The sequence below is a fragment of the Acomys minous genome, assembly GCF_964271855.1.
Source record: "Acomys minous genome assembly, chromosome: 11".
Taxonomy (NCBI): domain Eukaryota; kingdom Metazoa; phylum Chordata; class Mammalia; order Rodentia; family Muridae; genus Acomys; species Acomys minous.
In genome coordinates this window covers 117,046,083-117,334,440 of record NC_140492.1, presented here as the reverse complement: position 1 = coordinate 117,334,440, position 288,358 = coordinate 117,046,083, and the positions used below count along the sequence as shown (strand labels likewise).

Genomic DNA, 288,358 nt, shown 5'->3' with positions numbered 1-288,358 from the left:
TGGGCCTACCCCTCTTACAGAAACAAAGTTACACTAGAGATCTACACCATTTCTTTGTTCTATGGACTTCACTCAGGAAAACTGGAGATTCCCCATGTGAAAGATTTCATTCTCACTAAATCAAAACAGAATTCCTTACACTATTCATCCCAGTGGATCTTTGAGGCAATAATGAGATCACAGAGATCATTCACAGATATGCTCAGCTGAGGACCAGCAATACAGTAGAGTAATTTTGTAGCAGTCTCGATGGCCAGCAAGGATTCTGCACATTCTTGGGTTAGATTTGGTGTTAGGAGTCCTGAGCTTCCTTCTGATCTTCTCAGAACAAAAATATTTCATCACGTAACTATCACCTACAACTTTCATCTTATAATGATAGCTTAGAAACCATCACTGTTTTCGAAGGCAGCAGGCTGGACATTTCAAATATAATGGTCTTCCTTTATGGAAGTAGCAAACCCAATTCTCATTTTTGCACAGACTCTCAAGAGCACAAATTATTTATATATAAAGTAAATTTAATAAAGTCTATAAACTAATAAGGGCAGAGAAGTAATTTTGTAAAATATGTTTATTCTTTTATTTCTTTTCTTTTCTAGCCATTGTATATATAGACTCTAACACATGCCAAAACTATAACAGAATATTTATAAGTAAAATCATAAATAAACAAAAATTCTATGGTTTGGAAGTCTACCATTCCTAACTCAATTAATACTGAAATATTTAAAACTCAAAATACCTGAAATTAGATAACAGTTCTGAAAAGAAATTGGTTCAATATCTTATTTGTTGATCTTTTTCTCTTTTCATTTGTAACAGAAAGAATGTGAATGGTAAAACGTATTGTCTGACACCACTCACCAAGAAAATATAATTAATGGAGCTTTTATTGTTTGATTTCTCCCCAATTTCACATACCCTTCCTCATTCCTTTACCTTTCCCACAATCAGAACTTTTAACTACTCATCATTTTATTTAAAAACACAGTTTAAAATGAATTATCACAAAACAGAGAGTTATCTATGTTAAATGAAACTCAAATCCTCACTTCATAAAACCAATCACAAGTTGATTAGAGTTCTATTTCATTTTTAATTATTGTTTTTTTTTGTAGTGAAAAGGGTAGAGCTTCACACATGCTTAGCAAGTACTCTAACATCTATCATCTAAAGACCCAAGTTCACAAGACAAAACTACACTTTAAAGGGTGTAAAAATATCTTCAATCCCCTAGTATAGACAGAATTCATAAACAAGACAAAAAAATCGGCAACCAAGAAGAAACCATGGTGAAACTGGGCTACATTAAAATGAAGATGTTTGTTCACAAAATAACAAAAAAGAGAAAATATAAGTTATGTAAAATAAGAAAATATTTCTAGCAATGTAACTCATGAGGAACAGTAACATATTAAAGTATAAAGATAAATAAATCTATTATAAAAAAGACAGTAAGACCAATGCTCTTATATAAGCAGAAGTCTACCAGAGGTACTTTATGAAATAAAATATATGGATAATCAACAAGTATATTTTTTAAAAGTCTAATATCAACTACATACTCTAAAAGTGAAAAAAACCACAATGAGATAACTATGCATATCTATTAGAGGTGATAAAATCTGAAAGTCATTTATGATCAGGAATATTAAACACAAAATACATCAGAAATTTCAGTACTGTACTGTGGAGGTTGGGAAAATTATGAAATTACTGAATGAATGTGTAAAATTTGCCTTATTGCATAAGCAATCCTGCACCTATATTTGTAGTCACAGGGGCTCATGTAAACCAGGAGCTGGTTCAATATCTGCATAACCTGTTCTATAATTGCATAATGCTAAAAACAGTAGATTGCGCATTGTGTGTTTAGTCATTCAGTGGCACACAGTGCAACACTACAAACAGATGAACTGTAGAGCTTCACATTAAAACAAGCGTCTCAAGTACATTCAAGGAAAAGTAAGCATGGGATGCATATAGTGTGATTAAATTTTCATAAGATCCACAAACTGGCAAAGCTTAATCTTATGTTTAGGGATACATTAAAAATAAGAGAGTTCTTGTAATAAAAGCAGCTGTTACCCCTAAGGAGAAGAAGAAAATTGTTAAAGACGAAAGATACGCTGGGGACTTACTGAACACTGTGAACAGTCTACTTCTTGGCACAGGTGTTCATCTCAGAAATATTTTTAAAGTAGTATGTTATAGATTATGCACTTTTCTGTGTCTTATATCATGTTTCATCAAAGTAATAATTTAAAATGTGAGTTAACAGAGAACACACATTCCCATCCTTTTCAGATAATTGTTGCTGTGAAGACAATGGCTAAAATTTAGCTGCTGTTGGTAAAGGGTAGTGAAGCATGATGGGACAGTGTTAGCACAAGCTAAACAACCTAAAACCAACAGCATCTCAAGAGTGAATTTGGGATGCTGGACTGGAACTTCTTGTCCCTAAGTTTGTTCTAAAGAAGCAATAATCATCAAGATAATGAAGTCTTTGCTATCTTAAATTTTATCATAGCTCATAGACAGTACTAATTCCATCTGAATCATAGATAAAGGTTGTCAAAATGAATTATTTCAGTTCACACCTTGCCTTGAGTTTTCTTACTTAGCTCTCTTTGCCTGCTTTAATTGTCATTCCTCTTCAAGCATATATATACACATATATGTGCAGGAGCATGGAACTTTATATATTAAGTTATAAATCAGTTTTCTTTGGATGTGTAGCAAATTCACAGATGAAAATATCCAGAAAGTCTGACTTTTAAACTAAGTTACATATGAGAGCCATCTGGAAAGTTTTAAAGAGTAGATTAATGTCTGAGTCATATCTAAAGCAATTCTAACATAGGATGAAACCAAGACATGGTATTTTTATAGCTTCTAGAAAAATAAGAAAGTGGCCTGGAAATCATGGGATGCATCAAATAAGTATAAGAGCCAAGTTGACGGAGCTTTCAGTAAGCAAGCTGGGATAATTGGACAAAGATATCAGTGAAGATTTGGGGAATAAAATATCATATATCTGTAGTAATATAAATAATTACTTTGATAAAAATAAGAGCCTAAGGGCAATTCTTTACAACAAATTCTCTAATAATAAATAATAATAATCCCCACACAGATAGTGGGGACCAGATCTATCATGTTATAATAATGGTTGCCAACCAACACCCAGCCTGCCTCAAAGACTATGATGAGCATCGAAGAACCTCCTTATAGAGTTGGCTTCAAATGTAGCAAACAAGCCACTGGGCAAAACGTCCTTGCTTCTGCCACAGAAAGAATTCTGCCTAAAAATTGGCAAGCTTAGATGTAGGCAGAGTTGATGGCCAAACTCTGCCAAGACAGGGCAAGCAAGACCTCAATAGTTCCTGCCTTAAAAATATGTCTGCCAGATATATTGGCCTAGAAGGCTGAAGATGATGCCCCAACATTATAGAGGATACTGTTGGGCAGTAAACTGTCTCAGTCACTTTTTCATTTTGGAAGCTGCTTACCTGCACTTCCAGTTCACTCAGGTATTTAAGTTTTATTCCTTTTCAAGTCTCCGATGGGGTTAAAGACCAGATAGTTTAGTCTTACAGTTAAGCTTAGTAGATTAGGGGTTAAGACGTTTTAGATCAAGATAGATGTTTTAATTTAATAGAGATGAGATATGATGAATATTGATCTTTATTCAGAAATTTATACCCAACAAGATAGAAAGATGTTTACTTCAAGTTTGCTAAATACAAATAGCAAAACTACTATGAATGTAACATTTATATAATTCCTGATTATCTTGTGGTTCTTCCTGCTGTATGTAATTTATTTTATTCATGTGTAATAATATAAATATATACATTAAAAAGAAACATAATAAAAAAGATTAAAAATATAATGGTTGCCAACAAGATCACAAATGAATATGAAAGCAATGAGAAGGTATAATGAGTATGTCCATGCATGTCCCTTTGAATTTCTCGCCAAATAAAAGGGAAAACAGTAATATCTCCTGGCAGAAGACATCAAGTGACCAAAGTTTGCTTTGTCACATAGCATTGTAGCAGCATCATGCACCTCCCAGTATGACGCATTGAGCAGGACAAGCTATCCCTCCATGAGATCTTATTTTAAAATGCATTCCTTGATTTGAACTATAAACAACTAAACAAGCCCCAAATGAGGAGCATTCTACAAAACAACTGGCCATTAGTGCTCAAATGTTCCAATGACCTGAAACACAAAGATAAAGGGACTTTTCTGTATGTCAAAAATATTATGGAAAATCAAAATTAAATGAAATATAGTGTCCTGGATTGAATACTGAATCACACAGAAAACTGTTGCAGATCAGAGGACAAAATATGAATAAAGTCTGTTGATTAGTTTAAAATATCATATTGTCTTAGTGTTCTAGTGCTGTGAAGAGACACCATGACCAAGGCAACTCTTATAAGAGAAAAGGTTTAAGTGGGGCTGGCTTACAGTTTCAGAGCTTTAGCTCATTGTCATCATAATGGGAGCACAGCAGCATGCAGGCAGACATGATGCTGGAGAAATAGCTGAGAATTTGACATCCAGATCCACAGGTAGCAGGAACAGAGAAAGGTGGATCAGCATGGACTTTTAAAACCACAAATCCCACCGCCAATAATATACTTATTCCAACAAGACTACACCTCCTCCAACAAGGCCACACCTGCTTCAACAAGGCTGCACCTCCTAATTCTTCTCAAATAGTGCCATTCCTTAATGACTAATCATTCGAATACAAGCTCCAAAGGGACATTCAAACCACCACACATAAGCATATCAATGTTAATTCATTGTTTGGGTACTTACGGTATTGTTAAAAAAATCTTGATATTTGGGGGGAAATTTGTGACTTTTAAGGCATGATTTAGAAAAAAGAGTAAACAATAAACTACACCTTATTTGAGAGTTACAAATGTATGGCTACCCTGTCTTTTTATTGAGTGTGTGTTTGTTTTGCAGAAACGTCTTGATTTTATTTAGTTTCTCTTATTATTTTATTTTATTTTGTCTGTGCTTTAGGTGATATCCTTGTTAATGACAATATCAAGAAAAGTTCTTTCTGTTTGCTTTTAAGCACTGTGCAGTTTCCAGTCTTATATTTAGGACTAACCTACTTGGAACTGATGTTTTTGTCTAATATAAGGCTCTAGTTTCTTGATTTGCTTATCGACTTCCAAATTTCACAGCATCTTTCAGTGAAGAAACTGTCATTGTCTCTTTTTATATTTTAGAAACTAAATGGGAAACTTGAAAGTTAACTGAGCATATTGATTGGTGGCATTTCTTGGCTCCCCTGCTATGTTATGCTATGTGCCTCTTTTTCTCTATTTCTATTCTATTAAGTATAGTTTTCATCACTACTGTTTCATAACATTAAATTGAAATAGAGAAGTGTGATGCTTCAGGCAGTCTTATCCAGGATGGCTCTGAGGTAAGTCTGAGACATTATTTCATGAGATCCTATCAACATAGTATGTGCTCAGAGAGTATGGGCTACTGAAATCTTTAGAGTTAGTAACAAGCCTGAAAAAAAGAATAATTAATTAATAACAACAAATAAAGTGCTTGTTTCTGAGTAGGAAAGCGTCAGAAGGCCAGACACATGCCGTGAGTTACAACACAGGAGTGGTGTGGTAATGCTTTAAGCAGGGGACAAACCAGCCATGAGAATTCTGGGAAAGGAAGAGCACTTCCAGACTTGAAGAACAGCTCGCCCAGGGGAAAGGATCAACATTCAGCAGATTTTACAGCTGTTTACTTTTGGTTTTTCTCAGAAAAGTGATTCTGAAATAACCCACAGGAGGACATTCCCCTTGTACTTAAGGCTTTTGTGTTCTTCCCTTTTCCCTGGTCAGTTTGGAATACATAGAAGAAGGATTTGATTTGGAAGAGAAAAGAAGCTCTGCTTATATCTTAGTTGAATCCTAACTATGCATTGCCTCTGGGTTCTGTTTTGCTCCCTAGAAAGTACTTTATCTAGAATCTAGACCAGTGGTTCTCAGCCTCCCTAATGCTGTACCCCTTTAGTAAGTTCCCCATGTTGTGATGACCCACAACTACAACATTAGTTTCATTTCTACTTCATAACTGAAAATTTGCTACTCTTATGAATCATAACATAATTATCTGTGTTTTCTGGTGGTCTTATGTGATCCCCATGAAAAGGTTGTTTGGCACCCAAGGGATTGAGACCGACAGGTTGAAAACCACCTGTATGGGTACCATTGAATTACTTACTTGGGATAAACATCTTTAGAATTATGTGATGCCAAGATCTCCAATGGTTTCCAGGCTCCCTTTATCTCTGGGTGAGTCATTGAAACACACGATTAAAATGTATCATCTTAAAAATATTTTTTTCCTAAATAATTTTGTCTTTGAGGAAGTCAGAATGCATGAAGAGAACACAAATGAATAAGCTATTCCAGTCGATAAGGGTGGCATTGTAACCTATAGAACAGGAAAACAGCCATGGTCATAATTAGATAAACAAATTACTAAGCATATTAACAGCAAATATACTCAACACGATGCAGCCTCACATTTCTATGATAGTCCTGCCCAGATAAACTTCAACTTAAAGAAACGCTGTGTGCAGCAGTACTCACCAGTTTCAGAAAAACAGCCAAAGAATGGAGTCATGTGAGAATTCTGAGTTCTTATGAGAAAACTCCAAGATAACATGAGTCTTGTGACTTCAGTTTCTTCAAAACAAAATTGCGTTTGGAATGTGTTTTCATGTGCTTCCTAGGTGTAGCAGATAGGCGTGAGTTTACTTCAGCTTTTATTCACATGCCTTATGAAAAACATGTTTCTGGTACGCATGGCTTGCCCTTGTGATTTTATACTTTATTCATGCGAGTCTTCTTAACCCTGAGAGTATAGATTGCTTGATGTCCTGAATAAAGTTGGCTATTGTGTGAGAATGTAGCCCCTCTCATTTTTAGGTCCTGCCACTAATTAGAGAGGGAAACAAGTAGCACCAGGAATCTGGGACTTGAACTTGGCTATGTGATAAGAGAGTGTGTGAAGAGACTCTAGCCAGCCTGAGCATGGCAAACGTGGCTCTGGCAAGCCTTGCGTTTCTCCCTTACTCTTCCTGCTTTGCTAAAAACCATGAGATCACATTCCTTAAGCCATCCACCGAAGTCTATTCCTGTATTTGGCCACTTCCTCCTCCTCAGGCTGACTACCAAGCTCCAGCTATCAAAGTATTGAAGTCCAGCAGTCAAAATTCCCCCTTTGACCACCTTAATTAACACGCCCAATCAAGATTAAACTCCTCATCCTAATGTGGGGTTTTTGCCTACACAGAGGCTCTCCTTTGTTCTCTCAGGATAAATATCCCTCCATTTCCTTATTCCCTTCTTCTTCTCCTTCATCCTATATGTCCTGTCTTTGTCTCTTATTCCCCAGCCCTTTGTCTCTCTCAGGAAAATAAATCTCCTTTAGGGGTGAGAACTTGGTCTTAGAGTGTCTTCTGCAGCTACTAGTCCCTTTAGTGAGGACCTTCACAGAAGGAGGGGAGTAGGAATAACGGGGCAGAAACCAGGGAAGGCCTTGCCTTATGTTGAGCTTGTGCATTTTTTTTTTTTAAGAAAGGAAGAGGGCAAATATGATCTCTGGTTTCCAAAGGAACGTTAGATGAAGTATAGGGAAAAAAATCTGAAAGAATGTTGACAAGGCAACAATAATAAGGAGAAAAGATTCCTGCTCAATTCTGGGCCACTTGGGTATTGATTCGAACTATTATTAAAATACTTAAAGAAGATAAGGAGGACCCTAATCATGAGACAGAGATGGTTAATTCCCTGAGTAAACTGAATGATCAAACCTTTGAATTGGAAAAAGAGGCAAAAACAAAAACAAAAACAAACAAAAAACACCCATTCTGGCAAAATCCAAAGTAAAAATAGCACCAGCCATTGATTGACAACTATACCAGTGCCGAATGCCTCAGCTCCCTTACTGGAGCCTCTCAGTACCCTCCATTACCTGAGAATGACCCTGAAGCATGCTGGGAGAAACTTGATAATCCAATACTGGATTTTCTCTGCTTTTGGATGAGGACTTAGGACAGCCTATGAAAAAGCTAACTTTGCAACCAAGGTGAATTAGGGCACTTCAGGGAAACGGAATTCGTTGAGCAATTCCTTCCTGGCCTCATGAGCGCACTTGGTATTTCCAGTGCAGTTTCAACAAAATCAAAATCTTTGTATGTACTGACCAATCTACTTAAAACTCCAGAAGGAAAGGTGCCATTGGATAGTCTTTGGACATTATCCTGAGAGGCAAGAAAAGAACCATGGCTATTGGAATCCAGACTAAAAGAAGCATTTGTGTATCAAGTGGGTTCTTTGCTGCCTTTAAACTTACTTATTTTCCCCACTAAGTCATCTTCTACAGGTATTACACCACCACAAGAAGATAAACCTTTGGAATGGATTTTCCTACACCACAAGAGCCACAAAATGCTAACTGCTTACCTTACTCTTCTTGCTCAACTAGTCCACCAGGGAAGGACCTCAGGACCTCAGCAACTATATGGCTATGATCCTTGCTGTATCATATTAACCTTAACTAACAATCAAAAATTTAAAGCAATAGAGGACTCTACAGATTTACAAATTTCACTTGCAGATTACTACAGAAGGACAGAAAACCATTATCCAGCTGGCAAACTATGAAATTTGTGATTATAAAACTAAGTTTGTGATTAAAAAATTGTCCAATCTTCTCTCATTCCAAGAGTAGCTACTTCTTTTATTTAGGCCTCCTCTAATGGTATAGGAGGGATTCACAGGCCAGACATGCATCAGTCTATTAATACTTCTTTTTCTTTAGCCCAACAGGTGGAATTGGCTGTTTTGATTCCTCTGTTATGACTAATTCATAAACCTTTAAATATTGTTTCAGGCTCTGCTGATATTGTAGGATTGTCTCCAGCAACAGACTCATGCTTGTGCACACTCTAACCTCCCTGGTTTTATTGCAGAAGGAAATAAACAAGCTGACGCATTAACCTGCCTGATTTTTACTTCTCCAGAAGAAAATTGGAAGGGGATATGCATGTGTTATTACAGGTTACAATGGGTTCTTTGCTGCCTTTAAACTTACTTATTTTCCCCACTAAGTCATCTTCTACAGGTATTACACCACCAACCAATTTCTCTCTGACTCCTCTGGCCCTGGGCTAACAACGACAGAAGCAGCGGGCAAGGAGACTGTAGGCTCAATTTTCTTAACCAATATATTTTATTAACAACTTAGTGACCAAGCATACGTCACTTATAACCCTACTAACCAAAACAATTAGAAATGAGGATTAGTGGACACAATAACAAAACTGTAAGGATATCAGTTCCAAGGAACAATTCTCCTGGCACAATCTGCAGGATTTCTTCTGCTGGAACCTAGAGTAACCAGAACCCAGAACCTCAGCGGGATCCAGAGCCCCGAAGCCTTCCCTCGAGTGGTTCTCTCCAGGAGTGTCTCGAAGTGCAGTGATGAACAGCTAAAACTATTCCAAGTCTCCAAAAAGCCCTGCCTCCAGTTCTGGGCTCGTTTATAAATCTCCTCCCAGAGTCTGTTCACGGGATCTTTTCAGCTGGCAACAATCAAGCTCCTGCACGAGGTGGTCAGTCTTCTAGTGGATTAACCTCACCTGTTCTCTCACAAGACCGTTCCAATCCCGCACTTGGGATCCTAAAAAACAGGTTTATCTCTCCTTCAGGAGACAGTGGAAGATAGCAAACTTCCAGCTTAAAGGTCAGAAGAGGTTATTTACCACATCATCAGAAGTCAAGTCTGCTCACCTGGGGCATAGGTTAAGGCCCTATGCACCAAGGAAGAAGTCTCTTTGCTAATGGGCCTGAATCTGTGTGCAATACAGGAATGCAATGTCCAAGGAATCAAGAAGAAGGCATTAGATCCCCAGGAACTGTTGTGAGACACCATGTGGGTACTGTGCCCTCTGCAAGAACAGATAGAAAGCTTTTAACCATTGAGTCATCTTTCCAGCCCAAAACTTTATTTCTGAAAATGTTCCATTAACTCATGAGTATATCCTGGCTTGTGTGAATCTTACTGATGCCTTTCCTTTAAATAGTTAAAATCAGTTCTATTAGGACACACCAGGCATGATTAGCAGAGGAAGTCAGTTCTGAAGAATTTTCATGAATGTTAAGGTTCCTCTGGATTAACAACAGAATCATAAAGACTGGGAAATATTCTTTATTTAGAATACCATATATATTTCCAGACTGCTTTTGATTTTTTCTCAAATAACTGAGCATAACAGAAGATGGTTCCCCACACCTCTGTACTGTGTAGGAAGTGACTTTGTCATATGTAGAGCTCTTCTTGGTTCCTTAAACATCTGTCTCTCTCCAACACCTTTCAAGTATATCTGACCCTCAATATCATACCTCTGCCATTACTTTCAGAAGTCAAAGTAAATACCACATTAGTCAGAAAATCCCATTAAGTAAATATGCATGTATGTATACATTTGTGTACAGACATGTATATTTTAGGTACTTCTAATGGTATCCACAGGCAAGCACGGATGATGCTCAGCAACAATGTACATAGTCAATAACATTTGCTATTTTAATCTTAAGTCCTGTGGCTTTTCTCCTCAAGTAGCATTTCTGTCACCAATCATTCCTTTTTATACAAGAAGCTCACTCCCACCAAAGCAGAAAGAAATCCAATAGCATTAATTATACTGCTAATATAATTAATAACTGTCACATGTAAATAATCACCACTTCCCATTCATGAATGGCCTGGAGAATTGTGCATAGTGCTGTGTGTTACACCAACCCCACCAAGCAGGAAGTTTTCTTGGCCAGCCAATAGCTTGAGTGTGAAGTGGGGATCTCAAACATACAGCCTTGAAACAAGACCCCAACTTAGCAAGTTATTGAAAATGTCTATCAGCAGAGTTTAGTCCCACCCTGCGCCTCTCATGGAGATCGTAGAGCTGGGAGACCATTTAGCCTGCTTCTTCCCGCTGTCAGATGCAGATGTGGAAACCTCCAAAGAAAGGCCTTTCTAACATTGATCCACAACTGCTTTCAATCTTGCTCAACCATCCTTATCCCTATGGCAAGTGCAAAAATAGTATTCAGAGACTGTTCATCTTGTTAATTAATAGAAAGATATTTTAGGGCAATGACTGGTATGTTGCACACATACTGACTCTTTTTCACAATTCATTTCTCTCTAGAGCTTCTCATGCATCTTACTGTGACTGACCTACAGGCCTTATTCAGTTTCACATGTATTACCTTTAATGTCATGTTACATTCACAGCACAGCCCTTTGCATATAGTTGTCATGGACCTTTGGGTTCCATTTTCTTTGTACATAATAAAATAGTGATTGACTAATTATCTAGGACTAGTTGGGGCTAATGGAGTTTCTTTCAGGAAAATTACATAGTACAGATAATAGGAACCTGTAACACTGCACAGTCCTGCTTTTACCAATCTCTGTCCAGTTTCCTGACAGGACAGAGCAGAAATCAGTGTCCAGGGACTTCAACTTCTACATGCAAGGTGTTTTTGTTGTTTCATACTTTATCTTTAAATTTTTTAAGTTTCTAATATTCTCCCCAAATTATGCATATTTATTTTACTCCAGGAAGGCTATTTCTCCGTATGCACATTAACATACCAGAAAGATTCATCATGTTTTTTCTCTGTGTGAAACTGTTTCTGTAGAGTTTAGTCTGAGAGACCCTTTGAGTTACACAAGCTATCATGATAAGTGCTGTCTCTAGCCATCACCTATAACTATTCCTTTCAGCAAAAATTCTCCAAATCATAAGCAACTGCCTTAAAAATAAAAAATTTGGCCCACAATCCATTTATAAACCAGGAACTGTTTGTACTAATTCAAGTGTTTTTAGTCCTTGCTGTAAGATTTTTTAAGAAAAAAATTTGCTCAATTTCTATGAACACATCTTCAAGTTATATGGCTGCTTTTTTTTTCTAGATTCCAAACTGACTTCCAACAAACTTCCTAAGTATGCATATGTAGCTGGGAATGTAGCTTGATGACAACAAAGAAAGAAAATGAGAAACCAAAATGGAGCGGAACTCGTTTTTATGTGAAAGCCTTTGATTCTGGGCTTTGTTCTTTGGCTTTAGAATTCAATTTCCCTTCTCAATTTTCTGCTGTTCAAATGATGCAGTCATTTCGGTGTATGACTTGGTTGGCTCCAGTTCCGAGAGCCACGGTGTTGGTGAAAGGCTCAGAGGAAGCTGGTCCCTTCTTTTCATTCTTTGTCAAGGTTCTTTGTATCTTCAAAGTGGTCAAAAGCACTTGCAGGTGAAAATCAGAATGCAGCCAGTAAAGGGTGTACTCTGGATGTTTTGTTGTTTGTGGGAGACAGTTTCAACTGAAGGGAGGAAGATTGGTGGCATTGTATGAACACATCCCATAGGTCACTGAGCAGTCTGGCTTCCATTTTAGACTGAGACTTTTGGTTTTATTTGTTCTGCCTGCCGCCAGCATCTGCCAGGAGCCAAAATCCTTTCATTCCTCTTGGAAGATTATCTCTATTCTCACTGCTCTCCTCCCTCCACGTGTCACATATAGAGCAGAGAACCATCACTGTGGTAGCAAGTCTTTCATGCTCCTCCCCAGGTACAGCTAACTGAGGATGAGAAGCAGCACAGGAGGAAGAATAAAATCTGCGGTCAGCCCCTCAGAGCTGGGGATTGCAGGGAGACATGCGCAGATAATGTCCAGAAAAGCTGACGTTCTGAATATTTACTCCTTTTTTTAAAAACAAATATTTACTCCTTTTAAGATGTGCTGTCACATTCTTTTTAGATAATTAGATTCCTTAGGAAGTCTTAGGGACTCTTATCTTAAAGATACTCATTTGAGAGTGAGCTCAACTCTCATCAAAACAGAGTAAACTCCCTGTCACACATATAAAGTCCCTGCTCACAACAATGTGCCAAGTGAGTCTTCCTCTGCCCATGTCATTTGCAGCCAATTGTTCCTAAGGAAGCATAGCATGATATAAGCTCATGGAATGCAAAGATTACCTCAAAATACCACCTAAGTAACCCAAGTAAAAAAATCCTGAAGGCTAGATAGATGGCTTGGTGGGTAAGAAAACTTTCTGTACAAGTATGAGAAGCCAAGTCCAGATGCAGTGTCCACATAAAAAACTAGGCATAGCCATGTGTGCCTGCAACTCCAGTTCTGGGTGCTCAGGGGGTAGCAGACACACACAAGAATAACCGGATTATACTGGCTACCAGCTTAGCTCCACATTCAATGAAAGATCTATCTCAAAGCAACAAGGACAGAGTAATACAGTGGGATAGCCAATGTCCTCCTCGGCTTTCTATGTCATGTACACATACACACTGTGCATACACATATACACTGTTGGTGTTTAGATGAGAACTGTCCCCCATAAGATCATTAATTTGTGTACTTGGTCTTCTGTTGGCTGTAGTGTTTGGGGAGTTTATGGAAGTCTTAGGCCATGGAGCCTTACTGAAGGGAACACTGTCACAGAGGCTGGAGAGAGGGGGGCAGCTTTAAAAGGTTATAGCTTTGTCTCACAACCAGTTTTTTCTCTGTGGCTAAAACTGAGATCAGCTAATATTTTGCTCCTGCTGCCCTGCATCCCTTGCCATTACAGCTTCTCCCAAGCTAAAATAAACTCCATTCTAGAAGTTGCTTTTGCTCATGGTATGTTATCACATTAGGTAACTAACACAACACACACACACACACACACACACACACACACACACACACACACACACACCACTTTAAAAAGAAAATGATCAACATGAGATTCATTATTTGGACTTTGAAAACAGCATTAACAGCATTTGTATTTTAAGCAGAATATTCTACTCTCTTGAAACAGACTCACATATGAACAGTAAGGAGCAGGTAAATAAAATCTTCCTTCTAACTATGGGATAAACACAGCCTTTTATTTTTCCATTAGCTCTGCCCCCCAAAACAATACAAAAAAGTTAACCCCGCCTACCAGTTACATGTATTCATATGCAGAACTCTTTGTGCATCCTATGGCATCTGTCATGAGTTCTCCAAACGCACAGTACATGCATTGCCATCAAGATTTCCTGTAAATCAAGATGTTCAGGAAAAAACAGAATCACAACTCCATCCTGAAAACAAGACTTGTGTAATTGTTTCTGTGGCCAGCTAAAATCACAGAAAATTCTGCCGAACAGATCAGTTGAGGCCGTGATTAAGCACGTGGAAGGCTTACAGCGTCTGAATGAGTCTTCTGTGCAATGGACAGAAACGAGGGAGGGAAATTGTTTCTGTCATACAGGTTGTTAAAATTGGACACAAGCACAAGGACATTACTAAATGATTGTTTGTCTTCTGCAGAAGCTCTGTCCAAAGCAAGAGTGCACACGAATCCTCTGGAGTCCCATTAGAGTCCTAAACCAGTCAGATAGCTGTGCCTCTAGTGATGCCGAGCTCTCTTTCCTTGCACTGATCTTCAAATGGATTGTTTGTATTCTGCTCTGACCTGTGAACAGATTGAACTTCATGTTCCTACATGAAAGTGAACAAAGTCAGAGAAATCGCATCATGTTCCATGCCTTATAATTCTGTGAGTGAATTGTGGACGTGAATGCTTTATAGCCTCGGGGTTCTTTTGCGGTGTATCTGTCGTTTGGGATGGGATGAGGACATCCATTGAATGTTTGATTTGGGGAGGAGGGAAGAAGGTCAAATGGTATGAAATTAAATGATATTTTGAGATTTAGTACGAAAATGGTTCAGCAAATCATCAAAAATATGCTAACAGGGCTGGACACAGAGGTAATGCCATTATTCCCAGTAATGAGGAAACAGAGGGAGGCAGATCTCTCTGAGTTCCAGGCCAGTTTTCTCTACATAGTGAGCAACCAGGGATGCATATTGAGGCTCTGTCTAAAACAAATGTCTAATGGGGATAGGTAGGGGAGCTCAGAGCTAATGGAAATGGATGGGATAGCTAACAGGAGGCGTCTGCCTGGAGACCTGGCAAGCTGCAGTATTTTGAGTGGGCTGGGTATTACATGGATAACAGCAGAATGCAAAAACTTCAAACAAAATACCACTGAGTGTCTGCAGTTATCTGGTAAATGCTCCATTGCAATGTTGGTTGGTGGACGGCATCTTCAAAACATAAAGTACAGATCTAATCCCAAGGAAAGTGCCATGAGTTAGAAAAAGAATGCAAGGAACTCAAATAGTATATCAGAGCAGAGGGTTTACTCACAAGAACACACACACACACACACACACACACACACACACACACACACATACACACACACACACGCCAATTATATATAAACCATATCAGAATATGCAGTACTCTGAAGCCACAATCTATAGTAAATGGCCAACTGCTGCCATAGGTCAGACATTCAAATGAAATGGACTAAATTCATTAGGGAAGACTTCATAGGAGCAATTTGAGAAAACTCCCCAAGAGTCTACACAGTGAGTCAGGGCCTCTTCACAGTGTACCTGTGGTGGTCGTGTTGCGGATAGAAATGCTTAGAAGTACTTTTTTAGTTTCCCCTTTTTTTCCCGCACATAGTAAAAGGCACATGGCATAATTTTAAATTGCTATATACTGAATATTTGTGCTTCTAGACTCATATTTTAAAACTCTAGTAGCATACTACCATGCAAACAAGGTGGACCTTATGGGAGGTAACACCATGGCAAACCTCAAATTCTGTAACAAGTGCCCTTTGAGAATAGACAAGAAGACACTTCTTAATTTTGTCTCTGCTCTCTGCAATGTGAAAATTCAAAGAGAGGAAAGCTGTGTGTAAGCCAGAAATAAAGTTTGCTGTAATCTTGATTCAAGGTAATAAACTATTTAACTGTACATGCACAGCAAACAAGAGACAGTGAAGAGAGAATTGCATAATTTGGAACAGGTTATTAATCACCACTTCTGCTGTTTGCAGAATGAGGACATGAAATTTCTGCATGTCTATCAGCTTCCACATCTACAGTTTCTGATATTAAGTTCTTGAGCCTCAAAACTGTCTCTGACACATACCACTGAGGGCATCTAGGCTCTTGGCAGCCCCTTCTAAGAAGGCTTGGGCTTTGGAGAACTTACACGATTAGTGAAGTCTAAGATGATAATCTCTTAGCTGTTCTTATCACTGGTGCTTTCCCACTAAGTGTCTATCCATGCACACTCGTGTGTTCCCAGGCCACCTGAACTTGCTGAGGCTTACCCATGCCTACAAACCATATCTGATAGATATTTTCTACAAAGCAGACTACTCCCAGTCTTAATGGCTTATGTTTTAAGCCTTACAATAACCAGTTATATTTTTCCCACACACTACAGATGGGTTGGGCAGAATGGTTGATGTGGGATGACATAAACTGATCTCAGCTAGGCTTACTTATAATTCTTTAATCAATTAGCTGATCTTGCCTGGACTACCCAGGCTGGCTTACATGAAATGACAGGGCTTAACAAGAAAGTATAAGCACACAACTGCTCTTATGCCTGCTACATTTTATTAGCAGTTTATGAGGTCAAATTCTACCACTAAATAGAAAAGACTAAGAAATAAAATTCTAATAGCCATCATTGTTGAGAAAAGAATCTAAAAATTACTAAAAGTGTGGGTCATTCCCTTTATTCCCTTTATACTCCTTAATTCAATTTATCACCAAAACTTAATTTTCCCAGTAATCTCTTAGAACAGAGCTAAGTGATGTTTACAGTGTTCCATTAATAAAGGTTATGGATTCTTTGAGGATTCAAGGATGATTTAGTCTTTTATTGCACTATTATGCTTAGTACACTCTGAGATTTAAGTGCTCAAGAAAAACTTGTTGAACTGGCATTAAGCTAATTTATAAAGACATTTGAATTTTTGAAATGAAAAAAAATTTACCTATCTCCTCTTTCTAAACAGCTCAGTAGAAAATGTAAAGATGAGTTTAGTAGAATATCTCTTGTATTGGTCTAGACTGTTTTATCTTGAAATACAAAGCCAGACACATACTACCTTACATATTATATATTATATATGTGTTATATATCATACATGTGCAATATGTATTGATACTCTATATGTATATACATATATAAAGTAATATGATTATATGTATGTAAAATCTCATTTTGTTTATAACTCCTATTTTTTTTTTTTGCTAGGGACTCAATCCATTTCTTCACTAGTAAATATCATACTAGTTAATACCTGGATATAAAAACAGGGAAGCTAATGTTATTGGTAATTCTCAAAAAGTTTGAGCTACTCTGAAATGATCTTATCATATAGTGTAATGGTTAATTTTCCATGTGGTTCAAGAAGGAAGAGCTTATCTCCCTTCCTTTCAGTGTATACTATTAAGGCTACTGTGGTCCCGTACATGTGCATCTCTCTTGCCTTCATGTTAGTGTTGTTGAAATTTCATTCACCACTTAGAATTACACTGACTGTCTGTATTCCCAAAAATTGATGGGCAGACGCAGAAAGATTAGGAGTTCCAGCTCACTCTTGGCTACATCATGACTTCAAGGACAGGCAAGATTACACGAGACTCTGTGTGATGGGTAATATTTATTATAAACATTGCAGTTTCTAGAATCATCTAGGAGAAAGCCTCTAAGCACACCTGTGAGGCATTGTCTTAGTTAAGTTAGCCACTGGCCAAGCCTATGAAAGATTGTCTTGATTAGGTTAACAGGAGCAGGAAAACTCATTCTAAATGTGGGTGGCACCATTCCCTAGGCCTTTGTCCTAGACTAAGTGAGATACATGACCTTCTCTGCTTCCTGACTGGAAGCATGACCAGCTGCCTTAAGCACTTGCTGCTGAGATGTTTTTGCTTTGGTAAATGGGACCCTCACACTATGAGTCAAAATAAATAATTTCTTTCTTTTTTAAAAAAAATCATTTATTTCTTAAGCTACTTTTGTCAGGGTGTTTTATCAAAGAAAAAGAAAAATAACTAAGTAATACCAATAATAATAAAAAAAATCTTATTTACCAACTGGTCCTTACTGTCAATGATTGGAACAGCTAAGGCTTGCTTGCTGTCTTAACGCATAAGGAATTATTCTCTAAGAAGGGCAGAGCATGGAGCCATCTGAACAACTTGGTAGTTCTTAGAGAAAGAATTTCTATGCAACATATCATGGGCAGCAACTTCATTTCCCTTTAATTTTGCAACAAATGTTTCTCCGCTTGGAGAACACTGGAACAAATAGCACGCTAAAACATTTGTTCACGTTGTTTTCACCAGTGTGGTTCTTGACTATAGTTAACATCGACAGTTGCTTAGAGTTCTATTAGTCCTTCTCAGTTCCCTTTGTAAAGAGAAATTTTAACAGAACTAATTCAGTAGGACATCTGTCAGAGTTAAATTACCTAATTGAAGTGCATATTAACTACAGTTCCTGGCACACAGTACCTAATCATCACCACTAGCTCTAATAATTTGATTCATGGGATAGTCATTGCTCTGTACAAAATGTGCCAAGATGCTTTCTCTCTCTATGTATTGGCATTGAGTTCTAACCAAGCATGGAGTTTGGAACTATCATTAATAATAATCACATTAATAATGGTTACTAGGAAATAAAAGACCACTTTATCCAAAGAACTTACCTAGTAAAAGGGATTCTAAAACACAATAACCTAAATAAAGATATCTATGAAAAATATTTGAGCATAAATTTTAGCATCCAAAATATATTGATAACACCACAAAAGCACAAAATTAATTGGAAAGAAAATTGGGTATTAATGCCAAATAAATACATACAGAAATGTATGTTTATCATATGGTACTAAATCTATTTCATTAAATAAAAACTATAGTCCAAGAATGAAAACACATATTTAAACTGCTTGAGTTAAAATATAAGAGAATTTTATGTGAATAAAGGTGTCATATATAAGGTATCATAAATAAATGTTATGGATCATTGATGGAGAAAGGATACCTGTTACATAGATGTCAATTGATTCATATTTATATTTATTTATAAATATATTATAAAGTATTTATAAATGAATATGAAAAAATTGTCTTGAGAAAATTTTAAGATCTGAAAGAATTGTATGCAGAAAACTCAATAGCCACCAAATGTTAGAAAGGACATTCTACTTCCACAGTGCTTATTAAAACAGCAATAGTCCACAAACTCTTCAGCTTCAGGAAAATGTTGAAACTTAGAAAAATCAAGTGTAATTAATTGAGAAGAAAACATGACAGCATGCATACTCCATAACCTTGACAGAACAATGTCCACTAAATGCTCAAAGATAATGTTTCATGTACATAAGATAGTGTGCATAATATGTCATGTACTGGATTAGCTATGTCCTCACCATTTATAAAATTCTCGGCAACTGTTGCAGGACCCAAGGGTAAATGTATCACCATCCTTTTTCTAAGTAGTAGTTTCTATCAAATTGCCCTCTAAATTCATGTCACTGAACAAACAGCTTACAATGTATGACTCTTAGACCTCATTAGAGAAGTTTCTGGACATTAATAAAGAAACTCACAGTCAAAGTAAGAGAGAAAAGTGTCTGTGGCATGCTCAGCCACAAACAGAACACCTCTCCAGAGATCAGAGACCATCATGGAAGAGAAGACAGAATATAAAAGCCAGAGGGTGGGAAGGCTGACCCATAACAGTGTTTTCTAGACATGACAAGACTGCTGCACTTGTGGGCTCACTGCGGTGGACTGCACATCAGTGGGTCAGCATGGAGTGGATGGGGCTGGCATAAGACTCTCATGAGTGCAAAGCTTCTAGACATGACAAGACTGCTGCACTTGTGGGCTCACTGCGGTGGACTGCACATCAGTGGGTCAGCATGGAGTGGATGGGGCTGGCATAAGACTCTCATGAGTGCAAAGCTAGCCTTGGAGGCATAGTCACCTCAAAGTGAACTCAGGCTTCACAGTGTGATGCCATCTCAGCAGGAAAAACAAATAAATAAACCACACTAATTTTAAACCAATATTATGAAATGTATATAAGTAAACCTGTAAAATCCTACAATATTATACCAAGTGGCACAACAAACATATTGTTTATTGATGACAATGTCAAATGGTTAATAACATTTGCCATCTTATTTTATGTATGCTAACCTTTCCCATTAATTTAGAAAAAGTTAAAAATGTTAACTTAATTTTTGAAAGAATAGAGTTTTTTCTGTCCTAATAAAAGCTTTAACCAAAAATATAACCTGAGTTTGGAAATTATAATGTACCATGAAGCCAGGAGGTTTTTTGAAGGTACAGAACACATAGTTCCATTAGATTCAAGTTGGTATTTTTCTATGGACAGCTTCCCAGGGAGTGTAATTGAAAATGGCTATCAGTAGAGCAGAGGGTGAAGGCTGTTCTCACAGAACAAGTAGTAATTCTAAAATTCCTTATGCATAGATTTACTTTCTGTATGTACCTATGAAACTTTAACACAAAGACTAAAGTAATGTGCCAGACGTAGTTTTGTAAATATTATATCTCATATCAAATTGTTACCTTCCTAGTTTAGTTGAAGCACCTTTAATGAACAGAAAAAATACCTTGAAAAAGTAAGTGGAGCTTGCTGATGGTAATTGGCAAAGAACAACAACAAAAAAGGACATGATGAAAACTTTGGTGGTACTGTACAAATGAATGTTTCTTAAGTTGACGGGAGGCTACTCATCTTGTATTCCTACTTTCTTTGCTGAGAGTCTAAAAAAGCTTATGTGTGTCAGGCACTTGTAAATTCCTATGAATGACTCCTTAGGATCAAAGCACTATTTCACCCTGAATCTTTTCATTTCATTTACTATAATGATTATATATATATATATATATATATATATATATATATTAACATTTTATTTATATTTAACAGAGTAAACATTTTATTTCTTAATAATTAGACATATAATAACCATTGTGCTGACAATATACAATAAAAGCAGACTAATCAAGAAAATATAATGAAACATCCAGGCAAATCTATAAATAATATCACTTGTAGGACAGATACTTCATTTGCAAGTTAACGAGCTGACTGGTAGACAGAGATACAAGGTAGCAGAGGAAATGATGTGGTACCAGAGGACTTGCAGATGCCCAAAAATACACTGCCTAGATATTTGATTTAAAAAACAAAGTGCTGGTTAAATGGCTCAATGTCTATAACTTCAGCACTCTTAGGAGGTAGAGGCCGGAGGATCACCAACTGTGATAATCAGTGAGTTCTAGGCTAGCCTCAACCACAAGATCCTGTCTCAGTAATATAATGCAATAAAATATGAAAACTTAAGAAGTCTTATTGTAGAAAATAAGTAAAATTATACAATAAACACACAAGAAAACTACTGGTCAAAGAATGCGGCAATCTCCGGTTTAGAATGTGGTCTCAGTTCACAGACACAATAATCAAGAGGTAGTTTGATTCTGAAATTCCAATAAATACATAACACAGCATTAAATGTACCCTGACAGGTGAGACCAGCCCATGAGGTGACATAATGGGGTTTCCTGATGCATACACTACCAACCCGTGGCAAGGATGAGGAACTTCCCCTGCTTTTTTCTTAGCTAGTGCCATCACATTATCATGATTCCTTAGCCTGCAAAAAAGTAGCCAGAAACAACATTCAGAGGCCAAACAGAGCTCAGTAAAACATATTCATGTGTAATCATGTTTGGGTCTCCTATTTTGTTCCATTTGTTGGACCAGTGCCATGGCGTTTTTATTTCTATAAATCTACAACATAGATTCAAATATGATATGTTAATCCCTTCAGAATTCCCTTTGCTTGGGGTTACTTTGGCTATCTGGAGACTTTTGTGGTTCCATGTGAAGTTTAGGATAATTTTTTTTCTAATTCCTGGGAACTGAATCTGTAAAATGCTTTTGGTACAATGGCCGTCCTCACAATATTGACTCCGCCGATCCATGAACATGGACTCTCTTTCCATCTTCTAGTGTCTTCTTCAATCTTTTATCTCCAGATATTTAAAGATTTCATCATAGAGTTAATTTTACCCTGTTTGTTTAGTTTTCTTTTTTAGGCTATTGTGACTGGGAGTGTTTCCACTATTTCCTTCTCAGTGTGTTTATTGTTGGTATAGAAAGGCCACTTGATTTTTGTAAGTTGACACATGGCTGAAAGTGTTGACAATCTGTCAAAGTTTTCCAGTGGAACTTAGTGACCTCTTATGTGTAATATCTTATCAACTGCAGATCGAGATCATTTGTCTTCTTTCCCTATTTATATGTTTTCTGCTTCATCCTCTTGTTTTGATGCTCTCAATCGTGCTTCAAGTGCTATACTGAGAAGGAGTTGGAATAATGGACAACACTGCCTCACTTCTGAGTTTAATGAGATTGATTTATGTTTTTCTCTATTGGGAAATGTTGCTGCATTTTTCCTATATAACCTTTGTTATGTTGAAGTATGCTTCCTCCAGTCCTTTTTCTAGAACCTCAGGAACCTGTGCATACCTAAAGCTACACGTACAGTTCCTATCCCTCATTAAAGAAGCTTCGTCTCCCAACAGATGGAAGACAGAAACCCACAACGGATCCATATGCAGAGGCATCTGTCTGTGGGGTCCCTAGCTACAATGGACAAATCTGCCACTCAATAACTACACATACGTCCCAAGGAGCATCATAAAAGAGGCTGTTGAAAGGTTGTAAGAGCCAGAGCATCAGAATTTCTGCTGCAAGATAGTGTCTTTTACATATCCGGAAGCTGTAGCCATGAAATTGCAACAGCCTGCTTGCCTAAGCAAGACCTGAACAAGAGCTACGGCAGCTGATGTGCCAGTGTGGATTGGGGGAATATCACAAGGACCCACTCTGAGAAGAAGGACTCCAGACAATGGCTGCAAAGAGAGGAAGAATCCATCTTATCCAGGGGGAAACTGATAGTCTAACCAGTCTCAAGTGGTCAACCCTAAACAACAGATAAACATAGGAGCAACACCGCAAGGACTCATCAAGCTATATACATACATACATATATACACATGCATGTACATACACATACATAGATACATACATATTATATGTATGTGACAATAATAATTAAAGAAGGAAATTCCATTAATTTGAGAGGGATTGGGGGTGATGTAGAAGGGGTTGGTGGGACAAGAGTTGGAAATGATGTAAATACAGTAGTAAGGTATGAAATTCTGAAAATATTTTTGTTTTTACTATTAAATTAAAGCAAATTTAGTCAGATAACACTTCTGTTGGAATACTTCACATCATCTTTGTGTTTCCATTACTATACTTTCATTTTCATAAATTCATCTGCTTTCTCAACACTGTTAATAAAATTAGAGTAATTTCTTATCTGTTCTTCTTATACAATTATCTTTTTAACAGAATAACCACAGTTAGGGCCTTTCTGCCAACAAGGATGCTAGAACAGCCTGAGAAATGACCAAGTTTATTGACATTTTCCTTGACGTCTTCCCGATTTTTATATTAAAGTGGCAGAGCTGCTGTCTCTATGGCTCACACATGGCTATAGCACTAGAGAGATATTCTCCAAATTACCAAACCAGCTCCCCTAAGCGGCATGATCTCCAGTCATCCTGGAAAAATGTGATTTCTCATTTGACAGGCACTTGCTCACATTAGTCACCAGGGCAGAGCACACTGTTACCAGGAACTAGTTTTGTATCTATCTTTTGATGTCGAGCACCCATCTGCCCAGGATATAGTCAGTGCTGGGTGCCAAAGGCTTGTTTTTTAATCAACTGAATGACAATTTATTTCAGAGACTTTCGTTCTTTAGAAATCAGTTTCAGTGGCTTTGTTCCTCTGCCAGCTCCACTGACAGTCATGTTGAAATATTAGCACTGCCTTGGATGTTGGGTAAGAGAAACATAACTCTTAGCCCCTGAGTGTCCACTTGCGAGGATCCAAACTGGATACAGAGTTACTGTCATGACCCATCTGGGTCTTTAAAAGTGTCTTGGGAACGCCTGGGTATCTAACGTGCATTAGGTGTGTAAGGTTGCTGGGAGCATCAGTCTCGGGTTTCAGAATAGCAGGAACTTAGTACACACTCTCCTGTTGAACAGTGGAGGTATAATTGAAGGGATAAGGTCATGGGAAATGAATGCAAAAAAGAAAAAAATGGAGAAATGTAAAGGTATCTGAAATTCTAAACATGGTTTTAGCTTCCCTGGTGTTTGGTAATTGATTTTCTCTATGCATTTATACTAACCTGGTTTTGAACAACTATAAAAGTTTGAAAGGGTCAGTGGTCTCACCTCGTCTTCTAAGCTGACACTGTATCCTTCCATTTGATCTAAATCATGTGAACCACTCACTGTTTCCCTTCAATACACATAGACACACACCTCCCTCCAATGTGTACTAATATATTTTTGACTGAGGTGTAAGCATTTTCATTTTTATTTTCTCCTTCATTTGAACATATAAGGTGAAAGGGTTTTTTGTTTTCTGTTTTGTGGGTTTGTGTGTGTGTGTTTAAATATATGAATCATTATATCAAGATTTTTATCCCCTCCCAGGTATCTTCTTGTTCCCACCCTCCCCTCTGTCCCTCCTCCCTCTATCCCCCTCCCCTAGACCTCTAACAGCTGGGCTCCTCCCCCACCATCTGACGACAGCCTATCAGGTCTCATCTGGATAGCTTGCATCCCCTTCTTCTGTGTTCCCACAGGGCCTCTCTGCCAAGGGGCAGTGATCAAGTCCTGGGCACCAGAGTTCATGTCAGAGGCAGTCTTCCCCCACTCTGCTCCCCCCCTTCTCCACGTGGAGCATGAGCTGTCTATGGGCTACATCTGAACAGGGGGGTCTAGGTTCTCTGCTTGCAGTGTCCCTGGTTGGTGCATCAGTTTGTGCAGGCTCCCCTGGGTCCACATCTGCCAGCCCTGAAGGTCTCCTTGTGGAGCTCCTAGCAACCCCCACCCCCACCTCGTTCCTTCCATCCCCCAATTCTTCTGCACAACTAGCAGCACTTTGCCCAGAGTCCGGCTGCGAGTCCCAGTATAAAAGATAGCACCTTCAACAAATGGTGCTGGTCTAACTGGAGTGGTGAAAGGTTTTTAAATTCAAAATATTTTGTTATTTTGTCTCTGTGTATGAGTGTTTTGCCTATATGCACATCTGTGCACTGTGTGGCTAGCAGAAGAATATGCCTGATCCCCATAGGCTGGGGTTCAGATGATGGTGAGCTGCGTTGGGAGTGCTGGGAAGTAAACTACAGTCCTCTAGAAAACCAGCAGGTGCTCTTAACCACTGAGCCATCACCCCAGCCTCTCAAATTAATTTTTCTTTTTATATTAATTTTTTATTATTCAACATATTTTTTATTGATTCTTTGAAAATTTCACATCATTTACCCACATCGTACTCACTTCCCAGTCCTTCCATGTCCTCCCCCCAACCCTTTTGATGCCCCCCCAAAATAAAAATAAAATAGAAAAAATCCAAGTCCAGTCTGTGTTATTTATACATTCACTGGAGGATGGTCGAACCCCCAGTGGCCTGCCCCTTAAATAGAACTGAGCCCTTCTTCTCCTGAATGCCCTGCCAGAAGCCATCTATTGCGGAGAACTGCACTTCAGTACCCTTATACACTTTATTTTTTACAAATAATATATTGTTTTACATATGCATTTATATTATTACACGTATATACAACAATCAGAAATTATATAAATATTACATTCATAGTGTTTTGACTATTTGTTTTTTATTTTATTATTTTTTTTTAATTTATTCAGATTACAACTCAATTGTTATCCCATCATGGCAACCTTGAAGAAATGTGTCTGTCAGATATAGTGAGCCAGAAGGCTGAAGAAGATGCTCCAATGTTATAGAGAATTTTGCCTGACTGTTCAGGCAGCAAACTGTCTCTGTCATCTTCTCATTTTTGAAGCTGCTAACTGGCACTCCCTGCTTACTCAGGTAATTAATTTTATTCCTCTCAGTCTTACCACATAGTGTAATTTTATAATTAAGATTAGTCATTTAGGAGTTAATATGTGTTTAGGTCTAGATAGATGTTTTAAGTTAATAATGATGAGATATGATAGATATTGATTTACATTCAGAATTTTAGACTCACCAAGATAGGAAAGATGTTTTTTTCAAGGTTGCTAAATACAAATAGCCAAATTACATTTTCAAAAAGAAAAAATACAACTAGGAAGACATAAGTTCAGAAAATGAGAGCTTTAGTGAATAGTGGCTATGACACTTCACGTATGATGTGAAACCCCTTTCCACACCCAGTACATTTGTCACTGCATTAGTCTGCTCCTTCCCCCCAGGAGATAATTTACAGCAACTCTGTGTCCTCCTGCTGAAAACAGAACCAAACGAAAAGAGGAAAGAGAGGCTTTCTTTGAAACTCCATTTATTCCTCAAATTTTCTTAAAGACAAGGCTAGACACATTGCCCACTTTCCTTAACCACCTTCCCCTGCCCCTCTTTCTGCTGAATTCTTGCCTGCTCGGAAGCTGCTCTGAGTACAGTCAGCAACAGCTCTGATTGCCAAACTCAATTCCCTCATCAGGGCTTGGTCTTTGACCCTGTTGATCAATCCTCATTCTTGAACTATCTTCCCTCATTTCTGTAATCCCAGTTAAACTCTTACCAGGAAAGCCTCGTGTTTATTAGTTTCAAAATTCACTTTGAAGGGCTGATAACTAGTGTAAATTTCTACCATAAGCTCTTCTACTGCTTGGACCTTTCTCCCCACCCCAGTCTCTTTTCTCTCTCCTGATGTTAAGTCTGCTACTCTCTTGGCCAGCAGGTGGTAAATAAAGAGCAGTCTTTACTGCATTTTCATTGTTTCCTTGCTCTTTAAGGAATCATTTAAATTGTACTATGTTTGCTAGTCAATCTTTTTTTTTAATCTTTAAAAAATTTATTTATTATTATTATTTATTTTTAATTTGTTCAGTTTACATCCCGATTGTAGCTCCTTCTCTCGTCGCCTCCCTCATACCACCTTCCTCCTTCCACTAGTCCTCAGCAAGGGGAGCCCACCTCCCCTTATATCTGACCTCAGCCTATGATGTCTCATCGGGATTCCCTGTTTCCTCTGTAGCCTGGCAAGGTTGCCCCACCAGGGGGAAAATGATCAACCTGTGGTGGCCAGAGTCCATGTCAGCATTAGTCCCTACTCCCCATATTGTGGGATCCACAAGGAGACTGTGCTGCCTGTCTACTACATCTGAGCACCATTCATGGCCCTTGGTTGATGCATCAGTCTCGGCAGCACCCCAGCCCTCTCTGCCTGGATTTGTTGGCTCCGTTGGTCTCCTTGTGAAGCTCCTGAGCCCTAAAGGTCCTTTCATTCCCCCAATGCTTCCATAAGGCTCCCTGAGCTCCATTCCAAAGTTTGGCTCTGTGTCTCAGTATTTGCTTGGATCCCTTGCTAGGTGGAGTCTTTCAGAGGACCTCTGTAGTAGGCATTCTCTCTAGGGTCCTCTTTGTTATTTAATTTATTTAGGTCTGTGTATTGTAGTGTAGTTATCCTGTATTATTTGGCTAATATCCACTTATGAGTATATACCAAGCGTGTCTTTCTGGGTCTGGGTTACCTCACTCAGGATGATCATTTCTAATTCCATCCATTTGCCTGACCTGACAATTTCAAGATTTCCTTGTTTTTTAATAGCTGAATAGTATTCCGTTGTGTAAGTGTACCACAGTTTCTTTATCCACTCTTCAGTTGAGGGACATCTAGGCTGTTTCCAGATTCTGTCTATTACAAATAAAGCTGCTATGAACACTGTTGAGCAAATGTTCTTGTTGTATGGTGGAGCATGTTTCGGGTATATTCCCAGGAGTGGTATGGCTGGGTCTTGAGACAGAATTATTTCCAAGTTCCTGAGTAAGCATCAGAATGATTTCCAAAGTGGTTGTACAGGTTTGCACTCCCACCAGCAATGGAGGAGTGTTCCCCTTTCTCCATATCCTTGCCATCATGTGCTGTCAACTGAATTTTTGATCTTAGTGGTTTGGATAGGTGTAAGATGGAATCTCAGAGTTGTTTTGAGTTGTATTCCCCTGATAACTAGGAATGTTGAGCATTTCTTTAACTGTTTTTCAGCCATTCAATATTCCTCTGTTAAGAATTCTCTGTTTAGTTCTGTATCCCATTTTTTAATTGGATTATTTTGTTTGGTGGTGTTTACTTTCCTGAGTTTTATAAATAAATATAAAGTTGTGTGTGTTGAACCGCAACCCATGCTAGATTCAGTTCAGACTATTAGAAACAAAATGCTACACAAGCAGATGTAGTATCTTCTCTCAAGGGACTGGTGCAAAAAAAATCTAGAACATATTCAGTTGAACTTGTAGTTTTTCCCCAAAGCTCATCAAACCAGCAAATGTTGTACATCTGGTCAAGTTTACATTTATCTCCTATAGCAACACACCTTGCTTTCTCTCTTCCTCATCAACTTCAGTTCCACTTGTGTATGTATATGTCATATATATGATTAACTGAGTTTGGGAATTTACTTTTTGCAAAATAACTTATAGAAGAGTTGCAAAATAGAGCAAAGAATTTCTGTCATCATTACCCTATCTTTCTCTGATTTATATATTTTTCATACTATAAAATATTTACAAAGGCTAAGAAAATGGTGCAGCAAAACTCACTCAGATTTTATCAATTCTTTTTTTCACTAACCGTTCTGTTTTATACTCCAGGGTGCTTTATTTTATTTATATCAGAGCAAAGCAAACTATGCAACAAAACCCCAATGTATCCCATTGTTTGTGTAAGTAAAAGTTTTTTAATATGGTCACGATTATTTACACATTACCTTTGACTGCAGTTATAATAAGCAATAGCAGTGAATGGTTTTAACAAACATCACAGAGGCACAAACCTAAAATATTTTGGTACTTGAAACCTTACATTAGTGGTCCCACCCCCAACTTACACAGGTAGTCCTGTGCCACATAAAGATGTTTCCATCAACAGTAGACTGCCATATGAATGTTGTCTCCTAATGTTACAATGGAGATGAATATTTCACCTTCACCCAGTGCTGCCTCAGCCATCATGGTGTCACAGCACAATGTAAAGATCATGCGCTTTTGGTGCTGCTAGAGCAAGTACCTACTGTGTTGCCAATTGTATAAAAATATATGCAGTTACATACAGTATGGATTTCTCGATAATGATAATAAATGATTGTTATTGATTATATATTTCCTCTACCATATTTTACCACTATTTTAGAGTGCAGTCATGTCTAAGCCAAAAGGTGCTAGAAAGCAATGTGTATGCTGGCAGCAGCCTCACGCATCTCAGATTTACTGTCTTCCGATTGCATTAGCCCTCCCTTGCTTGATTTAATGCTTCAAAACTTTATTTATGCCTCCAACTGTATAGATTCCACTGTTACTGTTTCCAGTGAGAATCTATGAGAACTGATAACCTGGAAATGAACTGCAAAGTAAGAACTGCAAATGTAGAGAATTAATAATGATTATTCCTCAACATTCACTGGAGTCTCAGTAAACAGTCCCTTTAAATCTCTAAATCTGTGGATTTGAGGCTTGTGCCACTTCTAGTTAGGTTAGGGTTTATATATCTTGCTATGTTTTTCAAAGACCTCACTATTTGTTTAACTAATTTGATGCATTGTGTGTCCATTTCATTAGTTTCTTCCCTTTATTTGTTATTATTTATTTATTATATGTACTGTTTCTTGCCATCTGCTATGCTTGGTTAAGGTGCATATAAGGTGCTTAGGTTTAACTTGGTTCTATCCTAGAGGTTTCGATAGTTGTATTTTCATTTGATTTTAGGATTTTAATTTTTTTCTTCTTTATTTCTTCACTGTCTTACTATTTATCAAAAGTACACTGTCTAGTTTCCAGTTAGTATGTATTTTCTGATGTTATTCTTGCTATTGTTTCTAGGGAATTGTTAACCATCATGATGTTAAATTACACTACACGAGTGTCACCCAGAAAGGCTCATTATAAGACACTGTCCCAGCATATCTTCAAAGAGACCATTTCACCCACTGCTCTATGCCACTAGTAGAGTGTGTGTTTCCAACCTTTTGGGCAGAATATCCAATAAATATCTGTTAAATCTGTGGCACCATTTAGTTGTATATTTCTTTGAAAATTTTTAGTTTTCAAGACTTATCTAGATTTGAGTAGAGTACTGAATTTTTCTACATTATTGTTCAGTATCTATGTAGTCTTTTGTGCTTTTTGGCACTTATTTTATGAAGCTGAGCTTTCCCTGGGCTAGCACATGAATGTTTAAACTAGCTTTTCCTCTGATGAGTTGTCTTCTCTATTAATATGCTGTGCCCCTTAACCTCTTCTGATTAGTTGTTAAGCTTATGGTTTATGAGTCACTATGCCATTTTATTTACTGCTTTCATTTACTTGTCAGATTTATATTGCAATCTTTGATTTTCAGTTTGGAGATTTTTTTTTTAATTTGTTGGAGATAGCCTATAGTTGGATCTTGCAATTAAACCCATTCTATGTCCTTTCATTGGCGACTTAAGGCCATTTGCATTCAAGTTTACATTGAGAGGGGTTTGCTATTGTTGTTGGTTGTTCCAGCTGGTACAATTGTTGGGAGCTGTATCTTCCTTTCCTGGTAATGTCTGATGTTTCCTGTTATGCTGTATTGAAATTGCTGATTCCTTCCTTGTTCTCTTCTCTTCATTTTTTCCTCTTATGAAATGTATTTTCCCCACAATCCTCATGGAAGAAACCATTATTCTTTTTCTGCTGTGTGTAGTATCCCTTTCAGAATTTGCATCCTCTCTGACTTGCTCATCGTGAATTGCCTTAAATTTTATGCCTTGCAATATTCTTGTTTCCTATCGGTTTTAACAGATCACTCTGCTGTTCATATCCATTTGGGTTCCCTTTCATGACCTGAGTTAGGAAGGTTACTGGTGATTTAACCGATAAAACAGCAAGTGCAAAAGTTTACACACTAAAATAATTAAAATGATATGCATGCAATAAAAACTAAAAATTAAAAATTAAAGACTAAAACAATACAAAGAAAAATGAAGAAGAAACAAAATAGGAAGTTTTATGTTTTGAGCCAATGCTTTTTCCTGATTGAATTTATTTTTAGTTAATTACTTTTCACATGTGTAGGTGTTTTGTCAGCATGTATGTCTGTACATCACATGCACGCAGTGCCCAGTGTGGCCTGAAGAGGGCACCAATTTTCTTAAGATGGGAGTTACAGATCGTATCATATAGGTGCTGGGAACCGAAACTTCAGTTCTCTCTAAGAGCAGTCAATGTTGTTAACCACAGAGTCATCTCTGCACCCTTCAATTTTATTTTTAAAAGCAAATTGTGCTGCAAGATAACATGGCAGCTCTGAGTCCTAAAAGTCACAAAATAAGGTTTTAAGCTGGAGCCAAACTCCAAACTCGTATGACTTCATGAAATGCTGAGTATGTTTAGTATTAATCTCTTCTACATCAAACTGACACATGATAAAAGGCCTTTCCTCTCAGAGCTGCTGTCTAATTCCTACATTGCTCACTTTCATACCACATTAACCTAGTGTGGTGGCATATACCTATAATCCCAACAATTGAGAGGTAAAGTCAGGAAGATCAGGAGTTCAAAAACCTACTTAGCTACATAGTGAGTTTGAGGTTAGCTTGGCATGTGTGTGTGTGTGTGTGTGTGTGTGTGTGTGTGTGTGTGTGTGTGTGTGTGTGAGAGAGAGAGAGAGAGAGAGAGAGACAGAGAGAGAGAGACAGAGAGAGAGAGAGAGACAGAGAGAGAGAGACAGAGGGAGAGACAGAGAAAGAGAGAGACAGAGAGAGAGAGACAGAGAAAGAGAGAGAGAGAGAGAGGAAAAGGAGAATAAAGAGGAGGAATACAGAGGGAGGGAGAGGGGGAGAGAAGGTTTGGAGGAAGGGAGGGGAGTTTAAGGAAGGAGAAAAGAAGAGGAAGAGGAGGTGTAGGAACGAATAAGGAGGAAGAGGAGCAGGAGGAAGGATTATTAGTGGACAAAGTCAGACAAGAGAATCAAGAACTAAGTTCCTGGTGACCCATCCTAAATGAATAACTTCCCTGTTTGGGTCACAGTGAATGTTGAAGGAATGGCTGAGATTGTTTCTGTTGTAGAAATCATGGTCTTTCTGAAATAATTTGTTAATGTTGGAAATGAAATCTAGATAATATCCCCATGCTTGAGAATCCCTTCATCTATATGTAAATCTGGATCCCAGCCTCCAGCTATTTGGACTTAATTCCTATTAACTGGAGCCTGGGAGTCTTTGTTTTTCTATTAAGCCTCCCAAGTATGTCTGATACAAGTAGTCCACGGACAGTATTTTAAAAAATACTGCCAAGACCCAGATGTTTCCAAAGAAAGCAAGCAAAAAACTTATAAACTTGGGTTATGTTCAAACTAGAGATAACTGGTAGGAAGAATAAAGCATGCCTACAGAGTCACAGAGTGGAGAAGGCAAGTGGTGAAGATCTGAAAAGGTGTAGAACAGCTTAAAATATGAGGCAGTGAAATCCTGGGTTATAACACTGAGGATCTTTTTTATCTTCTAAGTTTTATTTGTCAGAGAAAACCACATGTCAATCTGCTTCTATATAACTTCAATAGTCTTCTTTTTATATGAACTACAAGATAACAAGAAAACTCAATAATATAAGTTGAATTTTTCTGAGAGTAATTTCAGTTTGAATGGTTAGTGTCAATAGGTAAAATGACCTTGAAAATAAGTCAGCTACACTCACCCAATAAGCCTTGTTTTTGCCAAAATAATAGAAGTAGAACATTTACCCAAGAAACAATAGATGTGGGTAGCATTCAAGCTTAGTTGGCTTCTGGGTGCCTCTATAACCATTGCTAGGGTGTGTTATTCTTATTGTCACAAAGATTTTAGGCCACTTCCTAACCTTGACACCTCTGCCCAGTTGTTCAAGATCTTGGCAGCCAGTTCTTCACAGAAGATCTCTCATTTGCTACCTCTGCAAAACTTCCTCATTAATGAATATTAATTATAGAAATTTGGGAGCTATAAAATGATCATCCCTTATGTTCTTTCTACCAAGAACAACCCAACTCATTTTTATGTAACATGCCTTACAAAAGGCTTTGGTTATTCTGGGGCATGCATCTTGTTTTCTTTATATAAGTTTGTTAGTACAGTGTTGGCATTCGGTTGTGTTGAATGGACAGTCTATAATCTACTTAAGAAGTCCATGGCTGAAATTCAGAAAGGGACCAATAACTGGAAAAAATATGTAAAAGTACATCTAGCAGTTAAACTACAAATCAATCTCATATGTAAGAAATGAGATATCAATGAAGGGTACAACAAAAATCAAATGGGAAGTGTAGAGAAGTGATGAGAAAACTGTCCACAAATTATGGAGGGGTTTGAGAAATACCATAAGAGATGATTTTTCTGAAAGGTATGAAGAAGGAGGCAAGATGGAGAAGGAAGCTCAGAGTGGCCAAAGCCCAAAGGCACTGAAATCATGGGAGACAGGTCACCTTGAGAGGGTTTAAGAGAATAAACTAGGAGAATAATTATTGAAAATATTGCTCTTCTTGGTCTTTCCAATATTTCCCATTGAATGAAAATAGACAGCATAGGCCAAGAAACGTGAGTTAATGCAATCCATAAAAACCAGCACCCTGGGCTCAGAGCATGGTAGAGTAGAATAAATGTTCAATATTTTTACCTGACAATCTCCTTGATAATTTAACAATGTTTTCATTGCACTCACACAAATGGAGGGGAAACTGGTGTATTTTTCAAAGATGATACCAGCACATTTTTGTGGTTTATTTCTCATTAATTAATATCCTTAACATGTGAGTGCCTGTGAATTTATAAATACCGAGTATGTGCAGAAGTCTACTGAGGCCTATGAGGACATCATATGCCCTTGAACTGGAGTTACAGACAGTTGTGAGATTCCATGCGAGTGCTGGGAACTGGACCCTGGCCCTACACAAGAGCAGTAAATTTTCCTAACTGCTTATCTATCTCTTTATCCCACACTGTAAATTTATTTTTAAATAAGAACATCAAATACAAAATTTTTGACTTTACAAGATAATTTTCTAAATAAATAGAGTAAACTTTAATATTTTATTTAAAATAAATAGACAGGTAAGAGATGAAAAATTTAAATGGAAACTAAATAGTTTATATAATAAAGAAAAATGCTTAAAATGCATACAATTTTGTTATGGAGTCTTCATTTTTTTCTAAGATTTTTAAAAAATAAAAGTAGAAAACAAAAATGAAAATTGTTTATAATCACCTTGCCACCAGCATTCTCTCACTTACTGTCTGCTGTAATACTTAAGTTATATACTTCATCATCTCCTGTTTCTATGGGCCTCCAGTTCTGGTATGTATAGAGAATTGTAATACATGTGGATAGGTTTTAAGAATGCACAGGAGGTTTATAAGGGCATAAGTCAAATAAGTAATATGTACTTCAATATATACTAAACTGTCAGATGTAGTAAGTTAGAAGGAACATACTAGAAGAATATACTTTTTGGTCCATAACTCTAACTATAGCTTTCTTCCATGAATAGATGATAAAGAATTTGACCCTTCTTATACAACAATACCCTTTCCACATTACAGTGCCACATTATTACTGATCTAAGGCATATAGTTTCAATATTACACCCTAAACCTTCCTCTCACATCAAGCACAACTCTTCTCCCTCCCAGCTCCATTAAAAACTCCTCAATGCATCAGTTACTCATCAGCAGATACCTGGTAATAAAAACACAAACATCCAATTATTTTGGAGATGTTGATTATAGGGGAAAATAGAGGGCACTGGAAGAAGTTGGAAGAGCTATCTGACTACATGTCCATACAGCCATTATGGAAAGGAGAAAAAAATGATAAGATGTCAGCAAGACCTATGGGACATTCTTGAGTCAAAGACAAGTAAATAACAAAAATAAGCTTGCTGTAGCATCTTCAATCACTGCCTGACAGCGGCCTGTGGGACACCGGGCTTCAGCACAAAAACAGCAGTGGGTTCAAAGAGCACCAGCTGCAGTTGTCTACACCCACCACGGATGCACTGTTTAAAGTTTATAGTACTATGAAATATTCTGTTACTAATATTCTTCGATACATCTTTTAACAAGACATATGTAAAAATTTGCAACTATTTATAAAAGGAATTTTGATGTTCCTGGGCCATAACTTCCATGCCTTTTCTATTTTGCTAAACCTTTTAATTACATTCTTTTAAAAAACTGTAATAATTTAAGCTCACAATAACATCCCATGCTGTGCCGATGCTTTCCACTTAAAAATATTTAGCAGTCCTGATGAGTAATGGAATTATTTTATATTTTTAGATTTAATTTGCATTTTACTTACATTGAACAACTTTATTTTAGTTAATGTAGTTTTGACCTAGTGAAAATGACCATTGCACATTTTGAGTTGATGACATCCTACATCACTAAAGTCAACTAGAACAGGAAAGGGGGAGGTGGTGATAGGGGATCTGATTTCAGGGTTTGAGAGGCTGTGCAGTCTGTAAGCCACTCATGCTCTTAGATCGCGTTAGCAAGCCGCTGTGACAAGACACACATCATCTCCTCCTTTGAGAGCAATTTGACTGTGGCTACAGTAGCAATACAAGTGCATCAGTGCCTGGAGCAGCCATACTCTCCTGCCCGACGAACAAACCTGCCTGCTTTCTTGTTCTTCCGTCTATTCATACTGAGGACAGGTTCTTGCCCCATCAAAGGTTAATCCCTCAGTCCTGCACCTGCACTCCATCTTCCCTCCCATTTGGTCAAATCAAGGACTTCCATAAACTTCCCCTTCCCGTGTTTCATCAAGTTTCTTTTCTGACTTAGTTCCAAAAGCCTTTTGTGCTCTGTTTTCTTTGCTTTGAGAACAAAAAGTATAGAAATAGGAAGCTTTACTTTCTAAGCTACACAATTCTCCCACCTGCTGTTCATACCTCGTTCTTAAACAGTCATAGAACAGCATCTCTGGGCTGAACTCATTTTCTCCACTCTCACAAAAACACCCAGGTCCACCAGACTGTTCTGTGCCCACTATTTTTATTGCAACAATGTCTGACATATAGAAAAATCCAACATGTGTTTTCCTTCCCTGACTTCTCAGCTGTCAGCAACACAGTTGGTTCCAGCCCCTTCTATGAAATCTTGCCCCTCAGCTGTTCCCTGTTTATTGTCACACTCACCATTCTTTCTCCATTTTACTGTCTACTTCTTTTCCTGGTCTCTAAGTACTAAAATTCTCTGAGGAGTGAACTTAGGCCATTTTTACATTCACTATCTGAATCCTTTATCCAAGCATTCCCCAGTCTTAAATAGTTGTGTGCTTACCATACTAAAATTATATCTCTAAAATTTCTTTTCTGCATTTGAAAATCTCTTTCTTAAAATCCCCAGTGACTTGCTAGCTTATCACATGGCCGTTCTGTGGTCTGTTCTTCATATATGTGTAAATGGCTCATTTATCCATGTAAACGCCCATCTTTAGTAAGGCATCAGAGCCTATGAGGAATAATGTTCTTCTACTGAGAAACCATGTATTTCACTTGGAATGACTGCAGTGAACAATTAACTGGGCTATTCATTTTATCCTTTGTCTTTCTACACTTACTCATTTTCCGCAGGACATTTTGTCTTTTAAAAACACCCAAAGCTCTTTGTTTTATAGTTCTTCTACGTGAAACAGTCTTTCTTTGCACATGATTACTTCCTGCTTAAGATTTAGCTTATGTCACCAACAAAGGGAAGGCTGCTGTACAGACACTTTCTAAGGAGCTTCCTCGGGCTGTTCTCTAGGAAAACGCCTCACTGGATGACTAATAAGAAATATCATAAACTATAATGATTCTGTTTACATAGTGTTTAAATTGCATTTTGTCTTTGCTAGTAGGCCGTAAGTGAGATTCCTCCCAGTAGGAGTGTTTAGTAGAAGAATGCCTAATTCTGTTCTAAGGCCTCTGGGAGATGACAGGGCAAAAACATACCTCAACACTGAGAGATGTAGACCATAAAATTTGCTCCTACAGCCAGGCACACACTTGTAGCACTAACTAGACTCCACAGGTTTAAAAAAAAAAAAGAGACCATGAAGCTGGGAGGAAAAAGTTGTAGTGGGGGTTGGAGAGGAGGGGACGGTGGTGGAGTTGATTAAATCATATTATATGCATGTATGGAAATTTCAAAGAATAGAAATTGGCATCCTGAGAAACACAGCGAGACAGAATAAGGGTGAGAGTGAATCCAAGAGATGGACACTAACCACAGTGTAGGTTGAAGACAGAAGAAAGGTGAATTTACTGGTAAATCTAGAGGAAGTGTACAATGCATTAAATAAGAGACAGAAATGCAGAGAAATAAACATATTCTCTAAGTAACAGCCCTCAATACACCACTCAAAGATTTTTTAAAGCTACCTAAGAGATGAGAGCAGTGGACAATCTGGGACTGGATAATGCAAACAACAAAGAGAGGCTCCTAACCCCGGGCCCCTAAGTGCACAATGAAACTGCAAACCCAGAGCCATCAATTTTAGTGGTATTTTTAAATGTTTAGAAAATCCATGCTACTGTTAAAAATAAAATCAGAAAGTGCAAGAATTCTCTAAAATAGAGTCTCAAATTCTATAAGAAATGTTAATAAAACTAGGAAAATGAAAAAAGAATAGCATTATTTCACAAGAAAGTAAATTAAAGTGATTTTATTTTTGAAATTTGCAGCTCCAAAAAAGAGTGAGATGTTTCTAATAAAAAACAAAGAACAAAGAATATTACAGGGACATAGGAAAAGAGTTTCTTACCCAGAGTCTGGCTGAAGTTTTTTAGCATCTGAGACCCAAGAATTTCTCCACAAGCTTAGTAACATGGTTCAGTTTGCAAAATACCTGCCTTGGAAGCCTGGAAAGCCAAGAACTCAGTCCCAAGAACCCACAGTACAAAGACAGAACTGACCCCCAAAAGTTTTCCTCTGTTCTTCATATGTATGCTATGGAATACGCCTTCACTCTCATACATTCCTAAAACACACACACACACACACACACACACACACACACACACACACACACACACACATACACACACACACAAACACACATACACACACACACATCATCATCATCCTAATAATGATAACATAAATAGTGATTATGATGATAAAAGATTTTAAATGAATTTTCACATTGTGCATGCATAAGCACACATAATTTTTTCTTTCAATCATACATATTTCCAAGCCTAACTATTGATCATCATCTTAAAATATCAATGTTTCTTTGATTTACGATATCTGGAATCCCTGACTAATGCTTTCCTGGTTTGTCAACCTTTCAGTCTGTGATAGCAGAATTCTCCTTAAAATCTATTAGCCATTTATACGTAGAAGAAAAATGTAGTGAAGTGTGAGTAATGCTGCCTTAAAGGCAGAAAGATGAAGCAACAAAGTAGAATTCATTCAGTCCAGACTGGAAGCCATATGCACAATACTTCTTAATAATAATTAACATTAATATAAGATGCACTTTATTTCTTCCATTGTGAAGATTAAATATAATCTCTACAGTGACTGGTTTGGGATATGCTGTTACTGGAAGGAAAATGCATATAGAAACATAAACAGAGAGGAACAGAACAATGTAGTAACTTCTTACATGCCTAATTAGATGTCAGTGATGGATGTACAATGCCCCTAGAGTTCCATTTGTTCCGCCTACATCCTTTTCTGTTTTGTAGGATAACTATTATCTGGATTACAGTTTTCCCCCTCTCTGCTGCTCCTACTTACTTTCCATCTCCCTTCCCATCTGGATCTATCTCCTTTCTGTTTCTTACTAGAAAATAGTCAGCCAAATGTGGTGCATTCCATTAATCCCAGGACTAGGGAGGCAGAGACATGTGGATCTTTGTGAGTCTTGATTAAAAACCACTAAAAACCAACAACAACAACAAAAATAAATCTTCTAAGGGATAGCGAGAAAATAAAATATAACTTAAGACAAAAATTAGCACACTGGAACAGGACAAAACAAACAAATGAAAGGAAAAGAGCCCAGAGAAAGGCACAAGAAAAATAGAGATGCAGAAACCTACTTATTCACATACTCAGGATTCCATAAAAACACTAAACTGGGAGCCACAGTAATGGAGCAAAGAGGATGTGTATGGTAAAAAGAGAGAAAACATATAATACAATAAAAGAAAAATTAAGAATAAGACTAAAAGCAAGCAAACAAAAAGAAAACACCCTGTCATGACATTATGAGACAAGACCCTTCAAAGATGCTATTGAGTTTATTTTCTGTTGGCATTTACTGCTGGCCAAGCAGCCTACCCTTAAAAGTAGTATATTCCCTTGCTAACAGTCATTTGGAGAAAACAAAATTTTCATTTGCAAGTGGTATCAGTAGGAGATTGCTTCTAGGTTAGAGATGGGGGCAAGTGTCCACACCTCCTTCAGCTCTAAGACATGTCTGGTGCTCATCCATGTGGGCCCTGCACATGCTACCTCAGTCTTTAAGCTTGTATATGCAAAGATCATGTTTATTTAGAGGCCCTTGTTTTCCTGGTGGTCTCCATCCCCTCTCTCTCTGATACTCTTTCCACCTCATCTTCTGCAGGGTTCTTTGAGCCTTCAGGGGGAGGGATTTAATGGTGACAGCCCATTTGATGGAGAGGGTATGGCTGAGTGTTCCAGGTGCCTCACTGTCTGCACAATGTCTGGCTGCAGGTCTCTATTTATTCCCATCTGCTGCAGGAGGAAGCATCTCTGGTGATGGCTGAGCAAGGCACTGATCTGTTCCCCTGGCTGGAATGCAGCCCTATGGTATTTAGGAGAGTTGTTTGACCATGAGACTGAAAGAAATAGTTAAAGGCTACTCCAGTAGGAGGGGGAAAACCTAACACAAGGGAAATCTGGGATTCAAATAAGACTCAAGACTGTATTTAATAGCAAATTGTTAAATGCAACATAGGTTTTATTGAGGGGAAAAAATCTCACAAAACAGGAAGTATCAGAGGATTCATGGGACCTGATCTCTGATATCCATGGGAAGTAACAGGGAAAAGCACACAGTTCATTCCTCCTCTAGCATGTGTGTGACGAGGTGGGGTCATTGAGATCTCTATGTAACCATGGTGGCTTCCTCCTTCAAAAACCAATCCTATTGGAAAGCTAGCTTCTTCTAATTGGCTGAATCAAGCCTTGCCGGAATACCAGTGTCCATAGAGCCATCTGGATGGCCCTCATTGCCTAGTAGAGAAGGACTCTCAAGAAGTTGAGAGTAATCAACTATTTTCAAGTGCTGCTTGTAAGCATTGTCATCTACTTTGCAACATCTAACCATCAAATAATAAAAGTAATAGTACAAATTTGGGTGGGTAAGGAAGGGAGTAAATCTGGGAAGAGTTTAGTCTAGGGGTAAATATGTTCAAAACTCATATGAAATGCTCAAAGAACTAGTGGAAAATCTTGATCATTAGCAAAAGAGGAGACAAGGACAGAGAATTGATAACAGGATTTATCAATTTGGCTGTCACAAAGTTTCAGTGGATTTCTGGGGGAAAAAACCTGAGCAGAATGCCATCATGACCACTTGGAGAAGAAGAACTGGAAATAATGAGTGTAGGAGACCTTTTGTAGCTAAGAGAAGGGGGTGGGGTGGGTAACATGCCCTACAAGGAAAAGCAAGACCAAGTATAGCTTTTCTTCTTAAAGCAGAGGTTCTCAACTTTTCTGATTCTATGATCCTATTGTGATGACTCCCAACAATAAAATTATTTAATTGCTACTTCGCAACTGTAATTTTGCTACTTTTTAAAATCATAATGTAAATATCTGATATGAGATTCCCCCAAAGGGGTCACAATCCCCAAGTTAAGAACCTCTGTCTTAAAACAAAAGCAAGTGCAGTACTATTTCCATCTCCTTCCAGAGACAATTCAAAAGAAGCGAAAATGAATTAGCAGATGGCGAGGAAAACAGCAAGGCCCTGACTGACATAGGCTTGTGCACAAGAGTCTTCCTTTCATAGCAAAGGAAACGTAAACTACAGGAATGGGCATACCGGTGTATTACATGCAGACGGCCGCTGCCCGGTGTGGTGGGCATGCTGGCTGGAGTGCATGGTGGGTCTTCAGGAATCCTCGAGTCCTTCAATTTTCTCAGTGATATCAACTGACAGAGAGGATGGACAAGCCATGTTGGATGCTTGAGGGAGATAGAAACACTAAATCAATAAAACTTACATGATCTTGTATATAATCAGTTATTTACTCTCTGCGGACTCAGATTGGGATAGTCAGAAAATAGGTAGTTGAAATCTGAAGCATTATTCATCCAGAAAATAATTTAGGTAAAATTCATCTGGGGGAAAACTATGAACGTGTCTGAGCATATGGCTCTTATGGCACAAATCCTGAGCTATCTTTTATGACTTAACAGAGAAAAGTTGAGTTTCAACATGTTTGTTTTTCATTGCAACACTTCAGCTGAGCTACTGGGAGCCATAGGCCAATTCCCTTTTAGACTCTCTGCATTTTACTTTAGTTATTATTTAACAGGAGCCATATCAGCTAAGGAGGCACATCCAGGGGAAGGGTCAGTTTGTGAGTTTCTGTCAAGATAGAAGTGAGATTCCTCCGTACCTTGTTTTCCTGTCCCCCTCTGCCTTAACTCTTTACTGCAACTAGTGAAACAAAAATCCAGTCTTTTCTGCTTCATGTTGCTGACACTGAGTCAGGAGGCCACGGCCATTATGAGAAATTTAGTTGGTGAGTTAAAAAAAAAATCTAGGTACTACCCCTCATAGGGGAAAAGGGAATTTGTATTTTTAAGTCTGTTTTAATGCAGCCATAAAAATCAGTACTTCCTCTATGCCTAAAGAACATGGAGTCATTCCTGTCTCACGTGTTCCTGTGAAAGCTAAAGGGAAAGAGACTTACAGAGCATCTCACTTTGAGCATTTAATGTTTTCACAACAATGCTAATTTTAAAATAAGTACTAAGGACTCAGTTGTCACTAGGAGATCTTGGGGAGAAACTTTTAACTTGGACTTGAACTAGGACATTATATATATATGAATGATAGCTGGGGTGGGAAGAAAATTATATGTATAAATCAAACTCCATGTTTGTCCTTAGGACTCTTGAAGATTTGGTTTGTTAAATATTGATTTCACACACAGTGCTCTTATAGTTTGTCCAATAGTAACAAGCAGAGTATGTGGGGGCTCTTCTGCAGTAATCTGATATATCTGCAAAATACTCCCAAACTCTTGTAAGACTTCCTGCAGCTTACCCTTATGGAGACATGTAAACAAAACTGAATAGCAAAGAACACACTGTGGTTCAGTGCCTGTGGGCCCATATCTGCCCACATGGCATCAGTTTGTTAGTGTAACCATAAACCTGAATGCATTTTACAGAGAAATTGCATGTTTTCAAGAAAGAAAATTTGAGATGCCAGATCTTCAAAGAAGAACTGATAAGAACGTGATAACATGCCATGCCACACATAAGAGACTTGTGGTCCTTTTGGATCATTCACTCATTTAAAAAAAAAAAGATTTATTTATTTATCATGTATACAGTGTCATCTGCATGTAATGCCTGCAGGCCAGCAGAGGGCACCAGATCTCATTATAGATGGTTGTGAGCCACCATGTGGTTTCTGGAATTGAACTCAGGACCTTTGGAAGAATAGCCAGTGCTCTTAACCTCTGAGCCATCTCTCCAGCTCCATTCACTCATGTTTTTAAAATAGGTTTAAAGGAGTCACTGGAGATTTGAATAGTATTTAACTCTGATGCTTTAATTGGTCAACATTATCAAACTAGGAAGCTTAGGGAGGGTGCCTGTAAATTAAGACAGAGATTTATCAGTATTTTAGGTATTAAAGTTTGTAATGAGAATCCCTAATTAAAGTTTTGTTGTAGTTACAGAGATTATTGAATGGTTGAGTGAGTTCAGTCATATGTGTGTGTGTGTGTGTGTGTGTGTGTGTGTGTGTGTGTGTGTACTCTATAGTGATTCATTAATTTTTTATGATGATTTCTAGACTCATTCCTGACATTATTCACTCCCACCCCTTCATCGAGGCTACAAAGCAATGTTTTTCTTTTCTTGTCATGTCTACTCTATTTTACTTTAGAGAAAGGAATAAAAATTAAAGTTTCAGGAGATTTGGCACACTGAGCCAGCAGAGGCAGACACTCTCACCCTAAATTACAGGCAATACATTTTTAGGAAATGCACTGTTACAGGGTATTATGCAGATTAGCTGCAGAGTAAAGGAATATTGTGACAAGAAGGAACTCTTGAAAAGGTATAAAGATAAAGGCTAGGCCATCCGTGCATGCTTGTTCAATGAACAAAGACATTCTCCCAATAGAAGTATTTATGGAGTTGCTAGTGTTACTTTCATGCGCTGTGTGGCTGGCCTCTATCTTTTGGTATGTGGGGTATTTGAGAAAGATATATGTGTTTATTAAAGCATAAGCTAGGAGTAAGACCAGTTCACATTAAAATCCCTGCTTTGCTGATAACTCCTCAATGTTGAACAAGTTACACAACCTTTCTAAAGCTGGCTTCTTTATCTTAGGGAAAAGATAAGAGCATAGAGCAGAATTATGCCTCACATTATGAGAAAAAAATACAGTGATTCACAGCACATAGAAACGCATAATAAAATTTCAAAGAAATGTGCAGGTCTTTGCTAGAATTCCTGGTGATGTTGAAATATGAAGTAAATGTATTCTGCCTTAAATAACAAAATTCTAAATATCTGCCTAAATAACAAAAATGTTAATGGTATGGAATTAAAAAAATTCTTCAGATTTTATCTTTGATTCTCATTAACTGCACAAAGGTTAATGGTGAGCCCAGGAAATAATGCACCCGAAGTGCCTATGTAAAAGCAAGATACATTGGGGTTTAGGAGGGCTTTTTTGTTTGGGTTTGGGGGGTGTTTGTTTGAGGCAAGGTTTCTTTGTGTAATAGCCCTGGATGCCCTGGACTCACTTTGTGCTTACTCATCATATTTATTTATCCATTTCTCTGTTAAGAGACGCTTCAGTTGATCCTGTAACATAGAGCATAAACATCAGAAGATGAGTTACAAGTAACCAATAATCATATAAAGAAAAGCTCAACATCACTAGCCATATGAAAAACATAAATTAAAACTGCATTGTACTTCTTTTTCATCCCTGTCAGAATGGCAGTCATTAAGAAAACAGGAAACACTGAAAGAATGTGCTCAGCGGGAAACCTTTGCACATTGCTGCTGGAATACAAACTAGTCTAGCCACTGTGGGACTCAAGACGGAGGAGGTTCGTCAAGAACTAAAACAAGATTTTTCACATGACTCAGTTCTACCAGTCCTCAGTATTTATCCAAAAAGCTTAAAATAATTTCATCCACAACATTCTACAAACACACATTATAACATGTGAAATGAACTATTCCTTCATTTATAATTTGTCGTAAGTATTTATGTATTAGATAAGATGTGATACATGATACACAGCAATCACTTTATTTCTGTTGATTGATATTTTCCAAAACAAACATGGTGTCAGAGTTTTCAATCTATCCACATCTTTATCTTTTTAAAATTTGTATTATTTATATGCTTAATGTTTCTGTATCCCATATTTTTCCTAAAGAGGATTTCAGGCGGCTTCTAGAAATATGCATATAAGCCAAAGGATAAGTAAGCAAAACAGATGAAGAAATGAGATTAAAAAAAAAAAAAAAACCAGAACATAAAACTAAAATAATGGGCAGCATTAGTTAGCTCTTGAAATACATGTCACATAAGTTGGGTGTGATGGTACACATCTTCAATTCCAGTGCTCAGAAGGAGGAGTCAGGGAGTTCAGATTCGTTACAGCTACATAGTGAGGTTGTAACCAGCATTGGGCTAGACGAGATTCATTCTCTCTAATTCTCTCTCTCTCTCTCTCTCTCTCTCTCTCTCTCTCTCTCTCTCTCTCTCTCTCTCTCTCCCTCTCCTTCCTGCCCACTCCCCCTCCTTCTCTCCCCCTCTTTCCCTCCTTTTCTTCTCTGCCTCCTTCCTCCTCCTGCCCTCCCTCTTCCTCTTCTTTCCCTCTCTCTTCACAGAGCCACACATCTGTAATCCCAGCACTCCTATGGGGAGATGAGAGACAGAGACAGGGAGTCCCCAGAAGTTCTTGGGCCAGCTATCCTGGTATATGCACCAAAGAACAACTGTCTCATGTAAGGGGTAAGATACGAGCGTGTACCACAGTTGTCGCCTGGCATCCATATGTAAGTCATGGTAAGTGCATACTCACACTCTTACACATGAACAGACAATACACATACATGGGTCCACAACATGATAAAGAAAGGGAGAAAGGATGAGAGAGTGGAGGGAGGGTAGGGATGTAGCTCATGGTAGAGTATTGCACAAGGCTCTGAGTTCAGTCTCCAGTGCTAACATATGTTCACTGCCATAGAGACTTCTGGCCGAACATTGGCATAATTTTAACTTTAATAATATCCTACACTTGAAGATTTGGTATCTGGACATTTATTTGTATTTATAGTTCCTGCAAAATTTGTAGTGTTTGTGAAATTATGAGACTCAAGTTTTGAGCAAATCGTACCCAGATAAGCAGAAGCCCAAATGAACACAAGATCTGGATAACGTTATGTCGCTTGCAGGGAAAGGAATGCAACTGGAGATAGTATTAAGGAATTGAGCCAGTCTCAGCATGGCAATATGTTACATCTTTTCTCTTAGTTGTGATTTCTAGACTTTATGTGACCACATATAAGAAAAATGTCATGAAAGCATAAGTAAAAATGTCTGGGAACAAAAGACTTGCAATAACAGGAGAGAAGTTAAGAAAGGGGAGAGTCAGGAGGTATGGAGAAGCACTCAAAGCACACTATATATACTTGTATAAAAATATATTTACATAACCCAATACCATATACAATAACTGTTTACCAATGGAGGCTAATTGCCTTTTAAATGAAGTTCGATTCTTTCTAACAAATGTTTCCTAAGCTTATTAAGTCTATGAGAATTTCACACAATTATTTTGATCATATTAATTTCCCCACTCTTCCCCCAGTGACGCCTCCCAAATCAGTCCCCAATCTTCCCCCTAACTCCTCCAAGATCTACACCCTAACCCCACCCACAACTCCCTGCCTTTTAAAAATAACCCATCATGTTCAATTTTTGCCATCTATATACTTGGAAGGGTGAAGACATCTACTAGAAAATGGCCAACTATCAGGGGGGCATAACCCTTGAGGAAAACTGGCATTGACCTTCCTACCCCAGCAGCCACCAACTGTCAGTAGCTCTTCAGCTGGGGATGGAGCCTAATTAGCTCCCTCCAATAGGATATTGCCTGGATTCACTTGTGTGTGTGTCTTGTGTAGGCAACCACCACTGCTGTGAGTTCATGAGTGCTGTGGTCCTGTCATATACAGACAACATTTATTCACTCTAGTTCTCTCATGCCTCAACCACTGACCCTTACCATCTTTCTGCCTCTTTGTACAAGATGGTTCTCAGCCAGGGAGGTTTTTACAAAGTTCTTAATGTTCATTTCCTCAACTTAAAACCTCATGAAACTTTTTTGCTAGGTGCTCTTAGATAAATACCCTACCTTTTAACTTTGTCTCCACTAAAGAAATACACATGGGTCCAGACAAAATCAGACAATAAGTATTTCCCTCGCTCCCCTGCCAGAGATGAGCTGTTTGGTTCCCACGCCCCCCCACCCCTGCCACACACCATATCCTTATTCCAGGAACAAGAAATACTTGAATGAATGGGCTGTGCCCATGCACAAGTGTGCTTCCTTTTTCCCTAGGCCGTACTCTGGGTGCCTTAGGCTAGACTTACAGTTTAGATATCCTGGAGTCTCAGGATTGGAGAGACTTCCTTAAGGCATATAAGCTGAGGTCCAAGTGCATGTACAGGAGCTCTTCACTGTTTGTGCATGGAAACAGTGAATTTGGGCACAGAGCATCAAACCAACCAGCAGAAGACTTCGTAACCACTTTCCTGTGTAGAACTCCCTAATAGCTGATATATCTGAATCCAAACCTGTACTTCTATGTCATTATGAGAGAAAGAGTGGTGTTGCATGGCTAATTCTCTGCCTCCTTGGTATGGTCACTCCTACCTAAGACTTTTTATCACACAGAATTAACAGCAGTTCATCCTCTTGCTTGGCTTTTCCAGGCTTCACTAGGCAGACACAAAGTCGACGTGCCTGTTCCTTCAGTGCTCAGACAACTCAGCGTTCTTCCTCTAGAACATCTATAATGCCTTGAAACAAGTTTAATTAGCAAGTTGAGACTGTATTTAGTCATTGGAAATAAGCCTTTATATCTGATTTCTGTGACAGGAGGCTACTACAAGAACCTTTCTCATTCCTCATCAGATATTTCTCTCATTTGCATTCTCTCGTGTTCTTATTTCCCTACATATTTTGAAAATAAAGAGGATCAAGGCAAAAGGCAAAATAATATGTGAAAAGAAGAAACCAAGGGTTGGAATGGAAAAAGAAAGAAAGGGTAGAAACCCCTGTATTCAGGAGAGACCTGTGGAGTGCAGGCTGAGTGACAGGTACCATGGTTAGACCTTCGTTCTACTGCACATTTCAGACTCCAGGACTTCCGGCATTTCCATCCTTCCCTGGCACCTGTGAAGGAGCTCCTCCTTCTTCTCTACCTTGTGGTGACACTAGGAGGACTAAATTTGGTAATAGAACCAGCAATTTCAAAAAGAGACAGAAACTGAGGCGGGGGGACAGTAGACGGAGGGAGCAGGCCAGTGATTTAAACAAGGAGTGGAGAGGCCTGCATGTGTTTGGCTTGGAGAAGAGGTAAGTGGCAGTGTGTCATGTGAAAATAATGAATTTAAATTTCTAATATTTTCCCTGTAGGCTTTTAGAGACAAAACCATGTATAAATAATAAAATGGCAGATGCTGGCTAAAGTACTTTTAATAAATAGTACAGTCACAAAGTGGAACAAGCTTCCCTGCAAACAAGTTGGTGAGTTCTCATCTATATAATCACCAGACAGAATATAGGCAATTTTCTATGGGATTTTTAAGTAGTTTTTTTTTTCATTTGAACAGATAAAGGTGGTAATATTATTCCTCATTTTAAAACATCCCTGTGGTTAAATGCTAGAAAGACCGTAAGGGGGATATCTAGTCATGAACTTCTTTTGAAATCAATCTTTTAATCTTCCCATGAGGCTGATAGATGTAGTCTGCTATCTTCCAGGTTCAGAACATTCCTGTAGGTGATTCCAAGCCCACCAGTGCGAGTCAAGGCCATGACTATGGTGTGTTCCTCTCAGGTATCATGAGCTTGGGATTGAGCTGCCTACTTTAAAAAATTCTACATTAAATGGTTTGGAGTCCTCCTCCTCCTCAGGTCCTGAAGAACTAGAAAGAGGCAGTGCTTCGCTTCCAGAGTCTGTTTGGATGACGTCGATCTCTTTCTAGTAAGACCTTCAGCTGATCGAGGGCTCCATACACATTGCATTTTTTTAATGTAATCTGCTTTACTCAAGTTTATTATTTTAAATATTAACCATACCTTTAAAAATCTCTTCACAGAAACATCTTGAAAAACATTTGACCAAATATCTGAGTACAAACTGCCAAACCAATTATCTTATTTAGAGTTTCTATTACTGTGAAGAGACACCATAACCAAGGCAACTCTTATAAAGGAAAACATTTAACTGGGGCTGGCTTACAGTTTCAGAGGTTTACTCCATTATCATCATGGCAAGAAACATGGCAGTTTGCAGGCAGTCATGGTGCTGGACAAGGAACTAAGAGTTGTACATCCTGATCTGCAGGGAGCAGATGGAGACTGGGACACACTGGCCAGACTTGAGCTTATGAGACCTCAAAGCCCTGCCTCCATAATGACAAATTTTCTCTGACAAGATCACACCTCCTAATAGTGCCACTATTAGGTCAAGCATTCACACACTTGAGTCTAGGGGGCCTTATGTATTCAAACCATCCAACTAATTTGACATCACAGAACTCAGTGTAATAATGTACAGGATCTTATGTTAGTGGCTGGTTTAAAAAAAATGTGTGTCTTGCTGTTTCTTTCTGAACCTGGCTTGAGACTGGAGTATGTTATTCATTCAACATGCTTTTTGGCACAATACTGAGCAGTTGTTACCCTATTCTTTTTTTTTTAATTTTTAATTTATAATTTATCCACATTACATCCCGGTTGTTAGCCCCTCACTCGTATCTTCCTAGCCTCACGCTCCTTCCCTCTCTCACGGTCTTCCTCTACCCTAGACCTCTGAGGTGGGTGTCAGGGGTGGGGTGGGGAGACTACTCCTCCACCAGCTGACCACAGCCTATCAGGTTTCACCCTGATAGCCTGCAGTCCTTTCCTCTGTGTTCCCACAGGGCCTCCCTGCCAAGGGGAAGTGATCAAATCACAGGCACCAGAGTCCATGATAAACAGAGGCAGTTCCTGCTCCCTCCCTCCATCTCTCCCCCCTACTATGAAGAAAGAGCTGTCCATTGGCAATTTTTGAACAGAGAGTCCAGGTTCTGCGTATGCATTGTCCTTGGTTGGTGCTTCAGTTTGTGTAGGCCCCCTTGGGTCCAGATCCAGCAGCCTTGATGGTACCCCTGTGTGACTCCTCTGGGTCCTTCCATACCACTAAACACAACAGCCTACAGGCTGGGAAAAGATTTTCACCAACCCTATGTCAGACAAAGGGCTAATATCATTCTATTCTTAACCCTCTAAGCTAATTTGGCTTCTTCTCAGCATTAATCGCAAGATACTTGCACTTTATGGATTTCCTGATCCAGTTGCTCTCTTCTGTTGTCTCCTGCACCTCTGCCTGAGGCTGAATCCCCACTTCCTCTCTCCAGCCCTATTCTCTCCCCTGATGTAATATGCTTTATTGGCAACACCGGGGAGCAGTGTTTTTACAACGTTGAGACAGGAGATTCTCAGAACAAGGATTGCAACCAGATATAGAGGACACAGAAATCAGCATTTGACTCTTTACACAGTACACAATAGCATTATACCTACAATCTTAGATAGTGACTCTCTCGCTGAGTCACTGTGAAATCAATAAGCAGCTTAGCAAGGCTACAGATGAGTCACAAAGGCCCAATCTTCCTAACCAATGCTCATCTTTTAACTACAAGTACTCCTTTGGGAGTTTGCTTTCTTTTGTTTTGATAAAAGGCATTGGTACTTTACAGAACAAGAGAATGACCAAAGTTAAATTCTAGTCCCAGAGAGCTATAGATGTAGAAAATTTATAATGAACGGCTGTGTAGGTTGGAGAGATTAAAAGCCAGACCAAGTAACCTGAATTTGAATATGTCTAGTCTGAATTCTAATTGATCCACTCTTTTGAAGGGTGAACTATATTTTTAGTCAAGATATCGACGGTGAAGATGAGAAAGGGTGTCACAGAAGGTACACTGTAATAAGGTGAAATAAATTGGTCAAGATAAGACTCAAAGACGAAGTACTATTTGAGCAAAGATAAGGAAGCACACAAACACTCAAGAGAAAGATTTTTTTATAGCTGAAGAAATAGCAAGAGCCATGTATAGGTTACCTGGTCTGTTTAAGAAATAAGAGGGAGTCCTGCAGCGAGCTGATCAGGAAGGGCAATGGGGAGAGACAGAGAGTGGAAGTGCACAGCCCAGAACCTGATGTGTCATTTTATGTGTATACTAGTTCAAATGTGGACTTGGTAGGCCAAGAGATGTCATGGCTTGGTTTTCAAAAGAATCCCATATCCGACTTAGTCCAGACTGAGTGTTGAATCAAGACTATTGGTAATGAGAGGAGGAATAATTGTTGAAACAGAGAGACAGTTGAATCTAAAAAGTATCGCAGCAATAGAGGTAAGATTCTGATGTTGGTTCCTTCATGACCTCTCCAAGAAGTAGACAGATGCTAAGTGTGGAGTACAGAGCAAAAGCAAGGTAAGGACAACCACAGAGGCTCACGACCTTGGTAACTGGGAAGAAGTAGATGCTGTCTATTGAGATGACAACTGTGACAGCTGTGATTGGAGAAGGAATTAGATGAGTTCTGACTTGAATATAATTGAGGAGGAGATGCCTATAAAAAATCTATCTAACAACGGCTTGTTGCTATCCTGGAGATCTGTGCGTGGATGTATGTTTGGAATATGAATTCAGGATACTATATATTCACCTATAGATTATATTTTCATCATATCTGACTAAATATTTTGAAACGCCTTACTACTTGACAAATGATGATCTAGATATCTTAAATACAGATACCAAGACTGTATTTATTTATGGTGTTTAAAGATAGAGGTTGCGTTTCCTATAAATTACAAATTTTGCCTTATATTAGTAATGACAAGAGTCAGTTTACAGGAATTAGACTTGTTTTTATTCTTTAAAGTTTATTTATGTATTTAATTTTGTATATGTATGATAGGCATGCGTGCACATTCAGGGGCAGGGTGCATGTGCACATGTATGCTCATGTTTGCGGAGTCAACCTCAGATGTCCTTTCTCCATCTTCCCAGTTATTTTGAGACAGAGTCTCTCTCAGAGGGGCCCAGGAGTCTCTAATGAGGTTAGACTGGCTGGCCATTGAGCTCCAGAGATCCGTCTGTCTTTTCCTCCCCAGTGTTAATTGTGTACCACAAAGTCACTGAGCTCTGTTTACTATGTTTGTATGTGCTAAGGATTCTGGTCCCAGTGTTTGCACAGTAAGTATCTTAGTAACTGAAGTGTCTCTCCATCCCTGCTTTATTTTGACTTGGAGTTGAAGAGGATCAATCCACCATACTGAGAAAGACAGGCTGCAGAAGAGCAGGGCAGCTGATCAGATGTCCACAGTCTAGAAGCAGAGAGAGAAGAATGCTAGGGCTCAGCACTCTCTCCCTCCCCCCCCCCAACTCTTCTCCCTCCCTCTCTCTCCAACTCAAGCTTTTAGCTCTTGGAATGGTGCTGCCCATTTCAGTTAACCCAATTTAGAAAGTCTCCCACAAAATGCGCAGAGGTTTGTCTCCCAGGGGATGTTATACCCTGTCAAGTTACATCACAATCTGGTTTCTTTAATATCAGCCACTGTTTACGCGTGATCGTGTTTCTATTAAAGATAGAGCAGAATCTAAGGAAACATGAAGACAGACCTCCTTTGTTTAAGAAGGACCCTGAAATCACTTTGGAGTGTGATCAGAACTTAGAAAATCTTCCCTGAGTCTGACACCTCCTAGTCTAGAGCAAGCCTCTCTGGGCTTGAAAAGAGGGGAAGTTGAAGGGGAGAGCGCACAGAGAGGATATAAAGAAATAGGTTGGTGTTGCCAGGATCCAAGCCGCATTCATGGAAGGTCACCCAGGACAGAGTGAAGGCAGCCTGTGAGGACTGCCTGGTGTCCACTCCTGCACTGCCCTTTCAGCCAGCTTGGCACGCACAGACCACCCAGCAGGAGTTTTGCCTGACCTCAGGGTTTCCTTTCTCGGGTTTCTCTGTTTGGGCAACTCTGCCTTTAAAAGCTCCAGAGTCCATAAGCACCCATACTGCTTCATCAAAGCCTGGAAACCAACGGGCTGAGGGAGAGTCTTAGGGGAAGCCTGCCTGTGAAACAGGACTGGCCCACAGCTACTAACCAGCCCACCCCCTACTCCTGATTGGCACAATGCGGATACATACCGTTTTCAGATTCGTTTCCCCTTTCTGTATTCTAGAACCATTAGGTATCTGAGACATATCTGGGCTCCTGGGAAGGACGGTAAATGAAGTTTCCAATTGTATGATTACTTTGAAAACAGAAATCCCAGAGATTTTGGTCCTGTGTTCCTAAGTCTTCGCCACCTTATTGTGGAATTGTTATTTTATTTTTTTTGCAGAGCTGGGTCTGAAAGCAAAGTGAAAAGGGATGGGGTGGGGTGGGAGAGGGAGTCCTTTTTAAAGCCGAAGCTGTAAGAAGGTTATATAGATAAGTGAGGTTACAATTAGCTGTCCGTATAAAGTAAACAGTAAAAAGATCTCATGACCAATTGCTCCTCCAGATACGAGACAGCTCAACAGCCTGGGGCTGGACTTTTGTACCTTTGCCTAGAGTACTCTATGCCTAGAGAACTGAGAGAAAATTGGTGCTTCGTGACAATACTTATGCAGCACTCTTACTTTGGGAAGTGCGTTGACAACTCCTGTCCCTGTTAATTTTTCCAACAAAATGGATTGAGGAACCAAGAGGTCCTGTCTGATGCATGAACTGTGTCTTTCCCTAGGTCACAACAAGGACAAGCCACAGGCAAGACTCTGTCCCAGCTCTCCCTGAAGACCTGTGCCCTGTACTAAGATAGCTCTCTGAAAACATGCATGCATTCTTGGTAAATTACCCACTTTGTGTCCGTTTTTTTAACTTCTCGGGTTGGGAAGGTTTGAAAATCGGAGCCAACTGAACTGGTAATGTCAGGTGGACTCTTCACACGTTCCAAGTTTTTTTTTTGTTGTTGTTGTTATTTTGTTTTGTTTTTTTCTGGTGCCCGCAGGAGGTGCACTCCTCTCTTTGAACGCATTGCCTGCTTTGAGGACTTGTAGATCTTGCCTTCTTTGGGGGAAACCTGGTCGACACAGAGGAGAGAAATCTCCCGCACTACCAATATCTTCCTCTAGGAGGAGCCCCGTCGCCCAGTTGAAAGTGACACGCACTAACTCTTAACTCCTTGCCAGAAAGCCTCCTGCCTACCCCGCAGAAAGAGTAGCGGGGGCGGCTCTAGGCCTCCCTGCCTCCTCTCCTGAGCCGGCCGCCCTCAACTCCTGCAGCCCTTCGCTTGGGCAGCTTGTATCCCCGCAGCGCGGGCCCCTGGCTGACCTGAACTCCAGCAGCCTTTTCCCAGCGCTCCCCTCCCTCTTCTCCCCTCCCCTCCCCTCCTCCCTTCCCGCTTCACCCCGCCCCCTTCCTCCTCCCACAAGCCTGACAGCCACGAGCTGCCAAGCAGGGCGCAGCCATGGGAAGAGGAGGCGGTCTAGGGAGCGGCGGCACTGGCGGAGGCGGCTGCTACAGCGGCAGTGGCGGCGACGGCTGCTGCTGAGCCCCGGCAGCCGCGGGGACCCCGGGCTAGGGTCACGCGAGCCTGAGGCCTAGGCGCCAGCGGCCCCCAAGAGGACGCAAACCGGCGGTCTGTCTCCTGAAGCGAAGCTCTGAGGTACTGGAGGGGCACTCCAGGAGCCCCAGCATTTTTTTTCCCTCCCACTTTGTGCCGGCAGACCTGGGAGTAGACCCAGGCATGCCAACTGCTTATGAAAATGGGGATCACTTTTATGCATTTGCCCAGATAATTTTCTGACAAGTTTGAGGTGGACTGTATTCCCTTCTTAAAAGTTGTTTTCTGCTCATGGGTTAGTGTAACCAGATCCGTGTCTTGGAAGAGTGTGTGTGTGTGTGTGTGTGTGTGTGTGTGTGTGTGTGTGTGTTGCTCTTGGTGCTGTGTAAAGCTGAAAGTTGATGGGGCGACAAGGAATTAGGGGTGCCAGGCAAACCCATCTCAACCTGGAGCCTGCTGCAACCAGGGTGTGAGGTGCAAAGGAGAGGTTTCCTCCTAAAACAGTTTTGTTAGTCTTAAAACTTTCGCCAGGGTGTTTGTTTGTCATTGTCAGCCTGCCAAACTGGGGCAGGGACTGTAAAGGCCGCTATCTGAAGCGGGTTCGCGGGTGGAATGACCAGAGGGACTCCGGAGGGTGGGCGGTAAGCACGCATGCGACCCCTGCAGCGCGCTGCCTCTGCGCCTCTGTGCTAGCTGCAGCTGCGTGCTGACAGCAGAGGAGTTGGAGTCAGTAGAGTCACCGCCACCAGTCTCCATGAACTGGGGTGGGTGGAAACTGTGGCAAGCCAAACTGTCCCAGCTTTGGACACACTCGTGCTTGTGAAATCAACCAGGCTCAAAGTTCCGATAGAACTGCAGAGTCTTGAGGGCTGAGCGGGTGAGTGTGGTAGGAAGTGTGTCTGGAGGGAGAGAGCTGGCTGCATGCAGTGGGTGCCTAACACGCTATCCATTTGTGGATGCGTGGAGAAATCTATTTCTAGGCAAGGACTTTATATATAGCACCAAGGAGTAGGTCTGCTGGGACCAGGCTGCAGGGTTCCATGGTCTGGCCCTGGCGTGTGTGCTGAAGGGGTGTGCAGCATGTGTGTGCTGTGTGTGTATGGGAGCGCCCTGAGAGGTGTGTTGGTCTCCGGAGCCCAGCCAAGGCATGGAGAGGGAGAAAGAAATCATAGGGAGACTGCCTGCTGTTTGTATCTCCGGGAGATCTTGGAGGGACGCTGGGGAATGCAATGGGAAGCCAGAGAGCTGGGAAGACAAAGCAGTTCCTGAAGAGGAATATATTTCCTGGACTTTAACTCACCTGCCTTGGAAGGTCCGAGACCCGCAAATGGTGCTTTCTGGAGTTGTCAGAGAAGCTGAGTGGGGGGGGGGGGGATTTGAGTGTCTAGGAGATGTGTGCATATGTGGTTACCGAAACTTAGAGCTGGGGACAGACTGGCTATGGATCTGTGTGCCTCCAGGGTGCTGCCATTTGGGTCCAGGGGATTAGTGGCTGAGACAGTGCTTACCTCTTTCTACAGAAACTGGATGTGTAGTAGCAACTGGTGCTCCAGGCCGCTTTCTCCATGGATCATACAAGGTGCCCTTTTATTCTGGAGGTGACAGCTACTGAAATATTTCCACATATTAAAATAGAATATCAGAAAACAGAGTACCAGTGTGTGTGTGTGTGTGTGTGTGTGTGTGTGTGTGTGTGTGTGTGGTGTGCTGTAGCTAAAAATTATCTTTCCTATTGACAAAAGCAAAGCTCTGTTCTGGGATTAGACGCCAAGAGGTCTCCAGTCACTCACTCATTTTCCCTCCAAATAGACTCTGGATGGGCTAGAAGGGTACATGTTAGCCAAGAGTCTCTGGGAAATTATTATTTGTAGCTTTAGAAGCCCTGTCTAATCTTCATTGCCTTCTTCCACCCATATAAACTTCTGGCTTCATAGTAGTTTAGAGAAAATAATAGATCACAGTGAGACCACAGTTTTGATCTCCTAAATACCATGGAAAGCCAGTGCTTAATGAACAAAGGTGTGACATGAAACTCTGTAAATGCAGCAACCAGTTGACGACATTACTGCATATTTTTTTTAAAGTGAGCCTAACTTTTGCCTGGCAAATATTTGTTTTAGTTGGGGTTTGCAGCTGTGTTTTTTGATTTTTCGCTTTTAAACAGTACACTACACCTCATAAACCACTTTCAAATGGACACAGCAGGCCTTGACTATGCTATCTCTGGCGCCTGTATTAGCAGATGTTTACAATGCTTGGTAACGTATGGGACTGTCATGTGGAGTGTCTTGTTAGTTCAGGACATAATGTTTATATCACAATGTAATAAATGAAGCTGCAGTTGCAGCCTGCTTCTGCCAAGTGCATGAAACACCCCAGTGTGGAAACAAATCTTGAAGTTGGTCCAAGTTGGCCAGCCTTTTTGGCTATCTGCTGGTAAGCATTGTTAATGTACAGATAAATCTGAGTGATACAGAAAGAATGTGGGACAGCAGACTGTTTAGCTTTTAAGAAAGGCATGGGCTCTGTACAAATATACTAACCTGAGGGTTATGCGTCTTTGCTATTTTCACCAGAAAATGTTATAATTTTGGAGGTGTGGTTGCTTTACACTCAGTTTTAGCCCAAAGCGATGTGTGGTTGCTATTAAAGACTGAATTTTTTAAGTATGTCAATAATGGAAATACTTCTCCTTTTTTGTGTGTGGCTTACACGTTGTCTTTGCAAAGGGAGGCTGGATGTGGCAGAGAATGAGCACCTAGTATGTGTAGGGCCCTCGGAAGAGGGGATTGGGGAGGAAACTACCCTGATGTAGTAGTGATTTGAATAATATTAGCATTTACATCTTGAATTATGAGAATTGAGTTTGATAAGCCTGAAGCCAACCTTCAGCCAGTTGTGTAAATGAGGAAGAATGTCCTTTTTAGAAAGTGATTTTTTCCCCCAATCTGGAACATCTACAGTGACAATATTATACCCATTAACACAGTTGCTTAGCTTGATAACTACTTAAATGGTAACTTTATGTAGTGTAGAAATCTCCACTTCAGTATCTACTCTATTGCCTCCTAGAAATAATAAATTGAAATCTCACTTTCTTACTGGCCAGTCCATTCTAGAACTTTCTTTGGAGAAAATTCAGCCTTGTACTAAATCAACTTAAACAAACAAACAAAACCCTATTTTCTCACTCTTCAGTTGAATCTAATTTTTCTTTCTGTGCTATAGAAATCTTTCTATATTTGAAATCCCTGTGGTCTTTTTTTCTAAATTCTTCTTGCCTGCCCCAGAGGTCTTTCTTACCCACCATGGCACTGTATCTTTCTCTGCCATGAAATATATGCTTCAAGTTCTCCATTCTCTCTTCCCCTAACTAATATCTATTGCCTAAAACACAGATGAGGAAATCTCAGTTCTATGCATTCTGTATCTATAAAGACAGCTTAGTATTGATGGTGTTTTCTTAGCCATTCCATTACGCCATTGGCTGATTTCAAACCTGTAAGGAGGATAACAATGCACCTTTTTCAGATTACGCATCTGTAGTCAATGTGGTGACAGCTTCATGGGTTTTTCAAGCCTGAACTTGCTATAAATTCATACAAAGCATAATAATTGAGATAAATATAACTTTTTCTTCCTATCAAAGAGCATCTACCAAGGAAATTACAGAATTAGAATTTTCTGGAGATAAGCAAGTTGCAGCTGCGTGTTATAGACAGGTTCTGACTATGATGTGTATTTCTTCCATGCACCTTATTGTGTCTACTTCCATGAACATGACTCACTAGTAGCAATCAAACGTTTATTGAAGGCTTGCTCTGCCCAAGTCTCAGAGAGTGTGCCATCTGGCCCCAAATGAGGTGAAAGTACATCAGACAGAAATGCTCCCTTCAGCAACAGGGATTTGAGTTCCAAGTAGAGGACACAGCTAAATCAACAACCTGCCTTTTTACTCAGGAGGTAAATGGCTTGCTAATGTTGCAGTCAACTTGAAAGTGCTCAATTTCCATTAGAAGGTATAGTCCAACATCCGCATGAAATTAGGTCCCCATATCCTGCAGTATGTGTAGCCTTGAAATAGATAAATGTTGTGTGCTGCTACCTTAATTTGAGGCAGGAAAGCTGGCTTAAGTGTGGAAAGGGTGTGGTTAAGAAAAGCAAATACTTTAAGGCTCATTGACTGGGAATTTACCACTTATATGATGATCAGTTCTTCTGAAACTTATTTTTCTCTTCTAAGAAAGTAATAATGATTACCTTGTATTTCTGCACAAGGTCTTTAGCATCTATGGCTTACTGCAATTGGTTTGCTGTCCAGGGGTTCTTAACAGGATATGAATTCTCCTTGCCATCTGCTCAGAATTGGCCACAAGTGTGTCTTCCTATGGGACTTATTCATGGTGGATGATAATGATATCATTTCTTTAGATGACTATGATCCTGATACCAATGAAGTGTGTTTATCAAGTTATAAATGTGTTGATATAGCAAGCCTCTACCTGTGTGGTTGGGTCTAAGTTAAAAGGGTATCATAGTAAGAAGACTGTATGTTAGGAACCCAGCAGAGGTGGTGGAAAATTTCTTGAAAAAAACAAAAACAAAAACCTCCTTCAACATTGGAACATATAAAGGTTTTGCAAATTGAAGGTGTATTTTTATGACCTTTTAAGCAGGGAACAACTTACAGTGCTCCACATACATGCTTGGTACAATAAATATTTGATAGCTTCTTTACTACTTTAGAAAATAAATCAGATTTTGGCATATTACTAGATCATTTGTTTAATAAAAGAAAACATTTTAAAATTTTTTCATTCAAAAATCTTAAAATAGGCATTTTTGTCCTTCTAATGTATAGAAGACTTATGATAGTTCATTGGTCCAAAGGGAAAAAAAAGTTATTATTTTGCTTCAAAATGTACTTACTGCATTAAGAATCATGTCCACCACTAGGCCAAGAGATATGTCTCATGAAAGTCTTCACTTACCAGGAAAATGGGATAGTGGTGAGGACATCCGAAGGTGGGAGAAATATAGAAGATAGGGAAATAGATGGATCCAGAGGGTCCCAGAAACCTACAAAAAGAACACTACGATGGGCAGATCTGGGCCCAAGGATTCTGCTCGATCTATGGCACCAACCAAGGACAATATGTGCAGTCATCATCAAACCCCTACCCAGACCTAGCCAAGGGACAGAACATTCTCCACAGTTAAGTGGAGACTGGGGACTGACTTTCACACAAACTCTGGTGCCCCATATTTGGCCATGTCCCCTTGATGGGGAGGCCCAATGGCACTCGGAAGAAGGATAGCCGACTACCAAGAAGAGACCTGATAACCTAGCATCATATTCAGGGGGAGGAGGTCCCCCTCAGTCACAGTCATAGGGAAGGGGAATGGGGTGAAAGCGGGAAGGAGGGAGGAATGGGAGGGTGCACAGGATGGGATAGCAATTGAGATGTAATATGAATGATTTTATTTTTCAATAAAAATTAAAACAAACAAAAAACAAAAAACAAAACAAAACAAAAGAATCATGTCTACTTGTCTCCCCTAGTGTTGTCATTGCAATGGAAAGTCGACTGTAGCCACTGCAGAGCAGAGTCAAAATCAGGTCCCTCACTTGCTTTCAGCTAGTGTGATAGCTGATGATGTAAGCCCATTTGGACTTTGATGATGGCCATGAGAAACTCAAACTTAAATTTTGCTTTCTATTTGTCAGAAAACCGACTTTGTTCTTGGGCAGCATGATTACTCAGGATCTTAATTCACCCTGCGGTTTTCTTTCTGGAGATCTTCAAACTATGTGCTTTCTAGCCTGGAAAACAAATGAAAAATTGTCTCATAAAGAATAGATGAATGAGAAATTGTAGAGTCCTCAGAAATAAAGGCTTTTTGATGTCTTCTTCCCATAAGAACAGAGAAAAATGCAGAATCCCTGAGCAAGGTGTTGATAGGTGAAAAAATATGCCATGTTTATATTGAGCATATAAAAATATTAAGGCAAAAGCCAGAGAATAATGAGGAATGACATCTCTCATATTAGCAGTGTAGTATCTTATCTTTCTGAAAGATGTTGCCCAAGAGATATCTTACTTTTTATAGATGCTCAATGAATATTCCACTGATGGCTTTGCCTTAGTGGTAGGAAGACATATTGAGCAATCAAAGGGTTAACAAGAGACTTGGGGCATAGTCTGGGGGCAAAAAGATGTAGACAATGATGGTGACTGTGATCTAGGCACATCATGCAAATTTTTTTTAGTTCCTTACTTGAATAATGGCACTTGATGACAATCATCCCAAAGTTAATCCTGCGCACAACCTTTGAAACTTATACAAGTTCAAGCAATACAGAGACATTATATGATTATAATGTCTTTTTTATTAAAATATTTTATGTATATGGGTGTCTTGCCTGCATGTAAGATTGTACACCATATGGATACCTGATGCCCACAGAGACCTGAAGAAGTCACCTCTCAACTGGAGTTACAGCCAGATGTGGCTTCCATACCGTTGCCAGGTCCTCTGGAAGAGGGCAAGTGCTCTTAATTGCTGAGAAATCTTTCCAGGCCCCACTTAGCCCTAATTAGGCTAGGTCTTCCTTCATATACCCTTATCACAGCCATGATGTTTTAAGTTTGATTATGTAAAGTTGAGCATTTCTACAAGATTTTTATCATCTGAAAAGTTATTTTAGAGCTACTTGGGTAAAGATACTGAATAAATAAGTCCCTCCCCCAACAGGAGGCAAGTTTGGCCAAACCAGTGGTATATTTTTGGTCTTCCTATGAAGAATAAAAAAAAAGAGCATGTATTTACCAAGCTGTTAGTGTGTCCTTAGAAATGTGCTAAACACTGGGAATATAAAAGCAGTATACTGCCTTACTCTTCAATTTGGACCCAGCATTAAATTTCAGAATGCAACATTATTAATGTATGTGGTGATATTATGGAACAAATGATAACTGAGTTGAATGAAAAGTAATAAGCTACAAATTATATAATTTTTGTGAGACAGGGTATTAATTTAGGCTGAAGGATATGAAGAGATGACCCAATAAACAAAGTAGCTCCTGGGCAGGTCTTACAATGTAGTAATTTCTTTTCTCATGTACAAAGGATTTAAGATTCTTTATGCCTGGAAGTTGGGAAATGAGAACCAAGGAGTATACTCAAAGCTCCTTAGGGTTATTGGTGGAAGATGACCTGGTAGACCTTACCTGTGGATGTGTCACATGATAGGAGTTCTTCCTGCACCTACAGATACTGTATACATGCTCATCTCTTGGGCTCAGTATTCAGGACACCAAGTTGAGCCCAGGGCTTGTTGGAGGACTGGGTAGTTACTGCATGGTATTCCTGCATACTTCTGTTTCCCAAATGTTATATAAATTCAATTTCAACATTTATTCTCATAGTACTATTCTAAGATGCCTATTAATGATACTGATAGCAAGATTTCTCTTTAAGAATATGATATTAAACAAGCCTTACAAAGGAAGAGTCTGAGGAGTGCTACCCACCTCCCTATCCACACAATCCTAACACCTGGTCGGATATATTATAGCCTTGGGGATTTCCAGACCTTAAGGGCATGAGCCAATCACTCTAAATTCTGCCTCTATGCTGGGTAATGTAGGAGGCATTTGGAAATATATTTATTATGAAAGCTTAAAAGAGTTTATAATATGTTTTTAATTCCGAGTTACTTAATTTCTGTGAGACCAAAAACAATTCTTTACAGGAAAGATTTATATCTCCTCAATGTCAGGAGATCTCTATAAAAATCTTCTAAGTAGAACATACTTTATATAAAGATGAAAATAGGAGCCCCTACAATGGGAGAGTGACATACTTATAAACCAATTCTCCCATTCTGCTAGACTCTGTTATATTTTGTTAGCTCCTGTTAACATAAAGTGTGAAAATGGAATACCTTTTTCTTAGTGTGTTTTCCATTGTTAACAACATAACACTACTTGCTGGGTCAATAATGTAGAAAATAGGCTTATTTTATCTAACAATTCTGAATGTCTACAGATGACAGGCCACATATGAATACTGCCATACTACTAACAGTTTGTAGTCAGGGCGAGGTATTACATAGCAAGAGGCAGGGAGCATGAATGTGTGTGTTGCTTGGTCTTTTCCTCTCCTCTTGCAAAGCCATAACTATTTAATCATAAGCGGTCCACCCTGATGATCTTATCTAAATCTAACAACCTCCCAAAGTCCTCCTCTGGAAGCATCATACTTGGATCAACTTTCTGCCCTTTCAGTACCTCATGAAGATTGGATTTCAACACATAAACCCTTAGGGAACACATTCTGGCTACAACAAATATGTTTGTCTATGCCATTCATATGGAAGAGTGACAGTTGGATTAACCATCCAAGTGGCTGGGTTGTGACTGAGACACCTGATGTACTTGACCAACAGTTCTTTCCACTGGGAACACACGCAGATTTGCCATAAATTTTAGTTGGCAGATGCCTGTGAGGTGCCAGCTATTGTGGCAGCCTAAAGATAGTTTGGTATTCTACATGAGACATGAAGTCGACCTTGAAATCACAGAGGTCTGGCTTGCTGATTTGGATCCAGCTCTGCCTATTTTTATTGGCTTTCTTTATGAATCTGAGCAGGTTAAAAATCAGTGGCCCGCGTCCTTACTTCACACGGCTTCTTTAATTTAATTGAGTGGAAGCAGTGCCTGATAACACATTGGGCTCAGCAGAGAGAGATCACTTCCCTAATACCCTGTGAAGACTGAAGACTTAGAATCTTCACTCCATATGCCCACTTGATACTAATGTGTGTGTGTGTGCGTGTGTGCGTGTGTGCTTGTGTGCGTGTGTGCGTGTGTGTGTGTGCTTGTGTGTGTGTGTGTGTGTGTGTGTGTGTGTGTATGTGTGTGTTTAAGTATTCCTCCTTATCCAAGGCAACTAAATTAGGGCTTTAATGAGTTCCTGAAGTGCTCATTTGTCCTGAACTATTGAAATCTCTCTTCTCCAAAAAGCACCACTGTTCATCAGAGATTAGCTTCCCATGACATCTTTGCCTAAGCTGTTGCTATACTGCAAAAATCATTCTTTATGCATGTGTGTCTCAGGGAGGTGTGTGTCTGCCAATGGTGGGAGATGCTCCCTAAGCAAGGGGATGCTTTCAGAAGGTTAAGGGATGACTGAAAACTGGCCAGTGGAGTGGTGATGGTTATGGTAAGGACATTCCTGGGTAAAGAATCACTTATGGCAATATAGTGTAAAATACAGGAACCTGGGGAATCCACACACAGAAACATAAGACTTTTAATTTTTGACATTGAAATATTCCTACATGAACAAAGAGGTACACAATTTCCCATTATAAGGATTATTTAAAATTATTTATTAAAGAGGAATTGTCTAAAAATTAAATAAATAACTCTCCCACAATTGCAAAAAGAACACATAATATAACACAGATATTAATTAGTGAGTGAATATGAAAAAATAAACATTTCAAGGGAGAGAAATTAACCCTATGTATAGTAAAAGAATACTGAAATGAATCTGCTAAAACAGGTCTGTCCTTTCTGCTGGACACAATTGATTTGCACTTATATGGATAAAAATCATTTTCAGACTCTTCTTAAAATTTTATTTATTCACTTCACATCCCAAGCGCACCCCTCCCTTCTGTCCTCCTGGTTCCACACTCCCTCCTCTCTCCCTTCCCCCTTCCTTTTCTTTAGAAAATGGGAGCCCTCCCAACCCATAATAGGGTGAGTGGGTTGATCTAGTCACATCAGGACTAAGCACATCCTTTTCCACTTAGCCAGACAAGGCAACCAAGCTAGGGGCAAGAGATCTAAAAGCAAGTAACTGAGTCCATGTCAGAGGTGCCCCCACTCCACTTGCTAGGGGGACCCACGTGAAGACCAAGCTGCCCATCAGTTACATGTGTTCAGACCCATTTTTTAAACATTTGATTTTAACTCCTCACACACGTGGCATAGCCTAGTCAAAGATAAAGAAATGGGCCCTCTATAAAACGGCGTGTTTTCCAGATCAGCTTTGGGCTATGGGAAAGTTTAAGTGTAAAGTAATGAGAATAGAATTTTGAGTCCCAGGTACTGACTAGTAAACTTCAGCAATCATTAATACTATATCCTGTCTTTACGTAAGCTATGAATGCACCTTCAACCAAAAGCCCTCCTATTTTAAATATACTTTGGGAGTGGAGAGACTATTTACTTGTCAGGCCAACTTGGGTTTACTATGGAAAAGGCAAGGATGGCAGAGGAAGGATTTTATTACATCTCAATTGTTATCCCATCCCTTCTATCCTCCCATTCCTCCCTCCCTCCCACTTACCCCCTACTCCCCTCCCCTATGACTGTGACTGAGGGGGACCTCCTCCCCCTGTATATGCTCATAGGGTACCAAGTCTCTTCTTGGTAGCCTGCTATCAGAGGAAGGATTTTTTAAAGTTTATTTATTTATTTAAGTTTTTCGAGACAGGGTTTCTTCTCTGTGTAACCTTGGCTGTCCTAGACTTGCTTTGCAGACCAGGCTGGCCTCGAACTCACAGCAATCCACCTGCCTCTACCTCCGGAGTGCTGGGATTAAAGGATTTTAACAAAGTAACAAAGTGTGCATAGCTCTCCTCTACCCACGAGGCTGGTCTTCTTCTCATTCTAACCGACCATCTCTGCCTCAGGAAACACTTCTCGGACTCCAACTAGAGTAACTTCTCCTAAGTAGGTCAAGATTTTATTTGATCATGTTTTATTTCTTGGCACAATTCATCATTGATATTATCTAATTTATTAATCTGTGGTAAGTTTAAAAACAAAATTAATATAATACTGTCAGATAAGTTCCAGAAGCCTCATAATTTCGCCATGCTTTATTCCTGCTATCCCTAAGATGCTTCTACTATCTCTGACAGATGAAAAAAAAGAAAGTCAGTTAAGTTTCTTGCCCAGTGACTCACAGTAAGTAACAGCTAAAGCTAAGACATCTTTTTAAAATTCTACTGTTAATACTATATTTAGTTACGTCCACTCTTCTCTATGTGTGGACTTTGATCTAGAAGTGAGGTGTTTTAAAGTTATGTATTATCAAACTGCAACCAGAAACTGAATTAAGAGCCAGCCTTAAGTTTGAGAAGTATTTTAACCTTATGCTTGTAAAACTTGTTACTTTTTAATATGTTGGTTTACACATAAATTGACAACAGACCTCTTTAGAAAGTCAGTCATACTCCACTCATTAGTAAATAATGTTGTGACACAGACCAACAGAAGACATGAAAGGTAGTGTCTTCAGGGCAGGATATTGATGTGTTATAATTCAAAGAGTTTTTTATTTTATAGTGTGTCTGAATCCAAACAGTTGGACATTTTTTCCCTATCTTTCTATAGTTCCTGGCTATTTCCTTCTTGAGGTGTCAGATGAGGGATGTAGAACACTCAATGCCCTCTTTGAGTAATCTTTATATTTGCAGTGCTCCATCTACAAATTATCCTCTGTTGAGTTGGAACTTGGGGCATGAAGTTGAGAAATATGAGTTCTTGTAAATTATTTGAGCATTGACTCTGGGAAGATAAACAACATGCATATCGAGGCTAACCAACACTAAACTTCCTCTAACCACTAACTCTAAATTGAGAAGAGAATGAGCTTTAAGGGGTTTTGTTTATTTTTGTCTTGATTACAAGTTGCTGAAAGTCTAGAGTTAGTATCTAATAGCATAGAGTCTATGTAAAACACAAATTATTGACTTGGAAAGATATCTAATTTTTAAGATATAAATAGAAAGTCATGTAAAATGGACATTTTTTTTTTTTACTGTGAAGGGATAAGTAGATATTGACTAAGAGGTGATCCTTTGTATACTTTAATATATAAAACATTAAACATTTTTAAAGGAGAAAAATGGTTGTCTTTCAGAACACATATATGAGGTTGTTATTTTTACTTAAATGGCTACATTAAATTGGCATTGTTCTCAGCCATGACCTTTGATCCTTTGTATATGTAAATATGAGCACAATGTACAAATGCAGATTTGCAAACTGTACCCCATTAAGCTTACTCAGAGACAATGTACAGAACACAGATCCAGCCTGACTGTCTGGTATGCCTCCAGGCAGCAAAAGGCTGTGCATTGGTCCTTTTTCTACACAACACTTCTTAGATCATCTAAGTTGCAGAAGCAAGCTTCTTTTTAAAACAATTAGGCCTGGGGAGATGGTTCAGAGAGCAAAAGCTTTATCCACACAAGCCCAAAACATACATAAGAAGCTAGAGCTGAAGACTAGAAAGGTAGCTCAGTAGTTAGGAGCCCTGGATGGTTTTCCAGAGGACCCAGGTTCAATCTCCCAGCACCCCATGGCAATCATAGCCTTCTGTAACTCCAGTTCCTGCGGATCCCAGACCTCTTCTATGCTATTTTTGGCATATGTGTTACACAGACATGTAGGCACAACACCCATGAACACAAAATGATAAAAACTTATTTTTCTAAAAAGTCAGTGTGCTCACACATTTGTAATATTCACACCCCTAATAGCGAGATAGGAGCCACAGACAGAACCACACCAAAGCTTACAAGCCAGCTGTCCTGGAGTGTGCAATGTATGTAAAGGAGGCAGTATTGAGAGACCCTCTCAATAACGTAGAAGGAGAAAATTCACTCCTGAAAAATTCACTCCTGAAAGCTATTCTCTAACACACACACACACACACACACACACACACACACACACACACACAAACAAAATTATACAAATATAAACAAAATATGCAACTATAAAAATTTAATTTAAAGTCTTGAGTGTAATTCATGTGTGTGTGTATGTGTGTGTGTGTGTCTGTGTCTGTGTGTGTAAGCTGCTTCTCTTTCAGCTTCTATCTAGGGAAGACTCCAATTTCTAGAGGGGAAATTTCACATTGGCCTTTCTCTGTCTAAGCTTCAGGTTTACTTTTGTGACTGCTATCCTGTAAGCATTTACAAGGCAAATGACTATGTATTCTTGATTTAGCATACATATAAATCATTTGCTTAAAGAACCATGGCTATGTAGTCAGTGTTCTAAGGAAGTTCTTCTTATAGATCACTGCTATACCAATATCACTTTTCATATTAAGTGGCTTATTCCCAGCCAATACCCCATGATCTGTAAGATTAAACAATAAAGAAAACTATGACAACAAGAAGCTAATTTGTTAAAATGATGACAGATGGCATGCAATACAGTCAAGATTCAAGTGCAAATCTTTATGATTCCAAATGCACCTACCCTCCATTTTTCTAGCACCTGCCTCCCAGGTAGTGTCCCTTGGCATTTCTACTTTCAAGACGTGTGGTTTCATTTCATCCCTTTGGTGTGGGCTGAACTTATATGACATATTGCTAATGACTGCACTAAAGTGGAGGTGAATATGTACAACTTGGGAGACTGAGTCATTCCTAGGCACTGTGACTTCTGATTTTGCTGATCTGTCTCCTATACTTTTTGGAAAATCACATTGGGGGAAAACAGACATTGTTTTGACTGTCCTCAGGAAACACCCACATGAGCAAGAACCAGTGAATTTCCAGCAGCCAACACGGAATCAGGAGCTAAAGCTGTCAGCTTAGTAGTCCATGTGACACTGGGCAGCTGACAGCAACCATGAGAGTAAGAGTGTTAGTTACTTTTCTATTGCTGTCATAAGACATCATGACCCAGGCAGCTTTCAGATAGAAGGGTTTATTTGGGGCTTACCATTCCAGGGGTAAGAATCCATTGCCATCACAATGGGGAACATGGTAGCAATGGTCAGGCACGAATGGGGTATGCAGCCATGACACTGGAGTAACAGCCAAGAGCTCACATCTCTAAGGCAAGCAGAAGGCAGAGAGAGCTAACTAGAAATGGAACAAGCCTCTTGCAACTTCAAAGCCCACTCCAAATACGGGATGTCCTCCAGCAAAGCCACACCTCATAATCCTTCCTGAATAGTTCCACTAACTGGGAATCAAATATTCAAGCATATGAGCTTATGAGGTTATTCTCATCAAACTACCACAGTAAACATGGAGGTGAAGTCCCTCCCCCGATAAAAATCTGACTGCAACCTCATGAAACTAACATTATCCACTTAAGCTGTCTCTGGACCCTATTCCTACTCTGTACATTAACAAATGCCGGTTGCTTTAAATTGCTGTTTAAGTTAACATTTAAAAGATGTTAATTTTTTATGGACTAATACATAGCTAACACAACCTAATGATGCTTTAGTCATCTCTATAAAAAGAAATTACCTTAACGTCACTAAACTTAACATTTTAACACATTGACAAAGCAAAAATGAGGCTTTTAAGGAAAAAAAAAGCTACAACACTGAGGTAATATATGGTGTGCACAGAGAACACAGTGGTGCAATGGTTGGAGACTTCTTTGGAACTTGGATTTTGTAAGTCAAAGGATAATTTCTTAAAAATCTATGATTTCAGGCCATCTGGCTGGGTAAAGGTTCTTCATGAATCCTGAGAAACTAAATCCAATTTGTGCTCCTTGTGGTGGAAGGAGATAACCAACTCCTGCAAGTTGTTCTCTGGCTTCTTCTCACATCCCCACACGCATACACACAGGGAAAGAGTAAATAAATATATCTGTCTGAAATTCATGATTCCAAAAGGCAGGCTATTAAAAACAGCATATCTGAGGATAGCCTGTTACACTAAATTTTCCTTTGTGAGAAAACTTGGGAACTACTTTGTTTGGTTGTTCACCACTCATGATTTGAAATTGTCGGGAGCAAGATTGTTCTTTGCATGATTTTAGGGTATGTAAAACAAAGTTAAACTTTAACCTCTTCCGTGGTGGCTTTCCTCAGCTTTCAATAGGGTCTTGAAGGCTCATAAGTCAAAGCTTTTCTTGGTTTTCTTTGCTTTGAAAATTGCATCAATTCTGCTTTATAACCACTTGCTGTTTAATGAATGACTTGGGTTTCATTCACATCTTTAGATCTTGAGTCCAAGACTTTTTATGAAACACAGAGATACAGTATTCTAAGCTCATCCCAAGATGGATTCTCTGAAAAGAATAGAAGGAGATATATATTAATTGGTTCACATATATGTATACATACTGAATGTGGAATATCCTAACTCTTATACTGATGAGTGTTGACTTGTCTCTTAAAAAATACATACAAATGACTTTTTTAATATAGTGACATAATGATTAAAGGAACCAAGGAATTCATTCATGAAGTCGATGTGGGTAGTTCTTGTTTATTATTCAGAGTAACTGGAATAGAAATGCTTGTGTTCCTGTATCTTAGAGTACATCTCTTTCAATCACCATTTACTGATAAGTCATGCACTATAGAGGATAAGAAATGTTTGACAAGCTCAGTGTACAGTGACAACAGAAGCGAATTTTGTTTGTTTGTTTAAATATGTTTTTCATTCCTTACCTGTGGCTGATGGGTCTTTGCATTTAGTAACTTTATGAAGTCCCTGTTTCTCTAGGAAGATGGAGCAATTTATAAATGTGAAGTTAAAGCCAGAACATTAAGAATTAAACAGCTGAAAACTCTAACTCACTCTCTGTAGATAGAAGCCATAGCTGCCATGAGAATTGGAACCACCCGGAAAACCCATCTTTGTCCTCTTCTATGCAGCAACAGTTATTTGAACTCTGCATCTTCACATTGAGCGCCTATGTGGGGTCTGCACTAAGGATGTAATGAAGATCAGACGTGGGCTCTGGAGAATAACCATGAATACACTCAGTGTAATACAATGGGAGACCTGAGAGTTGAGGAGCCAGCAAAGACTCACCACATCAAAAGGAGTGGTAGATGGCAGCCCCGAAGAAGGGACACATGAGCTGGGTCATGAAAGTTACAGTTTCTTATTATTGCTGTTTGGCTAATTTTTACTTTTCAAAATAGGCTCTCACTATGTGGTCCATGCTGTCCATGACTCAGTCTTCCCAGGGCCCGCATTATAGGTTTGTAATGACACCTCTGAGTGATGCCAGAGAGTTCTGTATGGGGTCGTCAACCAGAAGAGGGAGTTGTGATTCTTAAAGTTGCAGTGATATAAAAGAGGATTGTGAGTTAGAGAAATGAAATGGCTTGAGGTGAGAAAGGCAGGCAGGGGTCATGTGCTCTACCCAAGAAGTTGGTCTTTATCTAGGGATCAGCAGATACCTGTGGCCAGCACTTTTTACATGGGTGAATGACCTGATCATATTTGATATTTTAGAAAGGACTCATGCATCAAAAAAGCAATTTTTACATTTTATTGATTGACAGGAAAAAACATTTTAATAAACCAAATGAGAAATAACTTATTATATAATATATTTTTTATTAATTTTTCATACATATGCTTTAACCAGACTCCTCATTTCTCAACTCTTTCCTGGTCTTCCCTCCTTCCTACCCACTCAACTTCATGCTCTCTCTGTCTCTGTCTCTGTCTGTCTGTCTGTCTCTCTCTATTCTTTCTCTGTCTCTGTCTCTGTCTCTGTTTCTGTCTCTGTCTCTCTCTCAGAAAAAAACTAAACTAAAACCAAAAACAAGTAACACAAATCCCACAAAACCCCAAAGCCAAAAAATACCCAAACAAAGCAAACAAGCGCGCGCACACACACACACACACACACACACACACACACACACACACACACACACCCATGGAGTTTGTTTTGTATTATGGAGCTCTTCCTGGGCCTGGGGCCTGCCCTGCAGTGTGGTTGACACACCCAGTATCACTCCATTGGAGAAAATGTGTTTTTCCTCTCCTAGCAGTTACTGACTGCAAATACCTTTTGGTTAGGGGCAGGACTGTGTCCCACTTCCCCTTCTCCATGCCGGGATTCTGTCCAGCTTGAACTGGTACAGGTCATGTACAGCCATGTGAGTTCTAAAGGGCCTCAGCCCTGTTGTGCCTTGAAGATGCTATTTCCTGAGAGTCATAGCTCTTATAATGCTTCCACCTCCTCTTCTGAGTGAATACTTGGACCATGAGGGGAGGTATTTTATAAAGGCGTCTCAAATAACTTGTCTTAATCTTCCATAGTGAGTAGGATCTTGCCAGCATGTTCATAGTATGAAAGGAAGCCTAGCATTTCTCACAATGTCCTTTTAGATGCACATACATTGTATAGCCTCTCTACCAGTGAACTGGACTTGAAACTTTCATTCATATAGACTACTGAACATTTTCCTGGAAAAAAGGTTTGAGGACAGTCTGCATTTAGTGAGAGAACAGGAATGTGTAAAGCGTAGACAAGGCAATAGAGTAGTTCTGTGCCACATTTACCTAAGAAATCAGACAGAAATTTATGCTATGGCCAATGTTATTGGCAAGGGTTCAGCACCCAAGAAAATAAATTCTTCAAGCTACTGACAGTGATGATATCAACATGAAATGAATTGCCTTTTCTTTTTTGTGTTGTTGCTAGGAAAAGGAAGCCTACAACTAACTGAAATTTGTTCTTGTGAATAGCAAGTTTTGTTATTTCTTCTTTTGCTACTTATGGGCTGTCTGTTCTCAGCAATCTAAGTGGCTCCTTTCCATTCATCATCTGAGATTGCCTCACCTATTTCCTCTTCTTGGATCTATTCACTGAAAGTCTGTGTGTGGTTGATTTTTTTTTTTTGAGCTTATAGAAACTTATTCCCAATATATATTGTACTAGAACTTTGAAAAACTTGTAAAGTAACTATTCACTGACCAGTGAATATTTCCTGAGGTAATGGCATGAACACTGGTGTGGGTGAGATAATTCCTTTGTCTTTGGAGGTCACAACCTAATGTTCATGTTATATGACAGTCACTTGACTTAGAAGAAAAGACTCTAACATTAAAATGGGCACTTGTTCCAGTAAAATATTCAATAGTCTGTATATACTGAAGACTCAGCTCCTGTGCCTTGGTAAAGAATAGCGTACACATCACTGCTTTTTAACAATGTGCACAGGAAAGACGTCAGAGGTCAGATGGGATCTATAGTCTCTTCCTCCCGAGACAGTGGGCGGCTGCAATCTCTGGGCCACAATTTCCTTATCTGGATTGTTGATGAATTAGGTTAATGGCCTCTAACTTTCTCTGTCCATTTAAATCATTTTATCATTGACCAAATTAATCAGAATTTATGTTGGAGGAAAGAGTCTGGTAGGAATGTTTATAAACTCCCAGGTATTTATTCCTTCTTAAGTCAGGGTTAAAAATGACCAAATAAGATAAGAGCTTTCAATTGAAATCTGCAGGAGAGTTTTCGCTGTGTTTAGGTATGATACTTAAATATTCTTAAGTTCATTGAACACGACACACACACACACACACACACACACACACACACACACACACACACACACACTTTTTTTTTCACTTCACTTGAAAACATTAACGATTAGGCAATAATTACACATATTCTTGAGTAGTGAGAAGTCAAGGGAATGAACTTGTCTCTGCCTGGTCCTCTTTGTTCCCTGGAATTGCCATCCTGGCCCCTGAAGACACCATTTCTAAAAATAGACTAGATGATCAAGTCTTAAATAATGTGAATTGCTTCTCTTCAAATACAAAGAAAGAAAAGAATGAGAAACAAACAATGGTCACCACTGTTTGATGATTGCTATATGAAGTTAATGGGAAATTGGTCTTTAGAAGTGGAAAAACCCCAGGGCCCAGTGGAAAGAGAGTTGCAGCTTGTTAGCAGCAGGGCTCCATGTGGCCCTGGTAAAGGAAGGGTGCTTATGACTGGGGAGAGGGGCTGGGGGAGCTGGAATTCCTTTTCAGGGTGTTTAATGAGGCTTCTCCACAGATTTGCGTTTTCATCCTTTCCTGTGCGGAAGCTGGATCGTTAATTGGGAAGTGATTTCCTTACCCTGAAAGAAAAAAAAAGCTTGTTAGAGGATTTGTACTCTTTCCATCTTCTGCAAGATGATTCAGGTTTCCCTGTGACTTTCATTCTAGCTCTTCTGTCTACCAAGAGCAAGGGTCTGAGTGGAGGAGACTAGCATGTGTTTTACTGCCAGTTACCTGCCGAGGGATTTAAGTGGATGTATTAACTTACCTTTTGTGTTGCCGTGACCAAATTGACTTAACAGTAGAAGCGTTTATTTTGACTCACAGTTTTATAGGGTTGCCATCTATCATAGGACAAAGGAATGGTGAAGTTCAAGACAGCAGGAGTGTGTGTCAGAGTCTGCAGCTGACTAGGGAGCCAGAAAATAGGTTGGAACCAGGGTCTGGGATAGACCTCCAAGACCCTGCTCCTGGTGAGCTGCTTCTGTCAGCCACACACCTCCTCCCTAACACCCCACAGCTTTGAAAATGGTGCTGCAAACAAGAGAGCACGTGTTCAAAACACAAGCCCATGGAGAGCATTTTAGAGAGAAACCACAAGAGTGGGTATATTGTAGTCATAAGATTTATTTATTTTACTTTCTCTAGCTTGATAATATGTGCCTGAATTTTCTCCTTTTTAAAATATATGCTGAAAACATATTTCATTACTCCACTGGTCCCCAGCAAAGTTGCCTTCTGCATCTCTCAAGTTAACTTCTATCAAGCTCTTTTCAGTATGAAAAAAATAAAGAAATAATTAAATAACAAAGTAGGAGGTTAATTGCCCTTGAAGCCAATCTGCTCTTTGGGTGCTGACACATCACTAATGTGTCTCCTCATCCTCTGCAATAATGGAACATAATGTTCCTCCTGCTTAGCTCATGCTAACTTGTCAGTAAAAGATTTGTTGGGTACACAAGGGGAACTCGGGTTACCATGTTTCCCCACTAAATAATTTATTTTTTGAGGCTTTTAGGTATTGTTGTGGAGGCAGGAAGGTGTGCCTGTTTTAACTATGTATTAATTTTATAACAAAAACTGCTGCATTTTAAAACATACAAAAATTTTTAAAAGATCCACTTTCTTCTTAGGTACTAGTCCTTGGGTAAGTGTGTAGTGTGTGTGTGTGTGTGTGTGTGTGTGTGTGTGTGTGTGTGTGTGTGTGTAGTGTATGTCTCTGTGTGTGTGTTATATAAACCTACATGTATGTAGGCTTCTGTACACATAAACATGTGTGGAGGATGTGTTCTTACTGTAACTAGAGCTAAATATTCATGTGGCAAATTCAACATGATGACAGGAACAGAAGAGGGCAGTGGATGTAATCTCCACAAATACCTCAGCTACCAATAAACTTGTTTGTCTTTTATATTGTGAGACAAAAGTATTTTAAAACAGCTTTTTCACAGAATGCTGCTTAATGCAAAAAAAAAAAATACAATCAGTGTTTTTAAACTCTAAGAGAAAACTGTAACTCAATATTTATCAACACTTAATCTTACAGAAATGGCCAAAGATATTCTGAAATTTATATCTATTCTATGCAAAGATTTATAAAACAGGAAAATTGAAAGAATTCCTTTTTAGTATAATTATTTTACACATGTATAGAATATAACATATATTATGTATTTATAAACATAAGAATGTCTTTATAACTTAATAAATTATTTTTGAGTTTTATGTTCTTTTCAAAATAATTTTAAGTATTTCAAAAGTCACTTACTGACACAAAATTTTATCTCTTTTCTGTTCCAAACCAATTAATAAAAACGTCAGCTTTAAAGAGAAGGTTTTAATGCAATCTCCAATAACACGTAATAGACCAAACATGACACAAAATTCAAGATCTTAGACAAATCACATCATCAAAGATTGCTTTTAGGGACAATATTTAGCAGCATCTAAGTAGTAGTTAGCCATTTCCATGTTTACAGTTCAGTTTTAAATGGTAGGTGTTACTTATAGGGCTTTACTAAAATTTGTTTTAAGTTGATAATGAGGAGATGTGATAGATACTGATTTACATTCAGAATTTTAGACGCACCAAGATAGGAAAGATGTTTTCTTCAAAGTTGCCAAAACACTATGGATGTGAGATTTATATAACTCATACCCATATACACACCTATGTACATATGTGTGATAATATAAGTGTATATGTAAAAAATAAAATAATAGTTAATAAAAAAGAAATTTAAGAATGCTGCCTGATATAAAACACAGACGGGATGCTGTACTGTACATGGGATGGCTCTTGATCAGGTCCATGTGCTGAGGCTGTAAAGGAGGCAAATGTGATGAGCTCAAGGAACTGGAAGATGGACAAGCATGACCCTAGCAGGCTGTGTGTGAAAAGCGCTTGCGTCTGTGTCTGCTAGGTGGGCTACAGACTCCATGAGGCATTTTTCATTTGCTAGCGTGACAATGGTGGTCTTGCTCTAAGGACTGGAAGTGCGGTACTCCTCGTTATCAGAGGGGCTGGATGAGAGGCAAGTCCACCGTAGGCCTTTGAGCCCATCATGCACATTTTGGCTTTCAGTACTTTCTAGCCATGGCCTACGGACAGAAGGTTTGCACTGTCCCAGAATTTTCTCTAAAATCCCAGTTTCATAAAGTAATGTGATGAAGGTTAAGGAGTTGTTGGGTTCTGCACTACCCTTATAAGAAGGGGAAAGGAATCTCTCCATCATATAGTACACTATGCGTTCAGACTAGAAGAGAATCCTACACAGGGACTTAATTAGCTGATACTCTGATTCTGGACTCTAGACTTCCTAGGTTGCAGAATATTCTGTGTGTGTGTGTGTGTGTGTGTGTGTGTGTGTTTGTGTGTGTGTATACATTCATATATCATATATTATAAACACATATTTGTAATATATTTTAACATATTAAAATTATAATATATTTATAATAGATTACATATTTTATTTTGAGGGGTCATATTCCTCTCTGAAAGGGTTTACCTTTTACTTATGTAGGTTTATGACTTCATTAAGCGATTTGTCTGTTAACATTATTTTTTTATCTATAGGGTGTTGAGTCTATGAATATCATTGGTAGAGTAGTAGTCTAGAAGAAATCAAACGTGAAATAATGAAGGATATTTAATAATTCTAATTTAGTAAGTAAGTAAGCAAGTAAGAATATAATCATTATTTATAATTAAAAACTGTATAATTAGTAAGAATTGTAATGATATGGGCTCCAATGCAGTTTTTTCACATGACCTTGTAAGTGCTTATCCAATATAATTCAAGGAACACAAAAGATTCTTGTGTTACTAAATATGCCTTAGGTCCTCAGCAGGAAAAAAAAATCCCCTTATTAACCATGATTTGGGTGCCTGAAGCCTGGTTGGATCTCCTAATATCTGGGATTCCTGGGCTGGGCAATTTTTCTTCTTTGCCATGAAAAGCAGAGCAGCCCTGAGGAGCAAGGGGCATGTTCTTTTCAAAGAGAACAACGTTTCCCTTGAAGCTGTTAAGGTGGGGTGAAAGGATATAAACTACCTTGGCATGGTGCATGCTTTGTCATATTTCTCCTTTCCTCTCATTACCGTCTGTCCACAAGATTGGCCTTTCTCTAAACCTTCTCTAAATGCAGACTTATTTTGTTTGTTCATTATCAGGACAAAATACTGAGTTCCTTCATAGTGATCTTAACCTTTATCCTATCTTTTTCCTAAATTAACCAGGGTCTGACATTCTGTCTACAATTTTCCAATTTATGTCATAATCTTTCCTTTTCACCATGACTGTGTTTATCATTTTTCAGGGTCAAAAACTCAGCATTTGTTCCTCACTGTGGCCTCCTTCCATCATGACTGTCAGTTCACTTGGCATTTTCTTGCAGAGGGCTTCCCTGACTATCCATGATAGAACTGTATCTATTCCCTTTTCCTGTGTTTCCATAGTGCCTTGAAAATTTTCTCTGAGATAGTTACCACTGAGATAATTCTGTTTATCTGTAAAATTATTTGATTAATGTTTGCTTTCTCCCGTGCTCGGCCAGACCACAAGGGTGGGTCTGTGTAGTTTTGCTCCTGATTCTATTTGTGGCACGAGGGGTCTCTTTCTGTGGAAGGGGGCATGCAAGCAGGGAAAGAAACTCATGAAGAATTAGTTATTGAGGACAGTGGGGACACCACCTGTGAGGAGAGAGATGGTAGGAACTGGTTGAGAAGGATAACTAGCAGAGGCAAATCCTTGGCATATTTTCTTCAAGATTCTCAAGGTTTATGGCTGTGTTTCCTCTAATGGGCGATTGCTCGGTCCTGTCGCAGATGAGGTATTCATGGTCCTGACATGAGAAGCCCTCTAACCTTCTTGTTTCTAACCCAGGTCAGAGACTGTGTCTAGCAATGAAATTGGAATTACAGGACTTATTTAGTTTCCTTGTGTTCATCTTGTTTTTCCTTCTGATGTTTGTTTAATTTGTGTTTCTCAACTCATATTTTCTGCAAATTTTCTTAAACACCTAAGAGAATCATGAGGTCACTTTTTAAATGAACCTTAGTGACATCTAATACCACTTCCTTGATGTGGATGGTTATATCTCAATAATATTGTTGTGAAGATATTTGTGTATATTTCTTTTATACCCCCAAAGATGCAAGCGAAATAAAGCTTTTCAGATCCTACTTACTTTATTAATTTAAATATAGACTAAACTACTTTGTCATAATAGAAAAACGAACTACTTTTTCTCTCCCATAGAATGTATGTTCTCAAAAAGTTAACAAGGTTATTCAACATTTACTTCATAGAAGTTACATCCACTCATTACTTTTTATGATTTGTATATTGTGTGATATGCATATGTGTCACATGTGTGTGAGTACATGTACACATTCAGCAATCATTGGTTGATGTCCAGGACCTTCCTTTCTCAATGGCTTACCACCCTATATATTGAGGTGGATCTCTCACTAAAACCAAAGCTTGCTGATTCACCTAGTTTAGTTGGCCAGCTTGCTTGGGATTTTCTGTCTTCACCTTCAGAAGCCAGGATTACAGGGAGGCCTGGCTTCTATATGTGTGTGCTGGGGATCCAAGCTCCACTCCTCATACTTACTCACTGAGCCACCTCCCCAGGTCACAGCCATTCATTAGCAAAGGCAGTTTTCTCCCTTTGTCTTTGAATTCCTATTGTTCTATGACTGGAGGACTTTGCTTTAGATGTTTGATCATAAAATGTGTGTGTGTGTTTGTGTGTGTGTGTGTGTGTGTGTGTGTGAGAGAGAGAGAGAGAGAGAGAGAGAGAGAGAGAGAGAGAGAGAGAGAGAGAGAGAGAGAGAGAGGTGGGGGGAGAGGGAGAGGGAGAGACAGAGACAGAGACAGAGACAGAGAGACAGACAGACAATATGTAGAAGTACGTGTAGGTAGGCCCTCTGGTCCAGATATCGTTCCACAAGGCAAAAACACCAGGACTTCCTGTTTCACAGGTTTATATTGGGAAGATGCAGTCAAGCATATTATTTAAATAGAAAATTACAGTATCTTAAAATGAGCTGAATGAGAAATTACCTCTCATCTAACTTAAACTTTAAAGCCAAAACTTAAAAAAGTTTTGAGACGTTTCAATAATGGTATTTCAAGAATAAGTCATAAAATAAGGGGAAAGATTTACCATTTTAAAGGTCATGTTCTAATTCCTGCAAAATTGTAGTATTTATTTAACCTTTTCGTTATTTAATTTAGAATAAGATTGCTGTCATATCTCTAAGCATTTATGTAATAATGTTTCATTTGCTTTCCCATTAACAATTGCTCAGACAAATAGTCTTGACAAACGAGATGTAACTTAATAAGCAGGCATTTCTTAGTAGAAAACCAATCAAAGTCTGCTCCAAATGTGCATTGAGGGAGTAACAGAATAGATAAGTTTAACAATTTACTCAATGATATAACATCAGGGAAAATGTTTTTATGCCTTATTGCCCATCTCTTTGAATACTTTCATTGTAAATATAATTATATTATCAAAATATGCAGGTTGTAGAATATTATAATTAGGTATTTAAGTCCTAAATTGATTAACAGCAATATAAACATAGACGTGAACTATGAGTTAAATCTTAGAAAGAAGGTTACTATTAAATCTTTTTTGTATAAATGACAATAGAAGAGGAAAATTTTTCCCTGGAATTTTCCAAAGGAAATAAATATTCATCTTTAGACTATATAAAATAAAGAGGATAAATGGCTGGCTGGACTGAAAATGTCAACAGAGGCCTGTTGTATATAGCTTATTGTATTAGATAGAAAGGGGGAGATGAAGGAGAGATAAATCCATTGTTTGTTTTTTTTATGATCCCAAGTGTGGGATGGGGAACGGTCTTGTGAGAACAGGTGATGCTAATCCACTAGAAGACAAACCACCTCATGCGGGAGCTTGATTGTTGCCAGCTGAAAAGATCCGTGAACAGATTCTGAGAGGAGATATATAAATGAGCCAAAAACTGGAGGCAGGGCCTTTTGGAGACTTCGGATAGTTTTGGCTGTTCACCCCTCACTTCCAGATGGTCCTAGAGAGAACCGCTCGAGGGAAGGCTTCCGGCTCCATGCTCCTGCTGAGGTTCCGGGTTCTGGTTACTCCAGGTTCCAGCAGAAGAAATCCTGCTGATTACGCCAGGAGAATCGTTCCTTGGAACTGATATCCTTACGATTTTGTTATTGTATTCTTTAATCTTCTTTTCCTACTGTTTAGATTAGTCGGGTTATAAGTGGGGTACTCTCGATTAATAAGTTCATAATAAAATATATTTGTTAAGAAAATTGAGCCTACAGAGGCCTTTCAACCTTTAGCCACCATTCCTAAGTTGCATTATCATAGAATTATTTTTAATTAATTCTATATTCTGACCACAGTTTCTCCTCCCTACTCTCCCCTCAGTCCCTTCCCTTCCCCTCCTCCACTCATTCTGTTACTCTTAAGGAAAAGGGCAGGCCTCCCATGGATATCAACCAGCCATACATATCAAGTTGCTGTTAAGACTAGGCACCTCCTCTCTTATTAAGTGTGGGCAAAGCAACCCAATAGAAAGAAAGGGTCCCAAAAGCAGGCATCAGAGTCAGAGACAGCCTCTGATCCCACTGTTAGGAGTCCCATAAAAAGACCAAGTTACATTACTGTTACATATGTGCAGAAGTCATAGGTCAGTCTCACACAGCCCCCACCCCCCGACTGACTGTTTAGCCTGTGTGAGCCCCTTCGAGCAGAGGTTAGTTGAATATGTGAGTTTTCTTGAGGATTCTTAAAACACAAAATACTTTGAAAATAATTTAGTGTTAAATTACTCTTCTTTTGTTGTTTGTGTAAAGGGATCTTTTATTTGACAGATGTAATTGACATCTCTGTCTGCTATCATAGGCCTAATCCTGGAAGTGTCTAGTCTCCATACAATCTAATCTAGACCTAGAATGTTTTCAGCTTCTGAGACTGACTTTGAGTAAGCTCACCTGTTTTAGATCTTTCTGTACTCTGGCTGGCTGGTTTACTCAGCTGCTCTGACTCAAACTACTCTCCAAGATGACTGATTCAAATTGGCTTCTCTCTGCTTCTGACTCAATTGCTCTGCTTAGTCTCAGACTAACTCCAGCAGTCTGTTCCAGTCTTCTGGCTCCCGCTCGTTCTTGCGCTTGTTCTGTCGTCACCTATGTCCAGCTTCTCTGTACATCTGTTCTGGTAAAACTGATCCCCTCCCCACCCCCTGCCTCTCTTTCTGTTCTCATGAGAGTTGGGCATATCCTATTTTGCCAAATCTTTTTCTGATTCATTACTTTGCCTCTCAATTGGCTGCTTCCTTCTACAAACCTTACCTGTGTGGTTTGGAATTAAAGGTGTGTACTAAGCTCATGTCTGTATTCCAGCCGGATCATACTATAATCCATGGAATGTCTGCATCCCAGTGGTCACATACGCCTAGAGGGTCTTTGGATGTGATCTCCTGCCACATCAGCCATTTTGCTAGATTAAAATTCCTCTACATGCTTGTTTTGCCTTTTACTGAAAATAGATTTTTCCCTTATATAATATATATTGATCATGGTTTCCCCTCTCTCTACTCCTCAAAATTCCTTCCTACCTCCCTTCCATCCAGACCCACTCCTTTTCTATCTCTCATTAGAAAACAAACAGGCTTCTAAGGAACAATAATATAAATATAACAAGATAAAATATAATAATAATATAAAAGAAAAACTATCACAATGAAATTGAGAAGGAGAAACAGGAAAGGAACTCAAGAGAAGGCACAAGAACCAAAATCCCACTCATTTGCACACTGAGATATCTCATAAAAACACTAAGCTGGAAGCTATCATATATACACAGAGGACCTGGTTGAGACCCGCGCAGGCCTTCTGCATTCTCCCGCAGCTCCTGTGAGTTCCTGTGAGTTCATCGGAGCGTTGATCATCTTGGTTTAGAGGACCTTCTTCTCCTGGAGTTCTATATCTCCTCTGGACCTTAAACCCTTTCTTTCTCTTCTATTTATGGGTTCCTTGAGCTCTGAGGGGAGGGATTTGATGGAGACATCTAATTTAGAGCTGTGTGTTCCAAGGTCTCGCTCTGTCTATAATGTCTGGCTATGGATCCATATCCTGCAGGTCCAGAAAATAAATAACTGGATTTTTAAAAAATGGGGTACAGATCTACACAGAGTTCTCAATAAAAGAAACACAAATGGGCTAGAAACACTTAAATCTTCAATATCTTTAGCCATCAGGGAATGCAAATCAAAACTATTTTAAGATTTCATCTTATGCCAGTTAGAATGGCTAAGACCAACCACACAAATGATAGCTCACACTGGCAAGAATGGGAAGTAAGGGGAACACAATCCATTGCCGGTGGAAGTGTGAGCTTGCATAGTCATCATTAAAATCAGTGTGGTGGTTCCTCAGAAAGTTGGAAATTGGCCTAACTCAAGGTGTGCCTATACTGTTCTTAGGCATATATTCCAAGGACATTTTATCCTACCACAAAGACACTTGCTCAACCATGTTCATTGTGGGTTTACTCCTAATAACCAGAGACTGGAAACAACATAGATGTCCCTCAACAGAAGAATGGATAAAGAATATGTGGTAAATTTACACAATGAAGTATTTCTTAGCCATTTTTAAAAAAATGACATCATGAAATTCATAGGTAAATGAGTTGAACTGGAAAACAAACAAACAAAAACTGAAAAACAGAGCAAAGTATCTCAGATCCAGAAAGACAAATAGGATCATTGCCTTGACCAGTCATTACCAGAAAAGCTAAGTTACTATATATACATATATAATTTATTTATTCATATTACATCTCAATGGTTATTCCATCCCTTATATCTTCCCATTCCTCCCTCCCTCCCATTTTCCCCTTACTCCCCTCCCCTATGACTGTGACTGAGGGGGACTTCCTCCCCCTAAGTTACTCTTTTAAATAAAACAATAATAAAAGTGCCATGGCACAGGACTCAACTCAGTCAGAGATAGACAGGTTGAGCACACCAAACACAAATATCTGAAATCTGAAGTACTTTGAAATCCAAAACCTTTTGAGTACTGACATGTTGTTCCTGGTGGAGAATTCCACACCTTACTTTGTATGATTAGTTGTGGTAGAAATTAAAGTGTGTGCAATTATCACATATTGTAATCATGTACTTTTCAACCCATGCCCCAAGTTCACAAAATAACGACTCTGAGACTTATTACTTATGAATAAATGCCTAAGCCATAAACTTTGACTCATTCCATGATTAACTCATAACTTATTTTGCCTGTCTATCCCATTCCATGTGTGCCACATGGCTGGTTATCTCTCCTCAGTTTCATGTAGCTGTCTTCCTCAGAATCCATGGCAAATCTCACTCAGACTCTGTCCCAACTTCCACCTCCCATTTCCTGCCTCAACTAATAGGCCATCCATTTTTATTACTAGGTGATGTCTTTGCACAGTACACAAGAGATTCTTTCTACAATATATGATTTCAGATGATGTAAAGTATACACACAACAAATTTTGTATTTAACTTTATTCTCATTTCTAAGATGTGTCAGGATGTGCATACAATCTTACAAAACACAGTGGTGCCATGTATTTCTGGTGAGGGAAGACAACCTACCAGGTCTTATGACTTCTCCTCTCCTTTCCTTCGTGGTCTGCGACCTGATGCTGATGGGTCTTCATGTAGACCATACGTCCATGATGCATAGGTTCCACTCTCAGTGCCAGAGATTTGATGACAAACATAGTTTCCTGACCTGAAAACTAGTTTTCTCTTGTCCTATCCTGAGTGAAAGTCTTTTTTTCTTCTGTCTACAATACAGAGTTCTAAGTTGGACCATTTTTCTCTTGATATTTTAGAGAATGTACAGTGAGATAATGCCATTAGAAACACTTCCAAGAGAAACCAGAGATTCACCATGTGATGGCATCTTTGAAGCATGGGGAAGGATGTGATGGCATGGAACCTGGATAGACAATAGATACAATCCAAAGAAAATAGGAAATAGAAAGGTGGGTATGAAGCATAAGCAGGAGAGTCATGGCCAGGGACACCAGCCATAGGGCCTGTCAGTGTTGGTAAGCAGGGAGGTGGCCAAAAAGAGTTGAACTAGGCTGTCTCTAGAGTTCTTTGTAGACCTATTTTCTAAATTATGGATGGATATGTGGAGAGAGTGAGAATCTGCCAAGGTCTGTCACTCTATGTCTTTTGTCTTCTCTTTCTCCACTACAAATAAAGGAAGAGAACAAAACACCTTTTTCACAGTAGAGGTACCCAGGCCACAATAAACTAAATGAACGGATTTGACTGACTCAAATAGTGGGCTGGAATATATTCATTTGGGGAGAAATAATGAAGAAACTAAATAGGAATTTATTCTCTTTGGGGGAAACAATTTGTTTCTGTTGCCACGTACGTGGCTATGAGCATCCATAGTTCATAGATAATCTTCATAGAAAATAAAGTATGACCTGATTTTAAGTGCTAGGGTTGCTGGTACCCCAGGGCTGTGTACTGTTCCTTGAAGTTTAAGATATAAAGTTATATATAGTGAACAATGCTGTGGTGGTAAGCAGAGGCCTTCTGAGTCAAGAACAAAGACAGGACAGATGGGTCCAGAGGCTACTATTAACTTGGTGAAGTCAGAAGAGTGTATTTGGCCTGAAAAGTATGGTTCTCCTTTAGGTAAATGTTGATGAGTAGAGAGCATTTTTATTTAATTTAATTTATTCAGATTACAACTCAATTGTTAACCCATCTTTTGTATTGTCTCGTTCCTCCCTCCCTCCTACTTTCACCCTATTCTCCTCCCCTAGATAGAGAGCACTTTTAAAGCATGACAGTAAATATAAGGCAAGGTACATATCAAAATGTATTTATGTTTAATTATGACTTCAGGATTAATTGAGATGTTATCCAGATAACTTTATTCTAGAAAGAAACTCTTTTGTTCTGCAGAAAGGAGATTTGGAGAAACGGAAGTCAGATAGGTGTCGTATTTTATTACTTTCTGCTAACAGACTGCGTTTTCTCAGTCTTTGCTGGGAAGGGGGCAGCTGGAGATTCTGTGAGAGCTTAATGGGACATGAGGAAAGGAGACAGACAACTCCTCATATGCGTGCAGTCCTTATGCAGTTTATATAGGAAACACTATAGAGGTAGGTGGAGGACATACATTGGGATTTTCATGGAAAACTCCTGAAGTAGAAACAACAGCATAATTATTCCAACCCCTATGACAAGAAGGCTCATTTAGACATTTTTATTTCTGGTGCATTCCACATTGACAGATAAATCCAGTTCATGCCTCAGCACACATTAGAGTAGGTGTCCAAGGAAGGGGCCATGAGGGTACAGGTATGATGGGGCTTCTTTCTCTTGATTCTGCCCACTCCACTTACCTCTGCAAGCATCTTGTCTAACAGTCACATGAAAACTTCCCCTTGGACTGGAATTGAGCCATAGTCCTTAAATTCTGATTCTTCTAACAATTAAGTCCAGCCAGGCTGACAGACCCATGTCACTCAAGAGACTCTGGACATCCCTAGTCTTTATAATGTAAAAGCCTTCTTTCTAGAAATTCCCTATGGGCATTTACTCCGTGAGATGAGCATTCATTTTATCTTTTAGAAACATGTGATGTGGTGCTACACAAGAGAAATGTTCCCCAAAATCTCAAGCATGTGAATACTTGGCCCCTAGTTGATGACATTTTTCGGTAGATGTTTCCTGGGAGATGTCTGTCACTAGGAGTGGGCTTTAAGATTAGAAGCCATGAGCCATTTCTTGTTCCCTTCTCTACTCTGTGCCTATGGCTCAGGATGTGAGCTCTCAGCTTCCTGCTCCAGCTGCCGTGTCTGATCCTTGCTTCCATGCTTCTCTGTCATGTTGGACGTTTACCCCTCTGAAACCATTTAGCCCAAATAAGAGCTTCCTTTTAGAAGTTGCCTTGGTGACTGTGCTCTATCACAACAGCAGAAAAAAAAACTAATACATCTGCCAAAAGATGACTTGTTAACAGTGACCTAGCAGTCTCACCTCTTCAGTGGGCCTGGGAGGGGGGAGAAATGTCTGTATGCAAATATTCTCACACCCACATATACCACATATTATTCATTCAGAATCATGTCTTATACTTGTTAACTGCTCTGCCGTAGACTTCCTCATCTAATATGCAAGCAGAACATTTCAACACACCCCAAAGGTTAAATCCAAATTCATGTTTGTTTCCTCGGTAGATTTCCCCAGTATCCTAGAGGATGGTTCCAATGATGACACGGGTTGAACGCAGATGTTCTGCCGTTGTGTCCCCTGCTGCTTCTTTTAAATTAGATCTGACTTTTGTTCATTCAAAGAGCCAACAATACCTTTTTCGTAACTAATATTAGTCACCAGGAACTCCTTTCATGAATACATTTCCCAGCACAAAAGTTTGAATTTAAATACCACATTTCCACAGATCTTTGTATGATAGCCACTATAAAATAGAAATATTTTCCTCTGAACTCTGCCTTGATGCACTACTCACATGTTGTTGTTGTTTTATTCTGTTTTAATGCTGCTGCTATTTGATACAGCCAAGGAATACTCAATTAAGTCTGAATATAACTTTGAAGTAAAAAAAAAAACAATGCTACTCAGTACTCTGTAGCTAGTTTTCTTCCAACCTGCTTTTCCTTCCACATTGTGCATGGACTTTTAATCCTGTTTCATTTTTTTTTCGAGTGCTGGAGAATTGAAGCCAGAACCTCATGTATGTTAGGCAAGTGGGATACCTCTAAGCTTTTGTGGTTCTCAACGCTTCTAATGCTGAAACCCTATAAAACAGTTCCTCATGCTGTAGTGACTACCCAACCATAAAACTGTTTTTGTTGCAAACTTGTTACTATATTTCTGCTACTGCTGTGGGCCATAATGTAAACAGATGCAATTTTTTCAAATATTTTTGGTCTCTGTGTAGTTGAATCTAAGGATGTGGAACCCATAAACAGGTAAGTCAGACTGTTGACATAAAAGAAATACTGCATTTCTTCAGTCTCAGGAGAGAGGGGAAAAGGGAGGGAGGGAGAGAAAGAAGGAACCAGAAACAAGACATTACATTCTCAGAGTTTTCTTGACTGGGAGGGTAGAGGTCACAATGCATACTGTTAAAAACTCCCCAAGAATAACTGAGTACCTTTCTATCCAAGCCTCAGCTGTACCAGAGCTTAGTTCTGGAAACCCACACTATCATGTTTTTCTGAGGAAATGTGTTTTTCCTTTCCCCTTGGATTCTTGATGTCTGCTGTAGTGCTTTTTTGATTTGCTGTTGTTCTGGCAACAGGTCAACTGGCTCTCATGGTCCTTAACATTTCTGGTAAATATTCCCAACATTTGTGACTGGAAGGAATCCAAATTCACTTAAGGTATTTGCATCCACTCTATGTTCAATGCTCAGCATTTTTAACGTTTTCATTGGTAAGTATACCTTAAAAATAAATATTGCATAGAGGAGAATCAACAACAACAACAAAATCAAACATTTTTGATGTATTAACAGCCTCAGATATGGTAGAGTGTGATCAGAAATCTTCCTTTCTACTTAAACACTGTGATGTCACAGCTTGGGAAAGCAAGCATGACAGTAGATATGAAAGCCAGACTTCCCCATTCAAATGTGAGCACCAGCACATGTGAGCTACAGCATGGGTAAATCAGCCTTTCTGTGCCTCAATCTGAAACTCCTGAGGATCAAGTGTACTGGTGGCTGTTCAATGCCTGGCTCCAGGCCTGCTGAATAACAGGGCCAGGTGTTTTTGTTTAAATAATGCATGAAATGTTACAGTTATTCAGATAGATTAACAAGCATTGAGAGGTTTAGGAAGTTCCTTGGAGTTTATGTGTTTTGAAGTAACAACACTAGTTAATTACAGAGACAACAATATATATCATGACCCGGTAGTTTAATCAATACTATAGCTCTTAGGGGTGATATGGAGAATAAGCATAGATGCACACCTTTAATCTCAGCACTCCAGAGGCAGAGGTGGGTAGATCTCTGTGAGTTTGAGGCCAACCTGGTCTACAAAGCAAGTTCCAGGCCAGCCAGGGCTACAAAGAAAAGCTCTGTCTCGAAAACCAACCAATCAATCGAACAAACAAGCAAAAAAAAAATCAATATTATAAATGAAAAGATGAAAGAATGGGAACCAAGTATTCATAGCCAACACCTTAACTACTGAATGCCTACTGTGAGTTTCAGTGCTCTTAAACGTTCTAGAGATGATGCTAAAATGATAAAAGGGGCTTAGAAACATTAACCTTACGTGAGTCAGATCATTTGTCCTTTGGGAGTGGAGGGTGGTGACCGTTCACTGACAGCTCAGTAGGATTAAACTATAGGAAGACTTTGACAAATACTGAAGAACCACATGAACAGTAGGCAAATTTTGATGACTTTAGAATGACAAACTTGAAACTATATTAGTGGGAGTGGGTGGGTTATAATGGGATCCCATGCTTTAAACATCAACTGGAAGATGATCATTTTAGCATGCTTTAACTACTTCTGGAGACATATGATATGCTGTCCATAGAACCTGGCTTAGCATGTCTTCTTGATGGGGAGGCCCGATGGCACTCAGAGGAAGGATAGCCGACTACCAAGAAGAGACCTGATACCCTAGCATCATATTCAAGGGGAGGAGGTCCCCCTCAGTCACAGTCATAGGGAAGGGGAATGGGGTGAAAGCGGGAGGGAGGGAGGAATGGGAGGATGCATGAGATGGGATAGCAATTGAGATGTAATATGAATGATTTTATTTTTTAATATTAAAAAAAAGAATCTGGTTTAGAGTATGTTCTGGTTTTACATCTAATTAATAATGAGCTTCATTTGAGCCAAACATCTGCAAGAGTCATCCCCTAATGTTAATTCAGTTGTGGATTTTATGAGTACTATTACATAAAATTTTTTAAAAAGTATATAGTATAAATATTTACAGTCAGACCATAGCTAGGTTACTAGCCTCAAGCCTAGGTCACAGGATTTAAAATGGATATTAAGAAATTAAATGACATATTAAAATGGATGCCATAATGCTTAAAGGGCAGGAAATAATGCCAAGTAGTAAATGAGGATTAGGTACACAAGTGGAACATGCTTTATAAAGCCAAGAATTACCATTGGCTGCATCTAACATAGGAGGGCGGTTGGAGGTCTAAGGTCTGTAAGTGAGCAAATAGAAGAAAGGGCTGTTAAATACAGGATTGGTCCACAAAGGAGCAGCCTACCCAGTAAAGGGCAGAGTGCTTTGTGTATAGATACTCATTTAACGTCAACTGGGCAAGCTCATGTTGTTGGAGATGAGAGTGCAACTGCAGGGTGGGAGATTCAGGCGTCTCTCCTCCGAATGTCCTTGAGGTAAGATTCTGTTACCTTGGTTACACTGGGGATTGTTAAAAGTCATAGCCCGACTAAAGAATAAATGCAGTGCATTGATAAAATACTTTTTATTGAATAAGCTTTGGTCTAAGAAAGAGAGTAGCTGTTTCTAAGTGAGAAACATATGTGGGGCTCAAAGATAATATTCTCGATAGAAAGAAATTTTATTCTCAGTCTTTGTTGAATGTGGTAAGGAATAACCAAAGCTTAGCCTAATTGAGAGAATTCATAGTGGTAAATGGTCTAATGCATAACTTGATGATTAATTAATCGTTACACTTAAACAAAGCTCCAAAAAAGCAAATTCAGGAACCTTCTATGCAAATAGCTGTTTTTCCAATGTGCTCATGAGATGATCCCTCTTCTGGCTGCTTCTGGTTAGCAATGGACTATAGCTATTGCCAGGTAAACCAGTTCATTGCAGTGTAATCCAGATTAGCCTTTTCAAAGTCACACTCCATGAGAAGCACTGAAAATAATTAGCCTTTGTTTATCTACAGAAGATATGTTGTAAGAATACCACCCCAACAGTGGATGCTTGAAACTTACTCGGAATAGTAAAGAATTTTGTAATTAAACGTCTTTTCCATCTTACCTAGAAACTTAGATATAATAGAGTTACAGTATTTAAAGTTTTATGTCAACAATACAAACAAGTAACACAAATTTATTGTTCTTTCATAATTTCATAGAAGATTTGTTCTTACCTATTTAGAATTTTGCCATCTTGGAATATGATCCTTTTCATTTTTTTCCCCTTGAAAATCTTCATCTTTATAGTTAATGAAACCTCTTTAGATCGTGGCCAATTGCTGGTCTTACTGATTTTATGCTTTGGGGGCCAACATTAATAAAATAGGTTTTACTTAGCCCCATCTGGTAGCTGAGAAACCTACTAAGTCACTACAGGGCAGGTAGCACGTACTGTGTGGGTAGTTGGACATAGGGCATATTACTATGGCATGAGATTTCCATATTTTGAAAATGTTACAGTTTAAAACTATAGTTTTGTTTTTAGAATTTTCCATTTAACATTTTTGGACTGCTGATTAACTACCTGCAACTAAAACTAAAGATAAAGGAGTTTGGCAAGTTATTTCTGAGTGAAGTATATTTGAATATCTCTGACCTAAGGCTAGAAGTACAATGAAAGAACCTATTGGAATGAGAAGACAAGATATGCAGACCTTAAGAAAAAAACTGCATTCTGATTACTAACAGCATAATGAAGGAGAATGTTAAAGGAGGTACAGTCCGTGACAATGGTGTGAATTCAAAGAGATGACTCTAAAGTGTATAGTTTTCTGGAGTGAAACGTGTGGTGTAGAGAGAATAGTTTACATAACAATTGAATCAGTTCCTCTAATATTTTCTCTGGTCTTTGATTTTTATTATATCTCCTTTAAGAAATTAAGTCAGCTGGGTTAAAATGAGCTAATAGAGATTGTTGGATTCTTTGTGAGCTAGTTAGGTTTTTTGTTTGTTTGTTTGTTTGTTTGTTTGTTTTTGTGGGTTTCTTGACAACATGACACAAACTAGTCATCTGGGAAGGGAGGAACTTCAACTGAGGAATTACTTTCATCACACTGGCCTGTGGGAAAGTCTGTAGGTGCATTTCCTTGATCGATGTGGGAGGGCTCACTTTATGGTAGGTGCTGCTACCCCTGGGCAGGTGGTCCCGGGTTGTATAAGGAAGCAGGCTGAGCAGGCCAGGTGGAGCAAGCCAGTAACAGCATTTCTCCATGGTCTCTGCGTCAGTTCCTGCCTTTGGGTCCTGGATCTGCTTGGGTTTCTGGCTTGGCTTCCCTCAGTGATGGACTATGTCTGGGATTTCTATTGCGGTAATGTACCTTGGCCAATGGCAACTTGGAGAAGAAAGGGTTTATTTGGCTTCCAGATTACAATCTACTGTCTGAGGTGAGCAGGGCAGGAACTCCAGGCAGCTACCTGGGGGCAGAAACTGAAACAGGAACATCAAGGAGGGTTTCCAGAAGAAAGTGGCTGTGTGATCAACCCACTTAGAGCTCAATTCTTAAAAGTCAATATACAGAATATAAACACAGTGTCAGAGAAAGGGACCTGCACAGGCCTAAAAGTCAAGAATTGTGGCATATGGGCTCTGTTCCAATAGAAGGATTTGACACAGTCGTATATCTCACATTTAGGACACACCTCTCTTGCTGTTGCCTCTGTACAGAGCACAAAGTAAGATCATAATAATGCTTGAAGCCAGCCCACAGAATATCATGTTGAAAAGTATGAATTCTGAAAGTGCATGCCTTGGAGAGAACATTTTCCTTTAGTATTTTCAGGCTGTCGACATTCTTTAAAAGACCAGAAAGGGCTTTTTTTTTTTTTTAACGGAGAATCGTGTGATTCACCAGATGTAATCTGAAAAACCAGGAAAGTGGTGTTCTTTGAACTAAATCGTCAAGGTTGGTACACTTGGCAGACAATTCCTTAACTGAAACTAAGATTCCCGCACTGCCACCTGAGGACCACAGCGTCCACAGCAAGGGTGCTCTGAACGCGTCCTCCTTTTCAAGGTTTCAGATGCTGTAAAATGTGACTGGGAAATAAGCATTTTTCCAGAAGTGGGAAGGAGGCTTGAGGCATGTGAATGTGATCGATCAGTCTGCTACTGGAAACGTGAAATGGATGCTTTCTTTGCCTTCTGCAAATGCGGAGCTCGCTGCCCCTCTGTGTAACAGTGCTGCTTCGAGGAGCCCAGAACTGCTGTTAAATCCAAGACAACAGCTGCTTTCTGCTCACTCAGGCCCTCTGAGACATGACCCAAGACAGGAAAAGGGTGCTTAGCATCCGCTTGTTGCCAGAGATTCAATATATGAATTTTACTATGAGAATAAAAAGTTGGCCCACTTTTAAAAAAGGTTAATAAAAAATTTATTACAGTGTGTTCTTTCTTATGATGAAATCAATTTAAATTCTGGCCTCAAAGAGGCAATATTTTTCAAAGCAGCAAGCAACCGCTGTAAGTGACCCCAGCAATGCCCACAATCTTCCACGTTAGGAGTATGGAAAATCTGAGGGATGGACACTTATTTCATAAATGACACTCAGCCAGGAAGTGTTCTGAAAGAGGCACTTACCCAAAATTTAATATTCATGAACTATTGAAAAACGAGAAGAGTAAATGACAGTGTGATGCTTCCCTATTATCTCCAGACTAGTGAAATTTATTTGAAAAATTGATCTTATAAAGCTAAGAAGATCGTTTCTCTCCCCCGTGGTTTCAGCATTATCAATCTACACCAGTGTTTCAATTCCCTGGGCTGGCTGTTCTCTTACACTAACTTTATGGCTACCCATCATTGAACTTCTTCTCCTCCTTCCTTTTCTAACTCTACTTCATTTATGAGCATTTTCTTGTTTACTTTAACTAGAATTAATTGTGCTCTCCTCTCTGATCTCTGAGTACCAATGTAGCCATCACCACCTCCATCACAATGTGTTTTCTATTGTGGTTCTTCATGCATGTATTTGTTTTCCTTCCCTCCTTTACTGTTTGAGCAAATGAATGCCGAATCTACTTTTACATATGAGAAAAAGGAACAAAAATTTGAGTAACTTCTCCAGGCCCACACAGCTAGGTACAGCTTTACTCTGGACATGATGAATTTTTTTCTAGTTTATTTTTCTTCTCCACTTGTCCTAAGATAAATAATTGCTTTTCTGTTTTCACTGAATCAGCACATGCTATTCATGAGAAATCTCTAAGTAACAATCATTCCTGAGTGAAAATTCCCCATATAAAAAGCAGAATATAGTTTTGCACTGACATTTTGTTACTGTCCACAGCACCTAGAGGCAAGCTAACAGGAAGACTTTGAATTCAGGAAAGCATGCTAATTTCACATAATATCATGATCTTTCAGTAATCTCTCACCCCTGCATCCCACATTCCTCCTGGCAACTGCTGTAAACCTCCACGGGCCCCAGACCCTGCCTTCTTGCTCTCAGCAAGTGGCCATGTCCTGCTCTAAAAGATTTTGTTTTCAAACATTGATATAAATAGTCATAGAGAAAACTTGTGATGTCATAGATTTGGGTAGACTTCTTCCCAGAGATTATGACTCCATAGATCAGGATCAAGGTGGGGGCATAAATCTAGATGTGTTTTGTTTTTGTTTGTTTGCTTTGTTTCTAACCAGCTCACAGGTGATGCCAAGGCAACTAACTGGTCCAAGGACAGAATTTTGAGAAACACTGATTTAAGCCATCCTATGAGAAAGGATGCTTCCTCCCATAGAAAACTCTCTGTATACCAGCAGTTTAGACAATGAGGCAGTTACTCAGGGCCAGCTTGGACTATAAGAAGACCCTGTTTCAAAAGAAAAAAATTGAACAGCAAATATCTTCTGTTGACTACTTATGCTTCCTCTCCTAGTGTGAATGAGACCCCAGAGCAAGGCCATTCGCAGGCTAATCCCTCCCCCATGCATCTTCACGTCACATCACATCATTTTCAGGATCTTGTTAGCATTTAGCCACCTGTGTCTTTGAATATTTTATGTCAGTCACTCTTTTGCCTTGATTTCTCTCCTAGGTAACTTACAAAGCCACACATTTTTCAGGTTCACCACTTAACTGAATGATTATAAACAATATTATTTTCTGTAAGAATGCCTAGAGATTCAGAGTCCACTCTGTTCATTAGGGACTGGGCTTCTGTTGTTTGGAAGTTGGTCTCTGAAGAGCAAAATTTGGAGCCGAGTTTAATTTTTTTATGGAGAAGGCTACAGAGACACCGTAAAAGAGTAAGTACATGTAGATCTGTAATCTAGCAAGAGATGGATCTTTTAAGTTCCCAGGAAGGAAGCACACTCAGGTCAAGGAGCTGAATTTGTTCTGGATGGCCCCATGGGAGCTGCACTTCACACTTTGTGCAAGTTAGGTGGGGTGGGGGAGGAATAGGGTGCTAACGTACCTTGAAACATTTTGCAATGAGCCCTCTGCATTCTAAAGATTGTTCTTGTCTATTAGGAGTTTTCTGCCTAATAGACTTTGCTGTCCTTCTGTTGAACACTTAAACTCCTCCCTTGTGCTCACTTTAATTCATCTGGATTCCTTATAACGAGCCATAGCATTACTCATTCATATGTAGGCGCTGCACTCCTGTTTTCTTCTTAACATGGAGTGAGTAGCCTCTATCTGAGGTAATTAAGACCAGAAGAGGTTTAGGTTTTAGATTTGGGGGTTAAGAAGGACATGTATGTATTTGGTAGGATATCTTGAGGATCATATCCAAATACAAATACAAAATGCACTTGTATTTTATATATACCTTGCCAGAAGGTAATTTTGTACAGTATTTTTAAAACTTATTAATCATTTCAGGATTTTTTTTCTCGGATCTATTGAGGTCATCTGTGGAATTTCCTGTTTGTGGCATCATGCCATTTACTCAAAATGTTTTGATTTCGCAACATTTCATATTTAAGATTTTGGCATGAAGAGTACTCAATCTATAGTATTTTCAACTTCTGGTAACCAACTCATAATTCATTATGTTAGTTTATCTTAATTCTTGACAAGAATATTTAAACAAACAAAAATTGTCTTCTCTGGAAATTTTGGTTAATCCACTAGTGATGAATTTTTCTCCCACACTTTTTGCCTCCTCACTTCCTTCTTGGTTCCTTCTTTCCTTCCTCCTTTCTTTCTTCTTTTTGATACAGAGTCTTTCTATGTAGCCCAGGCTAGCCTCAACTTCCTAAGTACTAAGGTTGCAATTGTAAGCTAACATACCTAGCTTATATTATTAATTTAAAAAATATGCCTACTTGTCACTATATAGTTTGTCAGTAAATAGAGGTAATGAAATATGACACCAAAAAAGAAACATTGTAATAGACCAGATCAAGAAATGGCTACAAATCAACACATCAACCCACTATAACATCAGAGATCTAGATGTAGTTTCTCTAGGTAGTAGGTCACACTTGTTCTTCGGTCTGTCCAACGGGTTATTGATTATTGATATTCCGAGTCTTTTTTTAAAATTATTTTTATTACATCACTTTTTTACAGCTTGATCTCAGATGCTCTCTTCTCTTTCCAATCTCACTCTCACATCCCCTCCCACTGTTCCCCCCTCTCCGTCTTCTCAGAAAAAGGGAGGCCCTCAAGAGGTACCAACCCACCCTGGCACCTCAAGTCTCAGCAGCACTAAGCACATCCCCTCCCACTGAGTCCAGACAAGGCAGCCTAACTAGGAGAAAAAGATCCAAAGGCAGGTAGCAGAGACAGAGACAGAGACAGAGACAGAGACAGAGACAGTCTCAATTCCCATTGTTAGGGGACCACATGATGATCAGGCTGCATATCTGCTACAAATGTGTAGAAGGCCTAGGTCCAACCCTTGCATGTATTCTGAGTCTTTAGCAATGTTTCTTATACATAAGACCCACTAAATTTTTCCCATTTTGCATTATAAAAATCATGTTGTCTGCATATTTTGTTTTCTCTTCTAAGGCACGGATGCAGAGGGAGGAGACCCTGAGTTGTTTGTTTAGGAACATCCATTGAGCCATGTATATACAGATTTTATCTCAACTCTGATGGTCTCTCTTATGCAACAAATGTAGATAATGAGTGGCTGTAACACATGTGTAACTGTTGTATATAGTGATTGCTATTAATAGGAAGCTTATTTCTGGCAATATAACAACAGCTATTAAAAAAAAAAGTTTACAGGCCTGTAGTGCTGGAGGTTGAACCAAGGCCTTGTGCATGTTAGCAAAGACTCCAGTACTGAACTACCCAAGTCTGGCCTCCACAGAAGAATTAAGTTAAAATCAATGTATTGGCAGGCTTTCAATTGTTCTACTGTATAGAGAGTTGCTTGAGGATTATAGCATAGTGATATGAATTATCATTGGAGTTTATTGACCTGTTCACCTGATTTCAGGCATTTTACTTCCTCCATGGGTTTTAAATTATGGCCATTCATCTTCATAAATAGAACATTCCAAGTAGGACAAAGTCAGAAAACAAATATTTCAGAGCATAAACTTCCTTCCTGTCTAGCTGTGGACTCTAAATGTCATTTAAATATCCTCCCTCCTTTCCCTCTCTAAAGAAAACACAGAAACAGAAACTCTAATAGATTCTAAAGGAAAATGTCACTGGGAGATTCACACATAGAGAGCAGGGAAAAGTGGGCAAGCATCTGCACTTGATTTGAATTTAGAAGAGGAACCCTGAAATAAAGCTCTCTGCCTATGACACACTGTGGCTACATTTTGATATTAAAGAGTGTCAGCATTTATTCAATGAAACGTTGGAACAGCTCATCTCCATGTGGCTTTGACTTTATTTCTTCCAAACAGATTGAGTTGTGTATCACCCAAGACCATTGACTCTCAGAAGTGAGATTGCCACTTGCTGATAGACAGTGCTGTGCACAGGTGGATCTCTCTAATACCTTAGCACTGTTCAGCTCTGGCAGAGAAACATAAGCCATCCTAGCCGACTCATGCTGTACAGTGAGTTCTACCCAATTATATTTGTGTGTATGAAAGATGGGATGGCTTTAATTGGTATAGGTCACTTTTCTGTGCCTAAAAATAAACAGTTCGCTATTAAATGACCAAAAGATTTTTTTCTCCATAGATATACTGACCTAGTTAGCAATGTCCTCTGCTCTAACTGACTCTGGATTCTACTGAATTAATTCTAATAAAGTAAAGCCTTAACCCATTGCATAACATTTATCAGATTTGGTTTCTTCTTGTATAAAAAGGTATAGACTACTTACATGGTACATGAAAAATTAGAAATGATTGCAGGATACCTGGATTGCTACATGATCACTGATTTTTCTAGAACAGATACACTGTACTGCATGTGCTCTGTGAGGCGCTATGTGGGAACTACTACCTGAAGGCTGCATGGAATTCCCTGAGAATTCAAGGAGCCAGCAATTCAAAGGGTTGGCTAGAGCTAGGGCAAGACCTCACTAGCTAGGCAGAGGGATGGGGCATTCCAGGAACAGGTGTGGATGCCAGCAAGGAATGAAAACAGGAATAAATGGCATCTCCAAAGCGACAGATCGGGAAGTTTTAAGTATGACTGGAGATGGAGGTTGGGCATAAGGTATTAAGGGATTTGTGGAAGAATGATTGCTAGCTAGATAAAGAGGAGAAAACTCACTAGGCTGCTTGTCTCCTCTCCCTCCCTTCTAGCCCACAGCATGCTCAGACACTTCTGACTTTTCTTTATATTCTGTTTCTGAAATAAATTTATACAAGTGCTGTGTGTGTAGGGGTGTGCTCACTAGTGTGTGCACAGACGTCAACTTAGGATATTTTCCTATTGTTCTATTAAATGCCATCCTTCTCCTTTTCCTTCCTTCCTTCCTTCCTTCCTTCCTTCCTTCCTTCCTTCCTTCCTTTTTTAGGACAAAGTTTCTCACTGAACCTGGAGTTCAGCTGTTTCATGTAGAGTGGTTGGCCATCAAATCACTGGGATGTTCTGCATTGGGTTGCTGATGTACACAGCCATGCTTAGCAGTTTTGTGTTTGTTGTTTGTTTGTTGATTGTTAATTAACCTGGGTACTAGGGATCCAAACAGAGAGCCTCATGCTTGAGCAGCAAACATTTTACCTACTAAACAATCTCCTCAGCCCTGTACTTAAAAGAAAGACTAAGAATACAGAATAGACGGAAGAGAGTCACTTTTAGGTCTGCATTTGTAGAGTCTCTGTGAAGCCTATCTGCTAATGTTTTCTTTTTTGTTTGTTTGTTTCTTCTCATATCACTATATGGTCTAAAAATTATTAGGGAAAAGGCTGATGTGAGTTATGAGACCAGAAAATCCAAATAGTGGACAATGAATAGAAAAAATGGTGGCTAATATTGAGGAACAGAAGAATTTCCAAAGAACAAAATACAAATCAAAGGTGAAATATAAGGAAATAACTGTTTACTATTCAAACTAAACTAGATACAAATGATACTAGTCAGTGACGCATTGTTTTTGATACATGTCATTAAAAATTGACTGGGGTTTGTTTGCACTGCTAGTTTTTCCAAAGAATTAGAAAGATACTGAGTCCTAAAAGAACAACTAATGTCAATGAATCTCCTTCTGGAGATGGCTTCAAATGTGGCAAACAAGCCACTGGGCAAAGTGTCCTGATTCTGCCACAGACAGAATTCTGTCTAAAAATGGGCAAGCTTGGATGCAGGCAGAGTTGACAGCCAATCTCTGCCTAGGCAGGGTAAGCAAGTCCTCAATCGTTCCTGCCTCGCAAATGTCTGTCAGATATATTGGGCCAGAAGGCTGAAGATGATGCTCCAACATTATAGAGAGTTTTGGGTGACTGATCAGATAGCAAACTGTCTGATTTTTTTTTTCATTTTTGGAAGTTGCTTACCTGCATCTCTGGTTTAGTCAGGTAATTAAGTTTTATTCCTTCTCAAGTCTCTGATGGGGTTGAAGACCAGATAGTTTAGTTTTACAATTAAGCTTAGTTGTTTAGTGAGTAAGTTATTTTTAAGTCTACATAGATGTTTTAAGCTGATAGATATGAGATATGATAGATATTGATTTACGTTCACAATTTTAGACTCACCAAGATAGGAAAAATGTTTTCTTCAAGGTTGCCAAATACAAATAGCCAAAACAGTACGTGTAGCATTTATATAATTTCTGATTGTTTCATGGTTCTTCTTGTTGTATGTAGTGTGCTGTATTTATGTGTAAAAATAAAATAAAATAAAAATGCAACATACTGAGGGGTGTTTTCTGTGGGAAGCTGCTGGCTTTCTATTTAGACAGAATTTTCTAGAATGAATCCCAGAGGAGCCATCACTAAAAGGATTCTGATTCTATTGGATATAAGGCAGTGTCTATGTATATAGAAGAAAGAGGGTTTTTTTCAAAATAACTAGCTAATGGGGAATTGTGAAGTAATGATTACAAATGCTGTCTGTAAACCTGTTTTCAATTTTCTCCTGATTCAGAAAAAAATCTTTGGAAAAATATATTTGGAATTAGTTAAATATTATTTTAGAGATACTTTTTGATAGCACAGTTTAAGAATATCCCTAAGAAAACAGAAAATATACATCTTATATGCATTCAAATTCAAGACATGAGACCCAAACACTCTGTTCCCTGGATAAAGGTTTTGGCATACAATGAGTAAGAATTACTTTCAAGAACAGATAAGCCTGCGAACATTCTTAAAGGGTGGGGGCAGCAATAAATTGTTTCAGAAATAGTTTAGATCCCCACGAGTAAAGTAAGGATAGGAATGTGCAATGGGAAATCAGAATTAATGCTAAAAGTAAAAGTTTATAGCACGTTGCAGCAATGTCATTATTTGGTACTATTAAGATAATGTGTAAATGGTGTTTTCATAGGGCTAAGTCTCCCAGCCGATGAGTGATGGAGGCGTTTTTTTCTCCTGGTTTCCATGACTGTGTAGGCAGAAAGCAGTTTCTGCTGCCAAGTGTGTCAGTAGATGTGGGAGGATAGGGGACTCTTTGTGATGAAAGAAAGCTTTTGCTTAGCATAAAGCCAGCTTGTGTTTAAAGTAGAGAAGAAATAAGATGTACCATGCTTACACAAAAACTACTGTTTTGAGAGCATTCTTTTAAAATTTGGCTATCAAGCAATTCTTTAAAATTACTTTCTACCTAAACATTTCAACACTCTACAAAAAATTTATAAATGGTCTCTATGTCTAAAAATTTTTTTATTTTGTTGTATAGATGGATAAGACACATACCTTCAGATAGGATGTTAGTGTCCATTGATGGATGATTTTTGTAGGACAATCTAGTATAGAAACATAGAAATGAACATAGAAAGTACATGCATTGTCTGTTTTGAACTCATCAGAGCAGCAGCAAATAAAGGACCATTGTAGTGTCTATTAGCCTGTATACACTTAGAGGAAAAGAGATGTTTTTTAAAGACTAATTTTAAGATAATGTTTAAACATTGATTGATTGATTTTGTGTGTATGTGTTTGTGATGGTATGCATGTGGAGATCAGAGGACAATCTGTAGCACTCGGTTCTCTCCTTCCATCTTGTGTTGTCTGGGGAACAAGCTCAGGTTCTTAGGCTGGACAGCAAGCACCTTTATCTACTGAGCCATCTTGCTGGCTGAAGAACTACTTTCATGTGCTTATGCCAACTTGCCAGTTTTTCACAAACAAACACACTAAATCTATTGCCTCACTCTCTCATTTGCCAAAACAAAGCATGTTATCATTAGCAAATAGCCTCGACTATAGGGTGCTGTGTACTTTCCATTAGTATCTGGCTTGAGGTAGAGCTAGTGACTTAGATGTCAGTTTTGGTTTTACATACTTAGCATAGGAAAATCATATTGGAGACTGATCTTGAAGTCTTAAAGGGTAGAAAGTGAGGTTAAAGTCTTCTGGGATTATCCCTCGTTTCAGCCAAGAAAAGATGCTTAGTAAATGACTGAAATAATGTTTATCCTATAGAAAAACATACGCTTAATTTTGCTTTTCATGACCAATCTTTCCATGTGTCCTACAACTAAACTCTTTTAGGAACATACAAAGGACAATAGGAGCTGATGAAAATACCAACACCAAGACTGAAACTAAAACTCTTTGACTTGTGGTACACTTCTTTTCCTCTTGCACTGTTGGCTATTAGATATAGTGGATGGTCATTTTCAGAAGGGAAGAAATAGGCCACAAGTTCCTAGCACATCCTTCTTGGCTTTAAACACTGGTAAGACATCTCCTAGGTCTTCTGTCTTAAGTTCTATAATATCTTTGAGCGTGTATTGATATATGTGAAAGTTACAGTATACAGAAGGCATGAAAGTGTGTCTTCCATGTAAATAACTCAGTAAATAAAATATGTTGCCATCCGAAGCATTCAGTCATAACTGTTTCCTGGAGATTAATATGTTTTTTTAAATGTTCAAGCCCAGTTTCTCACAAATATGAAGAAGCAAACTGTCTTGTAATATAATTTCTGTGTACAAAACAATCCTTAGTCAAGTTGATGACATCATCACCTACTTAAAATTTCAGCAGAGATTTTTTGAAATACTGAATCATCATTTCTCTTCATTGTCCTTTATAGATAAATAAACTGCAGTGAAGATGATTGTTAGTATTATAAAATGCATTTTTTCTTTCTGGTAAGACACTTGGCTGTCCCCGCCATAGATATTAAATGATTAGAATTAATTTCCAATTTGCCTCCTTTGATTGGTAGTGATGGAAGCTCCCACATTATGCTCACTTCTGAATATCTGCCACTTTTCTCAGACAATATACCAGTGTGTTAGAATGTTATCTCATTTGCCACATCTCTCCTTTAGGGGAAATAGATTGCTTGCGGGTAGTTGTTGCTTTTATAGGCAAGCAAGAAAAAAAAATCATTTGCTGTGGAACCCCCTAACAGCAGTTAGAAGGAAGGTGTACTCATGTCTTATCAGGTCACCTTATTAAAATAATAAATACTTATTGAATTTTCCAGACACCATGAATAGACAAGAGAGGTATCAATATTCATGTAATGGAAAATACACAGAAAAATATACTAGTAGATTGATTTGAGAATGACATTATGTAGCCAAAAAGTGAACATAAATTTTCCTTCCCACATGTAGCATTTTGAATTATTTGTTTGCTATGTTTTCCCACTAGATTATATGCCTCTCAACTGTTATCTCTTAGTTTACTAGATTATTAATATCTCTTGTCTCACTCACTCAAATATTTTCCTTTATCACATATATTTATTGATACATGTTACTCATCTGTTATTAGTTTACTTCTGCCCCAGGCCACATCCTTTATTTGTTTATTTTTAAAAATCAATTAGCAGTTCATCATTTCCATAACAGTGTGTGATCAAAAAAATATGCATGGGGGAAAAGTGGTGAGACACACAAGTATGATTCTAGGCATTTAGGAAGCTGAGTTGGAAAGCATCCTGCTTGACATATCCTATTGGAGAGGAAGAAGAGCAAGAAGATATGTGTGGTGGAGGCAAAGAAAAAAAGAAGATGAAGAAAAAGAGAGAAGGGAGAATAAAGAGAAAGTAATGCACTCAATCATAGGAATTAGTCCAACCCAGACATACAGGATCATAGTTCATATAGGCTTAATGGAGAGTTGGTCATTCAGCTAACAAAGGCTTGCACACACATCTTCAAGCTGTGAGGAGAACTTGCAGTAGAGGCATGAAAGCCATGGCTAGATGTGGTCTTGCATCTCTGTGCATCTGTTATGCAAAAGATAGTGGTGAATATTTCAGCTGTTGCCATTGATGAGTTTTGAGGCCACCAACAGAAGCTCATGTTGAACCTGTCTGTTCCCACTCTCCTTATACATGTGTCAAGTATGTTTCAGCCAATAGCATACCTATCACAGCCCTTGACAGCAATTTTGTCGGCTTAGGCACCTGCTGCAATTTTTCTCAAGTAGAATTAAGCCTTTGTGAATAACATTGTCTTTTGGAAAAGAAAAAGAAACAGTAAAAAGTCAATGATAGGAAGGATGAGGTGAAAACAGAAGAAAAGGAAAAAGAAGGAAAGGTAGATGTGTGTGGGGGGGTGACAAGAAAGGAAAAAACTCAGATGCTCCTTGAATCTGGCCCTCTGAGATTTATCCCTTGGTAACAGGTATTACAAACTGAGATGGTGCCAGGCTGCTCCAATGATTCATCTCCTCTCTTGTCAAGACCAGTTGAGGCAGTCCTGAGGAACCTCTATGCTTTGTGAAGAGGTACTTTATGTCAAAAGGAAAACCATAAGCACAGTAATAATTAGGCTTTGCAAGTAGAGAGAATTAGTTCTTGCTTAGTGAACAACCACAACAACTTAAGGTCAAAAGTATTGTCAGCTAATTCATTTAATAAGCTTCTTCATCATTTCTAAGGACTCGCTCCCTCTTTGCAGGCCATTAGCAAATTGGTCAAATTGCTCTCTTAATATGTTGCTGCAGAGCTAATGATAGAATGTGAAGAAGTTTAAAGCCTGGTGTCTCATATACATCTAGATTAAGCCTTAGCTCTGCAGCTCTGTTTGAGCCAAGGATCCCAAATAGAAGCCTATACACTGTGTCAGGGATCCTGAGTTCTAGAATTGGAACAACGTAATTTGGCCTGAAAATTTTGTGTCAAGTATGTTTCAGCCAATAGCATACCTATCACAGCCCTTGGAAGACAGCCTGGATTCAGAAAAAATGTTCACCCTAGAATGATTGAATACCAGCGTAGGAGTTGGATGTAGTATCCTACACTGCTTGTCCCAACACTCCTGCTGAGGCAGGAAGGTGATGAGGGCAGCCTGGGATATACAGTGAGATTAGACAGAGTAGGCAATGTCTCAACAGAAAATTATTTTACTCCTATCTGAAGCCCATCCTTTGAGTCTGGACATTGATCCTGTTGTGGGGCATATCACTTTTCAGTCTTCATTTATTCAATGAGTTCCCTTAAGCTTTATTAATTCCATCATCTTTCATTGTTTTTTTGTAAAACTCAGGCTCTGTGGCTCAGTATGAAGTAAGGCTGCAAATAAGCTTTCAGAAGATGGAAAGAGGTAATGCATTGGGCTTAGCATTCTCAGATTCAGTTTGAAGAATATAAGTCAATAGTCTTAGAACAGAGGTAGACTTATCTCCTAGAACTGTTAATCCATGTTTTTCAACTTGTAGATGGGATAGTTGAAATCCTCATTAGCTGCTCATCTAAGATTGCTCAGACAACAAATTTGAGAGCTAAGTGTGTGCCAAAAGAAAACAGTCTTAGGACCATGCTTTGAATATGATTTCATGAGGTCCTTTCCCCTGGTATGTGGCTAAATGTCCCATATTACCTTCCACTGGATATGTAGTTCATCCTCTGAACCTACGACAACTGAGCATGATTTTCTTTCTTCTTATACTTCCATGTGGCAGTGAGCAGGTGGTGACACACTGGCGAGGCCACAGAGGGCTTTGTGCTTTTGCTCTGAGTGTATTATCATGGCATAACGCAAAGGGAGTACCTTCAAGTTCTCGTAACAATTCTAGGTATTTTCTTTCTGGAACAAGGATAATATGCTCCCTTTCATTCTTTCTAAATTATTCCCCTAAGGTTTCAAATACCTGTCAAAGGTAGGAGAAACCATGTGTATGCTGATAAAATACTGGTAAGTGTAGAATACCCTCCTTGCCTTAATTTTAGCTCCTAGAATATTTCTACTTCTAAATTTTTAATCAGCTGTTATATAGAGAGTCTTCAAGCTTATGTACAGCCTTCATGTATCTAATACCCAGTTTAAATAGCTAACAACTCCTGGCCAACCCAGTGTCATTTCTGCCCCCACCCACTTGCCCACTCCCATACTGTTTTGAAGCAGATCCCCCACCCACTTGGCCACTCCCACACTGGTGTGAAGCAGATCCCCCACCCACTTGGCCACTCCCACACTGGTGGGAAGCAGATCCCCCACCCACTTGGCCACTCCCACACTGGTGTGAAGCAGATCCCCCACCCACTTGGTCACTCCCACACTGGTGTGAAGCAGATCCCCCACCCACTTGCCCACTCCCACACTGGTGTGAAGCAGATCCCCCACCCACTTGCCCACTCCCACACTGGTGTGAAGCAGATCCCCCACCCACTTGCCCACTCCCACACTGGTGTGAAGCAGATCCCCCACCCACTTGCCCACTCCCACACTGGTGTGAAGCAGATCCCCCACCCACTTGCCCACTCCCACACTGGTGTGAAGCAGATCCCCCACCCACTTGGCCACTCCCACACTGGTGTGAAGCAGATCCCCCACCCACTTGCCCACTCCCACACTGGTGTGAAGCAGATCCCCCACCCACTTGCCCACTCCCACACTGGTGTGAAGCAGATCCCCCACCCACTTGGTCACTCCCACACTGGTGTGAAGCAGATCCCCCACCCACTTGGCCACTCCCACACTGGTGTGAAGCAGATCCCCCACCCACTTGGCCACTCCCATACTGTTTTGAAGCAGATCCAGGCATCATTTCATTTCATTCATCATACTTCAATATAAGTTTCTGAAAGATAAACCATTTAAGTTATAGTCATAATATAATTCTGAAAACTTTACCATAAAACTATAAATTATTTAATATTCAGATACTGTTTAAGTTACAATTGTCTCATCAATGTCATAGTTTACTTTTTTATATTTTGTTTAAATAGGCTTCCAAATAATATCTGTGTGTTGCAAATGATTATGAATCTTTTCAGCTACTTTTAATCTACAGGTCAAATCCCTGTCCTCCTCCTCCTCTTCCTTCCCTCTCTCCCTCCCTCTCTCTTTTACGCTATCTCTGAAATTTATTTATTGAAGAAACTGAGTTAAGATCTTGGCAAATTACATACTGACTGGCGCTTGTAGATTGTTTCCACATGTGTGCTTTTGCATGTTTCTTCATGTCCTTGGTTTCTACAAATTGATAATTGTATCTAAAAGTTGCATTGGACAACTTTCTTGAGAAAATGACCAAACATATACTTATACACATCAGAGGGTGAAGTCCAACTATTGCTCTGAGGTCTCTGGTCTGGTCCAAGGCCAGCTTTGGGATGAGGAAGAAGACCCATGGCCTTGGGATAAGCTGCTGGTTGATCACAGAGTCTGGAGCCAGAATGTCTGTGCTCCATTCCTAGTCCTGTCACTTACTAGCTGCATAAACTCTGGGGAAGTTATTTGACATCTCTCAACTTCAGATATCTCATCTGTATCCTAGTCATGGGATTGTGAAGATCAAACGAATAGACATGTGTATACAATATGCCTAGAGCACTGCATAAAGTAAGCAACTTATGAGTCTTAGTGCTATTTGTGAAAGAAAAGTTAGACAGGAGTTCAAAGAAAGGGGAATCGTAAAAACCAGTCTATTTGTGAGAGCAAATGACACAGTCACAGAGGACCAAGTCCAGTTTTCCCAAAAGCCTTCTCATTCCTGATTGCCACCATTCGCTATGCCGTTAGCCTCTCCTATGGCACATTCCATGTGAGTTACTCATGGTCACAGCAACACTGGCACACAAGTAAATGAAGAAAGCAAAATGGGGATGCCAATGCCCAGCAACCTCAGAGCCAGACTTGAAGGTGTCTTGAGAGATCTGTTTTGGCACTAGGCCCTGCTCGGCTACTGGTCCTCCTTCTGTGTCTGCTTCTTATCCTGTTTTGCACTTGGAGTCAAAGATTGATATTCTTATCTGTGTTTCCCATATATTCCTAATACTTGCTGTCCTTAAAAGGAACCTTCTTGCTCTTGTCCACAGAGTATTCTACTTTATTTGAGCATATTTATCTCGAAGGGGAAAAAAACTTAAATCCAATTGTACTTTTACATTTCCTTACTTATTTCATTTTGCATTAACCCTGGATCACTTGACTCTGGCTGTTGATGGTGTTGATATGATTTTTGTCAGAATGTCTCTTTCTTCCATCCAATTCCTTTCTCACTGTTGAGTTTTTAGGCAAGACCTATAACTTAGCTTGTTTTACAGCAATGATTCCTGGTGAGAAAAGGTTACCTATTTTCAAATGTTTCTTGTTTGGTTTCACATAGTCCCAGTGTCATGGAAAGCAGTGACGATTTGAGGGCGTGCTATTTAGTGACACATAGCCCTTCTGGTGCATATTACCTTCATCTACTTATTCACTCCATACACAAGTGAGCAAAGGAAATGTAGACCCTGGTATGACGCTGTGGATAGTGAAGCCTAGAACACGTGCCATCTGACTAAACAGCTTCGCTGATCTCTCGTTCAAGGGGGAAGTTGCCAGTAGATTGGTTCAGTGTAGAAAGTAAATGAGCAAAAACCCACTGCCTTAAAAATGGGAAATAATAGAATTATTTAACTTTCTCTAAAAAGTGCAAAACACTAGAAAAAGATTACCTATTCCCAGGTGAGCAGACATGTAGACAGCAATTAAAGCAATATGCACGGCTTTAGATGATGAGAGAATGGCAGGTCTTTTGCTACCCCCATGCCTCTGGGACATGGACACACACAGTGGGTTAGTTTTCCCCGTCGTGTTGTACTTTCCCAGGAAGACAACGGTTGGGAAATCTTCTGGAGGTTAGTTTATCTCAGACATTGCTGCATTCCCTTCCAGGCATTGCCACACCTTCTCTCTGCTTTGCCTGGCGTGGCCCAACCTGCTGCTTACCTTGACCTACAGCTGCTGACGTTGAAGGGAATCTCTCCTAGGTCCCTAGGACCTTGTTTACTCAAGGACAAATCTGTGTCAATTGACATTAAGTAAAAAACCTCTCTCTATACAGGAGCCCGTTTTAGAAGTGTTATCCAGTACCAAGTAATTCTGGGTTGATTTTTCCCTTGAGTTGGAGATACAGTTGGAAGGGTAAATGAGGGAGGAGAAGGTAATGTATTTGCTGTTTGGACTGAATGACTTCCATCATCCAAAGGCAATTTCATATGCATGTGTCATTTAAATAATCCCCATTAAAACCCTGTATTGGGGGGGGCAGTTAATGCCATACTTTGTGGTACCAAGACTCAGAAAATAAATAAAATTCCCATAAAATATTACATTGTCATAAACAATGCCATGAGCTTCTAGCCTTTTGCTACCTAATTCATACAGTGTTAACCTATTCCTTATGCTCAAAAATATAGCTGCAGGAGATCCAGGCATCATGCCTTTAGGTAATGAGGTACAAGATACAGAGAAAAGGATTACAGTCCAGCCAGGTTTGTTTTCTTTCTTAGGTTCTTGGTACCTTCAGATGACACTCCACCAGCTCTTAGGATTTTTTTTTCCTAAAGAGACATGAAAAATTTTTGCAGTGTCTAGATCCATTGTCATCTCAATTTTTTTTAATAGATGTGTTCCATAGACATAAAACCAGGAGAGAATTGTCATTAAATAGGTCTCAGTTTAAAATGTCTAAAGTTTAAACTCTGGTCTTCAGATGAACTTGACAGAATAAAGATTCCAACACTATTTCTGGACATCCTGGGCATGAAACAGAGATCCAAAAAGTGAAATGATTTCCCTCTATGTCTACCGTCAAGTAAAGGGAACTCCGGCAAGGAGTGGAGTTGTCAAGTGCATCCTCAAGCAGATGTGAGGACAGGCAATGGTGCTCACTGTGTATTGGGTGTCTGCAGATCAGGGCAGCCATCTCTGTGGTAAGGGCACAGGAAGGCTGTGTGGAACTACTGGATCCCATTGGCTTGGCAGAGACAAAGGGCCATGTGCTGAAGCTCAAGCTGGAAAAGAAAGTATCTGGCACTCACCAGATGACGGCTGTTCACTCAGCAAAATCTTTTCTCTTCCAGTTCCCCACAAGCTACGGGCCTGAGCGATGCTTGCTTTGCCATAAAAAGCAAAACGAAACAGTGATGCCTTTAAAATGTAAATGCTTGTGTATGCAGTTTTCCTCTTGATAGAGAAATGCTCCAATGAGAGCCGCTATCAGCCACTGACACCAAGAGCAAAGTTATGTTTCTCTCTTTTTTTTTTCCTTTTTCTTTTTTTCTTTTTCTCTGCCAGGCATGGAACCACAAGAGAACAGTGTGTCCTACAAAACAGCTTGCACAGGAAAACAGAATCCACCCTGTTGGTCACCTGAGGAATCAGGCAACTGAAGGGAGCTAAACTAGTTTTCTGTTCATCTGCATAAGGGAGGAAACTTGGTTACTGCAGCATGAGTAAACTATTCATAAGGAGGGGAAGAAGGTGGTTTTTACATGAAAAACTAGAAGTGTGCTACACACAGGTCACAGCTGGAAAGACCCCAGTGTCTGCCACTTCACATAAAGGTGTGAGCTGAGCCGGTCTAGAGAAACTGCTGTTACCTGGAATGCCACATCCACCCTGGCCCCTTTTCATGGAAGCCAGACATGTGGAATTTCATGAGAACAACCCACAAGTTTTGTTTCATTAGTGTTGACAACCCTGGATGCCACTAGCTCATCTGGCTCCTTTGTCCAAATTAGAAAACAGCATCCCTTTCTTCATGCCGATCTCATAGCTGTGCAAATCAAAGGAAAGCCAGCATTAAGCTCTCATTCACCAAAAACTGTGTAGGCTACCCAGGTTTACAGGGTCACCTCCAAAATTACTACTGGCTCATGAGGCAAACAAAACCTATCTGTGAATTACGCCCAGCCCTAACATTTTGCAGCCTTTGTAGCTGTGGTTAAAACAAAGTTCTAGGGCTAGATCACCTGGCATTAAACCAGAACCCTGCCATTTATACAAAAAAAATTTCTCTTCCTCAAGTCATTTCTGTTTGTATCAGGATAAACATAAACTTGAACCTACTTCATACAGTTCTTATGAGAACATAATTAAACAGTTATGAAAAAGAACCATTCAGATTATAACATAAAGTTATAACATTTAGTAAGTGTTGGACAATGTCAAAATAATGTGAAAGGCTAATTTTACACACTCTTTGGCTTATCACTGAGAGTCAAAGTTTTGATAAGCAGTTCTAAGCATGCAGAATGGATGCAAGAACTCAGGCCTTCATAGCTTTTTACTCTTGGGAGTATGTTGTAATTCACCCTGCGGTGACTTTGGGAAGGCAAGGAATTCAAAACAGAAAGTATCATTTACCCCTGACCTACTAAGGCAACAAGAACCTCGGTAAAAATAAATGCTGTACGTGAACGTGCTTCTCCTTGCACAGGTGACTAGCTGACACCTGGCTTAGTTAGTGTTCTATTGCTGTGAAAAGACCCCATGATGATGGCAACTCCTATAAAGAAAAACACTTACCTGGGGCTGGCTCGCAGTTTCAGAGGTTTAGTTCATTATCGTCATGGTAGAAAGCATGGCAGTGTGTAGGTAGACAGTGGTGGAAAGGAGCTGAGAGTTCTGCATCTTGATCCAAAGGCAAGAGAAGGAGACTGCCCCCACTAGGTTTACCTTGAGCATAAAAGACCTCAAAATCACCTTCACATTGGCACACTTCCTCCAGCAAGGCCACACCTACTCCAACAAGGCCAAATCTCCTAATCGTGCCACCCCCTATGGGCCAAGCATTCAAACACATAAGTCTATGGGTTCCTATTCAAAGCACCACCACAGCCTTTACAATGACTTCTTAAAGCCATTACGAGATTAAGCTCAGTATCATGTGTTATAAAAGGCAAAGGTATGTGGCTTATATTTTAGAATAACTTACAGTGAAAGCATTACAAAGTGTTGGGGTTCAATATGGAAAGTATTCCATTATTTGACTTTATCTTCACAGCTGGGTCTCAGAGACAATTCTCTGTCTTTAAGAACTGTCACAGCTGCTTTTACATCTGAGATGTATCAGACTCTACATAAAAGACTGGTTCTTAGCCCCAAGTCTACACTGGAAGGAGGGAGCTGGGTGCCAACTGTAGTGAAATATGTCTCTAGCTCCAAGGATTTGGAAATGAAATGAGCCTGAATCCAGTAGCTTTGCTCTGCTAAACCCAATAATGTCTACATGTTTTATGTTTTTAAGGTGTAGTCTATCAGATTTACTAATAAAACATGTTGAGAAAAAGATATCCAGAGAAAATTTAGCTCTCTTGTATTTAAATAAGGACTTTCCTCTCATTTTGTTAATGTAGAAGCTTCACACAAATATTTATTAAGTCATAAGTGTACGTTCATAGGGTCCATCTGATGTGAAAAGACAGTAGTAACCCCTAAACTATTTTATTTATGTAACATGATCTTGGCCTGACCATCACCAATCTAAAGCTTCTCTTTCTAGACCAGGTTTTCTTAGTCTTTGTATTACTGATATATAGGGCCAGACATTTCTTTGTTGTGAAGAATGTTACTGTCCTGAGAAGTACTTAGTGGTGTCCTTGGTCCCTAATGACTGGGTGACAACCCTCCTTCCACCCTTTGCATTCAGAAAAATTGTGTGCCAAGATTATCTTCCAGGGGAATAAAAGAGGCTGAAATTGGTTCCTACTCTCTTCCCCCAGAGATAAAAGATATGCTAAAGATGGGAAATTTACACAAACTAAAACCATCTACAAGCCAAAATGCAAAAGTATAAGACCACAGTCACTACGTTTAGCAAGTGGATGTTTCTACAAAACATTCTAGCAACTTCTCCGCAGGTTGACTGCTTTCAAACAAACCAGAAGACTGGATCATCATGTAGACCACCTACCTTTTGCATGTTTGTTCAGACTTCTAGACATAGTACTGTTTGTCCTTCTGCACTTACATAAAATCTCAACAGGCAAGAATCAATGGTTCTGAAAGCAGAAGAGTAGGCATGGTGGTGCATCCGTATAATCCAAGCGCTCAGAAACTGAAGTGGGGCCATCCTGAGCTTAGGTACAGCCTGGACTACAAAGTGAGACTCTTATATCAAGGTGTGGACATCAGAGATCTTCATGTTCGTGTCTTCATTTTAAAGGGTGAGATCCTGAGGTCCAGTAAATAGAGTCTGCAGCACAAATATCTCTTATAAGCCTCAGTCATTCAAGGCATAGCCTCAGATTTTCAAAAAATATGGAATATACAATTTTTATTGAATAAAATGTTTAAAATTACACTCTTATGATAAATTTCAAAATCCAAGGAATAAATAAGACAGAGAAATGCAAAATAAAAACATTCTTCCAATTGAACATGCAAAAGTTAAAAAAAACATCAATTTGTCTTTTGCTTTGGCACCAAGAAATACACATTTGTTTCTTCTTTATAGCATATGATTGCATAGTATCAGCCAGTTTTGGGTGATTGATTTCCACCCATTTTACCTAATCACAGTTATGGATTTTGTCTACTGAATAAATTATTATTAAGACGTTGAAGAATAATGGTTTGAAATCGCTCACTTTTCCTTCCTACTTTTGTGCAATATTGTGATCTTCATATAGTTTGTAATCACAAATAGGGTCACGTGACTGGCTCTAACCCTCTGGTGCAAGGTGACCATCCCTGTATTCATGGAGGAAATCACTAACTCCACATCTAAAATCTATAGCATATGTGTGTGCACTTGTGCCCCTCCCCAGTGTGCAGTGGTGTGTGTGTGTGTGTATGTGTGTGTGTGTGTGTGTGTGTGTGTGTGTGTGTGTGTGTTCATGTGCATGGTATGTCATTTGCTCCATGTAATTCCTGATCTAAACAAAGAAGAATAAAGCAGAGATCATCAAGCTCACACAGTAGTGAAGCAGGGAATGAGACCATCACTGAGAGAATGGTGGAACATGTTTTACTGGTGTGTCCAAATTTTGATTATACGTGTACATTGCAGCCTGTTGCTTGCTGCATGCCGCAGGCCTTTTCTTTGGGGGCGGGGGAGGTTTTCGAGACAAGGTTTCTCTTTGTAGCCCTGGCTGTTCTGGACTTTCTTTGTAGACCAGGCTAGCCTCAAACTCACAGAGATCTGCCTGCCTCTGCCTCCCAAGTGCTGGGATTTAATTTGTGATTGTCAGAGTTAGACGGTTATGGAGATTATGTTTTTACTATCATATCCCAAATCTCTCCCAATGCTTAATTTTCTGTGCGATATGAAGAAAACTCCCTACTGTGATTTGGTATAAATGTTATTGAAAGACCAGGAAAAGCCTTTGACCTTGTTTTGGGCTGAAAATGAATGATCTCATTCAGAAATGGATACAGTGCCAAGATATGGGATGTGCTATTGAAATAAGCACATGGCTTGCTTAAAAACAAAGCAGAGCAAAGCTTGCCTAAGGGGTGGAGTGGCAACCTGTGCTAGCTAACTGCGGTAAGAATGGGTTGAAAGAGATGTGGTGTTTTATCTGAAGACACAGCAGAGCACGCTGGCACCTTTTGACAAGAATGTAAAATGAAGAATTCCTTTTGACACTTTCTGTGCATTTAACAATTATTAAGAAAGATTCTACTGTTGTAGGTGAAAAGCTCCACAAAGATTAGATGTCTTCTCTTATACTTCATGATTGGATATATATATATATATATATATGATAAATGCTGGGAGGAAATCAAAATATGGCACAGGGGTAATGTGTATAGGGAGTAGGTAAAGGGGTTGGAAGAAGGAGTTAGTATGTTAGAATAGTTAGGGTATGCCTCTCTAATAAGGAAGCATTATACTCAGAGAATTAAAAAGAAGTGTTTTGTGGATATCTGGAGAAAAACATCAGAAATTAGTCTATGTGTTCCCACAGAAAATTTGCTAGCGTACAAAGCAACAGGCTTTTATGTGCTTAGAATGAAAAGGAGTGGGATAAAAGGCAGGGTGGGGACTTGGGAAGACATGAAGGAAGTTTTACATGAGTGCACTGAGCCCAGGGCTGCCAATGCTGATTGGACAAACCTTAGAGTTAGATTCTGTATCTGCAAACCTCATCTATGATTTTGTAAGAATAAGACACAGAGCCTTGACAAACATCAGTAGGCAGAATTTTAGTCAGATGTGCTGACCATGAAAGTGTCTATTGGAACTTCCCTTCAAAGGTTAATGAAATTAGCAAAGTTCTGCTTGGATTGCCTAGGCCACATGGTACTGTGGATTTGGGTTGGGAGGAGGAGCTGGATGATGTCTGAGGGTAGGCACTGGTCCAGGTCACCAGACTGCATGCCCAGTTTCCATGGGAAGTGAGCTTGCAGAGAGAAGATACAAAGCAGTTAGAGATAAAAGTCAGAAAAGGAGACTATGTGTGATATCCCATGTTATTCAGACTCCATTGCTTTCATATCACAATAGGACTTCACAATCCTAGTCTTCAGTATAAGCAATTTGTTCTTTCTAACACTGAGCAATTTTGCTGGCTGAGACAAGGATGCCGTATACCTTAGACAAAGGACCTTTCCAGGAAAGGCTTTTAGAATTTCTTACCTTTTTTTCCTTTTATTGAAAATAGATTTTTCCTCACATATTTCATGATCACTGTTTCCCCTTCTTCTACTCCTCCAAGCTCCTCCCCACCTCCCTTCTTATCCAGAGCCCCCCTTTCTGACTCTAATTAGAAAATAAACAGGCTTTTAGAGGACAATAATAAATGAATATATATAACATAATATAAGATAAAACAAAAACTAATATTTAAGAATTGGACAAAAACAAAACAAAAACAAAGGATTAGAGCCCAAGAGAAGGTACAAGAATCAAAGTCCCACTAGCTCACATACTCAGAAACCATAAAAACACTAAAATGGAAATATATATATATAAAGAAAAATATAAATAAAATAAAATTAAACTAATAAGATAATTTAATTTAAAAAGGAAGAGTGCCTTTTTTTTTTTTAGACAAAGAACTTTCAAAGACTCCATTTGAGTTCATTTTCTTTTGGCCGTTTACTGCTGGGCATGAGGCCTACTCTTAACAGTACTTTGCTTCCCCGGTAAGAGTGTCTTGCAGGAAACTAAACTTTTCATTTGCAAGCATTTATCAATTGGTTATCAACTGCTTCTGGGTTAGGGATGAGGGAATGTTTCCACTTCTCCTTTCAGCTCTAGGACACTAACTGGTGCACACCCATGCAGGTCCTGTGCATGCTGTGCATGCTGCCTCAGTCTCTGTGAGTTCATATGTGTATGGACCCTGCTGGTTTAGAGAGCTTTGCTATTTTGGTGTCCTCCATCCCCTCTGCCTCTCATACCCTTTCCACCTCCTCTTCCTGGAGGTTCCATGAACCCTGAAAGGAAAGGCATTTAATGAAGATACTCTGTTTAGAGCTAAGTAATCCAAGGTGTCACACTCTCTTCATAATGCCTGTCTGTGAGTCTCTGTATTTCTTCCCATTTGCTGCAGCTCGTGATGGCTGAGCAAGGCACTGATCTCTGAGTAGAGCAGAATGCCACTAGGAGCCATTTTATTGCTATATTCTTGTTTCTTAGAACAGTAGTATTTGACATTACCCTAGGTCTTTGGGCTATCTAATCTCAGGTTCCTGGTCACTCAAGCAATATCAGGTATGGGTTTCATCTCAAGTTGTCCTTCAGTCAAGTCTGATATCATTGGTTACTCCACCACCTTTGAGTCACCATTCACTAGCATAGCTTATAGGTGGAACACCATTGTACGTTGAAGGGTTTGTGGCTGGGTTGGTATTTACATTTCTCATTTTGTAGCATGCAGAGTACCTTCCTGTACCAAAAATGCTAGAACATAAAGATGAAGGCTCTATAGAAGCATAAGCTCCACTTCTCTATGGTCAGTGAGTTGTGTGGGTATTATCTTCAGCAATAGGCCTTACCATCCATCGCCTTGTGGAGAGCAACCTACAGTCTTGGAAACAGCCTGGATGGTTTGGGGGTTCCAATGGAACCCTCTTTGTCATTTGGAACAGATTAATTAGATGTAACCCAATCTTAGTACTGGAAACTTCATTTGGTAACAAGAGATGTCCAGGTGGGATTCTGTCTCCCCATTCTTAGTGATTTCATTTAAATTGCCTTCATATATAAAGATATTTTAAGAAGCTTCTACTGTAATAGGTTTCCATACTATCCCTCAAATAGCCCTTAATTTTTAACTCTCCCCAAATTCCCTCCCTTGTGCTGCTCTTTCCTCCCCTTCTCTGCTAATTCTCTCATTCAAGTCATTGAAGAAAATATTAGAAGGTGGAAAGATCTCAAATGCTTATGGATCAGTAGGATTAATATAGGAAAAATGACCATCCTGACAAAAGAAACCTAGAGATTCAATGCAATCTCCAACAAAGTTTTAACACAATTCTTCACAGATCTTGAAAGGACAATCTTTGGCTTCATATAAACATGTTCACACACACACACACACACACACACACACACACACACACACACATACACACACACATGTTTAGTTTTTGTCTGATTGCCATGTCTATTGGTGAAAGTAGGGTATTTAATTTTTTCACTATCAGAGTGTGAGAGTCAGTATGTGATTTAAGCTGTAGTAGTGTTTCTTTTATGAACTTGAATGCCCTTGTGTTTGGTGTATTGATGTTAAAAACTGAAATACCCTCTTGATAATATTTTTCTTTTGGTGAGTATTTAGTATTTTTCCTTTTCTCTTTTGATTAGTTTTTATTTAAAGTCCATTTTGTTAGATATTAAACCGTCTGCACCAGTTTGCTTCTTACATCCACTTTCTTGGAATATCTTTGTCCATCATTTTCTCCGAGGTGTTGTCTATCCTTGATGTTGATATATGTTTCTTGGATGCTGCAGAAGAATGGATCCTATTTTCACATCCATCCTGTTAGTCTGTGTCTTTTTGTTAGGGAATTGAGACCACTGGTGTTGAAAGATATCAATGATACCTATATATTGTGTTGTTGCTGATGCTGCTGCAGCTGCTGCTGGTAGTGGTGGTGCTGGTGATGGTGCTGGTGCTTGTGTGTGTGTATGTGTATGTGAGAGAGAGAGACAGAGAGGGATGGAGAGAAAGAGAGAGATGGGGGGGGGAGAGAGGTTCCCTTCTTTTGATTTTGGTTTGTAGGCTTGGAATTGTTTATCTCTTGTGTTTTCTTGGGTATTATTAACCTCTTTGTGTTGGAGTTTTCCTTTTAGCGTCTTCTGTAGGCTGGATTTATAGATAGATAATTGCTTAAATTTGATTTTAGTTATTGAATGTCTTATTCTCTTCATATATGGTGATTGAAATTTTCACTGGGCATAGTAATCTTGGATGGCATTTGTGGCCTCTTAGAATCTGTAGAACATCTATCTGTCCAGGTCCTTCTGGCTTTTAGAATCTCCATCGAGAAGTCAGATGTCATTGTAATAGATACACCTTTACATGTTACTTGGTATTTTTCCCTTGAAACTTTTAATAGTCTTTCTTTGTCCTGTACAATTGATATTTTGATTATTCTGTGCCAAGGGAAATTTGTTTTCTAGTCTACCCTATTTTGTGTTCTATAAGCTTCTTGTACTTTAATAGTGATCTCCTTCTTTAGACTAGGGAAATTTTCTTCTGTGATTTTGTTGAAAATATTTTATGTGCCTTTGACTGGGTTTCTTCCTCTATTCCCATTCTTCTTAGACCTGGTATTTTCATAGTTTCCCAGATTTCCTGGGAATTTTGTTCCAATGTCTTTAGATTTAACATTTTCTTTGACACATGTATCTATTTTTCTGTCATGTCTTCATTGCCTGAGATTCTGCCTTCCATCTCCTTTATTCTGTTGGGTGACATTTGCCTCTGAGGTTCCTGATTGATTTCCTAAATTTTTCTTTTTCAGATTTCCTTCAGCTTGCATTTTTAATTGATTCTATTTTCATTATAAATGGTATCTTTGTTATCTCAAGGAGGTTTCTTTTCTCTTTAAATGTTGAAAGAGAATGGCAGTATGAGCTAGAACTACTCCTTTTAGCTAAGGCATGTTCCAGATTTTTGAATATTTAACTTTAAAACCAAGTCACATGTCCCAGTTGGAAGCACTTTCTCTGTTTCAAGGGCAGATTTTACCTACCAACCTCTCAGGCTTTCCTTGCCTTGAGGGCATTAAGCATGCATGTTGGGAGTTGTCAGACATTAGACAAAGTTGGGCTGGCATGGGACCAGCAGAGAATATGCTGGAAGTCTACTTCTTGGAGTTATGGAAAATTCTGATCAAGCCCAATCTTGGACTGTTGAATCAGGAATGATAAAACAAGCAAGAAAACATGTCCAAGTAAAGGGCATAGTCCATGTACAAGTCTTTACTTGAATGATTTTGTGCATGTTTTACTTGATTTGGTGTTTATTCCTTTGTTATTTTATTTGTAATTTATAACTTTCTTTTTAAAAGTGCTATAGATTATATATTTGGCAAACAGTTTTTATCATCTACAGAGTTCTAAGCTTTATATTCTGCATGTTTTAAAAAATAGGTAGCATTGTACTTGGAATTCTGGTATTCATGGGTTTTGTTTAAAAATAAAAGAAAGTGAGAGGAAGGAAAAGAAAAAGAATACCTAGCCATTCAAAATAAAAAATTAAGTTAGATAAAGATTCACAGCAGGACATTAGAATCATACAGTCTTAGGCTACAGGTTGCTCTCAGATTTTTAACCCAGAGTGTCTTTGTAAGATCACCAAACCAATTTAATTTAATAAATAGTTGTCAGGTCTTAGATTTGACCAACAGTCTTTTAGCTTTGGTCAGCCAACTTATCACATTATCCATGTCAATCACTTGTAAAAATAAAGGGAAGTACTCAGTATTTTGGAACAAAATCTTTAGGATGAAAGCTTCACAATACACTTTCTTATAATGGTAATAGAATTGATTGCAATAAAACCCCCACATTTACTGAGGACTTGTTTTGGAGCTAAGAGCTATGATGGGCTCTTCATATTCTTGTATTATTCACTGCATAGCATACTGGGGGAAGCAAATAACCTTGTCCTATTAATCAGATTGTAAATGTGTACTTTTCTGGTCTAATGTATTTTACATCAGAATGCAATCTGCAACTTATAAGTGCATTAAATATGGATTTTTTCTTTCTCAATATCCATTTCTAAGATGTTGCATTTTTCAACTGATTGTCTCCTTGAAGCAAAAAGAATGATTTTTTTAAAGATGGCAAAACTGAGGCTCAAGATAAAGGGACTAACAGAAGCACATTTGAATTTTGCTTCGTAAAACAATTCCCTGCTCTACTCTACCTCTTGGGAGCAAAAACTAAAAAAAAAGTGTTGCTAACATTCAGGTTTTATTTCCCTTCACTTAGATCTCCTATGTATTAAGTGTTAGTAAAAATATGTTACTGTTGCTAGACTTTATATACTGTATATCTTATAAATAAATAATTACATGTGTGTGTGTATGTGTGTTTAATATTACTACCTTTTTGAAGTTGACTAGTGACTTTGCAATCTTATCTTTAGGAAAAAAAGCCTATTGAATCCATAGATCTATAAAAAGGAACTTGACCTAAATACACCTGGATGATAGCAGAATTTTCCCTAGACTTTCAGGATCTTAAAAGTCTGAGCCCTTACAAGGAAATAGGGTTGTAATTATTAACAGTTGATTATGAAGCCGATTCATTGAAAATTAACTGCAGTATTCTTTGACCCCGGTGTTTATAACCAAAGTGCTATTCTTGGATAAATATAAGATTGTACTACTAATCTTATGACATTTAGCACAAATTACACATCAAACTGGCCACTTGTTACTATTGAAAACTTCTGTAGTATATTAAAATTACTTCATTTTGTATGTTTCTTTCTACAGCATGGAATTTTGAGTCTTTTTATAGGTCAGAGAGAGATTTCCAAGCAAGCTGATGACTAGCACAGTAATTGTCCATAGCATCAAGGCAGCCCTTTCCCCAAACTGATTCCAGTTTCAAGTTCACTCAGAAAACATTGCTAGCCTTGTAGATAACGTTTGACTCAGGAAGTGAAACTTTTATTGTAAAGAGCTATTTACATTCTGTCTATGACATTCAGTTGCCTATTTATCAATGCTTTAGTGAGAAATGTGTATTACAAATCCACCCAGTTTAATTGAGGGAAGCTACGGGCATGTCGTGTAGGCTTGGCACTTGACTTTCTTCCTCAGTGGTCCTCTGATCAAGCAGCTTCGGCATGGAGATGCAGCTGTAAAATTAGATGTCACAGAATTTGAAGTGGCCAAAGTCTTGCCAAAAAACCAAAATTCAACCTGGAAGCCTCCAGAGACTTTAATGAAGGGAGAGATAGAGAAGGATGGGTGTGACTGAAGTCATCAGCAAGGAAAGTGTAGGCTCGTGGTCCCTGTGGGTACTATGCTCAGGCTCGTAGAGCTATGGTCACGCCTGAGCCTGAAGGTACTGTGGGAGGAAATGGCATTCCTGTAGCACTGGCAAGTGAGAGCCGTGGCAGAGGCTTCCTGTCAGAAGCTGAAGTTCTGAAGCGAATCAGGCTCTTCTAGAATGCAGAAGAATGGGAGACATCCTTGACTTCCCTCTGAACCGCCTTCTGATCGTCATTGTTAAAATCAAATAGAAAGTGAGTCAGAAAATGTTTGGAGATTGTGTCCACGGCACATCACTAAACTTCTTGACTATAGAGCTGGGTATAGGGCCAACCAGGAAAGAAATAGCCCAGATTAGAAATGCTATTTTAAAACTCATATGAGAAAGGGAGAGGAGGTGGGCAGGGGGAGGGGGTATGTTTAAAGAATTAAGAGCTCTGACCTCATTTGATCTTGGATTAACGTCTACTTTCTGATATCTTCTTCCAACTATACTGTACGAATCTGAGAGCAGCCAAGAGAATTGCTGGTCAACTCAGCCTGCCTCAGCCTTAGTTCTAAGTTCTGTATTTGAGTGTGGAGCCAGGCTCCCATTTCTGCCCAGTGCAAAATATCCAAAGAGGGCAAAAGGTAACAAATAAAAGTTAATGAGACTTCACCAGAAAGTGCTATAGCTGGAAATGGAGTGTTGTTTGGTAAGGAAATCTGTCATAGGCATATGCATTAAAATAATTTACAAATGTTTTCACAGCTGTGCAATGATGTTTTGACCAACATATCTGCTGAACCCTGTAAGCTTCATTTGCAAGCCTGACTGATACAATGTTTTGTTTTGTTTTTAATGAATGGTAAGACCCAAGAGAGGGTAGATTGTCCTATTGGTATGGTTACTATACATTCTACTAATTTCCCAAAGGAAAGGGGAAAAGGAGAGAGAGAGAGAGAGAGAGAGAGAGAGAGAGGGAGGGAGGGAGGGAGGGAGGGAGGGAGGGAGGGAGAGAGAGAGAGAGAGAGAGAGAGAGAGAGAGAGAGAGAGAGAGAGAGAGAGAGAGAGAGAGAGAGAGAGAGAGAGAGAGAGAGAGCTATATATAATTGGGACCTGGAGAGATGTTTCAGCCTTTAAGAGCCCCTGCTGTTCTTTCAAAGAGTTGGACTTTGGTTCTCAGTACCCACCTAACTCCAGCTCCAGAAAATGCAATACCCTCCTCTGGCCTCTAGGGGCACCCTTATACATATGCACATGCATACAGGCAAACATACTTAGACATAAAAAAATAAATCTTTAAGAAGAAGAAAAAATACCACCATGTTATAAAATTTGCATCTTTTAATGGCATTTACTATACAAAATTAATTGAAGCCAATATTGGTTATCTCTCTTCTAGCATCTCTTAAGAAATAAATTATCCTGCATCACAGATTGTTCCATGGTTTGTTATTGCAATACTTTATGTCTCCTGTTTCATCATACATTTTCCTGGCAAATTGTAAACCCAGATTAAGTACAAGTCTTTTTCCTTTACAACGCCAACTTTTTAGTGCTCAATTTAATGGGGGAAACGTGATATGTGGGACTGGATATATGTGACCCCCTAAATATACTGGGCTATTTATTTATTGGTAATATCTGGCAAATCCCCATATTTTTCTATTCTATTCACTTTCCTACTCTCAGACAATTATTTTACATCCCCTCTCCTATCTTCAATCCTCTCTTAAATTCTATGTTTTTTACCTTTGTGAACTTAACCTTTCTTTCAAATCAAAAGTAATCAGAGGCGTACTCACAAGCTCCCTCTACCACACCTCTGTTTGTCTGATTCCAAGCATCAAAACGCCTTCTTCTCTTCTTGCTAACAGAGAACTTCTATGAAATATAAACCTCTCTGTGAGACCCTTGCTCCCTCTCTTGCTTTATACTTAGGGACATTAACTCAATCATTTTCCCTCCCTCCTCTTGTATTATTACCTCCACAGACTGTTTCGGCTTCATGCAGACATGCTATTGTGTCTGTATCCAATCTTATAAAAAGTAACCACATAATTGTTGATTTGGTGTCTTTCTATAGCCACTGCCCCATTTTTCTGTGCCTATTGTCTTCAGTACAACCCTTTAAGAACTTTATCTATATTACTGATTATGGAACAGAGAAGAGAGTGATGCTGTGACATCTGCTCACTTTGGAAATGCTTAACAAATTTTCATTTTACTTGGCCTATTTAATTTGATTTATTTGTCCCTGCTATTCCACTTTTCCTTGAGTCTCTCAAGACTCACAGGTTCTCCTCCTAAGTCCCCTTCCGTGTTTTACTCATTATTTCTTCAGTTTTTAGAATAACACAGAAATACTAAGCCTTGGAATGTCCCTGTTCCTTCCTCTCTCCCTCCTTCCTTCCCTCTCCCCCTCTCTCTCCTACCTACCTCCTTCCTCCCCTCTTTTCTTTTTTTCTTTTTCTTTTTTAACTCCTTACCACAATAACCACACCTGCTTCATTTCCAGAAATACAAGCTCTCATTATAATAATTTAAAAATCAAGCCACTAGAATTGCAATAGTACTTTATGCATTAGCTGCTAGTGAGCTTCTGGGAGGAAAAACTAACACGTTTATTAGAGACTGAATATATTGCTCTTGTCCCTTCATACAGCTTATTGGCTGAAAACCTTGAATTTCTCAAATTTAGTCTTACTCCATCACACAGATAACTGGTTCACAGTCCCATTGCTTCCATCTCAGTTGGTAACAGTCCATCCTTCAGTGGCTTACATTAAAATGTTGGAATAGTATCTCACACCTTTCTTTGTCTTACTGCATAAAGCCAGTTTATCAGCAAACTGGGGCAATTATTTTGCCATTTCCATCCTATCATCTTGTTGCCAAACTGCCATCCTCACCCTCTTGGCTTATTGCTAAGGCCACTGAGGATTCTCTATCCTGTGCTTCCGTGCTCTTAAGTCTTCAGTTCATCTTGAGCACATTGCATCATTTCATGCCTCCACTCAAAGGCCTCCAGAATGGCATTTAAAGCCTTTTCTAATCAGATTCTGTATGAGTCTTGTCATTATCTGGGCAACCATTTCTACCATGACACTGTTAATGTGTCCATCTAAAGCAGTGGTTCTCAACCTGTGGGTCGCAACCCCCTCAAGGGTCACATATCAGATATCCTGTATATCACATGTTGACTTTTTGATACATAACAATAGCAAAACTACAGTTAAAGAGTAGTAACAAATATTTTATGGTTGGGGGTCACCACAATATGAGGAAATGTATTAAGGTGTCAAAGTATTAATAGAGTTGAGAACCACTGTTTTATTATTATTATTATTATTATTATTATTATTATTATTATTATTATTATTATTTGTATTTACTTTGTTTTGAGAACCGCTGTTCTTAAACCTTCAGTTCAATGTGGTATATTTTAAAAGTAACAGAGATTATGAAAAAATTAGAATTGGGGGAGATCGCTTGCACCTTACAAAATATTATTTTAAAACACAAATACAGATTCCTGGAATGCTTGTTGAAGAGCCCAGACGATTCTGACTGATGAAGATCTAAATCAGTGAGACAGCTATTGAGGTACAATCTTCCCAGAGCAGAGGGCTGTGCCAGGTAGGAGGAAGACACATTGTTGAAGAGAAAGCTCTGAGTTTAGGTGCTCATTTTAAATCCTCCTAAATGAAGCCATGTAGATCAGCTAACCTGAGGACTTTCCCCTTTCCTACTGAGCTTCTAATTCTAGTGCTATTCAGCCTCTTCTCTCCCAAAAGAAACCATTGCTGTTATACCAACATCATTTTGCTATTTGGCTATAGTACCTGAACTAACTTTTACAGAAACATGTGTATCATAAGAGAAAAAATTAGTAATGAGTAATAGAAAGTACTACAGAGAAAAAGAAAAAGAGCATCTTCACCCACCCACAGCATTCCCTACTCCACATCACTGTTTATTTTTCTCTGCAATACTTCCTATTACTCATCTATTGGCTGACCCACTTTCAGAAGTATGTATGGGACGGGATAGCAAGAATTGTGAACATGTGTTTGGTTTGGTTGGGTTTTTTGCTCATTTCTTTTCTTCCATCTTTCTCTCTGTTCTATATCTGGAATAAAGCCCAGGATGCGCAAGGCATTTAATAAATGTTGAATTGACAAATGAAACTTAAACTACATCTGAATCCATTTGTTTCCTACTTAGCTAGAGAACAGCCATCTTCCTGTTTTGTTTTGTTTTTCTAATTCTGGGTGTATGCTAAAGAGACTTAGTAAACCTGGTTTCTTATCTTCATTGGCAAATACTATAGTTTTGGTATGGAATGCTCTCCCTAACCCCAAAGGTGTATGTGTTCAGGTCTTTGGGCTCAGGGTGACATTATTGGTGGAAACTTTGAGAAACGGGACTTAATGGAGGGTGTGCTGGAAGGATACTATGAGGCCATTGAAGATCTGCCCTTGAGTCGCACACCTTTCTGGCTGATGGAGTTAGCAGTCTTGTTCTATCATGTGCTCTCACTATGATATGCCACCTCACCCCAGCCCAATATAATAGTGCCAATTAAGCATGGATTAAAATATCAAAGACATTTTCTCATTCTCAGTTAATTAAATTGGATATTTTTATAATGATGCTTTCACCATGTAATCAGACCAGACTGTCTTCTTACTACCTCTGCCAACCATCCTTAGCTTTGCAAAACTGTCCAGTGGAAGCCTGTATGGCCAGGAAGCGTACTCCTGGCACTGTACCTGGTTAGTGGGTGACAGATAAAGATCTACAAGTTCATGCATATGAATGGATTTTGCATACTAATTCCTCAACTTTTCCCACAATAAAACTTCAACATCCAAGTCCCTTAGGGACTTGTATTTGATTGAGGCCACACATTAGGAGTGGGCTCTAGGCTCTCCAAACAGATAAATGTGCAATACGCAGATGCTCATTTTCTGCCTTGGATTAAACACCTTAGTACATCCTCTCTCTCCAGTCTTAGGTTCCTTCTCCCATTCTGGTTCTTCTCTAGAATTCTGGAGGTGTCATCCCTTTACACTCAAAATGCTTTTGAGCACCCTGAGGTTATTGCATTGGTGTTCGGAACATCTAGTCCAACGATCAGGGAAACAAAGTTGAATTTGAGGAGTTCTTAGTGAGGCTGGTAATTAAAAAAAAAAAAAAAAGTTCCCTGCCATAGCCAGAACCTCAATCCTGCTATGGAAAGCTTATCATGAAAACATTCTCTCTGGTTTCTGGATGTCAGGTGACTAGCATAGCAAATTACAGACACCTTAACTTTCAGAAACATACCTTAAAGTAAAAGTACGATTGGTTGGGGGTGGTTATTTTAGAGAACGTATCCTCTTAGGCCCTTAGGTCATGTACCCTATGTATATAATAAACGATACACAGCTTCTAGCTCGCACTCCTGATGGCTTTGTAGACTTTCTGCCCTTTAATCTTCTCCTCTACCCCCTATCAGGAGGATGGTTGTCTTTGGCTACTTCACAGCTCATTAGCAGCCCAAATAGAAGGAGAGGAAATAGATGAGACAAAATTTAGAAATGTCACCGATTATTTCCTGGGAGTTCTGGCAAAAAGGTTTAGCTGGAGAGATTAGAGCTTTATTGGGGCAGTTTGGGCTTGGCTGCGACTCTAGAGTACTGTGTCACTGTTGCTCTTTCCTCTTCTACATCCTTACTTCTGGGTACAAGACATAAATTGGCTGCAAGCATAAATGAGAATAATGAGAAAAGCTTTAATGCTCCTGATGATCCTTGTAAAGTTACTTATCACATACTGGCAAACAAGACCAAAGTCAAGTTTACAGCCCCCAGAATTTTGTTTTTCTACTTCAAAATGAGAAATTTCTTTAACCTCAATTTGCCTTGAAGACAAAGTGCTAAATTTGCCAAGGAGGTTCTGGATTCTGTGTAGGATGCCTACAAAGAGCTTTTAGGTGTTGGTCTCCAGACCAGATTTTTTTTTCCCCCTTCAAATCTCCCAGAACCAACAGTGTGAGTGGCAGGTGACAATGGGAAGATTAATTGCCATTTTTCATTTAATGTGGTTTCCAGTCTTTCTGCTTTGGTAAGCAAATTTCTCTTTGTTTCTATGAGAGTTTATAACTCTCAAAAGAAGAAATTTTCCATGAGTTTATTCTAACTCTCTTCCCAAAGACATACATGGTTCAAGATATGAGAAAAAAAAGTTAAGAAATTCAAAAATATACAGAGACCAGTAGAACTGGAAAATCCAGAACTATATGTTGTGTTTGAGAAATGCAGATTAAAAAATCAGAGCAGGTCCAAAGTGAGGTGGGACTAGACTGGAATTTCTGATTAAGTAATGCACAGATCTGTTTCAGGAAATTACTAAGGACATTGATAAGAATTATGATCATTGTACAATAAATGGGAAAGAGTATGTAAAGAAAAAAACTGAGTGAGAGTTAATGAAGAATCCCCCTAAGTAGTGTGCCCCACTTCAACCTGAGAGAGGAACTCTATAAATGCATTAGTCATTTTTTTTCATCCCTGTGATAAAAAAATCTGCTAGAAGCAATTTATGAGGCAAGAGGTTTATCTTGGCTGACAGTGGGAAGAGGTGCCATCCATTGTGATAGAAAAGGCACGGCAGTGGTAGCTCCATGGTGCCAATAAGGAATCTAAGAGACAAGTCAGAACCAGAGACACCTATAATCCTGCAGCCCTGTTTTATAACCCTTATCTGCTAGGCAGGTTCCGTGTCCAATAGGTTCCTCAACCTCACAGAACAGTGCCATCATCTGGGCGCTAAGTGTTCAAACACAGAAGATCCATGGAGAGAAAGGCAAGTTCTCCTGCCAGGTTGAGCCATACCCTGGTTCCACTGGGCCACAGCTACATCAGCCCCAAGTGCCTGCCTTGTTAATCCTGGAAAAGCACTTATTTCCCTTAGCATCTTTGCTCTTGAAGCTCAGTCTTCTTGGGTACTCTTTCTTCAGGCATTCTCCTTCCAAACTATTTTTAAATTTTATTTATTCTTTGAGAATCCCTTGCATCTATATTTTGATCATATTCACCTGTCACTACCCCCTCCCTTATGCCTCCTGCCCCCCCCACCCTTAATTTGCATTTAATAATATGTCCTGGAGAGCTAGATGGTTAAGTCCTTGATACATGCTTGGAGTCTTACCCTCAATACGCCTTTTCTACTGTACTGGCTCAGACTTCAAGCTTCCTTTTTAATGATACTAATTTCTTTAACAAATACTGGCATTGCATGCTTCCACTCTGCCTGGTCTACAAGCTTATGTTTTCATATTCCAAGAAGCACATTTTCATATCATTCTGTTCTGTTTCTTGCTTTGAATTCTCACTATAAACCTTACTAAAAATATTGAGCAATAACCATGCCAAAGTTTAGATGTTAAACTGTCTCGAAATTTCTTTCACCAAACAACTTAATCTATCACTTTTGAAGTCAGCCTCAATCAAGATTTCAGGACACAAACAGAACATAGCCTGATCCATTTCCATAACACATCATGAAGAACCTCCAGTTGGCTCCCAATATGGTCCATACTCCCCCTTAAACCTCATGAGTGTTGCCTTTACTCTCCTCAGTTCTCTGTAGTGCTGGACTCCAAACAGAAGGCCATATTAAGTTCTGCTTATTGTATTCTAAGACATAGGCAGCCTAAAGCTCCAGTTCCTACACAGCCTTCCACTAAACCAGTCCCAAAGGCTTATGAATCACACAGTCAAGTTTACCACAGCCCACCCTGAGCATTAGTTACTCTTCTCCTTGCTGTAATGAAACATCTGAAAGATGTGACTAAAGAGAAGAAAGGTTTTATTTGGTGGAGTAGGGCTGGCTCCATAGCAACAGAAGCATGTGACATCTGCTTGTAGGGGTCACCAACTAGAAATCAGAGAGGCTCAGGGTGAACCCCTAAAGCCCTTTGTCTGACAGCTATGTCACACATCCAAAAACTTTCACAGTCCTCTCTCCCAAAAAAGTACCACCAGCCCATGGGAAGCATTTACACTGAATCCTTAGCAGCAAGGTGTCTTGATTTAGTCTCTAACATCTGATTTGACTTTTGAGAACCTAGTCACTGGGACTTTTTTGACATGTTTGATGAAGAAGCTTATCTGAGACAGGTGCTGGTTTAACTATATCTCAAAGCAAACTGTCTCATGAGAGGTGCCAGGAAAGGGCAGTCACCTTTGATCAAGGGTAGAGACAGAAATGGTTGAAAACTTTACAAGCCACAGATTATAATGCATGATACAGGCTTAATCAAAATGTAATAGCTTACACATGATAGGCTCTTGCTACAAATATGCAAAACATGCCTTTGCTGTGGCTTTTTTCCCATATTTTATCATATTTCCATGACTACTCTAAGCCCAATTCGTCTCAAAAGGTAAAGGAATAGCCATTAAGGAAAAGAATTGCAAATCCAGAAAGCAACTTTGCTTTCTGGGTTAAGTCTTTCCCTTGCAGTTTATTTTAAATAGACAATGCCTTTCATGCAGATAGCTACTGCTTACATCTGTTCAAAATGCCTTTCATACAGAATTGCTACTGTTTACAATTGTTACCACGTTTTGCTGTCTTCTTCCTGAGTGTGCTCTTCCTGTTGTTACATACTGCCATCTTACTGGTAGACCCGGCTTCCTGAGCTGCTGTACTTTGTTCCAGTGTTAACACTGTGTGTCATCTGAATTGTGTTGGCTTTTATACCCTCAGGCATTGTTCAGAGGGAGGGAGAGTGATGATGGGCACCAGTTGAGCACTTACCTAATGAGTATATATTTGCCAGTAGCTTTAATTAGAATCCCAGTTTCACACTGTTGGATGCAGTCTGTATCCTGTTGGAACTCAGTCTTGAATTAACGCTGGGTGGCTATAAAAGAACAAGCCAAGAATTTTGCACTTCTCTCAACTGTAGCTGTTTATTTAGCTGGGGAAATTTAGCGGGTGGTCCAATCTCCAAATCTTCACAACCAGTAAGAGCAGGGTATAGTTGTAAATAGAATAGAGTACTATTGCAATCTCTAGTGAAAGGAAAGCTGTAGCAAACATGCCATTTCTCCAGCTTTATCATGGACTATGAATTAGTTCATTAAGTATGCTGGTATTGAAGGAGTTATTGTTCTAGCATTTTCCCCATCAAATGATTTAATTTAAATCTAAAAATTTACCACCAATGAAAACTCTGTTTGACCACAGAAACAAAGAAAAACAATAAATGGCACCAAAACAAAGATTTTATTTGGTTTATTTTGGAGGATGGCACAAAGAATAACTGTGACATATAATAAATTAGATTTTTATTTTTATTTATTTTTTATCATACGTTGGGGTCATTATAACCTCTGGTTTGTATTTTGATCCTGTGGGCTTCCTTATGAAAGAGGCAAGACTTAAGGCAGAGAGAGTAATTGAGGAACCTCAATAAAGTGCCCTGTCAATCAGCTAGCTTTAAAACCAATGTATAGCAGTTTAATGAAGTGACAGTTTGGGTTTTCCCAAGTGCAACAGAGCCTAACTGCACAGATATGATGTCTAATTTCCTACTTAGAACCCATAAGCAGTCCATATCCATCCTAAGTGCAACTCAAATGCCACAGAAGAGACTACACAGAACAGTGGCTGCTGGGACTCTGGGTCAGGCAGTCTGACTGGAATCCTGGCTCAGCTGCTTCTCAGCTGTGTAGCCTTAGGTATCAGGGTCCCCTGCTCTGCAACATGGCATACAACATGAACACATGTAAATATTTACACATTCTGCCAATCAAGTGCAAATAACTAAGTTTCAAAGTTTGCCCCAACCACCTGTCCGTAAATCTGTGGACTGTGCAATCTCATCACAAGAGACAGCACAAAATTGGCTAGGACACAAGTATGAGCTTCCTTGTGTGGTTCAATACATAAAAACAACGTGGAGTAGGTACGACCTTGGCAACAAATAGTGAGAAACAGTGGGAAAAAGAGAAGTAAGAAGAAAGGTTTGAGGATAAGTGATGGAGAAAAACCTTAAGAGGGAAAAAATGTAAAAAATCTCAAACTTGGAGTGGCCATTTTTTATTTTTCTTGAGAAGAGATATATGACAATGCTGAATAAACTTTGAAACTGCCTAAAATTTGTCATCAAAAAGGCCAGAACTTACACTTGAAGAGGAAGTGTTGGGCTGTATGACATTTGTCCTGGTCAATTGCCTGGTGTCCCTTTTGCTAAGACTGGCACCATCAAAACATATATGGACAGGTGGTTGGGGCAAACTTTGAAACTTTGCTATTTGCACTTGATTGGCGGGATGTGTAATTATTTACAGGTGTTCAGGAAAGATGTAACTCTTTGGGGGTGAGGAGATAAAGTGTAATATTTGAAGGTATTTTTCAGGTGGCCTGTTCTGGCATTCGTTAGAGTACACAGTACATCATGTAACAACAGATTGAATAGGTAAGGGATTTATTATTCAGAGCTACATATTCTCAAATCAAAAATGTTGGGTGGTTGAGAAAACACATTTGGGGGAAGACAATAATAAGACTTTTCCTTAGATGAAATTTTTCCTTTTAAAAACCTGAACTGAGACTTTATTAAAAGAGTAACTGAACTTTGAAACAAACACAACTGCTGGATTAAGAGATTAGGGATGATGACTATAATGTTCAGCCCAGTCACAGGTGACTAAATAGTATAGTATTGGAATCAGCATGGTTGAACCCTGGAATAACAAGTCGATGAACCAGAATGTGAGATAAGGCAAAACAATGATCCACGTCCCTCATGTCCGGTTCCTGCTGCTTCTGCTCCAGTTAAAGATAATGAAAAGAAGCAAAGGGAAATACTCTGCATCCATATTTCATTTGGTCATCTGCAATAAACGTAACATAAACTTGTCCTGAGTCCAGTTGTATAGCAACTCTCATGTGCTCCTGCTAGAATTCTTCATTCAGACCAGTAGAGTTAATCTGCTGTCACTCATAGCAGCTGTGTTTTCCATTACTCAAATACTGTGTCTTCTGGGGATTGCTTTGAATTCTGAAAGCTTGTGTGCTGTCTCTGTGTCCTTTCGGTTGCCTCTGCAGGATCCACAGACACAGTGGGGTCTTGTTTCTAATAATCTCTTGTGTGTTTTAGAGTATGCTCTGACCATTTATACAACCACCAGGCTTCATTTGAGGTTTTTTTTTTTTAATTATCTCATTGAATTGTTATTGTCCAGCTTGAACTTTAGAAATGGAGGATGATTAAAATTCTCTTCCATCCATCTCTTCTTCCATTTCTTTAAAATTGCTACTTTGATCTATGATAGTAATTCACATTATTATAAATATAGTTTATTGTAATATTATTCATGATACTAATAGTCTTGGTTAATGTATTGCAGTATATATATATATATATATATTGATCACTGAATAATTTGGCTGGTTATTTTACTAATGTCAGAATTTCTTATTAAAAGAGTTTTCATATGTGTTCTTGCCTCCTTGTTCCCTTTGCAGCTCAAATAGCATAGTCTTATTAGGTTGTGGGGAAAGCACATTCTTTGGAAACAACACCTTTTTTCTGTTACTGTGGATGACACATGCAGAAAAAAAAACCTAGAGGAACTCATTTCCTCTTGCTAGAACTCTGAGTGAAATAGTACTTGTGAAGAAGAGAGCTCAAGCAGATGTGAACACTGCCGTACTTTCTCCTGGCAGAGTTGTCTCCTCACCAGCAGGTTTTCCCCGCCTCTGAGAAGCACTCTGGGGTCAACCAAAGTTCCCACCTTCTCTGTCAGGGTGAGTTGTTCATAGTTACCTTGCTGCCCTCAGATAAACAGAGCACCTCAGGGCCACATTTTACCCTCCTGCCACTACCCACTCAGTCGAGACGAATAAATCTGGTGGAAGGCTGGGAGGGAGTTTGGCATTCACCCCTAAACAAACTGATATCTGATCCACCCATGGTAGAAACATATCAAAGTGAGAAAGGATGATTCTCTGGGACTCTGAAAATATAAATACCAATAAAACCCAAAGCTGAAGAGGCCACTTGAAAATCAAAACAAAGAAGTGCTAAAGCTCTCTGTTGGTCATGAGACTTGTTCTTGGCATTCAAGGGGCCAGGAGGCTCTTGTGGTCTAATCTGGAAAGAGTCACTAACTTGTTGTGTCACCTTGGCAAGTGGGTAGTACTCCTTGGGCTGCAGAGCTCCGTCCAGCTGCTGGACGGGATGAAAGCAAGACCTCACTGAAACCAGATGCTGCTGCCTCCCCGAGAAGCCTTCAGCAATAAATAATATCATATATACTTTGTTCCTGGCACAGACACTGAACTGTCATAACCCCCTGTTTTCACTTGCTTCTAAATTTCTGGAAATTTCTCCTTTGGGCTTGAATTTTTCCGTGCTTGTCTTCTGCCCAAAACTTTTTTTGGAAAGTTTTACCAATATTTCATTTAGCTGTTTTTTCCTGAGTGATAGAAGAGTAAGATCAAGGCATCGTTTTTTTTTAAAACCATAAAGTGGTTTAAATTTTTCCTTATATACCTTGGGGGTGGGAGGAAAGGCTGAACTTCCAGGTCTAAAAGTCTGGGGCGGGGATAAAAGAATTGGGGGGGGGTGGAAGAAATGGCCCAGCTATTAAAAGCACTTGCTACTCTTCCAGATGACCTGAGTTTAGTTCCCAGCATGTAAGCCAGGTGGCTCACAATCACCCATGACTCCATCTCCAGCAGATCCAATGTATTTAGATCCTGCAGGTAATTGTACATACATCACACACACACACACACACACACACACACACACACACACACACACACACTTATCGTATGTTAAAGAATATCAGAAAAACTTGGGTAGCAGTATTTTCACATATAAACAGGCACCACACATAAACAGGCAAGGTATACAAAGATTTCATCCTAATATCTTCCAATGATTATAAACATCACATTGATTCTGTTACCCAGCCCCAGCTGCCAAGAAGCAACTTAAGCAGTCATAATTTGTTAGCTTTTATCACCACTTGTTCTGTGCCTATACAGATGACATCTAAAACAGTGACATGGTTACATGCTATAACTTTGACAGGATGATTTCTTTTGGGTGACCTTCACAACACCCTCTAATCCTCATACTAGACCGTGCATCTTTTCATGGCACTTATAGCATGTTATATATGCTTGTATGGACACTTTAATCACATATATTTTCTCACTAGATGGAAATTTCTTTTATGGCAGAGCCTATGCCTCCTCCCCTTACCACTGTACCTGTAATCCTCAACTCAGTACTGAGCACATGGTATGAACTGTTAAATTAAATGACTGTAGGATACTAACTGCTTTTTTATCACTATACTGAAATAAATGGCATGGGCTACTTATGAACTAAAGAGAGGTTTATCTTGGCCCACGTTTCTAAAGGTTCAAGTCCAAGATCAGATGGCCCTGTTGGTTTGGGTCACTGGCAACGAAAACTTGTCAGAGTACACAGCAGTGGATCATGTCAGAATAGAGGCTCTGCCCACATTGCATGCCAAGACAGAGAAAAAAGAAAAGGGGAAGATCACAAGATCCTTTTCAAGACCACTCTGTTAATTATATGGAGGCTTCTCTAATGAGATGGCCTTGTCATCCAAGAATCCATAACACTCTCAATATCCCATCCTTGGGGCCCAAGGGACCTTTAAATATTGGCCTTTGAGGGAAAGTCATCCAAAACATAACATTCTGGTACAATTATTCTATTAGAATTTGTTCGTAGCTTTGTCCACCCACACATGAGTACACTCAATGAGCACCTTTGAGTATTTATCTACCCCTGGCAATCATTGATAGGAATGCTGAAAGTGTGTCTTTGATTTGTCAGATCACAGAAATTCTTGAGGGCATATTGCTTATATATATAAGCAAAATAATTGTGTTATTTTGGCATTGTTACTATACCTCAAATTATAAATTAGGCAATCAAGTGAAAACAAATCCCAGGAAATCTGTCATTTCCCGAGTACCCATTAAGTATCTGGCTCTTCGTAAAGTTCTAAGGAAAGATAAATCAGTAAGATAGCCTCAACCCAGAAGCCATTTATATGTTAAGCATGACATATAGACAAATTCTATAGGATCCATTACACAAGGCAGAATATACAGAATAGCACAAAGACAGGAGTCAGGAGCTAGAGAGAGATCGTTGCCCTACAGGGTACCTTGGGATCATGTGCACTATTGAAGATTCAGGAAGAAAAAGTTTTATGCTGTGGTTAGATATTTACTTGTCATTCCTTTTATAGCTACAACCTGTTGCCATGTACTCAGTGCCTTCAACTGATAGAAAATTGTCAAATCTACTTCTACTGGAAAAATGATTTACATCAATGGCCCTAATCATTATTATTAAGTACATAGTAGCCCAAAGTAACTCAATACTTTGGCAAGCATGGGCATTTTGGAGTTCTCAATTTTCTTGTACTGCCTCCAGGTTCAAGAAATTGTTATAGTACTTTCTACATGGGTAAGTCAAGAGTCTTACTTAGAGGACCCATCTCCCACCTTGCTCTGGAGCATGAAGCTACAAGTGCTGAGCCCAGCAAGCTTTTCGGGATTAAATCCATTTTTTTTTTTTTTTTTTTTTTTTTTTTTTTAGTGCTAGCCCTTTCAGTCACCTGCTCCTCTGTCCTGCAGCTGTAATTTAGAATTTTGCCTCATGAATTAAGATTGTTCATGCGGTGGATCTTCTCTGACCTGTTAATGACTTATTTCTTTTCAGTTGTACAGTTGCTCTTGTTAATGATTTTCATCTGCCAAAGGGATTTCTGCTTTAAAAGCAGATCTCTGAAGACACTCTTGGCTCACGCTTTTGTTACTTCTTGGGTCGATTTTTATTTAGTTCAGTTTCTTTTTCTTCCCTTAGGACACCTATTTAGAAAATAAGAAAAGAAATAATCACTTTTTACCTTAGTTAAGAAAATGCAACTTGGGTTGAGGTAGTAGTTACATAAAAGAAACACATTGTAAAGCAGAACGACGTCAATAACCAGGACAGTTTTTTTGGAAATAGTTTGGGACAAAAGGTTTGGCACACTCATGGAATCTATTAGCTAATTTAAAAATAATTTTAAGAAGTTTATTATGTTCCCTAAATTTCAGATTTTGGCCAAACAGGAAGGCTAAAGTAATGGTTTTTCTCTGCTTGAATTTTTGGGTGTTATTAATTTATAAGCAGGATTTTATATTGGAGAACGTAGAAGGACCTTTGTACAAGGTCTTCAAGCCAAAATAAACAGTCCATTGTTCCATGGTTTTGTATTGCACACAGGAAAACATTATTATCATTATTTTATTAAATGGATACAGATTATCCGATTAGTAAGGAAAGGCCAGTGGTTAGTTGAGACATTCAGTGTATAAAAGGTAATAAATGTTGGCTGCCAATTTTCCATCAACTCAAGAAAAAATTATATATTAAAGTATTTTTTCATTTATTATGTAAGAAATTTATGCATGTTTGTACACACCAGCATAAATGTCACAGATATTTTCCATTTGGGTAATCTGTTGAAGTATTATCTTTCTGTTTGAAGATTAAAAGGGACCATTAGAATATAGAAGTATCTACTCTTAATAGATGTATTTTTCTATCATTTTAGTACATACTTTCTCTTTGCCAGCCATATTGAAATCAACATATATTTAACCACAAGGCTAGTAACTTCTGTTTATTTTCAACTTTTATCTTTTTTCCTTTTATTGAAACTAGATTCTTTCTCACTTAACATTCCCTGATTGTAGTTTTTCTCCCTCTACTCCTCCCCTCCTATTAAGATCCAATCCACTTCTATCTCTCATTAGAAAAGAACAGGATTCTAAGAGAAAATCATAAAATATAATAAAAATCAAACAAAGACTACCACATCAGAATTGGACAAAACTAACAAATGTTGTTCTGATTTTAGTGTCACAAATCAAAAAACCACTTTCACCAAGTGGTCCTGAAAAACAGGAATTAGAGTTCACTGTTCCCTGATGCAAAGAGCTGATGCCATTATGGCTGATGGTTGACAACTTTGCTTCTTCTTACAAAATAAACACAACCAGTTTAGTTCAAGAAAAACAATGACTTTTAACTCAGAGTGTCTACTGTGGTTTCTTGCTTATTCATCCACTTCACTGCTTTGCTCTAAAGTAGAAACAGAATCTGAACATAAAAGTATTTAAAAAAATAACCACTGTTACCTTTTCAGGGGGAAAAAGTTACAGGGATTATAAGATTTTCTAAGTAATGGATACAACTCTTGTGTAGTGGCGTACAGTGCTTTTAGCACTAAACCTCTTCATATTCACGATGTCCCAGTTTTGTGCAAGCTGAGCACATTCAGTGATGGATTGCTGGTACAAAGGTACCCGTTCTTGGTTTTTGCTTACCTCTTCCCAAGAGAAGAACAGATAAATAGAGGGATTGTCTGTAAACAATTGAAACTGGAAGCTGGAAAACATTTGTGAAGGATAGTTGGAAATGCTCATATAAATGTATAGCTATTTTGGGGTAATAAAGGAAGTAAAAATTTTAATGTCACTGATTCTATTTCCAAGAAATCTCGGCAAGCACTTCTAAATGGATTCTCAATAGTTAACACTTATTAATAACAGAAAAAGAAAAGTCCTTGTGTGCTTGCTTCAGATAGTCTCTGCAGTCACTGAAGATAGTGACTTTTTGGCTTGTTTATAGGTAGGAACTCAGGCATTTGCAGGTGTATGACATTTGTTTTGAACTGCTATGTCCTTTACAGCGACTTTGCCTTGTGATGCCTTTTATTGTCAATTCAGTACTATTTTATGTCCTGATGTCCAAAGAAATCAGTTTTGTTGAGGCAGAAGGAGTAAGAAGGGTGTGTGGTAAATGGAGGCAGAGATCAGGGATGGAAGACTATTAGATAAGACTTTCAGAACACAGTAAGCACTTTGTCATTTACTCCAAGTGAGATGGGCTGCCAGTACAAGCATGTTAAACCAGGACATGGCACGTTCTTTCATTATTGAGATGAATTTACCTGTTATCAGACCCAGATAAGAAATGTCAAGATTATATAAAGATTAGAATTGGTTTAAGAAACTGAACAAAAAAGAATTAGAGACAGAAATATAACTATTTTTTCAAAAAGTTTCTTTTAACATTTTATATATTCAGTGTGGATTTCATATCATGCACCATAATTCCAATCATCTCCCCACTCCTCCGTATCTGCCCTTATTCAACCTCCCAACACCCCAGAAAACATAAAATAAAAATAAAAAAGAGAGAAAATTAACATTAAAAAAAAACCCTCAGCTTACTGAGGAAGCTCTACTGGATCACAGTGTTTCACACAGTATTCTCTTTTGCCCAAACAGCTTTACTTGCAGATATTCATTGTGATGAGTCACTGTTGTGGTTTGAGGCCTCTGGCTTCTGCTACACCATCAATACTGGAACCTTACTACGTCTTCTCTCAGATATCCTGTTACTGCTCTGAGTCAGGAAGATCCTGCAGCTTTGGTTCTGTAGGACTGGCCGGCCCCCTTCTTGTACCCCAACAGTTCATAGATGGGGTAGATGTTGAGGTGGGCCCATTCGAAGGCCTCGATCTGGACCTGGATGGAAGCTGTGTTGTTTAGCCTGCCAGCTCTCCTGCGACTATGCCATCAGAGTCAACTCTCCTGCTTTGCACAGGTGGGGCTAGATCTCTCACACTCATGTCACCAGGGCCAGGTCTCTGCTTTGCTCAGGTGAGGGGCAGGGCCTGCTCTCCTGTGCTGCAGCTAGTGAGGGGCAGGGCCAGTTTTGTGCAGCTCTTGGACGTTGAGATGGCTCCAGCAGGCAATCCAGCCCAGGGACATTGCATGGCCTATGGTGCTAACATGAGCCACAGAGGATATCAACTGCATGGCCATGGTCTCAGCCATGTTCCTGAATGGTAGCACAGGACTTCACCATGACCTCAGGCGGCAGTGCAGGCCATTCCCATCAAGCTGATCCTCACCACCCCCAGGTCTCCAGCTCTCTTCATAGTGCGCACACCATTCCCTTTTCTTTGTCTCCCATCTCTCCATCACACACTTGCTATCATAGTGATGCCTCTGGTTGTTGCCTACCCTTCCGATACATAGCAGCACGTGTGCCTCTCTCAAAAATCTTTGATTTCAAGGGAAATGGAGAAATAAATCAATAACTGAAATGGCAATGACTAGAATAGTTGGAAGAGATAGTTATTTTGTTTTATATTTTGTTTGTTTGTTTAAAGGAAAAAGTTTTTAGCATGCAGATAGCTCTTTACTGTATAATTTAAATACTCCTGAGGTAGTAAAAGTGTCATAGTCCACTTAGTGTTTAGTGATAGTTTAGTTGGATATCAAATTCAACTTGTGAATGGATTATTCTCTAACATTTTAAATGTCTTGATTTATAATCTAGCATCTGCTGTTGCTAAAGAAAAATCTTTTACTATATCTCTCTAAACTCCCTCTTATTTGAAGTACTTTCTTAAGACTTTCTACATTTTAATGCTTTGTAGTACTCTCTGTTGATTAATATAGGCATTTAATATATAATCTGAATCCCTTCTTCAGCTTTATAAAATTATAATTTATAACATTTTCCATTTCTTCATAGTTGAAATAAATCCTTTCTTTCTGGAACTTTTATGAGAAACATGTTGTAGATTATCAGCGTGTATCCCATTAATGGTAATTGCTTACTCAAATGTCTCACAGATATTGTTGTCTTCATTTTAAAATATTAAAAAATCCTATAATTGTAATGTTTGGCACAAAGAAGAAGTTCAAATTATTAGTTTCCTGTGTCACATCATCCAGCAGTTCTGGCACTGGTTATATTTTAAAGTCATTTTTAAGGTTAATATTTTTTATTGGGTAGCTAGTTTTGAAAACCAAGAGAAATGTAAAAACCTAAAGTATGCTGACATCACTATGACAAAGTCCAGATGATTAAAATGTTCTCTCCAGGGGCCTGCAGCTGCAATTCTGTTTGAAGTAGATTTCAGTTTACCTTGTTCATGTTATCTCATGATGCACAACTTTATGTCCAAGTGGTTTATAGGAGCTGGTACAAAAACCTAGAAAGGGGCAGCCCAGCCTCACTTTCTTATTCTCTTAGTACAAATATTTTTAATTGATGAAACCTCTAGTAGCTTGAGATTTGAATTGTAACAAAAAACAGAATGCCATCCATTTTCTTTATTAGGCCAAAGTAGCATTCTTACCTAACAAGCCCTTTGCCTCTGTAAAGTCTAATAATTTGCCCCCCAATAAAACTTGTCACTGACAATAAAAAGGCTTAATTTAATGTTTTTTTAAACCTACTAGCAATTTCTAAGTATTCCAAATATATCTGGCTTCAACACTACAATGAGATTTATTACTCTCTTGAAAAGGGAGGAATTACTCTTGAATATTTATAAGAAGGCAAATGCAAACATTGTGCACTTGGGTGCATTGTCTTCCTTTGGGTATTTGGGTGACATTTTTGGTTATGTTGTTCTATAAGTCTTTTCACTCAGCACCCCCCACACCCTCACACACCCCCACTTACTTACATTGGAATCTGAGAAGTAAGGAGAAAAGATCCCCTTTCAATTATAAATTAAGAAGATTTAGATTTGCATACAATCCCCATTATTTAGGACTACACAGCACCCAATCCAGCAGGAGAAGGAAAAGAGGATACTTACTTTCCAAAATTACATGCTACTCCCTGATGACTTGATAGGCAGAATGGAGTCATGTGACCACAGTCAGCTAGAAGGTTGTCTGTGAAATGTCTTTTAGTAGGTCCTGTTGTTAATTCAAAGTAGACAGTATAGCTAAGACTGGCAATTAGCAACTTGTACTTAGAGCATAGCACAGATTGTTGTACTAATCCTAAGAATAAAGTATTTTAAATGTTTATTCACAAGGTTGTCATTTTTAGGGTTTCATATGTGTGTTTCATGTGTGTGTGTGTGTATGTGTGTGTGTGTGTGTGTGTGTGTAAACATGAATCAGAGAGAGTTAGGAAAGCATTCCTCAAGTCTAAATTAGAAGTCTAAATTAGGACTTGGGTATTTCTAGAAAAGATAACGAGAATATAATGGACTCAAAACCGGCTGAAAAGGCAACTTGAAGATATGAAATAGACAAAGAAGGTAGAGAAAGCCTTTAGATTACACACAGACTTCTGATAAGTAATGCAAACTCTGGAGACAGGTATTTATGGGTACTGAATTTTGTCTTACAAATGTGTTTTAGAGGTATCTACCATGCTGTCAGTTTCTGTATGTCCAAAACATGCTTTCAAAACAAATTAGCCACAGTAGAATCACTGCAATTATCAGTGCTAGTCACTGTCATCTATTCGGACAGCCTCCTTTTAAGACTATCTTGTCCTAAAGGGGCTTGAATGTGTCACATGTCACTGGCTGGTTCATTCCATCCATAATTCAAAAAGCTAGCTACACGAACACGTCTAGTAACCAGCGCGTTAATTCTGTCAGCAGTCATGGATCACAGATGTCTTCTTGTAGTAACAGTGTGGACAGGACTGTTACTCACACAGGAGAATATCCATTTCACAGTCTTCTGTGTGAAGTTATTCAGAACCATGATTTGTCTAATAACCACATGAGTAGTTACAAGAACTATAGCACAATTCAGACCCGGGCAGTCACCCTTTTGCATTTTGTGTGTGTAATTTACCAAATGCTTGGTATGTTGTAACTTCTCTTGACTTGTGACCTCTTTTTTTTATCTGAGAGAGCTCAGTCACAAGATAATTAAAACTCACCCAACAAACAAAGCATGGTGGTGCACATCTGTAATCGCAGCACTCAGCGACTAGAGGCTGAAGCAAGACAATCAAGAGTTCAAGGTCATCCTGAGCTACATAACAAACACTTTCTTAGGAAATGTCCTCAAAAAATAAATAAAACAACTAAAATGAACAAAAAGTATCATCTAAGGGCATGTTCCTTCTCAAATAATTACTCTTTGATGGTCAGGAACATTGGTGGACTGAGGTGAAGGAAGAAGCAATACATAGGACACACTAAAAGTGTTATAGTTAAAGACAGTTATTATGAATAGGTAAATGTCTACAACAAAATAAAATATGCTAGGATTTTCAATGTACCATGGTATTTCAGAATTTGGTTTTGCATTAATTTCTTCAGTTAAAAAAATACTGAATGTTCTGCATGATGGGGAACTTAAATTTGACACCAGTGGACTTCTGCTCTTTTTCTTGCTCTTCTGTGAAGTGTCATAGGACCAGATTAAAATTACCCAATTATTGTATTCCATCTATCTGGATGAAAAGCATCGTCTGCCTCAAGTTCTAACGTTCAGTTCTCCTCTTACATGATCTTACGGCCTCAGGTAGACTCCTGCTCACCTTGTCCTTCACTTCAGTTGGAAGCATCCTAAAATGTTCTGGGCAAAGGGCAACAGCTGCATTGGATGAAGCAATCATCTGACACAACTGATTTACTCTTCTGGCACCTGGTGTATGCAAGCGAGGGGGAGAGATCACAAGATAGAGGATTATTAATTTATGGGGATTTTCAGAGATTTATATACCCAGCAACAACTACTAGGAGCTGCAGACCAAGCCACCCCAATCAGTGACTACGGAACTGCTATAAAATTCTAACTTCAACCCTAGCTTCTCTACCAGAAGGTAAATGAATGGAGTAGAAAATGGAAAATGTTCTTGATATAAATTCTGAAAGATATTATAACAATAGCCAGCCTTGATTTCAGAAGTGCCTATAGGATTGTTGGTTTGTATGTCTGTGTGATTAACTCTGATTAAATGTTCCGAAAGTCAAGACAGGCCTCTGTCACTTTTCCTACTTGCTTTTTGCATTTAAAAAAAAAAAATAAGTTTCTGACCTAGCTAAGCTTGCACTTATTTATTTTGCTTCCACTTTATTTATTTCTATTTTACCTAGATTTTTCTGTACCCTTCTTCCCTCTAAGTCTCCAAGTAATTCTTTTCCAAGTGTGAGCAAGTGCTGGCAAAGCCGCTGAGTGCTTGCTGCCTTCATCAGTGAGATGTAATTCAGGCTTCCAAAGTCTACTCACTGCAGGAAGTAGTTTTCTGAGCACCAGTCCGTTTATGGAGCCGGTACAATTTGAGAGATTAAGCTTTGCATCTGGAAATACTTCAAAGTCTTAGTTCTGTTCCATGTTTTCCGTTTCTGCATTGAATTTACATCAATGAAAATGCCCTAAAGATCTTGCATGTTTAATTTTCATTGTCTTCCTCTTTTTTGAAGTCTAAGTGATGGACATCATTTTGAGGAAAAGGAAAACCGAGACTTTGCCCTTCTGTAGTTTTAGACCTAGATCTTCACTGATTAAGTCTGATGCCTTAGGCTTCTTCCTGCTTGGTTAATCAAAATCACCTTTCTTTGACTGTTCTGACAGAAACTATCATTTTCCTATCTTCCTCTGAGGCATCCAGGTAAACTTTCAGCAGAAGACCATGTTCCTACCACCTCCAAACACCTTTTAAAATGCTGTCCTGAGATCTCTGTCATCTCTGACAATAATTCATTTAAAACTGGATTGCTGTGTACTGTAGTAGAGAGTAGGGAAAGATCCCAAGAGCATCCTCTAAAGAGAGAAGAGAAAATCACTGACTGTAAAGGAGAAGTTTGTCAAGGCTTCTATGGATTTAGAGAAGAAAATCACCTGACTTTACATAAGAGGTAGGCATTGCCACTAGAAGACCTTGAGCTAAGGTTCAGGGAAGGCATAGCAAAGGTAGATGAAGCTGGAAGAGAAAGGAAGCAAAGGGCCTAGAGATATAGAGATGGCTTTGTAGACAGAGGAAGTTTGGAAAAAAATAGAGTAGAGAGAAGTCAGATCAGATCACACAGAGCTGGATGTATCTTTCTGTGAGTTTATTATTCCTACTGTAAGACTTGATGGGCTACAGACATGCTATGTTTTGGGGTTTTGTTTGTTTGTTTGTTTTTGTTTGCTTGCTTGCTTGCTTTTTTTATGGAGAATAACTTTTTTCCAAAGTCCTAACAAATTATTTCATCTAGATGTTGGTTGGAAGCAAATACTTCTCTTAGAATTGTCTAGACTTTTGCCCACTTAGAAGAAAATGGCAAGAAGAGCGTGGTCACCACTGAGGGATGATGTATATTTAGCAAGCCAGTTGAGGCAAGACAGATGGGAATCATTGTTCATATTGTTATGATTTGTTTATGCCTAATGACTAACAGTACACCAGAACATGTGAGTTTGGTAACTATGAGCCTTGGAATGAATGTGTCTGATTGTCCCCTGAAATGCTTCTTGAAAACAACGTGGCTACAGGTAATATAAACACTGAAGCTGCCCATCAGACTGGGAATATGTGGCCTGGGTGCTCACCTAACCAAGTTGTAGCCACCTGCAGGGTCTTATACACTTTCTTTCACTACTCTGGTTTCACTTTCCACATCTATAGATGGAAACAAAGCTAGAATGGTACCTGGGGCCCCATCCCTCTTCTAGGTTCTAGACTTGATTCTGCCTCCTCAGGAGGTTTCTTGGGCCCCATCATGACTTACTTTGACCACTATGATTAACAGATATTAGAAAAGCTCTTTATCATCCAAGAAATTGCGTCTTAAGATATCTAGTGGCGTTAGTGATGATTTTCAGTGGAAAAATTCATGATTCATGCAGCTGATGAAAGAAAAGTGAAAAGTCACTTACACTTACACAATTTCATCAATTCTTTGTTACTTTGTATTCTCCAGATTTTTATTTTCTGTTTGTCTGTCCTGTAGAAGCATAGTAAAGAATGGTGTGTGTTCTGAGGGTGCTGAGGATGAGGGACCAATGGGAAAGCTGACCTCACCACTTCCACACAAGAGTCCATAGTCTTGAGATTTTGATTTGTGGCATGTAATAGAGGTTAAAAATCAGTATAGGCATAAAAGAGTGATTTATTAAGTCATGGGGGTAGAAGCAACTCAATGAGGATAATGGTATTTGAATGTGATTTTGAAAGAATGATCTGTCAAACAGCAACCTGAAAGGCAAAGAATGGCAGACTAGAAAGGAGGTTGTTGAAAGTACATGAAAGAGATGAGGTGGGGAAGGACAGGGAAGAGCACTACATTCCAGTGACAAGGCCAAAATAAAAAAAATTCTCCTCTTATGGTGCTAACTTAAATGTAAGAATAATTGGAGAAATTAGTCTTCAGCTTAGGTAACTGGGTGAACTGTGAACTAATTAAAAAGATAAGAAATAGAAAAGATAAATCTACTTGTCCATAGGATAAGGATTTGGTCCAGGTGTCAGTTTGTGGTGGTGTTGTTGTTGTTGTTATTGGTTGTGGTAGGTTTTTTCTTTGTTTGGTTTTTGTTTTGTTTTATTTTTCGATACAGAGTTTCTTTGTGTAGCCTTGGCTATCCTAGACTCACTTTGTAGACCAGGCAGGCCTTGACCTCACAAAGGCCAGTGGTGGTGGTTTTTAAATTAACCCAGCAAACAAGATAAGAATCAGAGGATGACTCTAAGACTCAGTTGAAATAGATAGAACTGAACCACCATAGGCATGAGAGGCAGCTGCACCTGTGTCTGCATTGGGGAATTCTTGTTTACAGGTCAGAGAGCTTTTACCCCAGGACATTTCAGTAGACAACTTCAGTAGCACTTAGTTTAGCTGTTTACAGCCATCCAATAATACTATGGCCCACTGTCTGCAATGGCTCCCTTTGGTTCTTTAGCACTAGGGAATTTTATTGTGTGAAAAACTTCCTTCTGATTTCTTACAGAGTTGCTTCTTTATCGTAAATAATCGAAATGTAAAAATTCCATTCTGATCATTTCAATTTGAATGGAGGGGGAACGGTGTATTTCTGAACTTCAATCAGTGGCATTTCAGGGATAAAAATCATTTCACATGTCTATTTCTTTGACTTTCTTGTGGATGGACAGTGTGTAAATAGTGGTGGTTCACAGTTTCGCTCAACCTGTTGGTTCCAGTGCTTCTCCATCATCCATCTGATTTTTAAAAAACACATAATTTCCTGACATGCACTGTGGTGGGCTCCTTAGAAAGTAAACATGCAAACATGAATATCCTTGGAATTAAATGTTTCATTTAGGAGGATGAGAAACAAGCCCTCCTGAGCCAAGCTCTGCACTTGTGCCACCAAGATGGAGTGGCCATCACAGACTGTACCTATTTATCTTACCTTTGCCCCCACTCAGTGATAGGTTTCAACCTTGGGTTTGATTTACTTTACTACTCATGTATTCCAGTTTTTAATTGCTAGTTTGGCCTTGAATTAAGATGAAAAAAGGCCAACAAACACATGAACACGTCATCTTCCAGACTTTCTTGTTTTTCCCTCGTATAATCTCATATAGATTTATGTGTTCAAGAAATAAATTATTTTAGGTAGTCTAGAGGTAATCAGACATCTGGGCTTGAGTTAACACAAGCCAAAGTCAAGAGAATAGACCAATGTTCCTGAATAAAACCTTTTTGTTTTTCATTCCTTACTGCATTAAGAAAAAAATTCTACCTCAGTTGACTACTGTATTAAATTTTTAAAAATAAACTTGGGAAAATAAGATAAAACTCAGATGGTGACTTGGTGACTCTAGAGTTGAAATACAGGATAATTAATGAGCCTAACGTATAAGAGAACATTGCTGCTGTCTGCATTAACACATTCTACTTTCTAGGTCAAAATCTTCTTATCCCAGGAAATTGCAGGAGACAAAACTATAAATTATTTACCATCTGATTTGTTTGTATCATCTCATAACAATTGTCAGTAGACATTATTATTAAAGTCCCCATTGCCTCCAAATTTCTGCATACAGATAAGATTGAATCATTTATTATCTTCCTGATCTAGGAAGCCAGCCTAAGGCTTAATTACAGACTTTTAGAGCCTTTCTTCATTTTCTATTGCTTCTGTAACAAATTACCACAAATTTCAATGGCTTAAAACACTACCTTATTGCTTCACACTTATATAGATGTCTAGGCCCAGTGTGGCTCAGTTGGGGTCTCTGCTTAGAGTTCACAGGGATGAGGTCAAGGTATCCCAAGGATATGTTGCCTTCTGGATGTTCCTTCCAAGCTCATTAGAGCTGTTGGCTGGTCTCAGGTCCTCACTGTTGTGAGACTGTATTTCAGTTTCCTTGCTGGTAGGCAGCCAGAAGCCAGTTTGTGCTGCCAGTGGCTGCTTGGACTGCACCTCAAGCTATTCCTCCACTAAAGGCAGATAAAGTCCCTCCCAAATTCTTAATTTCTCTGCTCTCTCTGCCATTGCAGTGACTGGTTTCCTCTTCTGCTTTCATAGGTCCCCGTAGCAAGATATTCACCTTATTTTAAAACTCAGTTGATTGGTCATCTTAGTTGCACCTGAAAAGTCTCTTGACAGCAGGACCTAAGTCAGCCAACATTTGATGGAATCATTAGGAAATCTTGGAGGAAGCCCACCAGCATTTAGCCCACCCAGTTCATCAGTGACATTTTGGAACATTGCCTAGGCGATTTCACCTCCATGTGTATTTCTTTATCTTGCTACTTCATAGAATAATAATGTTGGTTCATAACTTCCTATTTACTGTCTCAACCATTTGACACAGATGATTGTTGAAAAGTCCACTTATGAGCTGGGCGTAAAGGCAAGAGACGTAAGTATAGCAAGCTCTAGAACAGGCTGGGCTACAGGAAACTTTGTATCTGAAGACTAAAACAGAAAGAAAAGAAGAGAGAGAGAGAGAGAGAGAGAGAGAGAGAGATTACCATATGATGCAATCACTCCACTCCTGAGCATATATTCTGAGGACTCTATACCCTCCATAGAGATAGTTCCATATCCATGTTTATTACTGTGCTATCTATGATAGGAAGGAAATGGACCAACTTAGATGTCTACCAATGGTGACTGACTAATAAAATGTGACACATGTACAAAATGGAACATTATTCAGCTGTGAGAAGAGTAGAATCATGAAAATCTGGAAGAAAGTGGAAGGACTTGGAAAGCAAAATTTCAAGGAAGATGAAAGAAAGGAACCCACATGTTCTTCCTCATATGTAGATCTTAGCCTATAATATATAAAGAGACCATAATAGATATAGAAAGAGACCAAGAGAGGCTACTATTAGGTGATGAGGAAGGACAGACAGCAGGAAAAGAACACAGGTCATAGAAGAGGACATAAAGCTATTTGGTTGTTGTTGTTGTTGTTGTTGTTGTTGTTGTTGTTGTTGTTATAGTTTTATTGTTGTTGCTGCTGGTTTGGTTTGTTTGCTTGTTTTTTAGCTCCAACTACATTGGAAGGTTTTTTCTTATTTTTTCTTTCTTTTTTGTGGTGAATAAGCAATCAGAAACATAATTGATAGTGAAAGTGTAAAATCCTAAGCAAAGCTCCATTGGTTCTGAGTGTCCATTTTTTTTTCTGTACAGAATTTTACTGAGATTCACACAGCTTAAGATTGGCAAGTGATTGAACAGCTACTTTAATCTACCTGTGTGATATTTTTACTTTTGATGTAACTAGAACACAGTGAGCTGATTGAAAAATATATTTTAATAAAATTAACATAATCCAGCTATCTCCTTTTTGAAGGTGACCACAAAAAGGTTTAAAATGGTACGTGTGACTTGCATTTCTGTTAGACCAGTGGCTTTCAACCTTCCTAATGCTGCAACACAAAATTACTTCATTGCTATTTCATAACTATACTTTTGCTACTGTTATAAATACTAATGTAAATATCTTATATGTAGGATATCTGATATGCGACCCTCATAGAGGTCGCAACCCACAGGTTGATAATTGCTGTGTTAGACTGTTCTACAGCACAGTTGTTATTGCAGCCATCAACAATGAATGATCTAAGTTCAAGTGCCTGTGATCCTAAAGACTGTAGTGATTAGTATGTAGTGAACGCCTTAGAGATGAGACATGAAGCTGATCTGCCTGGGATTTCTATCTCCCCTGCAGACAGTCAATCTGGCCAAAGTAGCTTCTTTCTATTTCTATAGACTTAAGTGGGCAGGGTGGTGACCCCATGTCATCTATTGAGCACACAGAGGAGCCCTTAAGCAGTGTGCTCAGAAGTAGACCAGAGCCTTCTTGAAGGCTCTAAGGCAAGGAGACAACTATTATGTTCCTCCTCAGTTGGTGCAACTCTTGAGTAAGCTGCTACATGGACATTTATAAGTTGTCACGCCAGCATCGATGTGCCAGCATTGATGTTATTGCCACCCTTGGCAGTCCTATGCACAGGAAATACTGTGTTGTCTGTCTCTTTCTATAATCCCAGTCTCAAATTTAATCTTTCTACTCTTCTTGCTCTTCCTAGTTTTAGTCTCATTCACTGATAAAATCTTGGTTTGTGTAGTTTACTACTGAGAAGTAGACAAGTTAAAGGCAGGCTTTACACACACTGAGAATGCCTCCAGATCCTGCCCAGACATAGCCTAGATTTGTGAGTTGGGGAGATTCTCTTAGTCTTTTTATGCCTCTAAACCTCCATTTTCTCTTTTGTTCTATGAGGTTTGATTTTCAGTGTCTGTGTGAAGACTGAATGAAATAATAAGATGTCTGATGTACTTCTGTAATGAGCAAATTCCAATGCTAGTTGTTACAGATAAAAGAGTCATCAAGGCACAGTTACTGTCTCTCCTTTGATGATAAGCAGAAGAACAGAGACACAAAGAGCCCAGTAATGTCAGGACATGGGTGACCCTTAATAAATGATAATGATTCCACTTGTCATGAAATCATGGACTGGTACTCAGGAAAGCTAATCAAGATTCCCTGGTTGATGACCACCCAAGTCACCCACCACTTTAAGCAATGATGGCTTGGCCCTGCAGCCTGCCATTGCGACCCCTCTAGCAGCATGTTCCCCAGGAGAGCTCAGTGCCTCACTCTTAATTTGTTCATTCCCAGTTTGTTTACCTGAAAAGGACAACTCTAACAAGAAGAATTTAGAAAAACAAAGAGATTTCGTTTCATATGTTATGAAAGTAATTCTGTCTTTGGAGGAAAAAACCCTACATTTCTGATATTGTGCAAAAGAGGCAGGGACACCTGCATTCCTTAAAGATTTCAAATCACGTGGGACAGTCTGACTTGTCACATTGCTCATGGCTGGATCGCTATCTTATCAAGACAGGGAATGCTTTTGTTTGAAGACTTTGTTCAGTGAAAACCTCCATCCCATAGTCCTAGTAACTAGTTGAAACGAATAGCATTTCTATCTCAGAGCACGTAATTCCAGTAACTTTAAATTTGTTTAAATAATATTTTCCATTTTCTCTATGTTCTAACATGGTTATTAATAATCATCAGCTCTAGACAAAGAACCACAAGGAACGCCACCACAAGGAACCACGAGGACAACACCACTAGGTTGTCAAATATAAAGTCTGCTCTGAAATATGCATACAAGTAACATTATTCAGACTGAGCAGGTTATATTTAGAAATATATATGCATACACATAGACATATATTCAGGTAAAAGCAACTAATGAAAAAGAGGCCATGGGAGAGCAGGGAGGGAACTATGGAAAGATTTCGAGGAAGGAAAAGAAAGGGAAAGGTTAAATGATATTATATTACAATCTCAAAAATAAGGGAAACATTTATAACTCAGAAGTCTAAAGGAGTTAATTGTGGAAAGAGAGAAGCCATGAAACTAGTAAGTAACAAGGGATTTCCTTTTTCAAACTCTGATTTGAAAATAAAAAAGGGCTTGATGAAGGAAATGGCATAAAGTGCTGTAAGAAAGGACACTCTGTTCAAATCAGCACCACAAGACTGGTTTGTCTCTTGCACGTAAGAATCATGACTGCATTGTAAATCCATAAATATACCAAGTAAAGTCAGTCTGGGTGAGCTAATGGCCCTCTACTCCCTCTTCCTAATACTGTGACCCATTAATACAGTTCCTCATGCTGTAATGCTCCCCACACACCATAACATTATTTTGTTAGTACTTTGTAACTATAATTTTGCTACTGTTGTGAATCATAATGTGAATATCTGATATGCAGGATATGTGATATGGGACTCTGTAGCAGGGTTATTCACCACCACCAACAGCAGCACCACCATCACCACCACCACCACTATCACCACCACAACCATCAGCACCAGCATCACCACTACCACCACCACCACCACCACCACTATCACCACCACCAACAGCAGCACCACCACCACCATCACCACCACCAACACTATCACCACCACAACCACCAGCACCAGCATCACCACCACCACCACCACCACCACCACCACCACCACCATCACCACCACCAACACTATCACCACCACAACCACCAGCACCAGCATCACCACCACCACCACCAGCACCAGCATCACCACCACCACCACTACCACCACCACCACCACCACCAGCACTGCCACCACCAACACCAACACCAACACCAACACCAGCACCAGCACCAGCACCACCACCTCGGGTTGAGAAGCAGTGCTCTAGACTTTAGCATCTAAAGGAGAATTCCTTAAGGGAGTTGCTGCAAAGTGCTCAGTGCACCCTGCTGACTTTAAATAGAATGTCCTGACACCAAGGAAGTTCCTCTCTGAAGAAGATTGCCACACACATATATAAAAAGAGCTCCAAACACCTGACTGCCAAAATGTTCTTTCTGCTTTAAGTCCATAAAAAAGGGGGGAGACCATGCTTCCTCTCTGGTCTCCCAGGAAGGGTCCCCACCTTAAGCCAGCCCTCATACTGTTAGAATTCATCTACTCAATCAGCTCTAAAAATCTGTACTAAAACAAATTATCTGAGCTCTGCAATAATATCAGAAACAATTATTGAAGTAATGTATCAACCCTTAGCAGAGTTCCCACACAATTGGACCTCTATGTAAGAACGTTAAACTCCTTGCACACATAAACACAAACAGAAAACATTCCTCCATAGTCCCAGGAAACACATGTTACTTGACAGCAGGCTTTTCCCTTCTCTGCAGCCTCATGTGACATAAATTGATTGCTTTACCACTCACACAGTCTTCACTTTCACATAGTATATAAATTAAGCCCCACTCTCGGTCTACTCTATGGAAACAATGTGGTGCCATTCTCAGAGCTCTAATAATCAGCAATTTATTGAAGAATAAAAAATTATTTGAATAAGTCATTTTAATCTAATTCTGAGGGGTTTTTTATGGAAAAAGTCTTTATAATGAGTAAAGGCTGGGTTTGAACCTAGTTTTCTCATCTAACTACTTACCTTACCTTCTCTGAAATGAAGATGAAGGTGAGAGGGCTATTACAATGTCTGTAGACCTGGGTATGTATCTCTGAGTGATTATTAACTAAACAGGATCTGCTGACAGACGATTAGATGTCATTAGGTGAAATCAAATGTCCAGGGTTCATGCTGAAGCCCTCTTACATTTTGTGTTCGGGTCAGCACATTCCTCAGTCTTTGTACCTGATACTTTACATAGAGCTAGCCAGAGACTGCCACTTTCCCTGCCAGTGATGGGCTGGATCCAACTTCTACTGGCTTCATATTGGTGGGCTAAAATCAGCTTTAGCAGAGGTATTTACACTGCAGAGGGTGGCAGAAAGCAGATCATGGGCTTTTTGTAATTCCAGAGAGACCATAAGGAGACACTTGTTAGTCCACAGCACATTGTGGATAGTTACACATATGGCAGTAAAAGTAACGCCCACTCTAAGAAACCCCTGCAAACCCTTGGTGAATGTCATCGCACTGAAGACTCCAAACACTTCTGTGACTCTTGGGTCCCCGTTGCTCTGCATTTGCGGGGACCTCAGAAGGCATGCTCGTAATGTTTATGTTTCTAAAAATGTTTTAAACTGCTTATTGTTGTGTTACAAAATATGTGTTAATAGTATAATATGAGCATAAATGAGCTTAATGTTTTAGTGCAAATATAAACATTTGAACCATAAACTGTATGAGTAATGTTGCCAACTAGAAAGTTATTGCATACTATATATTTAAATTTTTTAACTAATCACATTTGAAAAATAAGAAATGAATATTAAATATAGTAATATTTTAGGTAACTCAATAACCTAAGTTAGAAATTTAATATGCAGTCAGTACAATTATTTATATACTCTGAATCCATTTTTATCAAGTCTTTAAGATCTATATGTAGTTGATACTTAACATATTCAAGTTAGCTACTAAATTTTATGACCTTAATTTAGATCATAAACTGTACAGTTGGAAAAGCATATTCACCTTCCAACCTTATCCAAATACACATAAGTGTGTAGTTAAAACAGTTGATTATGATTAAATGAAGTATAAAATTATTTTACTCCTAAGTCACATTAGCCATATTTCAAATGTTTAGTAACCACAGGTAACTTAAGTTGGTCAGCTCCAACATAAACAACATATATTTATTCATTGGGTGGAAAAAAGATCTACTAGAGCCATTTTCATCTATACCTCACCATACATATAACTAATGTTCCTATCCTGAAATCCCACCAGATTCCAGAGAAAAGAGCAATCTCAAAACAAAACTAAAACCAAAAACCCCACCCTTTTTCTACATAACTATGTTTCAGACCACACCAGGATCCATACCCAAGAGTGCTCTCATACTATCATAATGAAGATGAGACATTCCTTTCACCGCTTGACTTCATAACATAGTGAACTACATTACTCATGTGTGGGTAATAATTAGGGGTGGGCTTAGGCTTAGAGTTAGGTAAACCTGCTACATTGCCAGTCGCACAAAGCTAATTGCACTATACTTTCTACCATTGCTTTAGGGTACATATCTACTTGTGAAAACAAGAGGGACCAATTGGTTACTGCATTTTTATTACATCATTTTCTCTTGCATTTATTTTAAACTCCTGTTGCTAGTTGGTAATAACTAGGTCATACTACATGCATAAATGCATACATATGAACATATAGGTGCATATATTTTATTTATATTTATAAATATATCATATACAAGTGAATATATCCATTATATACATAAAATATCATATGCATATATATGTATATGTGTATATATATATATCATCATGTAGCCTTAGTATATAGTAGGCTATACCATCTAGATTAGTCTAAGTGAACTCTGCCATGTTGAAATGACAATAATCACCTAACAACATTTTCCTCAGACTATGCACCCAATGTTAAGCAACACACAACTTTTGTTATTTTTTTTAGAAATATGTGGGACTCAGAGGTAGCTCAGTAAATAAAGCACTCTCCATGCAAGCTTAATGATCTGTATTAGATCCCAAGAACTGCGCTAAGAAAGGAGAGAACTGACTCCACAAATTTATCCTGACCTTCAGACATGTACTGTAGCTTGTATATGTGCATGTGCATGAGTGCACACACACACACATGCACACACACATACATGCATACGCATGCACACATACATGTGTGTGCACTTGCACAAGTAATATTTTTAATTGAAAACAAAACTCTGTAAACTTCTCCTTCCTCCATTAATGGGAGGGAAATAACTTTATATCTGATCAAATGATCCCCACTGTGAAAAAAAATCCTAATGTAAACTCTATATGCAAACTATTCAAATAAATGCTTGGTGCTAATTAGAAGAGGTGGTCTGAGGTATCAGTTTGGATTAGCCTTTGCATTTTTCTGCACTGGGTTAATTCAGTTTTGCAACATCTCATTAGTAATACACACCAACACTGGATCGCACATGTTTACTAGGTTATGTTCTGGAGCTCTTTGCTGTGCAACATAAGCTATTCTATCTCAACTGGACTTTTAAGATCAGCTCTCTTTCAATATCAAAAAAAGTGAGACTAGCAAAGTGAGAATTTGAAGGAACGTAATAGTTCTGATTAATCCATCTGTCATCACGGTGTTGTTCCCAACTTGCTTGAGAGGGCTCCAGCCCCAACTCTATCCTGAACTCCGCCCGTATATTAATATGCTAGCAGCACACTTTAAGGAGGTCACTGTCCGCATTCCTTTAAAATATTTAACAAAAGTCAGAGGATAGCGGTGGTTTGGGGCGATGTTTTGTTTCTGCTAAATTATAAACAAGCCACAAGAACAGATTCCCCACCCCCGCCATGTCATTAATACACGTTTTAACATTACTTTTAACAAAGATAGGTGTTTTTCCACGAAATAGTCTCGTCTATATGTTAAATTTACCTAATAGTCATCTCTGTACAAGTCTCCCGTTTATTGATGGCTTCTCTCCCTTTGCTTGTTCTTTTACCTTGAAATTCACACTAGATAATTCTCACATTTCTGGAATCCTTGTGGCTTTGTCATCACTAAGTAGCCCAAACAGTCATGTGACCTTCTCTTCCTCCTATGCAAATCAGATCCCAGGACCCTGGTTTCTGTCTGTAGTTTTGCCTTTCACTCCTGTGTTCACTCAGTCATTTATCATAGATGTGTCTTCTCTCACCTTCTCCTGTACCCAGTTACCACCAGGTCCTTTGAGTGATTAAATGAAGAAAGCACGAGAAGCAGTTTTATCTTAAGGAAAATCCATTTTTTCCCATGTTATCTACAGCGTAAAGCTAATGTATATGATTGAAAATGCTGCTTCGAGCATATACGGGGGAGGAGGTTCCCCTCAGTCACAGACATAGGGGAGTAAGGGGAAAGCGGGAGGGAGGGAGGAATGGGAGGACACAAGGGATGGGATAACAATTGAGATGTAATATGAATAAATTAATAAAATATTTATAAAAAGAATAGAGAAAAAAAGAAAATGCTGCTTCAGTCCTGTCCTACCTTGCTAACCCAGTTTTAACTATGAATCTGGGCAATGATCTCTAGCCACTGGTCTCAGAACATTAAGTAAACTCCCTCAGAATCCATCCCTGCTCTGGATCATTGACATTGAGCTTTGGTCTGTACAAGTTTACTACAGCTTGTCTCTCTTTATTTTTCTTTTTGGTTTTTCAAGACAATGTTTCTCTGTGTAGCCCTGGCTGTCCTGGACTCACTTTGTAGACCAGGCTGGCCTTGAACTCACAGAGATCCGCTTGCCTCTGCCTCCAGAGTGCTGGGATTAAAGGGGTGGGCCACCATGCCCAGCAGTAGTTTTCTAAGTTAATCAATCAGTATTTAGCTAGAAATTAGTAATTCAGATATATTAGAGATTAAAAGTGTGTGCCACTATACCTGGCTCTGTCTCAATTTCTTTTTATTTATTTATTTATTTATTTTTATTAATTTATTCTTGTTACATCTCATTGGTTATCCCATCCCTTGTATCCTCCCATTCTTCCCTCCCTCCCATTTTCCCCTTATTCCCCTCCCCTATGACAGTTCCTGAGGGGGATTACCTCCCCCTCTATATGATCATAGGGTATCAAGTCTCTTCTTGGTAACCTGCTGTCCTTCCTCTGAGTGCCATCAGGTCTCCCCGTCCAGGGGATATGGTCAGAGGTGAGGCACCAGAGTGTGTGAGAAAGTAATATCCCACTCTCCACTCTACTGTGGAGAGTGTTCTGACCATTGTCTAGATCTGGGTAGGGGTTTAAGGTTTACCGCCTGTATTGTCCTTGTCTGGTGCCTAGTTTGAGTGGGACCCCTGTGCCCAAATCTGCCTATCATAATGTTCTATTTGTAGGCTTCTAGGACCCTCTGGGTCCTTCTACTTTGCCTTTCTCCCATGAATCTCACATCTAGAGTCCCACTAGAATGTCCTCTCTTCTGTCTCTGTTTCCTGGTAAGTGAAGGCTTTCGTGGGACATGCCCGTTGGGCTAATATGCAGATATAAGTGAGTATATACCATTTGAGTCTTTCTGCTTCTGAGTTAACTCACTCATTATGATCATTTCTAGCTCAATCCATTTATCCACAAATTTTGGGAATTCCTTGTTTTTAATAGCTGAATAGTATTCCATAGTGTATATGTACCACAGTTTCTTTATCCATTCTTCTATTGAGGGACACTTAGGCTGTTTCCATGTTCTGGCTATTATGAATAAGGCTGCTATGAACATGGTTGAGCAAATTTTCTTGTTGTGTGCTGGAGCATCTTCTGGGTATATTCCAAGGAGTGGAATAGCTGGGTCTTGAGGAAGCCCTATTCCCATTTTTCTGAGATAGCACCATGTCTCAATTTCTTTACACATCAGAATATTATATATCATTTAGTTACACATCAAAATCCTATCTATCATTTAGTTCTAATTTTAAGCCCCTCAACTCAATAGCTGATTTCTTTTTTCTATTTTTACTTTCTATTTAGGTATATAAGTAGGATCCATCCTTTCTTGGTTTCAAGTATTGCCTAGTTCTTACAGTAAAGACACAGTTTTTATAACTTTTGCATTAATCCCTATAGTGCTTTGTACAATGCCAGGAGCCACTAATCATTCAAGAAATACTTATTCATTTTAATTTAAAAATAATGTAGCCTGTTTTCTTCTTTGCTTGGAATTGGTTATAATATGTTGGGTGGAAATGCCACATCTAACTTTTATCTCTTTTTTTGTGTCTGTGTGCTATGTCACAAACACAGTATGATCAGTATATCATAGAGCTGACTGTATAATTTGGGAACATTCTTTGTTGGGCAGTCTACAGAATATACCAGCTGGATTATTCTAGTTTTAAACTGATTCTCTATTTTAAGGAGGAGAGAAGCAGGCAAAATGCCTCAGACTTTGAGAGTAGAAGTGGTGTGAGTTCTATTATGTAAGAAAAGAAGACTATTCTCTCCCTCTTGCTGAAAACGTTGCCAGGAGTCTGTAGCCAAAGAATGAATAAATATCACAAGAAATTTAAAGAAAGATTTTCCCCCTAGGAAAATACTACAAATCTGAAAATTAAATTTGGTATATTTCTCCTTTAATAAGTGCTTCTTAGATGGGCACTTTGGATGAACTCCTCTATCTTGATATTAATGCATCTTTATAAATTTGGAAATTCGGGTGGAAAAAACTTGAAGTTGATCTCTCTTCCTGACAACTATGTATTAAATTAAAATTACAAACTCTGTGTGACAGAACTCTGTCCTCCCTGAAGTCCGCAGATAGACTTGTAGACATCAGGTGAGGCATCTGGTCTCAGCTAGAGTAACCCAGAAGGCTCAACATGGAGTTCAGCAAAGTTGACTGGGACAGCATCCAATCAAAGCCAATGACAAGTTCTCTAGACTGTATCCACTGAAACATCACTGATGGGAGAGGGGAAACTGGAGTCAGATAAAGCAGTTGGATCCTACTAAATCAGCTACAGTTCTGTGTCCTCTTCATGGTTCCTATGCCTGGAGTGTTACAAGTCCAGCCCTTCTGCAGTGTGCTCCAGATGACAACTGTTCTGAGCCCCTGCTGGGGAGAATTACAGCTTTATTTTTTATTTTAATTTTATTAATTTATTCAGATTACAACTCAATTGTTATCTCATCACTTGTATCCTTCCATTCCTCCCTCCCTCCCACTTTCACCCTATTCCCCTCCCCTAGGTCTAAGACCGAGGGGGACTTCCTCCGCCACTATATGATCATAGGTTATCAAGTCTCATCTTGGTAGCCTCCTTATTCTTTCTTTGAGTGCCATTAGACCTCCCCACCAAGGGGAAGTGGTCAAATATGGAACACTAGAGTTCATGTCAGAGTCAGTTCCCGCTGTCCACACAACTGTGGAGAATGTCCTGTCCGTTGGGTAGATCGATGTCCCTCAGTTGAAGAATGGATAAACAAACTGTGGTACATTTACACTACAGAATTACAGCTTTAAATATCCCTCTTTCTGTGATTGGAGTGTGAAAATGTTCCCCTGACTAGTTTTGATTCAGGGATTCGGTTTGCTTGTTTCATTTTGTTTTTGTGACATTTAAAAAAGGTGTCATATGGTGCTATGCTTGACTTATAATAGCATTGTAGTAACACCAGTTCCTCATTTGGGGCAAGTAAAATTTATGAGCATGAAGCAACTTTGAGAAGACTGGGGACTAAGGCAGAGTGCAATTTAGTGGCAGAACCTACCTCACATGTACAAGGCTCGAAATTTAATTAAATTTAAAAGACAGCACAAAAGTTTGAAGGTTGGCGAAAGTTTGTCCACTAGTTTTCTGATCTAAATCCCACTTTTTTCTGGCACCTTATTGGTCCTTTTGAGATTCTTAAAGACCTAACTTCTAAAGCAGGGATGATATCTTCTGAGAGACACAAACATTTTCATATACCTACTCAGAAAAAAATGGTAATTAAGAATTCACTATTACAGCCCAATATCAAGACAGTATATGGCAGTAGGAGCTTCTGCCCTGACACTGTGTTCTGAGATGACTAGTTAAATTATCACTGCTAAAATTCAGAGTCCACTTCCTCAGTGTGTTTTCTGCTTCTTTTTTAATGAGATCCAAAGAAATTTTAACACAATAGCATTTTCATTCTATTACACACTTGGTCTAGCTATTTGATTCATTTTGCTAAGAGGCTCCAAAATACCATTACAGGGCTGGACCCCTAGAAGTAAGGACAGAATGCTAGTGACTCAAGTTTGCAAATGCAAAGCTGTCAGCCCATAGCCTTCCAGCTAAGGATCAGAATGTGGGAGGTGGGGGTGGGGCACAGGTCACAATAACACCCCACTTACTCAAAGCCTCCCAGTTAGCTTTCGCATTTGGACCTGCCAAAGACTCCAAGGGGTAATGTTTGGAAGCGAGGGTCGTCCTCACATATGAAACCATGCAAATATATTCAGACAAGAAAATACTCAGTTTGCATAGAGATGTGTTTTTGCTACGTAAAAATACTTGGAGAACATGGATTTGAAAGGTTGTCCTCCATCTACAAAGGAAAATGTAAAACATTTGGCATGTTTTTTAAATAGCTCTTCTGAGTTCCGTGGCTGTTGCCTCAGAACTTCACCTGTAAATCCCTGAGAACAAACTCTTCCTGCTCATCAATTCACCCTGATTAATAAGGAATAGCAAGAAGAGTTATTTCAGCACTGTCAATTTTGCATAGTGATAATTAAAAAAAAAAAAAAAAAGAGGTCCATAGAGGCACTATAGGAACTGGTGGAGTTGTGACCAGGTGTGCCTGGGTGACATTGCAAACAGGGCAGTTCTGTGGAAATACTGGGACTAAGACTTCAGCATTAGCTGGCAAATGCAGGAGTCATTCTCCAAAGAAGAGAGCACTGAGTTCCTTTCCAGCCAGTCCAGACTTGTCTCTAGAGACTCCTGGACATAGTCACCATAGTTTATTTTTCCAGAGGCACATCTATATTTTTTTTTTTCAGATAAAGGTATGTGCTGACAGAGCCTGTTGGTTGCTCCCTCATTCGTTAGACTGAAGGGCTGAAAGTGAAGCCACACTTAGGCTTCTAAATGACTAGAAAGATCAGGACGGATCGCTCTTGGGGAGTATATCCCTGGGTGTTTCAGAGCACACACACAGTCATTGTAAGATCAAAATTGACCAGGCTTCTCTTGAAATTTGAAGAGCAGGTGCTTCTCACCTTTCACCTCTCTGGGGTGGCTCATCAGTACAGTGTTTTCAAAGTATAAATTAAGGTCATTTGGTCCTTGGGAAACAAGTTTAAGAAATGTTAGTATTATAGAGGATTGCTTTTTTTTTTCTTTTGTCTTTTTCAAAACCCTGAGTTGAGCAATTTTTTCTATTTCCAGATTAAATTAAAATGAGTTTACACTGGCTCTGTTAATGAAGTGGTGTGTGGGGATGAGGGGCAGGTGATCCTCTGGCTGTCAGCCACAATCTGTCTGTCCACGCTATACCCTGCGGCAAGTGCTCATGAAATAGAATTCTTTCCAACCTCATGATAAGTATGACAGCACTGAAGTCTGAGGCAATGCAAGACTTGCTAAGATTCCTTCTACACCTGTCTTGTCAGCACACTCACTCCTTCACTGGGCTTTGAATGTTATACCACAACCACAGTCCATCGCTGCTTGCCTTGACCTTCTGCCTCTTCTCGTTTGCAGGTGTCGTCGGTATGGCTCGTTGGTGGGTGTTCTTAACCCTGGTACTGGCCATCTCCAGCAACACGTTTCTTGGAAATGCGGGTGAGTCTTGCCTTCCTTTTCTCAGCCTGTGGCATTAAGAAAAAGCAGTGCCGTGTTCACTCCAAAGGAAATAATCTAAGTTTTAAGTAGCAGGAAACAGGAAACCTGTCTTTGCTTTAAAATCGAAAACCAGGAGAGCTGCTTGGGGAATGCCTTAAAGAGGGCTATAGTGGTCAGGCTTGGCAGCTGGGGTTTTCACGTTGGAAATCAATGTTATGTAGTGGGCTGAGGGCATGGATGGTGAAGACAAGCTAGGTCTCTGGGAGAGATACTAAAATCACACCAAAGCGTTATTAGCCCACTAATCCATCCGCGCATCTGTGACTAAGCATAGCAGAGTCCGTTTCCGGAGCTTGGAATGCGGTCCTCTTAATTATATTCTCTGAGAGGGGCACTTTCCGGCTTCCAGCGAGTCTGTCCTCTTATTCTCTGCATGATTTCCATGTGGCTGAGTCCTAAGGAAGAAGACACCTGAACTAGGTGACGGATGTACCCTGAGTTGTGAGCTGCCTTGGCCGTCTGGATAAGTCTCTCTTCTCTTTTATACTTCCCCGGTGGTCTCAGTCTTTCTAGACTCATGTGTCATGGCAGAGACAAAGAAGAAGAATGAAAGTGGGTGTGGAGGCGCCTGTCTGGAAAGAAAGGTGTCCTCAATAAGGGTTGGGAGATTTTTTTCGGAGAAAGTCTTGAGCACCTGGCAGTTTTCTTTACCTGAGTTTCACCAGAGGGCAGGAACGATATGTTTTTGCAGCACTGTAGCACTGGACTTGGTGTTGCTTTAAGAGTAGCCGACTCCCTCACTCAACACCCAGCTCATGTTGGAAAACACAGTTTAGCAGGCGACTTAACGCCTTAAGATGTCCTGCTGACCTTGTGACCAAAAATAAATGCAGAGTAGTGAGCTGCTGACGATGTCAACAGCAGCTTAGAAAGGGAAAGAATGGGTTATTTTGTTTCTTAAAGTGATTCCAAAGTATTTATAGAAAAGAGGTCATAATTGTTTGAAATACTTTTTGATCTCTCTGGTGTTATAATGTCAACATTATGCAAGTCAGACATGGAGAGAATTGAAGGCTGTGCTGTGGCAGCTTTCCCCATGGCTGCTTTTAGACCCTGGTTCTGAGCCAAAGAATTACAGCTTAGATCCTCTGCGGGTCCAGAGTCACGGTGGTTTAATCTCTCCTTTCTTCACTAAGGTGACTTTCAGTCCACCAGGGTCAAGACTTGAAGAATTTAAAAGCCTGTGAAGTGAAAAGTACAGCATAAGAATCATTAAAGAAGTTGAAAAATGCATCCCAGACTAAGAGATTAGAGCTGGAATTATTTTCAGTCCTAGAGAATTTCCATGTTCTGATCAACAGCTGAAACATTTGAACAGCTTTTGACTTCATAAGAAGAATGAAGCCCCCTCAAAAGGAACTGATGGCTTAGTTTGAATGAATTTCATTGCATATGCTTATGATAAACAATGTTGTAAGATAGGGGTGTGTGTGTGTGTGTGTGTGTGTGTGTGTGTAGAAAAGCCATGATCTACTTATATAGTGGAAATCCTGAATATAATAATATATACGACATTAATAATATATATTAATATATAATATAATAACCTGTATTGGTGTTCATTAAATCACTAGACTTGTTAATACAGCATATTTTCTATTTTGTGCACTATATATGACAGTCTGCCATGTCCTTCTCCCCAAATCTGGTAACCACTTTTCTCTCTACAATTTGACCTTTTCTTTTTAAAATCATGCATTAATAGAATCATGTTTGTTCTTTCCAGATCTGACCTGTTTCACTTAATCTGATGTCCTTTAGGTCCATTCTTACTGTGGCAAGTGGCATGACACTCAGTCTTAAGTGTGGGCTGTTTCATGTCTTGACCACTATGAATAACGCTGCAGCAAATATAGGAGTGCAGCCCCTTACACAAAGTAGTGATCTCAACAGCCAGTTCCAAAAATAGCATCTTGACTTTCTTTTTAATAATTTGTGTTTGCTTCTTGTTGGCTTGGGGGAAAAAACAGTAAGAAAACAAAATATTTTATAGTAAATATAAATCATGTATTTTACCAGTCCTTCTATATAGGGAAGAAATTAACAGAGAAAACATTCCCCTCTTTCTTTTCTTGTTAAGCTAAGCAAATCGAAATATTTGAGTTTTCCAGAAAACTTTCTCTTTTTTTCCAGAAAACTTTTTAAAAATTGCCTGAAGATTAAAAATAGGGTATGTTGTTTGCTTAAGAGAATGTAGGCAAGCGTGCGCAACCATGCTCATACACATGAATGCGCGCGCGCGCGCGCACGCCTGTGTGTGTGTGTGTGTGTGTGTGTGTGTGTGTGTGTGTGTGTGCTTTTACCTGCCATTTACGTAATAGCTTCAGGCAAACAACACAGGACACAACATGGGTCATGATCTCAGATGACATTTGTGGACCATGTGTTTCTTTTTTTTGCCAGGTCAAATTATTTTATCTTCAATCTTCCTCTTTCAATATAAGGCAGACTAAAACTATAGGTGTAGAATTTTTTTTAAACCATAGTTTTATAATTCATTCTTCAGTTTAGTTTGATTAGTACAATACATGGCACTGCAGTTATCATTAAAGAATCACCTGGAAAAATCTGCCCAGGAGCTAGATTGAAGATGACAGGTTTGTATGGGAAGGGAATGTTGGCTCTCAAATTCTTAAATGAGGCTTTACTTGTTTGGGCAAATACACAACTAGAAATATACTGAGTCTGAGCAGATTTATTTTAATTAAATTTAATTGCTCTGTGGAAAACTTAATGGGAACCAAACAGTGAACAGTCCCATCACTCTGTTGTTTAAAATGTTGTAATAGTGTTTTATTTTTAATCACTTGTCCTTAATATGAAGTTCTACATCCCTCCTCAGTGCGTGTTCTCATAGCAAGCCCCCTATTCCATGCTGCATTTTCAGAAGGCTTTACCAGGCTGGAATATTGCTGATGAGAAATGCACATAAAGATGTGATGTGTATAGAAGGGCCATAACAAAGTATGCCATCTATCTATCTATCACTCAGTCAGCAACTCGCCATCCATCTCCTTGGGCCTCAGCATCCTCAGGAAGAAGCAAACAAATCCCTGCTGTTCAGAGAAGTTCCATCTGGATGTAAAGAGCTTCTGCAAGTATCTTGGGGGAGAAGGCTATCACTTTATGTCTAGTTTCACAAGGAAGGCAAATTATGGAGATTCCCTGAACAAAGTCAACTTGAAAGCATTAACTCACCAAGTTCACTGCAGAGAGATCCTCAGCTCTTCCTATCTTCAAAGCTTGAATTTAGGGCCAAGAGGAATGCAAGGGCTGTCTCCAATGCCTGATCATGAGTTAAGAGATTAGGTAATAGAGTGTCAGGCTCTGTCTATGAACTGTGGACATGGCCCAAATCATACTCCATGGGAGTAACAATGAACATAAAAAACAGTTCATTCAGCTCCCAAGTTCTACAATGTTCAGTGCACAAGAGAGGCAAGAAGTAGTTCCATTCTATGCATTTAAAATCAACAAACACCTACTGATCACTTCCTTTAGAGAGACAAGAGAGGAGTCACTTGGCAAAGCTCACTATACATGAGCACTTTGTTTATATTTGTTTCTCTTTGAAGTAGAAGTAAGGCAGTTGATTTCAGTCGAATTATATTCAGTCTACAGATGGCAAAGGTTCCATAGGAAAAGACAGGACTTGTCAGGCTTTGAAGAACAGGCAATATATAGAAAGGAGGAAAAGGAAGAAAAAGCATATGCCAAATCCATCAGATAATAATTATTTTTCAAAGTTGTAAGCAGGCCAGTGAAAACAAAAGTGCTAACCACAGGATGGAACACTGGTTATGCATGTTTAGCATTTATAGACTAGATATATAGTATTAAGGTATGATATTTGTATATAATATATGGAAGTTTATATGTATATCTATACATTTAAATTATACAACCTATAGGAGAAGCTTGTAATTCATATCTCCCCACTCTGGAGAGAGCTTCTGCAGAACATGTTGCATGTTTCTATACCATTTAAGAGGAAAAGACTTTCTGAGAATGATATACCATGTTCTAAGGAAACCAGAATTCACCAAGTAATGTTCTCTTTATATTTCTGAACATTCTTTACAATCATTTGCTGAACGACACAAAGTTTATTTGGAAGATTCTGCTGATCTTATTGTTCAATAGGAAATAATTGCACAGTAGGGGAATTTTATTTTTTAAACAAACTCTTCCCCACTACAATTGAAGCTCCACAGGATTGCTAGAAGTTGCCAAGACATACTGGATACATTTCAAAGAAGTCTTAGAGTCACAGTTGGAGCAGATAGAATTGTCCACCCAACACTGTCACCCTTACACTACCTTTATCTGTGCCCCACCTACTTGATAAGTCTACTCAAATATTGACAGACAGAGAGAGAGAGAAGACTTGCAGATCCCAAGTCAAAGTTTTCATAGCCCCTTTGGACACTAAGCTTGAGATTATGAAAGACCCTGACTGCACACCCTATAAATGCCCGAATTAACTTTCCCGCTCAGTCCCTAAATAGCAGGCCTCCCTAAGTTCCTTGTAAGAAATGTGAAACTCTCCTGGCTGAAAATAAATATGGTATTAGCAAAATCCTTAACTTCTTAGTATCTAAATGTAACAATGACGTTGTGTGTCCCATTGTAAGCCTTGCAGATGTATGGAAGTGGAGAGAATGCTTTTGGGTAGGAATGTGCTTTGTGTAAACCTTATTAATATACTGGCCTTAGTAGGGAGAGAATTGGTTGCCAAAGACTGGGGAAGCTTGGCTCCCCCCACCCCCCAAAAAGAGAAATGAGATGAAAATGAATAGAAACTCTAATTGATTATAACTTTAAAAGCCACGAGTGTTAGACTATAGCTCACTGGAAGAAGATGGACTTAGCATACATAAAGTATTTAGAGAGAGCTGATTTATTCTGAAAAGGGGTCATTTTCACCTATCTAACTTTTGGCATGTGCCATCATTTCTCCTCTACCCTTCACTGGCCCACTGCGCCTTTGGTTTGAGAGGTAGGGCATGTTTTTCTTAGCAGTAACTGTGATAAAAAGATATGTTGTGCAGAGAGCAAAAGCCTAGGGAAGCAAATGAAAGACAATCACTTCAGTAGCTTCACCCTGAGTCGGCCAGTTTGGCCTGACCAGCTTGTTATGAGTAGATTCTATGTTTCTCAACCTTCCTAAATGCTGTGACCTTTAATACACTTCTTCATGTTGTGGTGACCCCCACACATAAAATTATTTTTGTTGCTACTTCATAACTGTAATTCTGCTACTGTTATGAGCAGTAATGTAAATGTCTGTGTTTTCTGATGGCCTTAGGTGACCATATGAAAGAGTCAGTTGACCCACCAAAGAGGTCACAACCCACAGGATGAGAATAACTGAGACAGAGTGAAACAAAATTCCCAAGGTGCCATGCTCAGATGGTCCTGGACAGGTAGACAAACTGTTGTATCATGGGACCTGACTTTTCTTAGACCAGCACCACATTTTTCTGGATGTTCATTCTGAGGTTCCTAAGTGTGGTTGCACAGCACTGTAGTCATTATCCTTAGTTTCCAAAACTATCCATGCTACTGAAGTGCTAGTCTTAGGTATATACTAGTAGAGATTTAAATTGTACATCTCTGCTTCATCTCCATGTTTACTTAGGCCCTAGGGTTTGCAGTACCTTGGCTTCAGGCCAAGAACGGACACCAGTAATTGGATGCGTATGCACTCCTCCTACATTGTCTTAGTAGATCATTTATTTGTTGAAGACTTTAAACATGTCATCTCTCTCCTGTGCAGCAGATGAAGAAATCAAGGCCCAGAGAATGTAAGAAACCAAAGCCGTCCTAGAGGATGCTGCTCTTTGCAGTAGACCTCTTTGCCATTCTTGGGCACACAATTTCCTCTGGGGCTTTCATACCTAGCACTTTTATCTTCATATGCTGCCTTCAGGCTACTGGAACCACCTTCACCTGAATCTGGAGAGCTGATAGTGTCCGAGAATTTATATCTTTGAGTTGTCCCTAACCACCAGCAGAGGATTATCAGCACAGTTCCCAAGGGCAGTGAGCCAGATACTTGCTTCTTCCCCCTACCCGACCAAGGGACAGGAGTTGGTATTATACCTGGTGTCCAGTTGTTCTTGTGTGCAGGCAGGTGCCTGTGGGTGTATGTGCATGCAATAGACAGAGGCCAACCTTCTTCAGTGCCATTCCTCTGGATCTGCTCCCTGTTTTGAGAGAGGGTCTATCACTGGGACCTACAGCCTGAACGCTAAGCTAGTCTAGTTGGCCAGGAAACACGGGGATCTTTCTCTCTTCTCTTCTCTAATACTAGACTCACAGGTGTGTATTTCTATGCCCTTTAAACACTGTTTCTTTTATTTTTTGAAATTACCATAAAATTACTTCACACACACACACACACACACACACACACACACACACACACACACACACACACTTTTTCCTCCCCCCAAACCATACCATATACCCCTTCTTACTGCCTTTCAAATTCATGGCATCTTTTTAATTTTTTAATGTGAGTGCTGGGGACTGAACTTAGGCCCCAGGCTTGCACAGCAAGTACTTTAACAGCAGCTCAGCTGTCTCTTAAGCCCCTAAAAGAGTTTCTAATACCTCATTGCCACGTGAATATTTGTCTCACTCTTTACACTGCTTATAAATGTATTCAGATGCAAATCTGATAGAGTTCAATTATAAGCATCTCAAGGTCAAAATTGGGCTGCTGAGACAGGCAGGGTTAGGGTTAGGGTAAGTGTGCATGACTCACCTGTGCAAGCACTCTGGGCTCCCATCCTTACCTAAGCACAGCTTCCTATAACGCTTATTTTGATTTTACACATTGAGTTTCCATATAAGGTTTATTTCAAATATATAATGCAGTAAATGTTTAAAAGCTGAAAACCAGTGAACAAGATAATAGGCAAAGGCCTTTTCTTCTTATCCAAGCCCTTCTCTACTGTGAGGGTTGCCAGTCTCTGGGCAAATGAGTGACTGTTGTACAAAGATCCAAATGCATTACTCCACTAGATCTACTCGGAATCATTTTTGTAAGCAATAAGATAATGTTCAGTTGTGACAGACAAAGATTTCAGAATGATGGTTTATGGTTCTTTGCCTGACTTCACTTCCATCACCTCATGCCCCACAATCATGTATGGCTGGCTTCAAAGCAAAAGATGGAACTAATTTGTTCACATTTTAGCAATAAGTTTTTTTAAACAGCCAGCATTTAAATTCATTTAATTATCTCAGGATCCTTAATCAACAAAGACGAATTTATAAATTTTCTAGGAGACCTCAGATAGGTCCCTCTTCCTGGAAATGGCCCAGTGCTAACCTACATCCATGTGTCTTTTTCTGCAAAAGCCAAGCATTCATTTATGGTCAAGAATTAGAAATCAAACCCTGAACAGGTAACATCCCTGCTTTTTTGGTTACTTTGTATGTATGAGAGAGATGGCTTACTAAAAGTATAGTCTTTTAAGGCACCTTCAATATGTTCTTACAAGAGATACTAGATTAGAACAGAATTTTAGGCAGGCACTCACAAAACATGGTTACAATAGAGTCAGACAGAGATCATGATTCTACACAAGAATTTCTTGCTATTCCTGGACACCGTTGGGATATTAGGTAAGATAGTCTTTTTGGGGTAGTAGATCAGCAGTGTATTTATTATAGCATATTAGCAACTTCCATGACATCTATACACTGGAGACCACAAAGATTTTCTCATCAACTCTAACACCCAAAGTTCCTCCACAAATAGTTAAGTGTCTCCGGGCAGGTGGGGCATTTAAAAAAAAAAAAAAGGTCTATTTGAAAGCCACTAGTCTGAAGTCAATGCCTACATGTTGAACAGACTGTCCCAGGATTTCTATATTGACTGAGGTGAAAAATGTCTGGGTGCTTTTAAAAGTAAAGCAAATATTTATACACTCAGTCACAGTAACCCCGTTATCTTCTCACAGGTCCATTTGTTCTTTTATTTAACTAAGTTTTTTTTTTCAGCCAGGTGCTAAAAAAAAGCCCCTAAGTTAGCCTTTAAGAGGGCAAAGGTTTCCATCTAAGAGGGTCATAATGAAAAAGGGAGATCATGTGAGGTATGCCACAGCAAACGTATGCATATAATGTATAGAAAGTGTTGTGAGTGTCCTGGGGGTGCAGGGGAGGCTGCTTCTACAGCAGACAAGAGCAACCCTGCTGGGCCATACAGTTAATTATTGAACAAATAACGACTGGCCGGTGGCTTTCCATGAAAAGCCACAAATGCATGCAGTTTTGCCCATGATATTTAAGGTGTGTGCTGAAAGCATCCACACAGCTTGGTGTATGATCATTTCTCTGGGCTGTTCTCAAAGTGGTATCAAAATCTGAATGAGCAACTTCAGACTTGAAGTTTTTTTCAAAGACGGCTGTTATTTTTCTGTTTTTCAAGATGACTGGAAGCAGTCAGACAAAAAATAAAAAGAGAAAACCCACTACAAAAAAAAAAAGTCAAACCAGGTTTCCTGAACCATAAAATAAGTACTAGGGGCATTAGTGACTCATACTAGGTAAAGAAACACTCAGTTCCGAGTATCCTCGCCCAACAGAAGAAACGTGTGTGTTTTAGTTTTGTTGACCCAAAAAGAAACACAGAGAACAAACACCTGCTTGCAAACTCTGAATCTGAGTCTATGTATATGGGTGACTGTCACGTAAGAGCCAGAATTTCCAGCCTCCATCCCATTGAGATCTGCATTAAATAGCCCTCAACCAGGAAATTCCACATAAAAGCTGGTGTGCTGGGTGGGACCATGTTTATATTAAAAGGCTACAGGATTTCTCACCTAAAACTCCTATGGCGCTCAACCTACTCCTTGCTCTGTTCCAGAGGCATTCATGAGTTACACAGTTGTTAGTTTTAGGCTATGCTGCACTGATGGTTATGACTCACTTTGGCTTTGAAACTCACCATTAAAGCCCGTCACTCACACTAGTTTATAAGGAATGCAACAATTTAAACATCAGTTAACAAATGCCCATAAATGTGCAGTCACATCTGAGTGCTCTCAACAAATGCTTCCTGTCATTTGTCCCTCGACAGCCTCACAATTTAAAGTCTGGTAGAAACTCACTGACAGACATCTGTGAGCATTTGTTAAAAGAAGAGTGGGAGGGCATGATAACTGCAAAACCAGTTGCTGAAACTAATATAATTGATGTGAGATTAAATTTCATCAGTCTTAAGACTTGCTTTTTACCAACAGAGAATAATCAATCTGGAATATTTAAGGTTTTATCCATACAGAGAATATTTAACATGCTGAGCTGACACATGCCTTTGAAATAATCATGTCACATTGGCTTATGAGCATTATAATGGAGACAAACAGCTGTCAGGTAAATATTTTGGCATACCCAACTACTTGTGAAAACTTCCCATTATTTTAAAAATCTCAGTTTGGTTATTATACAGCACAGCATCCTTGGATTCAACCACTCATATGTCAAAAATATCCTTACTTTTTTTCCAGTGTTGGGAATCAAACCCTCGGATTTGCACATGTTAATCTGGTACTCTACTCTTGAGGCAGTATAGCAACACTAAATGCACAAAATTTTTCTTGTAATTTATTTTTTCTTATATTTATTCTCTCAAATCTCAAATAACAGCAGGTATATCATACCAGGCACTATAAGTGATATGAAACACTGGTTATATACAAACAGTTTGTACAAAGACTTTAAGCCTGAACAAACTTTGGCATGTGAACAGTGTTAAGGCAATTCCCCACAGACAGCAAGTGTTAAAATACTTGTAGTAGAAGAAATAAACATGCCATGTGTAGTATTAGCATGGATCAATAGCTTTTATGGGGCAGCTGACTCTGAAACTCAAACCTGTGTTGTAAGATAAATTGTCTTTAGTGTCTCTGATTTGGAAATGACCATACTTTTCATAAAGATACCAGGAATTAATATGTTCAACAAATATTTTTGAACATTTACTACGTCCATAGTATTCTATGTGATCATAATGAGCCAATGAACAAAAAATTTTTAAAATAAAAATAAAACCCTGTTGTCTGGGAACTTTCTTGAGTGAAATGTGGAAGGGTAGGACATAGAGAGGCCATCTGCATGAGGGAGACAACAGCCTGCAGAAGTAATAAATAATAATTAAATCACATAGAGAGGCCATCTGCATGAGGGAGACAACAGCCTGCAGAAGTAATAAATAATTAAATCACATAGTATTTTAGAAGGTGTAGAATACTACAGGAGACTGTCCATTTTCTCTTCAACTGATTGTATACAGAAGCTGATCTTTCATATTTCACGTCAATTTCCTGAGGGTCAGGTGTTAGAATCCAGTTTTAAAGTGTGAGGATGAGTTTCAGTGTCTTTGGTAGGAAGCTCTAGGACCAGACACCTATGTGGTAAAGGAAGTCCATACTCAGAGGAGTCAATGGGTTATCCAAGATGCAGTGTGGTTATTGGCAGTGGCAGGACCACAACACAGCCTCTGCCTGCATGGGGGTTAGCATTTCACAGCCAGATTCCATGGGATCTATTTGAAGACTCAGAATGTTGCGGAGTAAGAAATACCGCCCGCTTGTCTCACCGCAGGGTGGCTAACAAGATGGAGGGAGGAGACAGCACCATTAGGAAGCCAGTGTGCTCTCCAGTGGGGCAGAACTTTTGTCCTTGACCCATAAGCCTTCTACTTGCACGTAACTTGAACATTGTCATCGTGCTTGGAATTCCACCAAGTTATATGACAACAGAGTTAGTTCTAAATCCTAGGTTAGAAGAGAATTGAGACAGCAGTGAGCTCTGAAATGGAGCACAGTAAGAAGCCATTACTTATGGCCTCACCAGTGTAAGACTGTTGCTGGAACTTCAACCATTAGTGGGGTTAAGAATCTGGTTTTTTTTTTCCTTTTTTCTCTTTTTAACCTTAAGTTTTGAGTTGAAACATTTTCAGATGTTGGGGGAGGTATCCTCATAAGAGGATCCTTGTGCTTGCATTCTGGGGAGCGGTCCCAGGCAGGTGAACCACAGCATCTGTTGTGCTTGTTCTCTGCTGATTGCGCCCTCTTCCTCCTCCTCCCCCTCCTCCTCCTCTTCCTCCTCCTCCTTCTCCTCCCCCACCCTTTGCTCTTGGGTCGTTGTGCTTACTTTCCCTTCCTTTGCTAATTTCTGTTGTTAAGTTGGTTTTACTTGAATGATTTCGTGTTTAGAGGAGAAAAGAAAAACACCCTTAAATTTTTGTTTCAACTCCTCCTGCAAATAAAAACAATAAATTAAGATATATAGATATAGATATAGATATAGATATAGATATAGATATAGATAGATATAAAGAGTCTTTCTACTAGCTGGGCATGGCGGTTCATGCCTTTAATTCTAGCATTCGGGAGGCAGAGGCAGGCGGATCTCTGTGAGTTTGAGGCCAGCCTGGCCTACGAAGTGAGTCTAGGACAGCCAAGGCTACACAGAGAAACCCTGTCTCAAAAAAAAAAAAAAAAAAGGATTTTTCTACCTATGGGTTTGTGGTATGAATTTAAAAGTTAAGAGGGGCCATGTGTAGTATAGTATACTCTGAAAACTGTAAATCATATCAACTTCAGTTACTTCTGTGCTTTCTTTCTCTAAAAACATATTTGAAGAGAAAAGTTTGAAAGTTTTGAAGACTTCTTAAACATACAGTGTGTTCATGGACTTAGTATGTTTAAACTTGGAAGAGACTTCAGAGTTCCTATACAGGACCAACTTTGACCTATCTTAGAATAAAGGATAATATTTTGAAAATTACTAATTCACAAGCCCCAAACCTACAGATATTGAAAAAGTAAAGAATGTGATGGAGCCTGCATGGTATGCATGTGACTGCAGTGTGTGTGTGTGTGTGTGTGTGTGTGTGTGTGTGTGTGTGTGTTTGTATCTATGTCTGCCTGTGTCTCGCCTGTGTGTCAGTGTACATGAATGTCTGTGTGTGCATGTATGTCTATGTTTGTGTGTGATTGTGCATCTGGCTCTGGCTCTGTGTGTGTGCCTGAAAAACTCCAAATATAAGTGAAAGAGGTTCTTTGATGAAAACCTTTTCCATCCACTACCTGAGGCTGATCTCCCTCCCTCATTCATTCATTAGAAATGGAAACCCACTAGTTACGAGACTCACATTCCCACTCAATCAGTTTACCCTTTGCACTCAACCTTGACAGGCATTGCTGCAAAATACCAATGTTAATCCATGTTGACATCCTCTCCTTTCCACCTGCTGCCCTCTAGTGGAAGTGCTGGCAAGTATCAAAATAGAAGTCAAGGAAGGGTACTAGTTCACACAGTTCGCTACATGCCCCCACTGGATGTCACTGACCATAGCTATGCCAGGAATTATTAGGACGCCTCAAGCGGTTTAGACACCATTGCCACACAAGTTACTGGCATCTATCCATCAGCTCCTTTCAGATTACGCTGACTCTTTTCTCCCTCCTCCTCCTCCTCTCCCCACTCTTCTTTTCCTAACCCTAACCCTAAATTCCACTCTCTTTCAAAATAAAACAGTTCTTTGTCTACCTCCTCAACATTTTGATTTTGGAAAAAAAATGTTTTAAGTTGTGAGGTTTCTTTCCTTCCAGTCACCAAGCAACATGGTGAAAGGGGCTCACATGAAGTGAATGTTGTCAGTGTGAAGGGCTCTTGGTTGGTGTCACCTCCTTGCATCTTTCCTAGACCCTTTGAGATCCTGTAGTGATCCTTTCTCATCCAGAAGGTAATGACATTAAATGGCCTTATAAGGTCACAGAACACCATGCATCATGTGGAGAAGCTACAGCTGCAACGCAGCCTGGCTAGATGAAGTCCCTCCTGTATTTCTTTAAGGTCATCATATAGCGTTTAATGATTGTTTGGTCTTCTACTTTAGTAATGTGAAAATAATAACTTTTGTGGGAAATGAAATTCAATCCCATGGAATGGTACTTACTATGTTTATGGCAAAAACCATTCAACTTTCCTATTAGTTAATGTTTAACCATTAGCCTGTCTCTACAATCCCCTCAATCCAGAATTGCTTAGCAGAGGTGCTCAGTAGGGGTAAAGACCATAAAAACTACACAGCAGTTGACCCTAGACTTCACAAAACAGATGCCATGTCTCCCACAAGCTCTGGGGAAACAAAACAGCTATGTGTCTAAGGAACAGAGCAGAACCTCAGCTGAAGCACCAGTATAAATGATGTGTGTGCACCTGTCCACCCTTTTTCCACCCCCAGATCACGTGTGATTCCCAGCCATCTTTTTAGTGTGTGATGATTTTTCATGGTCTTCTTTTATTAGCTTATTTTAGTAATATTTTCTCCTTAAGGTACATAACCAATGTGAGGTTTCTTTGGCCGATTTTTCCTGAATTACAGCTATACAGAATTATTCTTACTATTATCCTCTCATACAAGGTCTTCAACTTCTTTTTAAGATTTATTGATTTTATTTTATAAATATTTTGCCTGCATATATATGTGTGATTTCACACCTGCCTGGGTTCAGTGGAGGTCAGAAGAGCGTGCTGGCTCTACATCTGGAGTTATGGGTGGCTGTGAGGCACAGTGTGGGTGCTGGGAGCTGAACTCAGGCCCTCGGAAAGAGCAACAAATGCTCTGCACTGCTGGGCCAACTCTCCTGCCCCAGCCTTCTCACTTTTTTTTGACACTAATACAAGAACAGGGATATCTCTGTGGTGATATAGCTCTCTGCAGATGGAAGGATTTCCTTTGCGATCTAGTTCCACTCCTTTCTCTCTCTCTCTCTCTCTCTCTCTCTCTCTCTCTCTCTCTCTCTCTCTCTCTCTCTCTCTCTGTGACTGGTATAGTAAGGAAAGAGTAAGGTAGAAGCTGTATTCCAGCTCTCTGTTTTCTTGTCACTCCTAAGCCCTGTCATCTGCTAGATAAATAAGCTTCTGGGAGCTTCCAGTGCAACTGTTAAAACAGTGTTAGGTTACCTGTGTCTCTGCAGAGCAAGCTCGTCCAAAGACGGCAAAGGTCCTTCCTACTCCACATGCTGTTTTGTGCATTAGTTGAGGTTCCTGAAGAATTAAAATCAGGAAACCAGGAATTCACTCTGCTTTCCCACTGGTTTGCCAATTGGTGCTTTTCCTTTTCTCGTGGTGCTCAGCTCAAAGGAATCCTTCTGGCTCTAATTCATAAATAGTCTATCAACAATGTTAAAATGCCACAGCTATAAAGATTCACAATTAAGCCTATCATAGAAAAAATGGTGGCACCTAATTTTATTTCATTTGTGCTTGTCTGAGTTTGAACTTTCTGGTGGCTGACAGCTGATTTCCAAGCACCCGGCATCATTTTACCCTGGCCCATACGCTTTTATTCTCTTCCTATAGCAAGCACTGGAGATTTCAGAAGGAGCACACAGAATAGTTACACACTTTTCATGAGGTTTTTGTCTGTTACTTTTTCAGTTTCTTTGCTTTTAAATCAGCATTATAGAAGCAAGCACTATTTCCCAGGTTTTAATGCCTTTGAAGTTTTGATATGCCAAAGAATGAATGTATCTTAATGTTTAGAAAATGAGTGCTGAAAGACAGAGAATCAGTCTTCTCTGGAGATGATAGGCCAGTCATCCAACCCCAAGTAGTCAGCCCTAACCACACCTATAGAAGAGCAACAATAAATGAACCCAGCAGGCGATTTACATGTATGCATGTGTGACATACATGTGTGGCAATAATACTTAAAGAGTCCATGAATTTGAGGACTTGGGGCAATGTGGGAGGACTTGAAGGAAGGAAGGGCAGAAATTATTTAAATACAGTAATCACGCATGAAATTCTCAAGATATACATTTAAAGATTTTTAAATTAAAAAAAAACAAAGAGCAAGATTGTCCCTATAATAAAAAAAGAACCCTTGGGTGTGGGTAGAAAGGATGAGCACTCTGGGGACTTCCTGCCTGCTGTTAGGCAAGAAGTTGCCTTTGAACAACTCTTGTCTTCATCACTTTGGGGCACAGTGCCCACATTTTCCACAGGTAATGCCCATGAAAACATGACAAGCACATGCAGGAGTAGAGCTTTCCTTCAGGACTGCAGTGCATTTGGAATGTCTTTCCAGACTCTCTGCTCTTCACCCGTCCTCACCAGGGCCACTGACCTCCGAGGTCCCCTCTTGCCAGTCCATAAAGGACATTTGAGCCAGAGGACTGAGACTCCAGCCAAGGCTGGTAAAGGTGAAAAATGTGTGAGTAAAAAAAGCCCAAGCGTGTGGCACTGGGAAGCAGATAAGGTTTTTGTGTTTGGCTGTTTGGTTGGTTGATTTTTTTTTTTTTAAGAAATAGTTCATAAATAACATGGACAAGTTCAAGGGTCAAAATATTGAATTGTCAGATAGTTGAGATCAGTCATTACTAACATTGAGCCCATCAGCCTGAGCCCTGTCCTCTGTCCACTGTTGTATATTCTTCCTACCAACCCTCAATTCATTCACTCCCAACTTTCATAGGCATCTTTCCTTCTTGTCAGAGAGGATGGACTCTGGAAGACTAAGATCCTTAGTGCTAAAATGTAGATTGTTGTGTTTTGCTTTCTGCTTTGATGCTTGTTTTCAAAATGAAAATGATGCTTTGAATGAGATCACACTGGGGCAGATTCTGCAGGCGCCAGGGAAGCTTCCATGAAAGCATTTGCCAGCTGTGGACCAGTCAGTGGCAAGTGGCACAGGAGAATTTTGTGGTCTTGCAGTCAAATTTTGCATTTAGACTTAGGATTTCACATTTTGTCAAAACTAAATGTTCATTGATCAGATAAAATAAACTGGAAATTCTGCACTCCTTTTATGACAGAATTAAGATATTGTATCTTTCATTTCATCCAAAACCTTTAGACAAACAATTTCAGAATATTTTGCAGCCTACTCTGAAGAGCTATGACCCAGGGTCTCCTGAGTTCTATAATTAATTTCTCGATTGTTTTGTTCTTCTTCAGTCGTTGGTGAATTCATTTAACTCTATGATTATTCAGGCTACAATAACATATTTTGTTCATAGCATATCATAAGATATAATATGAACTGCTTCACTGAAATTGAGAAACAACACGTCAACACTTCCCTAAACAATCATCCAATAATCCATCCATGAAAGGAAAGGAAGGACCTTTCCTTTTCCGGTAGAGGTTTGTTCTCAGAGGAGCCATGTGGGCTCCCAGTGACCAGCTGCTTCCTTTCCAGGCACACAAGGACAATATAACAATTCCTTGTAAAAAAAACATTGCTCAGAATTCAGGTCAAAGGTGTAGGTTTAAAAGCTGACCTTTTAAATCCATCCAACAGTGGCATATCTATTACCTTCTGTCCTGCAAAAGTCAGCGGTAATCGTCAATTTACCAGCCTGTTGATGTTTTCAGCATCTGGAATGAAAGGCATTGGGTCTTGAATAGTTGAGCATGCCATTAGCTCTGAAAATGTACTCCATCAGCACTTACCTTGACTTGTTATCCTGCATTATCCTCACATGACTGTGTTCAGCAAGAAAAACAAATCCGTAAGAGTTTCTGTTTCCAGACCTGGGGAGATGGCTCAGTTGTTAGAAGTACTTCTATTCTAGAGGACCAAGGCTCATCTCCCACAGCCATATTAGGTGACTCACAACTGCCTGTAACTCCAGATCCAGGAGATCTGATGTCCCCTGGCCTTCAATGACACCTGCACTCACATAGTGCACCCACAAAAACATAAAAATACACAAACAAATCTTTTTTTTAAAAAACACTTTCTCTTTGTTAGCTTTCTTCCCTGTGTTAATTACTTTTCTTGTTTTCATATAACTTTAGGATTTTTATGAGAAAAGACTAAATTTATCTCAGCTAATAACTTGGCCTTTCAAATAGAAAGTCTCTGAATAATGGATAGTGCCAGATTTTCTTTCAACAATAATGTGTAAAGCATGTATGGGGGGTGAGAGAGAAAGAGGGGGGAGGAAAAGGGGGAGGGGGAGGTAGATAGAAAGAGTCTTCAGGGTTAACTAGCTCTGTGTGTTCCAGTTGACAGTGAGTCTCTAAACAGTCATTTGTATAATATGTACAGTGAGGTACCACCATGTGTAAGATGTAAGGTAGAAACAAAGCTTAGTTTATGTTTGGAATAAATAACAAGCCTTAGAAATTGCAATCTGGATCTAAATGAGATAAGCAAATTTGCTACCGTTACTTGGCAAGACCCAGCAAAACCAGTGCCATTAATTTCAAGTGGAGGAAGGTGATAATGAGAGAATCAGAGGCAGAGAGGGCCAGACGGAGGTGAAAACCTTTGTGAATGACTCTGGGGCCAAGTCAAGAGGAGGCAATCGGGAAGTTAGAGGACAGAAAGGCAACATGGATGGTGTGATTCTCCTGGCCACAAACGTTACTTGGGAGCATGCTGCCTGCCTGGCGTCATCCCAGATTCACTAAAAAGGAGGCTAGAGATGGACCTCGAAAAGGCGAGAATAATCGAGAAGCACTCTGCACCCTCACGTTCAGCTGGGCCAGTGCTGGGTGGATCTACTATTCGGTTCTGAACACACGCCAGGCACTTAGAGTGAAAGCTACAGACAAGTTTTACTTGCAGGCATGAGGTTTCAAATAATGAAAATCTATTCCAGAATAGTCTGTCTATAGCCATGTAGAGAGCTAAGATTGAAGTTGGAAAGGAAGGAGAGGAATTTCAGTGGAGAAGGGTATTTAAAATTGATACTGTCTAACCAGCTGCAAGAGATGACTTTTAGTATATCTTCCTTTCAATGGGCTTTCTAGTGGCATGCAGAAGGAAATATGTTTCTCAGCCATTTGATATTCCTCTGTTGAAAATTCTCTGTTTAGTTCTGTACCTCATTTTTAATTGGATTATCTGGTTTGGTGGTGTTTAATTTCTTGAAGTTTTGTTTTGTTTTGTTTTTGTTTTTGTTTTGTTTTGTTTTATATTAGCCCTTTGTCAGATGTAAGGTTGGTGAAGATCTTTTCCTAGTCTGTAGGCTGTCCTTTGTTCTGTTGACAGTGTCCTTTGCCTTACAGAACCTTTTCTGTTTCATAAGGTCTTATTTATTAGTAGTTGATCTTAGGGCCTGAGCTATTGGTGTTCTGTTCAAGAAGTTGTCTCCGGTGCCAATGAGCCCAAGGCTCTTCCCCACTTTTTCTTCTAACACATTTAGTGTGTCTGGTTTTATGTTGACGTCTTTAATCCATTTGGACTTCAGTTTTGTGCAGGGTGATAGATATGGGTCTATTTTCATTTTTCTACATGTAGTCATCCAGTTAGACCAGCACCATTTGTTGAAGATGCTATCTTTTTTTCATTGTATGGATTTGGCTTGTTGTCAAAAATCAAGTGTCCATAGGTATGTAGGCTTATGGTCCAATTCCATTGATCAACCAGCCTCTTTCTATGTTATTACCATGCTGTTTTTGTTACTGTTGCTCTATAGTACACCTTGAGATCTGGGATGGAGTTTCCTCCAAAAGATCTTTTATTGTACAGGATTGTTTTAGCTATTCTGGATTTTTTGTTTCTCCACATGAACTTGAGAATTGAGTTTCAAGGTTGGTAAAGAACTGTGTGGGTATCATTAGCCTCAGTTGGGGATAAAGTGAGGTATTAGCTAGCTCAAACATGTACTGAGTGCAGAAGCTGAGCGAGTACAATATGACTTGAGAGTTCATTCTTTTAAGCGTCACATTCAAACATCTACTCCCGACACATATAGAGTATATATGTATAGGTAAAGTGTTTGCATATACAAATGAAAGTGTATTACTAGAAGATGCTTTACATAGGGAGAATTAACTATGGATGGCTGTGTATTACATGATCTAGTTTTAATCTAGTGAATGCTAATGAGAAATGAAGTGTGGGCTCATGTTGCTGAAACGGGAAAGTCTGCTCCAGGCAGCCAGATACCCTCCCACCTTCCCAACCATAAAACAGAGAAAGGGATTCCAGGTGAATTTAATCTTACTCATCTTTTTTTATTTTTTTCTCAACAATTATACTTTATTATGAACTCACTAACAGAGTGTACCTCATCTCACTCATCTTTTAAACTTTAAGTATGGCCACCAAAATATGAGGTTGGCAACTGTAATACCCTACTGACATACCTCAACATAATATGAAAATAAAGTGTCTAATTTTTTTAATGTGGCCATAGAAGCAACATAAAATGAGTCAAGTATGACAACATACAGTGTAACTTGCAGCAATAGATACATAGATACATATTTATCGGTTCCTAGCGGGTAACTGCTAACAGTAGTGCAATCATAGAAGCAAGATGTGTGTGTCCAAAACTTCTGAGGCTGTCCACAGATGAAGTGAAATGGCCCCTCGCCTTCATTCCCTATTAGATTTCTTTATCCAGCTTCACCTGTCATGGAGCTGGGGTTGGTTTTTCTGATGCAAACCTAGCAACTTGATTTCTGTTTGTTTGTTTGTTTGTTTGTTTTGTTTTGTTTGGGGTTTTTTTTTTCAGTTCCTCCCAGGAAAATGCAAGCTGGCGAGAACACTCTGTCGGCCACCCACCTCATAGTCTCTAAAAGGGAGCTCTGTGAGGAAGCATTCCACATTCAGCAAATGTACATTTCTGTGATCAAGATGAAAAGCACTTGAGTCCAATCGTCTACCCTTAGCTCTAGCTGATGGAAAAGAATTCAGGGAACTCTAGAAGTTTAAGTGGCTTTGGCAGGAGAGGAAACAGCTGTAACATTGTCAAGGGTTGTCTGTGGGAGCCATACCAGCTGCTGACAGCATCAAGAGTGCCCAGAAATAGGGAAGGCTCTTTCAGACTTTGGTTGAAGTAGCTAAGTTCAGGATGTGAACTCTTGACCCCATGTGAGGCATCCAGCTTTCATGGTCCCTGTTCTGTCATTCTTCAGACCAGACATCTCTTTTAGAACCAAAGGATAGGATGTTTAAATTTTGAACTGTCCCACTTTTGCAAAAAAAGAAATGAGATTACATAGACACAACCAGCAAGGGTGACAGGTAAGGAAAGGAGCTTCGAAAATCATGGCAAGGAATGTTCCAGTAAGTCTTAGATGTGCCACAAAGTAAGCCATGCAGATGAGAACATTGTTTTCTGCACCCAGGGCCTTCCAAGCTCTTTGGGGCTCCTTATCTCATCTCTAGGCACTTATCCATACAACTCAGCACCCTGGCTAACCCTTGCTGGGTTCTCCTCTGCAGCTTCCTCACCAGGCCTGCTCTTCCCAAAATAATTCCACCCCTTGACTTATGCCTTCTACTTCAAGACCCCTTAAATCTTAAGTGCTGGCTGGGAAGAATCAGGTGACCTAATTTATTCTGAAGTATGATGGTCTGGGAATTCTGAATATGATAATTCTCTCAAGGGTGACCACTTTTGGGAGGTGGTTTCAAGACAGGGTTTCTCTGTGTAGTGAAAATTCTGGCTTCTACCCTCCATTTTTTATCACAAATTTTTGGATTATAAGTAATCAATAATCACTGATTAATTATGAAATCATTATTTATTGCTACCAATAATAGATATTCTGAAATTTACTTATGGTAATCAACCTTGGACTTCAGTTCTCAGCTATGAGATCTCTGCACTGTCATCTTTTGGCTGTAAATACCTCCTGTTTATATAGCATCTGATAAATGACTTTGTTTAAAGTAGGCAATTAATAAACACTCATGTAAGTGGTAGATATAATTTCAGACTTCGTTTGATTTGAATTCCTATGTTTTTCTTAGGGTACAAAGTATGAAACCAAGGGAAGCTGTCTCAAGTGTTTGTGTAAAAAGACCGATGCCCTATTTTTTCATAAACAAATACAGTCAGCTCTTGTGGTAAACATTTACATGGCCAACCTGTAAGGAAGTCCTGTGTTGGTTACCACAGCGTTAGAAGAGTGAGGCATGGGTGCAGCTGTTTGGCTCCTTAACTGGATCTAAAAGCTCGGGGACATAGAGCTACCTTCCTGTACAGGCCAAGTTGTGTTAAAGGGCCACAAAAAGGCATATTTCTCAAGGCAATGCCCTGGAATGCAGAACTTGGGGTAGGAATGTGCAGTAAGGCCAAAGGGTCTGCACACAGTTCTCATTTGCAGGGGAATTTCCTTAGTTAGAAATAGATGGAGACTTCAAATACTTAATCCAATTTCTGCTTCCTTTTGAGTTGAACAGCCACTCTTGGAGACCTGGAATGGTGAGAGAATCTTCCTAATTGAGCACTCCGCTGCCAATTTCTAAAGCACAGGTTTGAAGTTGAAAGATGAAAAAGGAATAGGCCAATAAGCTAAGCTTGGAGTGAGGAGTGATGTAAAATGTCTCCCCACCCACGCAGCCTCCACCTTACGTAAGAGTATGAGAAGTCTCTCCAGTAGCCAATCTACTTGCTTATGTTTGATTGGAAACTCTTACTATTGGAATTTTCCTGTATATATAACTCACCTCACCTAAACAGTGTGTGTGTGTGTGTGTGTGTGTGTGTGTGTGTGTTTCTGTGTCTGTCTGTCTGTCTGTGTAGAGGCCAGAGGTTGACTTGGGGATTGGATACCATTCTCACATTGTTTTTGAGTCTCTCACTGAACCCATCATCATCTCAGGTAGACTGGCTGGCCACTGGTCCCCTAGAATCCACTCACTCTGGCCCTCAGTGCCAGGAACATAGGCGTGTGCCTTCATACCAGCTTCTAGTTGGAGCTAGGATCCGGACTTAGGTCCTCATGCTTTTACTTAACAATCCCTTCACCTACTGAGTCATCTGTCCATCTCCTAAATAGCTCCTTATGAAATCTGAAATCTGTCAATATTTTGTCAGTGTTGTGCTCATAAGACGTCTCATGACTTAAGTATATTCTATCTCTCTTGCTCCCTCAGACCTGAACCATAAGTTGTTACACTGTGTAAATGGGACCCTTTAACAGCGCTCCAATCTCCCTGTGACACTTTTATTCACTGGGTTATTAGATGATATTGGAGATGGAGTGGATTCAGGACTCCAGGCCACTTCACTCTCAGTAGTAAGATGAGCCCCATACTAGTCCAAGCACTCCTTAGTTTGGGAAACACAATTTAAACTTGAATAATCCTCACCTTCTCCATTACTTTTGACATCTTTCATATGCTTTCCCTTCTTTTCTTTTCTTCCAACTGCACCTGGAAATAACATTAACATCATTAGTAGTGTCGCATCTAAAGCCAGAGTTCTTTCCTTAGTGATATCTTGGTGCCAACTGTGAATTCTTTGTAATCACCTTGGTAATAAGACCCTGAGCACTGTGACTTCCAGGGCCCTTGTCTATACTTACAATCTGTGTACAAAGTAGTCCCCAGGAGTTTTCTGTCTCAAGGCCCCTTTATTTCTCATTTAAAAACTGTCAAAGATTAAAAAATATAGCTTTGTTTACTTTGGCTTTACTTATTACTATTTGCTGTTTTATATCTTACAGCAGATGTAAAAATAGCGCATCACATTAGATATGAGGATGATGACATCATTGCCTGCCACAAGCATCTGAAAACTCCACAGTACACCAGGGAAGAAAAATAAAGGGAAAAATTATGTTTAATGTTATAATAATAATATTTTGACTTTGTGAACCCACTAGAATAAAACATTCATGACTCAACCCTTAACAATGAGATCCAAGATCTAAACACTAACAGGAGATGCTAAATTCTCACTTAGGAGAGCTCTTAGGGAGACTGAGAGTGAGAGAGAGACAGACAGACAGACATAGAAGACATGATGCAGTCATTAATCACTTAGCTGTGCCTAGCTCCTTATTAAAAAGCCTACAGAATTGTAACTGTTGCTTCACCTGTTTAAAGAGGCAGCTCTATGAAATGTGTCACCACAGACTCAGCAGTGATTGGGAGCTCGCTGCTCCCTATGTAGTTGAGGGAGACTGCTGGAGTATCTGACCTGGTACCAGCTGAGTAGAGTAGCTGTATAGTGTTTCATCAATGAAATAGATCTTAAGTGGAGATTAGAAGGGAGAGGAAGCGGGTTGATGGGGACATGGGGTTCCTTCATATGAAAGACTGGCCGTAAGGCACATACACTTGTGGAGTGACTGAGTGATGGGCTAAGTGCAGTAAGGAGATCTGTCTGACTGTAGTGCCAGGGCTGGCTGCCTTGTTATGATTCTGTTTGGAGAGGCAACCAGGGACAAGAGCTCTAGAAAGATGAAGCAACCGTTTCCCATAAAGAAAGGATTATCACTTCCCTTATAAATTGGAAGGGGAAAAAATGAAAAGTCTGGAGGCCAATTAGGAAGCTGTTCCAGTGGTGTGCATGGAAGTAGGTGAGAGAACAAAAGCAGGTGAAGGCAGGACAATCGGTGGGTTTCTTAGCTCAGCCAAGTTCATCTTAATTTCCTACAGCAGCTGTTTGTTGGCTGCTCAGCAGGTTTGCTCAGTCGTAATTGCACCTGATGTTCCCATGTAGCATCTGTGGCTGAGCACCAACTCCTCTCCTTAGTATGACAAAGAGACTGGGATCCACAGCAAGTCAAACAGAACTGATTGCCTGGAGCACTGAGCTAGAAGGATCCCATGGTCCTTCGCAAGAAGCCAGCTACGTTTGCTGAATGCCAACTTGAAGAAAGGTGAATCTTGAGCAAACCAGTCCTTAACTCTTCACCTTCTAATCTCTCTTAAAAGGTGTCTATTAAGCATCACACACCATTCAACTTGTAACCAGTTTCATTTCAGTCTGTAATGACCATGAGTTTGGCTGTGACTTCACTTAGGACAAAGTGGAGGAAGGATCTGATTGGCTAAATGAACTCTGAGAGCAGGGAGCAAATGGTTCACTCAAGGCCAGGCGATGAGGACTATTTCAGCATTGTGTCACTCAAAGCTTAACCGCTCTTGTGGATCTCTTACAGCATTTGCTGATTTCCATAGTATTCTCACTTTGCCAACACGACTAAAAGTAAAAGTTGGATGTGGCCAACCACTACATGGTATTTCTAACAGGTAGATATTCATAGGCAAAAATAATTTCATGAGCCTGTATAAAAATGAAATGAAGTAAAATGATTGTGGGATGATTGATTTTAGGTATCTCTTTGCTTTTAATATAATTTAATTTTAAGTTGATGTAATGACGTTCTGAATGAAGGCTTTGTTAGGCACTAGCTCACAAAATTGCTGAACATGTAACTACTAGGTGACATGAGCTGGCGAGAGCCATGTACTCATACCCCTAGGAAGGAAGCCTAGTTCAAGACACATTTGTTTCTTTCAAGAAAGGTATCATGGCCAGCAAAAACATCACCCTGACAGAATTATGAACTGGCCTGAATAGCTTTCTTAGATTCAGATCCCAGCATCCTTGGGGATCAGCCAGCATCATTTCCAGGTACTGGAAGGCACTACTCTCAGCATTTTCCAAGAGGCTGGGAAGCACTGAGAGTAGACACCTAGATGCCTGTCAGTTCACCTCCCCCTTGGAGCCCAGTACCAAGTGAAAAGTCCAGTAGCATATTTACCAATGATTGTACCACTAGTGCATGAATTTCCATAACAATGTGGACTTTTATCTTGGAAGGATTCAAGTATAAAATTTTCAAGATGAAGAATTGAGGAGCAGGAGGAAGAGCGATCATAGCTTAAAAACAGGCCAAAGAAAAGTACAGAAAAGAAATGTTCTTAGATTAGATCTTAAATGACGTCTAGAGATGGATTGCATCTTTAATGCTGTCTAGAGTCTACTGATCGAGCAGTTGTGACATGACAGAGCTATGAGAAGGAACCATTCCTGGCAAGGGAAGCAAGCAAGGCAAAGCGTAGGAACGTGAAAGAGCCTTTAGGTATTGTCCTGTGACCTCCTGGATACCTTTGTAGTGGGCAGAGAGAAATTAGAACCAAGAATAGTTGGCTTATTGGGGCATTTATATCATTCTGTGGAATCTCTTATTTTCTTTTCTGCCATAAAGAGGCCTTACCCTAAGGAAATGTTTTATTTTTGAGAAAAAATAGGAAAACAGCCCCAGCCCCCACTCCATGAGGGGGTAATGAGTGAAGTTCCTGTATTGATGCATGCATGGACTGCTGGTTTTGCTTAAGGCTTTATCTTAGTTTAACTTGTTTGCCTCTCAGGGCTTGTCTGAAACTCGTTTCTAAAGGGGATGTTCTTAAAGGCAGTGAGGTCATAGCTCCTAAATCAAAGAAAACTACCAAAAAAAACCCAAGAAGTTTGTACTTGAATTGGATCATTATCAGCCTTATGTCAGAAGTTACTCTACTCCTTTCTGAATGGAAAATTAAAAAAGCAGTATGTCTTTAATCAGGAGGATTAAACTGTGATTATTTAAATAAATGCCACTGCCCAGGTTAAAAGGTAATTCGTGCACTTAAATATAAAAGTGCTAAAACTGTCCCTAAGTTTGCATATTAAATTTGTTAGAGTTTTTTTTCTACAGTTCTAGGAAGCTATTTATACAGATTGGTATATTTTTTAAAAATCATATTTCTATTTTAATAAGAACCAGCTACTTGAAAAATCTTAACCAGAAAACAGTTTAAGTAGATATGTCAATGGAATTTGCAAATGAATTTGAAATATGAAAAATATCCACAGACAGGCACTTCTCACAAGTGCCCTACTTCATTTAAAACTCAAATTATAGAACATTATTTCAAAGCCCTGTGGTAAGAGCTAGTAAGGTTGAGCTAGTGAGCTCGTTTGCATAACTTCCAAAAGGGAAAATAGACAAAGCTGTTCTGTAAGAGATAAACATTTTCGTGAAGCCTTGGCCACTGAGTCATCCACTGGAAGAAATGACTCTTACAGACAGGTTAAACTGGATGCCTTGGCTTGAACCTCCTCTCAGGCTCAGTGCAAGATGTCACATCAGACAGAAATTTGAAAAGCCAGCCAGCTTCCAAACGTTTTTTCTGGAATTGGCCCCCAGGGCCTGTGGACCAGAATGATCTTATCACCGAAGTCATAAATACGTGCTCCTGAGCCAAATCCAGCACACAGGAGTGTTTTGTTTGGCTTTCACAGAATTTTTTTTTAATGAAATTGAATTGTGTGTTGCTTAAAATTTGAAGTATTAACAGTAAGACAACATTCTTGTTTCTGTTTTTCCTTTAACTAATTGGACCAGCTTGGGCCTAGATTCTTTAAACACTTGGCTAAGTAGCTGCTACCTCCTTTATTATTTTGTTGTTGTTGTTGTTCACTTTATATCCTGATTGTAGGCCCCTCCCTCACTGCCCCCCCTCCCAGTCCCCACCCTCCTCCCTCATACCCCCCCTCTTCTCCCTAGTCCTCAGAAAAGGGGAACCCTCCTCCCCTAACATCTGACCTCAGCCTATCAAGTCTCTTCTGGACTGTCTGTATCCTCTTCCTCTCCAGCCTTGCCAGGCTGCTACTCCTTTTAAGTAAGGAAAGTGCTTCTGTCTTTTCCACAGTCCCTGTCCCAGACACTTCAAGCTACTCATAGGTTCAAAAGGCTGGGGTCATATTTAAACATTGATTAGCAAGTCTTTTATAAGAATTTCCCTCAGCACCAGGACACTCCTAGAGCTTGATTCTATGAGGCTAGACTTTAGACTTTTAGTTGCAGACCTGTCGAAAGGCTCAGACGGTCCCAGGGAAAGGCCTAGGGAGGCAGTTTGGAGAATAGAGCACTCAGAAACTTGGGACTGGCAGCTTTTTATTGACTAACATGGAACTACCTTTGATAGGTAAGAGAAGTTTGTCTCAGGTGGGGTAGTCCAGGAAATTGGTCTCTGAGATGGAAATTAGCTTGTGTTTATTAAAGAGTGTCTTTGAGATTAGTACCAGTGGAGTAAACTGATATTAATATCAAAATAATCCCAGAGGCATTGGTGTGACCTTACCCGTCAGTGGACCTACGAGATCAGGTGATGCTGTCAGTCTTTATCCAGATGTGTCGTTTTTAAAAATTCTATCTTCATCCTCACTCAGTATTATCTCCTGTTACAATTTTGAGCTTATACTTTGTCAACTATTGTTAGCATGTCATAACCTCAGAAAGGAATGTATTTTGAGAAAGGCTAGAATCTTCCTTCCTCCAAAACCTAAAGTTCTACTGAGCTCACCACACAATGAATAATGGCATGCCTCAAACCATGGCTTATTATATAATTGCTAGTGTAACATTACTTTTACATATTTATTTTAATCTATTTATGACATCATGGTATTTTTTAAAAAAAATCTTACTCCACAGTTTTAGAGATAATATCACCAAAGCGATTTTAAGTACCTTGACTCATTAATAGATATATTTTTCCAAGTAGTTATCAAGTACTTGTCCCAAATAAGAAACTAAATTCAAAACGTGTCATAGTATTATTATTTTCCAAAGTTTCATAAAAGAATCAGTGTAAATGGAATTTTCCTACTTCCTTGCTTTCTCTCATCCCTGATAGGATTAAAATCATTAATAACTAAAGTTGACTATAATTTATTGCAATTTAGTGATAGATTAGGGAGTCTAAGTCAACTGTCCACAGGTGTCAATCACTTAAGGACCTGTTACTAATTCTATGGCACTGGTTCTTGTCTTCTGAACCTCCCATTTGGTCTTGCATTCATCTCATAGACACATACTGAAACTTGCTCTCTGCCAATCACTGTAAAGAACCAAAGTTCTTTTTCTCTAGTGTGAGAATTTTGAAAATATAAAAAGAAAGAGGAAATTAGACCAATTTTAGAATGTAAGAAAAAATCTGGCATGTATAACAATTTAAACTATTTCTCTATAAAGAATTTACTTAGTAGACTGTATTTTCTTTTTTTTTTATTTTTTTTACTTTATTAATTTATTCTTGTTACATCTCAATGGTTATCCCATCCCTTGTATAGACTGTATTTTCTTTAATCTATGTTTTTGGTTTGGTTTTCAGGTAGGATTTCACTATGTAGCCCTGGCAGCTGCCCTGAAACCCATTATGTAGACCAGGCTGGCCTTAAATTCAGAGATCCACTTATCTCTGTCCCTAAGTGCTGAAATTAAAGACATGTGCCACTAGGCCAGTCTGTATTTTCTCGATTATTGGTTTTAATCTATATACATATATATTATGCATAATAAATATATATGGTTGCACACATGAGGCCTATGGTGAATAGAGTCAAGCAAATTACTATCTCCTTAGTCACCTTCCAGTAAGGAAAAATCCCTTAGCAAATTTCCAATGTAGAGTATATTTTGATTGTGTGTGTGTCTGTGTGTATGTGTGTGGGGGGGTGGTGAACATGTGGAGGTCGGAGGGTACTTTTCAGAAATCATCCTCTTGTTCCACCATATGAGTACCAGAATTTAGTCCCTCAACCTAAGCTTCTGATAAACTTCTCCGTTGACTTGTTTTAAGTTCATTTATCATCTGCTGCAGGTCCTTCGTTTCTGCTTAGTACTTTTTATATTTCCTGTCTTTGTTGAAATCACATTTCATCTACACACTTCTCTCTTAACCTTGGCAAGGACCTTGCAGCTCTTATTGCTGGGTAAGTTACTAATCATTTCACTAAGGGCAGTTTCCATAGATTTGCTAAACTGTTTTCTTATAACACAGTGTCCTTTTTCTTCATTTTTCTTGACTACTCTCCGTTTGGGTGTTGGGGTATAGGATAAAACAGCTGTTTCTCTCAAACTTGCCAGCCTGGCTGTGCAGTAAGTGAACCTCACTAACTCACCTAGGCTGAAATTCTAGGTACCACTTAGACACATTTTGCTCCTTAAAATCAACATTTGTATTTTTGGTGCCCCTCAAGATGTTAACACATCAATAACACATCAAGGCTCATCTGTCCCCCAAGGTAGCGAAGATAGAAGTTTGTTCATTGGAAAGCAGCTGAAATTGACAGGGTAGTACATATATAGTCCACTTCTTTCTCTCAGCAGTAATAAGCCGGCAGCTGGAGTCCCCCACTCACTCATCACTAGGCCAGGAAAAGGCCGTATGGCCAATGCCCATGCTTTCTTTTACACCACACATGTAATAAACCCTTTATAACTCTTCTTGCACTCCCAGAGGCCCCTGAATGGTGGAATCCATCAGCTCTTTTTTTTTTTTTTTACAAGTGAGCTTCCTGGAGGCTTGATTGATTCTCTCTTTGAAGCCAGATAGGGGAAGGAACTGGGACTTGGCCAGATGCCTGTTCAGTCTGTTGCCTTCTCAGTCAGTTCTCAGATGCTGACTCATTACAAGACTGACCTATGGGCAGCACCTGGGCAAGTTACACTTCTAGGTGTGCAGCCAATCACCTTCCATGGAAAAAAGAGGAGCTGTGGGTTTTGCCTGCTTGCCCTGTGCGCAGCAGAAGAAAGAGCTGCCAGTATATTCTTGCAACTACCTAAAACCATCTGTCCTCTGTGCTCCTGGGGCAATCATGAATACCAAGCTCCAACAGTTCCCAGACCCAGGCTATTTAAAACCAGTGCCTTAAGTGGAAGCTGGAAGAGTGAGTATTTAAAGTATGGGTAAATTCTATCCCAGGAGAAGACAGGATAATTGCTTGTATCCCTGAAGTACACTGGGAAATTGAGACTTTCTTCCAAATGGTTAGGTATCATGCCCAGGATCACATTTCTGCTAAGGATGAAGAATGATCTAGCCACCAAAAGGCTTAGTTGCTCTTATTGTAAGAGAACATGGCCTAATCAGAAAATTTAAAATATGTGTATTAAATAACATCAAAACACAAGGCAACATAGTCAGTTGCTAGTATCGTGGCAGGGTATAAGTGAGAATAGAACTTCCAAAGCTGAAAAGGGTTGTGGGAGATGGGAATGGGGAAAAGAGCATGAAAAAGAAAATACTTAATCTGGACATGGAAAACATGATTTTAATTTCAAAAGAAGAAGAGTCGTTCTAGCATAGTGTCAATACTAGGAACAGTGTACGTAAATGAGGGAAAAGCAGAAGTCTCATGCTGGCAAAACTAATAATGTCCTCTTGACAGTTCTGAGTGTTGAGAGCACGCACCTCCACTGACTTTAAATATTCCCTATCAAAGTGAGAGTGGCATATATCTTTATTGTTTTACAGTTAGGGATAGAAACTTTCTTAAGTGTACTTTGCAATTATTCAAATTACCTTCAAGCAACCTATAAGAACCCCAAAAATGAGGACTCCAGTCTGACCCTGGGAATCTTTGTTGTCTGGTATTGGGGTACAAGTGAATCACTTCATCCTGTGCCCTGCTATTTGCATGGAGCTGACTGCTACTGTAGCCATTGAATTATACTAGTAAATATGAAAATCCTTCATTAGCTATAATAATACAAATGTAATATTTTCTTATGCTCTCCACTCAGCCATATTTATGTAAGTCATCTTAAAATAAAAGATAATATGGTATTCATCTTTATATCATGGATTTATACTTCTTTTATAAAAGTAGTCCTTCATCAGTGCTTTTTACATTGTAAACAGCAGCTGTAAGATTTCCATGAGATTTATTTAGAAGCTTCCCTCTAATAGCTTTCTAATGGAATCTTCTAGAGCAGAAGCATAGCTATAACTGACATTATAGAAGATTGTGCCACTTATAATAAAGATGAGCATTTTGTGACAACAGAAGCATAAATGAGGTGCTTATCAGTCAAAATGTAAAATGTATTTCTTTTGTGGATTGATGTTTTTGAAAAATGTAAAAGCCCTCAGGTTTAACAAAATATGGTACATTTCACAGAAAAGTTGCATTATGTAGATGAAGTGAGGGTACAGTGAAGTGAGTCATGCTACTACATGCTCATTTTTTCTTAATGTCTATTGCTGAAATCTGAAATCCTACTTCATTTGTTCACTTGCTCACTTGCACTTCCAAAGTAAAGATATCAGGTTCAGTCACCATGCTGCAGCCAATAATCCCTGAGTATAGAAAACAAATGGTTACTTTTCTTTCATCAAATCCTACACGTGTTTAGCCCACAAGCTTCAGGGTCTGCTTGTGGAAGGAGCCATTGAAGCAACAGGGGATTTTTATTGAGCTATTCTTTCTCAAAAACTTAGTAGGACATTTCATGAATAGGTGCATTTAAGATAACTCCACCACTTGAGTGTTAGGAATTTTAAAAGTGTGAGGAGATCAATACTTGACAATAGCATTATAAAATAACATTCAGACAGAATTTGAATCAAATGAATCAAATTATAGACTCCAGTGATAAAAGCTGTCTTAAACACATCTATTCATGAAGCATTTTACTGTCTTTGAGCAAGAACATCCCACTGAAAGTCTCCTGATGTTTTGATGCCTCGTGCAGGCAGACTTTGAGACAAGGGATGAAAAAGATGTTGTTGTCAAGGTCTGATGTATTACCATCCTACGCTTCATTTCCTTACAGCTTTTAAAATGCTTGTTTTTGAATACTACCAATCAGCATCATAGAATAAAAATTCAATTCTATTCTATTTATCAGTCTGGGCCCAGGAAGAAAAAGATGGCAAATCTAAAAGACTTGACTTTAAAAAATATATAGAAAGAAAGAAAGAAAAGAAAAAAAGCACACTGATATTATCAGCTTATAAAAAGGTTGGGAGAATTAAAATCAGCTAGGAATTGTGAGCAGACTTAAGAGCTGAGAACTCCAGGTCTGAAAGAGCACAGTAATCCAGAGCCCCAACTCTGAGCAGTGTAAACGGAGTCATGTGACCAGAGTCATCATGGTGGAGCATGGTGTTTTCCAGAAGCAGAAAGAGGCATGGGTATGAGGACGTGTAACAAGTGTAACAATGGTTCTTAGAGGCTAAACCCAACTGACAGTGGGGAGGCCTAGAACTCTGGGAGATGCTGTCTGCAGAAGGCAGTCTCCTGCATCGCAAATCAGGGGAGAGAGAAGGATGGGAAATAGATCTAGGACAGCGAATGGGGAGAAACTAGAAACTCTACTATGTGAATTATTACTTTTTATGTCACACTGTAACACATACCTCTTATACAATCCAGTGTCTTTCCATTTTTTGTTTTCTGTTGAAGCACTCACTCTCTCTTACTCAACTGAACTTGTTAGTATATCCTTCATTGCTCTCAAAGAAGAAAAGTGAATCTGCTGAGTAACTTGTCCATTGGTTTAGCTAACACTTGTTTTGAAGAACTATTGAAGTCTGTACTTAAACTAGTTTCACATGTGCACCAAAATGACCAGTGATATACCTGGCCTTGCAGTTTGACTTTTATGGGTAGCATACAAAGAGATGTGAAGAGAGGTTTTTGACTGGTCCCCACTGGAAACCCCCCCACTTTCAAATTCTCCAGCAACATCCACCCTGATTGATACAGCCAGATTTTATTGTCAGTCAGTCATTGAGACTCAAGTGTAGACTGTACCAGGAAGAACCATGAACGTGGGCAAGTGACTCTGCAGCTAAGGCAATCTTTAAGTGGTCTAAGACTTTTAAGGCAATATTTCCTTCTTCAAGGGGATCTTGATTATGGGAGAAAACATATCATATATTGGACACCAATTCAAAGCATGTATTTCCCTCTGGAGAATCCTGCCCCAAGCCTCCAGGCTGCTGACACCCAACTGGTGCTGTAACAGTGTCTTCAAAAGGCTATCCCATTTTTCTATCAGGCCAGCTGCTTCAGGGTAGTGGAGAACATGGTAAGACCAAGATTGCAGGCCACCTGTTGCACTTCTCTGCCTGTGAGGTGAGCACCCTGGTCAGGAGCAATACTGTGTGTAATACAATGACAGTGGATAAGGCACCCTGTAAGTACATGGATAGCGGTTTTGGCAGGAAAGAAAAATGCACACCCAGAATACGTATCGACTCCAATAAGGACAGTGTTGTTCTTTCCACAGAGGAAGTAGTGCAATATAGTCAACCAGTTCACTGGCTGGTCATCCTGGGGAATAGTGCCAGATCTGGGGCTCAGTGTTGATCTCTGCTTTTGGCAGATCTGGCATTCAGCAGCAGGTGTAGCCAGGTCAGTATTGTGAAGTGGAAGTCCAGTTGTTGAGACCATGCATAACCCCCATCTCTGCCACCATGACCACTTTGTTCAAGGGCCAATTGGTCAATAACAGTAATGGCTGAGGGAAGAGGCTGACTGACCACAGAACAGGTCATCATATCTACTTGATTACTGAACTCCTCAGATGAAATTACCTTATGATGAACATTTACATGAGACACATGTATCTTCGCATCTTCCCCCCATTTGTACAGATCTATTCACATGCTTCTTCCTCCGATGTCTTTCTCACCAGTTTTCCAATCATGCTCTTTGCAAGTCCCTGACCATCCAGCCAATTATTTGCCTACAACCCATGAATCAGTGAACAATCACACATCTGGCCATTTCTCCTTCCAAACAAAATATGTGACCATGTATATTGCCCAAAGCTCTGCCCCTGTGAAGATTTCCCTCCACTGGTGTCATTCAAGATTCTCTCAGAAATGGATTGCAGTGATAGCTCTCCATTTCTTAATGGTGCCTGCATAACATCCAAAACTGTCAGTAAACCAGACCCTAGTCATCTCTTCCTCACTCAGCTGATCAAAGGGCACACGCTGTGAGGCTTCTCTCCAGCAGCATACTTTCCCTAAATACTTTGAGGTATAAACTTCTCGGAGTTTTGAAAAGGCTATCTCCTTTTAGAAGGACAAGCCATTAGTAAGAGTTAGGAATCAAAATGGTACCCAAGCTGAGATATAGAAGTTTTGTTTGCTTGGAGCTCTTACTGGAAAGTATTAATCTCTTGAAGTTCCCAAGAATGCCTAGAAGTCAAATGAGAAAAGTTGTCTTAAGTTCAGTTGTTCATGCATCACTGTAGCGTTTTTGTGCAAGACAGGTCCAGGAATAGTCTCCTGTTGTTTCTGTTGCTTCATATGGACAGATTCTGAGACAGGACACTTTAAAAAATATTATTAAAAAGACCAACCTGTTAGAGCAGCAGTTCCCAATCTGTGGGTCCCAATGCCTTTTGGGGGATCTCATATCAGATATCCTGCATATCTGATATTTACATTTCAATTCATAACAGTAGCAAAATTGCAGTTATGAAGTAGCAATGAGATAATGCTATGGTGGGGGGCTGGTCACCACACCATGAAGAATTATATTAAAGGGCCACGGCATCAGGAAGGTTGAGGACCACTCAGTTAGAGAGTAAGCTTCAATTTTGTCTGTCTTCTGTTGCTATAAAAATATAATCTTGAAGTTAGTTTATAAAGAGAAGAGGTTTATCCAGCTCAAAATTCTGACAGCAGAGAGTCCAAGATTAGGCATCTAGGCATCTCTGTCTGGTGAGGGTCTTGGTGTGGCAATGACCTCCTCACACAGATGAGCTCACAAAAGAGGGGACTGCAAGTTTGTGTGTGTGTGTGTGTGTGTGTAAGAGATAAAACATGGCAAGTAACTAGAGACACAAAAGGAAATTCCTGAATGAAGACAGCCAAAAAGCTCAGGCGTATAAAACAAATTTAGAGATAGCACATGTTCAAGAGGAAAGAGTAAAGTAAAAGAAAGGCCCTGGATGAAGAGGCCAGCCATGTTACTCTAACCGTAGACATCCCACCCCGCCCATTGGCACGCAGACCACTGGCATGGAGTTAACCTGAACTTGAACCCTTCCAGGTCCTTGAGACCATCTTTCCACTTCACAGCTTGCCAGCCTTTCTTGCCCAGTGCATGTTCTCCATTCTTAGAAGAAAAACAAAGCTAAGTGGCTCATAAGGTCAGAGCACAGTGCTTTCCAGTCTCTTCTGCAGCCAACTAGTTCTTGACTAATAGAAACCATTTTGTTTGCTCAAGATGTCAAGATCCTGAGACTAATCACTGTGGTTGCAGTGCTAGCTTTCATTTTCTGAGATGCAGACCTGCAGACTATTTACTGGGGTATTAAATATGTGACAGAGTTATTAGAAGAAATCCCTGGGAAGGAAAGGGGGAGCTCCAGGAGAGTGGAATGCAAATTCAATGTCTATGGAGTAGAAGGGGAAAAAAGGAATGAAAGAAGAAAGAAGCCCAAGAGAAAGAGGAAGGGAGGAAAAGTGTTAGCAGATATGCTAAGAAAGCTTCAGCAAGGTTGAAAGTTACTGGATGGAAGAACCTCCAGTCTCCTGGGAGAGGACTTGTCTGGGTGTCTTTATCATGGTAAGTCACTGGGTGAATGTATTTTAGAGCATGGAAGTGGTTTCTCAGCCACAGAAGATCTGAGAGATACATTTCTTGGTCACTCTAATTGCTATGAGAACTTGTTTAGGACAATGGACTTGCCAGTAGCATTTGAAGCTATCCTGGTGAAGTCATTTATCTGGCATCTAGCATACAATTTGTTTTTTCAATGCTTTTTGTCCTTGCCTTTAGATGTGGTCCACCTCAGGTTTGTTACAAGAGCTTCATTGCTCCATGAACAGTACACTTGACTTAAACTTATGCTTAAAGATATTGCTACTGTATCTTAAGTTAAAAACAAATCCAGCTACCTATCCTGGAGTTCAAAGTACCTATAATCTACACTCCTTTCACTTTAACTATCACTACATTTGCTCTGCATTTTAATCACTTTGCTGTTCCCTTACTCTTACTTATCTGATACTGTCCTTTTCACCCATACTGCTACATTGAACTAAAATTAATCAATCCACAGATAATTCCTGTGTCCTTCCCATGGGCCAAGCACTGAACTTAGAACTGGATAAATGCTCCAGAGCAAGACACATGTCACTTCAGCCTTTGGGGGTTTTTGAATATACTAAAAGAGCAATTTTTAGTTGGTAGGTTTATGGAATCACACAGAAAAGTAGACGAACAGAGTAACTTGCAGACTAGCAGAAAAAGCTTAGATTTCTGTAATCAGGAAAGAGCATGGGTGACGAGGCGACAGTTATATAAAGAGCTGAGGCCTTCCAATACGAATCCCATCATTGTGACAATATTGTCATTATCTCCAAAGTCTTTCCTTTTCTTCATTGGACACAACCAATTTAGCCTTTTATGGTGCTCATTTTGTATAACACGTATGTATACCATGTAAAACATGCTCTTTCATCTGTCTGTAATATCGTAAGGTGTTGGAGTATCCAATGCATGCATGATTTGCCTCTGAACCTTGTATGAAAATTAGGGTGATAATGTCTGCTAACATCCAGCAAATACTCACTGAATTAATAGCCACTGTCCTGCTCTGCACAGTTTCACTTCTGACATTTGACTGAATTGTAGACGGAATAAGAGATTGCAGGTGAGAGTTAAAAGGTGGCATTTCACGTAAGCCCGAGCTTTGTACTGCAACCTTCAGCAACTCTGTAGCAGGTAAGAGCATTTCTGTCAAGGAACCTAGCTGTAGATTCATTCCCTCAAGATAGCATTTTGTGAGGGTATAGTCTGTTTGATAACCCATCATTACACAGTTAGTAAGATTTAGGAAGAAAGCCTCATTGCATGATAGGTCAGCTAATATTCTGAATCAGCTCTTCAGAGGCTGTTACCCTTCCAGAGATAACCAGGTGTTTTAATCTATCAAACTAGCATATGATGTCTTCAAATTAATTTGGGATTTTTTCTTTACCCCAATTTAAATGTCACTATCTCTGATTCTTCCAACCCAGAACGTGGGAAAATACACACCAACATTAAGTCTTAACTGGAATCTAGGTTAGATTTTCAATACAATCACTAATTCGTTCTATGGTTTTGATCATTTAGCTCACTAACCCAGGAGCATGGTGATTCACCCATAAAGTTGTGGCTCACTGAGCAGTTAGGTCCTTCCAATGAGTGCTTTCAGTGGTGACTGCATTCTGTTTATCAGGTTCGTTCACTATCACTGATTCCAGCAATAAGACAATGAAAGAGATCCATAAACAGAACCACTCAACGACATGCCAACTCAATGTCAAATCTCTAGAGATGAACACTAGTGCCTTTGTCAGGTCTGAGACCCTGGCTACATTATTAACCACCTGTGGGACCCAGAGTGGGTTTCTATGCTCACCATGTTCAGTCATCTGTGTGGTTAAACTGGCGGTTCAGAAAGGAAAGAGAATTCTTATCATGGATTTAGTTCATGAATTAAGGGAGATCATCCTTGTAAAGTACTAAACACGGGATTCTTGCACCAACCCCAAAATATAGCCTTATCCAATACCAGATACTACTATTGTTCCTCAACTATATCTTCAAGCTCATAGAAGCATCCAGAATGAAGATGTACAATGTACTCATTTTTGCCTATTGTGGGTTAAAAATTTCCAAAACACCAAAGAAAATCATCAAAAAAATCCTTTTGTCATTTTGTTATTTAGTTTGAGAAGAAAATGTACTTAACTGTCATGGTAAATTATTGTCTCAAATCAAGGATAAAGAATAAATGAGCTGAAGATAAGGCAGAGATGTGAATAGAAAAAAAGAGGCCATGGCCACAGGAATGTAAAAAACATGAAGGTCTCTGCAAAGTTTCACCGTAGTAGCACAAGTCCATAATTCTTCATCAATAAACATTGAAATAACTAGTCCTGAGATGCCAGAGAGACCATGGCTTATCTGATTCCTCTAAGGTGGATGCCTGAACATCACCAAATGTAGATGTTGTGTTTAACTTCCAGAGAACCCAAAACACATATACATGGAATTAGTTTCTGTACAGACAGCAAAGCCCTCTTAGACCTATTCCTAAAGTATTTGGGGGGCAAATGCATCAAGCATGGCCGTTCCATGATGTATGGTTTGCAGGGAAAAAAACTCTTTTAAAGGATAAAAGCTAATCAATTTAACTGTCTGGGAAGATGAGCTATACATTGATTTGACCTAGAGTCATAGCCATTATATTTCTCAGAAATGGTCTCAGTAAGCATGTGCTGGGAAATTCAATTGTTTTTTCCATAACAATAATTTTAATAAGTAATAAATAATTTTTCAAACGTAGAGGATTAATATTGGAAACTTTTTGAAACTTTTCTTTGCTTCCTACATAAAACACAGCTGCATAGGTAGAAATAAAACTCTTTAATGGTATTTTGTTTTACAAACAAATTTTTAAAAGCATCCTTGAATGGAAGCCAAGTCTATTTAGTGACTGACTTCACAGTCCAGCACTGGATGGTGATTCACTCAGGCTGTTTTAGCTGGAAATGAGAATAGTGAGTCAGATAGGAAGATCAAACTGAGGGACATATCTTACTAACTGCTGGATTCTGATTTCTAGACCATGAGATCTTTGCAATCATATGGTTTGCTGTTTTTGTTTGTGCTTTGGTTTTGGTTTGAGATGGCATCTCACTAAGTAGCTCTGATTGTGGGGAACTCGCTATGTAGATATGCCATTCACAGAGAGATCCCCACCTCCATCTCCTGGGCGCTGGGATTAAAGGCAGGCAGCACTATGCATGGCAGTCACGTGGTTTTGTATTAAAGTATTTTTCTTGTGTTAACTTACTAGGATTTATTGGTTTTTATTTGTTATCAATTTCTCTTTCAGTTTGTGTGGGGTGTGTGTGTGTGTGTGTGTGCGCGCGTGTGTGATATGTGTGTGGTTTGTGTGTGAATGTGTGTAGTGTCTGTGTGAGTGTGTATGGATATCTATGCATGTTCATGTGTGTGCAAGTATGCATGCATATGGAGACCAGAGGATAACTTTGAGTAACTAAGCACTGTGTGAGTGTGTGTGTGAGTGTGTATGTGTAGTGTGTATAGTGTATTGTATGGTGTGTGTGTGTGTGTATCTGTGCATGTTTGTGTGTGCAGATGTGCATGCACATGGATACCAGAGGGCAACCTCAAGTAATTTTACTCAGCACCAACCACCATGATGCGCGCTCTCTCCCTCTCTCTCTCTCTCTCTCTCTCTCTCTCTCTCTCTCTCTCTCTCCCTCCCTCCCTCTCTCTCTCTCTCTCTCTCTCTCTGTGTGTGTGTGTGTGTGTGTGAGAGAGAGAGAGAGAGAGAGAGAGAGAGAGAGAGAGAGAGAGAGAGAGAGGGCATCTCACTGTTCTGGAACTCATGGAGTGGGATAGGTCGGCTGGCCAGCAGGCCCAAGAATCTTCATATCTTGACCTCTCCATCACTGAAATTAAAGAGTGTGCCACCCTGCCCAGCCTGTTACTTAAGAACTAGGGATAGAATCAGAGGCAAAGCAAAGCAAGCACTTGACTGACTGAGATGACTCCCAGGCCCTCTGTTGTTTATTTTTATCATTTAATAATGTTATGCCTGTTTGCTATTCAAACTAATTGCTGTTCAGTTGAATCAGTATTTGGGAAGCCCTTTGTATTTCCTGGGTTAACTTAGAATTTCAATGCTTCCAGAGCTACAACTTCACTTTTCAAACAGATTTGTATGTGACTCCATGGTCCTGTTCCTCACATACAGTGCATACAGTGTTGTCTGCTATGGCTCTTGCTCAAAATCGCTCAACCTACCCAGCATGCAATGCAGTTCCCCAAACCTTTTCCACTGTCTGTGTAAGCTTGAGATATTGACGTGTAAATTAAGCTTCATTCACTCTCAAAATCATTCTCAACTTTTTCTTTCGATGATGAAATTACATTCTTTTGTGGTTATTTCAGGTAGAGCTGTTTCAAAGTCTAAATGAGTGCATAGTATTCTCTAGGACTGTGCCTCATTGGCATCTCTCCTCTCCAACACCTGCCCATCATCCCCAGACATTGCATGTGTAGGCTTCCCAGGATGCTCTGGCATTCACCACCCCATCCTTGATCTAGTAAGGACTATTGGGCAGTATGCTGGGAAAATGCTGTAATGTACTTTGCTCATTCTGGTTCATCCTGGCTGTTGTGCCACAATGTATGTCTTCATTAAGCTGTACTCCACTTGAGAATGAAGACTTGTTTTGTATTCTTAGTTCTTAATATAAGATCCGATGCATCTTAGTCTATGCTTAAAGATTGACCAAATATAAGAGTCATGTGATAAATATCTTCTTTTTAAAAAAGTGGGCACTCCACAGTTTTACAACTTCTTCCCACTTTAGACCTAGGGCCGTGCTTCTTCCCACATTAGACCTAGGGCCGTGCTTCTTTTATGGAAGAAGGAAGACAGACTGAGTCTTTTCATCATTCTTGCATTTCTCCCCCTTTATTTTATTTCATTTCTCATGATCTCAAATTCTCATCAGTCTTGTGATTTAGGTACATACTCTTGTGACATTCAAGAGTACACACACACACACACACACACACACACACACACACACACACACACACACACGAGGAAGGGGAAGAATTTAAGTATAGCTACCACTTAAGTTCCCTATATTGTATATGAAGTAAAATTTTCTTTCCCTCTCTAAAATTATTACTGTCTCAACTTATTGACACAAGAAAAAGCATAAGGTGCTTTCATTTACATCTACATTGTCTTTGTAGGAGCTACCTCTCTGGGTTCCAATATTTCCATTGTTAGGAAGGTCTTGGTTTTTTTCAATTATGTTTCTTTTTTAATACATTTTCATTAATTTATTCATATTGCATCTCAATTGTTATTCCATCACTTGTATCTGTGTTTCTTTTTTAAAATATACACTTATATTATTACACCTGAGTAAAATAAATTACATACATCAAGGGGAAAAAATGGACACTCCATTCAGTGTTGTAAACCATCTGGTATTCTCAGCCCTGAAAACATATAAATAAAAGTAACATTATATGTATTTAGCAGATTGCAATTATATACATAGGAATATATATGCATATATATCACTCACATACATATACATGTGTGAGTGTGTGTGTGTGTATGTGTAACAACAAAGCCATGAATTTGAATGAGAGCAAGAGGTTCACATAGGCGGGATTAGAGAGTAGAAACAATGCAATTATATTAGAATCTCAAAAGAAAGAAAGAAAGAAAGAAAGAAAGAAAGAAAGAAAGAAAGAAAAGTCAGGTGTGGTTGCACATTCCATAATCCCAGTACTAGGGGAGGCAGAAGCAGGTAGATCTCTGTGAATTCGAGGCCAGCTTGGTCTACAAAGCGAGTCCAGGACAGCCAACACTACACAAAGAAACCCTCTCAAAAATTCTCAAAAAAATGTTTTTCAAGAAAAACTCCATCTCTGTACTATCTTTATGAGGCAACTGAGGTCAGCTTCCCTTGGTGATGCTTGCTAAATCTATTCTAGTGATGCCAGAAGATTATGGTAATAAAGTGCTTTAAGCAGGAAAAAAAATGAGCACATTGAGTATTTTCCTTGGGAGAACGCAATGCCAGGCACCATTATGAAAAGCCACATAATTTGGAGCACACGGTTTCAGAAGCAGGAAAAGGAAACACTTATGAATTGTTGGAGAAATTTGACTAACATTATCTTGGAGACATGAATGAACCTTAAAATTTGATTCTTAAAGTAGACAAAAGTGGGTCTGAACTAACAAATGCCATAAAATGTGGAAATGATGCAAAACGTTAACGTACTCTGTTTCTCTTCTCTGACTAATCCCACAGGGTGGGAGTGGGGGGCTGAGAAAGAACTAGAACATTTGTAATTGGCACATAATCCCGATCCCTGACCACCACAGTCAGAGTAGAACATTTGTAATTGACAAATATTCCCGATCCCTGACCACTACAGTCAGAGGTGTTTGAGAGAGGAATATCTGGGTAGAAAATAAGTTGACATTACAAAGTGTAAATTGTTTGCTCGAGTTCAAATTTTATTAGCCAACTTGAATTTTCACGGGTCTATTAACTTCTGCAAACCCCTTGTGACCAGACTCAGAAGATTCCTCACCGTCCAGAGTGAGCAGTACATACCTTTGGGATCTTTGGGATCTGGACCAAATGCTGGCCTCTCACTTCTCAAATTACAGCTTAGTGATCCCAGCTCAGAAAGTCCCTCCATGCACTGCTCAGTAAAATTAACTAGCATAAATTTAGAAGCAGAGTGCAATGCTTCCTTCCCAACAGAAGGGAACGTGAACATTTTTCCTATCGCAAGTCCATTGTGGTCAGGGTGCTCTTGCTTCCTAACAGTAAGGCCACTTGTGTTATGCATTGGGAGATCTTCTCTGTTTGTAAAAACAAGGTCTATAAGAAACCCAAGGATGGAGCCTCAGTTTGAAGACTGGAAAAGGAAAAGGACAAGAAAAGCCATCTGGAATGTTGCTTCTCAGTCTTTACGGTGCATATGAACCATCTGGGGAGCTTCATAAAGTACACGTTCTGAATCTGAGGTCTTAGGTGCCACTTAAGAGTCTCCATCCCTAACAAGTGTTCAGGTGGTGCTGACACTGCAAGTCCTACCCCACACTATCTTATGCAACAGGTTCACAAGTCATGAAGAACTTCTCCCTCCCTCCATCCATCCATCCATCCATCCATCCATCCATATCTATCTATCTCTCTCTCTCTCTCTCTCTCTCTCTCTCTCTCTCTCTCTCTCTCTCTCTCTTTCTCTGTCCCTCTCTCCCTCCCTCCCTCCTTCCCTTCCTCTTGACATAACTGTTCTATTCTACATTATGTCTCCGAGGAAACAGTGGCTAAAAGTGCTGCCTTTCAACATTTTTCAGTCACTTAGTATGAGTGAAAGTGGAAACTGACCACTTAACATGAGGCAGGAGAGGTTCTTTTTTTTTTTCCTTTATTAATTTATTCTTGTTACATCTCAATGGTTATTCCATCCCTTGTATCCTCCCATTCTTCCCTCCCTCCCATTTTCCCCTTATTCCTCTCCCCTATGACTGTTGCAGGAGAGGTTCTTGATGTATTAATTTATGGTTTGTTCCTGCCAAGTCTTTTTATTCTTTTGGCTCCATATACTTTGTATGTCTACAACAGAACATTTTATCCCTGGGTTTATTTACAAACAGTAGGAGGAAGCTCTTTATCTTCGTAGTTAAGAAGAGTAGAGAGCCTAGATGAAAGAAAAAAATGAAGATAGTAACAAATCTTGGCCAAAGAGCAGGAAATGGGTGTGTAGTGACAACTGGAGTGGAATATTTAACCAATGTGGTGAGGCTTGAGAAGGCTCAAAGTCGGACCTGAATCAGCTTCTGGGAACTTCAGTCATAAGGTGTCTCCGTGTTCTGAAAGCATGCAGAAACATCCTATCTGCTTCTCAGGAACTTTAAATACAAAGATTTTATTCCTTTTAAAAAATATTATAATTTATTTAGGTTACATCCCAAATGTTACCACTTTACTTGTATCTTCCTGTTCTCACCCTCCTTTCCTCTTCTGTCCTATTCCCCTCCCCTAGACCTCTTACAGAAGGGGACCTCCTCCCCCACCACATAACCACAGCCACTCAAGTCTCATCTGGATAGCCTACTTCCCCTTTCTCTGTGTGGCCACCTGGCCTCCCCCACGAAGGGAAAGTGATCAAAGCAGGGGCACCAGAGTTCATGTCGGATTCAGTCCCTGTTCTCCCCATAACCATAGAGAATGAGCTATCCATTGGCTGTATATGAACAGGAGGTCTAGGTTTTCAGCATGCGTTGTCCTTCTTGGTGCAACAGTTTCTGCAGGCCCCCTGGGTCTAGATCCGCCTGCCTTGATGGTCTCCTTGTGGGGCTCCTGAATCCTCTGGGTCCTTCTATTCCCCCCATTCTTCCATACCACTTTCATCATCGCTCCACTCGGAGTCTAGCAGTGAGTCCCAGCGTCTGTTTGGATCCCCCACTAGGTGAAGTCTCTCAAATGACATCTATGTTGGGTTAATATCCACTTATGAGTGAGTATATACCATGCCTGTCTTTGTGGGTCTGGGTTACCTCACTCAGAATGATCTTTTCTAGTTCCATCCATTTGCCTGCAAATTTCAAGATTTCCTTGTTTTTAATAGCTGAATAGTATTCCATTGCGTAAATGTACCCGTTTCTTTATCCAGTCTTCAGTGGAGGAACATCTAGGTTGTTTTCAGATTCTGGCTATTATGAATAACGATGCTATGAACATAGTTGAGCAAATCCCTTGATGTATGGTGGAGCACCTTTCGGGTTTATGCCCAGGGGTGGTGCAGCTGGGTCTTGGGGTAGCACTATTCCCAGTTTTCCAAGAAAGCATCAGATTGATTTCCAAAGTAGTTGTACAAGTTTGCACTCCCACCAACAATGCAGAAGTGTTCCCCTTTCTCCACATCCTCACCAGCATGTACTGTCATTTGAGTTTTTGATCTTGGCTATTCTGACAGGTGTAAGATGGAATCTCAGAGTCATTTTGATTTGCATTTCCGTGATGACTAAAAACATTGAACATTTCTTTAAGTGTTTCTCGGCCATCCAATATTCCTCTGTTGATAATTCTCTGCTTAGCTCTGTACCCCATTTTTAATTGGGTTATTTTGTTTGTTGGTATTTAATTTCTTGTGCTCTTTATATATTTTGGATATTAGCCCTTTGTTGGATGTAGGGATGATGAAGATCTTTTCTCAGTCTGTTGGCTGTTGCTTTGTTCTGTTGACAGTGCCCTTTGCCTTACAGAAGCTTTTCAGTTTCATGCGGTCCCAAATACAGACATTTTTTAAAAATGCCTTTGGAAGACTTAAAGTCCACAGTTTAAAATCCTAAAGAGAAAATAAGGATATTTCCCCAAGTAGTATCAATCTTTACAATATTCTGTTTTTGTGTTACAAATTACAGAAATTTGCTCTCATGTCATTAATTGCAGAAGCTTTCAGACCAAACATGCTGCTCCCACTTCCCAAATGTCTTATGAATCACCAGGCCCTAAACTCAGGAGCTTCTAGCACCTCTGCTCTGAGTTTTGCTCCTTACTACTGCAACTGCTTGGGAGTCATGTCAGCACTTCCTTCTTTAGCCCTAACCTTGCAAAACAGTGGACATTTAGGAAACAAGAGGCTCACTATAAATGTTTTAGTGGAATGAGCAAAACTGCTTTTAGTTGTTATGAAATGGGCTTAAGGAGGATGTGCTCAAGTATTGTGCATACATTATCTACTTGCCTAGAGTTGGATTCTTCCAAGTATAGATTAAGATTAATTAAGGTTAAGATCAAGTCCTGGATTTTAAGGCAAGGAGTCAGGAAATAATGATGGTTCCACCATTGCTGGACATAGATAAAACACTATCTTCTCTTTTTAATACAGATTTCATTAGTAAAAATGCACTGTGCAGACTGATGGGTTCCATGCGATATTTCCCTATGATTGCATCATGTTTTATGTTATTTCCCTCTTCTCTTACTTTCCCTTTGCCACCCCTTTTAAATTCGCAGTTCTTTGTACTCTAAGATTCTGCCTTTACATCCAACTGACCAAATTAGCAAGCATTTCTTTAATTCTAACTTAAAACAATTGTCATAGCTTTTCTAGAAAAGTATTTACAAGTGTATCTTTAGAATCCATAACCTTTCACCTTTAAAGGCGGTACAGGTAATAAGGGGAATGCAGATGCGGACGCCATTGCTAAAAGTCCAAGGCTCCTAATGGATGTTCACAGATGTCTCTCCCATACTGAGAAAAATGAATATTTTTGTTTTCAGACCTTATACTCCAATAAATAGAAGATAGGACCACACATGTAAATAAAATTAAATAGTTAAACATCTTAACACAAAGATGAATTAGAGCTATGAAGAAATAAGCATTATGCAATAGTAGAAGTGACTAGGAAAGTCACCGGGTTGTTTAGTAGAAGCAAGTTTCCCCGGAAGGTGTTGAGCTCAAAACTGAGCTAGTAGCACAGAGAGTGCGCATGAGCTAGAAGTAGCAGGGACTAAAGCTGGAATAAGCTCCGCACACTTAAGGGTTGGGCCTCACACCAGGAAAGCTCGGCACAAGGAATTAGAGTAGTGGACTGGAGCCCATTTCTGCAACACATCAGTCAAGAACAGGGCAAATAACAGAGCATAATTCAAGGTGACTTAAGCAGCAAGTAAACCAGCTCATTTGAGTAACCGGAACGCTGGATTGGCTGACTCCAGGTGCTCCAAATTCATTTCCCAAAAGTTGTTTTGCCTGTGGCCTCTTGGGTGTATCAGCTTCATCTTTGGATCTGGGATGTAATATGCAAAGCAAGAGCCTACATTATCCTGTATAGTTTTTTTTCCTTAACCTTTCTAGAAGCAACATTCCCATTGTGCTACCTCCTCTAGAACCAACCATTTCAAAGGATGATGGGAATATCCTCAGCCCAACTGTATCTGTTGGAGTAGTAAGTTGGCTCAGCTTCTTTGGGCAATGAACTGCTTAGGTGAGTCATAATGCCTAAACAAAGTTAGGACTCTACTAATAAGAGAGAAAGGGGATAGAATTAGATGACACAGAATTATGGGATGTAGGGAAAAGGACATATGAATTGTGACAGATGACAAGAGCTATTTTTAAGATATTCTCCTAGTTTTAATTTCATAATATTTTTTCTTTTTGTGGTGTATAAGTGAATAAAAATGTAAATGATAATAAACATGTAAAACCATAGGTGATGCTCCCTTACTTCAGATTGACCATCTAACTACATAGAAGTTTACTGAAATGTGTAGAGTTTAGGACTGGGCACATATTTGAGTACCTTCATTAAACTAATTATGCCATGCTTTTACTTGTGAATTAACTGGAATAAAGTGACTTTATTTAAAAGAAAGAAGAGGTGGAAAGGGACAAGGCAGACTAGATAAACTATAACTGTGTGGCCATGGTAGGAGTTTGAACTTTCTGAGTATTAATTTTAGAGAATAAAGTATCATAATCTGGTTTATCCTTTAAATTAGTTTTAATGATTTAGGTGACTAATTTAGTGGAGAAAAAAGTACATGTGTGAGAAACAGTTAGCAAACCACTTGAAAGTTGAGCTGCAGGATCTGGGCACACAGGATATACAAGTACATGTGTTGAAATGGAACTGACACAACTTGTTGCTGGAGAGATGTGGGGAGTTACAGAAAGTGAAGAGAAAAAGATGACACAGATTTTGGCTTAGATGTCAAAGCAGATGGCGAAAGAATCTATAGAGATGATGCAACAGTGAGAGGAAACAGCTTCTGCTCAGGCTTTGTGTTTGGGTGAAGATGCTGACTGGACAGCACAAAAAGAAACTGAATAGACTCTAAAGTTTGTTTTTTTATTTTCTTATTTTTGAGTCTAAGGTTTAATGAACATACTTACTAAAAACAATTTGGTGCCACCAATATATAGGTGACATTTAAAGCTGTTAGACATGAGCAGAGTCATTTTTCAGAAGAAAAAAAAAATACCTGAAGTAGCAGAGAGAAGAGTTCCATGACAGATCAATACATAAGAGACAGGCTAAAAAACAAAATTCAAGATTTCGCTGTTTTTTGATAACTGAATAGTATTCCACTGTGTAAATGTACCACAGGTTTTTTTTTATCCATTCTTCACTTGAGGGACATCTAGGTTGTTTCCAGATTCTGGCTATTACAGATAAAGCTGCTATGAACATAGTTGAACAAATGTCCTTGTTGTATGGTGGAGAAGCATCTTTCACGTATATTCCCAGAAATGGAATGGCTGGGTCTTGAGGTAGAGCTTAAAAATAAAAGACCAAGGGTCCAGTGAAGGAGACCAAAAAGAGAGGCAGGTAGAAGGAAAGCCAGCAGATTGTGCATTTTGGGAGCTAAGCAGAGCATCTATTTTTGGCAGTGACCTCCTAGGTGAGATCCATCAGAACCATTGAGAAATGCAGAAACTGAAAAGATACCATTAGATTTGACAAGAACCTATTTCAAAGATGGGAATGGTCAGAATCACATCTGAAGACAATTCAGAAATGAACAAAAACCTAGGAGGTTGAAGCAGCCATTCCGATAAAGAAAGACTTTAAGACCTAGGAGTAGCAAAGGCGTTGCTATGAGTAAAACTCTTTACAAGCCAAAAATAATATACACTTTCTAGGTGAGATTTGTATTCTTTTGAAGATGCTCTTCTTCAGAAAAAGAAACAACCTCTTGTTTAAAATTACGTTGGTGTTCCAGGAGTTCTGGCTTCTACAGATCTCTTTTCCCTGTGCATTCACTTTCTTACAAGGAGATTAGCAATTCAGATATTCCAGTTTAGGCTGAGAAGATAATAAAACTCCCTGGCACTGCAGACTGGAGAAGATAGGAGCTTGGGCTACACTTAGTGCCAGAGGTAGACAGAAGAGAATGTGTTAAGCTGAACTGGCAATAATTTATTGCTGAGTAAGGAGTTGAAAGTTAGGGAAAGTAAGGAGAAAATATGACACAGTTGGGGTTTGAATGTTCATACATATTTTTGGTTGTTTTTCAGTTATATTAGCTGCAACCAGGAAATACATATACTATTTACTGCAGTAAATTATAGACATCCTAAATCATCCTTTACTTCCTCTATCAAGGGTGTCTTTGTATGCCTTTTAAACTTGTGTCCGTCAGAAAGTCCAGCAGGGTACAAGCTCCTCAGGTTCCCCTCACCATCCCCCTTTACCTCCTGGCCTCAACACAAAGAAAACTCTGTTCTGAGCTTGGCTAGCTGCTTCTTTTCCCACATTGAACCAGGGAACTTTTAAAGCTATATAGTGTCCTTGTCCTGCCAAAAGCCTATGGGCAGAGTGCCCCTTTGGACTGACACAAAGACATACTGTGCAAGGCATTGGTGGCCAGAGAAGCCAGCCACGTATAGATTATCAAAAAGACTTTTTATTTTGTTCATGCCATATCATCAACAAATTAAATGTAGCTCAAACAAGGAAAACAAAACTCATGTTCTAGATTTTAACACTTTGCCTGCCTTATAGCTGCAAAGGCATATAACTACTTTTCTATTCAGTATAATCCTTCCAGGAAGAAAATAGCATAATTTTACATTCAAATGATAGTGGTATGATTAACTATTTTGATTTTAATTTTAGCTATTATATTTATAGCACAATACTATGAAAGATACTAGAAGGCGCAAAAAGTAAAAAATAAAAATAATAGGGCCTGGAGAGATGGCTCAGAGATTAAGAGCACTGACTACTTTTCCAGAGGTCCTGAGTTCAATTCCCACCAACCACATGGTGGCTCACAACCATCTATATAAAAATAATAATAACAATAATAATAAATATTATTTATATAAATATAATAAATATTATATTTTTATTGTATATATGTAAAAGTGATAGCACCAGGCACACTCCCTAGATACATGCTCACATGATGTTGCCTACCACACACTTTGGTCAGAATTTCCATTTTCTACTACAAAATCATAAAGATGCCATTTTCATGTTAGCCATAAAACAGATTTTTCAATAATTCCTTTCCAAAGTTAGCATTCAGAAAATGGATATAAAAAGTTTTAAATGTTTGTAAACCTTTCTGTCATTTTGCTACAAAGCTGACATATCTAAGAAAATGATCCCTGAGCTGAAGAGGTGTTCGGGTCTTAAGAACAGGGCTGCCCTAGTAGAGGATCAGGGTTCGACTCCCACCGTGCACATGGCTGCTCACAACCATATATAATTCCAATATCTAGGGATCCAACCCCCCTCTTCTGACCCTCTTGGGCACCAGACAGACCCATGATGCACAAACAGACATCCATGCAGGCATGTCAAATGTGCAGGCAAAACACCATGCACATAAAACAGAATAAAATAAAATACTTAAAAATATGCATGCCTTTCCACTAAGGTGGTTTTTTTTCTTTTGTTTTGTTTGTTTGTTTTATTTTTTTTTTCAAGACAGGGTCTCTCTGTGTATCATTGGCTGCCTGGACTCACCTTGTAGACCAGACTGGCCTCAAACTCACAGCGATCCACCAGCCTCTGCCTCCCAAGTGCTGGGATAAAGTGTTTTCTTTACAAGTAATAATAAACAGATAGTATCAGGCTGGTATTAGTTTTTAAAAAAGGATATTAGAACAAAAAGTCTGATAGTCCCTTGTATTATAAATATTGATTGAGGGCCTACAGTGTGCAGGGTGAGAAAAAATAAAATACTTGTTCTTTCAACAGGCTGAAATAAAATTTAGAGGGGTAAGAATATTAAATCTTAACAGTATTCATTCAAAGTAACCAAAGTCACTATGTACCTGGATTTCTGCTGAACTCCTTCATTTTAATTTCTCAATTATTAACTCTCCTCCATAAATGAGAATTATCTCTGACCTTCCCATTCTAGAAAGGGCAAGGAAAATAAAAAGGTAGGCAAAGATCTAAAACCAGGAATGTGCTACATGACAACTAATTCCTTGGTCTGGGACTAAGGATGCTGGGACAGAGAGCAGTGCATTTTGTGGTTTAAGTTAACCTACTCACTCCCTTTGGACCTAATAGGTATTCTGTAAGTATATGTTGGAACAAACTTGTTCTACCAGTCTGTGCCTATATCACAAACAAAGTTCTGTAGCCTAAAAGGATTTAATTAAAACCATAAGCCACGTGGCCCCAAGACAGCAGCCCCCATTTCACAACTGCTGCTGAAGAGGGATTGTCACGCCACAGTGGGGGCCTGTCAAAGTTCCATCTTGTCAGGGTCCATCTCATAGACTCTGGTCTACTGAACTGTCCACAAGGCCGTCCTCTGGCTGTTAGCAGACTGGCATCTGGCATCTGTGCAGCCCCAAGTACTGTCCTCCCACCACCCCCTCTGCTCCTGCCACACACAGCCCTCGCTACTCCCCTAATCCATTTCAGGGCCCATATATTTGTTCTTCAGCCTGGAATGTTGTTTCACGAATATATGTGGCTCATACAAGACTATGGTCTATGGTAGGTTTTTTTTTCCCTCTATGTGTTACTGTTCTGAACTCTGGCCTGGAACTTTAGCGCATACCTTTTTGCTTCTCTCCTTAACCTCCCAGAATACAAGCATCGGTCCAAGGCAGTTGAATTTCATCTGCTCTCTACCATGGTGTCCCCAGCATCTGGGGGCGAGGGACGACACACCATGCTCCCACACAACAATTATAACTCAAAAGCACTTTTGCTGGCTCAGAAATATCTGTTTCCCAAGGGAATGAGAGCTTGTTCTAGAACTCCTTGGTAGGTATTGACAAGCAGAGCCTAGAAACCCAGACCAACCTGTTTATGAAAGATGGCTGTGCCCAGAAGGGAAAAGACACTCTTTAAAACTTCTGCCAAACATATTCTTTCTTAAGACGCTCTGGACTTGCCAAGATTCTGCGTATCACTGGGTCTGAACAAGAAGATGCACTAATTTGTCAACCATTTCCCAGAACCTGAGTGTTGCCACTGCGAACAAACAAGAATCTGTCACCTTGGAGTTTTAAAGGCCTCTGCTCTATAGAAAGTACATTCATTGCCAACACCAATAACAAAGAATGAGTAAAGAAACTTAAACAGTCTGGTTTTTCTATTTCTTCCCTTACTTTGAAAGCCAAGGATATTAACATAGGATGAATATGATAGTTAAATATGCTTAAAGCTGTCCTGAAATATATGTCATGAAAGCTAGTAAAAATATGCTGACTTTGCCCCACACTTGACTATTCATGACTCAAATTTGTTACAAGGTCTAATGATACATAATTTCTCTTGTGTGCAGCTTGAGACTTCAGAGGCCATAAGATAAATGGTAAATTCAGAATATGAACAAAGTCACAGTGTCTCCCAGTTTACCCTGAAGCTGAGTCACTCAATACATTTGTAACTATGTACTAAACACTCACACTATGTAAGGACTAGGGCAGGTGCCGTGACAGACCAAAGGAAGATGTGGGCGAGATATGGTGCTTACCTTCAACCTGCAAGGGTTTTTTTTTTTTTTGGACAAGTCTGATAACTAAGATATAAAAAATCAGCATATACTACAGTCCAGATATTTTTTAAGTATTTTGGAAACATAAAGAATGAAGAGATTATATTTCAACTGAAATGAATAAAACAATTCTTAGAAGAGAAGATATTCAAAGTGATAGAGAAAGGTTGATGGAATTTCCACAGCATTCAACAGAAGTGGACCCTAACATGCATCTGTTGCCAATTCTAATGGTATAAATATTCACATACTCTGGATGACTTCAGGTTAAAGGCATGGCATCACTGAACACAGAGTTGGGGAGAGCCACTATTCATGATTCGCCATTTGAGGTTGCAGCTTAATTAAATCAGCCTCTCCCTGTTATTTTCAGTGAAATGAATTAACATGTATTAAAAGTATCTCAAACAAGGTTAAAAAGAAGGAACATTTCTGTCCTCCACACACTTCAGTCTAACTCTGTAATATTCTCTTGATTTGTTTTTCTGATCTTTGTTGTATTTCACAGTCTTTCACTGGGTTGATCTTGACCCAGTGCCAACTTGTTGCTTTTAGCATTGGATTGATTGATCTGAGTTCCTGCTATTACAAGGCATACCTCATTACTCGTTGCTTGTGGCCTGGGGTTGACACCCCTGCTGTTCTTCATAATGAAAAGCAGCTTTGGAGGTGGGACATCTGGATATGATGCTCTCCTGTTCTTGTTAGCCATAGGAGGGAACGGACAAGGAAACTGCAAGGGGCCTTTTCACAAAAATGAATGCTGGGTCTTATCTGGCCACAGCTTTCTTCTGCAAATCCTCCTTGCAACTTCTCTTATTACAAGGCAGTTCTCTTTATTTTCCTTGTGGAAAAAAACAATAACAACACTATTGTGGTTTTTCAAAACTCACTATACCTTATAATACAGCAAGCTTTAGTTGAAAAATCAGACTGCGGTCTCTGTCGTTAATTGCAAGCAGATGTCCTCAGCTCATGCAGGGGCTGTATTGGCAGGATATTTGTAAATCCTCCAAGCAGAGCACTGAAGACAGGAAAGGGGATACGTAAAGCCTGAAGTTAAGCAGGAAACTTCCCCATTAGACCCTCTCTGCCAAAGATAAACCCTGGAGAATGGAGGTCCAGATTCTGGATACCTGCCCACCACACTGCCCATGGGACACATGTAAAACAAAGCACATGTTGTGGATGGATACAAGCATATACCTGTTTTCACAACTCTGATTTCTTTTTCCAATGTCTTACATAGATAGTATCTGGCTATCTAGCAAAGGTTGTGAGTATGAAAATGTGCATGAGACTACAATATTGCTTTAGGTCTGCCTCGTTGGTTTGTTTAACTCTCCGTCTCATACAGTGGGCCCTGTGGTTTACTGGTCAAGGACAGTGGAGATGTGGAGATGTAATGCCACCCTTATAAAGGGCTCAAAAACTTCTGTTCATATTACATGGGCTTCTTCAGGGCTGCCAGTCATAATAAATACATGCAAAATAATGAACTTTAATTCAGAGAAACTATGGGTGAGAGTTTAACTAACTTAACGATCCACAAAAGGAAAGAAATTCTGGCTTAAACCATGATGGGATTTAGAGTGCCAAGGGACCAAGAGGGCAACTGTAGCCATAAAATCTGCCTGGTACCAACTGCTGACAGTGACAGGGGGAGGCCTGGCTCAGAGGGTGCCACACATCTTATCTGGTTCCTCATAAACCAACTCCTGAAGAACATTTGTGCCCAAACTGTCATCAACCTGGTCTATCAATTTGCTTTCTAGAATTTCTGAAGCATTCATATAAGTCAGTCTACTAAATCATCAAATTTCTTCTAATGAGCACAGGATGGGGTGTGTGTGATAGGGTGACTCTAAGAGTACACCAGATGATATAGTTAAAGAGTTTCCTGCATGTTCCTGTCACAAGATTTCCTGAAATGAAGAGGGTGGGGTGAGAATGATGAACATATTCATAGGACTTTGTGATATCTACACTGGCTAGTGCCTCGGGGATTCCATAAGTCAGAACCTTGGACTAGATATGTACTAAATGCCATAGACATCTTGATGGCTTGACAGGTTTGGAAATGAGTGGAGTGAATCAAGTTAGTGTCTAGCTACCATTCAAAAATGAGCTCTATTCTATAATTCTAGCTGGCCTAAGACAAGCTGGGGATCAGATCCGTGTGTAACTTCTAGTACAACCACTCCAGAGGGTTGTTGTGAGCATTTTTAAAATGGTGCCTAAGTGCATTTTAAGCATTTTCAAAATCTGGGATTTAAATATCGCATTGCACTTTTTACTATTCCTATTACAGAAGACCCTTCAGGGACAGTCAGAGGTACAGAAGCAGTATGCCCAAACAATGAATTTGATGTTGCACCTTTTGCAAGCATAAATTAGAAGGAGAAAAGTACTCACTGGCAATGGACATCGAAATTTTACAAAGAAGAAAAGAAAGATGGGTGTGGGTCTAAAGGTTTCCAGAGGCTGAGATCTAGGAAGGAAAATTTCTATAGATTATTATCAAGAATAAATAGACTTCATAAAAATGGAAAAGTCTTCAATGAATTACAAAGTTTCCAAGTGGAGATTCTCATGCTAGAATGTCTGCTTCTCTTGTGGCCCATACAAACATTGAGAGAAATTGCAGTTTTGCAATTGTATTACTCTACTAGAGACCATCTCCTGTGCTCCTAATGGCTCATAAAGGCTGAGGCAATAATACTTAGCCTGAGGAAATCATTGTGCACCCTTGAACACAAGCAAATAAGCCACAGCAGCAAGGAATGGAAGCATGGCATGCACAGCTGCTGGGTAGAGGGCAACTGAGCCATCCAAGGGAAGAGACAAACACTCTCAAAGGACATCTTGAGATGAGCATCTCATGGCAGTTACAGCATCACCATTGTCATTGCCATAAACATATGTTAGCAGTAAGGCAATAGTTCTCACTCCCCAGGGCTTCCCTTGCACCAGGTGCTCTGTGTGGATGCACCAGGTGCATCATCTTCTGTCATTGTGGAGAATGGTTGTCATGAAGTACTGTGTTTTCCTGACTTGTGTTCACACTATTCGTTAAGGACTGGTTACAACTGCCACTCTTACACAAACGGCAAATTACAATATTTGCCAGAACATTAATCCTCCCACTTTTGCTCCCTTAATAAGACTACCATTGTAGAACTTGGATTGGGTGTGTTTGGTCTCATATTGAATTGCTCACATAGGTGGATTTCTAGCCTGTGTTCCACTGATACCACATCCCCAGAATTCTCTGGGGAAAGAAAATCTACTAACTACAAATAGCCTATAGGAGTACCTAAGTAGAGTGTTTGGGCTTATGGCTGTGTGCTGTCCTGAATGAAGTGCCGTAGCCTCATGAGATCCAATAGAAAGACATGGGAGAAGGCTTGCCCCCACAGTTAAGGCAGTGCCTATTAATAAGAGCGACAACAATAATAACAGCATGACTATCTAACATTTAGTAATTACTTGAAGAAAATTATATGTATGTAGGAACTGACTTGCCCCTTAGATGTAGACGTGTGGGTCCCTGTTTTACAGACATAACCCAAGGTCCAGATCCATGCTCCACTTGGAAAGTAGAGAAAGTACAATAGAGAAGGTAACACTGTGATTAGAGCTCCTCCCAGGAACCCGTTCTTGGACAAGTCCAGCAGGAGGCGCTCCACTTCAAAGCACAGCAAATTAATAGAAACAACACACACACACACACACACACACACACACACACACACACACACACACACACACACACACACCTCGTGCTTGCAGAACAAAACTAAGTCTTTGGGCAAGATCATTCCCAAAGTATGTCTGATTTCATTCCCAAGCCAATATATCCTAACTCATGTATTCAACCCACTGCCAGCGGATCACAGTTCAGTCTACGTAGATTGTGTCTTGTGCAGTCATGTTCTTGGCTCAATTGCATTTGCCCTTCTTCACCGTTGCTTGTTGTCCTGAACGTGGCAACTGTTTCATAGAGTCATTTTCTCCAAGAGGCTTGTCTACAGTTATGAACGGTACCATTTTGCTCCCCCAGTGCTTGGCTGCTTCTTTTATGGAATCCTGACGGGAGAGAAATGGCTGTAGGCTTGTTTCATTTTTTTTTTAATCCCAGCATCTAAAGCTCCCTATAAAATGTTTATTGATCCCCTTGGGTTACATAATAAATGGAATCCCTGCAGATCATAACCATAATCACTGTGTGGTGGCCTCATTAATTGTTATTGCTGTCAGGGTTGTGGTCTTTGCTTACGCTCTTCCTCTATTTGCCTTTTTCTTACTGGTCAGAACATGGAGACACTGGGTACATGACTTTGACACTGATTTAAACTGATGAGTGAGCGTGACACTTGCGTTTGCTAAGGCAGCATGTTGTGCATTACATTTGTAACCAGCATCCGCTTTCCACAAGAATGCCATTTGTTCTTTTTATGTCTTGATTCATTGCATGTTATAGAGTGTTGGCTGAGTAAGACTTTTGCTTCATGAAAATGTCATTAAATGTGCCACAGAGCAGGAAACACCAGATGTCTCTGTGAGGAGTCAGGGGGTCCAAGGCTCCCCAAGTTTTTCCAGACCAGCAGTTTGGCTCAGACACTAATCAGAACTGACCTGCACATCCCATTCCAGGCATCATTCTGGGAAAACTTGTGAGCATTACTGCTCACCTAAGAACTGGACACTGGTGTCTCTTCTCTCAGTTTCAAATTGAAAATTGAATCAAACACTGAATAATTCCATAGGCTAGTGTTCTCTCTCTCTCTCTCTCTCTCTCTCTCTCTCTCTCTCTCTCTCTCTCTCTCTCTCTCGTTAATATCCTCCACTTTGAGTTATCTAAACACAAATAGTGAATAATTATCAATAAAACAGGTAACTTACAGTTGGAGACCATATACATTTGTTTGTTTGTTTAGTGGAATGTAGAAAAAGGAGATTTAGTCAATGTGGCCACACATTGCAAAGACGCACAAATGACCCAAGTCCATCTTTGATAGTCCTGAAGTAGGATTAAGTTTTAAGTAGAAGACCAAAGATATGAACATCTTAAAAAAAAAAAAAAGCCCTGGCCAAGGTGTTGCCCAGGCTAGACTTCATGTTAGGACCCTGTCTCAAACCAACAAAATGGACTTCCTTGTGCTAGCCCTTCCCAAAAGCAACAAAGATGGTGAAAAATGGTTCTTATACATGGCACCTGGCACTAACTAATGTGTTCTCACCTTCTTTTCTACTAGCTGTTTATTATATTTGTTTCAGAGATATAAATTCAGTTAACTATGCTTGAAATAGTATTGGGGGTGCTGGAGAGATGGCTCAGCAGCTATGAGCACTGGTTATTCTTGTGTGGAGCGCCAATGTTAAGTGCCCAGCACCCACACAGAGATCTGTAACTCCCAATCTAGAGAGTCCAGCACCCTCCTCTGACCTCTGTGGGCACCAGGCATACATGTGGTAAACATATATACATGTAGGCAAAACATTCATACACATAAAATAAGAAGCCTAAAAATGTATGTAATAATATTTTTGTGCTCAGTTTGAGGTGACAGATAATGAAACAAAATGTATTGATTTATGACCAGGAATTGGTGATGGTGGTAAGACTAGCCCAAAATAGTAATGAAAATATTAATGCAAATCATACATTTTTTAATTATGAAGTCAGCAGCTAGACATAATGATATTGTCAGAAAAGACAATTTTTATTTAGTGCTCATATTAAAATAGATTCTTAGTACATTATTTACTCTGGGAAATATATATTTCCTGCTTTTATTTTAATTACTTGTCACAATCATTCATGGTAGTAAATAAGCTTCAATAAATGAAAAAAATGTAAAAGCACAAGAGTAAATAGAAACTTTGAAAACCAGTATATATGAAATGTATAATATTATAATACTAGTTTAAAATTGATTTACCAGAAAAATTCAAATCTTTATTTTAGTCCTTTACATGATAATGCCCAGATAGCCCCAGGATGCCCCCCCAAAAATAATTTGTACCCATATTAGAGTTTCGTGATAGATTAACTCTATCTAGTAGATTTTACATTACTTGCAACAGGCACAATGGCTGCTTCTTCTCAGGCAGATACCTGGGAAAGGGTCATGAAAATGTCAAAAAGTAACTCAAAGAACAAGTGGACCAAACTTACCAGGTCTGAAATTTGGACTGCCCACTTCATCTTTGTCTTCTTTTTCTTTCCTGTATGTTATGAGAGACAGAGTTCTCAGTGTGTGGCCTTCCATTAAGCTCTAAGACACTATTATCAGTTGTCTGAGAGAATACAGGAAAAACAAGCACAATATATCTGACTACAGTCTTGAAAACAGAGTGCCTGGGTACCCTTGATTGCCAAAATGCTATGTGAAAATATTCTTGGCTAACGCTGAGGTGTGAAGGACCATCCTATAGATAATTAAATCTCACACTGCCTCCCTGCAGATAATGTCCATTCCCATAGATTGGCAGGTTAGTCCCACAAAACTGTCTCTCGCTTCAGATGACAAAAGTATGTAAAAACACTTCTGAAAAATATCTTAGCTATAAATAGGTTATAATTTTGAAAGATTTTTCAGCTATAAAAAATATAGTTCCCACACCTCATTCATTAAATTTGATAAGTTTGTTTCACTAACACACAGAACTCAGATATGCACTAATGAGTGATTTTAGTTTACTGCTGAGAGTGTCACAAAGGGTACAGATGGTGAGGAATATTCATAAGCTTCTGCTACTGTAACAAATCTCTGAAACAATCAACTTATAAAGAGAATAGATTTATTTTGACTAACAGGTTTGTGGTATTCTGGAGCTTTCAAACCATGGTTAAGTTGGTCCCTTTGCTATTGAGCCTATGAAATGGAGGACATCGTAGCCTGTGGAGAAACCACTTTACCTCAGGGTTGGAAAAGAACTAAGGGTCCAGTATCCATTCCAAAACCACTGTTTTCCCCAACAATGGGAAGACCCACCAACTTACCCTCATCTCTTGAATTCCTCCCACCTCTAAATAGTGTCAGGCCGAGGACCAAAGCTTTAGTGCTTGGTCCCTTGGAGGGACAGTTCACATCCAAGCCATAGCATGTGCAGAATATGAGGTAGGGCTGAAGAAGCCTCGATGCCCTCTAAACATCCCCAGGTTATCACCTAACCCTGAAAGCTTCCTGAGCTCACATATTGAATTTTTTGTGAATGCTGCATTCTTTGGCTGCATTTATTAAACCACTAGCTACTGGTAATAAACTTAACATTAGATGCTATCTTCTCCCAAGACACTTTGGATAACACTGAAAAAACCAAAACCAAAACCAAAACAAACAAACAAACAAACAAACAAACAGTTCTGTAACCATGCATTGACTGTTCCTGTGCCAGCTTCCATCCTAAAGAAGGAAGTCCTCAGCCACTAGTCAGATCAATAGTGTATGAAAAGACCTGTCACATTGAGTATTACAAATATTTTAAGCATTTGTATGTTAAAATACAGTAGAACGACTAAATGTCACAGGTAGCTCCCCTCCCTTTAAGTCTCGGTGTTTGTTGTGCCCTGGTGGTAACAAGAGACGATCTATCCAGTCCTGTTAGACCATTTTTCACCAACTTTGCACTTCCCCCCTTACACTTTCTCCATGCCTAGAAATATTCACACTTATATTATTTCCAAAAATAAACTTTTTTTGACTAAGTGTGGTTTCTGTAATTTTTCTTTAGGAGAAACTTGTGTTCCCCTTTATATGCACAAGGGAAATGTGTTTGGACTCAAATGATCGATGGTGGAATTGTTTTCATTGTTCTCTGTTGGGTCTGGGCATGAGATCAGAGGTAATAACAACCAAAAAGCTTCCATTTGTTCTGTCTTTACAGGCTCCTTGTAGTGCATAGATACAGTTTTAATTTTAATGTGTTTGTTTGTTTTTGTATTTGGGGGTCTGTTATCTAAAAGCAATTCTGTAACGGTGCCGTAGCAGATTCACAACAGAGCATTCCTCTACATGGATGACTAATGATTCTGTTCTCTTTCTTTTCCAGTTACACCAGCTACTGGGGCAGCGATTTTTCCACTTGATCTGAAAAAACATCCAAGCCTGGAGACAAGTAAGACTTTCTGTCATTGTACTAACTCGCACTGATGGTCTCCGTGTGTTAGTACAACTCAAGCTACTATCCTTTCTCTACCTGGAATACTGATAATAGGAAATGTGACAGAATTAAAATTTTATAAGCAAAAAGTATTTTTCAGGATTTAGTTTTCAATTTCTCTATAGGGCTCTTTCTTATTTTGTTTGTTTGTTTGCTTGCTTGCTTTACTTTGTTTATGCTTACAGATTAAGTGTGGCCAAGAGAATTGATTTATTTTGGACCAACAGTAATTTGTTGAATTTAGAAAAGTGCCTCTTTTTACAGCTCCTTTTTAAATATTCTTTTGTTCTTATTTGGAAGTATTTAAATGATGCTTGCACTGGCAAAAGAATTTCTCTCTCCAACCCATTTCCTTATACCTCAAAATACTGCCTTCGTATAAGCTATGTGTTCTCTTTTACATGGCATCACACCCCTTGTCTATTTATGTATATTTTATTTATTATAATTTATTCACATTACATCCTGATTGTTATCTCCTCACTCTTATCTTCCCGTTTCCACCCTCCCTCCCTCTTCCTCTCCCCTAGACTTCTCATGCAGGGTCTCATCAAGATAGCCTGCATCTCCTTCCTCTGTGTGCCCACAAGGACATCTTGCCAAGGGGCAGGGACCAAATCATGGGCACCAGAGTTCATGTCAGAGGTTCAGCAGAGGCCATCCCCTTGTCTTTTGACTGTCTCTTCTTTTACTATCCACAAGACCCAACTCAACCTTCAGCTCATAGAAAAGGTTCCACACATTGTCTGGGTTAGTTTTCAGGCCTTCTGTTCTACCATGGAACTTTGTCCATTGTTCCATGGTTACATCGGCCTCCTGGAATTTTTATTATTTATGTGTTTGTGTGCATGTGTAGTCACTGTCATTGGTGGTACTGATAATCTGAGGGTGCTGAGATCCAAAATTCTCAGCCCCAATCATGCTACTTTAGTGTGGACATAAGTGCAGTATATAAAATGCAATGGATTGTATGGACTACATTAATCAATTATATTGAGCTTTTAAGTCAATTATCATTGACTTTTAAACTCCTTTACAACACCTAAAAATCTCTTTGTGGGAGCTTTTTAAATTATATTATAGAGGTAAATTTCTTTATTTGAAAAAGTATATACTAGACTCCATTTCATGCATACAAGAAAAGAAAGAAAAAACAAAAAAGGAAAGGGATATACCTAGATAATTTTAAGCTGTTGCTCTTATTGTTTGTAATGACAGTGTCATCAAACCATAATTTGGATTTTTATGAGTAAATTGCACAGCATATTTATAATGTCCCTTGGTGGTGACCCAAACTGTAGGCTGATAATACTTTCAGCAAACGCCAGCTATCTGTTATTTGTGCCAGACAGCAAATCCTGAACAACTCTCCTGTTTTAGAAGGATCAAGCGTGTTCATCTGTGAGAGATTGAGGGAGGAGGGAGGCAGTTTGGGTTATCTAGCGGCTTTTCATTTGGTAGATGGTATCGCCTGTTGTTGTTTTCTGTAAGAAGTCAGGACAGAGTCAGTTAAGAATGTTTACCGATTGGTACAGGCAGCACATCGGACCATCAGTGACACTTGAACAGTACACACTGCTCTCTGTTCTCACCTTCAACTGGCGAGCATGGTTTCCCCAGCCACTTCCTTTATCAACTCACAAGGTCTGAGGAGCTTGACCATCATGTCTTGTCAAATCCCAAGGCTTAATTGTGCCTGATGAGTACCTATCATTTCGAACACAGTGATTATCTGTTTGTGATGAATAAGAAAGCTGGGTAATTGTTGTTCAGATCTAATAAACCGCATAAATGCTGATCTCCTCACAAAAGGAAATGTACTATCCCACTTTTTCCTATCAGACATTATCTTCCTTTTATCCTAGAGATGATTTGGAGAAGCAAGCTCTGTGCTAAACAATGTCTGTGTCAATGAATGGGAGCCATACAGAAAACACAGGAGCAGCTCATTCGGGATAGATCGACCCAATGCTCCCATCACCTTACTGTGTGTGTGTGTGTGTGTGTGTGTGTGTGTGTGTGTGTGTGTGTGTGTGTGTCACACTATGCTTCAAGCACTTAACTGTGGTGTGTACATAATGTTGATGTGCATGTGAAAATACTAGCCAGATTCTACCAAGGGCCTCATTTTGTTTGTTTGTTTGTTTCTCTAATGAAGTAGTTTTAGCTGTAAAGCTAGTGTTCGACATAAAATACACTAAGACCACACAATTAATAACCCTACTGCAAGGTTAAAAACTCTCAGATCAAAAACAATGCCCCAAGAGAGGAAAATAATAGAAAAACCCTTTCAGAGATTTGATGAACTTTTAGCCAAATGTGTAAGATTTTATTAAACATATGGAGACTGTGTGCCCTTCTGAGGAAAATTCCCCTCTTGTTTTAAAAGGTCATCTGTTGACTAAATGCTTGTTCTATGACACCTCACAGGCACGTGCAGAGGCTAATTCATTTCTTACAATATAGGTGGAAGCTTATCTCCAAGGTGATCCCAAATCCTGTTGGGTGGACACTGCACACTAACTTTATTTTATGATCACAAGGAACCTTCAAGGGTTTCTGCAACACAGTAGTCTTCAGATCTTTTCTATCCATTCCGGTGTGCCACCGTGTGTGTGTGTGTGTGTGTGTGTGTGTGTGTGTGAGTGTGTGTGTGTGTGAGTGTGTGTGTGTGAGTGTGTGTGTGTGTGAGTGTGTATGTGTGAGTGTGTGTGTGTGTGTGAGTGTGTGTGTGTGTGTGAGTGTGTGTGTGTGTGTGAACATTTTTATTTTTAATGAAGTGTCTGAGAATTCCATACATGAATATAATGTTTTAATCAAATCCATTCTCTACTCTCTCCCCTCTAACTTGTAGTTTCCCAGCCGCCACTCTCCTCTGCCCCTTCATTAACTTTACACTCCCTGAGTCCTCCTAGTGCTGCCAGTCAATGCATGGCTGTATTGTAGTTCATCCACTGGGACATAGGCAGCCTATCAGAGATGAATCTGAAGAAAACTGACTCTCTGCCTCCCAGCGTCCATCAGGTGACAGATGCTCCCCAGATAGGGTGGGACTTCATGAGCCCCTCCCCCACCCATGATATAATTGGTCTGCCTTGATCTTGCCAGGTCTTGTGCATGCCATCGTAAGTGCTGTGAGCTCACACATGCAGCAACCATGGCATGTCTGCCCAATAAACACTGCTCCCTGTGGTCATCCACCACCTCTGCCTCTGACAATCTTCCCACCCTGTCTTCTTCTGTGATCTTTGACCCCTGGGATGTGAGGATGTCTCTTTTGAAGCTGAGTACTCCTATCCTCTGCACATTGGCCTGTCATGGAGCTCTGTGTTAATCACTATCTACTGCAGAAAGAGGCTTGAGAGCTGCAGTAATCTATAAATATAAAGACAAGTATTTATGTGGCAGTTTAATTCTACGTCCATTTTGCAGAAATGCCTCTAAATAGAGATGTTAATAATAGCTACTTCATAAGGTCCTATAAAGATTACATTTAAGCAGAAGTACCTAGATCCTTTCTAAACTTACATGGTATATATTGTACATGCTGTGTACAGTAAACGAAAATGAGAGCATTTTAGTCCAACATATATTAGATGGACTACTGTGCGAATACCTATACTCAACTCTACTAGGTGTCATAAAATCATCGTTGGTTCAGCCTAGTGCAAACTAAGTTTTGTGCATTTTACATCTCCTATTAATAATTAATAATAATCCCCTATTAATAATACAGTCCTTAAGATTTGGGGCTGTGTCTTATAGATTTTTGTATCTTATAGCTCCTGGTAAGTGCCTAGAATATTTGGGTTTTTACTGGCTAGCCCAATCTTACACTTGAGAGAAACACAGGAAAAGGGTTCCTCCAACACTTAGATCTCACAACTTCAATTTCCTTCACATCCTTTATTGGTCATTCATAAAAAAGGAGTAATAAGCATAAAGAAAGGTAGACATTTCGCTCATCCATTGCTGTATATGCCGAAATCTTTCCTAAAAGCCTTTCGTTGAGCTTTAATGGAGTCATAGTGTGGTGTTGGTGTATATTGTGGATGATCTCTGTGGAATCATTGTGTCCTTGGCCGCACTCCCACTGCCAAGGGTAAGAAAGCCTTACTCCTGGTACAGCCCACCACTGCTCTGACAAAAGCTCAGCCGCTCTCAGCTTCAAGCATTCTTTCCTTACTGAACAATTTCAGCATTGAGAACTAGTTGCCTTACTTGCAGATGTAATTTAATTTCCTCCAATGAGCAGGCTGCACACCCAGCACTACAGCTAACTCAAAGGCATCTTTGAAGTCTTTTGTTCAGAGTGTCATGTCACAGCATATCCACTTCTAAAGTTTTATCTTTTTTATTATTTATATGTTTTTATTTTTCCCTTTTCACCCCATAGGCCTGTTGTGTATATACTATGGCTCCCGGTTTAGTGTTTTTTTTTTCCTCAGTGTGAGAATGAATCCTTCTCTACATCTTTATCTGTTTCTTGTGCCTTTTCCTTCTGTCCATTTGTTTTGTATTATTCCAATGTATTTTTTCATATATTTTATTTACGTTATCATATCTTAGAAGCATGTATATTTTTTCTAATTGGAGATAGAAAGGGGAGTAGACCAAGATGGGAGTAAGGGGGCACTGGGAGAAGTAGAAAAAGGAGAACTTAATCAGAATATATTATGTGAGCGGGAAAACGTATTTTCAATAAAAAGAAAAAAACTTGTTGCCCGTCAGTACAATTAAAAGAGGTGTGTCACAAAGGAAGTGTGGCTCTGTATGTTGTGCAGGAGATGGAACACAGGGAATTCCTGTGTTACAAGAGACTTGAGCTCTGGCCACATACTGGAGAGCAGCTCTGACTGGGCTCTGACATTGAAGCTGACTTTGAATTCTTGACAGTCTACTTGTTTATAAAGGGTTCAGTCAGCGATTCAGTAAGTAAACACAGATTCTGGTGATTGTTTTTAAGGAGACTGTGTTTATGTTGGCTCTCTCTAGAAGCCAAGTGAGTGGTAAACTCTTACTGACTCACATGCAGCCCAAATCTCCAGAGGATGCCACGCAGTCTGGTGATGCTTCCCATCCCTCTTCCTTGCTTCTCAGAAACCGCAGGAAGGCAGGTAGAACTACAGACTTTATACAAGGAAAGCAGAAGTTCAGAGAGGATGTCTTACTCGGCCCTTTTACAGACCACTAGAGAGTATAGAAGATACTGGGGTTGCTGTGCAGTATAACCATCCTTAGTTGACAAAACTAGTGTAGTGAGAGTTGCCTGTAATCCCAGCTCTTGGGAAGTGGCAACATAAAGGCCAGTGGTTCAAGACCAGCCTCCGCTACATAACAGGATCAGGGTGAACTTGAGCTATTTGAGACCCTGTGTCAGGAAGAAAAAAATAAATAAATAATTCTTCAAACAACCATGTCAATATTCATTTATCAACGACTCTTTTCCAACTTCAAATACCTAAACAAAGACTACAATCATCATGACATACATGTTAGCATGGATGGGAAATAAAAACTCTTTATAAGATAAATATCCAGTCATAACATTTTTAAGTGTTCCTTTCATTCCTAACAGTGTTCCAAGCCATAAGTGTAAGTCTATACTTAGCATTACTTACAAGAAAACTATTCCCCTCTCTGCACATGTGCCAGCCACTGTTAGTGAAACCTCTCAAGTGAAGGTTCTTCTGGTTCTGTGTGTATAGTATGTTCTTCTCTTTCTTTTCTTCTTTTTTTTCAGGGTGGAGGAGAAGGAGGGTAAAATAATAGAAAGTGATTACACTTTTCTTATATTTAAGCACTTCCCTAGAAATTACAGTGTGCCTGCATGTACTCGAAATACAGATACCTAGCAGGACTTTTCTGCAAAAATATAGCACACATGTTCAAGGATAAAATCCAAAATAAATATTCTCTTGCCCTAGGTGGTCCCAGTAGGTAGTGGGCACTCTTTAGTGACTGTGCAGCCCACAGTTGGTCATGACCTTTTCGGTACTGCCTGTAACCTACTCATTTGTTGATGCATTAGTTCTGCGGCTTCAAACCTAACTCTTTAATCACCAGTGAACCCTAGATCCTATATAATAGGTATAGATTATGTCTTGATGGGACAGAACTTCTGCATCTATTGTTCCAGAAAGGCCTTTGGTCCATGTAGCTCCCATGTATGATAAACAGGGTTTGGTTTGGTTTTTTAGGTAATATACAGTTAAACACTGAAGAAAAACTATTTAATCTTCCTTGAGTATGTCATATAGTTAATACAAGTTAATCTCAGTGCTTACTGAGAAAGAAGGATCTATACTACATATTTTGAAAGATGTATGGGTTTAATAAAGAGTTGACGCATAAATGCCAGGATTGCTTTTCAAGTACTTGAGTACCTAGTGGCAAGCATGCCAATGAGACAATATGCAGTTGAACAAAAAAAAGAGTCAAGAGGTGATTGTTTTCTACACAGAGACCTAGTACCTTAGTAATGAGGCTATATATTTTTTTAAAAAGCTATTTAAATGTATGGCTTCTTGGACATATATTTTCTCATGATCCACAGTATATGATTTATATTGGTCAATCACAAGACCACAGGGATTTACTTCAGTGGTTCTTAACAACAGCTTAAAGTTTGATCTTTTATGTGTGTGCATTTGATCCATCTTGAGTAGGGATTTTTGTACATATTGCTTTTTACACCTGCTCTCATGAAGTTGTGCCAGGCTATCCCACACAAGTAAGTCCTCAGAGGGACAGAGAAACCCCAATGCCATTCCTACTGTAACAGAAAGTTTTCTTCCCGTGAATTGAAATAACTTTCTGAAATTCTGCCCCTTTTCTATTGAACCACTGTCTCAGGGTTGAGGTCACCTGGCTATGGAAAGCGCCCTACCTACCCCTCCCTCCATTCACTGCCCAGCTTTTTCTGTCACTGGTAAGGTTATAGGAACTCCCCTGCCTCTAGGGTAGTATATCTCTACCCTTGAGTAACATTTCTTGAGGATACGAGTCTCACAAATTCTCGAACAGTTTTGAGGAAAAAATATTTAAAAAGAACTTCAGTGCTATGAATTCTCTCAATTGCTGTTCACATCCAGAATGATGTGCAAGGCTTGGTAGCCCAAGAAGCCCCACCACCATGTCAGTCTGGTGAGAGCTTAGTTTATCCACTTATAGATGGAGCACCAAAAGAGGAGGCCCAAGGAGCTCTCCAGCCTCCACACAGCTGGGGTACCTGATGGAAAAAAAGGGCCACAAGCTGAGAGGCAGCTCCTGCCTGGGTGACTCGCTTCCATATCTCCATGGGGCTGCTCACAGTGCTTGACTCCTAGGAGAATGTTGACCTGCTCCCTCCCCTCTGCTAGGATTTATTCCTAGGAATAAAAGAGATGAGGCTTGTTTCTACAGCTAAATGCTCTGCCATTATAATAACCATTTTCTGTTTTCAAAATGGCAAATCCAAAGCTCCTTTCTCAGAGCCTTTGGAAGACAAATATATGCCCTTCACTGAAAGACTATGGGCTGTTAGTGAGTGTTGAGCAAGAACTGTCATTTTCTTCACTGGTGTGACAACTGATAAATTGCCCATGCTCTAGTAAACAATATCTGCTCATGTTCATGCAAGCAACCCTAATTAAAATAAAAATAAAATTGTCATCAAAGAAGGAAGAGGCTTGTTAGAAAGGTGCTATCCATGGGGGGAAAAGGAGATGAGAGAGAGTAACAACGAATGAAATTGACCCAAATTCACTATATATGTGTGTGTGAAATTGTCAGAGTTAAAAAATAAAAAGGACTGGATGGGTAGGGAGCTTGGGGTGATCTGAGAGGAGCTGCAGAAAAGAATATTATCAAAATATATTGTATGAGAAATTAACTTTAAAAGAAGGAAGAAAGGAGAAAGGGAAATTGTTAGTGAAGTGTTGGTGTCCAAGACAGTGTGGATGATCCCACTTCACTCACTACCAAAGACAAAGCTCTTTTTTTACTCACCCAGGTTCATAAGCAAAGGGCAAGAGTCTAACATACATTAGAATCAGGTTTCTAGAGCAGAAATCTCTGTTTTATTCTTGCTGTTTACTTAGAACTTTGAAGGATGTCTGAATCATAAGAGGATACAAATAAAACATGTCTTTATGGGAATAAGTGTGTCTGAGGTACGAACGTTCTCTGTAATGGGGTGAGTGGCGATCCGATATGCTCACACCCTAGGAGAAAACACTGCTACAGACATACAAGAGGAGCTCAGCCATAGCCTGCGTGATAAGGCAGATCAAGTGAGGGAACCGTGAGGCCCAGTCTCCACCAGCATGCTAGCCTACACAATCTTGCCCACCCTGGCCTCTCATATCAAGAGTCATTGTGGCATCAGACTGGCAATCGTTGTGTGTAGATTCTCATTTAGGATTTAGGGGTTTTAAGGGTTTTGTTTTCATCTTTTAGCTTCTTAGTATCTGAAACTGCTGTTCAGAAAACCATATTAGGACCATGACTCTCCCATTACTATGTATTTCAGTATATTACTATGTATGCCAGCAGAGGACGTGAATGGATCACTTAAAATGAAACAATGTCACCCTTTTTAGTACACTGTAAACATAGCCTTAGCGTTAACTATAATTATAGTGTATGGGTGCTGCTGCTGAAAAAAATGCTGTAATTATAACATTATGGCTGAGAACCGTCTGAATAGAAGACACTGAGCTTCGTTGTGCACAGCTTAAGATGCCATCATGGCCCTCTTCAGCACGAACAGGACTGATTGACCCATCACAACAGATGGATCACAGTATGTTAACAATATAAGATCAAGGGCCAGAGTGAAATTACAGGGAATGTGCTCCTATGAGTCTTATATAAAGTTCACATATAGAACAGGGGAGCTTGCTGACTTAAATGAAGTCACAGGGAGAAAGACCAGCTCCCTAGCTTGCTTTGCCCCTGGCTCCTGACAAAAGAACCCTGCATGCCTTGATAGAGTTCTATTTTAAAGTTTTCTTGCCTGAATACAGTTTTCTTTCCTCTTCAACAGTCTGGTAGCTCTAGACATCATAGCAATGGATCTTGTCTGGGGTATTTCTAATATCAAATGCATTTGTCAAGTCATTGACACATAAGCTAAAATTTTCACTTTAAATTACTTATCTCATTTTTAAATTAAAGACTGGAGATTTCCAGCAGCAACAACAATAACAAAAAATATGTTTTAAGGTAAAAAGAGCATAGTCGGAGGTCCTGGCCTGTGTGACCTGACCCACCACTTCAAAGGCATGTACTGTAGGATCCCTGTTTATTGTCAACATGGAGTATTTCTGTGTGCATCCCATGCTCCTGTGCATCAGGTGTAGCAAAGACTTATGAGGACCCTACAAGAGTTGGAGAAGTCGGCAATCTGGACTTGATTGCCATAGCAAGGACATTGGGCGTCGCTCCAGATGGTGCATCAAGCCGGCAGGAAATTTTTCAGACATACAAACAGGTGCTGAGGTTATTTTCTGAAGTAAAGGAGGCCACAGTCAGCCATTCAAAGGGTGTGCATATGTGGGAATATGAATTTATATATGTTTTGGAGTAGAGGGGAAATAATGTTTCCTTGGCTTTGTCTTTATTTCTGGATTTTACTAGAGACCTGTTCATCTCTCATATTAAGCCTCAGAATAGATTCCTCACCCTCCCCTGTTAACATGGAAATATTAGATTTCACTTTTCTTTCTTACTCTATTCTCTTGTTCTGCTCTGAATGTAAAGGAAGAGAAGGGGGAAGAGGAGGAGAAGGAAAACAGAAATATGAAAATAGAAGTAGAAATATTTCTTGCACCTGAAGGCGACTGGTTTCTCACTTTGTTTACTTTGTGACATGGTCAACAAACCAATAAGCTGCAATGTCATCAGCCCTTAGGCTCCCATCTCTCAAATTACCCAGAGCTAATTGTCTCTTGAACAGTGATGACAGCCTTCCCATTCTGAAAATTTCCTAAAGTGCAATGAGGTATTTGAAAGGTGAAGCTCAAAGAGAAGAGCCATCTCAGAAGCCTGAGCAAACGTCCAGACCACATCAGAGACTGGGCCTCAGCTCTGAACTGCTACACACTAACCTGGGACTCTGGACAAGTCAGTTAACCTCTGAGGCTTCAGTTGCTCCTCTCTCCATGAAAATCTGTGCTGCCTACTCTACATTTTGCACAAGAATTTCCCCTGAGCATGGGGCTGGCTTGCTTCTGTTTACTGTCCAGCTCTGAAAGCATGTGCTATACTGTTTCATTAACATGTCGCTAACACAGAGAAGAAGAGGACGTACATACACACAGCCCAATATCTAGGGCCCTTCAGGATAGTTTTATAAGTAGGTATTAATTTTATAGCTACATTTGGGGATCAGCCTCATGGCTCATCAACAAAGGAATGGATAAAGAAAATGTAGTATATGCATATATACAACGGAATTTAATTCAACCATAAAGAATGACAAAATTATGTCATTTTACAGAAAAATGCATGCAACTGGAAAATAGCATGTAAGCAAATCCAGTCCATTCCAGAAAGACAAAAAAGTGTATTCTAAAAAAAAATGTGTATTCTTTTCTCATTTGTAATTCATATAATTTATATATAGACTTAAATTTACATATGTATAGGTGACATGAGAGTAGAAGTTAAACTGTCTAGGGTAAAAAAGAAGGCCAAACATAAAAGGGAAGAGGAGGAGGCAAAGAGATATAGAGGTTGCGTTAGGAGACATACTCAAAGCAAATAAAAGATCAATTTAAATTTTATAAACAGAATATAAGTATTTTAAAATAATATCAACGATTGAATTTAAATTAGTTAATTGTTTAAAGCACAGTACCTTAATTAGTGGACCTGAGAGGGGAAATCTGGGGTGAAACTAATAGTCAAAGAAAAATATTTAATAAAAGAGATTTTGAAAGTAATAAAATATAGTCATGCCTTGCTTAACAATATGGCTACATCCTTTTTCAAGAATGCATCCTTCATCACTTGACTCAAGGTAAGAACCTAAGAGAATGAGCAAGCAAAGAGGTGACCAGACCCCACCATGATAGAGACAGTTCCTCACTGGCTGAGAGGTTACCAGGTGGAACATGACTATCCTTGATGTTTGCAAAGCTTCTAAGGCCCGCTGAGGAGGAGGCAAAGCCCTCTAAAGATGACATGCAGGTCTGTTCTCACTGTTTCCATGCTGCTCTTCCAGCTCTACCTCGTCCCCTTATTTCATCTTTGTCCAATAACTTGGAGGGGGGACCACTATGAAAAATATGGATGGTATTTTTTATTAAGTTAGAAAGCCGTTTTATTTGGTAAACTTTACTGTGACTTCGCTTCCATGTGCTATCCCTGTGCTAAGGCTGTATATAGTCTATTTGCCTCATTCTTGCATTACATTTCTGGTTCAAAAGCTATCCAGAAAAACACAAACTATAAATGCACTATTTTAAATTTTACAAAATATTTTGGGCATGTGACTCACTGTGGTTTGTATTGAGAGGCACATGCAGATGCTGCTTTTTTCTTTCTACTTCATAAACCACAAGATTTGGGGTGCTATAGAAGAAAATTCAAATTTTGAGCTTCATGAGATTACTCGTTATAAAAAGTAAGTGAAATAGTGCCTCTGTCCCACTCCTTAAGAGATTAAATGAAAGTACCAGAGTTTACATCACATTATTTGTGACAAATGTATTAAATTGTGACCTTTCAAATGTTTGTGTCTTGAAGTTGAGGTTTGGGGCCTTTAAAAATAAATCTGACATAGCAACAATAGTATAAATTTCTAAATTACGGACTATAAAACCACCCTCTTGTGGTACAGCTGAAAATCAGATAGACTCTCTAGTCTGATTGTAAAGACCATGATTTTACACTTTCCTTTTTTCTTGCCCTGTGATTTCAGGGACCTAACATATGTCTTGGTACCATATGTATCGCAAAGAGTCTGAAGTTGTCACATCAAGAAAACACTGCCGTGGGGCTGATAAGTGAAACACCAGTAGAACTGTTATCTGATGCAGACTTGTAAGAAGTACTGTATGTGTTGAAAGGATCAAGAAACAGATTCATTTCCAGACTCACCACTTGACAATGTTTTTCCTTTAATATTCTACCTTGCTCTGTTTGAACACTTTACATATTTTAAACAGCTAGGAGTCCCCATAGCAAGCCTCTAAGACAGATGTGATTTTCTATACCTGACAGAAGACTTGACTAGTGCAGAGAAGAGAAGTGACTTGTCCAGAGCATTCACAGCTAAGACACGCTGATCTGAGAGGTTCAATCCCAGGCATTCTAACTTTGGAATCCCCACTCACCGCTCTGCTCCACAGCCTCTTTACCTGATTTTGCTATAGAAACTGTTCCCTAAACTCACACAGTGTTAGTAAAAAGGTGAAAATGTGAGCTTTGAGGTAGAATTTCCTGGGTATGGTGCTCCCCATCTTTGGGTCCAAGTTTTCATATCTTTACCAGTCTTCAAACCAAATCCCCTCTGGTACTCTTAAATAAGAGAACTGACCAAGATAATACACTAAAAAGATCGCTACCACACCTGATGAATTACAGTGCCCATTATCTGTTATCTGGGGAAAAAATGTCAGAATTAACTTTAGAACATGGATTACAGTAGCCAAATTTCCTAGATGAGGGGCGATAAACATTTCTTTTTTTCTAATCTTTTTAAAATATATTTTATTGATTTATTCATATTACATCTCAATTGTTATCCCATCCCTTGTATCCTCCCTTTCCTCCCTCCCTCCCATTTTCCCCTTACTCCCCTCCCCTATGACTGTGACTGAGGGGGACCTCCTCTCCCTGTATATGCTCATAGGGTATCAAGTCTCTTCTTGGTAGCCTGCTATCCTTCCTCTGAGTGCCACCAGGTCACCCCATAAGGGGACGTGGTCAAATATGGGGCACCAGAGTTCGTGTGAAAGTCAGACCCCACTCTCCACTCACTGTGGAGAGTGTCCTGTCCATTGGCTAGATAAACACTTCTTAAACTGGAACTATTGAGAGCTTCCCTCACAATAATTCTGTAATGTTACTCTTGCCATACCCATTCCATTGATCTGGAGCAAATCCATACTGTGGGAGAGAAGAGTGTCTTCTAGAATCAAATAAAGAAGGCCTCTCACTCAGAGTATACATGTGCAGAGCCCCTGTTCCTTCCCAGCATTTTTCTAAAACCCAGGTTTGTTCATGCAGTCCCCATTTGCAGGTGAAGAAATGTAAACAAAATCAAACCAAACAAAAAAGAGGGAGAGAGAGAGAGAGAGAGAGAGAAAGTACTATTGACCTTGCAGAACGTCTTCATGGGCATGCTAGCTAATCTAATTCAGCTGTGTCGGCATGGGGACTAACAACCACACTTAGCCTTTGGTGCTCAGACCTGCCTGGATCTGTAAATAAAGTTATATTTAAAAAATTACACCATGGGAAGAAACCACCCAGGGCATCTGTTGGTGTCAGAAGTGGCCACTGTAGCTCCAAAGACAAAGATACATACTGCTCTTGAATCAGTGCTGGACCATTTCTCTGGGGAGTCGGGGGCATTAAGCCTTCTCTGTCGATGGAAATGTGAAGTTCAACAGCTGATCTGAACATTTGCTGCTGCTGACATTCTATAAAATTTCCCCCGAGACAGGAACTCTGTGTCCTAGTCCAAATTAAGTGCCTGTTTCCTGTTTGTTGACCTACAGTTTCAAGGTTACTAAGTCATCAGCTTAGAAAGGTTCATTACTCCCCTGCGTTCTGACAAAACATTGGGTTCTATTAATGGTCCAAGTAAATAGCTGATAGTGCCCTTATGCCAGATACATTAGGCAGCCCTCTCCTTCCTTGTCTTCTCTGTACTTTTACTGTTTTCCTCATCCATTTACTAGTAGTATCCTGAATTTAGGACCATACAGGTAGTAGATGAAGCAGTTGAAAACTCACTGGTGAATTCTAGAGATCTTATTTAAATCCCATGTCTTCTCCTTACTAGCTCAATGAAGATAAGTAAGACATTCAACTTCTCAAAGACTTAATCCTGCATCTGTAAAGGAGAACAATGCTGACTTCTCCTGTAGTTGTCTTAATCTGAGTTGTCCTGAGTCATCCTTGGTGTCTCTTCTTCTGACCCTGAGATGCACGGGAGCAATACTTTGAGACACATTTCAAAGACCCCACACAAGTCTTTTTTCAAAAGGATGATTCAAAGTCTCTTCTTTACTCCAACCAATTCTACTGTTTACTTCCTGTTATAGCCACAAGTTGTGTTACATCTTACTTACAACTCACATCTTTAAGCCTTACATCTCACAGCATAATGTGAGTTTAACTGCAGGTTGAGTGTGAGTGTCTCCTGACTTGACTCCAGTGGAGAAGCCTCTGAACTTGACTCTTCTCCTTTTCCAACTGCCAGACTGCACATTCTGCCCAAGAGTTAAGACCTGAAACCATACAAATCAAGAAGAGGGAATAAAGACAAAGAATGCTACCCTGTCTACCAGTGAGAGTGACTCAGTAGGTCTAGGGTAGACTCTGTGCCTAGTGGTGATTAGGCAAACTACTCTGCTAGCTCTGGCTGAGACCTCCTGGATCCATATGTCAAGCGTTGGCTCACAAGAAGGGCATAATCCTTCTCTAGTAGAGTTTGCATAAACTATTACCACCAACAATAAAGCTATATAAAGAAATGAAAGATGCCAGGCATGGTGGCACACACCTTTAATCCCAGCACTCAGCACACAGACTTTTGAGAGTTTAAGACCTGTTTGGCCTACATGGTGAGTTATAGGCCATTCAAAGGTACATAGTCAGACCCTTCCCCAAACAAGGGAAGGAAAGAAGAAAGGGACAGAGAAGAGGAGGAAAGAATGAATAAAAAGAAAGTCAAGGAGGCAAAGAAATCATCAGAGCCATACATAGAAACTCCTCATCTGCAAGGGAAAGTCTCCATGTGTCCACCTCAACAGCACACTGGTTTCTCCATACCTGTGCAAAACTTTTACTTAAGCTTTCCTTATATAGCACAAAATACTGGAGACAATTTCAAGAATTGTTTTACTTAATCTGGGAAGGTTTATTGGAAAGAAAAGTGTTTGTCTCACACTAGAGTAGTGCTGTGTTTTATCTGATGGGCAGGTACCTCCTTTTTAATAGGTACTGGCAACAGAGCAGGCCTTTAAGGGTGAAGGCATCTGGAGCATTAGAAGGAAACAAATACCTTGACTCTACATCTTGGACCTGTGGACATAAATGTATACCTGGAGACACTGAGAAAGGTGTAAAAGCTCAGGAGAATAAAACAGAAATGTTAAATAACAAATTGACAGTTTGTTTTCTGTGATGGTGCTATTGTTTCTACATTGTGTATCTTCACAACTATTCATGTCAGAAGCTTGGTCCCAATATGTCAGTATTATGAGGTGGTAGGACTTTAAGAGGCTGTGTTTAGTAAAAGGTTGACTGTTGGGATCCTCAGTTTGGAAGGGAGTAATATAGTTTTCAGGATATCACAATTTATTCTCAAGAAAGGTTTTCTTAGGGAAAAAATGAGGCACTAACTCCTAAGTCTCTCTGGCTTCTTCTGTTACCATAAGATCATTCTTGCCCACACACTCCGAACCTTGTATTGCCATCCACCACCAGGCCCTCACAAAAGATGAATAAAAGTCAAAGCCTTGATTTTCAAGATAAATAAACTTCTTTTTTTCATAAATTCCCCAGCCTCAGGTATTTTGTAATGGTAATGTAAATGGACTAATGCAGAAGGTTGATAGTTTCTAGGTCTCTTGTATGTGTGTGTGTGTATACATATATATATATATAAAATGTCATAAATCACAAAAATTTGGATTGTATATCTCATTAGTAAAAATACTTTAACACATAGTCACCATTTACATGCTTATAAATTCCTTACACTTACATAGTGTTCTAAGATATTTTTGTTTATCATAAGACATACATAAAAATCAATTTTATAGGATGATGATATAATTCAGTGGTAGAGAGCTTTTCAAGCATGCACAAGGCCCTGGATTCTATATGCATTTATATGTGTATGTATATATTGTATATAGTTGAACCAAATAATATTCTTTATTATACAAATAATATTGTTTTTTATTGTCTTTATTATAACATAATATTGTTTAATATTTTATAGAGCAGAATGCTTCTTGCAATACACCTTAACAAGTTTATTTGTTTGGGAAGGGAGACTTCTCATTTAAGTGGTTTATAAAACAGCAGTTCGAAGGCTGAGCCTATAACCCACTTTTCAATGTGTTATTTTAAAGGTGTTCCAGTACACATCAAGTTAGAAGTTTATCCATAGTGATAATAGAAGTCAATCTTTATTCAAATACATCAGAGCCTCTTCTGGCTTGGAGGTTACCTTTCATCCAATTTGCCTGGTGCCCATGAGAGCTTGTTCTAAGGCTAAAGAAAAACATCCAACCAGCTCCTTTCTGGTTGTTAATGGACTTGCATTACCAGTTTGCCTTTGGTTTGATATTTCTTTGCATGAATCTTTTGGGCCACTTATTTGTTACAAGATGGTTATAGTTGAGCATCACCATATCCCCTAAAACTGTATCTCCTTTAAACCAGCCAAGGAGAGCATGAAAAACTCTGCTATGTGAAGAGATAAGTGGTGAATCTACACACAAACACTCTGAATCATGACCCTCTCACTCTTTCTGTGGAATTCCACACATAGCAAATGCGGCTTGTGGCTCATGGACGCAGGCAGAGCAAAGACTGTTTGTGAATCTGATCTGCAATATTAGAAATCTTTCCTTACTTTTCTATGTGAGATAAATAGCACATAAACATATATTTCAATATTTTTTTCTATCCCCTTAGTGGATCACCTACTAAAACCACCCTGAGACACTACATAATCTTTTTGGTACCTGTGGATGAATGTGTAGACTTTAATCTTACTTAATTTCAAATATCTCCTTTGCCAAGATTCACAGCCAGTCTTTGCTATCCTATGATTCTGGGGTATATCCTGCAACATGCTCCCTTAAATGTCTTTTCATGTCTGTGCATTCCTGTCTCTGATCGTTACCCTCTTTCCAATATCCAGGGAAACCATTTTTGAAATGCATAGTGTATGGCCAGGCCTCCCCAGGGATCTGCAGCTGCACAGCTCTAAGCTGGAGCTGTCTACCACTAACAGTTTTTAGGGGGCAACCTTGGTAAAGAACACTTACAAGAAGAGCTGTGGCTTTGACATGCATGTTAGAAAGCATCAGGAGATTAACCCTCCAGGAGACATTATTCAGGCAGCATTAGACCCAAACTGTTAGTTTCATTTTCTTTCCAGTCTGCCAGTCTACTGACTATACAGCTAAATACCTATTTGCTGCCACCTAGTGTATCGAAATATGTTGGTGACACACTTGATACTGGAGCCTTACTACTCAGAATGATTCTTCACTTTGATTTTCTCATAAGCTTTCAATTTATTACTGTAGTCTGAAAAATCATTGTAACTTTCTATCATACAGTCTAAGGGCTTGGGGGCAAGCCAAACCCTGTAAGTATTGGATATTAATACCCTTGGATATTGATTAGGCTTTGCAACTCTTAGATACAGAGTAAGTATAGAAGAGCAACATTCAAGAGGCCATCTCTGACCCTTGCTCTTTACCAACCATAAGATCATCAACAGTTCGGTCTATCTTTAGACAGCGTCATTTTCTGTGTGTGTAAAATGGAATGGCAAGCCTGGGTGACTTTCAGCTCTAAGAATCTATGACTCTAAATAAGCCAAAGTCATGTCCCAGAAGACTATTCTGTGCCTGTAACGAATGCCCTTTCTATGTGACTATCTGATCTCTGTCTATAGCGAGAAGTGAGCAGAGCTCCTGACTTGGAAAAGGAAGAATCAAATACAGGCCATAATTGTGTTCCATCTATTCCTGAGAGTTGTCAGTGGGCTGTGGTCCACCAACATATGAGCTAATCATAAATATGCATCCAGCCTCTTGATCTATCACGGAAATGTCTCAAGCTTCTCTCTCATATTTTCACCCTGTTTTCTTATCAGATCTTCTCTATGATACTGTCCAAGGATGCTTCTCTTTATTTAAACATTTAAACAGTTCTATATTGTGTTTCCTGTACATGCTAAAATGTTTCATTTGGTGGTGGTGCGGTTGCCTGATGAATCTTATTTGCTCAGTCAGATTTTCTGAGTCTGGGACCATCTTCCGTTTCTCATTTCTGTGAGGAAATCTGGCACCTCCTTGAAGGCAATGCATATGTTTCTCATAATGAAGATATTTTTCCCATTTGTTTCACATACATAAGGGTAAAAGGGTAAATATAGAGCCTTTTTAAACTGAGTGCACAGCACTTAATCTTGTGGCTCTGTGCTCTACAGCTAGCTAGAAGTTCATAGATGTTGATAAGTCTTTGAACTTAATGCCAAAAAAAAAAAAGTTCCTACACATACCATATGGGAAGAAAAGCTTTGAAGTGAGGAAACTGTGGTTTCACTTCCTAGCTTTACTATTTACTACATCTGTGTTTTGCCTAGAAATTATCTGACCTCTAAGAATGCAGCTTCTTATCTATAAGTGAGGATAATAACACTAACACACAACACTCCACACACAAGAACCATGCATATTAAATGGCAAAGCACATGCTAGGAGTGTGCACATCGTAGGAGCTTAATTTCATATATATATATATATATATATATATATATATATATATATATATATATATATATATATTGAGACAGGGTTTCTCTGTGTAGCCTTTGCTGTCCTTGACTCATAGACCAGACTGGCCTTAAACTCACAGAGATCCACCTGTCTCTGCCTCCCCAAGTGCTGGGGTTACAGGAATGCACCAGCTGGAACTTAATTTCTGAAATGACTTTTATGCATTTAGACATTGCCTAAGTAAATGTTTTGCTTGTATATAAAACAGAGAAGCTTACAAGCTGGCTTAGTTGGTAAAGGACTTGCCATGCAAGTATGAGAAGTCAAGTTCAGATTCCCAGGACGCAAAGTACAACAGTGTGTATCTCTCATACTCCAGAAGCTCATGGCTCATCTCTCCCCGTGCAGGCAATGATGAACAACAAAGAAACTGGTCTCAAACCAAGCAGAAGGTGAGGACCAACACCCAAGTTGTCCTCTGATTTCCATACATTGCCATAGAATGCTTATACCTATGCATGCACGCACACACACTCACGCGCACACACACACACACTGCACACAATTTTTTTCAATTACTCAAGTTAAAAGTAAGCAGAACAGTACTGTAATTGAGTGAGACATTTCCATTCAAAAGCTGTTCTCACCAGATATGATTTTATTTCCCACAACAGGAATTCTGGGAATATGGAGACACTTGGTAGTCATGCAGGGAGAGAAAGGAGTGTTCCTAGCATCTAGTAGGCAGAGAGTAGGAATGAACTCAAATATCTCAAATGCACAAGAAAGCACTGAGAGCATAAATTGCTCAGTCTAAAATATTAAAAGTGCAAAGGTGTCAGTTCTCTGTTAGATTCTAGGCACTTCACCTAAATGTGTTTAACATCATAACTAGACACATAGAAGATAAGTTTCCACAGTGGCTAGCTATGAAGAGTTCTACCTTGTCTGGGGTTTATATTCTAATTATGAGGCATTTTTAGGCTAAGGTCAAATAAAGCTTTGCTGTGTTTCAAATTTTTCCTTAGAGGTCAATTCCCCAGAGGCATCGGGATCTCCTAACACACTAGAAATGGTGTGTTTGCTCTACTTCGTTCTGAGTAGTCCTTTGCTGAAGACTAAGTGTGAATCAGGTACTCAGTGTGACTCACTTCCCGGTGACTATAACTCTGCTACCAAGTTGTACAGTTGGGACTCAAGTGCAAATCCCACTAGCTTCCAAGCTTGTCATCTTTCCAAGGTTGTATTAAAATGTACCCTGTGGGCAGCTGTAACTTTCTGCCAAAGCAACTGTGGCTCTTCTCTCTGGACTGACACAGAACTGGAGCCTGGGAGTTCCCCTTGCTCCCAGGATCTGCATCCTGTTTCATGACTACCACAGCTTACGCAGCTGAACACCAAGCACCAAACATGTTAGCAACTGCAATGTGAGAACCCCTGGAAGACAGCTGTGAGCTTGCATTTCTTTTCCACACAAGTGGAAGTTAAGGCCTGATCTACTTGAGAGACACAAGACCACTCATGGACAACAGCGCGTCATGTTGTCAAGCATGCTGCCATCCTCTGTGGGCTACACAGGCAATTTTGTATCCTCATCATATCAAATTGCTGTAGAGAAATGTTAATTCAGGGCATAGCTGGTCTGGCAAGAGCTCACATCCAAAGATCTTCTAGGTCTGTGGGATCCAGCTAGAATACAAACATGCCTTTAATCCAGGAGACAGATCAAACAGTTCTGAGTTGAAGGCCAGCCTGGTATAGAGAAAGTATCAGGTAAAGAAAAGCTTAGGTCCAAGTGTGGTGATACATGCCTTTAATCCCAAACAAAGGTAAAGCACCCATGTTTGAGAGTGATGTCTAATTGAGTGGCAGAAAACATGATGAATCAGAGAAGATTTTACAAAATAGGATATGCCCAACTCTCATGAGAGGAGAGAAGAAAGAGGCAGTTTTTCAGAGAGAGGAGGTAGTTTTACCAGGCCAGAAATAAAGATATGGGTTGCAGAGAGAGAACTCAAGTGAAGACATAATGAGCCAGAAAATGAGAAGAAGCCAGAAGATTAGAGCAGATTGCTGGGTTAGTTTGAGCCCAAGCAGAACAATTCTGGGCCAAGGGAGAAGCCAGATTAAATAAATCAGCTGGGAGAAGGGTTTGAGCCAGAACAGCTGAGTTGAACCAGCCCAGAGCTCAGAAAGAACAAGAAAGGGACAACTGAGTTGTAATCTGAATAAATTAATTAAATAAAAGAAAGAGAAAAAAAGAACAAGAAAGGGTGAGTTTAATAAGCAGTGAGTCTCAGTGGCTGAAAACAGTCTAGGCCTAGATTAGAGTTTATGGAGGCTAGAAGCTTCCAGGACTAAGCATAGGTTGGCAGAAAGGAAGCAGTAAATCTCTAAGATAACAATTGAAACAGGAGAATAAAAGTTACTTTTACAAATTGCCTCCGCTGCTTCCCTGGGATCCAGTGCACACTGCTTCACCTTGCTAATCCAATCCATATTTGGCTTGTTTGTCCAGAGCCACTATTTGAGGGGCCTTTCCATATAAACACTTGAGAAATGCGTTGTTGTGCTAGTGTAATATAGAAGCTCAGTGTTCAGTGATCCTCACACTCATCACAATTGCCTTGGGCAATTCAACAATACCAATGCCCAGGCACCACCCCATCCCAATTGAATTAGTCCTCTGAGGATTTCAAGTAATTAAAATATGCTCCCAGAGTTGAGACCCACTACAGACCAGTTGGAAAGAGCTGGCAGGCAGTTGCCCAATCCACAAGTCTTTTTCCTCTCTTCCTTCCTTCCTTTCCTTCTTTTTTTCTTACTTTTTTTGAGACTATAGTAGTTACATTTCTCCCTTCCTTTTCCTTCTTCCAACCCTCCCCCCATATACCCTCCTCACTCTCCTTCAAATTCATGGCCTCTTTTTTGTTAATTGTAATTACATGTATATATGTATATGTATGCACAGTCCTAAATAAAACATGGTCAGTCAGCCTGTATAATGTTACTTGTGTGTTTTCAGGGCTCACCACTTGACACTAGACAAGCAATTGGTGTGCTCTTCTCTCAGGAAAACTCCTTTCCCACTCTCAGCCTTCTTCAGTTGCTTACAGTTCTTTGTGTGGGGTTGAAGCCCCCATCCACTTTGGCATGTCCCATGTTGGGCAGTCCTTTTGGTAAGATTTTATGGGCATATCTTCTGACATTACTAGGAGACACAATCTCATAGCAAACTCCTTGATCCTCTGGCTTTTACAACCTTTCCACCACCTCCTCTGCAATATTCTCCAAGCTTTAGGTGTGGTGGTGTTTTGTAGATGTATTTACTGGGACAAGAGTCCACGGCTGCATCTTGAATGGTTGTGGGTTTCTGAGGCAATCTTGATCTGTTGCAAATAGATACTTTGTTGATGGGGAGTAAAGACTATACTTGTCTGTGCACATAAAGACAAATGTTTATAGATTATTGTTAGACATTATGCTGGTTTAGTAAAAATGTGATTGTAGATTCTCCTCCAATAACCATGACCTCACTAGCACTGAGAATTCCAGTGCTAGGCATGGTTTATCTCTTGTTCAACAGGTCTTAAATCCAATAGGTATCTGTTGATTACTGCTAAGGCAAGTGTGCCACTACTGCACATTTAGGGTTATTGTCCCATGCTGGTCATTGATGTGGTTCATGGGTGTCACAGTTGGGTAGGAGTGTTGGTTGTTCCTGTCCTTTCAAGGGTGCATGGCACCTTCTGCTACTATGAAAGCCCTGTGAATCCTAATCTTAATATGCATATATAGGTGGTCAACAAGCATGCTAGAACGGTCTTCTTAACCTAATAGGTCATAGGTCAACAAAGCTAACTCTAAAATGCCACTTGCTAATGATGTTTGGTAAGTAAGTTCCATCTGTTTGTTTTTCATCTCGGGAAACTATGTAGAGCCTTCACTCTGTCTTTCCTCTTGTTTGAAGCCTTCCTCCTCTGATACACTGACTTTCAGTTCTTAGTGACTGTTCCTTTGGGGTTTTCTAAAGCAGTTATTCCCTTTGCTAATTCTGCATACATTATGTTATCTGATGCTTGTAGCTGTTCAAAAATCAGAATTCAGACACAATGTTACTTTTGTGACTCACAATGCAACCAGGCTATATAAATGCTTCTGAATTAATTGAAGCTTCAAATGTTTGACATGAATTGGCACAAAATATCCAATGGACTTGAAAATGCAAAACATTTTTTTGTTGAGCAAAAAACAAAGTTCAGATAAACAAGGGAGTAGGAGAAAATGAAGCTTTAGCAATTTCTGTCCTTATTTCATTCTACAAGCACACTTAAATTTTAGAAAACTATTCTGTACTCCTATACTGTAGCTTGTTTGGAGCCAGGCAGGGCTGACATGGGTCCAGACTGTTGTTTGCCATGCCCACTGTCCTGTACATTGCTCACATCTTTAAGGGGTGCCAGCATCACCTTTTACCCAAGTCTTGATGATCAACAATGTCTGCAGTCATTACCAAATGTCTGCTGGGAAATAAACAGAACCTTCTTTGAGAACTCTTGACTGAGAGCAGTCAAGTGTGGCCCAGCCATTCACCAATATATACCTGAATGTACTTTAAGAATAATATTAGTAGCACATACAAGAGAGAATAGCAATCTGTGTTCTGAGAAATATTTACTAAGGATTAAAATAAAATATTTTCTTTTTTATGATTTAGGGGTCATGTCTAAGTATATGTTATATATCTTTGTATTTGCCAGATTGGTCATTCTTTTTATACTACAGAAATATGCTGTGCACATAAACCATATTAAAATATGAATATATACATAATGACTCAAAAATACAGTGTTAGTAATTCTACAGAACAAAAGAATATATGCAGGGCAGAAATTACTAAGACACAGTGACACCTGGGATTTTTTTCCTTAATGATTTCACCCAACGTCTTTATATAAAATATTCTGTCTGCCATAATCCCTTGACCAAGTACACTGCTTCAGAAAACTATAATTATTAATCTACTGGCTTCCCATAATTGAGTGCTCAAATTATTGAATAATGCACAAATGAATGGATTTAGTGCAACCTTAAAACAAAAAAAAAATGTGTATCATCTTAGTTAATTTTTTAATGCTGTGATAAAATACCCTAATAGTAGCAACTTAGCAAAGAAAGGGTTTATTTTAACCTCATAGTTCCCACTTAAAGTCCATCTGTACAGGAAAGCCAAGCCAACAGAACTTGAAACAGCCAGTCCCAGGCATAGTCAAGAGAAGAAAAATGAAATATACATGCTTATGCTCTTCTTCCTTTCTTCACTCTTAGTCCCATTCAGGAGATGAGACTATCTACAGTGGGCAAGTCATCCCACTTCAATGAACATAATCAAGCTAACCCACCAAAGACTAAGCTAATCTAGACAGTCCCGGATGAGACTCTTTCCAGAAGTTACTAGGTTGTGCTGACAATCAAAACTGACGTCGCTTCCAATTTCAAGTTTTTAGTGACATCAGTTTGATTTTGGCGAAAGTATTGCCATGCTTTCAGGCTTACACTGTAATGTCCCCACACTTCTTTCTCCCTTTGTTCCTGGCTAAGAGCCTGACATGTGAATTCCAGACAAGAGACCCCAGTAGTAGTAAACAGAATGCCTTTCCGACTCTCATAAAGGAAATGATGGTATAATCTAGTGGCTCCTTTTCTTTTTCCTTTTTTTATTAACTTATTCTTGTTACATCTCAATGGTTATCCCATCCCTTGTATCCTCCCATTCTTCCCTCCCTCCCATTTTCCCCTTATTCCCCTCCCCTATGACTGTTCCTGAGGGGGATTACCTCCCCCTGTATATGCTCATAGGGTATCAAGTCTCTTCTTGGTAACCTGCTAAGTTAACTGTCAAATGCTAACTATGAAAGCCACAGGGAACATTTAAAAATCTAGCACCCAGGCAATTAGATTGTTAACCCATAAATTACTAACTAAACAGAATTTTAAAGGACGGCACATAAGCATCAACATTTGCTTAATTCACCAATACATTCAAATACTTAAATTTTATTCTTTCTGTGGATTCCTTACTAGGAATTTGAATTTTAAAGCACCTAACAAACCCTTTTAGAATTTCTTCAGCTAAGTGTCACTGAGGAACTTTTCATATGGCCAAGGGACTGAGAAGTGTTTTGTGCAGTGAATTATAAAACTCTGTTCCCAGGACAGTTGAGGGCCAGATTAATAACAGTGGCTTTAAAATTGTAAAGGTGACTGTCCAATAGAAGATAACAAGAAAATTCAAGTTACTTTATATTTAATAAACTTTATAATTTCTTGCCTTATATGATTTAAGTATTTTTACCAAAGCAACTATATTTTTATTGGATGTATTAACATAATAACTTTACAAGCAGATATAACCTACACTGTATCTTTAATGTCAGTATTTGTAGTTTCATTATTGTTTGGCAACTCAATAGACTTAAAAACAAAATGTCTAGAAGATCTTTTCAACTCCATTCCTGGTCATTATATTGTGTATAAGCAGTTTAGTTGCAGATTTATTTGCCATAGTTTAATAGGCCAATATTCCTCCAAGACAGAATGTTTACTGAAGTAGAGCTTTCTTTGGGAGAGGAATTAGTGAGTATCTTCAGCTCCTCAGAAGAACGCTCTGGAAATGGCACACACACTCTTCAGAAGGGTCCTTTGGCCAAAAATCAGAGTTTTCCATGGGAAGACTCCGACAGGATGAATAAGGAACATATTGCTCTATGTGTACAGACCTGCTAGGTAGCAGGCATGGAATAAATTCAGTCAATCCAGTGTCCTCAGCACTGAGTATGAACCCAGGGACACACACACACACACACACACACACACACAGAGCAAGACTTTTACACTACATTTTCTTTCAAAAGGTAAAATACTAAATCAGGATTTCAACCGCCTGGTCCATTCTGTTAAGAGCAGCTTTGGATTAGTGCTGGGAACTTGACTGTGCTATTGGTAAGAGAACTTGGACACACAAAATTTGAGTTCTGCACTCTTCCTTTTTCATGTGATTTTCCTAAAAACAAATATAACTGACAATTCCATAAAGCTCCTGCTCAGTCCTTGAGCATACAGTGGCACTCTAAACATCCCTGAGAGCTTTTGAAGGCCCACCCCCACACTATCTGCATGAACTACAGGTAATTCTCCCGTTATATGCTTCTTCACACATTTGATCTATTGTGTGAGCAATGGATTCTCAGAAGTACAGAGAGAAAGCATTCGCTTGGAATCCCTTGTCTTAATGTAAAACTTAACAATATAACAACATCTCCTAGTTAGCCATGAACTCAGACTTCAAACGCTACAACGATAGAGAACACAAGAGAAAATTATCTCCAAACAGCTAAGGTAAAGCTTACACACTGCATATATCATATCTTTCACATGTTGCACCGAATGCCAGTGGACCTGTAATTACGTGGTCTTACTGCACAAATAGACATGGTAATGGGATGGATTTCAGGCTTAGCGATGGTTGTAATTTGCTACAGCAACAGCCAAATGACCCACAAGGTGGTTATCACAACTGGCGTAGAAGTTGTAGTCCCGATGAGCATTTACGTAATTCTTAGTCTCTATCAAGCACTGTCCCAAGAGTTTTGCCTGTGTTAGCTCCTTTAATCTTTACAGAAACTCTGTGATACATTGTCTTATTCTCTTTTATTGAAGCAGGGGTTAAATAGTCTCACCAAGATTTCACAGATTGTAACTGATGGTGCGGGAATGGAACCCAGGTGTCTAGAATCAAAACTGATGTTACCAGCTTCTACCTAGCATCAATGAGTTCTTTTCTGGTACTTTCCATCAGTTGTCCAGGCGACACTCAAGGCAAAGAATTATTATTTTTAATACTCCATGCCATTCAGAGCCTGGGGGGGCGCTCTGCTCAAACTATAGCACTAACCAAGGACAATACAAGTAGTAAACATCGAGCCCCTACTCTGATGTACAGGACATTCTCCACAGTTATGTGGAGAGCGGGGACTGACTGACATGAACTCTGGTGCTCCATATTTGACCACCTCCCCTTGGTGGGGAGGCCTGGTGGCACTCAGAGAAAGGATAAGCAGGCTACCAAGATGAGACTTGATAGCCTATGACCACATAGTAGAGGAGGAGGTTCCCCTCAGTCATAGACCTAGGGGAGGGGAATAGAGTGAAAGTGGGAGGGAGCGAGGAATGAAAGGGTGTAAGTGATGGGATAGCAATTAAGTTGTAATGGGAGGGGGGGAAGAATGGGAGGATACAAGGGATGGGATAACCATTGAGATGTAACAAGAATAAATTAATAAAAAATAAAAAAACAATTGAGTTGTAATCTGAATAAATTAATAAAATTTAAATTAAAAAAAGAGAAAGAATTACAAGCCAAAATTAATTTTCAGCTTTTGTAGAAGGAAGATTAGTTCCATAAGTATTATTTTTTGATGTGAAAGTGGTGAGTCATTAGATAATCAATTTATAAGATTGCAAGCCACATTTTATATGTGTTTATGGTGTGTGTATAAATATATTATAAATAAGTATGTGTGTTATATAACTGTATACAATTGGAATTTATTCAATACAGTGAGATTCATAACTTTTATATACATGTACATATCAAAATGCATATATAGAAATATATGCATATGGGGAAATCAGATATAAAATTTCTTCCCAGGGGTCACTTTTTAAAAGTTTGAAAGCCGTGGGTGTAGTAGTTGAGAACAAAGACTGAAACATAACTGCTTGGTGGCAATCAGGGCTGTGCCACTGAGCAAAGTAACCCTTATACTTGTTTTTCTTCCCTGTGCCACTGAGCAAAGTGACCCTTATACTTGTTGTTTTTCTTCCCTGTGCCTCAGTTTCCTTATCTACAAAATGGTAAAGAGAATAGCACCTTCTTGTGCAGGACAGTAACTGTCACATGACTTTCGAGACCACTTAATGACTGTTACATTGTCACCTCCCCAGTTCAGTTCCACTGTGAACCTAGATAAGGATCTTGCAAAGCAGGGACACAGAGTGCAGCAACTTCTTCCTGTCATCGTAACTTCATGTGCTCACTCACTGAGTCTTTAAGAATCACAAATGTTTTCTACTCTGTAGTACTGCTTGACCCAAATATAAATGCTGAATACTGAACTGTTCTTAAATCATGGCTACGTGGACGCTAATCGGCCACCCAAACCCTGTGAAGCACAGAGAAGTGGAAAAGCTCTCTGCTGGAATCGCCCTCTCTCGTTTATTACTGTGGAAGGAACATTACAATTTCACCACACTTGGCCTCGACTTGTATGTTTATGCAATCCTCACAGCATATGAAACCATTTGAGTTGACAGGAAGCACTTCCTCACTTTGGCTCATATTCAGCAGTAACATTCCTTCCAAAGAGTAGGGAGATTGGCTGCCTTCATATACAGGTCCCTTGTCAGAACCTAGATTTGCCATAATAAGTCAAAAGCCACCTGATCTCATGACGTGTTATGATTATAATATTTCCCTCCTCACTTTTCATGCTTTATTACCACACAGACACTGATTTGGTCTTACAACTTCAGTCATCATTTAGGATGGAAGCCATATTTGAAGATCATTTATCTATATTTTGTGTGTGGTGATGAGGACCTATTCCAGAGCATCATATAAACTAGGCAAGGCTCTACCACTGAGCACCAGCCCTAAAACCATTTTCCCCAGGACGTCTTTGTACAAGTTTAACTTGTTGATTTTTCTTGATCATGTTAAGGAATGTTATCTTTTTTATTAAAAATAAATTTTTTCATACAATATATTCTAAGTTTCTCCTTCATCTCCTCCCATCTCCCTACCCATCCAATTCCATGCCTCATTTCTGTCTCTTTTTATAAAACAAATAGGAAAAATTTTAAAAACAAATTAACAAAAACAGAATTTTTAAAAATAAAGAAGACTTAAGAAACACAGATGCACACATACATGCAACACCCTCCACCAAAAAAAAAAAAGCAAACAAAATTTTTAAAAAACCAACATTGGAAACATAGTATACAAGTATACAGGCAAAACAATGGTAAGGTTTTTTTAAAATGCCAAAGCAATATGAGATGAAAAAGTCTCCAAAAGGCTATTGAGTTCATTTTAGGTTAATCATCTACTGCTGGACATGGGGCCTTCTCTTAAGTATGGTTTGTGTGCCCAGTGGGGTTCCACTGAAAAAAACAAAGCAGTTATAGATTGGAGATAGTTTCTTGGTGCCTAGTTCTCCCTTTCCATGCTGAGACCTCATCCGGCTTGGTCTGTGTAGGGCCTGCACATGCTACCTTAGTCTCTGTGAGTTCATATGGGTATCAGGCCTGTTGTGTCAGGAAGAGACTCTTTCCTTGTTATCGTCCATCTTCCCTGGCTCTTACAATACTTCTGCCTCCCCTTTGGCATAGCTCTGAGCCCTGAGGGGAAAGATTTGATGAAGACATCCCATTTAGAACTAAGTACTCCAAAGTCTCTCACCCTCTGCACATTATCAACTTGTGGGACTCTGTATTTGTTCCTATTCGCTGCAGGGCGAAGCTGCTCTGATGATGGCTGAGTGAGAGACGGATCTGTGGGTATAGGAGAATGTCACTAGGAGTCATTGCATTGCTATGTTCCTTTAGCAAAGCAATAGTATTTATTTTTTCCTAGGTTATCTCGTCTCAGGTTCTCGACCACCCTTGTCATTCATGTGCAGTGTAAGGCATGGGTTTCATCTCATGGGTTGAACCTTAAATCTAAACACATAGTGGTTGGTTACTTCCACAATGTTTGTACAACTATTGTGCCAGCATATCATGCACGCAGGTCACCATCGTTGACTGAAGCGTTTGTAGCTAGGTTGGTGTTTACTTTTCTCCTCTGGTAGAGTACAGAGTCCCTTCGAGTACCATAAATGCTGGTCAGTAGAGTGAAGGCTCTACTTAGACACCAGCTCAGTATCTCTGTGTTCAATGAGATATGTAAGTGTTGTCTTCAGTGATAGGGCCTAACAATCAGTTTGTGGAAAGCAACCAATGGACTTGTTATTTTTGTCTTGGTTTGTTTGTTTTCTTTGTTGTTTGTTTTCTTACTTTTCCTTATTATTTGTTCACTGCCACACTAAAGCAAGAAGTTGTCAACTGGTTGGCATTACTGTAATCAAGGAGAAAGATTTTCCCTTCTGCTTGCCATCCCCACAAAAGATAGCTCAATCTTCTACTGCATGTTAAGAGGTGACAAGTTGGAAGCAGACAGTTTTCAAGACATGGAATAGGGAGAGTCTACTTAAGGACAGACAACAGCTGGTCACTTCTCGCTCCAATGTCTGGAGCTCTCAGAAAAAAAAAATCATCCTTCCTCATCAAAGTCTTCTTTTCTCCCCTGTCTTCCCTTTGCATTTTAGTTCCTCTTTTTTCCTTCTACTTAAGCCCCAGAACCCAACCAGACTTTGGGGAACTGTGTACTCTTTCATTTAGGATCTGTTCCTGCTGTGTTGTGAGTCAAGGATAGAAAAGCATCTTGGGAAATTAATCCTTCAACATAATAGCTGTTTGATGTGCTCTGTCTGGGGACTGTCTGGGAGACCATCTTCCTCCAAGGGGAGAACCAGTAAGCAGCACTATTTCTCCAACATTGTAGGCTTGGATCCAATACCAAACTTTATGAACTTTTAAAAACTTTAATACAACTCTCCCTGAAGTTTCTAAATAAATGCAATAAAGATAGCACCATAGCGTCTTGATTTTTGTTGTTAGTGTGTGCTCAGTTGGATATTTAGACAGCAGTATCATTAAGGTATACAATTATGTGCAAAGGTTTTTAAATAGCTTTCCTACTCCAAGGTCTCATGAAGCATTATTCTAAGAAACATTTCTGAGATGAAAAATATGACCCTAATTGAGGCTTCTGTGTGTATACAAAGTGCTGGCACATAACTCTTCCTGGAGCAGTAGAGTGAATATAACCATGCAAAAGCCACATTTTTGGTCTCGGGTGAGTTTATCTGCAGTGGTGGTTCTCAACCTGAAATACATATTGCAAAAATGCCCTGCTCCAGAGGAACTTTTAAAAGTCACATTCCCTACACTGTACCTCCAAAGAAACCCAAATCTCTAGAAGCAAACAAAGATAGGGCTGGAGAGATGGCTCAGCAGTTAAGGGCACTGACTGCTCTTCCAGAGGTTCTGAGTTCAAGTCCCAACAACCACATGGTGGCTCACAACCATCTAAAATGTGATTTGATGCCCTCTTCTGACCTGCAGGTGTGCATGCAGGCAGAGCATTGTATACATCATAAATAATAACTTTAGAAGTAAGCAAAGACGTATTTTAAAAACACCTCCATTTGTTCCAGCATGGAAAGCTGGAGATTTCCAGGTTACTGCTTTCTGAGAGTGGAATAGGAGAATGTCTAAGCTTGTAATTCCCACCCCCTTCATCTCAGATTTTTTCCAGGAAGCAAAAGGCAATCTATAGGCACTAATAAATGAAGTGTGTATGTAAAGGTTAAATATGATGTCATAAGAAACAGGATGTAACTAGTAATAACAACTAAAATAGTGATGTAACTCTACATGGGACTCCTCATCTTTTTGTTTGTGTTTTTAACTCCTTTTAAAAACTCCATGCACATATATAATGTGTCTTGGTTATATCCATCCCCAAATCCCTCCCTGCCTCCAGCTGCTCCTCCCCTGCTTCCACTTACCTTCCATCTCTCTCCCGAGTTTTGTATTAGGATCCTCATCTTTCAAATGAAGGCTTTGGGGTCTGAGGAGGTGGCCAAGTGGTTAAAGTTTGGATTCCCAGTGCCCAGTCAGGTCTGTGGTATACATCCCCAGTCCTGGTGCTGCAAGGGAGACAGGCCGACCCTCAGACTTGCTGACCAAGCAGCCTACCTGGATGGCAAAGTCAGTGAGAGACGCTGTCTAAAACACGAGTTAAGAGCCAGAGAGGAAGACACACACATGCACACAAACATACTGAACACATACACATGTACATGCATACACACACACAAAGCCTGCAAAGAAATGCAAATGAGTAATGATGATATTCTAAGATCTTTGACTACAAACAGTGTTAATGCTCACATTTCTTCAGAACATGGGACATCGTCAGTTGCAACACTGATTTGTATACGTGGGAATTAATCTGAGGGACAAAGGTTGAACTCTCTTGTGGATTGCAACATTCTTTTCAGGGATGCTGTAAGTGGGTATTGAACAATACCACCTTTAGGCTTAAGCATTGTTCCTTAGGGCCTTTCCCTCTCTGCCCGTTATCTCACTTCTAGTCTAGGCATGCCTTCCACATGAACCGCCTGTCCCCGAATGCTCTTCTCTCGCTCTGGATCTTAAGCGCGCCCTAAGGAATAATGCTGGCAATGAAGGCACAACTGTTTGGCTTCGGAATTACTGACTGACAGTAGCAAGCAATAGAAGCTGAGAAGACGAGCCAGGACAACAGCTTTTCCTAATGTTAGCACCGCACACCTGAGAGGGAATAGCCTGGCTTTAGCTTCTGTTCTTTACACACTTCACATGTATGCTTCGTGGGATCCTCGTATGACCCTCCTAATTCCATATGTGCCCTTTCTCTTTGTTCTGCAGATCCTTCTGGGGAGCTTCAACTCAAGTGTCGTTCTCCTGAGCTGGAGACATTCACATGCTACTGGACAGAAGGAGAAAATAAAAAGTTAAAGAGCCCGGGAACTACTAAGCTGTACTATTATAAAAGGTGAAGGCTTCCTGCCCTTCTGACTTTTTCCTCCGTTGATTTGTCAGTGTGGATTGTATGGAGAGATTCAAATTCAAATTATGAGTGAGAGTATGTGGGCATGCCCATGCACACATGTGAGTGATATGTGGAGGCTTGAGTGACATTTGAACTGAAGTGGTCTCAGAGACCTCTCTAATATAGCATGTTAAAATGAAGAAAGAAATGAAATGAGGAAAATGGTGAAAGTGTATGAGGAAAGGCTGTGGAGGTGCCATGCAGGTGCCATGCCCGGAGGCTATGTTGGTTTGTTTGAGAACAAGAAGAGCTTGTACAGATGACATGAGACTGAAACTTGAGAGGGTGACATGAGAAGGAGTCAGATTTCCACTCAGGGACTGTGACAATGCTTATAGTCCAGGGAAGAACACTCGTGTTTGGTTGGGGGGGGCAGGGAGTGTGTTTTAATAGCTTCCATTATTTGGTTTCTATATAAGAACAGACCATTGTCTTAAATTAATTAATTATACTAAATGAGGGAACATGCTCTTTCATATTTATCCACAGCCCTCTAGAATAACACTTGATGAGGAAACAAACATCTAAAAATGTGGTCATCACTAGTAGTTAAGTTTCATTCCTATGCAATTTCTTCCTTTTCTCTTCTACCACTTTCAATGCACACTATAACAGTGTAATTCATGGGGGCACACTGTGAGAATTTAATATATCAATATGAGGTGAATTATCAAGTCAGGACAATTTGTGTATCTATCACTTTGGGTATTTATCATTTCTTTTTGTTGGGACGTCCCAAGTCCTCTCTACTAAATATTTTGAAATACATAATTAATCATGTATAATCACATATAATCAACTATAGTTACTCTCCTGTTGTTCACTTATAGTTTTATAGCTGTACTCTATATTATAGTATACTATGCTACTATAATATACTACACTACAATAGCACACTATACTATATACAATACTATAGCACTTATAGCACTACTGTGCTGTAGAACAAAACTTCACATTTTCACCTTTTTAAATGTCAGAGTTAAATATTTTCTTGTCTCTTCTTTTCCACACAAACCCTCAGAGAAGGCCTAAGACAAGCTGTAGTGTTAGTGAGGACCCTTTATCTTAGGCTCTCATCCAAGGATCTGAGAAGGATGCATTCCACTCCATAGACCACAACAAGAAAGGAGAGGAAGATGTGGGGAGCAGTTAGTCCAAGCCAGTATCCTGAAGCCCATTCTGACTTCAGCCCTTGCCACGAAATAGCAGCCAGCAAATTAGTTAGCTGAGCTGCCTCCCTTCTGAGAGTAAGATAGTAAACTTAGCTCATAGATTCTTAGGAGGATTTTTGTTAGATTGAAAAATGCCTGACATGGTTCATTCTACATAGTAAGTACACAATCAATAGCAGGTTTTCCTAGTATATAATAATAATTTAAAATAATAATGATATAGAGCCCAGATTCCTAAGCTACAAAAATGATTTTTGATTCATTATTGCTTGTGATTATTGATAGATTATAAGAACTTTTTTATGCCTACCTGATTGTTTAATTTGCAGATAACAAAAGCTCTAAGCAAACAACCAGACTGGCCCTGTGTACCTTCTAGTGATAAGAGGCATAACAGACATACCCTCTCCTTCTGAAGGCACATGGAGATAAGATGAGGTAGTTTGGCACCAAATATAGCACTTGCTTACCTTAATATTGATACTATAGAGAGATATGGGACAATAAAGCAGGGGCAGATAGATAGATAGATAGATAGATAGATAGATAGATAGATAGATAGATCGATACTCAGACACAAAGCTAAGGTGTTTGGGAACACTTTTCACTATGTATGAATTGGTTCTGTTATTTCTAAAGTGAAAAGAGAGAAACTCGCTAAACTCCGTCTTTAAACCTTGCTTCAGCAGCTCAGACAACCAGAGCCATCAAAACAAGTGAGAAGTTTGTCAGACAGGCACCATTGACCAAACTGGTGCAAGGGACAATGGGATATCATCTTGAAGTAGTTCCACTACAGGAAAATGATTTTCCACCCTCATAGTATTCACCTAACCCAACTGTAGGTCAGAAGATAAATCCAGACATACAAAGCCCTCACAAGCATCCTGTGTCTTTCTTCCTCCCATCAGAGCCACGGTAGCTATGTCTGCAGGCCTCCTACGCACACCCCAATCTTCCCAGCATCCCCATTCTGCACTTAAACTGGAAATCAACAAGGAGTCTGCTGCAAGCATGACCAGAGGAAGGGAAAAATCTTGATTTCAGAAGAGTATCCTTGTTTTAGCCCTAGTGGAGCCAAGACTGCCAGGAGGAAAAATATCCCCACCTCCTTAAAAGAATACAAACAAACTCATGACGAAGTGCCAACCCAAACACCTAAAATGGGGATTTCATGTTTTCTCTATAAAAACATAAATGCTTTGGACATCCTAGCCAAACCCACAAAAGCCCTCTGCCCTGATTATCCAAGTATCAAATGTAGAATCAAGGATTTGTGTATCAGAATGAGGCTGCACTGATCCATGAACTCTCAGCACCCACTTGCCCAGAGACAAAGACACAGAGGAGACTTCCAACTCTGGTTATTATTTCTGAGAGTTTGTTCCTAGGCAACCCCTGAAACTATAGAGCCATGCGTCTCATCCCTGACACACAATACTGCAGCATACTTTAATTCAGCACTATAGTCTGTGGAGGCAAAAAGAATCAGGGAGTGTGGTGGTGTGATCTGGCTGGTCTTGGAATCCAAAACATACAAGAATCTAAGCACGTTGAGCTGTTAATATGGCAGAAGGGCACAGGCATGAGTGTGTTCTTCTTGGACCTGATCCTAGCCAGGTAAGCTGGCAGAGGAGATGGCCCAGCTTAAGAAAGCAGCTGATTCAGAGCAGTCTCTGATACCCTGTGGTTGAGATCCTACCAAACCTAGCCTCTGCACTTAAAGGTGACTCGGCTTGCATGCAATTTAGAAGCATGGCAGAAAGAGGCACTGGACAAGTGTGGAGGAGCTTTGTGAAGGCTTCATGGGAGCCATGCGGAGCCTGCCAACATCAACCTTGTGGTTTTAATCTTTTTACCATTTATGATAACTCAAAAAAGTTTTTTGTATCACCACACTTCCTCTTAAAGGATTTGAGACCCAGTTCACTGGGGTGCAGGTGTGAAGACTATTCTGCCTCCTTTGTCAAAGGAGGTTGGATGGATGTCCCTTCCCAAAGTTTATGCCAGACAGAGGTGGGCTGTAAGTATGGCCCGTGGGTTCAGAGACTCCACATGATCCAGTGGCTCTTGGTGGAAGGAGCTGCCCATGGTGGTTAGCAGCTGGCATTGCTTAGTTGGAATTGATTTAAAGTTTGTGGGACTGGAGTTTGGTTCTATTTTTATGACCTCTTTGCTCTTTGTATTCACTCCAATATAAACCTTTAGAGAGAAATGCTACTTTCACTCTCTTTTTATTTTAAAAGAAATCCATGGTGGTCCTTATTCATGTCACAAGATAGTCGGGGGTAAACTGAAAAAATTTCATTTTGAGGACTAAAAAGAAGAAAGTAGCTTCCTTAGCTCATCTTGTGTCACGTATAGAACACAGGGAAGACAGGTGACTTCATGTTTCATGACGTTATTGGCTTTTTCCCTAGATTTACTAACTTAAGAAATATATTTTAGCCAGGTGGAGTGGCATGCCTTTAGTCCCAGCACTTGGAAGGCAGAGGCAAGTGGATCTCTGAGTTCGAGGTCAGAGTGATCTATTAAGAAAGTTTCAGGACACCTAGGGCTATACAGAGAGACCCTGTCTCAAAAATGAAAGAAGGAGACAGAGAGACAGAGACAGAGACAGAGACAGAGAGACAGACAGAGACACAGGAACAGAGACAGAGACAGAGAGCACCCAAGACTGGGAGTTGCGTTGTGACCTGGCTACGCCTGATCGACATGCTTCACATTCAGATAGCCTCTTGTAAGTCCTGTGTCCTGTGGAGCTGATGGGTTTAGAAATCCTAACCAGGGTTTTGCACACAAGCTCCTGAGAACAGGGCCACTTATGTCAGCAAATGTAAGAAAACTTCACAGAAACGGTGGAGCAGGACACAGCTAGGTGGCTCCTTACAGTAAACTCAGACCTGCTCACCACTAGCTGCCCTGAATCTTTGCACCATCCTAAAACTTACTTTTAAAAATAGATAAAATTAATTACGTAAAGTACACTTGATATCTTCTTGGATATTGTTGAATGTCTAATTTTCTGGGCAATTTTAATTAAAAAAATTTCAATTCACTCTTAGTTTGAATGTCAAGATTAAACAAAAATACTACCATCCAGTGGGTCACCTGTCCCTGCTCTTCCACTGTCACACCAAGTACAATGCATGCGCACTCACAAACACACTTTATCTTTCCTTCTGCTTTGCTCCACCTCCTTTCCCTGTTATAGATGACTCTTCTTTCACCTCAGGACACGCAGATTTTAAGAATCTCAATGAGAATTTAAGCAACAGTTTACTGCCCCAGATTCTGAAGTCTCTCCTGTTTTAATCCCAAGTGTGTTCACACAGCTGAGGAACAGCTGTCTCAATGGCCCTTCATTCTATTTAGTCCTCAGTGCCAAATAACCAGCCTGAGAAACAGCTGTTAAGAAGGAAATAAAATGTCTTCAGGGATTTTTCACTCCTTCCTTTCAGGCCCTGCTTTCCCCACCCCACCCACACACCCACACTCACACACACACACACACACCCCCACACACCCACACACCCACACACACACACACACACACACATACACACACACACATACACACACACACACACATACACACACACACACACATACACACACACACACCCACCCACACACACACCCACATATACACACACACACACACACACACATACACACACACACACACATACACACACACATACACACACACATACACACACACACACATACACACACACACACACATACACACACACATACACACACACACACACACATACACACACACACACCCACACACACACATACACACACAAACACACACACACACACACACACACTGGTGTTCTCATTGCCCACTACTGCCAGCACCACCCAACAGTGGGAAAGTCTCAAACAGCCACATCACTCCTGTCACTGTGTGTGTGTGTGTGTGTGTGTGTGTGTGTGTGTGTACATGTTCATATATGTACCCGTGTGCACAGATGTGGGTGTATGTATGTGTGATGTAGAAGGCAGAAGCTGATGTCAGTTCACTTCTTCCATTGCTTACTACCTCTTAGTTTTTAAGATAGAGTTTCCCACTGAACCTGGAACCTTGTCTATTTGGAGAGATGAGCTGGCCAAGCAAGCCAGAGGCATATTCCTGTCTCTGCCTTGCCAGCACTAGGATTCCATGTGCTCTTCTTCTTACACAGCTTTTTCATGAGATCGTAGGATTGACTTCAGGTCTCCCAGTTTGCACAGCAAGCACTTTACCAACTGAAGCCTCCTGGTGGCTCCTACTTTGACTTTTAACCCTCCTTAACCAAATATTCTCTTCACCTGTAAACCCTCCTCCCGCCTGAGACAGACTCCTAAACAAAAAAGAGACAATGAATTATCCCACTTGGGTTTGTCAGTCATCACACCACTGTGGCAGATACATGAGAGAAACAATTTAAAGGAGGAGGGGTTTACTCTGGCCCATATCATCATAGCAGGTTCAGTCCATGGTCTCCTGAATATGCTGCAATAGGCCTGTGGAATGCAGAAAGTAATGATGGCAGTAACACCTTACTTGGTTCATGCTGTCAAGGAAGCAGAGAGCCAGCCAGCCAGAGGAGCCTAGGAAGAAGATAACACTCTTCAAAGTCACACCTTCAGTGCCCTCCTTCCTCCAACCAGAGCCACTCTCTGTTTTGTACCACTCCCAAGAATGCCATTAAATGATGAATCCACTGATTGGGTCATTAAGGAATGATTGGATCCATGAGTTGGGAACTAATATACACATGCACACACATGCACACACATGCACATACATACAGCAGATACACTCAATAAACAGATGTTTTTGTTTTAAGCAGAAGTATCAAATAGGCTCCTGACAATCTTCAGACACTAATAGCACTGTCAATGGATGTGATGTTTCTTAGAAATGGTACTGCTAAAATTTTACATTTTTATGTTGTAATATATTTGTGTCTTAGCCTACTGGATCTGACTGCCACACACCTTGACTAAAGCTGTGGCATAGTTTGGGGAATGATTAATCTTTTTTTTTTTCACCCTCCATTTCAGAACCCTTCATGAACAGACGCCAAAGTGGAAAGAATGTCCTGATTATACCTCTGCTGGAGAAAACAGCTGTTACTTCAACCCATCATTCACCTCCATTTGGACAATCTACTGCGTCGTGTTAATCAATAATGATTATATAGTTTCAAACCAAATGTGTTTCAGTATTGAAGAAATAGGTAAGCCATGGGTTTGTTTCATTTGATGTAGCTTTAGACTAAATATTAAAGAAGTACCAATTTCCAAGGATAATCAAGTAGAAAGTCTTTGTGGTTTTAGGTATAGGCAGTCTGTCGCATGGGAATCTAAGAGACAGAGTCTAAAATGACAGTTAACTTTATTCAAGCTTAAAGAAGCCTGGTAATGGAACCATTGAGAAAGATGCTTGGTGCCTAAGAGCATTGGCTACTCTCCAGAGCACCTAAGTTTGTTTCCCATCACCTACATAGCAACTAACAACCATCTTGAGTCTAGGAGCTTCTGGTACCTTCTTTTAGCCTCTGAACATAAAACACAAAGTACAGAGACATGCATGCAGACAAAACACCCATACAAATAAAATGGATAAATTTTTAAGTTTAAAAAATAGTTTCCTGGTAGTAAATGCTATGAAGAAATAAACCAGGGGCTGAGAGATGACTCTGAAGTTAAGGGCACTTGTTGAACTTTCAGAGGACCCATCACCTACCTGGTGACTCATAACTACCTGGAACTCCAGTTCCAAGAACCTTCTTCTAACCTCTGTGGTACCAGGTATGCACATGGTACACATATATACAAGCAGGCAAAACAATAGATGAAATAAAAGTAAATCTGAAAAAAATTAATTAAATCCTTAGTAATGAAGATGATAATGGCAATTTACAGCAATTTACAGATTCAATGCAATTCCTATCAAAATACCTACACAATTTTTTAAAGACATTGAAAGATCAATTCTCAACTTCATATGGAAAAACAAAAAACCCAGAATAGCTTTTTAAAAATCCTGTACAATAAAGCATCCTCTGGAGGAATCTCCATACCTGATCTCAAGCTGTACTAAAGAGCAGCAGTAATTAAACAGCTTGGTACTGGCATAACAATAGGCTGGTTGACCAATGGAATCAAATCGAAGACCCAGAAATAAATCCATGCACCTATGGACACTTGAATTTTTACAAAGAAACAAAATCTATTCAATGGAAAAGGATAGCATCTTCAACAAATGGTGATGGTCTAACTGGATGTCTACATGTAGAAAAATGCAAGTACAACCATATTTACCACCATGCACAAAACTCAAGTCCAAGCAGATTAAAGACCTCAACATAAAACCAGAGACACTAAATCCATTAGAAGAAAAAGTGGGGAAGAGCCTGGAACTCATTGGCACAGGAGAAAACTTATTGAACAGAACTCCAACAGTTCAGGCTCTAAGGTCAACAATTAATAAATGGGCTCTCATAAGGCTGAGATGCTTCTGTAAGGCAGACACTGTCAACAGAACAAAGCAACAGCCTACAGCCTGGGAAAAGATCTTCATCAACCCTACATCTGACAAAGGTCTAATATCCAAAATATATAAAGAACTCAAGAAATTAAACACCACCAAACCAAATAACACAATTAAGAAATGGGGCTTTGAACTAAACAGATAATTCTCAACAGAAGAATAGCGAATGGCTGAGAAACACTTAAAGAAATGCTCAACATCCTTAGTCATCAGAGAAATGCAAATCAAAATGACTTTCAGATTTTATCTGATACCCATCAGAATAGCTAAGATCAAAAACTCAAGTGACAGCATATGCTAGCTAGGATACGGAGAAAGAGGAACACTCCTTCATTGCTGGTGGGAGTGCAAACTTATACAACCACTTTGGAAATCAGTCTGGTAATTTCTCAGAAAACTGGAAATAGGGCTACCTCAAGACCCAGCTATTCCACTCCTTGGAATATACCCAAATGATACTCCACCACAGAACAAGGACATATGCTCAACCATGTTCATAGCAGCTTTATGCATAATAGCCAGAACATGGAAACAACCTAATGCCTCTCAATTGAAGAATGGATAAAGAAACTGTGGTACATTTACACTATGAAATACTACCAGCTATTGAAAACAAGGAAACCCTGAAATTTGTGGACAAATGGATTGAACTAGGAATGATCATCCTGAGTGAGTTCATGCAAACACAGAAAGATACACATGGCATATACTCACTTATAATTGGACACTAGCCCAAAAGAGATGTCCCCTGAAAGTCTTCACTTACCAGGAGATTGGGATAGATACTGGGACTTCCTATTGGGACTCCAGGTGAGAGAGGTAAGGGAGAATGGGGAAATAAAAGGATCCAGAGGGTCCTAGAAAACCACAAGAAGACCATTAAAGCTGGAGGATCTGGAACCAGGAGGTTCTGCTCAAATTACTGCACCAACCAAGGACAATGCATGCAGTAAACCTAGAACCCCTATCCAGATCTAGGCAATGGACAGCACATTCTCCACAGTTGTGTGGAGAACGGAGGACTGCCTCTGACATGAACTCTGGTGCCCCCTATTTGACCACTTCCCCTTGGTGGGGATGCCTGGTGGCACTCAGAGGAAGGGTAAGCAGGCTACCAGGATGAGACCTGATAAGCTCTGATCATATGATGGGGGAGGAGGTCCCCTTCTGTCACAGACCTGGGGGAGGGGAATAGGGTGAAAGATAGGGGGAATGGGGAATGGGAAGATACAAGTGAGGGGATAACAATTGAGATGTAATCTGGAAAAAAAAGAACCTAAAGAGAGTGAAGAAGAAGAAGAAGAAGAAGAAGAGGAGGAGGAGGAGGAGGAGGAGGAAGAGGAGGAGGAGGAGGAAGAAGAAGAGGAGCAGGAGGAGGAACAGATTGCCTGATGAGATTAGAGGCTGAGGGAGTGGATGGGTTAGTTGTAAGGCTCCTGGTTTAAGATCCATGCTGTATCCCTGTCCCTAACAGTAGCAAGTCTTACTCATCTACCTGACTTTTGCTGAGCTCCTGCATGTATGTTGACTACACGTGTTACAGTCAAACAGTGTGATTGGGAAGTTAGAAAATAATTGCAGGGCAGTGTGCCACAACACAGTATGGTGGGTCCTGGACTTGAGGTATTTGGATACCTAAAAAATCAAGGTAGTGAGCGAATGCATGAATGACCTGCTAAGCCTATAGGATGAAGAGGAGCCAGCTGAGTCAAACTATGAATGTTCAGTTGCCTCATGAAGTATGAATGAGAGTTACCAAGTGTCACAGACCTTCCAGAAAGTACTCAGTTCTAATGGTAGCAAAAAAAAAAAAAAAAAAAAAAAAAAAAAAAAAAAAGAAAGAAAGAAAGAAAAGAAAAGAAAAAAAGAAAAGAAATGTTAAAGAACTTGATAGCAATGCATAAGCCTAACAGCCCCTTGAAAAGTCATCTTTGGTCTGTGTGCCTCACAAAAAAGGGCAGGGAAGCTTGATCTTTACAGCCAAATGTTGCATTCATATGTATTTAAATAAGGAAATAATTAATCCAGAGAACTTATGGTTCATATAATGGTCATAAGAGATAGGTGTGGCTCTTTTCTTCCCTGGGGGGCTGTTAGCCACCAGCCCACCAAGGCAAGAAGAGCACAAGAAGACACATAGGGTCTGGAAGGCCATAAGCACAAACAAGAGCAAACACTCCAGGAACCAACTTTAATCAGGGAGAACAAAGGTTATATAGCCCTTAGGGAGTGGAAGGGGGGCTTCCAGGATAGGTGTTCATAATTGGTTGAAACGAGGCACTTTAAGGATGCTTGTTTTGCATTTGGTAGCACTCTCCTATCATATGAACAGGAACACAGCACCTAATTATCCTATAGGCATAGGGACGGGGAGCTAGCAGGAAGCTGTGTCAAGGGCCATATATCAAATGTGGTTAGGAGCATCTATGTCTAAAGACGCTCTCCAGATGAAGTCAGGCAGAGAACCAGAGGCCCTTCTGGGGAGATGGAGTCTTGCACCTAACACCAAGTTCAGAATAGCTAGCAACCTCAAACAGCAGGGTCCTTCCAACAGATAGGTTCTATTATAAACCCCATTTTACAGATAATGCAATGGAGGCTCAGAACTGTTAAATGATGACATCAACGTAAAATATTTGTAGGCTTCTCCATGATTAATTATAGAGATTCTAAGTAGCTAAGTGCAGAAATTAAATTTTAATTGTGTATCTTCAAGTAGTTTCAAATGGTAATTGAAATTGGTAATAAGCCCTATCTAGCAATACTTTGCTTGGGACATGGCATATTTATATATAAATTCTAGCTTTGGAATCCACACTTGTCTTCATCATCCTTTATGAAATTTGATATAGTCCTTATAATAAGAATAGAGGTTTATCTAAAAATAGAATCAATGGATTACCAGCAGAAACTGAGCAAAATACAATTTCAAATTGCTCACATGACACTCAGCAGAGACAGAAAACACTGAATTATCATTAACTCAAGAAAGCAGCACAATACCTTCCTTCTTATGACTAAGAAACAAAATAGGATTGCTAGAAAGACAGCATTTGCAGAGCGCTCAGGGGACTGGACTGGGCCAGCACAGAGATGCATAAGGTAAGGTCCTTCATCAACTCACACAAAGTTTGGAAGGAAAAAAAAATCCTCTGCTTCCTGTTCCAAAATGTGCCATACTTAAAAAGTGAAGTCATCTGCTTCTCTGAGGTGTGTGTGTGTGTGTGTGTGTGTGTGTGTGTGTGTGTGTGTGTGTGTGTGTGTATCCAGATTTTAAAATATGAATGTTATCCGCTCTACAACAAATATGTAGCATTGACAACTCTTTCAATGAAAGTTACGTATGATTTAAGACTCAAGGGGAGTTGGAGAAGCTTTTATAAATGTTTTTAAGGAAAGCATCATTCTTATATTTAAAAGACTGTTACCCTGATATAAAATAAAGAGTTCTAATAGTGTGCATTTCTGGAGGAATGAAGAGTGTGGTCAAAAAATAAAGTAGCTTTGGTCTTTCTGGAGAACGCAGGCTATCGATATCAAGAGTGTTCGTCTGAGAACTGATCCTCTGTTGAATTCACAGTGATACCTGATCCACCCGTTGGCCTTACCTGGAATTTGCTAAACATCAGTTTGACCAAGATTTATGGAGACATCAAAGTGAGTTGGCAAGCACCACCCAGTGCAGACGTGAAGAAGGGATGGGTAGCCCTGGAGTATGAAGTTCAGTACAAAGAAGTCAATGAGACTACATGGAAAGTGGTAAGAGTCGCTGCATCTCACACGTTGCCTTTTCTTCCTCCTAGTCTAACAGTCGCTCTCCTGTTTGTCATAATACTTTCTCTTCACCTAATCCCACACACTCGTTATGTGTCCTACAACTTGCTGTTAGAGGAAGACTGATATGATCATTAAATTAATGTCTTAGAAGTCTGTAAGACAGCAAATGCTGATGTGAATCCACCATGTAGATATGTAGAAGACTATTGGGAGAAGAAAACCATTTCCCTAGTCATCTTTGGCATTCATTTTAACCATAGATCAAGGTCACAGACTAATCACTTTGCTGTCTTTGGCGATGTGGCTGAACTTAAGTAGGATCATGATCAAGGTCAATAGTAGGCTATGGCCAAATGTCCTCTCATGGTTTTAACTGTTGCTAGTCATAAGACCTATATTAAAATCTGTTCTTAAGTCTCTCCAGGAGAGAGGCATAGAGAACTAATTTACCTCATAGAGGTTTCAGAAGGGTGTTCTTTCACATACCTTGGAGAAAAGCAAGCTATGAGGTCCCTACATAGGTGAGAAGGCAAACTGGCCCATAAACCTCTCACATCCTTGCCAAATGCATGAGAACTTGGCACTGAGATATATTCAACACGGCAAACAACAAGAATGGAAACAGGATTACCATGCCATTCCAAATAAAACTAATCAATCTAACCACAGCCGCAGCCCTGGATGAGCCGCACAGTTTCTGGATAGGCATAAGGTTGTACCCAACACCCTGGCAGGGCTCACTCTCCAAATTTTGGGACATGAGGCCCTGTCCATCCATCGCAGCATGAAAAGAAAAAACCAATGTTCTCATTAGCAGAGAATACAACCTCAGCTGCTTCAAACAATTACTTGTCTTCAAGGTTCTGTTTTCTGAATTCTTTTAATTTAGATACCTGGTTTGTAACATGGTACCTAAGAGGCTGATTAGATGCTAATTCAAACAAGTCTTTCCTAATATGAGTCATAATCAAGCACTTATTCACTAGCCAGGTACAGGAACAACTTATTTGCACAAGGTACTAAAGGCACCTGAGGCAGATGTTTTCAAAATGAGAATTATGTAGCTTTGGGGACTCTTGAGACCATTTCAAAAGAACACACAAGGTCAACACTAATTTCTCAGTATGTTCTAATAATATTTATGTGCCATAAAAATACAGTGGTAAGAAAACTGCTGACTATTGGCATGAATCAAGACAACAGTCCCATTGTTTACTAAAAGACACATTGTGCAGTTCACAGTAAAGCCTGGAGGCGGCTTCATAGGAGACTCTGCTTAAATAGCCTTCGAGTCCATCACTGTCTAAGCTACTGTGTGGCACATGGAGAGCACACGTAGCACTCTTCTACATTTCAAGGTAATGATGGATCAAAACACTCAAATGACTGATTCGATGAGACTGAACTCGCAGCTCTTTTGCATGAAGCATAAATTTTACATGAAGAGCAACATACTAGTAGATCATTACTCATATCTGAGTTATCAAACATTTCTCAAGAAAAAAGTTGACACTTCCAGTGAACACCTGACAATGTTTAAACCATGGATAAATTTTAACTTTCGAGAGAAATGTAGGATTTTTTAAAACATATATCTACAACATGATTTTGGTAGCCTTCCAAAATATTAAGACTTACCCCAAAAGGATCCATGAGGGTGTTAGCAAAAATGGTGGTTTTATGGTATATAATAAAATCTGTGAAAACTTCTGAGGAACACATATCAATAAATCAATATGATAGATAAAACGTTTTTCCGAATAGTCTGAGAATAATTATACTAATTATATTATATAGTACTATTATATAATTATCATTATTAATTATCATGTCAATGATGCTTTGAGATATTTATATGTAGTATGATGGTTCCGTGAATAAATATATGTATTTTTACAGATGTTTTTGAACTGACTGTTTAAAAATATACTCTCTTGTACATTCCAATATATCCCATTTTTCACCCATTTATTCTTCAGTGAGCCCAGGTTGATCCATATTTTAGCTACAATTATCATGATGAGGCAAATGTATCTTTAACATACTAATGTTATTTCCTTTGAATATAAATTATTAGTAAAAATCACTAATAAATCATATGGTAACTTCAGTTTTAGTTATTTGAATAACCTCTATACTCTTTGCAATAGTTACTGTACTAGTTTTCATTTCTATAAACAAATTAAACAGGCCATCAGCTGTCTCACCCTGCTTTGAATGCTTCAAGATACTGGTCTGGAAAGAAAGACCCACTAATAGTAGTGTGAATGTTATAGGAGTAACTAACTACTTTCTGGTTAAATGTAAAGTTTTCTACCCAAGATGGAACCCATACCTGACATGATTATCCAGACCAAAGCAACATGACTGGCTAGGTTATAAGCACTAGAGAAGAACCTAGTACTATTATTCTGCTAAATGGACATAATAATTAACACCCCCCAGTTATTATCATCCTACCCATAGATTAATACAGACCTTAGAGAATCTTCTTTTTTTCAATAAGTAGTGGTTAGTACAGGAAACCACAGTAAGTCAAAGGCAGAGAATAATAGACTGCAGAGCACTCAGCTCTGAATGGAATATCCATATCCTGCACCCTCCTCTTAAGATTCAAAGGTTATTGATGAAGAAGGGAAAGAAATGTTAGAAGCATCTAAGGGAGTCGATGGCTGTAGGGAAACTATTTGCTGGTCATGACCCTGAAGTTTCACACACAGGATCTCACACTAGTGGGACTGCCTGCAGCAAAAGGCTTAAAGGAGATGGGGCCAGCCAAACTCCCAGTGTGGATGGGAGAGAGCCTTACGAAGTCATGCCCCTGCCTGGAAGCTCTTGATAATTGGTGGCTGCTGACAATTTTCTTCAGCCATGTAAGATCTGAGAGGCATTCCATGCTGCAGCAGGTGGTTCCACACCTATGCACATCAAAGCAATAAATAGACTGAGTATTTTTTTAAAAAGAGAAAGGCAGTGCACTCTAAGTTAGGAGAGAAAAGTGAGTGATAAGGAAAGAATGAGAGATGGAAAGTGGGTTTGATCAAAAACATTATCGGCATTTATGAATTTTAAATAAACTTTTCTCAATTTTTATTAGTTGATACCCAACTATTAAATGCCAAAACTCACAATTAAATTAAAAATACTTAAATAAAATGTTTTTCTTTGATCCTTTCCAGTATTTTTTCTGGTCTCAGTTTCACCTGTTTCTGCTCTGGCACTTGGTAGCCCCATTCTTCTGCTGCCTTTGGGATTGGTTTGTACTTTTTCTAGTTCCCAGGGGTAGAGTTTTTGTTCCTTGTTTGATACAGTTGAAAGTCCCCTCAAAAAACTAAAAAGATAGTCTAGAAAGATAGAGATGGGAGGGGTCATGGGTTGATTTCTTGGACTCCCTATGTGATTATTTACAGTTGTTAGTGAAATCTATAAATAATATTGATGACAGCAGCAGAGAAACCAGGCCTTGGCCCAAGTGTGAAACATGAGCTTTCAAAACTACTTTATGAAAAACAAGAAAGTTTAAAATTCAGAGTCTTGCTTTAAAGAAAACATTTTAAGCACACACATACTGCATATACTCAGAGGCTCCTGTAAGAAGACATACCCTGTCATGGACAGATAGGGGGAAAAAAGTACTTTGTGACTAGAACTAACTGGGGTGAAAAACAAATTTGTTTCAGATGTTGAAGGCCCAGCTCCTGACTTAAAAAAACAAATCACAGGGTTTATTAGTGTGAAAAGCTATGCTGTTGGAAGGTGAATATTCCGTGGTTTCTATTAACAAGAATAAGGTGTTCTACTCAAAACATCTAAAAGCACATTGAGCAGTACAACATGGCTGGAGCATTTGGCTTAGAGCAGTGGTTCTGTCTAACTGCTGGTGGTTCTCAGCATCCCTGATGCTACATAAGCTCCTCATGTAGTGGTGACCCCAAACCATAAAAGTATTTGTTGTTGCTTCATATCTGTAATTTTGCTACTGCTATGAATCGTAATGTAAGTATCTGATATGCAGGATATATGATATGCAACCCCTGACACCCACAGGTTCCTTAGCGAAAAGGATTGTGATGATGTGGATCTTGGGTCTGTCTCTAATAGCAACATTTTATAAGGCTAGTTCTGGGAGAAAGAATATTCTAACTTTAAAAACTGTGAAAGACCAAAACTTACCCTGACTACAAGACATGCAGGGATAAGGATAGAGCAGAGGTTGAGAGAATATCCAACCCTTGCCTACCCAACCCAAGACCCTCCCGGTGGAAGAGGGCCAACCCTTGACACTATTAACAATACTCTGCATCTGCTATGCTTGCAGACAGGAGCCTATCAGAGTTGCCCTCTGAGAGGCTCTACCCAGCAGGGTTTCGAAACAGATGCAGAGACTCAGCCAAACACTGGGCAAAGCATAGGGAGTCTAGTGGAAGAGTAGGAGGAAGGATAAAAAGACACAGTGGTGACAGGATCTCCACACGAAGAACAACAGAGCCAACTAACCAGGGCCCAGAGGGGATTGTGCAGTCTGAAGCACCAACCATGCACCATGCATGCATGGACTGGACCTAGGTCCTCTACATAGATGTAGCCGATGGGCAGCTTAGGCTCCATGTGGGTCCTGTAGTCAGAGGAGTGGTAGCTGTCTCTAACATGGACTCTTGTTGCTGGCGTTTTGATCACTTTCCCCTGACAGGACTGCCTTGCCAGGCCTGACTTGATGTGATAAGCTGGGCGGGGTGGGTAATGGAGCTCCCTTTTTCTGAGGAGTAGGGGAAGGGGGATGGGGGACTGGGAGGAGAGGAAGAAGAGGGCGATGACTGACCAGAATCTAGATTAAACAAACAAACAAACAAATAGAAAGAAATCTGGAAGAAGAGAAATAAAAGTAAAAATAAAATAAAAACAAACTGTGAAATGCTTATTCTCAATGCTCAGGGTCTCCAGTGACTATTGTGTGCACTTTCCTGGGGGGATGTGACCAAACCTTACTCCCTGTAGATAGAGTACCAATAACATATCAACAAAAGTGTTCCACCTAATTCTAGGTTACTGAACCAGTAAGTTTATTGAGTGATAGAAAGAGAATGAATGAGACTTATTTACAGGAGTATATTTGACTCAAATGCAGCATAGGTGAGGACTTAGGAAGGCTTAGGCCTACTGCTCCCTGCAGAGTTTGCAGGGAGTTCAGCTGATTGGACAGTCTTCTCTCCTGAGCAATAGTTGCTGTTTAAGTGACCGGGTAGAAAGGCCTTATGACACTTCTAGGCTTTGCAAACTTCCAGTCTTGTGGGTTTTGCTTATTCCCAAAGTCCAAAAACACTCTTCCCAGAAGAGAATGCTTTAGTTCACAAGAAATGGCTACCTCACACATTTCTATGCAGATTCTTGAGCAACAGACTATCCTCAGGTAGATTTAAGACTTTTGGCATAAATAAAGTGTTTTTGATAAAATTATTTGGCGTTTCAAGGCAACTGTAGTATTTCCAGGACCATTTTGAGTTCTGTGATTGTTAATAAATGACTACACAGATTTCCCAGGGAATATATTTACTACAGATATCTGATTTGCTTATGGCCATAATTTGTTTTGGTGTGGAAATACGGGGCTTCCCATTCTAGCATATTCTGCATACAAAAGTGTAATGTCCCAGATGAGTAAGTGGCATATCTATGACCCTCTTTATAGCTCTGCCATGCTTAAGTCTGTTATACCTTAACCTTAGTCAACTATTTCACAACCTAAAGCAAACACCTGGCTGCATCTTTTAAGCAAATGTATAGCTTTGGGTTTATACTAAAATAAATTTGAGGATTATTATTTTAACAAAATTATTCTTTACATACTTTGTCTCATTCTATTTTTATTTACTAGCCAACTGCCACTGGACATGTTAAAATGTTACTTTCTAGAAACCCAGTTCAAAGAGAAAAGGGAAAACGCTTGAAGACTTTGTGCATTGAGTTGTTGATGCCTGAGGCAATATGTTCTTATATTTTGTTTTGAAAGACTGGCCCTATCGGGGGAACAGACACTTCATTGTACGCTATGGTGCTGGGAAAGGAATACGAGCTACGTGTGAGAACCAGGCAACGCAGCCTTGGGTCTTTCAGCGATTTCAGTAACATACTCCGTATAACATTTCCTCCAGTGGACACACTGACCTGTAAAGAAGAAGGTAAAGTGTGTGTGTGTGTGTGTGTGTGTGTGTGTGTGTGTGTGTGTGTGTGTGTGCGTGCGCGCGTTGTGTGTGTGTTTAAATAACAACTAGCATGACTTTTGACAATAAATGCTAATGTATACCTCCAATAGTAGTATATTGTCTAGGTCAATATTCTTTAGTTTCACATATCAGGGGCAAGACACTGAAGTCAGTATCTGTAGAAAATGTATGCAATGAAAGAGAAGCAAAGGAGGGGCTGGAGAGATGGCTCAGTGGTTAAGAGCACTTCCTGTTCTTCTACAGGACCCAAGTACATTTTCAAGTGCCCACTTCAAGATATTGACAACCACGTGTAACACCAGCTCCAGAGGATCAGCCATCTCTAGCTCTTGTGGACACCTGCACTCATATGCACATACACAAATGCACATGATTAAAAATAATAAAATAAAATAAAATTTAAAGAAATAACAAAAGAATTTTGTTTCCAAATTATTTGATTTAAGAAGGGTCCCAGGGCAGGTGGAAACTCAGATAGTGGAATACAGTGTTTGTCCCTGAACAACAGAATTCCAGGGGAGTGGTTTTTTTTCCTTCATATGCCTCTATATTTCTAATTTTTTTCTACAATGTGCTTGTTTTGAATTTGTATCCAGGAGAGAAACAAATATATCCAAGGTTTGGAGAAAAAAAAGTAGTACTTATGGATTTGGGAGTGTACTGATGTGGTGTTTACTTAGAGAAAGGCCCAGTAAGTCCTGTGCTATCACACTCATGGGACACATGAAACATCTGGAGCTCTACACAGGAGACTTACAGAGATGACACAGGATTTCTAGGTGTCTGTATTAAAAGATAGTTAGCTTCTGTGTCTGTGGTAAGAACATTGTGGGGCTGGTGAGATGGCTTAGCAGTTAAGAACACTGTCTGCTCTTCCAGAGGTGCTGAATTCGCGTCCCAAAAACCACACGGTGGCTCACAACCATCTATAATGTGATCTAATACCCTCTTCTGGTGTGCAGGCGTACATACAGGCAGCACTGTATACAAAATAAATAAATAAATAAATAAATAAATAAATAAAAATTTAAACAAACAAAAACAAAAAGTTTTAAGGAACATTGGGAACCCACCTCAAGGGGACAGGATGGGGGAGGGGGCATTTAATCCTAAGGAAAGAGATGAAGGTTTCAGACAAATCCTCCCAAGGCTCACAAAGCATACCAGTATCTGAACAGCCTCAGTACAGTGTACATAAAACCCACAGTTTTAAAGCTATAAAAACATGTTCTGTTTGTGTAGGTATATCATGGTTATTCTGCCCTTATAACTTTGGTATATCCTCAATGTAGAAGCTAAAATATATTATTACAGTTCAAAATATCAAATAGACATTATTTACTTCAGTTCAACAGCAACAGTTTTTTTTCTGGTGCTGAAACCCTGATGATATTCCTTAGATATTTGGACGTATAAGAATCTTATAGGCTTGGTTTTGTTTTTTTTTTTAACAATCTGTTTGACACATGTACTTTTCATTTTTTCATTTTTCCCTTTTTATAACAATTTTATTTTTAAATTGTGATATAGTTACATTATCTCCCCTTCTCTTTACTCCCTCTAACCCTCCCATGAACCATCATCAACACCACAATGGTCACCACCTCACTTTCTCTCAAATTCTTGACCTCTTTTTCTTTAATTATATATATATATATGAAATTAAATACGTGTGTGTGTATATATATATATATACATGTATATATATATATACATGTTTTGTGTAAAGGGACTTTAAACAATGGACAAACATGTTGTATACTTAGGAAAGGAAAATCCAAAGTCATTCCATTGTGTTTCCATGGTTATCAAGTGAAAAACCAACTTTGCCATATGAATACAAATTAGCAAACATTTTCAATTGGAAAAGGATAGTACAATGTAAACTTTGCTTCGGTTATTCATAATTCTGTTAGTGAAATATTCTTTCCTGTTTTAGATTTCCAGTTTCCATGGTTCTTAATTATTATCTTTGGAGTATTTGGAGTAGCAGTGATGCTAATTGTAGTTATTTTTTCAAAACAGAAAAGGTAGGTGTGAAACAGTCTCTTTAATGTTCTTACAAGTTCTGATTTCTATGTGTACTCCCATTTGTTATTTGGAATTTTCCCTTGTACAGTATGGAAGGTTAGTTTAATTAGCTCAGAAAATTTTAATTTCTCATTTTACACTTATCGCATCTACACTCAGTCTATAGCATTTACCTTAGAAAATGGATGGTTTAGATCAGGAAGTCACATGGCATGATAAGAGGTTTGTTCTAGTGACTGTGCATTTGTCGACAAAACTTTCTCATCAGAAGAGCTCCCCAAAGGTGGTCAACAAGCCACCCCTTCACACCAGGGCTCCATGGTATCGCTAAACCTTCAGCAGTCTGTTGTGGTCACTGTGTGCAATCTCATCGAAGTGACAAATTGAAGCCATCGCCACAACTCATGCTAAGACTTTCCTATAAGTTTATGCTTACAGACATGATTTCAAATAAATTTGGGTTCCATTTAAATTACTTGGCTATGCATGATTTTATATCTCACCTGTTTGGAAATTCATTCAAAATTCCTTCTGGGTTTTAAGAAATTCTATTTTATGTTCTCTTGGAGTCCAGAAAGTTGGATGTAGCTGTTCAACCACTGCAGCTTCAGCTTGTTTGTATCATTTAACCTCTCTGAAAGTCTACATTTTTGTACACAACACGATCGTTTAAATCACTTTGAACAATAAAATATCTCCTCCCCCCCCCCTTGGGAAAAGCTGAGATTGCAGAAAACATTTTATGCAACATGCAGAAAAAAATATTGACATCGTTTGCCCCTTGTATGCATTTAAGATAGTTTCAGGATCACATGAGCCCCTCTTTCTAAGACACATGTGGCTACCACTTCCAAGATTATAGGGCTCAGTTGGTCTTTGCACTGCAAGTTCTGCGTCCTGGGAAATCCCTCAGTGCTGGGCCACCAGCAGTCAACTGCACCATCTGAAATTGAAATCAAGTTCTTCAGCTGAAGCCAAGAGGCACCAGTGACCAGTGAAATATAGAAATATATAGTACAGGCTTTCAGTTGTTGTAGTCAGCCAGCACTCCCAAGCCTCAAGCTTAGCCATGCCCAAAATCGAATTTTACTAGAAATAATTCAGGTAGTGCCTACAATCTTGAGTGCCAATGTTGAAAGACTACAAATTAATGAACTCAACTTTCTGTGGGGTTTCATATTCAGTTTTATAATGTATTGAGGAGGGAGCAGAACTCACTGTATAGTTTTATTTTGAACTTAGCTTTTTAGCCCAATTCCAGTTTTGCAAAAACATCTACTACAATTGAAACAGTAGGGTTTTCAGTTATTTGAGAAAATAAACATATATCTTTAGAATTTTAAGTAAGGTATGAGCTTGAATAATGCCAACAAGAGTCAAAACAATTGGTTTGAGTTAATTAGTCTATAGAGACAGTAAAATTCATATATGGAACTGTAGTAAATAAAACTGCTATGTCTATAAAGCCATTTACCCTTAACACCAGTTGTTCCTTACAAGCTACAAAGGCCAAGAAAACATGTGGGGTTGTCTAGTTATTTTGGCTAAAAATGTGTGCAACAAAATACCATCCTCTCAATAAGGAGAGTTTCAAATATATATATATTAGCCTCTTGTTTTGTTTGCCCAGACTGGATGGTCTTCAACTTCTGATCCTCCTGGCTCCACCATTGTCAGTTTTATGTGGTGCTAAGGATTCAGCCCAAGGTCCTATGCATGCTAGGTAAACACTCTACTAACTGAGCTGCCATCAGCCTCTAAATAAAAGCATATTTTGCTTTTTAAATTATCATCTTTGGGGGTTAGGAAACAAAGAAATTGGTTTCACTGTGATGTGTCCAAGCACATATGGCATCATATTTTGTTTATAACCTTCTCCCCCTCCTTGCTGCTTCTCTTCCTCCCACCAGTCTGCTCTTCTGCTTTCTGCATAGATAAATGATAGATAGATAGATAGATAGATAGATAGATAGATAGATAGATAGATAAATGATAGATAGATAGATAGATGATTGATAGATAGATAGATAGATAGATGATAGATAGATGATAGATAGATGATAGATAGATAGATAGATGATAGATAGATGATAGATAGATAGATAGATAGATAGATAGATAATAGATAGATAGATGATAGATAGATAGATAGATAGATAGATAGATAGATAGATAGATGAGATCCACAGGATCTGCCCCATTCCCTGCATTCCTCCAGACCTGTTCCTCACTTCTCATAGTACCCTTTTTGTTTCCATTTCCCACATATATGTGGATATATAGAGAAATTTAAATCTCCGTTCTGTACCTGAATGACAGCTTTGGTATGTTTGTCTTTCTGTCTCTCTGAACATGACAGTGTCCAGTTCCACCCATCCCACAAAGGTCATTTCATTTCCTCTATGGCAGTATAAATAAATATGTGCACCAGACTTTCCAAAAGTACATTTTCTATGAATAATGAAGTTTTGAGGAAACTAATTCTTAGTCAAAATCAACAGACTGTGAGATTTGTTTGAAATCTTTATTGCACACCCATGAGTTTTTGTAGTTTAAAAAAAAAGAATCAGTTTATTTCACTTTCCTACAGAAACCTTTATCACTACTCAAATTTTCATGTTGTAATAAAAGCACAAAATGGTAGACAATAGTACTAGCTGGCACAGAACTAACACACAGTCCCAAAATTAAAACACTACAAAGAATGCTACTTTTGTCTGTCTTGCTCAAAATCCCAGGGATGTTGAGGGCTCCAGGATCAATATATCTTTCAAGTTTTGTGAAAGAATTTTACTTTATTATAATCCAAATAATTCAAAGTAAAAGCCAGCTAAGTCTGTATGGACAGTCATATTTGAATTAAGTAAATCAGGACACCATTTCAACACAGGCTATCTTTCCTCTGTGTTCCCATCAAATGACCAACCTAGCCTTCGAGTTAATTCATGAAAAAGCTGCATCTCCATATGGCAGAAATGGGAAACGGAAAGACTGCAGGCCCACATTGCAATTTTGGTTTCTATGTTGGAATGAGGATTTTGCTATATTGTATGAGATTTTGTGACACTCCTAACAGTATGAACAGGTGTGTCTCTCACACGTTTCCCTGCTCTTAAGACACTCTTTTCCTCACACTGGGTTGCCTCATTGACATAAGGGCTTTTACCTTGTCTTATTGTATTTTGTTTTGGATCCTCTCTCTCTCTCTCTCTCTCTCTCTCTCTCTCTCTCTCTCTCTCTCTCTCTCTCTCTCTCTCTCTCTCTCTCTCTCTCTCTCTCCTCAGAATCTTCCATTTCATTTACATCCAGTAGGACTTCCCTCCTCCCCTCCCAGTCTCACCCTCTCACCTCCCCTCTAGACACCTTCCCTTTCTTCTCAGAGAAGGGAGACTTCCCATGGATATCAACCCACCTTGGCATATCAAGTAGAACTGGGAGCATCTTCTACTGAGACTAGATAAGGCTGTCCAGTTAGGGGAAAGGGATGCAAAGGCAGGCAACAGAGTCAGAGGCAGCCTCTGCTCCTACTGTTAGAGGTCCCACATGAGGACCAAGCTGCACATCTGCTACATATGTCGGGGGTCGGGGTAGGGGTGGCTAGAACCATCCCATGGATGTTCTCTGGTCTGGTATGGTCTCTGTGAGCCCCTAAGTGTTGTGAAAAGGATATTAGAGTCTAGAGGGTTTCTCTGCATCACTCAGTTCCCAAATAATCAATACAGAGATGTTTTAGAATTGTAAAAGCTTTAAGACATCATAACTGGGTAAATATCAACCCCCTGAGCTATTTCACTATTTCCCAGCTACACGCTCCAAGTTACCTGCCATAATTGTTTCCGCCTCAGTTGTTTCTGTCAGGCCAGCCCTCATGGTCCATACTGGCCCATGCAATTTGCTTCTCTATGGCTTCCTTGCCTCCTGCTACATCTTCTTCCTCCTTCTTCTCTCTCTTGCCTGGTAGTCCCCACGTGACCCCAACCCTGGGAACCTAAGCTCTTCCTAATTCTCTTCTGCCCAGTTACAGGCTGCCAGTTATTCTAACCAGCCAGAGAATATTAGCAAGCAAAGTTTACACAACATCACTTGGTGTATGTGAGAATGCACTCCTCTGGGTGGCAACCAGATCATGAGAGCCAGTAATTAGCATTAGAATACATAGCACCAGACCAACCCCCAACACCTATGAGTCCAAGTTAGTTGAGTTTGTAGGTTTGCTTGTGGTGTCCTTAATGCCTCCCCATCTTCCATAAGATTCCCCTAGTTCCACCCAATGTTTGTCTGTGTGTCTCTGCATGTTTCATCAGCTGCTGGATGAAGCCTCTCAGATGATTGTTATGCTAGCCTCCTGTCTGCACAAATAGCAGAATATTATGGGTAGTATCAGTGATGGGCTTTATCTCTCATGGCATGCGACTCAAGTTGGGCCAGTCATTGATTGGCTAGGTCAAAGGTTTTGTGTACGAGTTGCTGTCTCCCCCTCCCTCTGCTGGAAGTCCCATCTGGCTACAAGAGGTGGCCACTTCATGTTCCATATCCTAGACTGATAGGAGTCACAGTGAGAGTCACCGTCATAGACTCATGTGAGCCTCTTCCATCCCACAGATGCCCCCACCACCAATTTCAGTTCTCTCTCCCAGCCCTCCCCTCGTTTCCCCTCACCTGATCCCCACCCCCCTTCCCTCACCCAGTTCCCTCCCTCCATCTACTTCAGATGTCAATTTTATTTCCCGTTCTGAGTGAGATTTAAGCATCCTCCCTTGAACCTTCCCTTCTTTGGGTCTGTGGATTATATGATGCTGCTATCCCCTATTGTATTGCTAATATCAATTTATAGAGGAGTACATACCATGCATGTCTTTCTAGGTCTGGATTACCTCACTCAGCATAATCTTTTCTAGTTCTATCCATTTGCCTGCAAATTTCCTGATGACCTTGCTTTTAATAGTTGAGTAGTATCCCACTGTATAAAGGTCTAAACTCTTCAGTTGAGGAACATCTAGGTTGTTCCCAGTTTCTGACTATTACCAATAAAGCTGCTATGAACATACTTGAAAAAGTATCATTGTGGTATGATAGAGCATCTTTTGGATATGTGCCCAGGAGTAGTATAGCTGGGTCTTGAGGTAGAACTATCTCCAATTCTCTCACAAACCACCAAAGTGATTGTACAATTTTGGCCTCCTGCCAGCAATGGAGGAGAGTTTGCTTTGCTCCACATCCTCATCAGTTTGTGCTGTCACTTGAAATTTTTATATCAGCCATCCTGATGGTGTAAGATGGAATCTCAGAGTCATTTTGACTTGCATTTTTCTGATAACTGAGGACACTGAACATTTCTTTTTTTTTCTCCTTTATTAATTTATTCTTGTTACATCTCAATGGTTATCCCATCCCTTGTATCCTCCCATTCTTCCCTCCCTCCCATTTCCCCTTATTCCCCTCCCCTATGACTGTTCCTGAGGGGGATTACCTCCCCCTGTATATGTTCATAGGGTATCAAGTCTCTTCTTGGTAACCTGCTGTCCTTCCTCTGAGTGCCACCAGGCCTCCCCCTCCAGGGGACATGGTCAAAGGTGAGGCACCAGAGTATGTGAGAAAGCAATATCCCACTCTCCACTCTATTGTGGAGAGTGTTCTGTCCATTGTCTAGATCTGGGTAGGGGTTTAAGGTTTACCGCCTGTATTGTCCTTGGCTGGTGCCTTAGTTTGAGCAGGACCCCTGGGCCCAAATCTGCCTATCATAATGTTCTACTTGTAGGCTTCTAGGACCCTCTGGATCCTTCTACTTTGCCATTCTCCCGTGATTCTCTCATCTAGAGTCCCACTAGAATGTCCTCCCCTCTGTCTCAGTTTCCTGGTAAGTGAAGGCTTTCGTGGGACATGCCCCTTGGGCTAATATGCAGATATAAGTGAGTATATACCATTTGAGTCTTTCTGCTTCTGGGTTAACTCACTCATTATGATCATTTCTAGCTCAATCCATTTATCCACAAATTTCGGGAATTCTTTTTTTTTAATAGCTGAATAGTATTCCATAGTGTATATGTACCACAGTTTCTTTATCCATTCTTCTATTGATGGACACTTAGGCTGCACTGAACATTTCTTTAAGTGCTTCTCAACCAGTAGAGATTCCTCTGCTGAGAATTCTCTGTTTAGCTCAGTACTCCATTTTTATTTTCTTAATTTTTAAAAATTTTATTAATTTATTCAGATTACATCTCAATTGTTATCCTGTCACTTGTATCCTCCCATCCCTCCCTCCCTCCCTCCCGCTTTCACCCTATTCCCCTTCCCTAGGTCTATGACCAAGGGGAACCTCCTCCCCCACCATATGGTCATAGGCTATCAAGTCTCATCTTGGTAGCCTGCTTATTCTTTAAGTGCCACCAGGCCTCGCCACCAAGGGGAGGTGGTCAAATATGGAGCACCAGAGTTCATGTCAGAGTCAGCTCCCACTCTCCACATAACTGTGGAGAATGTCCTGTCCAGTGGGTAGATCAGAGCAGGGGTTTGATGTTTACTATTGTATTGTCCTTGGTTAGTGCAATAGTTTGAGCAGAACCCTCTGGACCCCGATCCACTCATCACGATATTCTTCTTGTAGGTTTCTAGAACCCTCTGGGTCCTTCTATTTCCCCATCTCCTATATTTCTCTTACCTAGAGTCTCAGTAGGATGTCCTCACATCTATCCCAATCTTCTGGTAAGTGAAGACTTTTGTGGGACATGCCTTTTGGGCTAGTGCCCAATTATAAGTGAGTATATACCATGTGAGTCTAGCTCTGGGTTAACTCACTCAGTATAATCATCTCTAGTCCCATCCATTTGTCCACAAATTTCTGGATTTCCTTGTTTTTAATAGCTGAGTAGTATTACATAGTATAAATGTGCCACAGTTTCTTTATCCATTCTTCAACTGAGGGGCATTTAGGCTGTTTCCAGGTTCTGCCTATTATGAATAGGGCTGCTATGACCATGGTTGAGCATATGTCCTTGTTGTGTGGTGGAGCTTTTTCTGGGTATATTCCAAGGAGTGGAATAGCTGAGTCTTGAGGAAGCCCTATTCCCAATTTTCTGAGAAAGTGCCAGATAGATTTCCAAAGTGGTTGTACCAGTTTGCATTCCCACCATCAATGAAGGAGTGTTCCTCTTTCTCCATATCCTTGCCAGCATATGGTGTCGCTTGAAGTTTTGATCTTAGCCATTCTGATGGGTGTAAGATGGAATCTCAGAGTCGTTTTGAGTTGCATTTCTCTGATGACTAAAGATGTTGAGCATTTCTCTAAGTGTTTCTCAGCCATTTGATATTCTTCTGTTGAGTACCCCATTTTTAATTGGGTTATTCGGTTTGTTGGTGTTTAATTTCTTGAGTTCTTTATATATGTAGGGTTGGTGAATATATTTTCCTATTCTGTAGGCTGTCATTTTGTTCTACTGACAGTGTCCTTTGCCTTACAGAAGCTTTTTAGGTTCATGAGGTCTCATTTATTAATTGTTGATCTTAGTCCTGAGTTCTTGATGTTCTGTTCAGGAAGCATTCTCCTGTACCAACGCATTCAAGGTTATTCCCCAGTTTCTCTCGTATTAGGAACAGTGTATTCTGCTTTTATGTCAAGATCTTTGATTCACATAAACTTGATTTTTGTGCAGAGTGATAAATATAGATCTATTTGCATTCTTCTGCAAGCAGAAATCTGGTTAGACAGGCACCATTTGCTGAAGATGCTTTCTTTTTTTCTGTTGTATGGTGTTGGCTTCTTTGTCAAAAATCGGGTGTCCTTAGCTCCAGAAGTTATTTTATTGTGCAGGATTGTCTTAGGTACTCCTGGTGTTTTGTTTCCATATGAAGTCTATAATTGTTCTTTCAAGGTCTGTGAAGAATTGTGTTGGAATTTTGATGGTAATTGTGTTGAGTCTGTAATTTGCTTTTGGCATTTTTACTATACGAATCCTACCAATCCATGAGCATGGGGGATCTTTCCATCTTCTGATATCATCTTCAATTTCTTTCTTCATTGTCATTAAGTTCTTATCATACATGTCTTTCATTTGCTTGGTTAGAATTATATGAAGATATTTTATATTACTAGTGGCTATTGAAAAGAGTGTAATTTTCCTAAATTCTTTCTCAACCCATTTATCATTTGCTTAATGGAGGGCTACTGTTTTTTGTTTTTTGGGTTTGTTTGGTTTTTTTGTTTTGTTTTGTTTTGTTTTGTTTTGTTTTCTGTTTTTAGTTTATTTTGTATCCAGCCACTTTGCTGAAGCTGTAGGAGTTCTCTAATCATATCATCAGCAAATATTGATGCTTTGGCTTCTTCATTCCCAATTTGTATCCCATTGATCTCCTTTTGTCATCATATTGCTTTAGCTAGAACTTCAAGTACTATGTTGAATAGATATGGAGAGAGTAGGGAGCCTTGTCTTTCCCTAACTTTAGTAGATTTACTTTACGTTTCTCTATACTTAATATGATGTCGTCTGTTGACTTGCTGTATATTGCCTTTACTGTGTTTAGGTATGTGCCTTGTATTCCCTGATTTCTCCATGACTTTAAACATGAAGGTATTAGATTTTGTCAAAGGCTTTTTTGGCATCTAATGAGATGATCATGTGGGGCTTTTCTTCTTCGGTTTGTTTATATGGTGGATTACATTGATGGATTTTTATATATTGAATCATCCCTTCATCCCTGGGATGAAACCTAATTGATCACAGTAGATGATGTTTTTGATGTATTCTTGGACTTGTGAGTATTTTATTGAGTATTTTTGCATCAATGTTCATAAGGGAAATTGGTCTGAAAGTCTCTTTCTTTGTTGACTCTTCATGTTGTTTAGGTATCAGGGTGACTGTGGCCCTCATAGAATGAGTTTCACAATATTCTTCTATTTCTTCTTTGTGGAATAGTTTGAGGTATAACTTTTCTTTTTTTTTTTTTTATTAATTTATTCTTGTTACATCTCAATGGTTATCCCATCTGTTATATCCTCCCATTCTTCCCTCCCTCCCATTTTCCCCTTATTCCCCTCCCCTATGACTGTTCCTGAGGGGGACTTCCTCCCTCTGTATATGCTCATACGATATCAAACTTTTCTTTGAAGTCTTGTAGAATTCTGTGCTGAAAACATCTGGCACAGGGTTTGGTTTTGTTGTTGTTGTTGTTGTTGTTTTGTTTTGTTTTGTTTGTTTGTTTGTTTGTTTGTGGGGGTTTTTTTGTTTTGTTTTGGTTTTGGTTTTGAAACTTTTAATGACCCCTTCTAGTTCCTTAGGGGTTATAGGTCTATTTAAATTGTTTGCATGATCTTGATTTAACTTTGGTAAGTGGTATCTACCAAAAAAAAAATCACCCATTTTGTTTAGATTTTCCACCTTTGTGTGGAGTACAGGCTTTTGAAGTAAGACCTAAAGATTCTTTGGATTTCCTCAATGTCTGTTGTTATGCCCCTCTTTTTATTTCTGATTTTGTTTATTTGGATATTGTCTTTCTGCCTTTTAGTTAATTTAGCTAAGAGTTTGTCTATCTTATTAATTTTCTCAAAGAACCAGCTCTTGGTTTGTTTTTGTTTTTTAATTTATTGTGTTGTAATCTTTGTTTCTAATTCATTGACTTCAGTCCTGAGTTTGATTATTTCACTTTTTGTTCTAGAGCTTTCAGGTGTGCTTTTAAATTTCTAGTATGACAATCTAGAATAAGTGTCTGTAACAAAGTCTTCTTGAGCCAGGCTTTCCCACCAAGCATGAAATGCTGATTTGCTAATCCCCTCACTTTATCTTTTCCTTTATATTTTAATCTTCTTTCAAATCAATTCTTTTACCTTGTTTTGATTTATTTTTTAATCTTAACATTCTCAGGCTTAAAAAAAATCTTTCCAATCTCCCACTAGGGTAATAAATTTGGAATTATGCACAAGAGATTTCTGCAGTAGGTTTTGAAGCCCTTTAGCTCATAAATTGTTCTTGAATAAGATGGACCCTGAAAAGTGGTAATTACCTTAAAAGTACACAATCAGCACTGTTTGTGTTCTTATTTTTAAAAGCTGGTGAGTTAGTCATTATAGGATTTTTCTGAAGTTGTATTTATTTCCCTAAAGGAGAGAATCATAAAGCAGAAAGCAAATAAATCTCAATAAAGCAGCCTTGTTAACAGGAGAAAGTATAAACACGAGGTGTCTCTATGGTGGCTGGGACATTACAGCAGGATTTTCTCTCTTACCCACCCCACATTCCTCCCCAACACCTCTCTCTTAGGAGGTTTGCCTGCTTATAATTTCTTATATCCTTCCAAGAAGCTAAATAAATTTACAGCAATTATAGACTCCTTGAAATTGCAAATATCGTTACTCAATATTATCCATTAACAATAAAATTACTATTTAAACATTTAAATTTTTTTCTAGTATGAGATCTCGAGTTCTTTATAAAGTCACTTAGTTCTATGAACTTTCTGCTTAGCACTGCTTTCATTGTGTTCCATAAGTTTGGGAATGTTGTGCATTCATTTTCTTTGAACTCTAGAAAATCTTTAATTTTTTTCTTATTTCTTCCTTGACCCATTAGTTGCTGTGTAGAAAGTTGTTTAGCTTCCATAAGTTTGTAGGCTTTCTGTTGTTGAAATCTATCTTTAATCCATGGTGGTCTGATAATATACAAGGGCTTACTTCAATTTTCTTGAGAGTTGCTTTGTGTCTGAGTATATGGTCAATTTTGGAGAAGGTTCTATGAGATGCTGAGAAGAAGGTATACTCATTTGTGTTTGGGTGAAATGTTCTGTAAACATCTGATAGGTCATTTGATTCATAAGATCTGTTAACTTGATTATTCCTCTGTTTAGTTTCTGTCTGGGTGACCTGTCCATGGGTGAGAGAGGGGTGTTGAAGTCTTCTACTATTCATTTGTGGGGTTTGATGTGCAATTTAAATTTTAGTAATGTTTCTTTTACAAATGTAGGTGCCCTCACATTTGGGGAATAGATATTCAGAATTGACACATCATCTTGGTGGATTTTTCATTTGATAAGTATGACATGTCCTTTTGATTAGAATGGTTACTCCAGCTTGCTTCTTGGGTCCATTTGCTCATCTGCTTAGAAAAATCTTTTTCCAACCCTTTACTCTGAAGCGGTGTCTATGTTTGTTGCTGAGGTGCATTTCTTGTATGCAGAAGAATGATAGGTCATATTTTCACATCCATTCTGTCAGCCTGTGTCTTTTTATTGGGGAATTGAGTCCATTGATGTTGTGAGATGCTAATAGCTAATAGCTAATGATTGTTAATTCTTGTTATTATGATGTTGGTGGTAGTGTGTGTGTGTGTGTGTGTGTGTGTGTGTGTGTGTGTGTTTCTTGATTTTGCTGGTATGACATTATTTATTTCCCATGTTTTCTTGGGTATAGTTAACCTCCTTGTGTTGGAGTTTTTCTCCTAGAATCCTCTGTAGGGTTAGATTTGTGGAAAGATATTGTTAAATTTGACTTTTTCATGGAATATCTTGTTTTCTCCCTCTGTGTTTAGTGACAGTTTTGCTGGATATAGTAGTCTAGGCTGGCATCTGTTGTCTCTTAGAGACTGCAAGACATCTACCCAGGCCCTTGTGACTTTTAAAGTCTCTGTTGAAAAGTCTGGTGTAATTCCAACAGCTCTGCCTTTATATGTTACTTTGTCTTTTTCCATCGCAACTTTTAGTATTCTTTCTTTGTTCTGTACATTTCGTGTTTGATTATGTGGTAGGAGGATTTTCTTTTTTGATCCAAACTATTTGGTGTTCTGTAAGCTTCTTGTAGGTTAGAGAAACTTTATTCTATGATATTGTTGAAAATATTTTCTAGGCCTTTGAGGTGGGAATCTTCTCCTTCTTCTATTGCTATTATTCTTAGGTTTGGTCTTTTCATAGTGTCCTAAATTTCCTGGATGTTTTGTGTTAGAAACTTTTTAGACTTGACATTTTCTTTGACTGGTATATCAATTTCTCTATCATATCTTCTACACTTGCAATTCTCTTTTCCATCTCTTGTATTCTGTTGATGATGTTTGCATCTGTAGTTTCTGTTCTCTTACCTAAGTTTTCCATCTCCAGGATTCCCTCAATTTGTGTTTTCTTTTTTGCTCCTATTTCCATTTTAAGCCTTGAATTATTTTATTCATTTCTTTCACCTGTTTGATTGTATTTCCTGTATTTCTTTGAGAGATTTAGTCTTATACAAAATAAAAGAAAACTTAGAATAAATGATAGCACTGGCTATATTCCATCTCTACCTTTTAAAATAAGATACCATGTAATTTTTAAGATGTAAAAATAAAACTTTATTTGTTTTTAAGGATTAAGATGCTGATTTTACCCCCAGTCCCAGTTCCAAAGATTAAAGGAATTGATCCAGATCTTCTCAAGGTAATTAAGTATAGACTTTGAATCAGTCAGTAAAGTAATACCTAAAGAATTCTGCCTTCTCTTGAGAAGGTTTTGTTTTATCATTGGTTGGTTGGTGTCTTCATTGTTTGGGTTGTTTTTATTTGTTTTGGTTTTCTTGTTTTTGTTTGTTTTGAAAACTTAATGCATCCTATTTAAAATTATGTAATTGTTTTGAGTTGCTTTTCATAGATCTCCACTTTCTGTCTGCCTCCTAGGAAGGAAAATTGGAGGAAGTGAACACTATCTTAGGCATTCATGATAACTACAAACCTGACTTCTACAATGATGACTCCTGGGTTGAGTTTATTGAGCTAGACATTGATGATGCAGATGAAAAGACTGAAGGGTCAGACACAGACAGACTTCTAAGCAACGACCATGAGAAATCAATTAATATCCTCGGAGCAAAAGATGATGATTCTGGGCGTACCAGCTGTTACGATCCTGATATTTTGGACACTGATTTCCACACCAATGACATGTGTGATGGTACCTCAGAGTTTGCTCAGTCACAGAAGTTAAGAGCAGAAGCCGATCTCTTGTGCCTTGACCAGAAGAATCTGAAGAACTCGGCTTCTGATGCTTCCCTTGGCTCTCTGCACCCCTGTACTACCCCAACAGTGGAAGAAGACAAACCACAGGCACTTGTGAGCAGTGAAACTGAGTCAACCCACCAACTGGCCTCTACTCCGATGAGCAATCCTGCTTCACTGGCAAACACTGACTTTTACGCCCAAGTAAGTGACATCACACCAGCAGGCAGTGTAGTCCTCTCCCCAGGTCAAAAGATTAAGGCGGGGATAGCCCGGTGCGACAACCAACAGCCAGAGGTGGGTGCTCCCGGCCAAGAAAATTACGGCATAAACAGTTCCTACTTCTGTGAGTCAGATGCCAAAAAGTGCATCGCTGTGGCCCCTCACATGGAGGCCATGTCATGTCTAAAACCAAGCTTTAACCAAGAGGACATTTACATCACCACAGAAAGCCTTACCACTACTGCACGAATGTCCAAGACAGCAGAGCTTGCTCCAGATGCGGAGATGGCTGTCCCAGATTACACCGCGGTTCACACCGTGCAGTCTCCACAGGGCCTTATACTCAACGCAGCTGCTTTGCCTTTGCCTGACAAAAAGAAGCTCCTCTCCTCCTGTGGCTATGTGAGCACAGACCAACTGAACAAAGTCATGCAGTAGCCTCTACTATCTTTAATAGCAAAGAAATGGCTGGGCATGAACGCTTAAACCAAAAACTATGTTTTCAGTCTGTGTTGGGAGAGTTGTGAGGATGAATGTGGATTCGAAAATTCCTTTTCTGGAAATGTAGAAACATTATCATAAGACGGAAAATCAAGAACGCTTAATCAGATAGATACTCCCATTGTGAACTATAAATATTTTTAAAAATTGTCTCTAGGACTGTTTAGTGGCAGTGATTGTTCTGTGGGGTCTTAATTTCGTGATATTAAGCATTAAATAGCTACGTTTTTCATGTATGTAAATCATGCTTTTTGAAAAAGCAAAACAATCAGGTGGCTTTTGCAGTTCAGGAAATTGAATGCAGATTATAGCACAGGCTAGTTTCTTTTTCTTTTTTAAAAATAACTGGCAACTAAAACTAAGTGAGAAGGTAAACCTAGTTTGGATATGCAAAACATTTATTTTGACATAAAATTGATACAGATATTTTTAATAATTTACACTTTAAGCATGGATATTTTATAATCTACTACATGCATATTGTAGTTCACAACAATCCATTCAAGGATGTAGCAATTACAGTGTAAAGAGGGTTTAGTGCTTTGGTCAATGAACCTACCTAAAGAAAAACAAACAAGTTGGATTTTTACAAAGCCCTTTTTATAACTCCCAGAAATTCTTAAATCTAAAATGTCTAATGACATGCATTATTGGAATAAACATCTTAAATTTTTAAACAAATATTTTTTAATTTAGAAAAGTTAAAAGTTTTATACGGATCAACAAACATATCATATACCAAACAATAACAGAATGGTAATGATGGAAGAAATGCTTTCTTCACCAAATTTAAGTTCAAGCCACAGGGCTACAAGTCAGAGAAGTGCAAGTGATGGTGTTATGGTTGGCTAGGATGTGGAAACGCAGCAGGAGCGCACAGAGTCAGGTTCTGAGAAAGAGCCCAGCGAGCAGAAAAAGAAGGCCCTCCCACCTGTGTAGTGATGTCAAACACAGCCTGTTTTTGTTAGGAACCTAAGAAACTCACATATTCAAAAAGAAATTCTCGTGTGAAATCCAATAGCAAATTGGAGAGACTTAAGCAGGTAATAGAATAGAAAATCAAAGACCTGGGTCTTTGAATCACAGCCAGACACATGCTTTTAATTCATGGCAAAAAGGAACAGAATAAATGACTTTCCAGTCGCAAAGGAAAACTCAGAATTAATTAACCAAATAACAGAAACCTTGTCATCAAATCTTTTATAAGTTGTATCTTAAGTAGGAAGAAGAGTTTCATCACTTCTTACCCTCCCAGGAAGATCAAGCTCAGACTGGGTAAAACACACAATAAAAAAAAAAAAAATCAGCCCTGGATTCCCTAATAGCATAAACATACTTCTTTGGGTTATCCCTCTAAAAGATGTGTGAGAGAAAGTGGACTCTCAGTCCACTGAAGGATGTTCCTCATTTTAAATATTTTTTGAGACACTTGAATTTTTAAAATTACCTTTGGCTTTTAACGGTGTTCACCATTTTTCTCAGACCTTTGTGGGGAAACAGGCTTAATGTTTAGTGATCTTTACACTCTCTTTCCTGCAGGAGAGAGACAGTGAAAACCAGCACACTGGGTGTTTAAGTCCACCGTGCGACTCTGTAATAGATTCTAATAGATTTCTCTGCTACCTTGCTGCTATGGTTTCTCCAACGGCTGCATTATTTAGTTCATATGAAATATCATGAACTTAGAATCTATTCCACTTAAAGATGTGTGTTTTGATGAACTATCTTACCATTTTGCTGTATGCTGACCACATTTCTATAGCCAAAAAAAAATAGCTAAAATACCTCAATCGGTCCAGAATGTCTTTTTTTTTTTTTTTTTTTTTTTTGGTACTTTGCTGGCCACACAAGCCATTATTCACAGTATGACTAGTTGTGTCCTGCAGTCTATATTTAATTTTCTTTTATGTCTGTGGATTTTTCCCTTCAAAGTTCAATAAATTTATTTTCTTGAATTTCTGCTGGTGTGTCTCTATTAGCCCCACCATGAAGCACCTTAACCCAGACTGTGTATTGAGACTAGCCTATTGTAAAGGACTTAGCAGAGTTAGTTTAGAGACATCAGTGGGTAGTGGGTCACAAGCCAGCAGAGAGGCAGAGGTGGTTAAGATAGCTGTGTTCTTGTCTGGACTGTGCCTTCTGTTCAGGCTCCTTCATGTGAACAGAAACTTACAGAGCCACACCTTGAACACATCATAAAAGCTAAATGGCAAGGCCAAGTGATGTGGAGTATGTGGGAAATGGGAAGAGGGAGATGTTGGGCATGATCTCTAAGCTACAGTACTAGCTTGAGTGAGTTACGTGGGATCAGGGCGAGCATTTCCCCCTGGATTCACATATTGAGTTTGTCATGTTGACTACTTGTCATCATAGGAAGCAGACAATAAATCTCTATACTACTTGCTATCTTGTTGCCTGAATAAGCAACTTAGCAGCAAGAGGTTTGTTATGGTTTGCAGTTTAGAGGTGGGAAAGACACAGCAGCTGGAGCTGCTTGCCCTCTAACCGTGGGAGCTTGTACCATGGCTTGTTCACGTCTTAGAGGATAAGGAAACAAAGCTCCAACTGGAACTAGAGGCGAATATAACTTTCAGTCCCTACCTCAGCTACCTGGTTCTGTCAGGTGTGTCCTTAGATCCAAAGGTTCCACAACTCCTAAAACAGAGCCACCAGCCTGGAACCAAGTATCCAAACTGAGCCAGTGGATTCCAGCACCCACATGTCAGCTAAACAGCTCTCTATAACCACAGTCCCAGGGGATCGAATGTCTTCCTGGACTCTGTGGGCACTGAATACACATGGTGCACAGTCATACATATGGGCA

At 39.3% G+C, this 288,358-nt stretch overlaps 1 protein-coding gene and 1 long non-coding RNA gene across 5 annotated transcripts; one reads left to right on the top strand and one right to left on the bottom strand.

Moving 5' to 3' along the window:
* Positions 1 to 53,975: 53,975 nt before the first annotated feature.
* On the top strand, positions 53,976 to 287,489 carry GHR (growth hormone receptor). Of its 4 annotated transcripts, none has more exons than XM_084800690.1 (11): positions 53,976 to 54,360; positions 123,213 to 123,287; positions 159,680 to 159,760; positions 219,486 to 219,551; positions 251,924 to 252,050; positions 258,347 to 258,522; positions 263,419 to 263,597; positions 269,623 to 269,791; positions 271,776 to 271,866; positions 284,188 to 284,257; positions 284,494 to 287,489. In XM_084800690.1, the coding sequence occupies exons 3-11, from the start codon at positions 159,691 to 159,693 to the stop codon at positions 285,469 to 285,471; spliced, it is 1,926 nt and encodes a 641-aa protein (XP_084656816.1). In that variant the 5' UTR covers positions 53,976 to 54,360; positions 123,213 to 123,287; positions 159,680 to 159,690; the 3' UTR covers positions 285,472 to 287,489. The 4 variants fall into 4 exon arrangements, with proteins under 4 accessions (XP_084656816.1, XP_084656815.1, XP_084656814.1 ...); XM_084800689.1 differs by having other exon boundaries at positions 123,213 to 123,320; XM_084800688.1 differs by lacking the exon at positions 123,213 to 123,287.
* On the bottom strand, positions 70,884 to 105,098 carry LOC311608308. The gene is made up of 3 exons (XR_014782905.1): positions 105,037 to 105,098; positions 99,804 to 99,853; positions 70,884 to 73,152 (listed from the first exon to the last, which is right to left on the bottom strand). It is a non-coding gene; the product is annotated as an uncharacterized lncRNA (long non-coding RNA).
* Positions 287,490 to 288,358: the final 869 nt, after the last annotated feature.

What these genes read in the sequence shown, in the direction of transcription:
- GHR (XM_084800688.1), top strand. Translation starts at nt 159,691, where the DNA reads ATGGCTCGTTGGTGGGTGTTCTTAACCCTGGTACTGGCCATCTCCAGC. An exon ending in CACGTTTCTTGGAAATGCGG is followed by an intron (nt 159,761 to 219,485) that starts GTGAGTCTTGCC and finishes TTTCTTTTCCAG; the next exon opens with TTACACCAGCTACTGGGGCA. An exon ending in ACTGACCTGTAAAGAAGAAG is followed by an intron (nt 269,792 to 271,775) that starts GTAAAGTGTGTG and finishes TTCCTGTTTTAG; the next exon opens with ATTTCCAGTTTCCATGGTTC.